Here is a 288358-nt window from a genome sequence, read left to right as displayed (position 1 = left end):
GCAAATGGCACAATTACCCTGCTAGTTTATAATAGTCTTTCTTAGAGAAGGAGATTGTAACTACTTAGAATGAACAAACTGATTACCACCTTCATGCAATTTCCCAGTCCATTGTTAGGGCCTAGCCCTAGAACATAAAGACAATAAAAAGACATTTTAAAATGTGTAAGTCCTGATTCTTACAGTGACTGGGAAGTGGGGAACCATTCTGTCAAATATTCTCAGACTTCTCTGAGATAGGTTTTATTTCTAACTTTCATAATATTTATAAATACCCATAGTTGCTTTGAACTGTACTTTGTGAAAAAGCAGTAAATGTAGAAATTGGCACCCATATGTAGAATTCTCAGGGAAATGTTGCTATTCTCTCCTTGGTTTTTCTAAACATTTCTCAAGTTATTTGATATTTTGGGCAACTGTTCTCCATGGTACATCTCCAAATGCTTATGAAGGTCCTGTTAATTTCAAAATGTATGCAAACTAACTAAATGTGTGTCCCTATTATATACTATAGTAAATGCCTACTATAGAGCATTAAGTACACCCCTTGAGTGTGCTTAATGCCCTATAGTATCCAAACATCCACCCAAAGTAAAAGGACCAATAAATTCAGCCCTTGTTCTCTGCTTAGTGTTTTGGGGAAAGGTTAATAGGTAAGATGGGTGCATTAAACTTTGCAGAGGTTTACAGTAGCCATTAGATACCCCCAAATCACTGATTATTGTTTTTGGAGAGTTTAAAAGAACCAAGTACCTATTTTAATATCTGAAAATTAAGGAACTCAAATAACTGCTTAAATCTTGTCTCAGATAAGCTAAAACTTTGGCTTCACTTATTCCAGAGAGATTACATATCCCTGATCCTGTCCTATAACCTTAAAAGAGAAGAAAAAACAGCAACATAAAACAAAAAGTTCTTCCTCTTTGGGGAAAACAACCAACCAACCAACCAACCAACCAACCAACCACACAAACAAACAAACAAACAAACATCTTTCGTGGGATATATATGTCGATGTCATTGCAAATTTGGTCTGTCTATCATCTATCTAGCTATCATCCATCTATCATCTTTCTATCCATCCATTTACCTACCTCTCTGACATAATGAAATGAAATTAAATGTGGCAATAGGGTGATTTAAGACATGGAACCAACAGAAACACTGTCTGAGGAAAACAGCAAAATATCTAATCTCTTACAATGCCTTAAAATCTAAGAATCTATTAACAAATGTACTAAATTAAGAGGCAACATTAGTGATATATGCCAAACTAGGGGTACTTTTTGTAATCCTGATGGCCAAGTATAGTAATAATTAATATAGTAATTATACTATAGCCCAAATATAATAAAGGCAGGAAGCATTTTCTTTTAAGGTTGTAATGGATAGATATTAGACTTCTGGAATCTATTTTTTTAATTGCACTAGAACCTCAAATTCATCTTTCAAATCCTGATGTGAAGCTTTTATATCATATTTAGAACTGAGCCCAACATTTTATGAACAACATTTACAGTTCTTCCATATAGAAAAAAATAGCTCTTGGTTCTTCCAAACTTTGTTTATGTAGATTTTGGAGTAAAGTTTATGTAGCAGAAGCAGCTAGGAGAAAGTAATTTTGTGGCTGTTATTGTTCAATGGAAGTTATAAGTCTTTGTCAACCTACTTCAGATCAGCCAGAAATCTATCTGTAGATCCAGGTCTATGCTCACACATAGTTTAGAGAAAATAATCATTGCAAATTGAGCCAATATTTTTTTCTTATCTTATAAAGCTCCTGTGTTTTCAAGAGCAAATAAAAATAAACATTTATGGCATGTTATAAACTTGGTATTATTTGTCTGAGAGATTCTTCCAGTCACTTGGATAAACACTGAATGCAGACTTGTATAAATACATATTTATGATTGGCTAAAGGGTGAAGATGTTAAAGACACATTTATCAAGTTAAATATACATTTTTGGTACCTGGATCACATTATTTAACATGCTTCTCCAGAACTGTTATATTTTGAAGGGATAAGAATGAATTTTAACTGTGAAAATGGCCAATTTCTTATCAAATGGGCACAATTTTTGATCACTGGATTATTGCCAATTCAAAGCAGCATAATTCTCACAACCAATTGCTAATTGGGAACCAGTTGCTATTGCAAAGTTCTCCTGTAGCGATCTGGCTTCAAACACATTGTTGGCCTTTAGTCTAATACAAGATGGTTCTCACGTTTGTATTTTATTTGTGTGTGTGTGTGTGTGTGTGTGTGTGTGTGTGTGTGTGTATGCACACACATGTGCCTGTGTATATATTTTGCTTGTTCCTTTTTATAGAACTTAACAGAATTCAAATTGGATTACTATTGGATGTGAATCTTTTTTAAAGGCAGTTGTGGACAAATAATATTTCATTATCTTAATATTAATAATCCTCAATGGTTGGCTACCTGGTGGTATACTTCAAAGATACAAGATGACTACATTAAAATATATTATGATAGACCCTTGCTTCTAATCATCCTTTCATGAAGCAACACCTTGAAATAGTTCAGTAAAAGCACTGCATGATAAATATGATAATGGAAGTATTTAAAAATGCATACAGAACATAGATGCCACTAAACAAAACAAACAAAATTACAATAAATTAATAACAGCCAATGCTATGAGACATACAATCAAAGATAGATAGATGCAAATTTCAGTGAATGGAATGGTGCTTCTATACTCTATTTACATCACCAATCATTTTCATATAGTGTCTTAGCCTCAATATTTTTTTAAGCAGAGTGAAATATGAAGAAACAATGGCCCAGACCTTCTTCAAAATGAACAAAGAGCATTGCCACAAATATTATTAACACACAAGTGCAATGGAGCATTTGCAAAAAAAAAGTCTGGCAAAAACACACACATTGCATTGTATTTGTGGTCCAGCACTACAGAGCTGCTAATATTTCTGAACTGCAATTTGCATTACTTTTATCCCATCTTTCTTTTATTTTGCAACTAAGCTCCTGCTTCCTTGTAAACTTCCTTGGGGAACAAAAAACTGCTGACTTTACAAGTACTGACAGAAATGCCACAATATAAATTAAGTCAGGGATATGCTGGTTATTTGGGGGGTGCCAACCTAGATAAAGAAGCCACGATGCAGCTGCAAAAGGATAAAACTGTCCAGCTGAACACTGATAAAAATTTATCATGAGAGCACATATGAGGAGGCAGCTTAGAGAACAATTCTGTGGTAAAATGTGTAATAGCAAAACAACTAATGGATTATCACTACCTAATTGTAAATGCATTACAAGCTTAGGGTCTGATGTTAGTCTTTGGAACAGAAGCCTCTTTAACTACTTATTTGTAAAATTAAATAGCTAAGGCAGCTTTCAGAATTGTGAATATTGTCAAAATTCTCACTATAGGAACCTGTTACTTCAGATTCTGTTGCATGTGTTTATAGCCTACCATTTAAAATGCAAAACTGGATTTAAATATGAGATGGTAAAGAATGGATACAAGGAGGTTCTGTTTCCCTTGTTTTGTTTTGTGACCTTAAGCTTTTTGTGCTTTCATTGGTAATCCGGAAGGCTACCGAAGGGGGGCCGATCCTATGCAGATGATTTAATTACTGTGGTACAAAAAAGGGGGTATGGGTATCTTTTTCCCCCCTGAAGAAAGTTAAGTCACAATTGTTGAACAGAACACAGCCTGCTGGTGGGATTTTCCAGCTTCTTCTCCATCCTACTGTGGTTTTGGCAGTCAATCACAGCAAGTAGTCCTCAGGCAAAAAACCAAGATATGTCTGCTTTAGATCTATTTTCAGGCCTGGAATGGGCCATATAGTTATACTGCCAAGGATACAAATTTTGAAAGTTTAAACAAATGTTAGCATCCATCAAATAACTTCCTATTCATGTATGGGAAAGATTCTTGTTTGAATTCTGTTCCTCTGCTAGCAATGATACGGCATAACTTACTGAGACAAAGGCTTATCCATACTTGCAATTTAAGCTACTCCTGTTGGTTTAACTCTGGAGTTTGAAAATATTCAGTCTGGACTGTAGGCTACTAGGTTATCCCACAGATAGGGCTCTGCTGATGTGCCTCTGCCCATCTTTTTGGAGAATTTGCTATTCTCCAAAGCACTTGAGGGTAGGACAACAAGCAATGGGTGGAAACTAATCAAGGAGAGAAGCAACTTAGAACTAAGGAGAAATTTCCTGACAGTTAGAACAATTAATCAGTGGAACAACTTGCCTCCAGAAGTTGAGAATGCTCCAACACTGGAAGTTTTAAAGAATATGTTAGATAACCATTTGTCTGAAATGGTGCAGGGTTTCCTGCTTAGGCAGAGGGTTGGACTAGAAAACCTCCAAGGTCCCTTCCAACTCTGTTATTCTATTTCTATCTTTCTCCTTTTGGAAAGCAATTCTCATCATTTCCCATCTGTGACTTGATCTTTCTGCATATACATACTTTTACACACCCATCCCCCCAACTACCCAATGCCCACACCCACATTTGCATGCCCACACACACATGCTCCGTCCATTCATTCATTTCTCTCAACAACTTTTTTTTAACCTTAGTGATCAAGAAGCAATAAAATAGTGCACCTCACATGTTTTTTTTCTTTCCTGAGTACCTTTAAAACCCCATGATATTTAAAAGAAAAACAAGATGGAAGTGGTGACTCTTTCTCTTTAATGAAGCCAACCGAACTACTTAGGTTAGCCTAAGTGCTCTAATCCAGACAAGAACAGGTGAAGCAACTTCACAACGAAAAGTATACTTCAGAAATGAAGACGAGAAAGGTATCCCGAGTGGAGTTTCAGAGGTGAGGGCCTCAGAACAGAGAGCAATGTCAGCTACGTTTTCCCTCCAAAAATAATGGTCTGCTTGTTCTGGTAATGGGACAACTGAACAGGGCAGGCAAACCCCAATTCCAAATGAAAATTTGCAGAACTCTCTGAATCACCAGCCAGGAGTTATGTATCCTTTGCTAAACTCTTGATGTTGAAATACTAAGGAAGGCAACATGATTGGACTGCTATTGTGCCCTTGGCAAGTTGATATGCTCAACAAATAATTCCCTCAACACTGTCAAACTAGTTACTAAGTCTGCATTACTATTAATCTTCTCATCGTTCCTATCACCCATCTTCTCCCACTTATGACTGTATGACTGTAACCTTGTTGCTGGTATCCTTAAGGTTTATATTTCCCTATGACTATCATTAAGTGTTGTATCTTATGATTCTTGATGAATGTATCTTTTCTTTTATGTACTCCGAGAGCGTATGCACCAAGACAAATTCCTTGTTTGTCCAATCACACTTGGCCAATAAAGAATTCTATTCTATTCTATTCTATTCTATTCTATTCTATTCTATTCTATTCTATTCTATTCTATTCTATTCTATTCTATTCTATTCTATTCTATTCTATTCTATTCTAGTCTAGTCTAGTCTAGTCTAGTCTAGTCTATATAAATGACTATAAATAATTAGTGGGCAATCTTCTGCGGATGAGAACATGCCTACTGATCCCATGTGATAACAGCCCAGTCAGCTTTCACTACTGTATGTTGTGAACATTTTCCTTTTTATTTCCCTTTTAAAACAATTCTTCAAAAAAAAAAAAAAAACCAAACCCACAGCTTATTAGAAAAATACCTGTGCTTTACAAAATAAATAAACCAATACCTGAAGTTTCCTGTGTAGTTCACAGAAAGTAATTTTAAACCCCAAATAAAATAACAAAACACAGCAACATATCAACCAAAAAAATAAAATAAAAAATGGAATATCAACTACAGCAGCCGAACAGTTTCTGAGAAGACCAAATACAGATTTCAGAAACAGAAGGGCCCAAAGTTCACATAGAATAAAAGTGTCAAAAAGACCACCAGATAAATAACAGGTGAACTTGAAAGAATATTCCTCAGCTGAGGAGTTGTCACCCCCTGGAAAATGTGCTCTGCTTGACAGCCACTTCCCTTACTTCTTTTGTCATTTATAGGAGTCCCTCTGATATCTTTATTGTTCGGCACCGAGTGACGCCAGGCCTTGCAGGCTTTTTGCCCAGATGAAAACTAATCTGTGCACCCAGGCTTTTAATTGAATCTACGCTGCGGTGTACGTTGCTGCTGGTTTTGCTGCCTTGGTTTTAATATTTTAATATGTTGTAATTATAATGGCTTTAAACTTTTCCTTTTGTACCCACTTTGGAGTTCTAGGCATAAAGCTAATATTAGCACTTTTAAAAATCCTTATATTTTGAACCAAGACCAGAAGAGACTTGGAAGCCAATACAAATCTTCAGACTACTTGTATGATAGCATTGCATTGGCCGCTCCTTGTTTACAATATACTTAGTTCTGGATCAGCTAAACAGTTTTAAAGGAAGGGACCATGCACGGAGAGAAGCCAACCAATACCACATGGACTCTTGTGCCAAATGATCCTAGTGGTACCTCTATAGCAGAAAATTATTCTCCTTGCCCTTTTCTTACTTGGCCTTCTTCAACCCTTTCATCCCCAGCAACTGAGGGGCACACTTATATCCCATATTGCAAAGCCTTATATTTCCACTGCAGCCTGATAAAAATGGAACGTACATTCTCCTCCTGAAATATTAGGCTCTTTATAAATTAGGCTCTTTTTTTCTTTGTAGTTTAAAAACAAATTTGTATAATTGCACATGGGGTGCAACTTTCAGAAAGAAAGGAAAGGAAAATATTAAGGTAGTTAGGTTACGTGTCTACTAAAACAAATTAGTAAGCCATCTATAGTTAAGGTTGTACAGGTGCAAATGTGCAAATTCAGCATCAAGAAAATAGCAAAACAAAAAAAAAGGGAGTAATAAAATATTATTATGATTTGAATGAATAAAACATTATAGGTGTTTCCTGTTTCCTCATGTAGGCAATTTTTATGGAGATTCAGCAACTGATCTGTGTATGTATATTCTGAAAAAATAATGCATAAGTGTTCAGACCCTCAGAGATTTTATAAATGAAATAGTGATGAATTCTTATAACCTCCTTTTTACTGATATAGTCTTTCAAAGGATTTTCTCTACCTGCAGACCATTTATTCAACTGTTAACATATGGTAAGATACATTAGTAAAAGAGAAGCAGTTTTCTGGCATTGTGTTGATGCACATCAATGAACATGCATGTGTAGGAGTCAAGCATCAGACTCCCGTATGCAAAACTCTCCGGGAATGGAGTGGGGGAGCTGAAACTTGACTTTAGCATCCAATCTGTACAAGAATTCTTAAATTCGCTCCAGAAGACCAAAATAGGGACAAAATCTGGATGATAATTTACGCTGCCAAAAACTTAGGCCCTGTGCCTGGTAAATGAAGAAAGTTGACGCTTGTGACATCTGTGTAGTGAATGCCAAACTCTGGAAGATTTTGACCCTTTATTAGAATAATTTTTAAAATCCCTTTAAAACAAATAAACTAACAAAATGGAAGTGATGAACTAAATAGTGAAGAATTGCAGTATGGGAGATATATGCTATTTACAGTGGCCCAGAGACTAACCAATGACATTTAAAAATCCAGACTTCTTAAGAAATCTCTCATTCAAATAATTTATACTCCCAACTCCAGAGGACTGGGAACTCTACTCTCTATGATCTTTGAAAACCAAATATCTCATGCAAGAACAATTTGTGATGCAGGAGAGCTGTAGTGGAATGTCTCTAAGCCAACTCTGCATGACACATTGTCCTTGCTTTCTAAAGTCAGCCTCATCTCACTTTTAATGTGTGAAAGGAGAGATTATTCAACACTGTGGTAGACACATTTCTGTTCTCAAGAACACTGTGATATCATTAATCTTGTGGCAAGTCTGCAAAGGCAGGTTATGTGAATGCAAGTATTTTGCAAGGCTATAAATAAAGTTTAAAGAGAGAAAGACAGAAAGGCTAGTTTCTTACAGCTTTTATTTCTGCAATACAGTCCATATTAATCGTGTAATAGTTTACAATACTTTAAAAAAGCCTTTTTATTACTCTTAAAAATGTCTTTATAGCATGTACAGAAACTCTTATAGTTATACAAGATTTTTATTCTATACCAAGAGTCTGTTAATGTATCTCAGAAAAGATATAAGCAAGGATTTCATTTCTCCTTGAAACCCTAAAATAGATTTCAGAAGATGCCATTGAATACTGTCTGATATGATTCTACCAAGTGTAACATTGTTTTGAGCTATCAAGTACAGGTAGTCCTCAATTTACTATCCCAATTGGGACCAGAATTTCCATTGCTATGCAAGGCAGTTGTTAAGTCCCATTTGATTTTACAACCTTTTTGCCACCGTTATTAAGCAAATCATTGCAGTTGTTAAGCAAATCGCTTTGCTTATTGGAAGCTGGCTGGGATGTTTGAAAATGGTGATTGTATAACCCTGGAACTCTGCAACCGTCATAAATACCTGTCAGTTTCCAAGTGCCAGAATTTTGATCATTTGACTATGGGGATACTGTGCCAGCTGTAAGTGTAAGGACTGGTCATAAGTCATATTTTTCAGTGCTGTTATAACTTTGGCAGATGCTAAATGAATGATTGTAAGTGGAGGACTATCTGTAGTAAGTTTGGCTTAATTCTGCATTCTTTCTTTCAAACTAATTCAAATGGCATTTTTAATGGTTCTGCATTTCTGAGTTGCAAATTAGAAAACAAGCTAGCAAAATCTTCCAGTGGTTGGGCAGGGATGTTTGCAGGAGTGCAAACAAGTCAAGATGCAGCCACAACCATGTGATTGAAGCAGGGGTGGGCTCTACTTACCTTTACTACTATCGGTTCGTAATGGGATTATGCTTGTTTGCTTGCTTCTGTGCATGCGGAGATCACTTCTGATGATGTCAGGATCAGTGGGCGAAGCTGGTTTTATTACCAGTTCTATAGAACCGGTTCGAACTGGGGGCACCACTGGACTGAAGCCTTAATCTTGATTGAATACATCGAGGCATCTTGTGGTTGGGGAAACATTTTAACTTTATAACCCCCTTTTTTGAGTTTGAAATAGCTATTCCAACCTTACAGAAAATGTCCAACTATTCTGGAAACATTCAGAGTTCAGAACATTTCAGGAATGGTTAGAAACAGCATCAAAATACTTTCATAGTTGTTTCATAGTTGAAGCATTTACAATTCAAAATATTTTGCACTATCTTCTTGACTACTGAGATATTGATCTTTCATGGTTATTGCAATACATAATATTTCTAAATTTACTTAAAGGTCAGTCCAATTTAGGAATACATGTTAATTAGTAGTTTCTTCAAAGAGCCAGGTCAAGCCACTTTATTGATAGGAAAAAATGATGATACCCTGATTCTGGTGACCTCATGGCCAGGCAGCTACTGCTTTCTTTTCATTGGTTCAGTTCTGTTTTGCTTTGTTTTTTAAGTACTGCATCAACAGACCTGGCAGAGAACCAGTCTTGCTGTGGAGTGGCACATGGGCCAACTTTTCAGAAAGAGTATCTTTTATAGTCCAAGTACATTGTTTTGTTTCTCCCTTCTGACCCCAGCACACATTCTCTCCCACCAAAAAAGGTCACCTTTGTCCAGGTCCAATGAAGTGAGACATCTAAATACTATTTTAAAACATTTGTTATTATATTTGTGACAGGCATAGAGAAACTTTTACAGCTTAATTCTGGGAACAATTTGAAAGGTCACATTTGATTGGCATTTTTCACATTTGACAAATGATTGAGGGAATAGAAGTTATAGGAAGTTTGAGGAAGAGAAACTATGACATATATAAATTCATCATAACGCAACTATAGGGAACCAAACCAAGTCAGACTTTACGAGAGCTAACTGCAACAAGCTAAAAGAGAGACTAGAAAAGATTCCATGGATGGATATCCTAAAAGGAAAAACAGTTCAAGATGCTTGGGAAAGTGTGAAAAATGAATAATGAAGGCTCAAGCAAAAAACAATACAACAGAGAAATAAAAACAAAACAAAAGAAACCAGCAGGGTTGCATAAAGAGGTCTCTGACAAATTGAGGGACAAAAAGGTCAGATATAAAAAATGAAAAGAGACACACATAACTAAAGCAGAATACCAACAAAGAGGCCAAATTTGCAAGGTGGGAATCAGGAAAGCTAAGTCCAGAATGAGCTAAAATTAGCAACCAATGCTGGAGAAATGCTAGGGAATGACTAGAGAAATGCTATGGCGATAGTAAACTTGGACTTTAGCAAGGCATTTGACAAACTAGATTACAGCCTCCTTCTTGGTAAGATAGAACAATGTGGGAAACTCAGTACCACTACCAGATGAATTTGTAGTTGGCTGATCAATTGCACTCAGCAGGTAGCTCTCAACGGGAGTACGTGGAGGAAAAATACAGTGGAATATTTCAAGTTTCGGTCTTCGGACCAGTACTCCACAACATCTTAATAAATGATCTAGTTGAGGGATAGAAGGGGAACTTATAAAATTTGTAGATAACAAAAGCAATAGAAATAGCACTTAGACTTATATACTGCTTCATAGTTCTTTTACAGCCCTCTCTAAGCAGTTTACAGAATCAGCATATTGGCCCCAACAATCTGGGTCCTCATTTTATCCACCTCGGAAGGATGGAAGGCTGAGTCAACCTTGAGTCAGGGAGATTTGAACTGCCGAATTGCAGCTAGCAGTCAGCTGAAGTAGCCTGCAATACTGCACTCTAACCACTGCGCCACCTTAGCTCTCTGACACCAAACTGGGGGTAATTGCTAACATTTTGGAAGATAGAGATTTAGATTTGTCAAGGATCTTGACAGACTTAAGCATTGGACCCTATCCACAAGTTGCTGTTCAGTGGTGAGAAAAGCATGCAGGAAAACCAAATGCATATACATATGCATAAAATAGGTGATATCTGGCTCAAAAGTAGTGCTTATGAGAGGGATCTAGGAGTCCTAGTGGACCAACACATAAGTATGAGCCAGTAGTGTACGGTAACTCCAAGAATGCCAATGCAGTCCCAGGCTTTCATCAACACAGGGATAGTACCAAGACAATGAAAAATGATAGTACCAGTTTACACTACACTGGGTAATACTGCATCCAGTTCTACTAACCATGATGCAAAAGTGATGTTGAGACTCCGAAAAGTCTGCATAGAAGAGCAACAAAGATGATAAAGGGTCTGGATGCTAAATTGAATGATGAACAGTTGAAGGAGCTAGGTATGTCTACCCTATCCAAGAGAAGGATTGGGGGGACATGATAACTGTCTTCTAGTATTTGAGGGACTATCACAAACAAGAAGGGACTGACTTATTCTCTAAGGCACCAAAAGGCAGGAGAGAAGTAATGAATGTAAGTTTGTTAAAGAGATATCCAACCTAGAAGTAAGGAGAAATTTCCTGACAGCGAAAACAATTAATCAAGGGAATGGTTTGCCTCCTGGGATTATGGGTGTTCCATCACTGGAGGTTTTCAGAAACAGACTGGGCAGATTGACTGGGATGGTATAATACTCCTGCCTTGAGCAGGGGTTTGGACTAGAAGACCTCTGAGGTCCCTTCCAGCCATATGAGTCTATTATTCAATTTTGTTGGTGCCAAATTAAAATGGGAAATCCCCCTCCATAGAGGCAGTTTCAAAGCAAACACATCAGTTTCATACAACTGTCCTTGAATTTGTTTACACAGAAGAAATCAAGGATACCTATTGAAAAGCTGCTTTATTGCATTCATACTCAGAAGTTCATCTCATTAGATTCAGTGTCATTTATTCCAAGATAAGCAACTATACAATCAGAGGTACACAGGCTTAAACAACAATGCATTCAGAATTTAGTCATACAGCAACATATTCTTCAGTCATACAGCAATATATTTTTCCCCTGTCCAGTATAAAACCATCTACAGAGGCATTTTTTCTATAGAATGCTTGTATAAATTGCTGTTTGCACAGGGCAATCCTATACGTGCTTATTCAGATATGAGTCCAATTGAGTTTAATGAGGCTTGTTTCTTGGGAAGAAGGTAGTATGACTGTAGTGTTCTTAACCAGAATTAAAGAGCATAAGCTGAATCATATACCACCAACTTCATTTGCAACGAAACAAAAAACCCCCATTTCACTCCTTCCTCCTCCTCCCTGCCCAATCATTGACTCATACAATATATACACAATAGAATTGCAAGAAAATTTAATTGCAAGAAAACAAATAATTTGTGCCTCTTGTTATATACATCACAACGTTATAAAAGATATCAAAGGTCACTCATAAAAGTCTGTTTTTAGCCCTTGCTCAAGAAAATAAGTGAACACTTAAATTCCTGATAGAAAGAAAGTAAAGTAAAAAAAGAAGAAAGAAAGAAAGAAGACAGGAGGTATCTGCCATGGCCATCTTTGAGCATTTCTTTGATTTTTCATTTGAATGACCCCTTTGAATGACCGTATTTGATACTAATTAGTTTTTTAGCCCACATAAGGCACGTGCCATTATCTGGCACAGCATAATAAGAATAACTAGCCCTAAAATTCGGATAATAAAAGTTGATAATTTCCCAATATCAGTTTCTCTTTTCCCTTAAGTGGATTTAAAAAGGTAATGCTTTCAGCAATAGAAAGAAGTTAAATCTTCTCTCAATAAAAGAACAACAAATCAACAAGGCTCAGAAGAGAATCAATCAAATATTTATTACAGTCATAGACCAGCATAAAGAGGGTGGGGTTCAGCTAATAAGAAAACAGAAGATACATATCAATCTAAAAATTGTGAAAAGCTAGAATATATTAAAACAAAGTATATATGAAAGTCTGTAAGAATCTAAAAGAAAGATAGGAGCATTAGAGGGGTGTAGGGGAGTATAAAGGTTAGTATGTAGAAGACTATATCAAATTATCGAGCACTCTAGTATGGAGAGCTAAGTACTCATTAAATCTAGTTTATGGCACAGATCATCATCCAATGAATTTTTAGCACTGCTGCACAGAACCTGGCTACATTCTATGTTGTAGTAGAGAGAAGAAAATGAAATGAAATGAGATAGGGTAGGGTAGGTAGGGTAGGGTAGGGTAGGGTAGGGTAGGATCCAGGAAAATCGGTATGAAGAAAGTGCATTGATATGTGCAGTTTGAATCTCTCTCTCCCTCCCTCCCCCCTCTCATCTCTCTCTCATCTATCTATCCATCCATCCATCATCTATCTATCTATCTATCTATCTATCTATCTATCTATCTATCATCTATCTATCATCTATCTATCTACCTACCTACCTACCTATCTATTTTCAGAGCAGGGTTTTACTACTGGATCATACTTTTAAAAATGCAGGAGCCCTAGGAAATTTATAACAACTGGTAGTCATAAACTGGTGCTCATTGGAGGTCTAGGAAAACAGGAACATTACCATTAAGAAGTGCCATTTAATAATAGGTACAAAAGAGAACTTTGATATGGGATCTGAAGCTGCTGAAGGTCAATGGGGCAGAAAGAAAAAGTAGAAGGACATTTTTTAAAATTCAACAAAAGTAGCTGTCTATTTCAAAAAATAAGCATATAGTTACTCTACATTCTCCAAGCTAATGATAAAAAAATAAGGAATACAGATACAAATGGCTGAAGTTTTAAATGTAGTGAGTGTTAGCTACATCACTCTCCAAATCTAGACAAATGAGGAGAAGTGGGTCTCGCAAGTAGAATGAACAACATGGTTAAACCATTATTCATGGGTTTGGACAGTGTACATAAACAACAACTTAGAAAGTCTTTACATATTTCAGCATTTTTTAAATGCAGTATTAATTGTATGTCTTTATTTCCATTGCGTCTCCATTCTTTGCTGAGCATTGATTACCCAGAGCACAGGGGAAGGACCAAACCATTGGGAGCATTGACCTAAACATGGAAGTACGGCTATTAGAATATGTTGAGACATTTGGAATGATAGAAGAATTTAGCCTAGAAGGAGAACTGATTTACTGTTCAGATTGCCAGAACTACAAGCAATAGCCCTGGGTTTGTGTTAATTTGTTACACAGATGCCACAACCAGTTAACATGAGCCTGTGACATTTCTTTGGGAATCTGCTTATATTTTTCTGTTGTTCCACATGTCACAACATTAATTTCTTAGTAGAATCATTTTCTAGTTAATGGAATAACTTTTCTTAGGGAGCTCTATGGGTATGGAGCAAAACAGAGTTTTAAAAACTCTATTTTTTATTCAGATACCTAAAAAGAACATAGGATTGTATAGTGAGCTAATACCATTCAGTATTCAGCCTGTAGATTTCCAAAGAGTGGAAATATATAAAAAACTACCCTTTTTTCCCTTAAAGTCCTACCCTTTTAGATTAGCAGTTTATCTCCAGGGAATATGTTCTGAATGAATGAGACTCAAAGGAAAAATTATTTCTATTAAAATACTGAATTAATTGATTAATTAATTAATAAACAGAAAAGTGATCGAGTGACTGAACAAGGGGGACTGTTAGTAAATAGCCGCTTAAAAATGCTTGTTAGAGTACTTGCTTAAAGATAAGTCTATTCGGGTGCACACATGACAATATAACATTTATGAATATGAAATAGAATGCATTAAAAAAATGATCGTTGCAAAATGAGGATGAGCACATATTGTACAAAGTGTATTTAGGATGAAAGAAATAACAAAAAAAAATGTAGCAAACAGAACAAGGATTGATTAAGATTAAAATGCATTTTGTAACATATATAAAAACCTGTTTTTATATGTTACAAAAGGGTGAAAAGGGCTAAACAAATAGCCTCAGCAAAAATTAAAAATAAATTAATGAAATTATTTGATAAAATTGGAGTGAGAAAATGCAACATAGAAAGTAAGAAAGATTATCTTGATCCTGCATAGCTCTGTTAATGCCATTTTCCTTACTCTACATGCGGAAAAGGAAAGAATATTTTAAAATTTCATATGACAATTATACTAACAAATTGAAAAAAATAGAACTGAAACAAATGCTATAAATGTTAGCATCTGAGGAAAAGAATGAACAAAATATCTTTTTAGTCTGAAAACCTAGAACCGTGGTAGCGAACCTATGACATGTGTGCCATAGGTGGCACACGTAGCCATATCACTGGGCACGTCAGCTCAGCTCTGGCGCACATGTGCGTGCCTGCCAGCTGATTTTCGGGCCTTCTGGGCCCACCAGAAGTAGTGAAACAGGCTGTTTCCTGCCTCCGGAGGGCCTGGGGGGGGGGGAGTCCTGTTTTTCTTTCTCATCTGCCTCCAGATCCTCTCTATGTATCTGGGGAGGGCGAAAATGGCCTTTCCCACTCCCTCGGAGGCCCTCCGAAGGCCTGAAACAGCTCATTTCCCAACTCCTGGTGGGACAGGAAGTGACATTTTTTGCTCCTAGAGAGGGTCTGGAGGCTGGGGACAGCAAAAAACTTCCTGTCCCACCGGGAGTTGGGAAATGGACCATTTCAGGCCTTCGGAGGGCCTCCAAGAGAGTGGGAAAGGCCATTTTTGCCCTTCCCAGATGCATAGAGAGGATCTGGAGACAGATGAGAAAGAAAAATGGTTAAAAATCGTTAAATGTTTTTTAACAATTAATAAAGTTTTGTTTTAAAACTAAAAAAAAAAGAGAGAGAGAAAGAAAAATGGGCCTACTGGGCCTTTGTGTGCCAGGAGCGGGGGGGGGCAGCGGGGGTTGTGCGCACATATGCAGGGCAGGGCTCATAGAATTATGGGTGTGGGCACACATGTGCGTGAACCTCCCCCGCCCCCCCCGGCACGCGATGGCAAAAAGGTTAGCTATCACTGACCTAGAAGAATGTTGAAAAATGGTAATGCTGCATATATATGTAGATGATATAAATGAAAAATATGGGTGAGTTGAGTCATGGAGTGACTGCATCTTGTTTAATGTCAGAATAGTGCATCTTTGGTCTGTAGAGGTATACGGCAAGGATGATGTTATTCTTTTTCTATTGAAAGAAAAAAGTAGCAAGAGTAAATGGAAAAATTGCTTAAGGACTATTTTGTTAAGTGTATCTGGGATGGAATTTGGCAAAATTCTGAATAAAAAAGTATATATGCCAATGGATAACACTGGAAACTGCAGTTCAATTTCATATCTATGTGAACCAGATTGTTCTTCTTCAAAAGATCAGTGAGAAATCTGTGAATGTTGATTTAGAATAGATGTGAATTCTGGAATATTTTGTTTGAATATAGAATTGATCTGTTGTTAAATGGAGGTAACAGCAATATATATTAAAATTAAAGTATGCATAATAATAAATGGAAAGCTTAGTGACTGGTTCTGTACTGAATGAGAACATGATGAAGATGTGTAATATATTCTTAGCAATGTAAAGAATATTTTTGCAATGGAATTAAAGGTGTGTTAGCTGAGGAATATGAATGTAACTGCAGTTAGGCTGTGCAAATTCCATGTTGTTGGATGACAATCCAAATGATTTGCAGCAAATGTTAGATTGATTGTATGATGCCGCAAGGAATATGAATCTGAAAATTAATGTGGCAAGGACCAAGAACCCTTCTGTTTGACAGGGAAAATGGAGTGAATAATTGCAAATTATACAAATAACAAATGATTAGAGCATGTAGGTGAATTTGTATTCATTGGAAGAATGTTTACTAAGGATGAGAAAATAAAGGATAGAAAAAAATAGAATGTTTACTAAGGATGAGATATTTTAAGCCATGTACATGCTGATGTAGAAAAGTACATGGTATTTTTTTAAAAAGATGAATGTGTATTGAAAGAGGTGAAATGGCTGTTTATAAGAACATGTTTCTATCCACTTTTTAATATAAAATTGAGCTGCATGTGTCAGGAGAAACATGAAAATGAATGCAGTTGGGTACTTAAAAAACTGTGCCACAAAAGAATAATAGCTAGAGTCAAGAATGAATGAGAGCTGAATGAATGTGAACTGAATTCAGAAATGAGTGATTGGTATGAAATAAGTACTTTGAGATGGCTTCATCGTGTAAGAGAGCTTGAGTGAGGATCAAGTTGCAAAACAAATACTGTACTTGAAAGAAGAGTGTATGACAGAGAAACCGACCAGGTGGTTCCGCCCCAGGTGCCTGATGGACCCTGATAGGTTCCAGATGGAGCTTGGGCCATTTCCTGAGACTCTGGCTCATGACTCGGCTGAGGACCTGGTGGCCGCCTGGGATAATGCAGCTGCCGGGGCCTTGGACCGTGTCGTGCCTTTGCGGCCTCTGACCCGGCACCGAACTCACCTAGCTCCTTGGTTCTCCGAGGAGTTTAGGGAGATGAAGCGCCGGAAAAGATGCTTGGAGAGTAGTTGGAAGACCAGCCGCTCCGAATCCGACCGAACACTGGTGAGGTCTCATATTAAGACCTACCTAGTGGCGATAAAAGCGGCGAAATCTAGCTATTTTGCCGCTCTTATCGCGTCATCAGATAATCGCCCGGCCGCCCTGTTTAGGGTGACCCGCTCCCTCCTCCATCTGGAAGCGCGGGATGACCCCTTGCAGGGCTGAGCTGAGGAGTTTGTGCAGTATCTATAACAAAATTGCTCAGATTCGGGAAGGGCTGGCCTCTGACTGGGTATGTCCAGACGGGATGACTGAGGCAGGTCTTGAGAGTGTTATCTGGGGGGAGTTTGATCCTGTGGCTCCCGAGGACATGGACAGGGTCCTGGGATGGCTGAACGCGACCACATGTTTATTGGACCCGTGTCCCTCCTGGTTGGTACTGGCTTCCCAGGAGGTGACACGAGGCTGGCTCCAGAAGATTGTTAACGCTTCTTTGAGTGAGGGGGTCCTGCCGGCTGCTTTGAAAGAAGCGGTTGTGAGGCCCCTCCTCAAGAAGCCCTCTCTGGATCCGACTGTTTTGGCTAACTATCGTCCAGTCTCCAACCTTCGCTTCGTTGCGAAGGTTGTTGAGAGTGTGGTAGTGCAACAGCTTCCCCAGTACCTGAATGAAGCTGTCTATCTAGACCCGCTCCAGTCTGGCTTCCGGCCTGGGTACAGCATGGAAACGGCATTGGTCGTGTTGGTGGATGATCTCTGGAGGGCTCGGGATAGGGGTTGCTCCTCTATCCTGGTCCTGTTAGACCTCTCAGCGGCTTTTGATACCATCGACCATGGTATCATGTTGCACCGGTTGGCGGGGTTGGGGGTAGGGGGCACATTCTGCGGTGGTTCTCCTCCTACCTCTCTGACCGGTCGCAATCTGTGTTGATGGGGGGGCAGCGGTCGACCCTGAGGCACCTTGCTTGTGGGGTGCCACAAGGGTCAGTCCTCTCGCCCCTTCTGTTCAACATTTATGTAAAGCCGCTGGGTGAGATCATCCGTGGCTTCGGGGTGGAGTTCCATCAGTATGCTGATGACACCCAGCTGTACATCTCCACCCCAGGCCACCCCAACGATGCCCTTGAAGTGATGTCCCAGTGCCTGGAGGCCGTGTGGGCCTGGATGGGGAGAAACAGGCTCCGACTCAACCCCTCCAAGACCGAGTGGCTGTGGCTTCCAGCGTCCTGATATAGCCAGCTGATGCCATCGCTGGCTATTGGGGGCGAATCACTCACCCCCACGGAGAGGGCTCATAACTTGGGCGTCCTCCTGGATGCACGGCTGTCTTTAGAAGACCATTTGACGGCCGTGGCCAGGGGGGCTTTTTATCAGGTTCGCCTGATACGCCAGTTGCGTCCCTTTCTAGATCGGGACTCTCTACGCACAGTCACTCAGGCACTAGTCACTTCCCGCCTGGACTACTGCAACGCTCTCTACATGGGGCTCCCCCTGGGGTGCACCCGGAGGCTCCAGCTGGTCCAGAACGCGGCCGCGCGGGGGATTATGGGGGCGACGAGGCGCTCCCATGTGACACCTCTCCTGCGCGAGCTGCACTGGCTCCCGGTGGTCTTCCGGATGCACTTCAAGGTGTTGGTGATCACCTTTAAAGCGCTCCATGGCTTAGGGCCGGGGTACTTACGAGACCGCCTTCTGCCACCAATAGCCTCCCACCGGCCAGTACGCTCGCACAGAGTGGGCCTGCTCAGGGTGCCGTCCACCAGACAATGTCGGCTGGCGACCCGCAGGGGGAGAGCCTTCTCTGTGACGGCGCCCACCCTCTGGAACAACCTTCCCCCAGAGTTACGTACAATAACAGACCTCTGGATTTTTCATCGGGCCCTGAAAACCTATATATTTCAACTAGTTGGGCTGGCTTGAGTTTAATTTTAAATTGATTTTAAATTGGGTTGTTTTAATTTACGGCCAAAATATTTAATTATTTTAATACTGTTTTTAAATTTTGTATGCTCTGTTTTTACTTTGGCTGTGCACCGCCCTGAGTCCTTTTTGGAGAAGGGCGGTATAGAAATTTAATTAATAAATAAATAATAAATAAATAAATAAATAAATAATAAAAATCAGAGTTAGAGAGAGTTCATGAGGATAAAAATCATGGAGAGGTATTATGAACTGGGTTGGTGTAATTAGATTTAGCAAATATATATATTAGGTAGCAAGATTGAACACTGGCCCATCTAATTTAGCAGTCTATTCTCATATGGCCAACAAATGCACAAGAAAGCCCACTAGTCTCCCATATTGGATATTGTCTTCAGAGGTAGTCTCCTGCCATCAAAGCTGCCACCAAAGCCAAGTGATCTCCAGGACTTCCATGTATCTATTGAACTCTTTTTGAAGCCAGCCAAGCTATTAGCCAGTACCAAATATTATGGTTTAGCTGTTTCCTTCCTTTTTCCTTATCTCATGCTGTTTGAGTTACTGCTTTTTACTTCTTTTCAGAGCTCTGCATAATGTTGCTTACCCCAAAGGAATAGTGTGACAGGAATGTGTTTTTGATATAATAGTAAAGACCCTTTTGACCATTGTTGATTCCTGATGACTTTATAGTCATGTCCATATAGTTTTCTTGGCCATGAAAGTGAAATGGTTGCTATTGACCATTGCCTTGATTCAGGATGATTTTTTTTTTAAAAAAAAACTCAGTCTAATTTATAATTCTAATCAAAATGAACCCTGTATTATTTTGAGGTTAAATATTGCTACCACTGATTAGCAAGTGATTTTGGGGAGCATGTAAGTGATCTTTCATACAACCTAGAATCTTAATGATTCAGGAGTCCAGATTGTACGAAAGCCTTCATGGCTATAATTATGCATGCATAGGTCCCATTCTTGAAGATATCTGCATTGGAATCATGGATGCTAGGAGTGGAAGAGAATTATTTGATGTATGAGGTATTGAGATAATGGGGTGGGGAAGATGCTATTATTCACAGTTACATCCCTGCTTGTTGTTAACCGTACTAATCAATGTTATGAACTAATCAATGTAATACTAAAAAAAATATGTTGACATGGATAATTGACATGGAATTAAGAAAATAAACAAAGTTTTCCATTTAGTTGAGCAACTACCTATAGGTAAGTTTCAGAAAATATTCTCATTATCTTAATATTATTACTACTCTGATCACAAAGCATCAGGACAGGACAGGCAAGCTACATCATTTTTAAAAAAGACGTGAAACTGAGTGGGAGAGAGATCTACCAATTTCTTCCTTTGCACTCTTTTAAATACACTACGGTCAGATGTTATTGAAGATGTTGTCCTTTTGATTTAGGCCGGGGTGTCAAACTCAAGGCACAGGGGCCAGATCCGGCCCAAGGGGTACTTAGATCTGGCCCGTGGAGCCACCCTGGAAACAGCGAAGGACCAGCCTGATGTGCTTCTGCCAGCAAAAATGGGCTCCCGAGTTCCGTTTTTAACTGCGATGGCCTCCTGCAACCCTCTGCCAATGAAAATGGAGCTCAGGAGGGATGCGTGCTCCATTTTCACTGGCAGAGGGTTGCAGGAGGCTGTCACAGCCAAAAATGGAGTTTGGGAGCCCATTTTCGCTGGCAGAGTGCTCAGGCCGCTACAGACTCCCCCAACATGAGTGATGTCGAGCTGGCCACGCCCACCCTGGGCACACCCACCCCGATCTTCTGAGTCAAACACAGCCCTGATGCGGTCCTCAATGAAATCGAGTTTGACACCATATCAGAACTGAATATGGCCATCTTAATCTGAATATTTACTGTGCAATGATGTCTTTGCTGTAAAATGGAAGATTGATAAAAGTTTTTTAAAAAATAAATCAGGAAAAAAGAGTTTATATTGTAATAAGAACATTACTGTCTTATGCTTAGGGCTTGGCTAAGCCAAAGGTTAGCATCAGACCCTTTTGTTTCACAACTGGTAATAGGATAACATTTGGACCACAGCAATTTTACTCCAATTCTGAAAAGGTTTAGAATGTGAGGGTGAGCTTTTGTTTTACAAAGGTTCTTCCTATCTGAACAGCTTTAATTGGCTGCCCAACTACAATTTCTTTTCCCATGAAAGACTCCCTTGCAACCATCATTCTTCTAAGGCATTGGGGGAGGAATGGCAAAATATTATTTCCCCCCTCTCTGGCTGCTTCTCATAGATCTAGCAGTTAGTGGAAGAAAGCTCATGGCATCATCAAGTCCTGGGTCCAGAGTATCCAATGAAATGAATATCACTTTATATTAAACATATATGGTTTTAATAACACTCATTCTGACTCTTCCTGATCATTTCTTAGGAAGGTTGACATTTCACTCATTTTCTTTAGACTGCCAACTGTCCTGCATCCTTAGCTATTCTGATTCATTTGATGCAGCATGCTTCCAAAAGGGCTGAAGGAAATAGCTGAAGGTCTTGAAAAAGCACTGAAAAGTTCTTACTATATAGATTAGCCAGGGGTAGCAGCCAAAATTTTTCCCCATCTATCTATGGTGAAAGGATGTATGGGTGCAATGGGATAGTAATTTCAGACGCTGTTGTTGGTTTTACAATTTTAGTAATGATGGAAGGGGAAAAGTCAGTGGTGAAATCCAATTTTTTTTACTACCGGTTCTGCGGGCGTGGCTTGGTAGGCGTGATATGGCTTGGTGGGTGTGGCAGGGGAAGGATACTAAAAAATCTCCATTCCCACCTCACTCCAGGGGAAGGATACTGAAAAATCCCTATTCCCTCCCCACTCTGGGGCCAGCCAGAGGTGGTATTTGCCAGTTCTCTGAATTACTCTAAATTTCCGCTACCGGTTCTCCGAACTACTCAAAATTTCTGCTGCCGTCTGCTATCTGTCAGAACCTGCTGGATTTCACCCTTGGGAAAAGTACTAGCTACCAGGAACATGAACAGCATGCTATTTGTCTCCCATTTAAAATACAACAGCTTGAAAAATAGGAATGCAGATAGAAGTAAGCAATGGGCCCAGATGTTGCAAGCAAAATTCCTAATTCAGTTTCTGGCATCTCCAACCATAAACAAAGAACTCCCCTACCTCAGACCTGAGAAATGCTGTCCATCCATTCAGGGTTGGTGGATCAAATGTCTACCTCAAGAGAAGAAGCTTTCCATATCAGCTCAGATAATTGTCCACAGCAGATCAGCTGCCAAGGTTAATGCACTTGATCTGATACAAGCTTTCTTGCAGACACAGTGAACCCTTTTGTTCTGAGAAAATGAAATGTTTCCCACTCCCACCTTGTAGGAAGGATATCATCCTCTTAAAAATGTGTTTTATTATCATTTCCAAATGAATTCATTTTACTCTTAGAAATGTGTCTCCCCCTCCACCTCCCCGGGGCTGTGTAATAATGAATAGCTAGGACTGTGGCTTGGCTTTTACCATAGCTTTCTATTAAGGAAGCTTCCAATATATGGGACATAATTTTCTTTTATGAAAAGCAGATTTATGATTGATTTAGTTTTAATTTTACATGCTACTTCCAGTATTCATCTCAACCAAAGTGTTTTATAGGCAGTTTCTGCAGCTGTGCCTGCTTTTGTTGCCTGAACACTCACATTTACTCTTCTGCTGTCTTAACCTGCTGTTAGCCCATTACTTGAAATCTGTGGGAGGAGAAAGAGACAAATTGTGTCACTGTTCCTTATCAAAGGACCACACAGTTGCTTGCCACTTTGACTCCATGATGGATAGTTATCTGGAGGTATGACAGGTGCAAGACTAGACATTTCAAAGGAAACAATGCAGAAGCCTGTTCACATTGTGTTATTGACACTTATGTGATAACCGCAGAGGGTTAATCTATTTCCCACATTATCCCAAACCACTTTTCTCTTTGTCTGTATGAAGGGGTGTTTTTCTCGTCAGATTGACACTGCAGGAAAGGGGTCAAGGAAATAACAAACAGCTTTGCCCCCTTCTTGTGTTTTTGATTTGCTGCTTCAAGTCAATATGATTTTTTTTAACTCTATGGATTTACTTCAACTAAGAGTTTTATTATATAAAATAAACCATGCTAGCATAGGAGTAATAAAGCATCTTAAAAGCTATTTGCCTTCCTTGGAAAATGATGACCATTCTACATGTTATAAAGTGGACTTTTCTCCTCATGGAAAAAGAAATATCTCTTAGGAATAAAAAATACTTTGATACTGATACGACAATCAAAATGGCTGTGCCATTTCAGATATAAATCTGACATTTGACGCCAAATAAAATTCTCATTAATTCTGAATAGGAAATTCAGCGGTCAGGAGACTACAATGTTGGCCCTTATCCTACTGTTCCTGTTCTAGCTGTCAACTTTAACAACTCTGTCATATTAATCTGTGAGGTCTGAAGGCAATTCCTTCCATATTACTATCTAATAGAGATTGATTTCTAAAAGACTCTGAAATCTTTATGCCTTATCTTGGTGCCTCCACTCAGACTTGATGGCTCCATTCTTGATTTACTTGGGCAGCTACCTGTTACTCAGCCAGGGGTGAAATTCAGCAGGTTCTGACAGGTTCTGGAGAACTGGTGGCAGAAATTTTGAATAGTTCGGAGAACTGGCAAATACCACCTCTGACTGGCCCCAAAGTGGGGAGGGAATGGAGATTTTGCAGTATCCTTCCCCTGGAGTGAGGTGGGAATGGAGATTTTACAGTATCCTTTCCCTGCCATGCCCACAAAGCCATGCCCACCAAGCCATGCCATGCCATGCCCACCAAACCACACCCACAGAACCGGTACTAAAAAAATTTGAATTCCACCACTGTACTTAGCCTTTATACTATGGATAAGAGGGTGTGATGGCTCAGTGGTTAAAGAAGCTGAGCTTGTCAGATAGAAAGTTGACAGCTTGGGTTCAAGACCCAAGTGCTGTGCAATGGGGTGAGCTCCTGTTACTTGTTCAAGGCTATGCCCACCTAGCAGTTTGAAAGCATGTGAGTAGATAAATAGGTACCATTTCGGTGGGAAGGTAACAGCATTCCATGCACCTTTGGCGTATAGTCATGCTGGCCACATGACCATGGAAATATCTTTGGATAACACTGGCTTTCTCAGCTAGAAATGGAGATGAGCCCCCTAGAGTCAGACATGGCTGGACAAGGGAAACCTTTACCTTTTATATTATGGATAAGTTCACATTTCGTGCTAAGACATCATTTTATTAGCCATTTATTTGCTGAATAAACTATAGTTGGGGCTGATAGTCCAGTTACTGCGTTATATTGGAAACCTTATATTACAAACAGGTATGATTGGGTTAATGCCACATGCTAATCTAAGATGAAGCAGCCATGATTAGTTCAATGTCTGAACCCAGTTTGCCTTGCTGACATGACTTCACAGCATGTTGCTTACTTTTATTTGGCATACAAGAAGCTGGGGTATATGGTCCCTGTTCACATACAATGGAAATTTTGACATGCAAAAGAGTAGATTTCCCTTAATATCTAGCACCAACTGAGCCAGTCACTTTCTCTTAGCTCAACTTACTTCACAGTGTTGTTGTGGAGAAAATAGAAGAAGGAATGAGTATTAGGTATGTTTGCTGTCTTAAGTTATTTATAAAAATAATAAAGGTGGGTAAATAAATAAATAATATCGTAACAGTGAGAAAAATATTTGTTCTGCTTCCTAAAGGAATTCTGCACAAGGTGGTCTTACTGTGGTTACACATTTTTTTACTCTTCCCATTAGCCTTGAAGTAGGCTTCTGTGACTTTCTCCACCTTTCTAACTAATAATAGATTGAAAGACCCAAAAGTTGAAGACTTCTATTAGTTGTTTTTTCTAAGTATTAGAATAGAATAGAATTCTTTATTGGCCAAGTGTGATTGGACACACAAGGAATTTGTTTTGGTGCATACGCTCTCGGTGTACATAAAAGAAAAGATACATTCGTCAAGAATCATAAGGTACAACACTTAATGATAGTCATAGGGAAACAGTCAATATAAATCTTAAGAATACCAGCAACAAGGTTACAGTCATACAGTCATAAGTGGGAGGAGATGGGTGATAGGAATGATGAGAAGATTAATAGTAATGCAGACTTAATAACTAGTTTGACAGTGTTGAAGGAATTATTTGTTTAGCAGAGTGATGGCGTTCGGGAAAAAAACTGTTCTTGTGTCTAGTTTTTCTGGTGTGCAGTGCTCTATAGCGTCTTTTTGAGGGTAGGAGTTGAAACAATTTATATTGAGAATGTGAGGGGTCTGTAAATATTTTCACAGCCCTATTTTTGACTCGTGCAGTATACAGGTCCTCAATGGAAGGCAGGTTGGTAGTAATTGTTTTTTCTGCAGTTCTAATTATCCTCTGAAATCTGTGTCTGTCTTGGTGGGTTGCAGAACCAAACCAGACAGTTATAGAGGTGCATATGACATACTCAATAATTCCTCTGTAGAACTGTATCAGCAGCTCCTTGGGCAGTTTGAGTTTTCTGAGGTATAGAAGGGAGAGAGATCTGTTGTAAATATATTAGGAACTAAGTCTAGCTAATAGGTCAGTGGTATGGATGATGGCCGAAGGATATAGTAATGAACTGTATGGGCTCCTGTCACAACCTTCTTCATTGCCACCAACCTGCCAGTTGGTAAGCTATTTTTGGCAAAGGTCTACCTGTTTTCAGAGACAGGTACCTATTTTCAGACATAGTTTAACCGACAGGTTACTGGTACAGAGCAATCCCTTCAACCTTTCACTTAGGAATTTTGAAATGTGGCTAAATTTCCCATCCTAGGCACCACCCATATCAATACAAGCATACTGGCCATTTGGGTGAGGGGAAGGGATGGATAACCAAGGACTAGAGCAGGTGTCAGCAACCTGCTGCTCCGGAGCTGCATGCGGCTCTTTGGACTTTCTGCTGTGGCTCCCTGTCAGGTGATCCCATCACTGGCTGGCTCTGCCCCTCATCCTCACCTCCCGGTCACTCCTCGCCTGGCCTGAGAAGGAACGGGCAACGCCGGGGGATGGAGAACCAGCTGGGACAGAGTCAGAGAGATTCAGAGGGGAAGAGAGAATGACATAAAGAGATACAGAGAGAGGGAGGGAGGGAGGGAGGGAGGAATATGTGTGTGTGTGTGTGTGTGTGTGTACAGTTAATATTTCGGGTTTCTTCCCGTGTAATTGTGAATATATCCCTAAAAGGGTAGAAGCGACGTTTCGACAGAATCTCATCTGCCATCATCAGGCTTATGTGAAGGGTCTTTTGCTGTAACAGTTATGATGTGATTCTACTGAGCTGGAGCTACAAAAAACCTTGGTTACATAGGGAAAACCTGGCTAGAAGAAAAACACACATAAACCCTACGAAGAAGTAAGAAAATTTATATATATATGCAAAAAATTAAAATCTTGGGTGTTTTCCCGCGTCATGTTTAATAAGTTAGTTAAAATGTTTAAAATTCTGGTTAAAATCCTAGCTTAAAATCTTCCAAAAATCCTTACAGAGCACTCTGCAAGGTCCTTTAAAACCTTAGCTAAAGTCCTACCAGTACCTTAAAAGTTTTTCTTTCTAGCAACATTTCGACAGGCTCACAACCCTGTCATCTTCAGGCTCTTGTTTAGTTTAGAAGCTATGGGTATGTTGCGAGGTCGGAGCTATCGCTTTTCTATGTTTGCTGCTGCTGACGTATGCTGGTTAGCCTGTAACTCTGTGTCCTGATTGGAGGACAGCAGTTTTTCTTCCTGTTTCCTCATCCTGGCTGTTTGGCTACGTGTTACAGGCCTAGCTTTCTCAGGTTCTCTATTATTATCTGTCTGCTGTAGAGGGGAAAGTATTCTGGTAGGCATCCCAGCACCTTTGATTGTTAGTTGAGATCTCAGCCTGTCTTCTGGCTCGATCCTCTCTCTCTCCCTATTGCTAGTCACCCTCTGCAAAGAGGGAAGAATTCTGGCAGACCACTGGTTGCTTGTTGGAATCTCTGCCTCTATAATCCGGCAAGGGACAGTAGGACAGAGCAAAACCCAAGAAGAAGAACAGAATATGGGAACTGCCATCCTGCCCTATATAAAAGGGACCACCGATAAAATTAGTAAGATATTACGGAAACAAAAAATAAAAACAGTGTTCCGTACAGATAGAAAAATATCGATGATGGTGAGAAACCCTAAGGATAAAATTGAGTTGGAAAACCAGGGGATATACGAAGTGCCATGTGCCTCCTGTCAGTCATCTTATATTAGACAGACAAATAGACGAATAAATGTGCGTTTAGAAGAACATAAAAATACAGTGAGGAAAGAAGAGCAAACTTCTTCTTTGGTACAACACATGAAAGCCACGGGACACAATATTGATTTTAATAAAACCAGAACAGTGGCGAAAGAGGAACATCTCAACAAAAGAATAATCAGGGAGGCTATCACAATTGAAAAGAGGCCACAGAATATGAACAGACGAAATGACGTTTCTAGGTTATCAAGTATTTGGGGACCTGCACTGAGAGAAACTCAGAATTTTAAACATTTTAACTAACTTATTTAACATGACACAGGAAAACACCCGAGATTTTATTTTTTTGCATATACACACCCACAAAAACTTAAGAAGATATATATATATATATATATATATATATATATATATATATATATATATATATATATATATATATATATGTGTGTGTGTGTGTGTGTGTGTGTGTGTGTGTGTGTGTGTGTGTGTGTGTAAGTCTTTGGTTATTCGGGTTTTCTCCCGTGTAAAATTGGAGGTGTCTTGGCAATGTTTCGATGAAGTCTTATTCGTCATCTTCAGTCTGGTGTTTTCGGCTTCGTGCTTCTAGGAGCAATGTGTGTGATCGCAGCTGTTTCTTCCTTTTAACTGCCAGTGGGGGTGTGGACTGATTGGGTGGGAGCTTGGCTGTGTTCTGATTGGGTGGAGGTGTGTTCTGATTGGTTGGGGGTTTGGCTGTGCTCTGATTGGATGGGGGGTTGGCTGTGCTCTGATTGGATGGGTGTGTGTTCTGTTTAGGTGGGGGCTTGGTTGTGCTCGGGTTAGTCTGAGTAGCAGGGGGATTTGAGCTGGTGAGTTGTGTTGCTGTTGTTTAGCTTCGTGTTCGTGGCCATGCTACCTCTTCATGGTGGGTGTCAGTCTGCTTCATGTATGGATTGGAGGGGTTTAAAGTGGCTAATGATGCAGCTGTGGTCTGGCTTCTGGTCCGTGGTCGTGCTTCATCATCAATGTGGGTTTGAGTTAGCTTTCTGCGTGGGTGTGTGGTGGTTACATCCTGTGTGGCGCTCATGAGTGTGGGTCTGGTGTCATTCTTTGTGTTAGGGACTCGTTTGTCAATAAGGGTGGGTTTCCAAATGGCTGGTAGGCGGGAGGTGTCATCTCGTTTGTTCATGCTGTGTGGACATTTTTCTATCTCGATGGCTTCTCTGATTATTCTGTTGTTAAAGTGTTCAGTTTTGGCGATAGTTCTGGTCTTTTTAAAGTCAATGTCATGTCCTGTGGCTTTAAGGTGTTGGACCAGGGAAGAAGTTGGTTCCTCTTTTCTGACTGAGTTCTTGTGTTCTTCAATGCGTGCACTTATTCTTCTGTTGGTTTGTCTGATGTATGTGGTGGGGCAGGCGGTGCATGGGATTTCATATACTCCTTGATTTTCTAACTCAATTTTGGCTTTGGGGTTTCTTAGGATGATGGATATTTTTCGGTTTGTGCAGAATGCTGTCTTGATGTTGTGTTTGTGGAGGATCTTGCTGATACTGTCTGTGGTGCCTTTTATGTATGGGAGGAGGGCTTTGCCATTTTCTTGTTCTCTGTCTTGGATTTTAGTGGGGGTTTCTTTTTGGATTAGGTTGGTAATCTTATTTCTTTGGAATCCATTGAATGTCAGTACGTTAGTGAGAGTGTGTAGTTTGGTTTTTAGGTGTTGTTCATCAGCTAAGCGTTTTGTTCTGGAGATGAATGTCTTGGCTACGGAGTTGATCTGTGCTGGGTGGTGGTGTGAGAGTGCGTGCAGATAGCGGTTAACACACAAAACTCTTAGTCTCCCAATGGGCAGCAGGGTGCTTGCTGGCTGCCTGAAAAAAGCCTAATGACCATCTGGGTAGGCATGGCTATGCGGTCATGTGACTGATGGAAATGAGTGATGTTGAATTGGCCACACCAACCCAGTTTTGTGGCTCCCGGTGTTTTCTTTTCTGTGGGAAACAGGTCCAAATGGCTCTTTGAGTCTTTAAGGTTGCAGACCCCTGGACTAAAGGAATGCTCCTTTATGTGGCCATAAAGAAGAACTCCTATGTTCCCATTTGTTACAAAGTTTTAAACTGCTCTCCAAAAAACATATTCTTTTTGGTGTGCCATTCAAATAATTCTGCTGCTTCAGACTTGAGCCAGGGAAACCATAGCACTAAAAGCACAGCCCCAGCAATGGAACAACTCACCTCTGCTTATAAATTATGTTAAGCAACATATAATGCTTCCCAATCAAGGTAACCGCTTATACCATGATCGTACATCAAGTGTTTCAGGCCATAATGCTCTGGTCACATGGGCAGAAGATAATACTAGGAGCAATATGGGGAGCAACCATAGAGACAGTAGTTAAATACTGCTCTAGGTAATGTGCAAAAGGGACCTATTGTGCAAGCAAATAATTCATTTTCTGAACAAGTTGCTGACACTCAAGGGACAGAATTATCTGGGAGGCAAAAAATAGATGGTCTATCTGGGGATTTTAGACATCTCCATTCAGTTAATGTGGTTTTCCCCTCCTTCTATTTCATTTTTCTCAACTCTTTGTCTTTCTTGCATGCTTATGCTCTCCAGGGAAGAATAGACTCTTAAATTGTGTATGATAAGAATTTCCCATAATAACATCCATTTCTTATTGGCACCTGCAGACACTCTGTATTATGAAATAATAGTTTAAGGCTTTCGAAAGTAAGAACCCCCCCTCCCAAAAAATCTTTTTAGATTTATAAAATGACACTCTCCATTGATCTGTGCTTCGGACAGGGATAGTGTCAAAACAGCAGCAGTAGCTGCAGCACAACCATACAATGTTATTGTTCAGAGCAGAAAAAGTATAAAGTCTATTAGGCTTTGATTTGTTTCTAATGGTGCTTAAACATTTTGTAAAAAAAAACAGAAAAAAGGATAAAAACAATAGCTTCTGTTCAGATAAGTTGGTTTTGCTCTTAATAAAGCAGTCAGAGATTCAGGTTGTATTCTAATATACCTTAAGAAAAGAAGACAAGTAAGGGAAGGTATATTTGAATGAAAGAACTGGCACAATGGAATTTACAGAGCTTTACTTAATCTAAGAATTTCTCCACATAATGCTAAGGGATCTTTTCTTTCTTGTTCCTATGATAGAAGCTGGGAATAAAATCAAATATACAGTCAAAAGAATTTCAAATATTAAGTTTCCTCTTCTTGGGCTTTAGTCAAATATTCTATTATGCGGTTTAACTTTTTATACATAAGTTTAGCAACTGAGGGTTTTTCCCCACAGAAGTAGGTAGAGGTAACACCTCTGCACTGGAGGAAGAGGAGGAGGAGGAGGAGGAGGAGGAGGAGGAGGAGGAGGAGGAGGAGAAGAAGAGCAAATTTTATGTCTGCAAGAGAGTTGTAGTTGGAGAAAGGGAAAGGTCTTCACAAGTTATGATGTTGTGTGAACCAGTCTAAGCAGGGGCACGGGGTACAATTATTTCCCCAAGGCATAGTTGTTAATACTATGTCAGTTTGTACCTTGATGCTTTTAAGCCTCTGTAGCTGTCCAGAGCTTAGTAAGTGAGCAAGCTTAAAAACAGAAGATTCAGATGGATGAGAAGTGATGGATGGATGAGAAGTTTATTTTTCTGAATATCAGTATGGCTCCATTTGTCATAGAGAGCAGAAAATTCCAATGCATAGAAAAGACAGTAACATTATGCAGTTTAATAACCAGGAGTATATGCTAATCTGTTGTATCGGGTAGAAATGGATGTGGTGAAAAAGAAGATATATTATGCGTATTTACCTCCACTAAATATAATGGGATTTTCCATTTGGCACATGGGTTGAAAATTATATACTTAATTCATACAACTTGGAGTTCACTTACCTTCTTGTTTTTTGAAAGGAAGATGAAAAATGACAACTATGATTTCATTATTTTCAAATAGGATATCCCATGTGGAAGTTGACTTTAGGCCTTTCAAGGCTGGGTTCTCCCCACAAAATAATTGATGCCATGATAGAACGAAAAACATTTGTCAATTATCTGCTTCATTTAATCTTAACCTCATGGAGTGGATCAAGTTGGACTTGTTATCTCTGTTGCTTTAACATGTTCCATGGAAAAGGAGAAAATTTAATTTTTTAGAATGGTTGATTACCTCAAATACAGAGAAAGGCCATTTTCACTTGCTTGTGTAAATGATAAACATTTCTTACAGCAATTCAAACAATGGTGATGATGACACAGAGAAAGTCACACAATCCAGGCATCACTTAAGATATTCAGATATCTTATTTAAGATAACTTTGCCATTTTGCCTTTCTTTTTCCTCTTTCTTCATGCAAGCTCCTTATGTTCCTCGTAAACTGTTAAATTGCACACCATTTCTTGGAAACAGATGCAATTAATATTCATCTTTAGGAGCTATTCAAAAATATTATTTGCAGTGTGTTCTGAGGCTCATGGCCAAGCAATGCCAGTCAGTATATGCTAATTTTCAGAAGACCATTTTATCATCTTGGGACCTGAAACAATCTGGCTTCTGAAAAAAAAATCTTCTTTTTCCCTGGAAAAATTAGCATGTTGTTATATAGCCACGGCTATGGCTGTATTATTGCCATATTGCTTTTGGCATAGGTTTCATATTCTAATCAGAGTGTTATAGCAATTAAGATAACATTCTCACTGTAACTGTAGATGAGTACCTCCCTTGAATTTATCTTTGTTGTTATTTCAATAAATCCAGTTTACTAAAGTATGCTATTTTTTTTAAAAAAAAAAACTAGTCTATTGAGAAGATAGTAACTATAGTTCAGTTCAAGGAAGTATTGAACTTTATGTGACCTACTGATAGTTGAACCTCAAAAGAAGGGCAGGGCTGATGCAAATTTGAATGGAAACAGAATGAAAATTAAATTTTATTAAATTGTATTAAAATTAATTATAATTGAAGCAAAACATATTTAATATGTTCAGTACTATAGCAAAATTAATGAAGGAGAAGCTTCTGGTGAATTATAATACTTGCTGCTAAAAGTCTGCTGCAATTTCAAATATCAACAAAAGAAAAAAAATGTTTTCCAACTCATAAACCAGAATAACTATATTGGTTTTAATTGCTAGTCTTCTTCTGTTCCATTTTTAAATCAGAAAAACACCTTTTTCTGAATAAGATCCAGCATATCTTTATTGGACATTTTTTTAAAAAGTAATTAATAGTAATGGAACCAACTACTTCAGAAGAAACAAAAAGAAAGAAGGAAGGAAGGAAGGAAGGAAGGAAGAAAGGAAGGAAGGAAGGAAGGAAGGAAGGAAGGAAGGAAGGAAGGAAGGAAGGAAGGAAGGAAATAAGGTTTTAAGATGGGGAACATAAAGCTATAAACCACCAACTAAAATGTAATTATAACATACAGATGAATGAAGCAGGGATGTATTCCAGCTGTTTAATCTGGACACAAATCCACTCATACCCAAAATAAATCAATTAGAAAATCACCCCCAAAACTAGCAAACAGATGTATTTGGAGAATTTGGAGTAGAATTTCAGTTTATGAAAACTCCATTCTGTATTGAATTACTTGGCAAAATTCTATTGAAATCAAAGGCATTTTTTAATAAAAATATGCTGTTGTGCTATAATTTGCAACAGTAATCCTAAGTAAGTCATATGGCAGTACTTCAGGTTGAAAGAAGACATACTCTTTTGTGGTTCCTCAGTGGACATGGAGGTGGCTCTACAGTCCCATTCTCGATGTGCAGAATCGAGTACAATGGACTTTCTGGAAGTCTACTGTTGTAGTGACTGTGGGTGTCATTCTGAGATATTATTCAGTTTTCAGTTTTTGCAGTAGCCTGTCTTTAAAGCCAGTGGAGCAGTGGTGGAATTCAATTTTTTTTACTACCAGTTCTGTGGGCATGGCTTGGTGGAGTGGTGTTGCTTGGTGGGAGTGGCTTGGTTTGTGTGGCAGGGGAAGGATACTGCAAAATCTCCATTCTCACCCCACTCCAGAGGAAGGATACTGAAAAATCTCCATTCCCACCCCATGCCAGGGGAAGGATACTGCAAAATCCCCATTCCCTCCCCACTCCTGGGGGAAGGATATTGCAAAATCTCCATTCCCACCCCACTCTTGGGCAAGACAGAGGTGGTATTTGCTGGTTCTCCGAACTACTCAAAATTTCCGCAACCGGTTCTCCAGAACCTGTCAGAACCTGCTGAGTTTCACCCCTGCAGTGGAGGCTTCATAGCACAGAGTTGTCCAGCAGTTTTGTCAGCAGCTGCAGCTTCAAGTTACTTTGGTTTAATGTCATAACGGCGCAGGGTTTCTTTCACTGCATCTTTGTAGCCTTTGTGTGATCAAGCTCAATGACTTTTTCCAGATTCTATTACACTATAGAATAACTGGTAAACGTAAGTAATCTATATAAGTAAACCTAAGCTACACAACAGAGAGGATTTAGCGAGAACTCAAGAAGTATAGTGGTCCTGATCACAACTTTGTTCGGCTTTGCTCCCCACACAGAAATGATATAACTCTAGCACCTAGCAAAGGTTTGAGATTTCAGCTAGCTAAATGGCAAGAGGATCATGATTCTTTGGCTAAGATCATGAAGAGGGAGGTAACCATAGATTAATGCCTCTACCTCCATAGGACTGCACCATTTTAAGCTTCCTATTTTTTTTAAGCTCTGGCAGTCAGGGAACACTGTGCATCTCTTGAGTGTGTATGTTGCAAGATCTAATAAGTCACTTGATATTAATTAATTAATTAATTAATTAATTAATTAATTAATTAATCACATTTATACACTGCCCCTTTCACTGTCTAAACTATTACTAAATACAAATAAATTCATTGTTCAGTATTTTTCAGGTTTTTTTTAAATGATACTTTAAAAATGGCTAAATTCAGTAGAACTTCTATGGTACCACTTTTAAAACCAGCTATATATATTATAGGACATATAACCAATTTATGGCTAACTATAGAATACATGGAATGTATATTTACTATTAAAATATAGTTTTTTAAACAATAAAAAACTCAGCTTACATTAGTTGAGAATAACATAGAAAATCTCTCCATTTTTTTTCAAATTTATTTTCTGAGTAAAAAGCTCTCCTCTGGACCTGGAATTTATAGTAAGAGAGAATTCACCAATAAAAAAAGAGTTATGTGTGCCCTATCCATTCATCCAGTAGAAACTGTATATCAGGATCTCCAAAGCACTTTTGACAAAGTCTCTCAAAAAGAGCTTCTGAGTAAATTGAATAATTCTAGGGTAACTATCTGTTTTAAAAATAATTTAAGCAGAACATTAAAAATGTATTTCTAGTAGAAAAATAGAAACAGTAACTCTGCAAAGGTTTTGTTTTGGGATTATTGCTTTTTAAGTTATCCACAAATGACCTGGATGTAGTTATGAGCCGCAAGATGACCAAAATTTGCTGATTATTCAGGATTATGCGTATGTTTCAAACCAAAAGTATTTTAAAGAGCACAAAAAGAGATCTTTCCAAACTGGATGTCTTAGTAATAAAATGACAAATATAGTTCAACAGAAAGTGAATGTAAAATGACTCATATTGTCAGAAACGTTAATAAATATACGCTGATGAGGTCTTCAGCCAGGGATTTTTAGGAAAAGAAGCAAAAGTGAAACTGACAATCTCACAGTAATTTTTTACATTGAATGTTTCTGGACGTATTAGATCGTGCACAATATTGTGTGGAAAAAGAAGTATGTTAACCCCACTGAAGATGTTACTTAGTTTGGTAATGAAATATCCAGAAGCTAAATGGCAAACTCGGAGAACAGATCCCTTCCAAAAGATAGAAGGATACGTACAGTATATTGTCTCCCTCTCATATAAAAATAAAAATGACCACTGTGGTTGCATGGTACTTCTTCTATTGTCACAGGCAGTGAGACTTCCAATAGCAGTTGCTAAGAAACACTTTGGGAGCATGCAACTGTGCTTATGTCCCAGTTGTGGAGTTCCCTTTAGCATCTGGCTGGAACAGAAATTCTAATTAGAGAGACCCATTAGTTTGCTCTGGTAAATTGTAATTTGAAATATCTTAAGGACAATTAGTTTCTTTACTTTAGGTTATTTTTATTGTTAGAATAATGAAATACTAAAGAAAACATGTCTACCAAAGGTCTAACCAATGCAGTGCTACTAAGAATAAATACAGCATAAATAAAGATATTATTTGAGAACTTGGTAGTAACACATTCTCCCCTTGACTTCCATTCCCCCCCCCACACTGTTGACCATTTATGATTAAAAACTCTTTACTATGTAATTTCCAAGCTGAGCTTGTTGATCACAAAGGTCAGCGGTTCAAATTCCTTGTATAGGTCCCCTGCGTTAGCAGGGGGTTGGACTAGATGACCTCCAAGATCCCTTCCAACTCTGTTACTGTTACACTTAATGCTACAGAATTTGTTGATCTTTATAATTATTGGTGGAGCTATGTATTTATTTATTTATTTATTTATTTTATTAAATTTCTATACCGCCTTTCTCCCGAAGGACTCAGGGCGGTGAACAGCCAGAAGATAAAACACAGAGATACAAAATTTAAAATAGATTAAAATGAATTAAATAATTTGGCTGAATTTTAAAATACCCCATAACAAATTAAAATTTGTATTTAAAATTTAAAATTTAAATTTAAAAGAGGAGAAGATTTAGGCCAGGCCATCTTGATGAAATAAAAACGTTTTAAGCGCATGACGGAAGGTGCATAGATCCGGGATCCTCCGTATCTCCGGGGGGAGCTCGTTCCAGATCGTAGGTGCCCCCACAGAGAAGGCTCTCCCCCTAGGGGCCGCCAGTCGACATTGTTTGGCCGACGACACCCGGAGGAGCCCCTCTCTATGGGAGCGTACTGGCTGGTGGGAGGCTATTGGTGGTAGCAGACGGTCCCGTAGATAACCAGGTCCTAAGCCATGGAGCACTTTAAAAGTGGTAACCAAAACCTTCAAGCACACTCGGAAGACCACCGGGAGCCAGTGCAGCTCGCGCAGGGGAGGTGTTACATGGGAGCTCCACGTTGCTCCCATAACCACCCGCGTGGCCGCACTCAGCGCCAGTTGGAGCCTCCGAGTGCACCTCAAGGGGAGCCCCATGTAGAGAGCGTTACAATAGTCCAGATGAGAGGTGACGAGGGCATGAGTGACTGTGTGTAGGGAGTCCCAATCTAGAAAGGGACGCAACTGGTGGATCAGGCGAACCTGATGAAAAATCCTCCCGGTCACGGCCGTCAAGTGCTCTTCTAAAGACAGCTGTGAATCCAGGAGGACGCCCAAGTTGCGAGCCCTTTCCATGGGGGCCAATGATTCACCCCCAATAGTCAGCAATGGCACCAGCTGACTATATTGGCACGTCGGAAACCACAGCCACTCAGTCTTGGATGGGTTGAGCCTGAGCCTGAGCCTGTTCCTCCCCATCCTGATCCGTACGGCCTCCAGGCACCGGGACATCACTTCAAGGGCATCGTTGGGGTGGTCTGGGGTGGAGATGTACAGCTGGGTGTCGTCAACGTACTGATGGTACTTCACCCCGAAACCATGGATGATCTCGCCCAGCGGCTTTACATAAATGTTGAACAAAAGCGGCGAGAGGACCGATCCCTGTGGCACCCCACATATGAGGGGCCTCGGGGTCGACCTCTGCCCCCCTGTCAACACAGACTGCGACCGGTCGGAGAGAAAGGAGGAGAACCACCGTAGTATGGTGCCTCCCACCCCCAACTCTTCCAACCGGTGCAGCATGATACCATGGTCGATGGTATCAAAAGCCACTGAGAGATCTAACAGGACCAAGACAGAGGAGCAACCCCTGTCCCGAGCCCTCCAGAGATCATCAACCAACGTGACCAATGCCATTTCCGTGCTGTACCCAGGCCTGAAACCCGACTGGAACGGATCTAGATACGACGTTTCATCCAGGTACTGGGGAAGCTGTCGCGCAATCACACTCTCAACAACCTTCGCAACAAAGCGAAGGTTGGAGACTGGACGATAATTAGCCAATACTGCCAGGTCCAGGCTTCTTGAGGAGAGGCCTCACCACCGCCTCCTTCAAGGCGGCGGGGAAGGCACCCTCACCCAATGAAGCATTTATAATCCCCTGGAGCCAGCCTCGCGTCACCTCCCGGGAAGCCAGTACTAACCAGGAGGGACACGGGTCCAACAAACATGTGGTCGTGTTCAACCTACCCAGAATCCTGTCCACGTCATCTGGGGTCACAGGATCAAACTCATCCCAGATAACATTTTCAAGACCCGCCTCCGTCACCCTCGCTGGACCTATCCAGTCGGAGTCCAGACCTTCCAGATTCTGAGTGATTTTGTCATGCAGATATTGAACAAAGTCCTCGGCTCTTCCCTCCAAGGGGTCCTCCCGCACTCCCTGGTGGAGCAGAGAGCGGGTCACCCTAAACAGGGCGGCCGGGCGATTATCTGATGATGCAATAAGAGCAGCAAAATGGGTACATTTTGCTGCTTTTATTGCCACTAGGTAATTCATCTATATGTATCGTCTATATAACATTATTTAAAATCAATTTTCCTTTAAATTATAATTTGAAATAAATTTTATCAATTTTTCCCATAATTCTTCCCATTCTGTTACTGTGCTGATTTCTTTGAAGTTTTGCATCTGCTTTATCATACTCTTGTTGATTTGTCCATCTCTGTCTCATATTTCAATAACAATTTACATACATATCCTAGTAAGTGATCTTGATATTGCATAAGCCTTCCAAATTCTGTTATCTTTTTCAAAGTGTTTCCTTCTTCTAGAAATCACTTTTTTATTTTTCAAGCTATTTATAAATATATCAACCATGATAAATTCCTACATTCATTAAGCATTTTTTTTTTGCTGTGTCTAGTTTGTTTCTTGGATGCACCAGATTGGCATATATGGTTACATTTTATTTCTGTAGTTGTCCCTGAAGTAAAAAATAATTGATAGTGAAGCTAATAGTGAAACCAGCAGATTTGTTGTTTTTAAAAGATTCCATACTTTTATCAAAATTAGTCTTATAATGCCTCCTTTCAATATATTTTCTTGTTTTGTTTCTCTTAGGGTTGAATTAGAGGGAAAGGAAAGGGTGTGGATTTTAAGGGGACTAAGACTCATAATGATCAGTGTGGCCAGGACAAAATGTATTATACTGTGTTTTCCCATTACTAACTACTTGTACATTTTAGAGGGTGGTCTACAAATATAATAAATAAAGCAGGCACACATGGATATACACACACATTTCATGTGTATTGCAAGACCAAGGTCATGCTTTAATAGGGATTCCTATGCTGAGCTTGACTTTTGATGAAGTGACTAGAATGGATTCTTCCACTGTTTCCATGATCTTGGAACAGATTAGTCTGAACATAAATTTTGATGGCAGGCACTAAAAAGAAGTAGTTGATTTTAATAAAACTTAATTAAGAGCTTACTTTCTGATTCTTTAGAAATCTTTAGAAATTCTTTAGAAAGAGATACTCTTGAAATTATTCAAAATAAGAAACATAATATCTCTCCTTTAACTATCATCTTTTTTTTTTTTTTGGTTCTTTCTTGGATTCCTACTACAGCTGGTTGATTTTTCACACTTTGCAGTCTAAATCTAACCCAGGAGTCTGAGTTAGAAACAGTTCTTGACTATACGTATAAACTATTTTGTGGCAGTTTATTTTTCTTTTTAGAAAATCACAATTGTAAAATTGTTGCTTGCAGCATCTAATTTCAAATTTAAAGAACAAATCTGTATGATTTTGTGAAACTTTTCCTCTTGGTCCTGAGTATAAAACCAAGATATATGTTGAGAAGCTGAAAAAACTCTTTATGTGGCTACTTTAAGTGGTTTTACACCATAGTAGATGCTGCAGTCACCATTAGAGACTACTTTGGAAAGAATAACAACCAATTTCATTTACTCCAATGAGGAGAAGGCACCCATCATGCCTTCTCAGTAGAAGAAAAATGTCTCTATTCTGAATCTAAGATGTCAGGATCAGTTTTATCCCGCAGAGCCTGTCCATCCGCTGCTTGAAGCAAGAATGGCTGGTTCTCTAATCAAGCTTCCTCTTGCACTTAAAATTCTATTTATATAAATTCCCTCTTCTCCTTTTGCATTGTTTCCTGAAGCCACTGGAGCACCTCTCAGTGCAATAACAAAATTGTCTGTAATTAAAGTGTGCCTACCAGCAGTTAAATTGTCTGAAAGGAACAGGTACATTTGCAAAAGGGTATCTCCAGATGATACACCTTCATCTTCTGAAGCACAGCCCAGCCTTCCATTCATGAAGAAGCCTTATTTGGCTACTTCATCACCAACTCACAGAATTTTTTGCCTTGGTGTACCAGAATAAAATAGTTGAGTCATTGTCAGTCAGTTAGATAGTACTGAGAGTAAAAAACCACTTCAGTATAATGAAACAGATTGCTATGTTCCTATGAGTACTGATGTGGGTGTGTATGTGAGTATTTTGCTTCAGACTATTCAGATAGGTAGTATTATTATTTTCTTTTTATAACTCAATCCAGTTTCCTCTGAACATCACTATTGCTTGATAAGAATCACAACTGAATGAGAAAGAGGCCCAAGAAGGAAGTTCTTGATGGATGTGTATTTAAAAATCTGATCGGTCTTTGGTCTCTGTTGAGTAGCCTATTTTAAGTGAGGGCGTATTTTGAATTGAGCAAGAGCTAGAACATGAGTGTCAAACTCAATTGTGTCACATGATGTATCGTGATGTATCGTGATTTTTTTTGCCTTTGCGGAGCCGGGGTGGGCATGGCCTGCACGTTACACATCTGGCCCATGGCCCACCAGTTTGACATTCCTGAGCTAGAGGATTGGAAAGTTTGGCTCCTTTCACTAATCCATTTCATGCTTTAGGCTGAAAGACAGGCACTGAGGGTTTCTTAGCATTCCTCATAATTCCTAATGTGAAAAGGTAGCAGCTGCTGTAGGAGGGTTTTCTTCTGAAGCATCTTAGTCACTGAAGACCATGTAGGAACAAAGATGCAGGTCAAAGGGAGGAAGCAGCAGCTGAGGTATGTAATGGAAGGATGCAGATGGTCCAATTTACACTGCAAATGGAAGGGAATTGTAACATCCTTTAGCTGCAAAGAATGACCAATATGCCTAAAAAAAGCATTACCAGAACCTTCTGTAAAGAGCAAATGAATTTTGGTGGGCAGAGAAATTAGGTGGAAAAATTTCTGTCAATATCTCAAGAGAAGAACTACTCTAGCAATATCTCAAGGGTAGGATGCCCTCATAACTGTGATAGTAAAACCAGGACTGAAAAAGCACAATAGAAGGAGTCCTGTCATGATCTTTCCCTGTGGGATTTAATTGGATCATAGGAAGAGAGGCTGTAGTCTGTTGATGAGGTTATAATTTAGAAGTGCTGTGATAGTAATTCTACCTGTGAGAATTAATCTAAAATTCTCTTCTGATGTGAAAGAATATCTAAGGCAGATTCTTTTTCATTAAATTGGATGGCAACTGTGTAAAAAATGTGGGAGCATTTGCATCACTCCAGATAGTTTAGGGTATGGTATATTTCCTCTGATGGCCAAACAGTGTATTGAGGGGACAAGTCAATATATCTTCTTTCATCCCATACACTCCTTTCCATCCAACCTTTGCCAGCTTTCTTTGGCAGCTCCTTTGCAATGGGATTTTTTTCAAGTAGAGCCAAATGTAGCACATTGAATACCCATGAGAGGAGACACAGCCAAGTCCCACTTCAGAGCAGACATTCCTTCCACATATTGCTGGATCTGTTACCCTGAAGTGTGGAACGCTTCCACAGAGACATTGTCAGAGGAGGCCAGGAGGTAGATTAAGGCAGTGACAAAAAGGTTTTATTTGTATTTTTAATGGAAATATTAGGAAAACACATGCTGTTTTATATTCAAGATTATGTTAATTATTATAATAGTTGTATTACTTTCCTAGTCTGTCTTTTCTGACTCTGTCTTTCTTCCTTCAATTCATCTCATGATCATGTTAGAAAAGTTCCCAAGAAAATCTTAAACTCTGTGGGCATTTTTCATTAGTTGACACTTTTGGGGATGACATCCTCTTTTGTTAGATCTTCCCATCCCTCTCTGAAGGATTAGGTGTCTAGCAGTTTAGAGGAAGATTGAGTAATTCTGATGAGACTGCATTACCGTAAGTATTAAATGATTCTTTTGGTGTCTTGAAATTTTGAGTTATTGATATTTTATGGGCTGCTAAAACTGGAGGCTTTTATCAGTAAAATAGAAGAGAATATAAAGAATGAAATTTCTCTTAAATTTAAAGCAAATATAAAGACATTTAGAGACCTAGGGCAATACAGATTACTTTAGTTCAATACTGCCATCGCAGCCTTGTTCTATTTCAGACTATTGCATTGAATTATCCTCCTATTGGTCCTGGCTTCCAATTTAACCTTTGGACTTTGACCTCTCTCACTGATACTCCCCCTCCTCTCCAACTGTTTTTTCCTATGTTTTTCTTTTTCTCTCTCTCTCAAGTAGTAGGTCAACATTTTACTGTGACTAATCAGAAACAACCTTCCCTGCTTTATTTTCAGGATTCCTTATTCTTACCAATGTTTTGGTGGTAGTGCTTTTTTTCCTTAAATTTTCTATAAACTTTAAGATTCTACAAAGCCAGTATGCAAATGATAAATCTTTGGCCTAGATAAGGTGTAGATGTTTGCAAGTAGAGAAATTGTCTTTTGAACCAGGATAGCCAAGGTAGCCGAAGTCAAATAAACCCCCCTGTAGAAATTGAAAATTCCTCTCTCCTTTGCCATAGGAAAAATGCAGATTCTTTAAATCCATTGGATATTTTCTTCTCTCTGGAGCAAAACAGGAGGCAATTTGAATATTTGTATAATTTTTAACCATCCTGCCTATAAATAATTTATTGGCCATGGTCAATGAATGTTCATTCTTTCATAAGAGTTTTTCTGTGCAGAAAATTGCATAGTTTATATAGAGCTATTTCAGTGGCAATTGACAATCCAGAGTCTCTCTTAATGCAGCAGAGAAAAAAAATGGCACTTTAATTGCAGAGCTACTATACATTTTGCTCTTGAAGTGAAGCAAAGCGAAAAGGATGACATATAATTTGAAGTTATTTTTAAGTGACTGCCTTAGAGCAGAGGTATAGCGTAGTATTTAGGGCTGGGCATTCAAATTAATCAAAAAGGGTGATAGAGCTTAAAAGAAGAGACCCCTTCATCTCATATGCTTTTTAGAAGCTGACTAATGATTAGTATTATGATACGAGTCATTCTACTTTTCAGTAAACCTGGCTCTTCAGTTCTACATATATGCAACAATCGAAATATATCATAAAAAAACTAGAAGATATGTGTGTGTGTGTGTGTGTGTGTGTGTGTGTGATCCAGGTTGAGCGAGATACACACATCATCAGTTGGTTCCAAATTTAGATGCACATTGCCACTATGACCAAAAGGCTCAGTTAGTTGTTGTGGTCTGCTATTGGCAGTGCACATTAGCAATGTCTGCTTATGTAGCATTATGTCATAACCTTCTGCTCTACTCTTTTTTACTATTTTCAATTTTTACTATTTTTTTGTTTTATTTTCAAAGATAAATGTTGATACATTTTTATTTGTTTTTTGAGGCATAGATTGATCAAGGATTTTGCATGACTATCTTGTCTTTACCTGATCATCTTTCCAGGATTTTGTACCTCTTTTTTTCAGATGATTGAGCATTGGCAGTTGAGGACCAATATAACTAAAAAGCAAAAAAGCACACACAAAAAAATCCCCATCTATGAAGCAAAGCAAAACCCCACCCAAGTGCCACAACAGTATCATCTGCCACTTTGCAATAATAATAATACCTAAAAAAAACCCCCCACCAAAGATAAAAAAAGAAAAGAAAAGCAGAAGCAGATTTCCAGTAGAAGAAAAGCTTTGGACTACCTTGTACATAGATCAGAGCGACATGGTCTCTCTGATCTCTTGTGATTCTAGCCTTCCTCACACATGAATAGCATTATAGTCATGAATATGCCAGATTTTATAAATGGATGTGGATTCTGCAATGTGAGATATATCAGCTTGATCATCTTTGAAAGACAGAAAAGCACTGTCAGATTGTTATGAGGGACTTCCTTTTAGGTGACTGTGATTTAACCCAGGACAGATTAAAGTTAGATAATTGACTGTTAATATGAGTCCTCTATTTTTTATCCATTGTCATTTTAAAAAACCATTTCTCCCTTTACAAATAGTTAATCACTTTGCTATTGTTTTAGGTTTTGCTTTTTAAGGCCACTCCTGAGTAGTCTTCTCTAACTGTACCTCTTCATATGCTTGCCTTTGTATTTTATGGCAATTAATTTGGCGGCTTTTGTGAGAAAAGATGCCATGTCTGTATGGAAACTGATTGAACAATGCACCTAATCTGATATTTGATTTAGACCTTTGTAAACGGAAAAGGCAGCGTGCCTTTAGCATCTAGCAGGACAAAGTGGTGTCTGTTAATATTTGATGAGAATGATTATTTTAATCAGTTTGGGATGATAAAAAACACTCACCAGAGGCTGTGTGAACATCACTGCCCATCACAGCAATGGATTTGCTGTCAAAAAGGAATTCAACAGAAGGTTTTCTTCACAACCACGCAACCAGCTCTTAAAGCAAAATTTACTTGTTCCCTTAGTATAATTGGCTTTGTAACTCTACAAATCAATGCAAAGAATATCTAGAGTACATCTAGCTTGAGCTTACTGATGCAGCATGTCAGATCATATGCATGACCTTCTGAAGATAGGGATTCAGTCAGAAGCATCCCAGAGTAAAGGATGTTGGAAAAGATTGGGCGAAAAACAAGAGTCAGCAATAACATATACTGCGTGACCATTAGATGCTCTTAAGATATTATGAGGACAGAGTTGGATGAATTGTTATATGTGGCCAACATAAATTGATGTAGCTTCAATTTAGATAGTTCCTATCATAAAATCCAGAAACTTTGATTAATGCTATGCCAATATCCATCTTTCAGTTTCTCCTATAAAGTAGACTTGTTTTTTTTAAAAAATCCATGCATTATTAGCAATGAATAACTTTAGCTATATGAATATGCATCTATTCCAATGCCATTTACAATTGCAGTGTAATTGCAACTAATTTAATTTGGATCCAGCACATGGAATCTTCTGTGCTCTTATCAGTTATTTGTTCCATACCACCTCTTTCACTGCAGTCTTCTCTGCAAACCTTGCAAGGAAATCTCAATTTTAATAAGAAAAATATGTTTCCTCCAAACCTCAGTTCTTAGTGATGGCTACTGCGTTTTTACATTTCTGTTGAAATCAGCCAGTAGCAGCAAGAAGAACATCAGTTAAATAACGGCTGTGTGTGCATTCTAGATAACATTCAAACTTCTGGGAGCTTTGCCATTAATTTCAATGGTAGTTTAAGGCTTCTGATTGCAGCTGAGGAAGCAAGAACTAAGTGAAAATATTCTATACATTTGTGGCATTATATTTTACTTGAAGTTGGCTGCTCCTGATCAATTTGATCAGTTTATCTGGCAAGAAAAAGTACAAGAACCATGTGTTTGTGGGCAATTTTGTTTGTCTTTTCATCTGGCTTTTGGCCTGACATATTTCTAGCAAACCACAGTAGTTTCTGAGACTTGAGAAAAAAAATCCTGTATCATTATAAGCCATTCAGCACTTGCCCACATCATAGTCTTTGGGCTGTATCTCACCGGTAAATTTTCAAGGGGTCTGTGGTTGGCAGTCAACTCCACAGTTGTATTTAAAAGCAGCTGGTGTGTGTGTGTGTGTGTGTGTGTGTGCGCGCATGCTTCTTCATATGTGAAAAATTTTTTTGTAGCTTTTACTATATATGCAGGATGTCTATGCAAGATGTTTAAAAAGTAGATAGCACTACTATTTACAATTACTTATTGCACTGAAAGACATTCCTAACCCAAGAGGTACTTCTTCTGCACAGAAATGCTAAAAACGTGTACTTGAAATAGGTCTTTACAAAAAAAAAAAAAAAAGGACAGTTACTGTTGCTTTTATTATGTATTTGCTTTTACTATAGTTCTATGCTTCCTATACAATCACATTTCAAAGCAATAGTCAACATTAAGACAGGGATCACAGCTCTAAAGAAGGGATCTGTAATACAGGAGAGCAGCAGGGATGTCTGGAAGAGGTGATTCAAAAAAGTCAAAATGACAACTACAGTGTGATTAAGCTCCACTTATTTTTCATTAGTGCACATAAAAAAATGGGATGGAACTTTAATTGCATCACTGGAGCTACAAATGTGACTTATTTGACCATATCCTACAGACACCCTGAAGGGTAGGATGTTGATTGGAAGTCATCTCAAAGATTTCTCCTTTTCTTTCATTATTTTCAGAAGTCAATTTATTTTCCTTGACAAAAGCAACCCATCTAGTTTCCATTCTTGACTTTTTCCTCTGCTTGTGAAGAAACAAAGATGGAATGTTTTGATTCTTTTCTGTTCTGCATTTGAATGCCCGACTTTGGTAATCATGGCCTAATATGAATCTTGTGAGGAAAATGTACACGTAAAGTAAGCTGCCCATTTGAACTGTTTCTTCTAAGTTCAAAAGCAAGAAAGAGTCCATGAGCCTCAAACGAATATCATGGCTTAAATGCTTATGCCACTATTAATGTTTAAAATTTTCCCTGGATTTTTCATTTTTTAGTTGCAAAAAGCTAGTTAGACTACTTTTTTAAATTCTGAAATATTAGTTTCAAAGATCAACATATCATGAAATAGACAGTAATAACATCAGCAGTATTAATAGTGGGAATGTATAATGAATAATAGAGGTGCAATGGCTCAGCAGTTAAAGAGGCTGAGCTGGAGAGCTGGAGAATTGTTAGGCCGGATTTGAGACTCAAGTGCCAGATGAAGTGGTGAGCTCCGTTACATGCCCCAGCTCATGTACACCTAGCAGTTTGAAAGCATACAAATGCAAGTAGATAAATAGGTATCAATTCAGAGAGGGATGGTAACACCATTCCTTCCGTATACAGTCATGCTCACCACATGACCACAGAAATATCTTTGGGCAATGCTTGTTCTGCTTGTTCTCTGCTAAGAAATGGAAGTGAGCACTACCCCTTATAGTCAAAAACAACTGGACAGGTGAAACATTTACCTGTTATAAAGAATAATAATGAGATACCTTGTAAGATCTCTAATACGGTAATGACAACAATTATAAATATATATGGGCAAGATTTCTTTATCAGGCCGAGGAAACTGAAACAGACTTGCAGATCTGAAAATGCCACTGAAATACATTTTAAACACAAAAAGAAGACAAAGGTTTCAAGTTAATAGTTGTTAACATAGTTAACAATAGTAATGAAAAAACAATAGCTTGATTTTTATAGTTTTTAATGTATTTATTAACTGTTTTAGCTCTGTTGATGCTACCCAGGTTACTTGTTTGAGATATGGACAACTATATTTAATTTAATTTAATTTAATTTAATTTCGAATTTATATACCGCCCTTCTCCCTGAGGACTCAGGGCGGTGTACAGCCAAGATAAAAAACATAGAATACAAATATTAAAACATTTAAAAATATATATAAAATTTGGCCCAAAAAATTAAAATCGCAGACTAATTAAAAGGATTTAAAAATTTTAAAAATTTCTTCTTAAGCCAACCCGGCTTGCTGAAAAAGATAGGTTTTCAGGGAACGACGGAAGGCATTGAGGTCCTGGATTCTTCTTATCTCCGTGGGCAACTGATTCCAGAGGGTGGGAGCCCCCACAGAGAAAGCCCTCCCCCTGGGGGCCACCAGCCTACATTGTTTGGCTGATGGCACCCTGAGGAGGCCCTCTCTGTGGGAGCGCACGGGTCGATGGGAGGTCATCGGTAGCAGCAGGCGGTCTCGGAGATAGCTAGGCCCTATGCCATGGAGCGCTTTAAAGGTGATAACCAACACCTTGAAGCGCACCCGGAAGACCACCGGGAGCCAGTGCAGCTCGCGCAAGAGTGGTGTTACATGGGAGCGCCATGTTGCTCCCATCACTACCCGCGCTGCTGCATTCTGGACCAGCTGGAGCCTCCGGGTGCTCTTCAAGGGGAGCCCCATGTAGAGAGCGTTACAGTAGTCAAGGCGAGAGGTGACGAGGGCGTGAGTGACTGTGCACAGGGAATCCCGATCAAGAAAGGGCCGCAACTGGCGAATCAGGCGAACCTGATAAAAGGTCCCCCTGGTAACAGCCGTCAGATGTTCCTCCAAAGACAGCTGCCTATCCAGGAGGACTCCCAGATTGCGAGCCCTTTCAGTGGGGGCCAAAGACTCGCCCCCAATAGTCAGTGATGGAGTCAACTGACTATATCGGGATGCCGGGAGCCACAGCCACTCAGTCTTGGAAGGGTTGAGCCTGAGCCTGTTCCTCCCCATCCAGATCCGCACAGCCTCCAGGCACTGGGACATCACTTCAAGGGCATCGTTGGGGTGGCCTGGGGTGGAGATGTACAGCTGGGTGTCATCAGCGTACTGGTGGTATCTCACCCCAAAGCCACGGATGATCTCGCCCAGTGGCTTCACATAAATGTTGAACAGAAGGGGCGAGAGGACCGATCCCTGCGGCACTCCACAAATGAGAGGCCTCGAGGTCGACCTCTGACCCCCTGCCAACACAAACTGCGACCGGTCGGAGAGAAAGGAGGAGAACCACCGTAACACGGTGCCTCCCACCCCCAACTCTTCCAGCCGGTGCAGCATGATACCATGGTCGATGGTATCAAAAGCCGCTGAGAGATCTAATAGGACCAGAACAGAGGAATAACCCCTGTCCCGAGCCCTCCAGAGATCATCGACCAACGCGACCAATGCCGTTTCCGTGCTGTGCCCAGACCTGAAACCTGACTGGAACGGATCCAGATAGGATGTTTCCTCCAGGAATTGTGGAAACTGTTGCGCGACCACACTCTCAACAACCTTCGCAATGAAGCGAAGGTTGGAGACAGGACGATAGTTAGCCAATATTGCTGGATCCAGGGACGGCTTCTTGAGGAGAGGCCTCACCACCGCCTCTTTCAGGGCAGCGGGGAAGTGACCCTCACTCAAGGAAGCATTAATAACGCCCTGGAGCCAGCCTCGTGTAACCTCCCGGGAAGCCAGTACCAACCAGGAGGGACACGGGTCCAGTAAACATGTGGCCGCACTAAGTCTCCCCAAAATCCTGTCCACATCATCGGGAGTCACAGCATCAAACTCCTCCCAGATAACATTCTCAAGACTGTTCCTCGTCACCCTGCCCTGATCTACCCAGTCAGAGTCCAAATCCCCCCGGATCTGAGCGATTTTGTCATACAGGTATTGTCCGAAATCCTCCGCCCTGCCTTCTAAGGGATCCTCCCGCACTCCCAGATGGAGCAGGGCGCGGGTCACCCTAAACAGGGCGGCCGGACAATTCCCTGATGACGCAATAGAGGCGGAAAAGTAGTTAGACTTTGCCGTCTTTATCGCCACTAGGTAGGCCTTAATATGCGACCTTACCAGTGTTCGATCAGATTCAGCGAGACTGGCCCTCCAACCGCTCTCCAGGCGTCTTTTCCGGCGCTTCATTTCCCTCAGCTCCTCAGTAAACCAAGGAGCCACCCGGGATCGGCATCGGGTCAGAGGCCGCAAAGGCACAACTCGGTCCAAGGCCCCACCAGCCGCCCGATCCCAGGCGGCTACCAGGTCCTCGGCCGAGTCATGTGCTAGATCCTCAGGAAATGGCCCAAGCTCCGTCTGGAACCTATCAGGATCCATCAGGCGCCTGGGGCGGATCCATCTAATTGGGTCCGCCTCCCTGCGGCGAGGGGTCGCGGTTCGAAGATCTAGGCGAAGGAGTGAGTGGTCAGTCCATGACAAGGGTTCCATGTCTATATCCCCTATAACAAGACCACTCAACCACTGGCCAGAGACAAAAATCAGATCCAGAGTGTGACCTCCCCTGTGAGTAGGGCCATGAACTAACTGGGTCAGGTCCATGGCCGTCATGGAAGCCATGAACTCCCGAGCCACCTCAGACGTTTCACCGACAGATGGCAAGTTGAAATCACCCATGACTAAAAGCCTGGGTGTATCTACTGCCACCGTGGCTATCACGTCGAGTAGCTCAGGAAGGGCTGTTGCCACGCGGCAGGGAGCCAGGTACGTAAGCAACAAGCCCATCTGAACCCCACGGCCCCACCTCACAAGGAGGGACTCACATCCGGCTATCTGAGGCACAGTGGTCTCCCTCGGATCAATATAAATTGATTTAAAAATAATAAATAATAAATAAATATGTTTAGAACTTTAGGTTACTTGGCTAAGTATCCAGATTATATCTATTATATTGAATTTGGCAAGTGACAGTACAAAGATCATCATAAAATATTGGTATGATTTTCATGGGCTTTGCAATCCATTTTGAATGAGATTAGAAAGCTAATGCTAATGGGGTAAAGCTACATACATAGCAGGAAAACTGTAATAAGAATACTTGGAGGGAAATTTGCTTCATTTTTTATGAGTTCATCTACATAAATTTCCATTTTGGAATAATTTCTCTTTCAAGCATAATTATCTGCCTTTGGCCATTTTTACTAAGTTTTAAAGGCTGTATAGGATTTGACTGATTTTTAAAAAGGCTTTTTCCACTGAGATTTTTTCAGATGGGAAAAAGGCCAGAACTGTAGAGATACAATCTTAGATTCCCCAAGGGTAGACATCAATTGGTCACTGGAAAAAAAAAAAAAAGGCTTGAGGAATAAAATATGAACTCAATCAAATTGCTAATGAAAATAGTTAGCCTATAATTAGTTCATGTGGCTGCTTAAACTTTTAGCATGTTGATTATCTGAAGAAGCCTTATCCAACTTGATATGCCCGAGCTTTTTTGGTATTCCAATCCCCAGAATTCCTATCCAACATGATCTTGGGATTTTAGAAGTTGTAGTTCTCACCCATTGAGGTTAATGATTTGGATCAACATTGAAAATCTCTTGCTAATGAAAGCATACCATTCTAGAACATTCCCCAAACTACAAGACAGTTTGGACTAAAGTCCCTTGAATGTCAATACACCATGAACAATGACAATTCTATCTGGAAATTTGAGGAACAGTTGTATAACTACTACAACTAAGTTGTAAGGTTTCTAAGGGGTTTTACCATGTCTAGGTATAGGGGGTTAGGAAATGCTTACCATTCAAGCCAGCACTTATGTACATAAAGTAAAGGGAAAAACAGAGTTAAGGAAGAATAGATAATAATTATGAAAATAATACTTTAATGTCAATTTTGGTGTGCACATTATCCATACTAAGTAAGCTTATTCTATGGTAATAAGGAATTCTGCACAAAGTTTTGAGAGATAAGAAATAAGAGACCACAGTCTTGGCAGAGCACTGAGGAAAGAGTACTGTTGAACTTCCAAGTGTCTTTGTAGAGAGCATTATGCAAAACATTTATAGTTTTTAAATCTAGAAGGGAGTAGGACACAAATACCTGATTGTTTAATTGCATACTACTGTATGTTAAAACGACATTGTCCTTCAGAAACAAGTACAAAGTCTGGGTAAGTTTTTTGCAGGACTGTGGTAGGAAAGGAAAAAGGTAATACCTCTCGTGTATTTTTATTCTTCTGCATTCATTGCGGCGATTTAGACAATGAAAAAAAAATACAATTATGTGTGTGCATACTTAGCTATTTTTCTTAGGAGAAAAATATGGCATCCTTCACTTAATCCTCCAGAGAAAGATTGAGGGCAAACAAGGTCCAGGCAGAAGAAGAATATCATGGCTTCAAAACCCAAGGGACTGGTTTGGAAAAAACTCAACAGCACTTTTTCATACTCCTGTTGACAAAAATAGGATTGCCAACATGATCGCCAACGTCCGATGATGGATATGGCAGAAGAAGAAGATACTTAGCTTTGTATTGTAGCTTGTCCTGCTTCATGTGATGCTATTTAAAATATCAGCCCTATGATATATCAATCAAATGTATAGTGTTTTATGGTTAGATTATGGATTATCTTTATGGTTAGATTATGGATCTTCAAAAAGATTCAGAAGTATTTCAGATCTCACATGAACACAGCTGTTTTAATGAAGAATTTTCATTAATCTTTCCACTCAGATGATTTTTTTTTAGGGTCAAGCCTGAACATTAGAAAAAATATGATGATCCTCTGAGGAATTAACTCATCAAAGTAGCATCTTTTTCAAGTGGTGGTATTTTAGAATTATAGTTACGATAATAGAACTAGCAATAGAATAGAATTCTCCTTTGAATGGAGCTGTGTACATAGCATGTTCTAATCTGCAAAAGGAAGATCTAGAGTTCAGTTAGTATTTATTTAATGCAAAATTGAATCCACCATAAGTGCATTCAAATCTAGATCTGAATATATTGAAGCCTAGTAAATTTTAATGAAAGCTGAAAGGTTCAACACATCTTAACGGTATAATTGGCAATATAATTTTAAAGTACATTTTTACTATATATACATTTTCATCCAACATGATCTCACACAGTCCTAAGAATATCTTGCATATTGCAACTTTTTAACACCAGCTAAACGATGCAGCCATTTCAAAATTATTCTTTTTGTTCCCATTGCTGCTTCTGCCCCTCCTGCTTTCTCAAGGCTATTGAGGGTGCTACCTAATTTGCATTATGAGTTTTGAAAACCTATTTACTAGCAAGCAAGTGTACTTCAAATGTGTTGTATAAATGCTGAGCTTGTATGGTTAGGATAATAAAATACCAAATGTCAATAGTGTGATGAATTGTTATCTCAAAAAAAGAGCTGGTGGTGATGGAGGGAGTGTTACACTGAAGAATTGTATCTAAACTCTCTATTACATATCCAGTAACCTAAAAAAAATTAAACAATACCTATCCCATTCATTCCAAATGGAATATGGAATATGATTCTCTGGGACTGCTAAGACTGATGCTAAAGCATTTCCTTTTTATCTCCAAAATTCACCCTGCTGCTCTCTCCAAAGGGCCAAATATACAGGCTTTTATGAAGTTAAAAATTGGTACAAATCTATTACGGTCTTTCCCCATTACTTTGCTTGCTTATGGCCAATTCTCACAAGTTAAACAGTGCACACACACACACACACAAAAAAAATACAGTAAATCACAGGCTGTTTTGTTCTATATTATCGTCTCACAAATTATGAGTCAAGAGGGAAGAATGCATTTGGCAATTTATAGTTTCCTGTGAGAATTACAAAGGATCCCATAAGGTCACGTATTTTATGGGTGGTGGAGTGTGGGAATAGTCCTGGCTTAGTCTAATATATAAGGGATGTAAGCTTCATCTTTTCCATGCACACAAAACAGAAACCAACAAGAAGTTATTCTTTGAAAGTGATTTTTGCAGTTGAGTGAAACAGGTGCTTTTATTTCATTCCGTGGAATATTATTTTCAACAGGATTTGCAGCTGGTAATAGGGCATTAAATTAAGATTGTGACCTACTGGCACTTTCATTTGATTTTAATTAATTTAAATGCATGCAAATTTAAATTGTTGCATTTCCTAGCACCAGTGATGAGCAAAAAAAGAAAAAAGAAAAAGAATTAAAACGGGACAAACATTAATCTGCATACACATGTGTTATGAATTCTTTTTTAAAAACCTTAAATGTATACATGGCCATTCTCTCTTCCAGACAACCTCTTCAATATGGGTAATGAGGGCCTATATTTCACAAGAAATGGGCAAATATGAAACATTCAGTTCAGTCCAGTTCTTGTTTTTCCTGTCTTAAATGCATTCCATCCTGGTTGTAGATTAATTTGTGTACTTTTGTATTAATACATTTCATACACACTTCTCTTTAATAGATGTTTTTGGTATGCATGTTTTCAAATATGCACGTTTTTTGCATGAGAATTTACTGTATTTGGTATATCTTCTTCTCACATATCCGTTTTTAACACATTTTTTTTTAACTATGACCTGCATCACAAATTTGGAAGAGTGCTGATTTCAGGAAGTGAAAGTTCAGTTCAGAAAATACAAAAGCTGAATAAACTAACCTATAAAGTAGATGGATCTTTTCCCCATCTGCCCTGGCATGGACTGGTTCAGCACATGAATGACTGCTGGAAATGGAATAATTCAGTCATCTAAGCTTAGTTACTGTTATGCTGGCAACACTTAATTTGCAACAATAGAACATTTGACCTGATCTATCTTTAAGAGAAATGTTGTCTTTTTTTTTCTTTTGTAATGTGAATACTTTGTACTGCCTTATATCAGATCACCAGGGCATAGCTTCACCACCTTTTTTCATTGATTAGCAGTAAGAGAGCAGAGAGCTTGTCTTCAGGAAATTGATGTCAACCCTCCTAAAATTCAAATATGCAGTCCTGGAAATGTTTCCAAGTACTGTTTCAAAGACAATAGGGTGAGTAAAATGTATTTGCCTGCAATTCAATGCAAATTGTAGTAGGTACAAGTCTCAGCAAGTATAAGTTACAATGAGAGGTAGGGTCCCCGATTGTTAATTGCATCATGTTAATTAACATGATTAAACAATTAGTTTAGAATGCCAAAGTACAATAAAATCCACATGATCAGATCAGGTTGCCATCTTATTTGAGTTTGAGGAATTAAGATACATAAACACAGAGAGAAATAATATTTTTTAAAAAAGCATTATAGTTGAAATAAGTCAGTAAAATCGCCTCTGTGTCCTTTGAAAAGCAGAGGAGAAAGACACTGTTTAAAGTGCAGAGTCAGATGACTGATAGAGTGCATTGTCTGGAGACTTTCACAGTTCAGGTTAATGCTATCAAACCTTTTAATTACACCAATATATAGCTGATAAGAAGCCCTAATGGCCCTTTTCATATCTGTAGAGTAACTAGGACATGTGCCATGTATGGATGTAAGATTGATTCCTATGAGGCTTCATTCTGATAGCATGACTTCCTGTCAAATGATACATAGCAGAAACGACTTTTCAAATCTTTGTCTTTCCTACTGAGGTGCTGTTGGGAGATATTCCAGTGCCTTAGGAATGGGCTGGTGCAGTTAAAAAGTAGGGTTCATAAAGCTGAATCGGTAAGCTGTAACTAAGTATTATTATTATATGTGATTTTAAAGTATATAATATGGTATTCATTTATAGTCTTATGTTCTATGATCTAGGTTTCCTACCACTGGAAACATTATCTAAACTGGTAAAACAAATCTTAAACTATAGGAGGCTTTCATTAATTTCCATTAAAAGTATTTTGGATCTAAAATACTTACATTGTGTTTTCTGTTCATAAAAACAGTTATCATGCATTGGTTAAATATAATCTCCCTTGAAATGTGCCCAAAGCAGAACAAAGGCATAGAGCTGATAAAAGTATCCTTATAAAAAGACACTCGTAAGAGGCATGGCTTGAAACATCTGCCCCCAACTTGACTTTTTTGACTTTCCCTGGAGATGCCTCTGCTGCCATCCTACCTTTCGTACATGGAATGCAAACATAGTAGCTTTGGAAAAAAAAAAAAAGTCATCTAGCCTCAGTCTGAAACCTCTCCCTCTTATCAGAACTCAGTCAGAAGAGTGTGTGTATGTGTGTATTCATGCAACAACCTTATAGTGAAAAAGGACAAAGGATTTGAGTACCCGCAGAATGCTTATACATGTATGTGCTCATTAGGAAGGTTTTATAAAAGATTTGTGTGTGTGTGTGTATACACACACATACACACACACACACACACATAAACCTGGCATGTGCTGGCATGCACATATACAACAAATTAATTTTGTATTAAAAACTTTTTCCCTGAAACATTTGTTTTTCATCTGGCATCAAATGAAATTTAATTTCAAGTTGTCTTATGTCATTTGAAAAAGATGCACAGGAGGTTCCTAAACTTATGTATACACATCTCATTATTTCTCAGTAGGATCTGTGTTTTTACCACCTGTTCGCAATTGGGAACACTTACCCTAATGCCACTATAGCAAACTTTACCACTGGGACTCCTTTTCACGATACAGTTTTTAATCTTTTCTGCACTGTTGTTTATACAATTATTAAAAAAAAAAGAAGTTGCACATGGGTTCAAGAAAGAAAAGAGCAAAACCATAGAGCTTTTCTTGATTTGTAAATGCAAAATTGCTTAATAAAATGCTAGAAAATTGTAAAAGCAAGTGAAAAGGTTTAAATCATCCTATGATTGGCTCATGCTTATTTATTTATTGGTTTATTTTAGTCATATTACATGACCCTTATGATACGTTTTATCAAACTGAAATACAGAAATAAAGGGCAAGACATTATGTCAGAGGTTGACTTTGAGGTCTCCTTTTCTCTCTCTGAAATAGTGCCCATAATCTCTCAAATTCAAAATGATAGGTATCAAAAGACTCAAGTTTTGCAATGTCACTTGAAGATTGAAGAGGCTACTGAACAGAGAGCTGTGACATATTCAGAGCTAGGTTTGAAAGTACATATTATGAGAAAGCTAAAACCTGAAAGGACAATGATTACTTCTGTGTAAGCAGGCACAACTGGAACCATACTTGGGAAAAAACTGTTTTGCCCTTAGGAAACAGATGAACATACATAGACAAAGACACAACTCTATTGTGCAATTTTAAGCAGACTAAACAAGGAGCAAAAATCTGTATGACTCGAAGATAGTAGCAAAGGAAGTTGTAGGTCTGCTCCCTTCCACTATGTATCTGGATTTTTGCAATTGCAATTTTTGCATAGATTGTTAGCAAATAACTAATAAGGAAAGAAGTCTCTGTCTCTCTCTCCTTCCCTCCCTCCCTCCCTCTCCCTCCCTCTCTCTCTCTCTCTCTGTGATTTCTGACTTTAGCATTGGGCACAATCTAGATTGAATTAAGCGTATTTAAATTTAATTGATTTCTGTAAAGGAGCTAACAAATCTTTAAATGATCTTACATTCTTGGTTACTTTTGTTTAAAATCTGTTGTGATACATCACTTTGACATATTTTTCTCAATTGGGGAAGAGAGAGAAGAAGACATTTTGATGACATTTTCAAAGAGATGAGAGAAAAGTTTCTTAATTTTAGTTACAGGTTGGCTAAGGCTGTCATATCCCAATGTGATGTGTTACAACAATATTAAAGCAGTGACTAAAATAAACCCAGAAAGTGCTTTAATCAGTTCAACAATTAAAAAGTGTAAACATGTGAGTTAGAAAACATACACATGCATACTCAATGGAAAAAGCATAGGTAAACGACTAAGTTTACAATAACGCCACAGTTAGTTCTCAAATATAAGAATAGGAGATCTTTCCAAAACATGGAGAACCCTGCCCGAAAGCCATTTCTTTTGCATCTGATTGAATAAGAATTTCTTTTAAATTGTGGAAGAGATTTTCAGAATTAAATGAAAGAAAACTAAAGGCATAAGTAAAGTTCTCCACCTTTTATCTAGCACACGGGACTGCATTGTTTAATTGTAATGAACATTTCTTGCACTTCCCATTTTTGCTTTCTTTTCTTTCTTTTTTCCCCTCCCTTACCCTAAGGCTAGGGTAAACGACAACAACTTTTCACAAACAAATCCTGACTCTTTCAATTTTATCAGGCTTGTCTTGACATTATATCTAAAATGTGGGTTACTGTAGTATTACCATATATAGATAGGAAACAGAAAAAATGACTAAGGCTGAGAAGGAAAAAGGGAACTTCTTCAAGGTCAGACGGTGAACACATGTTTGAAAGAAGAAACAGAGAAAAAAAATGAAATCCATGTTCATTCATGTACGTACGTACACACACACACACACACACACACAAGGAAAGGCTATGGAGTTTTGTAGAGAGACTGTTAATATGTTTTAATGGGCTAGCTGCAGAGCTGAATACAAACCAGACAATTGTTGGTGGGTTTTTTTAAAAAATAGTTTGAGTTTTTAATCTGCTTGTGTAAACTGATAGAGCCTTTATCCTGAGCACACTTTTTAATGAAGAGCAACATACATTATTTTTATAAAGAGATGGCTATAAAAACACTCTGGGAATCAAAATACTTCTTCAAATATCTTTTTTTGCCTTTGACATTTTTTCAATAGCTATTGTATGACTCTGTGGATTGTTTGCCTTACCATGGGCCTTCTGAGACCTAAAAGTCTGCTTCTGCTAAAAAAAAAAAAAAAAGGACTGCCATTCAAGAAGTAAATCACCTTTTCCTCTTTGCCACTTTGTCTTGCTTGCGTGTCTCAGACCAACCTAAAAGGTTCTTCAACCCTCAAGCAGACTTTTGGTGTAGAAAGAGGCTTTACTAAAGTTTCCCTCCCTCCTTCCACTGGCACAAAACTTTTAATGAGCTATAATCATTCACATTCTAATTGTTCTAAGAATCTCTGGGATTGAAATGTTGGGTATCAATTCTCAAATAAAGGAGAGGTTTGTATGTAGTATTCAGACTGCAATTCTACTCTACAAAAATAGAAGAAGCTGCTCCAGATAAACAGATACATACTGACCCAACACATTTGGAGATTATCTCCTTTTCAAAAGAAAGTACAATCAATAAGAAAGGTGCACACTTCAGACCTTCCTAATTTATATCAGTGAAATACGTATTTCCTGATTGCTTGCTAAAATTCACTAATTCTACCTGAACATATTGCTATATTAATATACTTCTGTTGTAATTAAACATAAAACATTGCTTAGTACAAGCAATAATAATCTTGAGTCTTCTGTAGATGATTTTCACAGAATTCCATGGTGACCACTGAAGCAATTATAAGATTTGAATGTATTATATCTGCAATTTTCCTTTACAACAAGCTTATAAATGAAGCCTGTATTATTATCTCTCTGTAGAGTGTTACAGGAGGGGAGAGAGACTAAATTCTATTCAACCACCCATGGAAGATATACCTAAAATGTGGTCTGAGTTTAAGTTATTACTGCAAAATACTACTGCTGTAGCTTCTTCTTAATATCCTCTCCAGACCTCTCTTACTTAAAGTAGGGATAGACAATACTTTTCTATTGGCAAGGACTGCAGTTCTCGAAAATTGATCTATAGGGAGTGTACCTGCTAGGGAGTACCTGCTAGGGAGGCCTGAAGCACAAACTAGGTGTGGCAAGAAGGGAAGCACCTATTGCTTCTCTCTGAAACATCACCCCTTCCCTCTTTCTGAGACATCTTTTTCAGTCCCATTAGTGTTCATTTGTATGCTAAACCAAGGGTCACCAACCTTTCAGACCTCAGGGACCACTAAATAATAATTTTAAATCCGCGGACCACTAATATGAATATTTTAAAAAGATAAATAGTATTTTATGCAATATAAAATGTAAATAATGTTTCTGTGGACCACCAAAATTTTCTTGCAGACCACCAGTAGTCCGCAGACCACTGGTTGGTGACCACTGTGCTAAACAACCATTAGATAAAGGAGAATATTTGAGGTTTGGGATTGAAATGAGGGTTCCTTGGTGCTCTCCGAACTTGATTGTTTTCTTGCAGACATTTCATTACCCAAACTAGGTAACATCATCAGTGCTAGTATTAATGCTATTGCGGGTAATGAACTGTCTGCAACAATCTAGTTAAGAGAACACTAAGGATCCGTCATGTCCACCCCAAGCCTCAAATATTCTCCTTTATCTAATGGTTGTCCAGATTAGATATCATTAGACAAGTAGAGTTTTCTAGTATCAACTGGTGGTCCAGGTATTGGTAATATTCTACTCCTAGATTTTACACATCAGGAAATGGTTAGGCTAAATAGCTGATTCAGTATTTTACAACAATTACTTCCAAACTTGTTTTGCAATGCTAACTCCAGGTTGCTTTATACTGTAAACTACTCAACCTTGTTCATATCACTAAAGGAAATACCATAACAGGACTGTTGTCTATAACAGCGGTCACCAACTGGTAGTCCGTGGACCACTGGTGGTCCTCAAGAAAATTTTGGTGGTCCACAGAAAAATTATTTGCATTTTTTACATTGCACTAAATCAGGGGTCCTCAAACTACGACCCCTGGGACAGATACGGGCAATGAACATTTGTATTGCTGCAGAGCGTCTCCCCCTTCAGGGTCTTCTTGTGTGAGTCGGAGGAGGGCAGAAATTCCGACTTGGGGTCTGCTTCAGCCTCCTGGTGTGGGGCTTTGGATGAAGGCTGGAGGAAAGCAATGCTGGTATCAAAGAACCAGAGGGTCTCGTTCCAATGGGACTGCATCATGGCCTGGAACTGGCTGACCATCTCAGCCCACTGAGCCTCCAAGTGCCAGTACCTGACCTTGCACTCCCGCAGGTTTTCCCTCTGCTTGGAAAGCCTATGCTCGTAGTCCTCAATGAGGTGCTTCTACTGAGCCTCCTTCTCAGTCAGTTCCAATTTGAACTTAGCTGTTTTGCCAACTCTTTCTTATGATGGCTACTTAACTGCTTCCTGTTGGGGCCCTAAGGAGCCCGAACAGGCAGGCAAGGAGTGGCTGGCAGGGGAGGGGCTAGTAGAGGCTGGCGAAGCGCCCCTCGATGTGAGTGACATTGATTTGGCCATGCCCACCCAGTCACATGACCACCTATCGATGGCCCACCCAGCCGGTCATTAGGCAGATCATATTAGTGGTCCGCGGGATTTAAAATTATGAATTTAGTGGTCCTGAGGCTGAAAGATTGGTGACCCCTGGTCTATAAAAAAGAACTGGATCATAACTTCATTCACACCAGTGCATATCCATAAATGTTGAAGTTCTTTTCAGTATCACCCCCAATGCTTATCAATACAGCTGAGGCAGCTGTGGGTGTGCTTCCTCCCCCTTCTTCTCATCACTTACCCATTTGATAGTAGAGCTGTTACCTGACTTACTGGTAGGGATCAAGAACTAAGTGCAGCAGTTTCCCAGATCCCAAGGGAAAACCATTCAGGCGTTTTTATTGCCATGGTGCTAGATTGATTTAAAGCTATACACCCATTACTATGTGTGAAAAATCATTGTGACGTGAAAAACAATTGACACATTAATTGCAGCTTACAACAAACACTTGTCACTCAAATCTACCTTTAGATAAATGGAGCTAAATGCTAAACTTTATTTCAAGCAGTCCTCACCCCAGGCACAGTGAAATATTTATGCCTGAATAAGTCTTAGCATATATCTCTGTCTTACATTCCTCTAGCAGTAACTGCTCAAATATCTAATCTTTTTTCTCTTTTTTGAACATGAAAAAATAGAGATGGTTTTATTTTACATTTCTCAGACCACATTACTTCTACAGAATGGGAAGATAATGTATTTTTTTCAAACTTTTGAAATACTGGATACAAGACTGTGCTTATATAAAACTTTTTGGTTAGGCATCCATTCCCCAAATGTGCAAATCAGAAAATAATAATAATAAAAAAGCATGGAGACTTTATGGATGTGATTTTAATGTCCCTGATGAATATATTCCTTTATTCAAGCTTTAGATTCCATGTCTGAAATTCTCCCTCTTAATTTGGCCAACCAATAGCCATGTGACAATGATCTTTTCTGGAGGTTCAAATACGTTTCTTAAAATGTAAACTAAGACATCTAACAAATACATTTCTGGGCATCGCTGAACTCCTGGAAGCATTAGTGCATGTATGGGAAACAATATGAACAGAAATCAATGGGATTTTCCTACTTCTTTTTCCTTTCTTACCTATATTTTATTTTATTTATTTTATTTATTTTATTTGTATACCGCCCTACTCCCGAAGGACTCAGGGCGGTGAACAGCCAACAATAAAATACATAAATACACAAAATTTAAAAACCCGATAAAATCAAAATTAAACTTTTTGGCCCAGACAAATTAAAATACCCCAATAATTTAAAAACAGATTAAAATTTACATATTTAAAAAGGGAAGAGATCAGGCCAAGCCCGCTTGATGGAATAAAAAGGTCTTCACAGCACGGCGGAAGGAGCCCAGATCCGGGATCCTCCGTATCTCCGGGGGGAGCTCATTCCAGATGGTAGGTGCCCCCACAGAGAAGGCTCTCCCCCTAGGGGCCGCCAGTCGACACTGTTTGGCCATATGCATATGGATATTGAAAATACCAATCAAATTTTCATGGCTGGGGAAAGTCATACAAACTTCCCATTCCTGCATTCATTCTTAGTGCTCCAGCCTGAAAATACATTAAACTGCCGATGACCCAAACAGTGATCTTCTTAACTAAGACTCACATTGCTTCCCTTCTTGGCTTGTAATGCTATTCTGTGCATACCAGATATAGCCCTGTGGCTAGAATGGTGTTTAGTTGTAAGGATATGATTGACAGCATGAACACACTAATGCGATAAAAAAGTCATAACTGAAAAACATTTAATTGGTTAATCAATTAAAAGCCACATGGTTAATTGGCTAAAAAAGATCTGCAATCAATTAACAGCTCCAGATAAGCAAATGTTGCATAGCCAGGCTAATGTTTTCCTAGTTGTATCAGCTGCATTTCAAAACAAATGAAACACAGAGAAGATTGACATAGAAACTGGATCCAAAGAAGAATCCCTTCACATAATGTTGGGATATTCTCACACCAACATGTTTTGGAGAAAGGGAAGAAGAGGAAAAGTGTCTGGAAATAGTTATGCCCCCTCCCCAACCCAATCAGCTCTGTTGAAGCTGGCTTTCTCTGTAAGCATATATGCAAACAAAGACAGAGAAATGGAATGAGAGCAGCAAGCTTTCATTCCCAAGCATGGGATGTCTAATTTCCAATATATTTTCTGCACAAGAGATTATATCTGGAAGTTCCATTCATGTTGCACAACCCTTTCTCATGCCTGAATTCCCTTGATAGCCTTGTGATAGGACTCACAATGGAAATGTCTTCCAGAAACAACAAGCTTCAAATATACTCTATGTCCTGATTTTCATAGTAATAATAGGAGAGTGCTGCAAAACATTTAGTTGTTGGCAGTAGTGTTTTCGGCATATTTAAAAGGTAAATATTCCAGATAAGATAAAACAAGAACAGATAAAGCTGTGTACATATTTTACAAGCAAAGCTACAAGATCAAATTAGAAAGCCAAATAACTGGATCTAAATATTTGAAATCAGATTTAATGTTGCTCTTTTGGTCCTAATAAGTATTCTTTGCACTTGATGTTCTCTTCCAACCCAGCAGGATATAAATCCCACTCCATGGCTAGAAACCATGTAGACAATTTTTTAAATTAAGTTTTAATTTAAAACTTATAAATTAAGTTTTATCTTTTAAAAAATTTTGGACACCCTTCGGTGAGTTTGGTAAACTAATAGTTAACTTATTACCATAATGATAGTTCCCTGGACTGCCTGATTCATTATTTTCAAATTACTTTTACTTATTTATTCAAGGCCTAACTTTCTTGACATTCATTTTTCCATCTCAAATACAACTTAACAATTCACATCATTTGTGTTAACGAGAGGAAGTGGAACTATTTTTGGAATGCCTACTTATTTATCTTTCCTTTTCTCATCAACATCATCTCCTATTGGAAAACATTATTGGTTTAATTTCCAACTCCTGAGTCAACTTAATAGTTACACAAAGGGGTGGGCTGCTGGGGGTTCGCAGGGGTTTGGGAGAACCTCTAAGATTCTGTGCAGTTCAGAGAACCCCAAAATCCCATTCCTGGCTGCCCCTGCCCACCCTGCCCCTCCTCTCCCAGGAGTCCCTACGCAGCCCATTTTGGATGAAGGTAAGTGCAGGGCGCGTGTGGAGGCTTGGGGAGAGTGAAAAACAGGCCTACTGGAAGTTTGGGAAGAGGGCCAGAGGGCCTCTGGAACCTGGGGAGGCCGTTTTCGCCCTCTCAGAGGCTTGAGGAAAGTCTCCGGAGCCCAGGGAGGACAGAACCACCCCCCCTGCCATGGTGCAGGAGGCAGACTAGGCCACACCCACCATGGCCATGCCCACCCAGAAACCGTGCAGAGAACCTCTTACTAAAATTTTTGAAGCCCACCCCTGATTACACAGCAATAGTACTAAACCTCTCTCTCTCTCTCTCTCTCTCTCTCTCTCTCTCTCTCTCTCTCTCTCTCTCTCTCTCTCTCTCTCTCTCTCTCTCTCTCTCTCCCTCTCCCTCCCTCCCTCCCTCTCTCTCTCTCTCTCTCTCTCTCTCTCTCTCTCTTCTCCTGCCACTTTTCTTTACTTCTCTCAGAGAGGTTATGCATCTTGTTCTTAAACTTTATCTCTTTGTGCATGCATTTAGAACCTGCCTTTCTTCACAGACATCATAATAACATACAGTCACAGTCACACCTCCTGAGAAAAATGCCTCTTTTTAGAATTACTAGCATGTCTTCTCACAAGACACAAAATATTTATACATTTGAGGATTGGCAGTATGGCAAGTGAATATGCCATTTGGGGGGGAGGGGCAGTTCAACTACTACACAAGTGAATGTGAGTGCAGAAGCGTATGGACTGATAGGGGAAGTAGATGCCTTGGCAATATTTATTTATTTCTCTTTCCTGACTGACTTCAGTTTAGGAAGTAGGGGATTAATTGAATGACATTCTTTGCACTCTCCTGTTAGTTAACTGGACAGATTGTAGGCGAACCTTGATTGGTTTACATTGTTATCTTTGAGTACAAGACTTGGAAGGAGAAAGATTTTACGGTCTCAGAGCATTTCCATCCTTGTAAATACTAATTAATTAATTTATGAAGGTGATTCTGGGAGGTTTATAACAAATGGCTAAAACCACATATAAAAATCACAGACATAGAAAAATATAAAAATACATCAACAGCGTATATTATAAAAACAGATACCATGGGAATGGGAATAGTGACATGAAACTGCTGCTTAATGTATAATAATCTGCATAATTAAATGATAACCACTTTGAAAGACATCAACTCTCCAATGGAATCTTAACTAACAATTAATGAAACCCACTATTTGAAACAGGAATAAAATTCCCCCCAACTGCTATATACAGGTAACTATTTTCCCACTAAAGTTGCTTTTAATATATCTCCTACAGTACCTTGCAGTGATGTAGTACCTGGATTTCAGCTTTCTTTCTTCCTTTTTAACAAGAAGCACATTATTTTCAAAAATTGCTTTTGGAACTGTTCCTAGTTTCTGAAAACAAATTATTAAAACTGAGCATATGGAGGTCTTAAAGTAGAACCTTATGGAAAAGCAAGAAAAACACACACCCTCTAGTTGATGCTTTCTGTTTTGCAGGCTTTAAAATAATAACAATAAAAAAAATGATTGCAAACTTTTTGGGAAAGAAGATATTTCTTTGTATGTTTTTTTTTTCTTCAGGTGACAGTTCTCAGTTTGCATTTGAGTGTAAGGTCAATGCTCACCTCTAATACTAAACAAGAATTTATTTGCATAACTGTGTGCTGTTTCTTTTTTCTCTTGACTTGTTTCATAGCAAAGGAAAAGAGAAGATTTATTCGATAAAAGCCTGCTTTGTGCGAGATGGTGGCAGAATAGCTATGTAAAGATGAGAGCTCTACTCAAAATTTCTTACATGTTTCTTTTAATAATTCCTGCTCACTTTGATGAAAAGTGAACGGATTTTTATTTTTATTTTACAAATGGGGAGTAATTATTAGTAAAGTGTTGAATTCTTATATTTATCTTAGTGGTAATTTGTCAAAGGCAGAAAAAGGTATGAGTATCTAATCTTGCATTATCTTATCTCTCCAATGGTCTGCAGCTTCTTTGGTTCCCCATGTCATATCAAGAGGGAATTCCTCCCACAAGTCAATTTTCAGACAGGACAGGAAGGGAAATCAGAGAGAAAAATGAATGACAGCATTTTCCACCCCTTGCTACAATTAGAATAGAACAGAACAGAACAGAACAGAACAGAACAGAACAGAATAGAATTCTTTATTGGCCAAGTGTGATTGGACACACAAGGAATTTGTCTTGGTGCATGTGCTCTCGGTGTACATAAAAGAAAAGATGCATTCTTCAAGAATCATAAGGTACAACACTTAATGATAGTCATGGGAACAAAAAAGCAATCAAATCATATTAGGAAACAGTCGATAGAAATCTTAAGGATACCAGCAACAAGGTTACAGTCATACAGTCATAAGTGGGAGGAGATGGGTGATAAGAACGATGAGAAGATTAATAGTAATGCAGATTTAGTAACTAGTTAGTAACTTAAGTAAGTTCAAAAAACAGCACCAAAATTAATAAATAATAAAAAGAGTTTGAAAATTACTGCTTCTTTCAGAGAGAAAACTTCCAAGAAATTAGAAAATAGATTTTGGCATTATATTAATAAATATTCTCTATACTAGTTTTTTTAAAAAAGAAAAGTAGTGGATTTGAGAACTATTAAAAGACTCCTAATTAGACAAATGAGCAGTAGCATAGAACTGACATGAAGGGAAGTGTGTTTGAAGGTCCCCACTATATATTGTAACGATGACCATCATAATATGTAATTAAATTCAACTTGTGTCCTTGTAATCTATTACTGCACTTCTAGCTCTTGTTCCATGTTATTCTAGTTCCAATGGGGTGGGTGGGTGGGTGGGAGCTCTGTCTGTTATCTTATAACAATTATGGTTTAGCAGACCTGACAATTCACTGTTCAACAAATGGCTGAACAGCACCCTCTCCTATCAAAAAGCTATCTGGGTTTTGCAAGCAATCTTTGCAAAGGCTTGCAAAACTTGTCAGGGTTTTGTCAGGGTCGTTCACGAGAAAGGAATGCTTGCAAAAACCAGATGGTTTTTCCCCCTCCCTCCCCTCCTCGGCCAATTCTCACCTTTTTCAAGCAAAGAAACACCGTTTTACCAAAAAAGGAAGCATAATATTATCTTCTCCATTTGGAGACACAACCAAAGGTAGATAGTTTGTCAATTTAGGAGCTGGATTATCTACTCCTGAAGATTGCCACTTTTGTTTGGAAATGAGGGGATCAGCAGGGAAGGCGACTTAATTTAAAAATTGCAAACTAAAAGCAAATTAGTCGAGACCTGCAGAGTATTAGATTGACATACAGAATAGTGAGAGTGGAGTGTGGTGCGGTGGAAATGCTCTCATTTCAAGCCCTCTTCAAGTTTGGTATTCACTCATCCTTAAATACATTTTGTGACAATATCAGGATGATGGTAAATGTTTTTATAGATTATGGATGAGGATGGGGACAGCTTGACACATTTAGGCTGCTATTTCTTAGCAGCAAGCTTCTTTTTTTCTTATCATGGCTTTCTCAAATTATATTGTTTTGTACAATGCCTATAGGCAATATGGAGATGCATAGGTGATTGACAGGTGATAGCTAGTTTTTAATCTAATGTGCAATGAAGAATACCATGTGAAGAACTTCAGAAAATATGCCTTTTAATAATCACAAATAGATAGTGGTATTTAGAGAAGATATTTACAATACTGTTATAGCAGCAGTATAGGTGCTGAGCCAAACACAAATGTGATCCAGTGCTTTGTAATTACAGTTTTTAGGAAATAGGTTAATTCAAGTGGTGCCCACTAGATATGTTGCCCTTTAATTCCTATAATTCCCATGTCCATAATACCTGGGAATTATGAGTAGTATAGTCCAACCCAGTGTTTTTGAAACTTGGTAGCTTTAAGATATGTAGACTTCATGTTAGTGGGGAAATTCTAGGAGTTGAAGATCACATATCTTAAAGTTGCCAGGTTTGAAAAACACTAGTCTAATCCATTGGACTGGATGACCAGGTTGGGAAGGCTGGCGTTAAATGACACATAGATGAAAGATTAAAATGCAATAAAGGACCATGATTTGATTTGACCAAGAAATAGTCCAGGAGCCTTTTATCAGTGCAAATTTCATGTATTTGTCCTAAAAATTGGATGAAATATATCCTTCCTTCTATCCATCTAAAATCAGCAGACATTTAGCAGCACATTTTGACAAAAAAACAAAATAGTATAAGACATTGTTTCTGAGTATAGATTATACCAGTAATTAATGCAAATACTTTCCTGTGAATGATTAAGGTAACAAAGAAGGATCTGAACATCTCATTTTTGTAGGCTATTGATAGCTCTTCTACTCTGTCCCTGAAGCAAAACATCACAGGAACTGGAGTTGGTGGTAAATAATTCAGCCAAGAGCGAAGTTCAGCTATTAGAGATTCCGATAGCCGTTGCCCTTTACGGATTTTTCATACCACAGACTTCCCTACCAAGTTGAGGTGCTGTGTATATTTTATTTTTATTGGTTAGATTTATATCCTGCCTTTCCTCCTAGAGAATTACCATTTGTTAGGGCAGGAGTCTCCAAACTTGGCAACTTTAAGACTTTTGAGGACTTCAACTCCCAGAGTTCCTCAGCCAGATTTGCTGGCGGACAAATTCTGGGAGTTGAAGTCCTCAAATCTTAAAGTTGTCAAGTTTGGAGACCCCTGTGTTAGGATAAGAGCACTTTGTGGCTTCTGAAACAAAGAGTAATACCAGCTAGAGCATGAGGCCCTGACAGAGCAACCAATAAGGTCAAAAGGGAGAGCAGAAAACTCTGGATAATGTGATATATTGAAGGCATGATGGTAGTGAACCCACCTGGAAGAAGGGAACGTCAAACCACTTCTGCATTTTGTCAAAGAAAATTGTATAGACATGGCTGAAACCTTTAGACAAGATTGAGTGCCAAGTGATAAATCTTCCAGATCTAAGATCCTCAAGTTACAAGGGAAGACTGTCAAACTTTTACAAATAGATCTGGGAATGTGACATGGCAAGGCCAAAGTAGCAAATGAAGTTGATCACTGATTAAAAGTGTTAAAAGAGAAGTTCCTCATTTTACAAGGCACATACTGTCAGTGCACTGCTGGTGGCAGGAAAATCGCAGCCTAGCAGGAAAGAACTGTCTGCTTTCAGGAGATGTAATATCCATGCAAAAGAGAAGAGAGCTAAGACTTCTTTGTAGCAGGGAAAACACAAGGAAAGCGTTGCACAGAACTTTTTTATTTTATTTTTTATTTATATCCTGTCTTTATTATTTTTACAAATAACTATGACAAACATATAATCAAATATAGAGCTGGAAGAGACCCTGGAGGTATTCTAGTCCAACTCCCTGCTCAAGCAGGAGACCCTACACCATTTCAAATAGGTGGCTGTCCAGTCTCTTCTTAAAAACCTCCAGTGATGAAGCATTTCCAAATTCTGAAGGCAAGCTATTCCACTGGTTAATTATTCTCACTGTTAGGAAGTTTCTCCTTAATTCCAGCTTGCTTCTGTCCTTGATTATAGTTTCCATCCTTTGTTTCTTGTATTGCCTTTTGGTGCTTGGGAAAATAAGTTGCCCCCCTCTTTTTGTGCCAGCCCAGTGGTGGGTTGCCCCCGGTTCTGACTGGTTCTATAGAACCGGTAGTAAAACCAGAGGGAGGCTCCGCCCACCAACCCCTACATCATCAGAATGCTTCTGCGCATGCACAGAAGCGAGAGCGCATGCACGGCCCCGTTGCGAACCGGTAGTAAAGGTAAGTAGAACTCACCCCTGTGCCAGCCCTCCAAATACTGGAATACTGCTATCAGGCCACCCCTAGTCCTTCTTTTCTCTAGACTAGCTATACCCAATTTCTGCAACAATTCTTCATATGTTTTTGTCTCCAGGCCCTTAATCATCTTAGTTGTTTTTTTCTGCACTTTTTCCAAAGTCTCAACATTGAAAAACTGAAATATCGTATTGACATAAGTAGTCAGACCCTTTGCAACAACACATGAAATTTAGCTCCGTGCTTCCCATTTCTCTTGATCGGTGCTTACAAGTTTTTATACCTTGCTTGGAGTCCATTGCTTGGTAAATTAAATTGATTGGGCATGATTTGGAAAGGCACATCTCTCTCTATTGATTGTTTCCTAGTATGATTTGATTGCTTATTTGTACCCTATGATCATGATGGTGAACCTTTGGCATGCATGCCACAGGTGGCATGTGTAGCCATATCGGTGGGCATGTGAGCTCAGTTCCGGCGCGCATGTGCGTGCCAGCTAGCTGATTTTCAGGCCTTCTGGGCCCATCAGAAGTATGGAAACAGGCTTTTTCTTGCCTCCAGAGAGCCTCAAGGTGGTGGTGGGGAAGGCCCATTTTTTGCTTTCCCCAGGCTCCAGAGCCCTTCTAGAAACCTGGAGAGGGCGAAAACGGCCTTCCCCAGCCCCCCCGGAGGCCCTCTGGAGGCTGGAAATGGCCCATTTGCTGACTTCTGGTGGGCCTAGAAGTTGGCAAACAGGCTGTTTCCGGCTTCCAGAGGGCCTCCGGGAGGTGGTGGTGGTGAGGAAGGCTGTTTTCACCCTCCCCAGGTTCCTAGAAAGGCTCTGGAGCCTGGGGAGAGAGAAAAACTGGGCCCACCATGACATCGTGTGCCAGGAATGAGGGGAGAGGGGGGGTATATAGAATTATGGATGGGGGTACGCACATACGCCCCCCTGCGCTCCCCCGCTTCTGGCATGCGATGGCAAAAAGGTTAGCCATCACTGCCCTATGACTATCATTAAGTGTTGTACCTTTTGATTCTTGATGAATGTATCTTGTCTTTTTATGTACACTGAGAGCATATGCACCAAAGAGAAATTCCTTGTGTATCCAATCACACTTGGCCAATAAAGAATTCTCCTTCTCCTTCTCCTTCTCCTTCTCCTTCTCCTTCTCCTTCTCCTTCTCCTTCTCCTTCTCCTTCTCCTTCTCCTTCTCCTTCTCCTTCTCCTCCTCCTCCTCCTCCTCCTCCTCCTCCTCCTCCTCCTCCTCCTCCTCCTCCTCCTCCTCCTCCTTCTTCTTCTTCTTCTTCTTCTTCTTCTTCTTCTTCTTCTTCTTCTTCTTCTTCTTCTTCTTCTTCTTCTATAAAAGGTGTCACAACTGACAACGCATACTGTAACAGAGCAAAGAGTAATGAAATGAATTTCAACAACTGTAGAATCAGGCTGCAGCATAACAAAATTGACAAAAGTGAAGGGGGGTCTGACAGTTTAATACATGTCACCCTCACATATAAAATGGTAGATATTTAATATAATTCAATATTATACAGGTGTATTTGATGGTGGAAGATGTTGAAAATTGTAAACCAAATGACAAATATAGTTTTGGAAAACTATTTTCAAAATTTCAAAAAAGAAAAAACCTCAAGGGCTTTCAATAAAAAAAATCATCATAGCAATGGATGAAAGTCTTGAACACTAAAAAGAATGAAACTGAACAATGACTTTCAATGTCAAACATGAAAGGACAAGGAAACATACCTCATTCAAAATGTAAAAAAAGAAAAAGAAGAAAATGGTAAGGAAAGAAAATGAGACTTAAAAAAAAATCAGAGAAATCACAGGAACATTTACAGCTAAAGGAAGACTCCTACACATGGATAATCATGGAAGGGATCTAACAGAAGGAAATTAGGTTATAAGATAAAAATTATTCTGAAAGTTTAATAGACCACAAATGGATTGTAGACAACAGGATGATTGTTAGACAGAGAATATATTCAGGAAATGACTTTGTTAGAAAGTAAGATATAAGAGACCAGAGCAGCTGGCAAATAAGAAAGAACCAGGCAAAGATAAAATATCTGTTGAATTACACCAATGCATTTGGTGTAGAAGCAGCAGCGATTAAAGGTTTGCATTAAAGTTGCTGTATGTTCACAAATCTATGCATACCTAGAAATTGATACCAGTCAGTCAATATGTAGTAGTCCTCAACTTACAAACATAATTGGGACTAGAACTTCTGTCACTAAGTCATGTGGTTGTTAAGTGAGTCATGACTGATTTTATGTCCATTTTTGCTGCAGTCATTAAGTGGATCCTGCTTTCCTATTAACTTGGTTGAAAATCCCCTGGGAAGGTTGCAGATAGGAATCACACCGTCCTGTCATGCTGGTTTCTGGATTTGATCATGGCACTGTAGAGATACTATGAGACTTGTAATTGTGAAGACTGGCTGTAAGTAACATTTTTTTCAGTCCCGTTGTAACTTGTTAAATGAATGGTCATTTAACCATTACAGTATACAGTCAGTATACTGTACAGTATATCAAAGAAGAGAGATGGAAAGTTAGTGCAGTGTTCTCAACATCAGCAACTATACACTGTGTGAACTTCAGCACTTAGAATCCCTCAGCTAGCTTTAAGTTGCTGTAACTGAGAAACACTGAGTTAGTGAACTACTGTCCTAATTCCTCTCAGAAGGAGTTTTAACCCTAGGGATGCAAACTGCCGAACTGCCCACCTTTCTGATTGATAAGCTCAGCGTCTTAGCCACTGAGCCACCTAGCCAGGCTCCGATATATAACAATAACGGATGCAAATAAATCAATATTGATATTTATGTTTTTTTCCTTCATGTGTGCAGCATGAAAAATGATCCCCCTTACAGGAATTTTTTCCTCCAGGAAATATTTGCTCTTAATACGTTGCAGGAACTGAATAATTGTCCTTTATTTTTGTGAGATTCTGCAAACATCACCACAGCCATCACCAAGTTACAGTGAAAAATAGAGAGTATATGTATTTTAATTTCAAGATAATCTGAAAGAAGCATGGTTCTTTGGCATGATGACTTTCTACAGATGTGGTCTCTGCTGCTACTTCTTCAGTTTTCTCCATTAACTCTGCTGGCAAGCACTAGGAAGGGACGTGATGAATTATTAAGCTGGCAGCAGAATAAAACTGGCAGCAGATAAGAAACAAGAGCTAAAAAGACACTGAGACAGACATACAGAGATGAAAGTTGAGCACATAGACAAGAAACAGGGATTTGGAGCAATATCTGAATCAATTCAATTTCCATTCTCTTTGCTCTAATACAGGCCTGAAGCAGTGTCCTGGAGGAAGGATTACTTAATTTAGACGGAGAGGGCTGTTTTATATATGTCCTATACAATGTTCACTTGAGAAATTATTCTTGTTTTGAGCAATGCAATTTAAGTATTGTTGAGTAGTCTGACAATATAGTCAATTTGACTGGAATTTTTCTCTACCGTTGCAAAGGGAGTGGAAACTTGATTAGGCAGCGAAGTATTCATGACCTGTTTCGGTTCTAAATAATTTCATGTTCCTCATTTATTTCTAATATTGTGCTTCTTAGTTTCCCTTGTTTTTTATTTGATTTGTTCAACCACCTTTTATCAATTTTTTCCTCCAAGTTGCTTGGAAAGAAAGACACTAAACAAGAATTACGATAATATGAACAAGCAAATACTTGTGTGGCCTGAGCTGTTATTCAACATATCCAACAGCTACAATTCAGTCCAATTTGGATTAAATCAGAAATAAAACAGGTTTACCAATTTGGGGGCATGAGGGAGGGGAGTTGAAAACTTCCAAACAGCCACTTACCTCTCCTTTAACCATCAGTAGCAGTTTTGCAGTGCTGGACAAATATTTTCCCCAGCTAACAAGTGGATGTAAAAAATGTCAACCTGTTGGAGTGCTTCGTGTAGGTAGAATTGTACCGTTAATTCCAAATAACTATTCCTTTTCTAGTCCTACAAAGGTAATGAAATTTCAGTAGAGTTGTGACAGGTTTTGCACTAAAAAGTTATGGAATTTTGAAATTTGGGGAGAGCAAGGAATGAGTGTTTCTAGTGAGGTATGTTTACCATTTGCAATAGCTTTCTGGTAATGTACCTTCACTCCTCTACTTCAGGAACGCTTTGAAAATAGAGGTATTCTATAAAGCAATGTTTCTCGACCTTGGACACTTCAAGACATCTGAACTTCAACTTCCAGAAGTTGAAGTCCAGACATTTTGAAGTGGCGAAGGTTGGGAAACACTGCGCATAGAGCATATAGTTCAAAATTAGTTGGCAGACACCAGTTATCTTATAAAGTTATGTTAGCTTTTAATTCTGTCTGGATATGTGGCTTCATTGGCATTGATTGATGGCGATGATTTCTTGACTTATTGTAATGTGTTTTAACTGTGCATTACCAGGAGTCCTTAAGAACTGTGGTGGCATAGAAATATAATAAATAACACAAAGTAGTCACTTACTTTATATCATGAAAGGAAAATTATAAATGGGACACATTTCATAGTACTTATTTGAAAGTGAAGGTGTCATGATTGCCACCAATATACGAAGCAGGGAAATTAAAAGATTTCAACATTTGATTAATAGAAGCAGAAAATTAATGTCTGTAAGATATTTTCTTAAAAATAACTTGGCTCCATGCCATATAGGGCTTTCAAGATCAAAACCAGAGCTGATCTGGAAGCAAACTGATAATCAATGCAGCTTACACAGCTGAAGTGCAATATTTGTTGTTCTAGGGCAGTGTTGGTGAACGAGCACGCAAATGCATGGGGAATGCCAGAAACCAGAAGAGCAGTTTCCCAGTGCGTGCTGAACTTCCGGTTTTTGGCTTGCGCATGTGCACCGATCACCTGGTCTTCCGGTTTTGGGTGTACATGCGTGCACAAAGACCAACTGGCCAGTGCGCATGTGTGTGCTGGAAACTAGAAGTTCAGCTTTTCAGCACGTGCATGTGTGCGTCCCAGGGAACTATTCTTCCGGTATCTGGGGCTCCTGTGCGTGTAAAGACCAGCTGGCCAGTATGCATTTGCGTGCCAGAACCCAGAAGAGCAACAGGGGATGGCTAGCATTCCCGGAGAGATGGCTCTGCATGTCACTTCCAGCATGCATGTCAAAGGTTCGCCATCACAGTTCTAGGGCTACACATAACTGCAGATGCCGCCACATTTTGCATCGGCTGATGCTTCCAGATACTCTTAATAGCAATAGCATTTAGACTTATATACCGCTTCACAGTGCTTTACAGACCTCTCTAAGCAGTTTACAGAGTCAGCATATTGCTCCCAACAATCTTGGTCCTCATTTTACCGACCTCGGAAGGATGGTGAGATTCTATCTGCCAAATTGCAGGCAGCCAGCAGTCAGCAGAAGTAGCTTGCAGTACTGCATTCTAACCACTATGCCTCCACAACTGATTAATCATGACTCATTAATCATAAACAATGTTTTGCAAATCCCTGCAGCTGGGATTATGCAACATGGGAAACCATAAACAAGCAACCCATAATAGGCTTATATTTTCTGTTTTTAATTTAATTGTAACCTAACTTTTTTTTCTCTCTTTTTCATCCTTTTAACCACTTTTTAATATATTGTAAGTTGCTTTAGAAATCTTGCTTAGCTTCAGAACTTCATGCTGGCATGCCTCTGACAACTCAGTGTGAATTAATAGGTGACATCAGGAGGCAGGAAATGCAACCTTGTTTTTAAGTTGCTTTGAGACCTACTGGGGCCAAAAATTTGGATATAAGTAAGATAAGCAAAGAGCAGATGAATGAGGATGTTGCCATGTGGCATAATATTTTGGAAATGCATGCACAAAGCTACCTTTGTTTGTGGAACTAATTTGCTGGGTGTTTCAGGTTTCTCTACTGAACACTCTACTCATCTCTTTATGAATCTTTGTCAGGCCTGCTCAAATTGCAGGTCCAAATGCATTTAGAATATATGTTCTGTACCACTGGATGAAAATAGATATGCTAAATAAAAACCTATACTTTCAGTAAACAGCCATACCCTCTATTCTTACTGTCTCAGCATTGTCACCACTATGTTACCAGCATTGTTTCATTGTTATCATTTTCTTCTCGGCATTCTATTTATGCTGCTAATGGAAATTACTGTGTTCACAAAACAGATTTCTTTTTTCCTGAAGCAAAATTATTTTCATGTATATTTCATATATTTGGTGATGTGATCCATTGTTTCCTGATGAAAAAAATTTAGTGCCTTAGAAACAGATGAAAATAGGTCTTAGTCCCAGCCACTTGTGAAGCATATTACAGAGCTATAAGATTGTCGGGTCAGTTTCCCCTCTCCTCCATACTGGAATAGCAAGGGCATTAAGTAGGGCAGGATAGGATTTCAAGAATGGAACTATGTGCTTTGAAGTCACACAAAAAAAGAATCTTGCTCTGATTTAATTCTAGAGAGGTACTGAATTTTGTACATGGGAAAACTCTTTTTTGTGGGTCCCTTTTGCAGCTCCATTCAACCTTCCAGTCATTTTAGAGAACAAATCCGAAGTAACCCATTAGTGATTTTTAAAATTACGAAATGCATACGCAGATTTCATTTTCTTTGCATGAAAATTTGCAGCTGCTTACCAGAAAAAATAGAATGCTAAAGGCTGTTTTTGGATATAAAATGATGCACTCAGTCACTCACAGTGGCCATACTTGGACAGAAAAGGAAGAAAAAAACAGATCAACTCACCTCCTTCTATCTATAAATGAAAGGGTATTTAATATAATAGAGCAATAACATAATGTGAACATTCTCAGCATTTCCATATGTAACTTGCATACATATAATTTATTGTTATGAAATTGTACTACAGCTGGTTGTTTACTGAAACTGAACAAGAAATTAAACAACATTTCTTCTCTATATTATCCAGTTATTCTGAAATACCCGATCATGTAAGTTCTTCAATTAATTTTTTGTATAAAGAAATAAATAATTATCCTGACCTAGGATAAAGGGATAGTCAGCTGGGGTCTCCCCATTACCAATAAATCATCTTATTTATTGAAATGTTAGGACAGTGACAAATGAATAATATTATAATTGGCAAAATGCTGGATTTATTTATTTATTTTACATTCCCAAAGACTCTCTTAGTAGTGAGCAAAGAGAAAAGCAAGACCAGATCCACAATCCATTAAAGAAAGACCCCTGAAAAATAGCATAACAAGCACACCCTCAGCAACATCAGAGTGTCATTAACTTCCTGGTCCCCGCAGCCTTAATGAAGCTTAATGGTGTGGGAAGCCATCCTTAGGTCATGGAAGAGGCTACTCTACAAGACAGGAGCCATGATGGACAGACACTCTTCCTGGGAGTCTCCAAGTAACATTCCTTCGCCAATGAGATGCAGAACTTGCCCACTTTCCCCAATCTAATGAAATGACAGAAACCATTCTAGAGATGCGGTCCCTCACATAACTTGCAACATTTTTTATTTTACAGTCTTATTTAATTATTATTGTTAGTCACTATGCTTAAGAGTAAATAAAATGTTGCTTTAATTTTTTCTTAAGTATGGGGGGGGGGCGGGAACAAATTAATAGTTTTACTCAACTTAAAGAGAAATCTTGGATGAGTGACCAAGAAGCTACTTTAAGAAGCTTCTACAACTTCTACTTGATCTCAGTGAATAAGTCTTTGACCATTTTGCTTTTTGCTTCTTGGCATTAAGAATGTTCCATCCCTTCTTGAAAATGGTAGAAAACAAAAATGTTCTGCCCTGGAAAGTGGCCTTTCAGAAATCTGAAATCAAGAGTCACATCTAAATTCAAATATAAATACAGAGAAAACTAAGCTGGATAATTAGTATCTTAGGTTCAGATATTCAATTCCTGAAGCTTTATTAACATTTGTGCTCCTCCTGGGTAATACACCTTTGTTCCTGTTCTCAGCACAGAAGGAAGATTCTGATTTTTGTAACAGCAAGCAGTTCTCTTGTCCTCTTTTTGTCCTCTTGTTGCAGAGAAGGGAAAACAACACTTGAGCAATTGATAGATAAATAGTGCGGATTGGCAAACCTAAACTGATCATCCTTTAACATGAACCATATTTAGAGTTTAAGAGGGGGATACCAAGATTTGGACTGTAAAATAGGAGGAGGAGGAGGAGGAGGAGGAGGAGGAGGAGAAGGAGGAGGAAATGGAGTTACATGGAATTGTAAGAAAGGAATGTACTGGTAACATTTCAGAATAATAGAATTGGACACAAGCGCTGAATACATATCAGGATTAAAATCTCTGTAATAACTTTGCCAAAATCTTTCCTCCATTTTCCTGAAAGTTTTCATCTCTTGTGAGAGAGGTGACTGTTTTTCTACTTCATTCTACAGGAACTTTTGATTTGCCTTGGTGAGCAAAGGAGGACAGACTGCTGCTCATGTTTGTCATTCTGCAATTTCTCTGGCTGTCCTTATTTTCTGATCTGAAAAAAAAAACCCTCCTCCATATGAGGAAATCTTTTATGATTTGTCTCTTGGGATGTAATTGAAGTGTGGGAAGCCAGGGACACCGCAGGTTGCCAGGGAGATGTTCATATAATGAAATATGACAATGATACGCTCCCTTGGACCATCTCATGACTAAAGTGAAAGGACTCCCTGCTCCACCCATAAAAGTCCTCTAAGTTTGCTGTGTTCTGTGAAAACAAAAAGCACAATTTCTTTTCAATCAAAATAATAGGAAATGTTTGAAAAACATAGGCAGAAGGCAAATTAGGCACAACACTAGTAGAATCCAGACATCCAGACACAAAGACATTTGTGTTTATGAAATGGCATTGCTATGTCTCCACTATGTTTGCTTTGACTTCTAGTTGTCTGTCTGTCTTTCTCTTTCACATCTCCCACCCTTCCCTCCCCTCCCTCCCTTGCTCCCCCTCCCTTTCCCCTCTCCCTTAGAAGGCCTCATGTTAGTAGGCACACAAAGGAAAGTGAGAAATATGACTTATATATCCTCTGTGGCCAACCAACTAACAATGGCATGCATATCAATATTTCCATTCCGATGTAGAATTTTCTTTCCTGGCATTTCCCCGACTGCCCATACAACCAGGGAATGGCCACAGGAAGTACAATGCAAAGGCTCTCTAGCACTTTCTAGGAATCAAGAGCTATGGTAAACATGTCACTCTTTTAAAAACTTAACAACTCCCTTGCCCCATCTTGTTTTTAGAAAATCTGTACCACTTCCATTTTTTCCCCCTGACGTCATTCTGATCAATATATTCCCTTCATGGATCTGATGTGGATTTAGTACAGAAATACTTAAATTCATGGTAGAATTCATGGTACAATTCATTTTCATCCGTCTCTAGACCAGTTCCCTAGTTTAAACTGAAGGAAGCTTGTAACAGTAGAGAAATGTTTATATAATATCGTTCGTAAACAGATCTTACTTTCTCTGTGTTGTGTTTGTTTGAAGTTGTTCCTAAGGGATAGGTAACTGTAACATCCTCATCCATTTTTAACAGAGTCCTATACCATAGCAGCAAATAATTCTACCTTTCCCAGAAAGCTAACAGGCACAGAAAATTTTAATCCAAATAACTACAATAACTTTGGGTATAACTGTGCCAGTGGAGTTAATATTGTTTTCTACTCCCTCAGTGTAGTCTTAAAATAGAAGTCTTTGATAGTTAAATGTTAATGGGACAATTAAAGAGTTGTTAATAACACAGCATGAGGTTTCCTTTGTGCATGATTTCTGAGGTTAAGAATGCTCAAATTTTTGCAGTGACCTGGTTGCCTAAATATCCCTAGATGGTTGGCAATATTGTTTAAATTAGCTTTATATACATTCTGCATAGGTGGATTTACTCAATTAATCAAAAATAAGTGGTTTTTAAGAACTACTTTTTCCACTCCTGGCTTGAAATCAGCAGGCTTTTTAATATCAGTGATTCAGAGGTTAATCTCCCTGGGCATCATCTTAAGCTCCTTCTTATTCTTATCAGTTAGATTGAGCAGCAGATTGCAAGCTTTTCTTATTATCTTGTTAAATCAGTAGGTGAAAGCCTTTCAAAGCATCTTTCTTTTTAAACATCTTTTATTAATGTTAATATGCCAGATGGGACAAATTAAAATGATTCTGTTCCACAGGCTGCCACTACCCACAATCTTACCACATCATTTGCTGGTTAAGGAAGCATAAGAAAATCATAGGTATTTTATACTCCAGTAATAAAAGTTCTAAAACACTAGCATTCCCTGTTTAGAATAGTTAAAAGGAAAAGAATGTAGTGAAGGGGGATGTTTCCTTAAAGGAAACAAATGTGGATTTTATTTTATTATTATTATTGGCTAAAGCATTGAAAAAAGAAATCAGATCTAGACTCAGAAGTTCAGATGAAAAGGTACCTTACCTGACCTCCAGATACAATTTATATTGATTGTTTCCTAGTATGATTTGATTGCTTATTTTTACCCTATGACTATCATTAAGTGTTGTACCTTATGATTCTTAACGAATGTATCTTTTCTTTTTATGTATACTGAGAGCATATCAGTGGTGGGTTCCTTTGGCCCGGTCCCGAGCCGGTAGCGGTGACGATATGATGTCACCGAACCAGTTCTGCCCCCCACCCCCCAAGTACTCCAAGTACTAAATCTTGGAGGGAACAGTATTACTGATATAGAAAAGCAAAGATCAGCAAAATAAAGGCTTGCCTTGCACTGGAAATGCTGGTAGTATCAAGAGTTTTAACTATTCATCTAACTTTATTATATATCTATTCCTAATTTTAAATCTGAGCCTAGAGTCTTTATCATTCAGTGCCAGCAAGAAGGATTTTCATTTAGTCTTTTTTTATCCACTGATTCTTCAAACTGCATTCTGAATCTGATCTGCATGAAAATAACTTAGAGTGAATATAATATTAAATTAAAGTGCAAATCCACTATATTAATCTGTTAAATGAGTGACATAGCAACTGTACAATACTCTTTGTGCAGTAAAACTGCTACAATATTATTACCGATAGTACTGATAATAGTAATGGTTCTACAGTATAAGAAGTAATTCTAAATATTAATCATTGCATTTATTAATAATCAATAATCAATAGAATGAGTCATACAGTGTTAGTGTGTGTGCCCATTTTCAGTAGTGTGCCCACACATATTTACTATTTTGGAGAGATGGATGTAGATCTACAAGCTGTTCTCCATAAGACCATTACATTCCAACTATTGTTAACGTAATTTCTCTTTATTCAGAGACAGATTGGAAGATTTGAAGGCCTTGTTTTCTGAAACTTGTTGAATTTTTACAGGATAATTTACAACTTACATAACCATTGTAAATATAGCTTTTTCAATTCTCCTTATTCTCTACTTCTCACCCAAGTTCTTTCTTGTCCTGCCTGATGTAATGTTTCCTGGGACTACATTATACTATCATGCATTTGTCTATAAACAAAAGAAGATGAAGAGTGATACGGTTCTTGTATGCACAGTTTATGAAAATAAGGTAACCATTCATCATCTTGATATGCAAAGAAAGGAGCCTTGGCTTAGGAAGTTGATGAAATTAGTGCAGAACTGCAAACCAACAAGAATGTAAAGCAGGAAGTGAGAAGACGTGAAATAGTTTGTAAGAATTCCTACTCTTTGAGATAGTGCCAGGAAAGACTCTGCCCTACCTTTGAAGTGATCTTTTTCAAAGTGACTTATTTCAGTAATTTCAGATGGTTAGTAATGAATGATTGTAAGTCGAGGACTATCTGCATGTCACCTCCCTTGCTGGTGGGATGTGGAAAGCCCAAAAGCAAGGGAAACAGGTTGACATAGGTGTTCCTTCCCTTCAGCCCCAGACAAAGCACTGAGCAGCTGCAATCACAAAATTATTTCTGGAGGGGCAGTTATGCCAATCAATGTGATGAACAATGTGGTGTTCATCAGCTTTGCTATCCAGGGCTGGTAGAAGCCCCACGTCATAATAGGAATGTCAGTGCCCTATCTCAGATCTGCACATCCTTTGCTCATACAGCAAAGGATGTGTTTATTCAGTAGCACTAATACCCTTTCTATGAGAAAGGGTATTAGTGCTACTGAATAAACATGTGCAGGACTATAGTAGAAAAGCCTAACCAAGTATTGGTTGGGAACTGTGATACATATGTGCTGACTCCAAGAAATTGCTGTATTGAAAGAAAAACTTCCATGGAGCTCAGCCACACTTATGTGCCCGCTGACAAGTAGTAGATTATGCCTAATCACAACTCTAAAAAGGGCAGAGTGTACATACTAAAATGAAAATCAGATAATTTTTGCTTAAATCACCAGTTCAATTATGATTAGAATTCTTGCTCTTGCCTTACTCATAGTCACACAAACCCCATGGATACTGACAAAAATGCAAAAACCTGCAAACGGCTCACAGTCTCTTATTTATTTATTTATCAAATTTTTATACCGCCCTTCTCCCAAAGGGACTCAGGGCAGTGTACAGCCAAGTTAAAAACCCGCAATATAAAAGTTAAAAACAGTTTAAAATTATTAGATAGTTTGGCCAATCATCTAAAACACAATAACCCATTAAAATAATATTTCAGGCCAGCCCTGCTTGATGGAATAATAGCGTTTTAAGGGTGCAGCGGAAGGTACGGAGGTCGGAAATCCGATGAATCTCCGGGGGCAGCTCGTTCCAGAGGGCAGGTGCTCCCACAGAGAAGGCTCTCCCCCTGGGGGTCACCAGTCGACACTGTCTAACTGACAGCAGGAGGAGACCCTCTCTGTGGGAGTGTACTGGTCGGTGGGAGGCTATCGGAGGCAGAAGGCAGTCTCGTAAATATCCAGGTCCTATACCATGCAGCGCTTTAAAGGTGGCAACCAACACCTTGAATCGCATCCTGAAGACCACTGGGAGCCAGTGCAGCTCGCGCAGGAACGGTGTTACATGGGAGCACCGAGTCGCCCCCATAATCACCTGCGCGGCCGCATTCTGGACCAGCTGAAGCCTCCGGGTGCTATTCAAGGGGAGCCCCATGTAGAGAGTGTTACAGTAGTCCAGACGGGAAGTGATGAGGGCATGAGTGACCATGCACAAGGCATCCCGGTCCAGAAAGGGGCACAACTGGTGGATCAGGTGAACCTGATAAAAAGCCCCCCTGGCCACAGCCATCAGATGATCTTCTGAAGACAGCTGAGAGTCCAGGAGAACACCCAAGTTGCGAACCCTCTCTGAGGGGGCCAAGGTCTCACCCCCTATAGTCAGTGATGGAACCAACTGACTATGATGGGACGCCGGAAACCACAGCCACTTGGTCTTGGAGGGGTTAAGCCTGAGCTTGTTTCTCCCCATCCAGATCCGTATGGCCTCCAGACACCGGGACATCACTTCAAGGGCATCATTGGGGTGGCCCGGGGTGGAAATGTACAGCTGAGTGTCATCAGCATACTGATGGAAATCTGCCCCGAAGCCATGGATAATCTCACCCAGCGGCTTCACATAAATGTTGAACAGGAGAGGCGAGAGGACCGACCCCTGCGGCACCCCACAAACTAGGCGCCTCGGGGTCGACCTCTGCCCCCCTGTCAACACAGACTACGTACGGTCAGAAAGGAAGGAGGAGAACCACCATAACATGGTGCCCCCCACCCCTAACCCCTCCAACCGACGCAGCATGATACCATGGTCGATGGTATCAAAAGCTGCTGAGAGATCTAATAGGACCAGGACAGAGGAACAACCCCTGTCCCGAGCCCTCCAGAGATCATCAACCAATGCGACCAATGCCATTTCCGTGCTGTACCCAGGCCTGAAGCCTGACTGGAACGGATCTAGATAGTCCGCTTCATCCAGGTACTGGGGAAGCTGTCGCGCCACCACACTCTCTACAACCTTCGCCACGAAGTGAAGATTGGAGACTGGATGATAGTTTGATAAAACACCAGGTCCAGAGAAGGCTTCTTGAGGAAAGGTCTCACCACCGCCTCTTACAAGGCAGCGGGGAAGAAACCCTCACTCAGAGAAGCGTTGACAATCCCCTGGAGCCAGCCTCGTGTAACCTCCCGGGAAGCCAGCACCAACCAGGAGGGGAACGGGTCCAGTAAACATGTGGCTGTGTTCAACCTATCCAGAACCCTGTCCACGTCCTCGGGAGTCACAAGGTCAAACTCCTCCCAGCTAACATTCTCAAGACCCACCTCCATCATCCCATCCAGATCTACCCAGTCAGAGTCCAAACCCTCCCGAATCTGAGCAATTTTGTCATGCAGATAAAATCGCTCAGGAAAAAAAAAAAGATATGTTCCTCTGAGCAATATTTATATATTTGTAGTATCAGAACTCATTTGAGTATATCCTATGAAACTTGATACAGAAAGTTAGTATGAAAGATGAGATAGAAGTAGAGATATCCAAATATGAAAGATTAATAAAACATAATTACTTACTAGTTTTGCTACATTAATAATTTCTATCAATATATGTTTTGGGTTGTACAGAATGTTGTAAATAAATACTTCCCAGCAATGACCTAGAAAGTGGAAATGTTTTTTGTTCCCCCCTCCCAAATAATTTACTCATTCTTATTTTTTTGTCCATTTGTTTGTTTCAAGCAATTTAAAATATATTTTAAAGCTCATCAAATCTTTGTATCCCCAAACCTAAAGGAAGTATTTCAGGTATTGATTTGAAATTGGGTATTTCCATAATAAAGATCAAGAATTCACATAAAGAGGAAACACTGATAAAAGATCAGAAGATGTAAAAGCTGACTAGGACATTCCTAAATGTTGCTGTACCAGACATGTTACCACAAATAAGATGTCTGGTGTCATTGTTTCAGTGAAGCAGATGTATAATCAAAGCTTACTCCTTCTCAATTTGACATTCCTAGCCACATTCTCTTTAAATTCTGGAACATTCAAATTACCTCTACAGAAGTGACTCCACACCAGATGCTAAACTTGCCGATAAAAAAAAAAAAAGTAAGCAGAACTAGACCTGGCTACTTAGATAGGAAACCATAAAGAAATCCCATGGCTATAGGCTTGAATGGAAAGTTAAAATAATATTCCAGAAGAAGACAATGGGAAACCACTTCTATACTGTTGCCAAGAAACTCACATGGATGAATCCATGCCAGTCTCAGCTTGATGAAGTGGCAACCACTTCTTATATACATAGCAAAGGGAGCTTAGCTGAGCCATCTCCCAGTTAAGTGTGAAAGGGATTAAAACCACACAATTCAATGCTGTGGATGTATATAAGAGAAAGACATGTAGAGGAATATTCACCGGAAAGCAAAATAAACATTCCCGTCCCAGCTCTGGTCTAGCAACAAACATTTTTTTCAATTCATATTTGGATCTTTGTGTGTTGCAGAATTACAAAAGCCCCCCATGGACTTTTCCTCACTCAAAGTTTGCAATAAAAAATTCTGATGAAATATGGGATCCCCAGCAATGTATGTGGTTATTCCAATTACTAGATCTCTTGCTCTGTTAAAAGAATAATATTTCTGCCACTATAAGGGTCTTATAATGCCCTTATAATGCTTTCTATATAAATTAATTGACCAGGTATTAGTATTTTGATTGGTAAAAATGTGTGACATAGTTAATTGGGAAGGAGAACCAGTTCCTTAGAGTGGATAGAAATCCCATTTTAGCAGTGATTCTTTCCTTTCTCATATGGGATTATGGTATATGGTAATTGGGTAAGCACGTTTTCTTATACAACAGCCTTCCCCAGTCTGATTTTTCCCTTACATATTACAGAACATTAACCAAGTATGTATTGTTAGAACAGTCTTGGTTCATCAATTAAGTAAAACTGGAAAAAGATACCTCTGACTCAGTGGTGGGTTTCAAATTTTTTTACTACCAGTTCTGTGGGTGTGGCTTGGTGGGCATGGCAGGAGAAGGATACTGTAAAATTTCCATTCCCTCCCCACTCCAGGGGAAGGTTACTGCAAAATCCCCATTTCCTCCCGATCAGCTGGGACTCGGGAGGCGGAGAATAGATGGGGACAGAGCCAGTCAGAGGTGGTATTTACTGATTCTCTGAACTACTCAAAATTTCCGCTACTGGTTCTCCAGAACTGGTCAGAACCTGCTGAAACCTACCTCTGCCCTGACTGGAAGTGCCCCCTGAATACCAAGTAGCAATGCTGATTATGATTAACACACTCACAACATACTACCAAAAATTTAGACATTTTAGGGTAACTAAAAGTGATCTCACATTGTTTAGAAATATTTTGGTAGCTAGCACTATTAAATGCCATAGTGGTAGAAAATAATGCTTTGCTATCCTTACTGCAGTTGATAACAGTTATACGAATATCCTATTCCTTGATCAAAACATTATCTTGGCTTTCTTGAACATTCATCACACATTGGAACAAGCTTCAAAATTCATAAGAATTCTCAAAAGAGACTAATTCCTACTATCATGACTGTTCTGCCAACTGGGAGAGAATGGATAGTCACAATCTTACTGTGTTAATAATCCCATTGAAATGTAGGCACTGGGGTAGGTGATAAAGCCTTTTAAGCATGGGTTTCACTGACAGGATTAGTAATAGCAGAGTGTGTATTTGAAGAACAATGAAGATAAATTCACAAGAAGTCTGCAACGAACACTTTAGCACCATCCTACCTCCACCCCCCTTCACCCGTCAAAATCAGAAACCTTACTATTACCATCCCAATCATCATTACAAATGAAAAAAGACAACAGTTGAAAGCAAATCTGAAATGGCTGGCTACACACCAATAGAATTAGAAATGAAATGGATATCCTTATGCACAAAGGTAGAACTGGAATTGTTACTCCATAGCAATATTCTCAACCTTGGTAACTTTAAGATATGTGGATCAACACCCAGAATTCCCCAGCACTCATGATGGTGGGGAAATTCTGGGAGTGGAAATCCACACATTTTAAACCACCAAGGTTGAAAAACACTACTGCACAGATTAACTTAGTGAAGAAAATATTGAAAGGCCTATTAAATTGTTGGAATAATACAGCATTAAAGTTGTCAGAATTCTTGCTTATCTATCCCAGGGGTGTAATGCTCCTGGATCGCCCGATCCGGTTTGGACCGGATCACCCGATCTGGTAGCGATGGAGGCGGGTGGTTCGGAGAACTGGTAGCAAAAATCCCTGCCCCCCCCCAATGCCCAGCTGAGCTGCACAATCATCAGAGGCTTTTTTTTTTACTTTTAAAAGCATTTTTTCTACAACCTCTTTGGCCGAAAAACTGCTTTTAAAAGTAAAAAAAAGCCTCTGATGATTGCGCGGCTCAGCTGGGATCGTCAAAGGCTTTTAAAAGAAAAAATATTTTTTCTTTTAAATGCCTCTGATGATCCAAGCTGAGTTGCTTGATCGGCAGAGGCATTTAAAAGAAAAAGAATCTCTGCCGATCAGGCAACTCAGCTGGGATCGTCAGAGCCTTTTGAAAGCATTTTTTTACTTTGCCGAAGAGGTTGTAGAAAAAATGGTTTTAAAAGTAAAAAAAAAAAATTGGCCATGCCCACCCAGTCACATTACCCCCCCCCACCACCACCACAGAACCAGTAGTAACAAATTTTAGATTTCACCACTGATCTATCCTATTAATCAACAGTTATTTGAGCCAATACTACATACCAAGGATACCTGCACATTTGTGCCACTTCCAGATTAGCTCCAATTGCACAATACTTTGTTGTGCAATTGAGACAATTTCTTTGCCACTCAATTGTGCTATATCAGAAGATGGTGTTTGTGGTAAGGGCTAGGCTGGAATTCCTGCATAAAATGCTACCTTGTGCCATTTTTCATATTCTCCTATTGGTTAGCTGCAGGAAAGCAACTTGGTCCAAAGTGGGTAAGATGTAGATGTATGAGTATATGTATATATGTCTCATATTTTATTATTCAGGTAGTCCTTGCTTATCAATTATCTTGTTTAGAAACCATTCAGAGTTATGACACTGTAAAAAATAGTTTTGCGACCAATTCTTTCATTTATGACTTGCAGCATTCTGCAACCACATTATTGCACCAGCTTGTTTCTCAATCAGTTTGTATATAATAGAGTTAATAGAAATGGTGGAAGGAAAATCATAAATCATATCATGTGATCTTTTTTGGTTAGCCATCACAACACTTTGCCTAATGACCAAAGGTGAATCACAGTTGCCATCACAGTCATGTGATTTTCCACTTAGCAACCATGACCCTTAGAGACCAAATTGCAGGTCCCAATTATAGTCACTAATTAAGGACTACTTATGCTTATCGGCTTAGATTGCAATATCCCTAATTTCTCATCCTTCAATTAAATCCTAAAAAGAATTTTATCCCATTGACCTTTTCTGATCTAGAAGGATGATCAGGACATTTGAAGCTGCAGATGGTCAAATGCAAAAATGCAAAGAAATGTCAGCAGCACCCTCAGCTACCTCACCATAAAGAAAGTTCCTACCATTACATAAAATTCTAAAAAAGAAAAAAAATCTAAAACACTCTGAGAATCAACCAGAAATACAGAAAATTATGTCAGAGAAGAAAAAAAAAAAACTTCCTAAACATGGAAATTGATTTGCCACCATACTGGATCAGAAGACAAGCCATTTTTTGAACTGAAACACAGAGGACTAACACAGAGATTTGCATGGAACTAAAGATAAATCTATCTCGAAGAAATATTCTGGGGCAGGAAGTAGGTTATTAAGAGCTGTCAAAGATGCCCATTGAAATCTGGACAATGCTGAAGCATGCCACAGCACTATAAAGATATAATAGAAATGACATGATTATCAGTTTGCTAAATTTCATTTGCTTAAAGAACCACCAGAAAATAAAACTACATGTACATAAGATTATTTTAAAGAATTACCTTAAGAAGCATCCCCCAATGCCAGACAGACCCATGAATTTAGAGCTGTACTAACATAATGACAGTACAGATGACTTGGCTTGTTGCTGGCTGAAAAGATATATCTTAATTAAGATAAAAATAGTAAATTGCCTAAATATTGAGCATATGCATGAGACTATATTGTTAGTGACTAATGCATGCTTTTGAAAACCTGGCTAAGTTTTTTTAAAAAATACATTTCTTCAATTAAAGTCTGCACTAAAACAAAAAGGTTTCTTCTTTTTTTTTTTTTAGACTGGCCTTTGTTTTATTTTATTCCTAGTGATATATTTTGTTTAGTGGAGCTGTTAATATTCAGAAAAGTTAAGCAGTACACTAGCAACTAGAAAGTTGCTAGTTTTGATTATTCTTTATCATTACCAATCTACCAGCTTTGATGGGTGAAGCATTGGCCAAATGTTCTCCACCACTTAAGAATAAGTCTTCAAAAAGTTCATCCTTTACTTATCTCTTTCTACAAGGAATCAAGTCTAAAAAACAGTCAGCAATTCAAGAAATCCATAATGGCTCTCTGACCACAGCAATATCCAGGTCATCAGTCTTAACTTTCTAAACTATGGTCTCTCTTAGAAGATTTAATTATACACTGTGAAAATAATCTGCATCTGGGTATAACATTGGTTTAAGGCAGGGGTGGGGAACCATAGCCTTTTTATGACTTGTGGACTTCAACTCCCAGAATTCTTGACCCAGCATGGCTGGCTCAGGAATTCTGGAGTTGAAATCCACAATTCATAAAAGGACCATGGTACCCCACTCCTGGCTTAAACAACTGTAGCTGAAGAGAAATGAAATGCATTAGAAGTTTCTAAGTAAAATATTTGCACTATTTTTTTAGCATCTGAAACAGTGGTGGGTTTCAAAAATTTTTACTACCAGTTCTGTGGGTGTGGCGTGGTGGGTGTGGCATGGCTTGGTGGGCATAGCAGGAGAAGGATACTGTAAAATCTCCATTCCCACCCCACTTCGGGGGAAGGATACTGTAAAATCCCAATTTCCTCATGATCAGCTGGGACTTAGGAGGCAGAGAATAGATGGGGGCGGGGCCAGTCAGAGGTGGTATTTACTGGTTCTCCGAACTACTCAAAATTTCCGCTACTGATTCTCCAGAACTGGTCAGAATCTGCTGAAACCCACCTCTGATCTGAAAGCAAGAAATCTAGAAGCACTACATTAGTGACAATTTTAACTGCCATGCAAAATATAAGTCATAAGCTTCATCCTACTTTCTTAATGCTATTTTCATTCAAAAATCCACTAGGCTACATTTACAACAGGTCTTTTGTGCAATGAGTTTTTTTATATTGCTGAATGCCCTACGTCCCATAGTTTGGCAGCAACTGGAACAGCTTTGAAAGCAGCATCCAATATTTTCAAAGGCCCATGTGTGGTTTTGGTCTTCATAGTTAACCCCTCCAGTGTACACAAATGGTCAAATAAATATAATTAGACTTTATATTTATATTTGAACAGTCTTCTTTTCGCTTCCATGAAATGTCAGCTATAAGGGTGTTTTCTCCTATAGCTCTCCATTCTCCAGCTTTTCGTCCCTTTTCATTTTAGATGGAAAAATGGCAGAACTTGACAGTTAAATGTGAAAAGTGGAATACTAAGTAGTATTTATTTATAATTCATTTTAATTTGTTGTGGGTTTTTTGCTGTTTTTTTAAAAACATTTTGTAGTATCTTGATTAATCAGCAGGCCAGATAGAGTATAAATTAAACAAGCAAATAAACATATACGTTAGACTGACGTAATGTGCACCTTTTCTGCCATAATCTACTGAAATGATAATGAAGACTTATATTGAACTGTGGCTTTACTGAGACTTTGTCCCATCCTGGTAAATATTTTTGACCCATTGTAAGGCCAACAGTAAAGGTCCTGCTAAGTTTAAAAAGTATTGCCTAAACATTATCATTTTATTCTGGAATCAGAATAAAAAAATAAAATAAATAAAATAAAGCAAAACTTCCCTAAAGCCAGCCCTAAAAGTACTGGTGTATTTTGCTCAGTCAGATATAAAATAGCAAAAGATACTGGTTTTAGAAATTGCCACTATTCTTACTATGCTATTTACTTATTGCTATAAGATAACACCACAATCCAACTTCAAAAGAAATTATTTGTAGGGGGAAAATTATATTTCTTTCAGTAAATCTGGTACAACAGAAATAAGAATACAAAGAGAATTTACCTTAAACTCTGTATTTTAATTCCTTTTTCTGCCAACCTCTTAGGAGTTGAAAAAAAATGAGAATTTTAGAGAATACTTGTTAGGTAAGGCAAATACAGATGTTACAGAGATGTCCCCTTTAGCAATATCATACCTAAATGTGTGCATACATTTTTCAATATCTGTATACCTGTTTCTGTCCAATTAGTAGCAATGAGCTACATTTGGCTTATTGACAAAAAAAAAAGGCCTCATTAGGATTTGCATATCACAATTTCAAGGCTATAAACTAAACTGGAAAGTTGAAAAACTTTTAAAAGTTGCATGATAAGGTGGTAGCATACCATTTCTATATTATTGCCAAAAAAAGAATTTCAACTTGTCTATGCGGTCATCAAAAACAAAACTTGCCTTGAAGAGGACATTATTTATGTTATACATATATCTTGGAATGTTGATCATGACAAAATAGCCAAATCTGTGTACTGGGGCTTAAGGATATGCCAATATTACACATTTTAATTTATATTACATTAGGCACACATAATATATGCATGAAGCAGTGAATTGGTTGCTGAAACACCCCATAATAAAAGTTTCAGGTAATTATACTTTGGGTGACAAGAAAATGTTAGTGTAAATTTTCTGATATTTTTGTTTGATTTGAAGCTTAAATTTCCATGCCAAAATAATATTACCTCAAATGAAACTTGCAAAAAAGATGTTTAAAAATTCATAAAGAAGAATCTAATTTTGAAAAATGAACAAAATGTCTTCTTCTGGAAATTCCTTGTGATCAGTGTTAAAGTGTTTTTTAAAAAATCTCTTAATTAAGTATGTGTTTGGAAGAACTTTTTTTTAATTTAAATCACCTTACTTAGTAGTACGTAAGAAATTACCTTAGTATTAAGTAATAATAACAGTAATACTTTTGGATGCATTAAGTGAGGATCCACCTACCTTGAGAAGCATATAGTGCTGGGAAAAGTAGAAAGAAAGAGAAGAAGAGGATGACCAAAGTTGTCCCAAGTCACTCAGGACAGTGAGATAGGTGGCATATAAATTTAATAAATAAACAAACAAGGTGGATATATTTGATTATGATGTCAGTGGATGTATTGTTGGGAGATCTGCAGGGGCAGATTGAGGTCATAGCATTTTGGAGTATGTCTATCTATGCGATTGCTAAGAGTAAAAATGATGAGTAGGTGATAGCACTTAACTCCTATTGGATGCAAGAAAAAGGAAAAAGTGAGGCCTTTTTCAAATTCTTATTCTTTCTTCAGTGTAAATGTATAAATGAGGACTAGATCTATCATTAGCAAACATCAATCAATATTTCTCATACAGTAGTTTTGGCACAGCATAATATTTATTCTTATATTTATCATATTATATCTTTACCAACATGACACCATCATTTGGATTTTTTTGTCATTTGAATTTTCATATATTATAAGGTATTTCTGGAATAAATAGTCTGCTAACCATTTAAATAGATTTATTTTAGGCAATTGAATGTGTCTTTGAATATAACTTCCCCATTGCTCATTGTCTAGAATATCAAAAAGTAGTTTGTACATGGAGAAATGTTACTTGCAGCAAGAATTTTGGTTAAGTCAATATAAATTATATGTAATATTTTATCTTTGACACAATGCTAACATATGACAATGAATAATGTATATATAGTGACCAAACAATGGCTTCTGAAATGCTGAGAATCATGTGCAAATCTTTCTTTGGATAAAATCAAACAAGAGACATATAAAAGAATGAAGATATAAATAGTGTAATGTTACTAAGTTTGTAGATTTTATTCATTTTATCCCAAATACAAAAAATCCAGTTTAACTGTGCTATAAATTAAAATTAAATATAAATGAATTGGTCAAGAAAGAGATAGTTTAAATGTGGGCCTGAAATTCAGGAGATTGTAAGAATCATATATATCAAATGGAAGTCACCATATCTTTATATAGAGGTTATTCTCAAATATGTCTTAAGAGTCTTTCAGAGATGCCATCATTGAACTGAAGACCTCCTGAAAAGAAAACATCTGTTCTGACTTGGCTCTCCACTCTTTTCCTGATGGATGTTCCTTGGGAAAAACATATGATAAAAATATTGTTTTCTATGCATCAGCTCCAGTAAATCTGTATCAGATCTAATTCTTTCAATGAAAGGATATAGGTAATAGATTGCTACACAATATATAGATGGACCTTTTTACTTTGTTGTGGAGTGAGGTTGCTATGATTGCTGAAAATAATTCTCTCCTCCCTCCCGTGTGCTTTTGTGTGTGTGTGTGAGAGAGAAAGAGAGAGGGGGGGAGGGAGGGAGGAGGGAGGGAAGGAGAGAGAGATTTCAGGTAATATTTAACAATGGTCGTTTTCAGTTGTCTTGCAGCTGGAAATTCAACTCAAGACTTGGCACATTCAATGTGTCGTTTGGACTTACTCTACTATAGTCACATGTTGAAATAACAGAATTGGTAATATATTATGGTGTATTAATAACTGTATGTTGAGGATGCTTAGCTTCTTTTTTTACTATATTTCTGATGTTTGGAAATGATAAAGATTCTGGAAGGAAGGTTTTCACCTGATTTGCAGCAAAAGATTTTTATATATATATTGTCAATATTTGCACTTTTCTATTCTATTTTGTTTCATTTTATGTTTGACAAAGAAAAGAAGGACAAAGCAGGGAAGGTTCTCTAAACAATATGTCTTCTCTCTCTCTGTCCCTCCCTCCCTCTCTCTCTCTCTCTCTCTCTCTCTCTCTCTCTCTCCTCCCTTCCCTCCTTTCAAATGAGGGGATGGACTTGAAATAGAAATATGATACAAAAATTATAAAATATAATTGTGGTTGATCAGAAAAGTGGTTATGGCAGATGGCTTGATGAAAACAATAACACAATTTTGTCTGTTATGGAAAATATAAAATATAGTTAGGAACATTAAGAAAGGAATAATGCCTTTTACATAATGTTTGCATAATGCCTTTGTACAAATTTATGATAAATCATCATAAAAGTATTTTATGTAAAATAATTAATAATCATGAATTTCATCTTTGCCAGATGTTTGAACACCACATCTTGAAACTGATATTTTGAAACTAGAAAATATGTATATCTAAAAGGTACATCTCAGACATTTTTTTTTATTTTAGAAAAAAATGTAGATTAAGGTGAGTATGATAAAGTAGTATGAAATTTGATTTAATGTGATATTTCCCCAGTGTACTTATAACAGTGAACCCAAAATCATCCAATGAACCTGAATAAGGTTTCCATCAATATAGATCAAAGTAATTTTTTCTTTGCACAGTTCATCTTTGTTCAGTGTAATGACATAGACTAACTTGGTTGTTTTTTAAAAGGAGCTAAGACAAAAGCATTCATGAAACCAGCAAAGGTGGCTAATCATAAAAGGTATAAACTTTCTCATATTAGAGGATATCTTGGGAGACTAAAAGTAGGAATTAAGGTCTATTATTATCTCTGTTCATGAACTTCATATAGCCATTTTGTGGATCAGGGAGAATAATATGCTAAACTATATTGGCACAATGTTTTTCTGAAGCTGTTTCTTTAGTATTAGTTAGATATTGGAGGCAGAGGATTTAGGAGAACTCCATACTTGTTAGCGACTCAGATTTCAAAATTCAAAACATCACCCTGATCAAAGTAAGAAATTGTATTACCAACAGAATAATGGTCCTGTTATACCAATTATTACTAAAATGTTATTAGCTTCTAGGCATTCTTTCCTTCTTTATCTGCAGTTGTATCTTATTTTGACTTCATTATTCTGTCTTGTATAGAAGAGCTTTCATGTAGATATTAAATGCACTTTTCAAGGCTGTTGCATTTTCTTTGAAAGTCTCAAGTGTGTTTTATATTATTAACACAATGCCTGGCCGTCAGTGGGAAGCCTATATTTGTAAGTTAAGGTATCTGGTGTGTGCTAACTGTAAGGATTTTATTGTGCACTGCAATAGTACAGATGTGTGACATTTGAAGCTAGATACGGCATTGCCATCAAACTCTATGCTATTTACAATTCAAAGATCAGTCTCAGGGTTGATTCAATGTCTGATGTAATGTGTGGGCGACTTTCCAATTATTCATAGCAGCAGTCCTATACAGATAATTATTTTCACCAAAATTAAAGAGTGATGCTATACCTTTTCTAGTATAAATGCTGTATATGTGAAGGATCCTCAATGTAAATTATTTTAATTAACCAGGCTATTTTCTGACATTCAAGGAAGATGTCAAACTTCTTGAATGGGGCAAAGGTGAGTACTAAATCACCAGGATAGTTTCAATGACCTCCAGACATTCATCAACTATTCACCTCTTCATACATAAAAGAAATTAAAGATTAGGAATAACTCAGAAATATAAGCAAATATAAAATATATTTGTGTGTGTCGGGGGCGGGTGGGGGGAGTTTAAGGAAGGTCTGCCAGTAAGAACAATATATAATAAATACCATTTAAAATAATAAATGATTATAATTATAGATGATGGTATAATTATGGTAATCAATAAGTATTGGAAATGTAAATTTATATATAAGAATCTGTAAATATTTTCTATTTTTACTTTCTGATTATTGGTGTATATATACATGGATATTTTGGTGATGTTACACCGTGATAGAAAAACTATTATACATTTATCTTTCTTTCTTTTTTTTTTTGAACTATAATAAAAAATATTTAAAAAAATAAAAATAAAATAATAAATGAATTAATAAATATTACCAAAAAGTTCAGAACATTGAGAGATGAAGGATATCTTTTGGAGATGGGTCTTTTGCTTGTCATCAAAAACATTATCTGTCTGTCTGTCTATCTATCTATCTATCTATCTATCTATCTATCTATCTATCCATCCATCCATCTATCCATCTATCATCTATCATCTATCATCTATCATCTATCATCTATCATCTATCTAACAAATTTGCATAGCTCCTCCCATTTCACACATAGGTTACTCTGGGCAGCTTTTAACTTTAACTTCTTGTGTATTTGCTCAAATCCCTGCTTGGAACTTGAAAAGAAAAGAAGAAAAAAACTACTGAGACCTGGTTGAGAGTTGATAATGAAATGGAGCCAATGAAAAGGGAAAGGGAGACAAAGAGAGATCAAAATAAGTAAAGAGAACTTTACGTTTCCTCAAGAAGAAATTTCCAGAATGTGCACATTTTCTATTTTTAAAAGTGCCATAGATAAAATTAATAAATGCCTATAGAAATTCATTGGATAAATCAAAACATTTATTATAGCTGGGATTCTATACCCATACTAGGCCCATACTTTACCCACTGCTTCCAACTCCCTCAAAATAAGCATCAATGATATGGCTCTCTTCTTTTACAAATTCAGTTTTTTATTTAGTTGAAACTTTGCAAATGTTAAAAAAAAAAATCTCCCCCATTCTAGTACAAATTCCATGTTATAGAGTTCATTCTTCAATTTGGAGAAGAAAATGGTAGCACAAGAGTGCCTTATAGCAACCCAGCAATGTGAGGAGGGGGAACAGTGTAGGCAATTGCCCCAGATGCTGAATATGGAGCAAGTCCCATCCAAAATATTTGAATCAATCAATGATTCTCCTTTTCCTCTGCATAAGGTATTTAGTTCCAAGAACCTTTTTGAAGGTAAACAGTCCCACTGCAGAAGTGGATGCTGATAAAAATGGTAGTTTCTTTCCTCATAAGGTGATTGGATTTAATAATTACTTTCTTCTGTAAGCCCACATGATAAAGCAACAGTAGGTGGAAGTGACAATGTTTTCATTATGCTTTTCTCTCTCTCAGAGCAAATCTATCATAAAGGGTATATGGATTGTCGCTAGAACACTCAGTGTTTCATGGTGAATGGAGCATAGATCCTATGGAAACTTGTTAAATACATTTACTGCAATTCCGCAATGATTGTATTAACAATATATACTATAAATACCCCCACTTCCTATGCACCCAAATGATGCAGCTAAAGAAGTACCTGCTTCATATGCTTTTTGATAGGCCTTTGTGACTTATACCCAGTGATTTTTCTGTATTTTCAAAAGTTCTGCCACACTCTCTTTGAAATGGTAGGATGACAGCTCTGGTGCCCTTTTTTTCTGTTATCAGATCTATCTTTTTATGGCAATACAAGTTTTAGCTATCTGCAGGGAAGAGCACAATGTTTGTAGTATATTAGTCTCATTGAGTGAAGAAGGGATGGATAACTTTTATTAGACAAACTAACCTTTAAAATGCTTGTTAATAAAAGCTCACAGGGAAGAGAACAGTATGAAACTGCCATTTTGAGTCTGCCAACTCTGTCTTCCTCTGCCACTCTGCCCCATTCCTCAGTTTGAGGGAGCAGTCCAGCTCCATTCTAATCTGCCAGAGTTCTGCCAAGGATTTCAAAGGGACTGTGAATGGCACCCCAAATCTCATGCATTTCCCTTAAATAGATAAATGTGCCTGGCTAGTGGGTGTGTGATAACACAGTGCCAGGCAAAGATTCTTAATTCAAATGCCATGCTGAGTCCCAAGCTGGTAAGGGTTGAGAAGCTGCAAGAACAACAAACTTAGCAGCTGGTGGGGAGAATGTCTTATCCATTAATGACTCACTCCAGCCAACTCAAGCTATATCACTGGCAGGCTACACTCGGAGTTATAATAGATCGCTAATATCAATCCGGAGGCATACATCTGAAAATGGCAGGATGGCCGGCTCCAATCATATTTCTATAATCAATAACCATCCATCACTCTTGACTTTATCTCGTAGCAATTGCAGAAGAAACAAGAGTGTGGAGCTGCTTTCTCCGATGCACTCATTAGGAATGCAAAGGTTTAGTCGCTAGTCGAGATGTTAAGGTAATTAGCAGGGGGAAAAATGGAAGAAATGTACGTTGCTATAGCAATACATTCATCATGATCTACTGCATAAACACCCAGATTAATTTACAAGATGCCAGATAGACATCTGCATGGTACTTGCAGACACCAACTTATTTGCTTTTATTAAGGCTTAATCATCGACAGTGGAGCTTTCAAGGTATGTGTGCTATCACTGTCAATCATAGAGAGATGCTGGATGCTTTTAAGGGCAATTCACCAAAGCGGCAAACAGCTTAAGTGCTAGATTGTGCACAACTCATTTCTATATGTATCAGAGCTGGTTGAGTGAGGCAATACTAAAGCAGTTCACAAACACTGTAACTCAGAGTGCTCCAAGGCAATTTGAGTTACCCATATACGAAGTGAAGAATGGCAAATGGTAATGCACCGGGTGCCAGTTGGGACCCTAAGTACATCAGCCTGTCTAATAAACTTAATGATACTCCATGTCATGTATCTTTGGCTGAGAATTGTTAAGAGTTGTAGCCTTGTTCAGGGAAAAGTGCACCCCTAATGAGAAAGAGTTGGATCTAGATCTGCATGGTAAAACATTTAATTCAATATGAAACTACAACTTAATAGAAGATGATAGAAAGCTTAAATTGAATTATGGGTTTGGTGATGCCTTGTGCTGTCAATTAGAAAAATTGAGTCAATGGAGTGCTTGAGAAGAGAGACAGAAATGACAATATTGCTTTAACATTTGGAGCTTTGCAAAATTGTTTTCTGTCACAGTGGAACCAAGGTATAAGAATCATCACCTAGAATCTTGATATTTCAGTGAATAAAGTACTGTATATTTTTGGTTTTATGCACATTAAACTTTATTTTTGATTTATTATCCCATTTAAAAACTGTAAGAAAATAATAACACAATTCTCTTATTCGGGTTATAACTAAACTCATATCTTCATTTCAGTTTTGTTTTTTTTAACCTATTTACAAGTTTGATCTGGGAATTTTTAAAAATCAGTTTGTCTCTTTCTGTGTGTTTAGATTTTGCAATATTTCTCCTAGTACAGTAAACACATTTTATATGCAGTTTTATCTAGTGTAATGAATTTGTGCATGCAATTTCCATTACAATATATAATAGGTTCCCTAATCTGTGCGTTTTGCATTCATATTTTGCATTATAAAATGCAGGAAACTGAATATTAAAGCTGCATTTTAGTTTCCAGCTAAATTGTTTTATGGATATTTGAATTTAAAACTTCAACATAAGCAAAGGGAATTAGAAAAGTGTCCCAATCAAGTTGTTGTGGTTGAAATAATAAGGAAAAATATTAGTTGATTTATTTCTACATCCTAGAAATAGGATGGATATAGAAATAGATAAAAAGCCCAGGGGGGCTTTTTATCAGGTTCGCCTGATACGCCAGCTGCGCCCCTTTCTAGATCGGGACTCTCTACGCACAGTCACTCAGGCACTAGTCACTTCCCGCCTGGACTACTGCAACGCTCTCTACATGGGGCTCCCCCTGGGGTGCACCCGGAGGCTCCAGCTGGTCCAGAACGCGGCCGCGCGGGGGATTATGGGGGCGATGAGGCGCTCCCATGTGACACCTCTCCTGCGTGAGCTGCACTGGCTCCCGGTGGTCTTCCGGGTGCACTTCAAGATGTTGGTGACCACCTTTAAAGCGCTCCATGGCTTAGGGCCGGGGTACTTACGAGACCGCCTTCTGCCACCAATAGCCTCCCACCAGCCAGTACGCTCGCACAGAGTGGGCCTCCTCAGGGTGCCGTCCGCCAGACAATGTTGGCTTGCGACCCCCAGGGGGAGAGCCTTCTCTGTGACAGCGCCCACCCTCTGGAACAACCTCCCCCCAGAGTTACGTACAATAACAGACCTCCGGATTTTTCATTGGGCCCTGAAAACCTATTTATTTCAACTAGCTGGGCTGGCTTGAGTTAAATTTTAAATTGATTTTAAATTGGGTTGTTTTAATTTATGGCCAAAATATTTAATTATTTTAATACTGTTTTTTAAATTTTGTATGCTCTGTTTTTTACTTTGGCTGTTCACCACCCTGAGTCCTATTTGGAGAAGGGCGGTATAGAAATGGAAACAAACAAACAAACAAACAAACAAATAAATAAATAAATAAATATTGAGAATTCCACTTTGTCAGTGAATCACTTTGTAAAATTGAGTCAGCCCAGTTTTATATAGTCAGTGTCTGGGACTGGATTTTCTTCCTACTTCAGAAGTTCCTTTTATAAATGAAAATATTTCCTCTCTACTTGTGAAATTCCTTTATAATTGAAAAGGAAATTTTGCCCCTTGCCTACCTTAGAATAATTAGGCAAGACAAAACTGTTTAAAAACATTTTCAATATAAGCTAAAGAAGAAGTGAACTGTGCCATGAAAGATTGGAGACACTTTCCTAATCTTGTCAACATTCAATCAAACTTAATAATTTTCTTTCTAATATTGACTGCATTTTCCAAAATCACAGCTCCGCCTAATAATTACACTGGGCCAAACCAATTGTATTCCTTTTTTCTATGTTTCTAAAAATAGCAGCAAATCAGAGACCTAGGAGCAACCAGTGTGAAGATCCAAATTATCTATAACAATTATTGTTTTCTATTACCTTCTGTTTCTATTCATTATAAGTTTGAACCTAACAATTGTTACAAATACATTTAGTTGTTTTCCTTCTTGGTGTTGTACTACATTTGCTACATTTATGACTGTTAATGGAGATAAAGGTGGAATACAACTCCTGGATATTTGATAACTATTGGTGAGTAACAAAATGGTAGACACAGGAATCTATTGTGTCCTAATTCCTCCTTTGTCCCCAGTTTTTTCAAGAACTGCATCAACTTCTGACAAGAAAAAAGAAAGCGCATTGGACTGCTAAGATTCAGTTTGATTGGGGATTGGAGTTCTGTGAATGAAGTGGGTTATGTTCAAAGCCCTGGATTGCTACCTTCAGGGCAAAGGGATAATTTTAAAAATGAGATTGCAGTGCTGGTGAGCAACACAGGTTCAGACTGTGGCCATTCCATGTGATGGGTAATTCTAAGAGTCAAGGTAGAGCTTCCTTGGTTCTGCTTTACAAAGTAAGTCCTAATTAGGACTTTCTTTGTAAAGCAGAACCAAAGAAACTCTACCTTGACTCTTAGAATTACCCATCAGATGGAATGTTCCAATGCATCTTCCTGGAACAGATCTAAATGAGAAATTGAATCTAGAACAGAGGTGGGCAACTATGGCCGCTTTATGGTCTGTTGACTTCAACTCCCTTTAGGTACATAGGAAAAGTTGATGTCCTTTCTCACACACTCCTATCCAAACGCTAAGGATCAATGGGATAAACAATTTTCTCTATCCCATTTGGTCTCTTTTATACCATTGGAAATTTTATTTTAATATGAGTGTGCTGCACTTCTTGCATTCATAACTAAGTGACTCAAACCCTCAATCCTGCTACATGTACATTCTTATATGGGCAAGAGATCCTTTTCACATGCTCAGAAGATTTTTCTTCATTATCACCATCTATTAAATAGAGAGCAAGTATTTCTCAAAGGATCATTTCTATCTCTTTGTGACAGAACTGGACATGACTGGAAGATTGCAGTCCAAAGCATAGTTATTTCAAAGTTAAAATCAATCTGTTGTAATCAATAGCACTTAACTGAAAGTACATTTAGGATAGGCACATTAATGGGAACTGTACTATTATTTTTTTTCTTTCAGAAATCTAATTTATGGGTTAAGTTAATCCACCTCCTAAATGCTCTTTATCCCTTCCTTCCATGTCCATTCCCAATATGTTAAGATGCTGCATCTAATTTGATACAATCCACACACTCTTATCTAATGTCTTTATGCCTATTAAGTCAGTTCAGATCTTAATTTGAATCTTACCAACCTCATGATTCCTCTTGAAACTTCATTGAACCAATTACTTTCTGTTCAAAGAGCAAAGATTAGGAGTTAATGTCAGTCTATTCATTAGGGCCAAATTACTAAATGAAGTCTAATTCTTACAGCAAAATGCCTGTGAAGGTGGGATGATACGACAGATTCTATTTTATTATCTTCCGTCACTTCATATTTCAGTGATTGACTTCCAGTCATTGTTAAAATTCTGGGTGCTGTATAATAAATAACATGCACACCTGGAAAAATCATGTTCTTAATAAGAGTTCAGCACTCATCCTAGCTCAAGGCCCGTGGGAATATCTGGATTTTCAAATACTTCTTCAATATCTTCAGGATGGGAAATATACAGATGTCTGTTCCAGAAAGAATGCTCTAAAACAGAGAAGGTTTGTTTCCTAAATCCCAATAGTTGCACTTGTTAAATCAAGGGGACCTTAGTAGAAGTTGTTGAGTAGAAACTATTTGAAATAAGCTATCTAGAGATATCATCATATAGTCAAGCTTTATGCCATAAAAGGCTTTATAATGACAACAACTACCTTGAATTGCACATAAAAGACAACCTGAAACTAGTACAACTTGAGAAGCACCACAGTCACAAGACATGTCCATTACTGCCTGTTTAGCTGTATCTGAACCAATTTAGTAATCTTCAAGAGCAGCCTTAGGTACAGTAGATCACATTTCAGTTGTTCCCTTGTAAAATGAACTAATGCACAAATGATTGTTTGAAATGGCTCCTAGTCTAGGAATTAGCCCACCCAAGGTACATGGTCTTCAAACAAGTGTAATGACTCAAAAGAAAACCCTGACATTACATAGCAGTCTTGAGTGAGGAAGTGTTACCCCGATGAGGATTAAAGATGGAAAGTTTCCTGAGCCAGGACGAACAAATAAGCATAGATACTTGGTCTTGACAGTATTAAGCCTGAATCTGTTCCTTCTCTCAGTCTTCAGAAACTGCAAGAAGACATTGGCAGCAATACTTGGGCAGCCTGCAGTTGAAATGTGTAATTATATATTATTGGCATACTGACACTGGACCATAAACTGATAGATTAACTTTCCCATAGGTTTCAGGTTGTCAGCCTAAAGACACCACAGTGAAATCCAATTGAGTCCATTTTTTTATTTGCTTACACCTAATGGACAGATTAGCAGATGAGCACCACCCGCTAGAGTTGGACACAACTGGACAGGAGAAACCTTTACCTTTAATGGACAGATGTAAATGTTAAATAGAAGGGGTTATAACATTGAGCTGTTATCTTAGCTTGTGTACATTGTTTATCCCATTGATCGTTAGCATTTGGATAGGAGTATGTGAGAAACACTCTACAAGAAAAGGGCCAGGGGTTTGACTTTCCCTCTACAACTCCAAATGGAAGAAGTATCACAACAAGGTGTCCCCCACTCCCAATCTTCACTGTTGATCCACAATGTACCATGATCAATGGTACCAAAACCCATTGAAAACTAGGATAGATGTCTCAGCCACAACAAACATCAACTAAATCTTGTCTATTATATCCATATCATATCCCATTTTGAAACACAACTGAAATGGATCAAAATAAACAGGGCCAATGATAAGCTATCAGTGGATATAATAAGGATGATTGTGTAAGTTTTTTTTTATGTTCATTGATTGTAAGAAAAAAGATTCCAAGGATCAGTTGATGTTATCATTGTTGTAAGCTGTGGTTACTAGAATGCTATACACATAGTGTCATAGGAAAAGGCTATTGAATGCACTCTACTTTTCTATAGTCAGTTTCCTGGTAAGGCACACTTATCAGGTGTATGTTTTTTTATAGAAGGGAACTGTTTATATAATCAATGTTTTTAATAGATTGGCTTGATCATAGTATTAACATTGCACAATTGATCCAAATTTGGGTATATTTCTTGGGAGTGGGAGGCGAATCCATACAGTTGTTTGTAAAAATTATTCCAGATTCAAACAAGCAATTAAATTAATATCCTTATATAAATCTCAGCTAAACTAAGAATGCTTTCTTACCTCCTTCAACTGCTGGAAATAAAATATTTGCTTCTATTACACAATTGCCCTTTGAAATCATGTTAATATTGCTTTTCTCATTTTTTAAAAAAACATGTATAGAAAGCACTACATTATAGTGTTGTATATACTGTGATACACACACACACACAAAACATGCACACATACACATGTATAAGTTCTTAAACTGCTGTTGGCCTTCATATATATCAAGCTCTTCTGAAGAACCTAGAATGTTTAATGTATCATCATGATACCTGGGTGGAGTTTTGCAATTGAGAATTAGAATTTTTTTTATCAATGTGCAGCTTTCTAAGTCTGTCCAGGTTCTTGGTCTGGCACCCAAAGTGCCAATAGTCACTGGGACTAACACTGCTATAATTTTTCAATTTAAATTTTCAGATCCTGGTGCAGGTTTATGATCTTCTCCAATTCTTTACCTTCTATTCTATTACCGGTATTGTCACATCAATTATTCTCACGTTCTTCTTTTCAATCACAGTTAAATCTGGAATGTTATGTGCTGATAAGACTTTATCAATTTGTATTAAGAAATTCTACAATATTTTCACCTGCTCATTTGTGACTACTTTTTCAACTCTGTATTCCCAACTATTTTTCATTATTCATTATTTTTCATTATTAATTTTTATAGATGTTTCAGTAAATACTTTTTGAGACTGTGTCATCGTTATGTCATCATCATATCAGTTTATGCAATCTTCTTGCCTGAGTTGAGTATGTGTTCTATTGTTTCTTTTGCTTATTTTTTTTTATTATGGTTGATCACAGAGTCATCCAGATGTTTAGAGTTCATTTGGCATTTTTAATTCATCTATCAAGTTTTTTTCAAGCGCCTGGGATATTCAGATGTTATTTGATAGTGCTTAAGAAATTGTCACAGGATGTAAGATGTTCCAAGTAAAGCTGCCTTTTGCAATTGACTAATTTTGTCAATGCTGATGATGTTCATGAGGTACTTTGGATTCGTCCCAAGGCTCCTATTACTACTAGTACTACCACTGCTTTCACTTATGTTAATATTTTTATTTCTATTTGCAGGTCTTTGCATTTTGTGATTTTCTTCAGTTTTTACTCTTCTGTTCTGCCGTCTCAGGTAATGCAATGTCCACTATTCAGACTTTTTTCTTGCTTATCAACAATTGTTAAATCTGGGGGTCTTATGTGGCAGGTGCTTGTTTATTTCTTTATTCTAAAAGCTATTGTGGTCTTTTCAGTATTCGATAAACCTTGCTAGTCTTTCATATTCTTCCAATGCTCTTTTTTCTTCTTAAGCTGTTTGTGTAGTTGCAACATTCCACAGCCATCTATGCTTCTTGCTAAAAAGAGTCTGTCAGCGTCTCTGTGTCGATGATGTTTCATTGTCACTATTTTTCTGCTCTTCCAATCCATGGTTTTTAGTTCTGCTTTATTCCTACTCCTTTCCCAATCAATCCAATGTAAAAGGAAAGAAAATTATTTCATGTGGCCTTTTCCCAAGCACTCTTAGATCATGATATTAAAGGTGTTTCTTTGAAAGTCCAATTTTATTTAATGGGAATTCCTCTGAAGTAAACATGCACAAAATTTCTGCTGTGTTGCATACTCCTATGCTTGTCTACTTAGACACATGTCCTATTGAGTTCAGTAGGACTTATGCCAGGCAAGTAAGTTTGGAATTGCAGCCTTAGTTCTTTTCCTTTGTATACTTTGTGCATATAATATAGATAATTAGAAAGTATAAAACCAAAGCAAACTATATGCAATTCAATTGCTTTTCCCAAGTGTAGTTTACTTGGACTGTCAATATGTTGCATATCACCCAGTGGGCCCTTTCTACTGGGTATTGTGAATTAAATAAACCAAGACTGAACACATGTCTTAAAACCACAATAGTTTATTTATAAGACTAAAGGCAGCCCATCAAACTTTCCACAGGAATTGAAAAAATTCATCATGGACTGAAAGCCTTTACTTTCTTTCCATTCATATAATTTTGGTTTTGGCCTAACACTTAACGCAGTATTCAGTTCAAAAGACTATGCCTTGCATTTAAAGTAAACAATGACTGTTCTGCACAGACTTGTAATTTTTCTTCTCCAGTCCTTTAGCATTTTCTCTCAGCCTTCCAAATGGGGTGTTTAGCTAGCATTTATGCCCTCCCCCATGCCAATCCAGAGTGTCTAAATTTCTAATTGTTGTTTTGTATAAAAAGAATGAAGGCCTAACTTTCTTTTCTGACTGCTCATAATTTTTCTGTCATGGTTTGTTCCCACTTCTGCTACCAAATATTTCAATCTTCTCCATAAGAGACCACTAAGGGAATAAAGGCAGGATAAAAGCAACAGGATTTAACATGATATGTTAAAGAACCATAGTTGTGGAAGTGGTACTGACTGTCAAATTTATACAAATTTTCCTCAGAAGACAAACCTTGCCCTATAGTCACAACTGAGAACTCATACAACACTGCACAAACATTGACCAATTTTATCCCTGGGTACCTCCACTGAAGTAAATGAATTAAGCCAAGTGTTTAATTAACTGCAAAAATTTGGCACGCATGCAGCTGTTGGCACTGCACTACACCATGTGCAATGCTATGCATATATAAATTGCATTTGTCAAGATCCTTCTTTTCCTATGCCAGTAAAATATTTGAACATTTTATTAAATAACTTTGCAATAGTATATAAAAATGATGGAATAAACACAGTACATGTTAGGTTTTCTCATAAAGGCTTTATTTATCAATTTGGAGCAGAATTTCTGGAAGACAAATGCTTCAACCATTTGTATATAGTTGATTTCGAAGTACATTTGAAGTAACCTTTTACTTCTTTGTATACATTTTATTTTGAGATGGATGCTTCCCAAATAAATATATAATAATCTCTGTCTCCACATTGAGAATATACACACAGAATTCTCTGCTTTCTTTCATTTGTAAGAAAATATATTTTTCATTGTTCATGCCAAGTGTTTTCTTTTTGGAACACAGATGGATACTCAGCAAACCATCAAAAAGTGGAATCTTTCAAATTAATTGAAATGTGCACCCACATTTGTTTTATTACACTATAATATATAAAATTAGCAGCTTTTTGAGGAGTGGGAATTGGGAAGCGAGAGAAAAGGGAACTACATGGTTGAAAACAATTGCGTGGGAGGAGCTGTTGTTGCAAATGCTATGATACATCTTCCATACCTGGATTGCAAAAATAGAGACAACTACTAAATTGTAATAAGATTTCTGTATCTGTCGCTGCCATCCAATGGTCAGGTGCATTTTTGTGGCTGGATAAGTTAACCCAATGCTACGATAACAGTAGCAGAAACATTATTTCAGGATCTGAAACCATAGCTACATGACATTAGAACCACACAATTACTGGGTATTGTTATTCAGTTTTCATTTTCCAAATATTCTCATCCAACATAGTTCTGTTATAAGAAAGCCAACTTCACTTTGTTCTATGCTTCCAGACTGCTAATTATAAAGGAGTTGTTCTCAAAAGAAACAAAGGCAATGTGACTCAGTTGTAACCCATCCTTTTCTTTTACCTGATTGAGGATTTAATTCCATGCTTGAGATGTTGAAGTAGCTGTGGAGATCATGATACTATGGCATAATCTGAGAAAATCAATACAGCAGGTGAAAGTTAAATACTGCATTCAACATGTCATCAAATATTCCTACTGAGCACAAATACCAAACAACATATAACAATAATGTCATCGAAAATTAAAGAAGGCCTTTCTTTCAAACAACTTCTAGTTCTTTAACTAAGAAAAGAAGTAAAGAAATGTTCAACAGCAGTTTGCATTTGTCCTCATTTTGACACTGAATTGTTCTTGCATTAGCATCTTTATGGTGTTTTCAGCCTGTGACTCACTAAACTAACATTTTCAAATACTGAGGACAAGCATAGTTTTAAAAAAAATAAATAAAAAAAAAGATTAAACACTGCCACTGGGAGAGGTGCAGAAATCCTATTCAGAAACAACTTAAATAATGGGATTTTTGCCTTACACATTTCTGGATGCATCATTTTGAAAAGAAGCTTGTACCTTAAACCTTAAAGCACCCTATTTTTCCTTGTTTCTTTCCCCTGACATTTTGTAACAGCTTATTTTAAACTTTGCACAAGAGAACTAAGAGACAGTCTACCTTTACCTCTATGTCGTCTCTCCCCTGCAAGTTTTCTATACAAGATTCATCTTTATCAAATAGACTACAATGAAACTTTCAAGTCTCACACTGTTTTTGTAATAAATGGGTATGATGAAGCCACCTGAAAGACTTGCAAGAAAACTCACTCCAAAGGCAACATGGAATTTAAGCTTTCACTCAGCATGTAGTCATCTCCAGTTATATATTAGAATAAAAGCCAGGTTTAGTAGGCTGTATTCTTTTTATTCTTTATTTCTTGCTGCTGACTGCAACTTGCACTAGAGGCTTTCCAGATGACAGTATTCCATTGATATAATAATAGGTATCCTTTCCTTCTGGAAAAGAAAGATACGAAGATTATTATAAGGCTATCCTAGTCAAGACTGATATATGTACTCAGCTATAATGATCATGGGTTAAAGGACTTTGCACATTTAGATTAGAAGCTTGGAGCTAATACAAATAATTTGTTTCTCCTTGCCTCTTTACTTTCTGAACATTTTAATTTTTTGCTGAAAAAGAATTAAAGCAAAGAAAACTGCATAACTGTTCCCAAAACACCTTAATACTCTTGTCTGGAATGAATGAAGGCTAACTTTCTTTGTTGTTACAATATTTTTATCCTTGGCCCCAAAGAACTCTTAATTTACAAAGAACAACCACAACCACATAACTATACAGTTGAAAAGACAGAATTCAATAGAAAATTTCAAATTCTGATAAGAGGGTCAACTACTTGTCTACAGCCAATGAAGCCATAGTGTACTCATCTGCTACTATGCATTATGTAGAAAGAGCAGGTTCAACCTTCTGGGTTTTACAATAAAACTACTTTGTGAATTTCAGTGGCTGAGATCTTTACACAGAGAAAATGAACTAATAATTTGAAATTTAAAATGTTCTGGTGACAATGGACACTTTTATTCTGTTAAGAAGGCTGGAATGAACTCATACTATTTGGAAAGAAACTCAAGTTGAAGGAGTCAAATGAAGAAACTCAAGTTGAAGGAGTGGAATGAGATTCAGAATTCTGAGTTTTTGGACCAAAGAATACAAATGTAAGATGCTTTTGAATCCAGATATGGTATATTTTTTACCCAGTAAAATGTGGAAAGCTGCTTACCGAATAAAGTAACAATAATGCTTGCATTGAGAAGGGAGAAAAGAATTGAACTTGAGAAAAGCTTTGATGGCAATTATTTCATCACAAAATAGGAGAGATTGATAGGCTTGGAGAATAAGACACAGGAATTTTCTGTTAGCATAAGTCATTAGACATCACGTACATGAATGGCTTGAAGGAGCAAGGAGTGTTATAGATCCTACTATAAAACAGAATTCCTTGATCTTCTAGTAAGAGTGCCAAACTGGATGCGTCACGCGCAGGCCTCGCCTACTCTGGCTCCGCGAAAGCAAAAAACATCATGATACATCATGTAACATGATCAAGTTTGACATCCGTTTTCTAGAGTATGATATTTAATGTAACATCACCTGTTTGTATAGATTCACACAGGGAAAGATACAGTATATTTCTAATTTCAGAGTTCATAAATATTTTATTGTTGGAGTAATAGGAATAATCTGTATGATTCAAATGACTGTCTATTAGCAGAGTTGTCAAATGTGCATTTTTCTCTCCAGTCCCCATAACTGTAAATGATTAAGACAATTAGTACATTTCTAAAAAAGAAAAAAAAGAAGAATGACTTAGCTGAGCTTTGCACTGTTTTGCCCTCTATTGCCTACTGAAATGAAAAGAACAGATATTCACACCAGACTACATTGATATGACATTTATTAACATACCATAAGATGTGTGACAGATTGGGAAAATCAACAGAAAAGCACATGTCCGATACCTTCAGTGATTTTAATGTGGGTTAAATTACAGAAGGCTTCTAAACATATTATCTATAATAAAAGAGAAGGATGGAGGGAGGGAGGGATTATTTTTATTTTTGTAATATAAAAACGGAGAAAAAAATACATGAATAACTGAAAGCACTGTCCAAATGCAAATTACTTCTTTCCTCTCCCCTCTTTACCATACTTTACCTCAAACAAAAGTCATGACAACAACAACAAAAAGACATAATGTTAGACCATGGCAGAGGACTGAACTTTTTCATATGCAATTCATCATTTTGTGTGTAAAGCATTGCATTATATACAGAAAATATATTCATATTTCACACTTATTCACCTAAAATGCCAGACCTGTTGTTCTACATGAACAATTAGCTTAAGAAGGAATGATTTTGTTAGCAGCATTCTCTTCCCCATGACCAGCATATGAAAATTTATGGATAGTAAAGAAGCAGAAAATCTTAAGGGTACTAATCAGGTGTAAAATCCAGCAGGCTCTAACAGGTTCTGGAAAACTGATAGCGGAAATTTTGAGTAGTTTGGAGACCCGGCAAATACCACTTCTGGCTGGCCCCAGAGTGGGGTAGGAATGGAGATTTTGCAATATCCTTCCCCCAGGAGGGGTGGGAATGGAGATTTTGCAACATCCTTCCCCTGCCGCACCCACCAATGTCCACAGAACCGGCAGGAAAAAAATTTGGGTTTCACCCCTGTTACTAATATAAGAATTTGCATAGCAGCATTAGATTCACCAAAAGTCAAACAGGGCAAAACGCAGAAAGATTCAAACTTATATTTTGAGGTAAAGCACTCAACATTTCTGCCTAGAGCTATTAGCCTATTACTTTCATTTCTACCATATTAACTTTAATCACTCTTTTTCCATCCTGCTTTTGAATATATGTTTTCAATGTAGCTTTTTATAAATGATAAAATAATGAAAAAAAAATTCCTCACTCATCCTGAAAAGAGGCTTAAAAATCTGGGCTGTCCAGTTCAAACTTATCTATATATCTTGTTTTACCTTTCCCAGTTTTTACTTACAGTCTGTCAGTTATTATTGTAGGATATTGTCCATTATTATGTATTAATAGAAGGGTCAGTATGGCTGGTTGGAGAATTCTGAGAACTGATAGGTCTTACAGTTGTCAAGGTTTATATGGCATAAATTGTGAAGGTATTAAAACCTGCTTTAAAATATAGAGGACATTGGGTTATCAAGAAAATTTAAATTTTTGGCAAGTACCTAATAGTGCTGAACCCTGAGGCAGGGCCTATGAATGTGAATGTTAAATGAATGTTAAATGATTCAGATTGCAGCTTCACACAGAGAAAAACCTGCTTCTAGATCAGAAGGCTGTGATAATATTGTCGAATTCAAATGACTTCTCTTTGTATCTTGATCAAATTATGTTATCTTCCTAGTCATCTGATTCAACCCCATTGATATAAAAGAGGTACAATATCTCCACAATTTGGGGAAAGAATGCATTCTAGATCTCACTTGTTTGACCTGTTCTCAGAAGACAATTTTTTATTTTAACCTTGAGACACCTAATGTAGAATGTTATGTCAGAATCAGATTTCTGAAACCCTGGCACTATTTAACATTTTGGAGGTTTGTAGCAAACAGGTAAGAATATTTAGAAAGAATATGTGCCATTTTTTCCCTTTTCCCAACAGATAATTTTAGCAGCTAGCATATGCAGAGGTTTCATTAAAATCACTGGGAAAAAATGACTATAAAACTGTAAAATATTCTGATCAGTTTTACTTAATTCCTGATGGAATTTTTTTTATACAATCTTTATTTAGTGGAATATCACAAGCAGTACTTAAAAGTGCCAAGTACTTTCAAAAAGTTCAAGGAGTGAATTGCTCAGAAATTAAATGACACAAAACCATTGATATAAATGTCTATACTAAATTAAGCCTCTTGCTCACCTATAGCAGAAAGCTGAAACTTCCAACTCAAGATTTATTAGAATTTCCAGTTTATATATCACTGTTGGGTTTGATACTAACATTGTGATTTGCCTCCGGATGGGAAAAATCAAGTTTATTTGATCTCTGATATAGAAACAAATAAAAACAATTGGTAAATAAGAATATTTGATACGGTCTTTAAATTGCAGCAAAGAAAATTAAACGCATAACACTGGTTAAACATGAATTTCTAACTCTTTTTAATATTATTTACAGATAATAAAATGGAAAATGTGAAATTTAATATAAAATGAACTTAGTGAAAAATGTGGCAATAAAACATGGAAGGGAAAATCACAACATTGTGCAAGATAATTTACTTCTGTCCAGTTCAGGGATATAAAGGTAAGATGTTGAATTAGTACGTTCAGTTTGACTTGGAAGCAAATTGGCACCCAGAGCTTCTCCATCCTTGAGCACTAATTAAAATGCTAAGTCAAACATCTTCTGACCCATTTTGAGGGGCAGCCTAAGACAGAGTGTATAGTTGTATTCTATATGAAAGGTTACCATTGAATGACTGAGAGAAACAAGATTTCTGTACATGTGGCAGCCTGTGGTTCTGGCCATTACTTGCCTCTTTATACATCAAACAGCAGGAAAGGGACACAATTTCAGACAGTCTACTTATTATTTCTGGGCAAAAGCCAGATTACAGCCTCTATGTGTTGCACTGACATTTCGTCTGATTATAAGGCATTGTAATCCTCAAGATAATCAGCAAGCTTTTATTACAGATGTTAAACAAGCTTTTAAAGCAAGTTAGCTAAAATATAAGAATCTTATATTTGCCCAAGTAAGGCAAGGCAAGCAAGGGAATCAGGGCAAGGCACAGCAAAGTATCCAGATGTTGGTAAAAGCACATGAGACTGGAAAAAGGCAACACTTGTTCCCGACAAATGCCCCTCCCAACAGCATCTCTTTAAATCTCATTCTCCAGGTGAGCCTTGTGAGGAGGGGTAGGGCACTCTCCTTCCAAGTCATTGGGTTGCCCTGTGCTGATCCCACATCCTCTCCATTCTCCGTGCTTGGGGATTGTGGGGGGGGGAGGTAATTTCTCATCGCTGGAGCTCTGTTGCTCCTCTGCCCTCTCCTCCCCCCTTGCTTGGTCACCTGCCCCATCTCTCCTTTGCTGGAGAGAGACTCTTCCCAGGCCCGAAGGACCTGGGACTGCCTCATGCTGCTCTTCCAGTCGTTCCTTTGTCGGCCCTAGCTCCAGCTTGTGCTCTGATGGGGCCATGACATCTTGAGCCCTTACAGTAGGAAGGGAAAGGTCACACTAGGACTCACATATTGAATGGAACTTCTGGAATCAGTCAAGGTGTATATCCTTGTATGTATGCAGATACTTTTCCATACCAGCAATTCTTTGCAGGCATGCATAAATCCTGCTTAAATCAGTTCATTGTGATGATGTTCTACACAAATGAAGTTCTCCTCAATGAGCAGAATTTAGGAATTGTTAGGATGAAGCATTTTGGCCAGTATTTAACCAGATAAATTGCATTAGAATTATAAATGAAATTCAATTAAATGAAGAAATATTCTCTAGCAGATCCCTGATGCAATTATTTGGTTAGCAACCCTTTGAGGATTTTGTTGACTAGGAAAACAAAAGAAAATAGCCACACAAAGTCAGAAGCATTTGTAAATAGGACATATCTTTTTAATTAGCCCTAAAGTTGTATTGAAATAGAATTTCATTTATTTCTATCTGTAAACAATGGGTTACATTCAGTATTTTGCACATAGACATCTCTTTGCTACCTTTCCTTTTATATTTGCATCATTTTACTCCTATATTTCTTCATGCCTATCCTTGTTGTGGCCGGCTGGTGGCCAGCAGAGCTAGCAGAGTCAGACAGTGAGGAGGTTGGGGAGGAACCTGGGCCAGTCCTGGGGGCTGGGGAAAGCTCGGACAAGGGCTCTGCATCTGAGGCAGAGAGGGGGCCAAGGCCATCTGATAATTATGTGGAGCCTCCAGAGTCTGACATCAGCGAGGCAAAAGAACAGCGGGAGCCTGTTCCCAGTGTGCACATGTGCAGAGCTGACAGACGACAAGAACAATTAAGAAAACAGGGTCAACTTGGGAGTAAGGCTTGGAGATGATTGGTCCCTCCCATAAGACATAAAAGTGAACGGGATCGATTCAAGATTTGCAAGTGACTCTGTGCCAAGTTTGGCCTTGCCCTAAGTCTGGAAATTAGCTTTCTGGCAGCATTCCACGTGAGATAGGTGGGTGTTGATAATCTTCCTCTGATAGACTGTTTATCAAGCCTTGCAGACTGTAAATGAAAGTAATTTACAGTTGTATAAATAAAAGAGGTTTTGTAGGATTAAGACTTTGCGTCATGCTTTCTAAGGAAGCCTAGGTCAGAACAATCCTAAATTCAGGTTCGGAATTGAGTGATCATGATGTGAGAGAAGTCGAACAAGGAAGTAATTTTTGTTCATGGAAGCTATTCTGTTAACAAACATGTACAAATATATATAACCCATTTTACGGAAAATGTTTTTGTTATAAACATTTTGGTTTGTTTCTAAATGCTTGTTTATATAGAGCGGAAATAGAATTTCCTTATGCTGTACTGTCCTGATTCATATTATTTTTGACTTTTTCAATATGGAAGCCATGTTAATGCTGTAAGTATGGGATCTATATGCTTATAAAATTAAAAGAAATCAAGAAATGCATTTGCTGAAGGAAATCTGCAATATGTATAATATCTGTTCAGTAACCTTGGGAGAAAAGAAGAAGAAGAAGAAATAGGAGATAAGAAGTTCCCAGAGGAAAAGTAATAGTAAATAGTAAATTCAAGGTCTTGAATTTCCTGCCTTGAAAGTAATCTCTAATTCAACAAAATTCATTCTTCATTACAAAGAAAGAATGCTTAATAGAAGCAATTAAAGAACTTCCAAAACAACCAAAATACTTCATAAATATTTTTCCCACTTTGAATATTTATTCTTGTCAAATTTTCTTGAAAATTAAAATGAAGCCAAAGTTCACAAGCAACGGGTTCCACATAAGTGGTTCACAGAGACGGTGGTTTTCAGAAGAGCTAAATATAGAAACATTGAACTCTGACTCAGCCTTGTTCTCTCACACTCTGTCCTTATAGATTAATAACACTAAGGGTGTAATATTCACTCAGCCTTCATGTAGGGCCAAATTCAGTCACTCTTAGCCTTGTTGATCTTTATAAAGTATTGATTATCCTCTGGCTATAATGGAGGAAAGTGGATGAAGGGATTTCTGAAGTGTTGGCCTTGAAAACGGCTAAGAGGAAAAGTCAATATTTTAGCCTTGAAGTGTCCCAGTGTCAACAGAGAAAGGCATGCTACATTCTAGTTTCGAATGCAAGGATACCTTCATCTTTTTTCTAATTGACTTTGATGCTATGTGGCTCATAATAAAGTTTAAAAGCATATTTTCTTGGTCTGCAGTTTTCTAGTGGACTACTTGAAGAACTGTCATAGGAATCCAACCCAAAGCTTTAGCCACTATATCTCCATTTCAGGCCTTCTACCCAGGGGTAGGTTCCATTTACCTTTACTACCAGTTCACAGCAGGAGTATGCTCAGATCACCCATGATGATTTCATGGTGGGTGGGTGGAGCCTCCCACCGATTTTACTACCAGCTCTATAGAACCAGACCGAACCAGGAGCAACCCACCACTACTTCTACCTCAGAAATGTGTCTCTCCATTTTGTGTCCAGCACTATGATATCCTTTGGAGAGTTACGTCTTCCCAAAGATCTTCTCTACATAAATATTGCTAAGCCAATGATGCATGTCTGTTGCATGTGATTTTTTTCTCTTCAGTTTTTAAGCTGCTGAACATTGACAGTGGATACTGCAGTGCTAGTGAGAGATGTTAAAACCTTTCCCTCTGTGCTGATATTTTAACCCATTTCCTCACTTCTGGTTCAGGAGTAAAGCTCACTAAATAATTTCACTTTGTTGTAATAAACAATTGTCAAGAGTAATTAAATTCATTGCCATGTATAGAATCTAGATAGGTGAGAGGAAAAGACCTTAAGCCTGGCATGATTTTCTCTCCGTCTTTCTTGACATAGTCCTTAGCACACTCTCTTCCACTCTTTGTTGAGTGCCAAGTTGCCAAGTGAAATTTTTTCTCCTCCAGTTACCTGGATTTTTTAGGATTTTGTCTGAAGTTGTTTTACTCAAACAGCTTTGAGGCTGTTTCAGGCCGTTTCAGGCCTCATGGAAAAGGATATGCTAAAGGACAGAATGTCTTTACTATGGGTCAATAATAAGATACTTTGGGATTACTGGGGCTACATTTAGTTTATCTCAGTTCCCATTCCACTTGAGTGGCTAACAATTGCTGTGGCAAGAAGGCAGCAATGACACCCAAATTCTTAGATCAGGGATGCTTGAATACCTGCCCTGTCCTAGTGGCCAGGAGGTGATTCACTGTATGGCATTTATTAGAGATGCATGGACAAAGAAACAGGTTCCCCAAACAATTCCACTGCCATGATTACAGACAACTTTTTCTGACAATCTCAGATAATCTCCTTTGGAAAATAGCATGATTTGGCCTCATTATGATTTGGGGTTTTCTTTGGGGTTTTCGGAACTGTAGCCATCAGTTCCTTGTCTTCTGAGTATAAACTGGCTGGAAATGGAGCTGGCTTTTTTAAAAAAATCATTTTTCGGACTTCAACTTTCCAGTCCAGTTAGTAAGATTGTTTATGTTTCTTTCTTTTCTGCAGCCTGCACTGAGGGTTTTTTGGGAGCTTTCTGTTCATGAGATACTACCATCCTACTCTGTAGGACAGATTCTACAACTGTTGTTTTGAAAAAATGATCAACCTAGCAAGCATGACAAATTTTGAAAACGCACTACAGTATAGATTTCCAAAATGCACAAAGTGCACTGAGCTATATATCTAAGCAAATCCCTCAAAGGGATAATTAGGAAACAAAAAAAAATGCAACTCATAAGCAACTCACTACCTGTTTTCTGGTGGCCAATCATATTCAGACTTCTATTTCAGCTGATGTGGGATTTTGCAGTTCCCACTACTGACTGAAGGAATGCATTGACATTTTTAAAAAAGTTATTATAAAAGTTTTGTTAAGAAGAAAAGAACTTCAGATTTTATTTCTAAGTAGGAAGATGTGATGGTTTCATCTGATAACTTTTTGATCCATGGACAGCACTTAGCACAGTCAAGGCTAATATAGTACTTTGTCCTTAGGTTCATTCAAAATTTAGCCTGGAGGCAGATTTTTCTTAGTGGAGTCTCCAGTGAAGAAAATATATCCCTGAGGAAAGCCTCTGAAATGTCTCTGTTTCTATGACTAAGACATGCTGCAAGTCAAAGTGGTTAGATTGACTCAGCTGAACTAGGCCCTTAAAAGGATTTCCTCAGAGAACATTCTCAGAATCAGTTATGGAATAATAGGAAAATTACCCATGTTTTCCTTTTGATATCCGTTTTGATAAAAACAAAACAATTACAACTAGTATTTTCCAGCCCTGCTATCCACAGTGACAGAATTTATTAATTCTATCAGACTTATTTGATAAGTTTCCAGAAATCAGTTTTATTTCCTTGTTTACCATATCAGATCTGATTTTCTTGACTGTACTCACTGCATTTTAGATGATTTGCTCCACTTTTCTTAATGCTTATTAGCTGACTATACAGGATAATGACTTTAATAAAGTGCAGGATGTGTTTTCTTCAAATATGAACTGCAGAAACTACACTTAGGGATGTTACTTCAACACTACTTTTATCCTAAAAATAAATCGGATTTCTTTTCTTTTTTAAATCACTCTTTAGCTCCAACTTCCTCTTCCTTGCTATGCCTTCAATTTTCCTGAGAATAAGGCAGCCCTCTTCCAACTGCATTCATTTCTGTTTTTAATAGTAAAGCCTTTTCCCTACAGAAAGACAGCCTGTCAAAGAGGCTGGTAGTGGTAGACAAGGAGAAAAGTGACATACAATTTAAACCTGGCCCTGCTCAGAGGAATAAGGGTAAGATTGATTTTTTTTGCAAGAATGGAAACTTGCATTTTGGCGCTTCCTCTGTTTTGCAGTGATGCATGAACTTACCCAGTAATGTAACAAATGAAATGTTACAAGCATGGATGAATGTTCTCCATTAATTTGAAATCTTGATATGTTTATGAATTCTTGCTCACCTTGAGAACATGCCTTGTGGAGGGATTTTTTCCCCCAAAATCTGTGCATCATGATCATATGAGTTATCCCTTATCTAACTGGTTTTGACATACACTCTGTTTCTTTAGCTCCACAATATTGTGTCACCAAAAGCAGAGGTAGCAGTTGCAATGCAAGAAAGAGCAGTAGCGGCATATCACTTGCAAGTCTGCACCAGGGTTATCTATTTATAAAATCAGCTTGATTTACCAAAACCCTTGGTTGCTAAATGGTTTCAGATCAGACTTTTAAAGATGCCCACTTTATTTGGACATAAGGAAAAAAAGTAATATATTCTCATGTATGAGATACCAATATCACAATTTTCATAAATTGAAGATTTCCATTCCTTTCCTGAATTAAATGTTTGAATTTCCTTCAATGGCAAGAAAATTAATTTGAACTCTGGAAATAGTTAATTGGACTGAAGGCTATGCTTTATACATCAGGAATTATGAGCTAAACATTTCTGGCAAATGTGAAGTTTTAATTCCTGGATAAAGTTTTAATTCCTGGAGCAGCAGCTTAAACTATAATTCTTTATAGAAGGCTGAAAAATGTCTTATAAACAATAGACAAGATCATAATTACATTTCAAAAACATATTGAACTGAAGTTCCCAAAGTTTTTGAGGATAAGCCCTTTTTGTAAAATCAAAGTACACAAATACAAATACCATACTCTTCAATAGCAAGACTAGAAGGGAAAAAAAGGGCAGGGATAAGACTAACACCAACTTTGATTTATTTCATCTTCTGATTCATTCCAATTACAGTTTTAGAAAGTCTCTGGAAGGGTTCATGGAAGAATTTAGGGGAGCATGGGGTTCACATTATATACTGCCTAGATCAGGAATAAGAATTCCATGTCTCTTCCTTCAAGTATATTTATCACACATTATGCTATCCACATAATGACAAGAAACTGTCTAAGCAGAAGTTCTGTGTAAAATGAAAGAATTGAGACTTCTTCTGCCTGAGAAAGAAGGCATATCAGTACATATAGTATACAAATATACTGTTTTGGATATTGAATTAATGCCTGCATTCATTCTGGCACCTTTTTAGTTTTATATACAATCCATCAGGGCTTCAGTTAATATCATTTTCCCCCTTCTGATTCTGAGTCTGGTTTTGATACTACATCCTTGCCAAATGGATAGTGGACCATTGAGTTTAAAGAACACTTTTGTCCAGGTTTTCATAAAACTTTCATATGCTCCCATAATTTATAGCATCACGAATACCTAATAGGTAATGTGAACAAGTACAACAGTTTCCTTCAATTTGTTTTGAGCCTAAAGTCACAAGGTAAGGTTACTGCAACAATAAACTTTGTATGAATGCAACTACTTAATTAAACTTAGTGTAAACACTTTTAACCTAACCATTCTTTTTCCAATCTGATTTTCATGGTATTCAGTTGAGGCCAAAAATTTAGAGCAAGAATGTTTTCCAGGCTTTCCCCATTCTGTTGAAAATATGGATAAATTGATGAAAGCATGGTCCAAGAACTCAAATATCTGACAGAAACAAGGGAGATTTGCTTACAGATTTAGGCTCCAGACAAACTCTTGAGCAAGTCATAATCACGTAGGATGAATCAGTTTCTATTTCAAACTATGAACTTTCATACATTTTACCTATGTTGATTATTTTAAAAATCCCACTAATTAAAAAAAGGACATTGATCTGAGCAGCCCTTAATTGCATTATAACTATATCCTTTCTAAGGTGGGTAAAATGAAGACCCGGTTTGTGGGGGCAGTAAGCTGACTTTGTATAAAATATACAAAAGTATGAAGGCTATTGCTTGATGCACTGTAAGCCACCCTGAGTCTCCGGAGAAGGGCAGCATATAAAAATAAATAAAAATTTAAAAAAAATAAAAAATTGGGAAACATTTTCGCTAACCTAGCTGGTGCTAGATACCACCTGTGTAGCATTTTATAATGGTTTTCTCTAAATGTTGCCGATTTTGTCATTTTATAATTCCTATTCCAGGCCACCTCCCAGTCGTTAAAATTTAGTCTGTATCCCAGGTTTTTTCCCCAAATATTTAGCTGATTTTTTCTATAATCTCTGCCCTATCCTCATCTAATAAGAAGTTATATATTTTTGCTAGCCACGTGTTGGAAATGTGGAAAAACGGCACCTTCTATCATCTATGGTGGACCTGTCCAGAGACCAAAAGGTTCTGGTCAAAAATTCGATATTGGCTTTATGAAATAACGGGACAGGAGATAGTTCTATCTCCAGAAATCTTCCTCCTGGGTATAATTGGAGACGGCTTCAATAACAACAAAACTCAACTCATAATCCAGATTACAACTGCGGCTAGATTAGCCTTTGCGAAATACTGGAAAAATAAATCCATACCCTCAGAAGAAATACTAATAAACAAAATCCTAGAGTGCGCAGAAATGGCAAAATTGACGAGTGAGGTAAATAATGAGGAGAAATCTAAATATTATGAAGTATGGGGAAATTGGTACAATTGGTTGAAGAACAAGACAAAAACATGGTTTTAGGATATGACTTGTTATGCACTCGAAATACGAGCTATATTGCATAGAATATTGAACAGCTAAGGATGAAGTTTATTTAACGTATGATTCCGTAAATTGTATAAACACTGTACCTCTGAAGGAGATAGAGATTGTATATTTTCTTTTATAATGGAAAAATTTAATAAAGTATATTAAAAAAAATAAAAAAAAATATTCTAAAACTGTTATATACTTGATATGTAACAATTTCTTAAATGTTCTAAAGTAAATTTCTGCATGGTTTCAATATAAACATTATATATATTTTATGATGGATGAAATCATCCAATGCTATTAAAATTTTTGGACAGCTATGAGATAAAAATTCATTCTTCATTTCAGAGTGGATACTTTGGTCCTGTGGGCGATGATAAAAGTGATATTCACACCATAATTACTGATGAGCATGTACTAGTGCTGGTAGGCAGAAAGATCAACAAGATGTAAGGAGTCTGACAAAGCATTTCAAATAATTTTTGTCCTGATCTTTTCTTTCTTTTCTTTTTTTTCACCTCTCATGTACATTATTTCCCAAGTCAGCTCAGAAGAGACAAATTACAACAACAAAACTTTTTTTGAGTTACTGCTGTCCTTAATGCACCTACAAAACATAGCTTTTTGTTGTTAGTGAACTTTGTTTATAATCTATATTTAATATCTATTAAATATACTGACCCACTGATGCATAATGATCACATATCAATGGAAATCTTCTTGCAAATAGGCTAATGAACATGATATAACCATTTGAATGAGTAGATATGAAATCTTCATGCTAGTAAGAGCATTGGTCTTGTTTATGACTTTCATCATGTTTGATGACGGCAACTTTGCCTCAGAGTTGCTCACTACTATCTAGCAATATTCTGTTGGACTAGCACCTAGCTCCTGAGTTTACTTTTGTTGACTCAAGACTGTGATGGAAAATGAACACAATAAATGGCAATAACTAGAGAGAATCCAAGGAATAATTTCAATTTCCAAAGTTACCAGATTATAATGTCTCTCTGCACCCAGAGGAGCCAAAAAGCACATGTCTCAAAGTACATTGTGAGCATATGCATTAATAGGAGAGCCCAATAGAGGAAGAATTCCTTTACAACTGATAGAAATGCAGGTATCATTCATGTTGTGAAGATACATTTTTGGAATACAACATATCAGTTTTGAAATAGAAGCATCAAGGCCTTAACTGTCCTTTTAACAAGCTGACTCTGTATTTTACAGAAGAAGGAGGGACGGAGGGAGGGAGATAAGAAGGGCAATGCTTCTTCTCAAGGAGTAAATTCTACTGGTATTCTATCACCAGGAGCAAACAAATTGGCATGATAACAAAAATTCTCTCCTTAAAGAAACTACCATATAGTAGTTAAAAACATAGGCATTACTATATCTGTAAGTAAAGAAATGATTATAAGACAATTAATTTGGTTAATACAAACCAAATTCTTATTATAATTTTCAGTTGAAAACCAACCCTAGAAAACAAAAGCAGTTCATAGTCAGTTTTTTTTGTCATGATTGCATGATTTCTAATATTAATCTTAAAGCAAGTCAAACAAAAGCATACAAAGTCAAATATAACTTGCAAATTATCCAATGTGGCTTTTTAAAATAAAGTGATCATAATGTTTAAATTATCCAGTCTAGCTTTTTAAGAAACTTCGTAAAAAGATTAAAACATTTAAAAAAACAGTACCCTCTTTAAACCTCTTTCCTGACATAACAGAATAACACACACATACACACACACACACACACACACACACACACTGAAAATCCATATGTGTCTGTCAAAAAGATATATAGGGCAAAATAACAACTTCAGCCAATGTGGCTTTCAGTGAACTCAGTGGGATATTTGTCTTTGGCTTCAAAAGAAGGAAAACATGGTTCATAAATTCTTCTTTGAAAGTGGCTTACTTTTTCAGGCTATCTCCATATTGTTTAGGTAGAGATACTGTAAACTGAGTGAATGCTTTGGAGATCACTGTGAAAATCACAGAAGTAGGTGCTATTATATTTGACAGCTCATAGAAAAGTATTTTTTTTAAAAAAACCAGACACATATGTGCACAAGGAATAGAAAAAACCTGATATACTAGATACTAGAGGGAAAGCACCAAGAATTTAAATCACAAATACATATTTTAGAGAGTATGTCCCATTGAACTGAATTTTAATTAAGTTTGAGGAGATACACAGAGGATTCAGTTGGTAAACGTGGTTAATTTTGAAACTGTGTTTATTTGAGGTTTGCTAGTTTGCTAAACAATGTGATGATGGATAGGAAATCTGACAGATAATATTGATGAAAAGTCAAAGAATTCCAGAATAGGGAACCCAGTTTACCAAAACACTAACAACGCATATACTACTTTTAAAAAGGAGAGGGGAAATGGTGATAAGTATTTACTAAAAACAGATGGATAGATGAGGATTTCTGCTAATAAATACTAAGCTGGAAGGATCATACAAAACTTTTTTGTCCATTAAGAATGGCTTATCCCTTTCCAGTAAAATATTCACTGCTGCATATAATTGGAGCCATAAGATGAATGTAAACATAATTCATTCCCATTTTAAGGCCTTCTACTTTGTTCTGGCCAAGTTAAGGGGCCTTTAATAGACTAAAGCAAGAATCAAGCTTGCAGTTCATAAGCAGATATTTGTGTTGGTGAAAAAGAGCTTGGTGTTTAAAAGTGCTTAAATGGCTGACAATTTACTACAACCATTAAAAGGATGAATATTTAATGTTTCTTTTTAAGCACAATGCTTATCCAAATAATGATAATGAAGGTCGAGAACAAGATGTGGCTATAAATTTTGAAGCTAGATAGAAATGAATATCCCCATAGAATATAAATAACTTAGGGACAGTTTATCACTTGCTTGTCTACTTTATGTATATGAAGTCCTGGGTCAGTGCTTATCATAAAAACTCATGAAACCTCTTTAGGTCACATTAGACTACATGAATGCCTAACCTGAGAATAGTAAACCTAAGGCTGTATGGCACAATCCTGTAATTCCCTATAGTAATTTTTTGTCAAAAGTTGGCATTGTGGTTTCCTACCATTTAAGATTGGAAACAGTTGAAAAATAGAAGCCTAATAGCCTGGTTGGTGTAGGACACGGGTGTCAAACTCTTGGCATCATGTTGCCGTCACGTGATGTTTTGCAATATTTTTCTCATTCACGGAGTGTGACACGTCTGGCCTGCGGGCCGCTAGTTTGACACCCTTGGTGCAGAGTTAAAAGCACTGGATTAGAAGCAGCAAAACTGGGAACTCTAGTACTGCCTTAAGCTTAATTTATTGGGTGATTTGGGGGCCAGTCATTTGCCTTTATCCGAAGGAAGAAAATACTGAAAAAATATTTCTGAAAGTGTTGTCAAAGAAAACTACATGGATTGTTTCTGTAGTCAGCAGAAGTCACAACTATCTAAATGTAGATACTAAGTGTCAACAATTCCTAAGTAAATTTAATGCAATTCCTAAAAGTAGGCTTAAAATAGGCTTTTATTCAGAGGTGGGCTGCTGCCAGTTTGGGAGAACTGGTAATTCCGACCACTTGCTGGGCCTGCCCACTCACCTTGGTGCTAACCCATCCTATATATCTCACTCTCTGGCTCGCTCTCCCCACCCACACAGCCTAGCTGATTTCTATGCCTCGCCTGCTCTACTCACCGTGGCTGCCTGAGAAGGTGTGCTAGAAGTTGCGAGCAGGAAATTGCTGTGTGTTTGAAGCCATGCACAAGCATGGAAGGTGCATGCACATTTTCAGTTCTGCACTAGGCTAACCGGTTGTTAAGTTATGTGAAGCCAACCTCTGCTTTTATTTGTAATTAAAAGATTCTCTCCTAACTTGGAAAAAATGAAATTCTAATGCTATTCATATGTGTAATACTATCTGCCTACCTTGTATCATCTCTTCCAGTGTTGTGTTACTACAAAACTCAAAAAGTTTTGTCTGGTCGTCAGCCACCCAAAAGTTGACCACTTTAGATCTAGCCCACTATAAGTCCTTTGATTAACAGAGCTTTTCCAAATTTAAGGTAGACCTCGTTCATCTCACTGCCTGCCAGAATTATTAATTGCAGATGAGAGGCTTTTTACATTCAAAATGTATGACCTACTTTTCATACGGTGTGATCCCAATAAATGATAGACCTTCTCTCCAAAAGAAGAGAAAGGAGAAGCACTGATGTACAGTAAAACTGAGCCCTGAGTAACTGTACTTGTGGTGACATTGAAAGGAAATGCTTTATACGTTAACTCTTCCTGTGTAGCAGTACTTTTTAGTTTACATTTTGGGTTTGTATGATCACATTAACATTCAATACATTTATTTTTTAAAAGATCTTTTAACTACTGCTTTACTTTCAACTGGTCTTCTACTTTCTAAAGTGATGTGATCAGCAGATACATTCACAAGCTTGAGACAAAAAGTTGAACAGCAAATACTTATGTCAAGGCTGTATCAAAACATGCCTCTAATTGTAACATCATTTTTAACCTGATTACAAAGAAAATAATAGGAAACATCTTTTCAATTTATAGGTAACTTATAAGTAAGACTGCAGAGGTAATTATGGTTGATAGACAACAATTCTGAAATAGGAATTACAGAAATTTGATCTAGCAGACCTGCAGCTGGTGACCAAAGAAATCCTACCTGTAGGTTGCTCTAATTTTGCATTTGGAATCAGAGAAGTCTTAAGTTTTGCTTGAATGTTGCCATACACAGAACTCTTAATTCAACCTTCCTCTAGGTTCCATTAGATACTGTTTGGTTGGCATTTCAAAGTATGATCACAGGGTCTACAGCTCCCAGACAAATATAAAAATCAGAATCTAGTGCAATCAGCTGAAAAAATGCATTAAAATAATATTTAAATGCAAATGACTATATGGAACTTTTTAAAAAAGCAGTTTAATGTAAAAATAGAATGGATTTATAAATAAATTCATTTGAAAATGATACAGTATGGAATCCAACTCTAACTCCCTTTTATGGGAAGATTTTTGTGATTTTTAGAAAACACTGTCATGGCTTCCATCCAATGTTATTGCACACATACACAACAGCGTGTGCACATATTATAGATATAAATAGGCAACTAATGAGCATGTGAAGATACTGTTAGTCCAACAAAACTTCTTGGATACACTAATATTTCAGCCAACTAAACTGATCCTTTAGTAACCATATAAGGACTATTCCAAGCAATGTTTGAGATGGTAGCCTTAGGCATCTTAAATATAGTAGTTTAAAAACAGTGAAAATGAGGAATCTAAAGAAATAATTGCAATAATAATCACTTTCAGACATTTAAACAACAGGTCGTATGCATTTAGAAAACTAATTTGGTGTCCAATATACTAATTCAAAGTAAAAGTGAAATTGGGAACATCCATCCCTTGTCTAAAGAATGACTCTGGATTTAGCATTGTTGAAGTATCACCATATTACAAAGAATGATTTCAAGAACCCAAATCAGAACAGATGGAATTGCCTGGCCAAAAAAGAAAAGGAATCAATCTTAAAACGAGCATACAAATGTTCCTCACAAACTGACAAGTGATTTTTTTAAATATTCTGATTAGTTTCCTTCCAGGTCATTTTTGACTTTGTGTTGTTTGTATGGCCAACACAATACCAGGACACTGAGAAATGATTATCAGTTCAAGAGAATGGTAGTAACAGGCAACAGCAGCTGCTTTACTGGCAGGAAATTTGGAATCTGCATACATGATTTCTGGATGTCTTGCAAGAGAACAAAAGACTTTCATCTTGTTAAGCCGTTGCCAGCCAATAGCTTCTTCTTTCCAAAATATTGTTAGATATTATCACAAAATGTTCAGATATTACATTCCTGACAAACAGGAAATGTATGCTGCACTAATAGGATGTCAATCACCAAGATAACATCAATTTTGCAGTTTCTAAATCATCTCCACCACCTGCTGTCTCTTTGATAATCCCTAACAATTAATCTAAAAGTGACATGATTAAGAAATGCTTCCAATGAAACATGGAGAAATGGTATTTATTTGTATGCATTTCCCTAGCTCCAGCTGAAGCTTCCAGAAAACCTTTTCTTGGCTCCCCAGAGGGACATATTCAGGCCATGAAAAAAAAAAAAAAAAAACACCTTAACAACAAAAATCTGAGATAGTTCTGAAACCCTCAAACATATAGGCATAATTTAGAAACAGACAGTAAAAATGAACTTTCTCACTGTTATCCCTCTAGACTACCGATATTGTACTTTGATATGGATATAGAAGGCTTAAGTACATATGGTGATCAGCCATTTTTCTAGAATTTAAATAAATATAGAGCACATGGAGAGGGGCAATAATCAAGAGTTTCCTTTCAAAAGTAAGAAAGTTTGAAAGGGGTATTTTTCTTTGAATTTTAATTAAACAAAAACAAAACAATTATCTTTCCATCCCCATCCCAGGCTTCATATTTCTATTTCTGATAAAATCTACAATCCTGGCAAAAATTGTCTACCATAGGGTAGTGGTAGTGAATTCTCCCTTCCTTTGGCAAAATGAATCTTACAAACATGGTGTAGTTTTTCACATCATAGAGATGAAAAAGGTGGGGAAAATGTTATTTCAGTAAGTATTCTGTGTCATTTATATGATATGAACCATACAATTTTTATTTTGACTTTCATCACCTTTGGCTTATGCTCTTACACTGTTCTTTGTAAAAAAAAAAAAGTATTCAAAATTAGATTTCTTCTAATTTTCTGGGGTGGTTTGAAGAGTTTGCATCATTGTGAACCTGATAGGTGAGGTTGGATAATGTAATGTGAGGTTTTGAGCTTCCTCCTCTTTCTTGCTGTCTTTATGGGTTTTGACTCTCTTCTCAACTTATATCATAGATGGAAAAAAAAATCATTTGTTTCAATTTATTAGGTGATTATCTATTTCCTATTGCTAGCTGATACCAGTAGATTGCCAATAGGTACAGACACTAATAGATTACCAACAATGATAAGGATTTGGATTCACTTAAGAGTAAGGTTCACCAAAGGCATTTGTCTACTTCCCCTACAACCATAAATAGAGCTATTAGAATGATTAGATTAATAGTTCTAACAAGCCTTCCTCAATCTTAGTACCATCCAAATACACAAACTTTCAAGTTCCAGAATTTCCAGCCATTAGTGAGAATTCTGGGACTTGAAATCTATATATCTAAGATTTGGGGAAGGATGGTCTAAACTATGATTTATGATAAACTATGATAACCTTTATATTACAAAGAAGCACATGCCATTAAATAAAAGAAAACCAGTTCCTGAAATTGATTCCAAGTCATGAAAGTCTTTTGTGTATATTTGTATAAGCTTCTATTCTATGGAACTTTTATTCATTACATAGGACTGCAGTCATAGGTTTTAAGGTATTCTCTTTGTAGGGGGTTAGAAAGTAAAATTCAGCAAATGCAGCCACTGAGAAGCCAATCAGAAGTGCTAGACTAGCTTTCTAAACAGACCTTGTTTTGTTTAAATAAGCATGAGATTAATATCAGGTTATGCAAGATCAAATGAGTATTTCACTCCCTGAATTATCTTGCACTAGTAGGCATTTGAGAACTCATGTATATACATATATATCTTGAGCCAATGAGTTCAGTGTTATTTTTCACTCAGTTGCTTGCTTATCTACAGTCGGTAAAAACACACTAAGATGTTTTGTATGGCTGATGAGCTGAAGTGCTTAGCCATAATTTTAGAGATGAATGTTTTAAAAACTGCATTAAATATTCTTCCATAGTGATGGGACTCACCATATTGAGCTGGTAATCTTTTGAATATGCAAATTGTATTTGTCACATGGATTATTTGCTAGTGGTAGTTAGATCTGTAGAAATGTTTCAAAAGATGAGAAATAGAGATCAGTTACTTTTCAGTTTTTTGTTTAGAAAAAAGAGCAGAGGTATGCCGAAAGGTAGATTGAAAGAAGGAAAGATAGTTTAAGTGTAAAGTTCAGTTTAAAATATTTGTATTTGTCTTGTTCAGTTGCATGGTTTTTGTCTTCTTAAGTAAAAACACAGGAGAGAAGAAACAGCCATATAAACAGTTGGGTAGAATGTGAAATATTTTTGAATAATTACAAATAAAAGTGATGGTGGCAAATGAGAAATTTGAACATTCATAATGATTGCAGGTATGATAGTTTGACTCTGAGTAAGTTTAACTTGGTAGTAAGAAATACTTTTTCCTGCCCCAGTTATGATGCTAACCATAAGAAGATTACAAATAAATTGCTCCATTATTTAGGGGAATCCAAGAAAAGAATTTCTCTTTAGGGACTTCTATCTGTTTCCAAATTTCAAATATTTTTGTCAGGACAACAGGTTTGCAGCATTATTCTTCTTGGAACAAATACCTTGGAATACCAAATACGACAAAGTATAAACGGATTCCTAATACATTTTCTCTTTCCCACAGAGGCATTTCCCACAGACTATCTAGACTAGACTAGACTAGACTAGAATAACAGAGTTGGAAGGGACATTGGAGGTCTTATAGTCCAACCCTCTGCTTAGGCAGGAAACTCTACACCACTTCAGACAAATGGTTATCCAACATCTTCTTAAAAACTTCCAGTGTTGGAGCATTCACAATTTCTGGAGGCAAGTTGTTCCACTGATTAACTGTCAGGAAATTTCTCAATTGTAAATTGTTTCTCTCCTTGATTGGTTTCCACCCATTGCTTCTTGTCCTGCCCTCAGGTGCTTTGGAGAATAGTTTGACTCCCTCTTCTTTCTGGCATCCCCTGAGATATTGGAACACTGCTATCATGACTAGAAACAACAGACTAGAAGTTGAAAATTGTGGGTCATTTAGAAATAACAAATCCATAAATTTTAATTCTGGGTTCTATATTCATGCTCAACTTGAGAATAGTTTTCTATTCTACTTGCTTTTGTATAACCTGATTTCTTCTGTTGTATACATGGGGCAAATTATTATTCTATCATCTGAAAATTGGTAAGTAACATAACATGTATTCTATGAAAAATATTTTCCCCACTTGAGAATTGCAGGGATATTTATCCTGAAGAACAATATCAGCATAAATTAATACTTCTCAGATCCCATTTAATCTTGGTTAGTTATCAATTTTTTTGTTTTTTAAACCTGATGATTTTCCCCCACCCCTAAAAAACTGGATTCCCAATATGGTGTCTACAGCATCTATCTGTCTGTGAATACTGTTCATAGAATCTGACAGAATTCTTGCTCTAAGTTTTTATTTGTATTACCTTTTACTAGATCCATTTGCAATAATAGCCTAGGCCTCTCACAGTTTTATTACTTTGAATCAATGCCCTTTTGAAGAAGCTGTTTTTCAAACTACTGCAATAACAACAACAACAAACAACAAGTTTAATTCAGCCTAGAGTAGTTTATTAGTTTATTCATTAATAGTTTATTTTTCTTAAACATTTCTACTGAGAAGTGAAGCATTGTTCCTAAGCCATTAAACCAATTTCTGTTTGAAGCTGAAGAAAGCTGAGAAAATTTGTATTACTTATTTATGTGACCTCTGGAATAACAAGGTTGAATTTTGTATCTTGATAAACCAATGGATCATTGCTTTAAATAGTGTTCTATCATATTAAATTGTTGCTATGTGAGTGTGTTTGTGTGTGGTATATATGATATTTCAGATAATATTTAATAATTGTAGATTGCAATTGTCTTGTAGTTGGCACATTCATTATCTGGCTTGGAATCACACTATTATATCCAGGTTTGAAATTAATGAATTGATGATATATTACCATGGATCAATAAGATAATGCCTAATTGGTGATATTTGGACTCTATCAAGGGAAAACATATTTAGGATTTATCACCCAACATTGGAAGGTGTTCACCTAATTCATAGCAAAAGAATTGATATATATGGTCAATATTTGCAATTTTTTATTTTATTTCATTTTATTTTTGACAAGGAAAATGACAAAGCAAGGATTTTTTTTTTAAAAAAAATAATTTCTCTTTCATAATTTTCTTTTTCTTTAAAAATTTACAACTAGGATTTTTTGAGATCCTAGTTTATTGTTAATACTGTGTGTGTGTGTGTGTATGCATACACACACACATTCTTTTTTAATTAATATATTACAATATTTTTAATGTTGATAAATGAGAAGTAGCATTAAATAGCAATCCCACCTTCATTTACATTTCCAAGAATGTCCTTTGATTGCAGATAGGTCACACCAGATGTTCTAAGGGGTGTGAGACCATCCTTGTCTTCTGATAAAAGAAGCCAAGTGCACCCTAATAGCCATTTTCTGAATTGGCAAACTTCCCCATGTCATTTTGAAAAAAAAGTATTATTTAATTTTCAAAATTTCACATTTCCAAGTCACCAACAGATGGATACTTGTATTCTAAAGAAATAATTTGGAGGTTTGTTTTATTTCATGCAATAAAGCAAATATTCTATGTCTTACAAATATCAGGTGTTTTCAGTGCTATTTTGACTTTGAGGAATTCATAGCCAAATCCTTTTGCAACTGGTAAGATGTAAAAGTGAATGGAGACATTTACTGGTTTTAACCAGAGTGGAAGCCCCATACATTCTCACAAATGCCCCAAGTTTACTGTCTTCTAAATTATGAGGAAGTAATGACATTAATCACAAAGAGACCATCAGTAAGAACTGTAAATTCCCCTCCCCCTCCTTTTTAAGTTTTTAACCACTATTGTACTTTTTGTGTGATAACCAGAATCAAACAGAAGAGCAGATGGACACACACAGGAACTGAAATAGTTTGACTTTATTATCTGGTAGACTTCTGTGTGAGTCTGAAGGCCTTGTCAGAAACCACAACAGTTTACAAACTGGCAACTGTGGGTTTGCCTGTTCACCATTGAATCTATTTCTAGAAGGAAAAAAGAAACAAAGAAAAACGTTAAACCAACGTGTGAAGCATGTGACCTGGCTGTACTTAATAAGTATCACTGACACATAGCGACCTCTAATATTTGCATCATCATTGTACCCATAAATTCTTTTCTGGTTTTTCCCATGATCATTTGTTTTTATCTGTTTTGAACTGAAACCAGCAAGTGCAAAACAACATGAAACAAGGTTTCAACCATATTGTATTAACATCTCAGTTAAGAAGTTGCATTACATTACAAGCTTTCTAATTTTTCACTCAAGTACAGGGGGAATATATTTTGCTTTGGACAAGCCATAGATGATGTAAAAGCTACACGGATATCCCTGTCTTCTTAAAGTTTTCCTGCAGCTATGGGGAATCCAAATGTGCTTGAAGAATTAGCATATGAAAAGTAGTACTTAAGTACTTAATACTTTTCTGTTAAATAGTATCTCCCAACCCCACGTCTCTCTTTAAGACATCAAGTTAAGTAAATTTTTTCTGCATCCATAGAAAAGTTATCTGTAGCAATTAGATGGCAGAACAATCTTAAGGAGAAGTGGTCAATCCTTTCTTGTTAAACTTTGGAGTTCCCCACAAAAACAATAAAGGTTTATGTTTGTTTCATCTCAGAAATACTGCATGTTTCTCCATTATTTAGTTTTTGGGCTCTGTTCATGTTCTGTTCCTATAAATGTTTCTGCCATGTTGATTAAAAAAAAAGCTCTAATTCAAGGCTAGGGATAACATCTTCATGCAAAGGGATCATGGTACAATCACTTATTATGGTACAGGTGCCAAAATTATTAAAAATATCACCTTGTGCTTATTATAATTCATTTTAATTTAATTTTGAGATCCTGCAGGATGCTTATGTAGAAGCATCATAGGCTCTCTGGCATTCACGGGTGTCAAACTGCTAATGTAATGTAAGCCAATTGCTGAATGCTTTACCTGCTCAGTTAAATTATAAGGCTTTCCTTTCCTTGTATTGTGCAAATACTAAGGATTGAAGTTTTAATACTTTCTGGAACTTTACTTCTTCAGCCACTACTTCATTGAATGACAGTTGCACACTTTCACATTCACATCCCAATGTTTTTACCCTAACCCTAACCCTACCTCAGATGAGCCTCTATTTTCCTGAGTTCAGAAAAGCATAATAATCTGTACATAGAAATGTTTTCATTGTCCCTAATTTTGAATCATTCTTCTATGTTTCTGCAAGCAAGAGGTATGCTTGAGACTTTCATTGTGGCCCTCCAAACATAATACTAAGCCCCAGAGGAATGAAAAAAAAGATGTGAAAGACACACATCTTTCCCTAATACTGTTCTTTTTAATTTTAAGCTAGCTAGATTGCAAAAATACCCCCCTTCATTCAGCAAGCACAAGTTTAACTGTTTTTCTCTCTCTTTCTTTCTTATAAGAAAGACATGCTTTGTGTTTTGATTTTAGCTATCACTTTTTCTCACAGCTAAAGTTTTCTGTGCAACAGCTTCATGCTAGTCTGCTTATTTGAACTCTAAATGAATTACCCCTTCCAGAGCTCAGTCCATGGGTGTATTTTTTGTTTAGTCTTCTCAAACCACTAGTTACAATAAATAGAGCCCAGAGAGTGCTAAAAGATATGAGATGATTCCTATTCTCCGCACTTGACGCTCTCCAACAGTCTTATTTAACTAAAATGCACTCCAAGCATTTTTGCCTTCTTCCTCTTTTCCCCTCTCAGGAGTTAATCTTATGTTATTCCACTTTGACTTTTTCCATTCTTAAAATCATTGGATCCTTGAATGCTGAGCACCTTTCCTCCCTTTTATCTTCATGCTTAAAAATGAAAACACATTCTCCCTGAAATTCCTAGAGTGAGTAAATTATGTATTTTGAAAATCCGCAACTGATTGAGAAGGGACACTAATGAGAATGAATCCAGCTAGCTTTCTATACCTTCTCTATAAATGACACATAATGTAGGCAAATGTGGTTGGTATTTACTACTTAAGCTTTCTGAGGCCTCACTTTTAATATTAAAAGGAAAATGATAGTATCAGGATCTATGAAGAATACAGACTCAATTTCTGGGCTATTTGGAATAGTCAAATTATCAGGCAACATCATGCAGATGCATAGGGCTCCAGGAACGGCCATAATAGAAACTTCTACTTTAGAAGTATTAGCTTTAGTATTTAGAGTATTAGCACTTCTTGAAAGCACAATACAACTTTCAGATGTTAAGAGAGGGAGAGAGAGAGAGAGAGGGAGGGAGGGAGGGAGGGAGGGAGATAAAGGGAGGGAAGGAGGGAGAGAGAGAGAATAACTCTATAAAGGGAAATTGGATTCCCAAATCCAATCTAATTTTTAGGGTTTTAAACTATATCAGATTGAAAAAGAAATTTATTTCTAACAGCATACTCTTAAATGGACTATCATTAGTAGGCTAATCTCAGTTTCCACCTCCTATAGTGGCAGCAGAACCTAAAACTAAAGTGATGACTTCCTGGACAAGAATTCTATGTGTATGTCCTTGTATATGTATATTATAATATACAATTGGCATATACTGTGGTTTGCATGTTACTTATCTTTATTTATTCTTTAGGAGGAATAAAAGAAGTTACCTCATGAGGTTGTATTGCCATTACAGCTGTCAGTCAACAGAAGGGTATACATATGTCTCAAAAGTACTTTTAATCTTTTTGCATTTTTTAACAAGGGAAAATATGTTACACAGTTTTCCTGGCATTCTCTCCCCCCCCCCCCCAAAAGGAGTCTATTTTAGTTTGTCAAATATAAATACACATCCAAAGTTCATTTCAACTTTTAGATTTTTTAAAATATTTATAATAATTCAAGGGTTTATGTTTGACACAAATTCGAACTATCTACGACTAAGGCTAGAGACCAAGTACTGACCATTCTGTACATAATTTCAGGCCTCCATCTGGAGAGGCCAAGTGACTTGGAGAAGATGTCCTGAATTAGGCCTTGCCAGCACCTGGCAACATCTATGGTGTGGATTAAATCTTTATACATAAATTCTAACAGATGGTTAATACAGTTAGTTTGACAGAGGCAGATTTGATAGTGCCAATCACTAGTTTAGGAGGCTGGAAAATCTGAATTCAGGCTTTTCTTTCCATGTTCCTCTGAAAAAGTTTATTGTCACTGAAAAGAAGGAAAGAAAGTAGTTCAGTAGGAGAATGGAATACTTTTAGCAACATGAATATTGAAATATCTTATATTTCTGCATATAGACCAGTTCTACTGACTCTGCTTTTATAATATGTAAAAATCATGTGGAGTCCATATTTATTGGAAAGAAGGAATACTCAGTTCAGCTTAATTTTATAATAACTAGATATTGAATATTATATTAGATATTAAATGTAACTATTTAGAAAAAGCTGAAATTAATTCAAAAACTAAAAAATCAGTTAATAATAAATCATTTATAATAAATCCAGAGGAATCTGCAAGAGGAGGTGAAGTGATCCAAAATGGCAGGTACTACAGCATTATAGAAACCTAATTATCACCTTCATTTTTATTTTTATTTTTTAGTTCCATTCAATCATATCCGATTCTTGAATGTAATGGATATTTTTGCAAAAAAAAAAAAAAAAAAAAGGTATGATAAGGTCCATTTTAAAATATCTATTTCAAAGAAAAAATTAATTACAAATACATATTTTCTCAGAAAATATATTAAATTATATAATTATATAATTATAATAATGTAATGCAGATAAAAGTAAAGGTCCCCTGTCTAGTCATCTCTGACTCTAGGATGTAGTGCTCATCTCCCTTTCTTAGCCGAAGGAGTCAACTAATAATCTAAACTGGTCTTGTCACATGTCATCCTTAGTGAAGCGTGCAAACCAGCCTGCAGGAAACCATTTCCTGCATTGGATGAGGAGAGCACATCTTCCTCTATCCTGGCCACTTTTTACAGAGGCATGATTGAGAGTGTTTTAACAAACTGCATCACTGTTTGGTTTGGTGGCAGCCATGCCTCAGATAGAAAGTCCATACCGAGAGTGGTAAAGACAGCTGATCACTTCCAAATATCACTTCCTGATATTCTGAATACTGCTTATAAGTGCTATGTGCTTAGAGCTCAAAGCATTGTCAGAGACCCCGCACACCCACTTTATGGTCTGTTTCTGTTGTTTCCCTCTGGGAGGAGGTTTTGAAGTATTTCTAGGATGACTACCAGATTCTATAACAGCTTTGTTCCCTATGCCATCCATTTGGTAAACTCGCAAGATTCGTGACATGACTAAAGTAAGACAGCCTCTGTTTGGTGATCGTACCTTCAAATGATACTTTTGGTGAGGTTCGGTCTGGAACTTACTTCTTCATTTGTTATTTTTGCAGTCATGGGATGCATAATAGTTGCCTCCAGTACCAGAGCTCAAAAATGTCCACCCTTCTCTTATCTGCTCTTATATTATCTGGCTTTTTCAGAGTCCATGTTTTGCAGCCATAAATAGCAATTGGAAAAATTACTGCATTAACTAATCTGCATTTGGTTGTGAGGCTGATGTCTTCACTCTTCCAGATGTTATTCATGCCAGACATTGCAGAAGTGCTATATGCTTTCTGATCTCAGGGTTGTAGTCACTACTTTGGTCAATTTTAGAACACCCAGGAAGATGAATTTATTTACGGTTTCAATAGGGTCATTGTTGATCTGCACTCTGATCTGTGTGTTCTTTGCAGTTGTCATTATCTTTAATTTCTTGATGTTAAGGTGCAGTTCAAATTTTTCACTTTCATATTTGACTCTCAGGATTAGCCATTCCAGATCCTCCTTGCTTTCTGCAAGCAATGTTTTATCATTTACATATTGGGGTTTGTTGATATTCCAACCACTGATTTTAACCTCAATGAAGATTTCTCAAAATGTGCATTTTTCATAATTATTTCTGTGTACATGTTGAACAGTATAGGTGACAGGATGCAACCTTTCTGAGTGCCTTTGTCAATTCTGAACCATTTTGCATCTCCATATTCTGTTCTTACAGTGGCTGCCTGATCAGAGTACAATGATTGAATTGGCTAGATGTGGTATGATATTCCCAGTTCTTTGAGGCAATTCCAGAGCTTATCATGAAGGCTTTTGTATAGTTAATGAGGCACATGTAGAAGTCTTTTAGTATTCCCTTGCTTTTTTCCATCATTCACTGTAGATTGGCAATATGATTATGCATTCCTTTCCAAAATTCTGCTTGTATATCACGCAGTTTTCTGTTGGTGTTGGTGTCGAGCCCCGGATGGGTCTCGCCATTGTTGGGGAGGAAGATGAGAAGGGGCCGAGTGGCTGTAAACTCCGGTGACGTGCTCCCAGCTGTTTGGAGGGACCTTGCCGCTCAAGCACAAAAGAAACAAACACTTTCATCAGAGCTCGGTGGAGCATAAAGCTTGCAAATGGCGCCTCCTTGTGACGTAACAGAAGTGCGCCCTATCGTCGAGCAAGCTAGTGGGAAGGGGTGTGTGGTGTTAACTGTTTGATTGCCAAATGGTAAATTGCTTGTTACTAAGTGTATAAAGAGCGCTACACAGCGGCTGCGTGTAGCGCTAACTTTAAACATCGTTGCCGGCTTGTGCCTTACTCCTGCCTGTGTTGCTGTGCTTAACCTGATTAAAGACACTGCAAACTGCTTCGTTTCCTTCTGGTTGTTGTTTGCTTCCAGAGTGGTTGGGTAGACAAGCCGAGAGAAAGTTAGCGCTCCCCTCAATCACCATCCCAACCACCTTTTCTAGCGGCGTTTTGTGTGTTGGAGGCGTTTCGTTATGGCAGAGGGGATGGCACCAGGAGCCTCTGAGTTGGAGGTACCTCTAGAGGCAGGTGTGGAGAAGGTGCTCGTGGAAGCGGAGGAGCTGCACACCCTCCCATTTGAAGTGTGGACAGACCATAAAACTCTAGAAGCGTTGCAAACGCCTAGGCGTCTATCTCCAAAACAGCTATGCTGGGCACAATATTTTCGAAGGTTTTCCTTTAACCTCAAATATGTACCAGCAGGGACAAAATTCCTTGCTGATGCGCTATCACGTATGCTGCAATACAATAGCAAGCATGAAGTAGTGGAATCCCTTATACTGCCCATTGGGACTGGACAACCTGTTGCAGCAGTGCTATGAAAAGAATCGTCTTTCTTAATGGACCTACAAACAGCTATCCAACAGGACACGTGGTTAACCCAAAACCAGACATCAGTAGTCCTACAAGATGGATTGGGGTGGAGTGGGGATCGGTTGTACATTCCAGAACCACTCCGAGCGACAGTCCTACGATGGTGTCATGATGCCAAACCAGCAGGTCACTATGGTTTCCTTAAAACTTTTCACTTGATCAGATGTCAGTTTTGGTGGCCACGGATGCGTGGTTAAATTGAACGTTACGTGAAAAAGTGCCCCATATGTGCGGCTACAAAACCATGGTCAGGGAAGCCGATTGGGGGTTTGCAGCCAGTGGCTGATCCTAGTCGTCCATGGGAGGAGGTAGCGATGGACTTTATAGTGGATCGCCCTTCTAGCAATGGATATACCGTCATCTGGATGGTAGTGGACCTATTTTCAAAACAAGCATACTTCTTATGCTGTTGAGGTTTATCATATGCTCGACGGTTGATAGACATGTTCATCCAACATATTTACCGTCTTCATGGAGTCCTAAAATGACTCCAGTGGGGTGTCCAGTTCACCGCTCAATTCTGGAGATCTTTCATCCACCGGATAGGATCTACCCAGGGATTAAGTTCAGCCTTCCATCCCAGTACTAATGAGGCCGTAGAACGGACTAATGCCGCAGTGGAACATTATCTCTGTTGTTACGTTTCTTACCTTACTCCTGCCTGTGTTGCTGTGCTTAACCTGATTAAAGATGCTGCAAACCGCTTCGTTTCCTTTTGGTTGTTGTTTGCTTCCAGAGCTGTTGGGTGGACAAGCTAAGAGTTGGATTCAAATGTTGCTGGATTATCTTCAAGAGAATTTTATTCACGTGTGGTATCAAGGCTATGGTTCAGGTTGGAATAGTCTGTTGTATCACCTTTCTTTGTTATTGGGATAAATATTGACCTTTTGCATTCTTTATGCAACTGACCATTCACTTTGGCAAAGCGCAGTCAGTGCTTTTGTTGGCAGTGATCTCAGCAACTGCGCAGGAATTTTATCAGCTCAGCTTTGCAGTTGGGCAATTGTTTCAGTGCCCACACTATTTCCTCATCCAGGATATCTGGTTCCATTTCTGGTAGGTCAGCTTCTCCTCTTATGGCTTGGTATTGTTTTTCATTTGTGTGAAGTTGCCCTGCATACACCTGCCATTTTTCTCTGATTCCTTGTTGGTCATGAAATTCCTCCCCATCACGTCCTCTGACCATAGCCTTTTTTGCCATAAAGGGGTTTCTGGCCTTCTTCACCTAAGTGAAACACTCTCTTGTATGACCTCTTATGGTTGCTTTCTCCAGTTTTTTACATTACTCAGCCCAGTATTTTTCTTTATCTTTTCTCCCCTCTCTCTGGAACTTTGAATTTAGTGCTTGCATTTCTTTTGCTTTCTTCTCTCTCCTGTTGTCTTTATTGCAGCTTCTGATATGTGTTGTTGGGCTATTTCACTGATGGTTGTTTTTATTTCCTCCCACAGCTCATCTGGTTGTCTTTCTATAATGTTGAACAGATCAAATACGTTTTTAACGTCAACTGCATATGCTGGGGGGATCTTGTTGGTGCCAAATCTTTGAATTATGGGTGGTTTTTGACACTGCAGAATCTGAACTTTACTTTGACAGCTAACAGTTCATGATCTGACTCCCAATCTGCACCAGGGAATGTTTTCATAACAAGGATGGAACTTTTCCATTTGTTTTGGCATAATATGTAGTTCAATTTGGTTTCGATGGTTTCCATTTGGTGAAGTCCAAGTGTATAGTCGCCACTTGGGTTGTTCAAACCATGTGTTCATTTGTGCTTAGCTGTTGGTTGTGGCATAGTTGAAACAGATGTTCTCCTACCTCATTTTGCTCACCAAGGTCAAATTTGTCTGTGATCCCTGTTTCCTCCACATCTATCGCTTTTGCACTGAAATCTCCACTAACATAGATAATGTCTTTCTTTGGTGTTTGTTTCAGAATTTCCTGAATTTCAGCATAGAATTCTTTGATGTTCTCTACTGCTGAGTATGCATTAGGAGCATAAATGGGAGCATAAACTTGCAGAATTGTCATGGTTTTTCATTGATACATACTGCCATTATTCTATCACTGACTATTTGAAAACTTTCTATGGGTTCTGCCTACTTTTTATGCGGTATGAAACCCATTCCTCTTATTCTATTGGTATCATTACCAGAGTATTATATGATATCACATAGCAGTGGAGAAATCTCTTTTCACTAGGAGCTGTGTCAATGCCTGGGGGGCCATTAGGATTTATCCCATCAGTATCAGCTCCTTCTACTATGATAGTCCCTTTGCTTTCCCCCTGTAGCTTTATTGGTATCCCCCAGTTAGGCAGACTCAGTATCATATCTTCCACACATCTTTGAGTCGATTCATAAAGTTTTTTGGCAGGGAAAACTGGAGTAGGGCATCAGGTCTTTCTCAAACCCAAAGCCATGTTGGGCAATGCAATAGGCTTATACTATTCACCCCTCAGTATAGTGAGGTGTGGTTGAACTTTGGTGGGGGGAGTATAGAATATTAATGTAAAAGAAATATGCAGCAAGCAGATGGAAATGCAAATTTTAAAATTCTCTATTTTGAAGAAAAAGATCTACAAATACGAAAAGAAAGTCAATAAACTTGAGACCATCAATGTAAGTTTACTAAGTTTCATTACGAAACACACAAAGAATTGCCAGTTCTTAATTCTTATGAAGTCCTTAATCAAAACAGAATTAATATGAAGAAAAAAATTCTCTATATGTTGTGCTTCAAGGCAAAGCCAAGTGCCTCATTTATTCCGGTATAATATACAACCAGATTTGTTTTACCTAAGTTTCATTTCATGGGTTTATAGCTGCTGAAGAAAAAAAAAGAAAAAACTTGGAACAGATCCCAGACTTTACTCTTCATCTCCCAATGGTTTGGCAAGGAATAGCAACAGGAACACCTTCTTTTTGATTCTGGCTGCACAAATGGAAGAAAAGATCAGTCCATCCTATCTCCTCTCTGTTGCAAAGATCTTATAGTCTGGAAGGAGAAAAGGACAACCATATTTCAGTTCTTTAAAAATGCCAAGGTACCTCCTAAACATATAAATGCAAAGGAAATGTAAGCAGGGGTGAAATGTAAAATTTGTTACTACCGGTTCTGTGGGCGTGGCTTGATAGTGGTGGGGTAATGTGACTGGATGGGCATGGCCAATTTTTTTTTTAAACTTTTCAAAGCATTCTTTCTAATGCTTTGAAAAGCCTCTGCCAATCAGGCAACTCAGCTGGGATCGTCAGAGAGGCTTTTTAAAAAATGCCTCTCTGCCGATCAGGCAACTCAGCTGGGATCGTCTGAGACTTTTCAAAGCATTTTTTAAATCACCTCTTCAGCCAAGAGGTTGCAGAAAAAAATGCTTTGAAAAGCCTCTGACAATCCCAGCTGAGCCACGTGATCATCAGAGGCTTTTTTTTTTTACTTTTAAAAGCATTTTTTCATCGGAAGAGGTTGTAGAAAAAAATGCTTTTAAAAGTAAAAAAAAAAAAGCCTCTGATGATGGTACAGCTCAGCTGGGCATGGTGGGCGGGGGGCTCAGGGATTTTTGCTACCGGTTCTCCGAACCACCCACCGCCATCGCTACCGGATGGGGCGATCCGGTCCGAACCGGGAGCATTTCACCCCTGAATGTAAGGCTACTGCTAACCACCATTGTTTACTAGTCAGTCCAGTAAAATTACACATTGAAACATTGGTAACTGGAAAACTATAAAATATATATTTCTGAAGGTACCTATCATGGCCTAGTAGTTTCTGTCTGGAATGCTAGTTTGCCTTAATTAATTTTTAAATCAAATGGCAATCATGCTGAATAAAGAAACAATTGTATAGTTAACGTGTGCAAAATGTTTGACAATTGTGCAATATCAGCATGAGTCAAAATAAAGAGCAGCTTGGGGAAGTGAGGAAATCTCATTTCGATTTGGAGATAGACAAATGCTTGCATAAGCAAAAGGATAATTGAAACTCAAAGCCTACTTTTGCAGTGCAATAATTTGATTTTTATCATCTTGGGGTGTTTTGGGGTGGGGGGACTATCTATTGTTCCAGTGGGCTATTGGTTGGAAAACTGCAAAGACAACTTCAGTTAGTACATAATCAATTGTACTATATTATTTATTTATATATATATTTATTTTATAAAAAATAACATTATTTTTGTACAAAACAACTCAAGGTGACAAGCATATTCAAGCATATTCAATAGGACCTTCCTTGTCCTATTTTTCTCACAACAATTCTATGAGATGAATTGGGTTGAGAGAGAAGGACTGGCTCAATATCACGCAGCTGGCTTTCATGGCTAAGGCTAGAATTCATGGTTCCCTGCCAGCCTTCTGGCTTCTAGTCTGCTGCCTTAACTACTTGTGTGCATATTTTGCTGATTGGTAAAACAGGAAAAGGGAGTTGCAGTCCTGTCACATATGAAGGTCACTCGATTGAGATGGCTACTTTAAATAATCTGTCTATACTATAGAGGTAGAGGGATGCGGTGGCCCAGTGGCTAAAACTCTGAGCTTGTTGATTGAAAGGTCAGCAGTTCAGCGGTTCGAATCTCTAGTGTCGCATAACAGGGTGAGTTCCCGTTACTTGTCCCAGCTTCTGCCAACCTAGCAGTTCGAAAGCACGTAAAAAAATGCAAGTAGAAAAATAGGGACCACCTTTGTGGGAAGGTAACAGCGTTCCATGCACCTTTGGCATTTAGTCATGACCACGGAGACGTCTTTGGACAGCACTGGCTCTTCAGCTTTGAAATGGAGATGTGCACTGCCCCCTAGAGTCGGGAACGACTATCACATACGTGCAAGGGGAACCTTTACCTTTACTATAGAGGTGTTTCTCCCCCTTTCTTTGCATAAATGACATAAATAGCTCTTTCTTTTTCAGGTTCTCAGAATTTTATATTTTATGAAAAGTTCTTTCATTTCAGCTCAGCTGTACCATGCAGTGGCTGCATTTCTGAGATAGCACCAAGAAAATGGAAATCTCTTATCTTATTAATGTATCAGTTACCCTACAGTTGTTTCAAATCAATAGAAACTTGTTTCAAATCAATAATACCACTTCTGTTCTTACCATGCTTACTTAGTCTAACTTATTCCTTCTGCTTACCATCATAATTCTTCTGTATCTCAGCCATTTACTTGTTATCCTTGGCCAGGTATATTTTCTTCAGGCTAGTTACAAATATGTCATATGGACAGTTACTTTCCTTCAAAGAAATCCCATCAACGGCTGTGGAATTCTTACAGGAGGCTATCGCATAAAGACACATATTTCTTTTGCTCTCAGATTGTTTCTTTTCTGGCTAAGTTCTATCACCTACAAGAGCATATCAACCAGTCATCTCTGCAATTTTCCAAATACAATTTCCTGGTCTTTGTTTCTCTTTTTTGGAGAAGTTAGCAAGTCACTGTTTAAAACTATGCTTGTTTTTGTTTTACGCTACTTTTCCAGTAGTGGTGTATATACAACTCAAGTGCAAAGGATCATATGGTTGCACAAAATAGCCTGTGCCTCCATTCCAGCCCAGATGACAATAGTCCCCTTGTATGCTAGTGGATGTTGTGAGTGTATAAACATGTAAGTATGGGAGATGCCGAGCTCATAATAGATATTGTGAATTATTTCCAAAATTGGTCTGAACACTTCTTTAAATAGCTTGCAAACACCTCAGATGCGTACATAGATACAAGAAAAAAAGACAACACATTGAAGTAATGATATTATATAAATTAATTAAGCATAGTAAAGAGACATATGAGAAAGCTGCACTGCAGTGACAATAAGTACTAATTAACCTACAGACTTCCTTGAAACCTCAGGAGATGAATATGAAAATAAAATTTCTAAGTGACCATGTTTCTGTCCTAAATATAGTTTGTCCAGTTATATCTATCCAGCACAGATATTTCCTTCAAAGTCCAATAATCTTAGACTCATCTGACTGTGATATGAATGGGATGTCAGTAGAGATATAATTATAGAAAGAATCTCATTCATTCATTCATTCATTCATTCATTCATTCATTCATTCATTCATATACTTGTCTATTTCAACAAGTGAATCTGAGTGGCTATAAAATGTAATAAATACATTTTAATAGAAAATGTGAATGAAGCTGACCTACTATGACAAGACTGTAAGCATATTGGTTGTTCTTTATTACTCTTTCCTTGATTACATTACTGAATGTGAAAATTGTATTGGAGTGTGTTTTCCCAGCATCCCCCACTAGTTATATAGATTAGTGTTTCTTAAGGTATGGTCTTGAGGTCTCCCAAGCCCTTCTCAGAGATCTGCAAAATCTAAATTATTTGCCAACCTATGTTGAAAAATAATACAATATTAAAATCCCATCAAACAATCATGGAAAAAATAGAGGCAACAAATGTATCAATTTCATTATGTAATATGGAAATATCAATAAATATAAGCCATACAAACAAAAACCCTTTTGAGGTCCTCCATAAATTTAAAAATGGGAAAGAGTCCTGAGAGAGAAAAAAATTAAAAAAACACTGATATAGACTTAAAAGCAAGTATAAAGAGATGAAAATAGGTAACTTTGTATCTTCAGAACAGACCAGGAACTGAAATATAAAACACAATGTAGGTATCTAATTTTACCAAATGAATCTCATTTAATATCTCTTTGTGTAAGTTTTGAGCCATGGATGCATTGAGATGATGGCTAATTAGTTGCATTGTTTTTATGTGTCACTAGAGTATATTTAAACCATTCAAGTGAGCATCCACAAATGGCACTCTGAAACATACTATAGAATCCACTAGGAACATTTCTAGAATGGAACCATAAAAGTCTTTCTTTCATTACCTTTCTGCAGCATCTAGTAATAGCATAGGAGGCAAGACGTTAATAGGCGCTTTCCCTATCACTTTGATATTGGACATATTGAATTTCTGTTTTCCGCCCATGCATTAAAAACTGGAATAGTTCTGCCTTATATATACAACACAGAGATAAACAAACACACAAAAGCCAACCTGGTACAGGTAGTCCTTGACTCACGACCACAATTGAGCTCAAAATTTCTGTTGTTACGTGAGTTTTGCCCCATTTTATGACTTTTCTTGCCACAGTTGTTAAGTGAATCACTGCAGTTGATAAATTAATAACCTGGTTGTTAAGTGAATCTAACTTCCCCATTGACTTTGCTTGTCAGAAGGTCTCAAAAGGTGATCACATGATCCTGGGACAGGTCATAAATATGAACCAGTTGCCAAGCATCTGAATTTTGATCACATGGTCATGGGGATGCTGCAATGGTCGTAACTATGAAAAATGATCATGTCACATTTTTCAATGCTGTTGCAACTTTCAATGGTCACTAAATGAACTATTGTAAATTGAGGACTATCTGTATGGAGATTAAGGTGCTAGATTAGGAATGGGGAAAACCAGGTTTTCATCCTGCTTTAGGGATGGAAGCCATCCCTTGATGACTTTCATCTGGTCATCCTCTCAGTCCTAGATTGAAGTCAAAAATGAGAGCACTTACTTTATCAATCCCTGCCATCTCCCAGGACAGTTGCTTTTATGCAGAATAGTAGTGCTATGTTAGATAAAAGGGCTAGAATAATAAAATAAATAAAATAAAATAGGTCTACTTTTGCATATTCCAGTTGAACTTCATTTATCATTTACTGGAACTGTATATATAATTTTTGCCCTTCTCAAAAATAGGTATACTTTTTCCTGCACATGAGTATAACACTGTGCTGATGTAACCATAAATAATTGTACCAGAACAGAAAGTTCATTTCTGACTAATGCTGAAACCATATCCTACTTCCAAGGATTTCTGAGGAAGAATTGGTGGTTGAAAATAAATAAATAAATAAATAAAGATGGCGGTCATAGCAAACAAAACTCTCTTCCTTTTTTCCATGTATTGCATGCATTGTTAACATAAAACAACATCTCTACTTCCAGATGTTCCTGCCTACTTGTATGTGTGACCACTTGGTTTGTCCCCCAACGGACTCAGGGAAGCAGTCACATAAAGGATTGTAGGAATTTGGGAAGCTTCTGCATACTTTGTGAATAACTTCAGCAACTGTGCAATCATTAAGCTAAAATGAGGGACAGTTGGACATTTAACCCTGCATAAACTATGCATTTTAAAAATATTTCAGTAGATCCTTCTTGTTTAAAATTTATTTTCATTTGTTCATCATAAACTTTAGCTTAGTTCCTGACTCTTTCTGCTCTATCATAATGATGCTCAAATATTCATGCAATGAACCAGAGTGGCATGGAGGAATCAAGGCTGGAACGAAGTCAAGAACAGGATATAGTGAGAGAGCTACACTTTCATCAACTTCCAGGTCTGTACTCAAACTAGAGATTCCCTGGAATCTGGGTTCCCTTATTGTCTCCCTGGAAGTTGGAAAATGTGAATAGATGATGAGTTGCATGAGCTAGACAGATTCATAATTTATAAACAATCGTCCTTTCTCAACTATACATCCAAATTTATTTTGCTTAAAATGAAAAGAAATAGAAAAAAAGGACGACAACATAACTGAGCAAGTCTATTTTTAACTGGTTGTTTCTATTTAGTTCCTCTTTCTATTGTTGCCTTTTTATTTCAGTCATATGTAATTTTGGTTAATCCTTGTAATGCTGCAGGTACTCTGAAACGTTGTCTATGCTGATTGTAAATCAGGACTGATAAAGTGCATAATATAGCAAATATTTGCATATTGTTAATTAGGTCTTACTTTGACAGTTTGCTCTTAGTGTCACATGTTAAAATGGGCTCTCAGTATTCTTTTATTCTCTTCTAATAGAAACACATTGAGCATAAACATCCTTTCAATTTTTTAGAATGGAACAGAAAGGATAATATTCTGCTTGTTTGGTTAAGAGGTGTTCTGTCAATTTTATTTCTACTGAATTTCAGATTTCAACAGCAAATTTATTGTTTTCAAATTTAGCAGAAAATTTTTATTCACACATTTGTAGGAGCCCCCTTCTCTAAACATTTATTTATTTTAAAGCATTTATACCTGCTTTTCTCCTTGAAACCTCTTTGAGCAATATGCAAAGTATATATTTCAAAAACCCCTGACCAAAAACAATTACAAATACATAATGGAGGGAAATGTAAGCAATTTTGGTGGTTTTTTTTCTAACAGTTATAAGTATTTTTAGAATGTGTCAATCCTAATAATAGACATAGTTTGTCTACATTTTGTTATCTGAGAATTGTGATGACACTATTCTCCAAAATGAAGATTTTGGCACAAAGGTATGTTCCAGGCATGTCTATATATCCTACAAACACTTAGTTTGTCTGAAAAATGCACATGTATGAAAAAGTTCTAATATATTGAATCAGCAAACAAGCCTACATTTCAATGTGGCTCATTCTGGTTGGGATAAGGGAAACTAAAGTGCAAATAGTCTAATGGGAAATCAATTACCCAGCCCTGTGTTTGAGAAACAATTTTCTCTGTTGACTCTGTGTGAAGGTGCTGTGTCTTTCTGCTGCATACAGTATACTGTATATCTGCTGTATGTAGTCGATGGATGGCAATTCCATCATATCCAGCCAGGCTGGGCTTTTATAGCTTTTAAGCCATAACTAATCCTGGCTATAAGATTGTCACAGTGGGATTTAGTTCTGCATAAAAAAGTTAAAGAACTTCTTGGGTTATGCTCGATTTTGTTGACATGGAAATGGTTTACCATTGCATTCTTCTAGCATGATCCCCCCCCACCCCCAAACTTTCCATTCTAATTTACATTCATCAAATTTTCCCATCCTATCCTATCAGGTTTTATCCCTTAAGCTTTTCAAACATAGCTAATACAAATGCATAATATTGCAACTATAGTATGAGTTGGTTTGGAACATATTTCAAAGGCAACATTTTCTTACTGTAGTATCTAAGCATTAAATATTTAGTGCTTTGTTTTAATGGTTTGTTTTATCTTCAAGATTTATCTTGGACTGTATTTATTTAATAAAATATCCCATCAAAAGCAGGATTATTTGAATAAAACACTGATATTCTAAATGATACAGGTAGACCTTGACTTAACACCAATCGCTTAGTGATTTTTGATGTTACAATAGACTACGTATGTCTTGGCGCTGACATTTTAACAGCTGTCCCTCCATAACTGCATTTCAAGCACTTGACAATTCATCCACATTTATGACCATTAACAGCACCCTAAATGACTACATTTTTGCCAAAACCTGGCATTTATTACTGGTTCTGGGTGAAAATGCCACATAGTGAACAATGTTTTAATGAACATTGTTTTAATGAACAAGCACAATGTTTGTTTAACAACTGTGGAATCACTTAATGACCATCACAAAAAAGGTAATAAAAACAGTTGGTCACATGATGATCCAATTTATGACAGTCATGACTTATGACCATAATAGGCAGGCTCCATTACAGTCGTAATTCAAGGAGTACCAGTAAAATATTTGTATCTTTAAAAATTCATTCTCATATACATTAGTATTGTCTCTTTCTCTCACTCTCTTTCTCTTCAGCAAGAACCTAAAAGTCTTAGAACTGAATTATTTTTAAGAAAAAAGAAAAGAAAATTGTTAAATAAAGTCAGATTTTGGTACATCTCACACATTTCTTCCCCTGCCAGAATTTAGTATGTAGAGATTTTTTACCTCATGGATATTATTCAAAGATAGAAAGTAGGAAATAAGCAAAGCTAAATACTTTATTGAAGAAACAAGTTGTTTAAAAATGGCTAGAGATTGAATTTTTTTTTTAAATTTGATTTATATGCCGCCCTTCTCCGGAGACTCAGGGCGGTTTACAATGCGCTAAGCAATAGCCTTCATCCTTTTGTATATTTATACAAAGTCAGCTTATTGCCCCCACAACTAGGTCCTCAATTTACCTACCTTAGAAAGGATGGAAGGCTGAGTCAACCTTGAGCCTGGCGAGATTCGAACCTGCAGTAATTGCAGGCAGCTGGTCTTAATAACAGGGTGCTTTAGACCACTGTACTACCAAGGCTCTATATTGTCCTTTTTAGATATTTAGGTGTACAAAGAGCATATTCATTGTATATTTACCCCTTCTCATGTTCCCTCGAAATGTGAATGGACAGTTAAACCTATAAAAATTAGGAATGGATGATTGGATTGTTGGTGCCCTAAAAGTGACACTTGATTATATGGCTGACTGTTTGAAAAAGGTTTATCATGTTGTTCTTCAAAGATAAATCTACTGCTTTCAGAGTGTGCAATTTGACAGCAGACTAAGAATTACACTAGTGAATACAGCTGCAATGAAATATTATGGCCATTTTCCAGGTACAGCATGCCTTTCAGAATTGGAAAGGAACAGTAGGCCTCACCTCTCATATAAATAGATATAGTGGACCGTGAAAATAAACCCTGTGTGTTAGAAAACTGTACTTATTGGAGGTTAGCTCTGTCTGAAATCACTTTCCCCTCTCCATGTGTATTCACTCACCTTGGATATTTTTCCTGAAAAAAGAGCTATTATTGTACTTATTTATTTGTTTTGTAAGACAAATCTGTTTGCAAATCATTCTGAATGGAATTTAGAGGCTTACATTTTTAAGCTTTATTAATATAGCATCCTGACATTTTGTTCTAATAGTACCAATGAGCTCGCAGAAATACTGGGATATAAATGGAGTGGTCACCAAGAGGACAGGGCAACCTTTGTTCGTGAAACATTTTGTGTGTATGCTAGAGACACCACAGAAGTGTAGACTAGAACAGATTCCTATACAAACAGATTCAAGTACACAATTCAGTAATCTTCTCTGGCCAAAAAGTTGCTATTTTTCTGCCTGTAGATATAGAGATGGCTTTGCAATTATTTACCCTTTATACTGATAATAAAAATGGATTTTCCAACTTTCATGATGAATGAATTTAAAAGAATAAATTCTATAACTTTAAGAGGAAATAAGCTATATTCATCTTCCTCATACTTTCTGATTCAGCAAAAGGCAATTAAAATAAAAATTCTTTGACATACCAAGATTTCTCATATTATCTGAGATTCAGCAATGATGAATAAAACTTGTATAATATCAATAAGCATAAATTGTTCCTCATATGTGAATTTCTAATTCATTTTGATGATGAAAGCAACTCCCTATTGACCAACAATAGTGATCATAATTATCTATGAGAGCATGAACAGCATAGGACCATCCAAATGATTTGGTCTCTTGTTAACTCTGTTGACTGTGACTGATGGGAGTTGAAGTCAAAAACATCTAAAGAATATCAAGTAGCCTAGATCAGTTACAATATCTAAAAAGTATTAAAATCCCAAGGGATTGATGAAAAGTATGAGGTAGCAATTTTACTGAAGTTAAACTGGTCTGGACTAGTGTCTATCTGGGTATCTTGTGTATATTATCTTGTATTTTGTCATAGAAGGAAGTTGGATGTGCTAAAATAAATAAATCTACATTACCTACCATTATCTACCTTAAGATAATTCTCATATCAAAGTATTAGATCACTCGTAATTCTATACTCTTAATTATTTTTTTAAATATCAGGACTCATTATAAGATTTCTTGACAATAGTCAATTTCTTGACAATTTCTTTCTAGACAAAAGACAAGAACAAGTATGATGCAAATAGTAGATTCCTAGAGCTAGCAAATTTCAAACAAGGATATATATATATACAACACATCACCGCAGAAAAAACAGCTGCTGATCTTCAGCAGGGACAGGTGGTCAAAACAAATCCAAACCTTTTCTCGATTCACTGTTTTGAAATAATGGTGACTGATATGTTGTTTAATATGGTGTCTGCTAGACCACAATGGGAATATATATTTATATGCTCTATCTAGGCCATCTGAGAGCTGCATCATTTAAAATATGAACATCTACTTTTTATGTATCCAAAATAATGTGGAGACAATTTCCAAAGCAGTGTGACTGAAGAACTCTGGTAAAAATCATTCATGTGTAGTCCTATCAGTAGTTAGGAATTCTGGTAACTGAAGTTTAACACACCTAGAGGGCACAATGTTGTTGATAGTTGTTTTAGTAACTCGTATTCCCAATGTGACTTGCCTTTGTAAAAACTAAAATAAATTATGTCATTTACACAGGTACAGGATTGTTGAATTCAATAACACTAACTTTATAGATTTTATCTGTGCTCAGGAGGTTCACAATTTAGAAACTATTCTGTGATTTTAAAAAAAGCCTACTAAATGCAAATCAAATTGTTTTAAAAGGGAGGCAAATACTATCCTATTAAATACAGTACATCTTAACATTTATATACATGTACCATTTTTATCAGCAAAGAATAATTACCATTTTTTAAAATTAAAAACAGGGTTCAAGGGTCTGAATGCTTTAATGGTCCTAATTTACAAAACTACAACTTTTAACTGAATTTCAAAAAAACATATAACAGAAATAACAATTCAAAGTAGAAATTCTTACCTAGAAACATGGTAAATTTCTCTTTGCTGAATGTGTTTAAACAGAAGCAATAGTATCATCTGTTATCAACCTAGATGGAGTGAAGCACCAGGACTTCCACATCCCCATCTCTCTCTCTCTCTCTCTCTCTCTCTCTCTCTCTCTCTCTCTCTCCCTCCCTCTCTCTCTCTCCCTCTCTCTCTCTCCCTCCCTCTCTCCCTCCCTCTCTCTGAATGGATATGTGTGTTCGTGTTCCTGCTTCCAGATCTCCATCCCACCATAATGACAAAAACTGACAGGATTATTTTATGTTATCAGCTTGACATTATGTAAGAAACCATTCAAAATTTTGTCCTAGGTGACACATCTCTGCCTACTTTGGAACATTTGTCTCATTCATCATAGTCTTCAGTTTTTCAGAAATGGTTAACTGTGCTCTCAACAACAAAAGGTTGCCAGTCCTTCTTTACATGAAGAACCTCATGAAGTGGCTTTTGTAAGATCAATAACAAAGAAAACCTTTCTCTCAAGTTAACAATCTAAAGTATCCCTTGACAGAGGGATACAAAGTAACCCATGACATTCTGATAATAAGCTACTTAAGTGTGACATGGTTGGCATGACAATTAGGTAGATACGAAGATGGCTCTAAACAAATGCTCATCAACAGTTTCCCAGCAAGCTGCAAGGAGGTATTAAGTGAGGAGCTCAAAGATTCCATCCTGACTACAATTTGGCTCAGCATTTTATTAATGATGAGGTGGAGGGATTTCTTACAATTGCTTAGGTTCATGGTTAACACATAAATTTAACAAAATTTAAAACTTTTGATGAATTATTAGAGTAACTGAAAATAACATAAAGCAAAGAGAGAGAAATTCTCTCTCATTAAAAGAGAGAAATGCAAAAATTTCACAGGCTGAAAGATGAGGTCTAGCTTACCATTTATTTAGCTGCTGAAGATATTTTGACATGTCAGGGATCAAGTATGCATGTTTTTATTCAAAATACAATAATAATGGGCTTGTTTGACTATTGGTAATCTTCATTAATAGTGCCTTATTTAGTGACCATTTGCAACAATGACAGTGATGAAAAAGTAACTCTATCACCAATCCTCACTTTTTTTTACTTTTGCAGATCTGTAAAGGAAATCTGAAGTAAGATTGTGAGCATAGTCACAATTCACTCATCTACTACTTCACTCAGTGATTGAATTGCCAGTCCCAATTGTATTCACTAAATGAGGACTATCTTCTCCCATGTATGAGGAAAGTTTCCATGACTGGAAATTTATGATAGTGATTTCCAGTGAACCATAGTTAAATAGCAATTTAGAATGTAATGCAAACAGCATAAGAAAAATAAAAATGAATTGGAAGTGCATTTGCTTGGTGCTTATGTCCACCCTTATGTCTGAATGCACCTAATGTGTCTGTCACAGGATACTTAGGATTCTATATGAGTTATATTTAAGAAAAAACATATCCATGTCCCAAATTAATGCACAGTCAAGGATACATCTATAAGATTATCCTTGTCTCTGCCAGTTATTGATCAAATATGAATGAAACATGCAAATTCATTATGTTTGAAATTCACATACTGAGGAAAGTGTACTTAAAAAGTGTATCGCTTGAAAAATACATTGTTCTGTATACACTATTTAAAAAATCTACATTAATATAATTTTAAAAAATTATGAACTTATTCAAGCAATAACAGAATGGCATGGTTTTAGGAAAGAATGAATATGGGAATGATAAGGTCAAGAAAGTGATTAATCTGTCCCTAGTCAGTGGCAGAGGAAGGAAAGCCACAGAGTGTAAGTTCTATGTCCACTGAATCAAGAACTGCTCTTGAACATTTATTACTCATCATTTTGCTTCCTGAATTCTACAATGCTATAGTACAATTCAGAGGTCATTATGAAGAACTGAACATCAGAGCCAGACAACTGACTGATTCAGGATGCATCAACTGCTATAGATATTCTCCAAGACATTTTGCTCAGACAAGCTCCCCAGAGACACATCTATCAAAATATGAATAAAATAAAGGAATCTAATCTAGTCAATATGGCAATGAGGAATGATATGTAGGGATCCATCTTTCTATAGCTACCATCATTTGAGTAGAAAAATTGAGATACATTAGTTGCTGAATATATCCTGTCATCTATATGCTAGAGAAGAGCATAAGCAGGTTTCCATCAAAACTGAAAAGCTGGTATGATGTAGATCAGAGGTCTCCAAACTTGAAAACTTTAAGACTTGTGGACTTCCAGAATTCTTCAGCCAGTGTTACTGGCTGGGGAATTCTGGGAGTTGAAGTCCACAAGTCTTAAAGTTGCAAAGCTTGGAGACCCCTGATTTAGATGACAAATGATATGAGGATTATATGCACAAGGGATTATATACACAAAGCTATTGTCTCCACATTTTGGGCCTTTTCCCTCAATCTATAAATGACAGCAAGACCAGGCAACTGGTTGCAGGGATCAGGAATAAGATTAAATTATCCCTTTCTTCCCCCATTCAAAAGCCTATATATGCTTTTTGTAATTAGTTGGATATAAATATTACTCTAGTCTTAAGTAGCTCTTTCCTATAATGAACTTAAAGTGCCTGATGATAAAGTAGTAAAGTGTAATCATAGGGCTTCTAATAATGTTTGGAGGACGTGAGAAGTAAGCTATGGAACCATCATTTTGAGGAAAAAAACTACCAGTAAAATGTAAAGATACTTTGACAAAGTGAACTTGGAAGTTGTATTTTGAGGGAAGATAATGGTGATGGCGAACCTTTTTGGCATCAAGTACCCAAACTGAAATGCATGTGCATGTGCACGCATGTGCATGCATGTGCACGCACCGGAGCATCGGAAATCCGAAGACCAGCTGCCCAGTGCACATGTGCATGCTGGTCAGCTGGTCTTTGCATGAGCCAGAGCACTGGAAACCATAAGACCAGCTGGCCGGCACACACATGCCTGTTTTTTGAGCATTTTTGGCTGTTTTTCAGGCCGTTTTCAGGCCATTTTTCAGACTGTTTTCAAGCTGTTTTTTTGGGGCCATTTTCAGGCCGTTTTTCAAGCCGTTTTAAAAACAGCCCGAAAAACAGCCAGCAAATGGCCTGAAAAATGGCCTGAAAACAGCCCAAAACACCCCAGCCTGAAAACGGTCTGAAAAATGGCCTGAAAAAGGCCTGAGAAATAGCTTGTTTTTTGGCAGTTTTTTGGGCTGTTTTTCGGCACGCCAGCACCCATGAAGACCAGCTGGCTGGTGCACGTGCTCACAGAGAGGGTTCTGCATGCCACCTCTGGCACGCGTGCCATAGGTTCGCCATCATGGGAATATAACATTGGTGAAGCTTTTCAAAGATAAACTGTCTACTAATCCCGATAAGGGAAACACTTTTGCTTAACAGTGGAAATCTGCAGTGCAGAATGCAGGAACCTGAAGAGGCCAGAATTCCATTTAGTAAGCAAAAGAAACAAGATTTAATGCACAGCAGTTCCCTCTATTTTCATTGCTCAAAATGGCCAAAATAGCACCACTCATTTACAAGCAAAAGAGATATTAACAGATTTGGCCGAAATGTAATGTTGGCAGAAACACAAAATACCTTTAAGGAAGAAAAAAAAAAGTCCTAATGGGAGATTTCTTCCCCATAGCACAGTGGAGGCAGAGCATGTTCTGAAACCACAACCTGTTGACTAATTCAAGAGAGGGGGGTTATGGAACAGGGGACTGGAGGAGACTGGATAAAGTATTCTCAAGAAGGGAATTGGAGACTAATTTAAGAAAGAATATAAGCAGACACAACTTCAACATTCTGCACATTGCATTTTAATATGCATTTTGAACTTTAATATGCTGATGGAAAGATAGGGGCAATTCTAATGTGTGTAAAAGGGATGACTCATGTCATGAGCCATTATAATAGGAAGTTTAATTACAGTCACAGCTGCAGGGTAACATCACACTAGTAATTTCATCTGTGAATTCCCCATTACAAAGAATGGTTTCCAGGGAACATGAACCTTTTTCTGTGTTGTTCTTCTCTTGCAGAACAACACCAGTGGGGTATTTTTATGTGTGTTTAACTGTACAAAATTGTACAATCATATTCAGAATACACTTGCATGGAGAAGTATAAACTTTCACCAAATGCTTGCCTGCATGACTTCTATCACTTCTGAGTCAAGTGACGGATTTTAAAGTCTAGTCCAAACCTGAAGCATGCAAAGTTTTTGCCGATGGGGAGAAGCCTCCTTGAGCCTATCGTTCATTTATTATGGTATACTAGAAGGAACATGAGGAAAAGAACTAGAATGTACAATGTTATCTAGGTGGAAGTGGCAGTACTGATTAATGGAAAAAGATGTCATTAAATATACTGTACATTTAATAATAGCTTAGTTCTGATTCAGGATTAGCTTTATATCAACAAACCATGGTTTATGCTAAGGCTGACAAAACAAAATGTGTCTATTGAAAGGGATACTCCTATTTCATTTTATGACTCACTGCAGAACTACTCAGAAAGTATGACTGCTTTCATTTGATTTAAGCAAGTATTAATTAGTGTGCAACTTTTTGATTAAGTTTTATTCACTAAAGTTTTATATTATCATTTCATTCTGTGATTCCCAGGATCTCTTGAAAGTATCAAGAGAGAATAAAAACTGTTCCACGTGCCTCCTCCTCCCCTATTTCTGTTATTGGGAATCACTACTGAATACATGTGATAAACAAATATTTCCCACAGTCCTGGTTTATCTTACTTCTGATGAATCAGACCCATATTATATTTCACTAATGACACAAGCACTCATCCATCATTCCACTTGCCTATAGACATCCTGCTATTTCAGTGGAAGCATAATTCAAGGTGTTTTGCCATTTGTAATGGAGGGGAAATTTTAAAAGGTCCTATAAGAAACTATTTCTGGTAAAGCAGCCCCCATAAAGTATCAGTGTTTCCAGTTCCACTCACACAACACATCTGTAACCTTTGGGGAAATTGGACTACTAGCACAGCAGTAGCAAGGATTGGTCCTCAAGATACATTGTCCCATGAGATATATTTTTTAACTCATGCTAAAGCAGACGCCTACATCAAATTCTGGTTGTTTCTTTGGATGAGCTTCCAGGACCAGACTATCAGAAGAAGCAAAGCTAAACTTCAGGAACAGGGAAATTATTAGAAGAGGCACATTATGATCTCCTTATATACAGATCGTAATGGAAGAACAGCATATACTGTATATTCTTGTACTATAGCATTTTATGGAAGCATAATCCACCATTAACTTGCCTTTAGTATGTTGACGAATGCAATTGAAGCTTCATCTGCTTGAATAGCTGCTAGTTTGAGAATGTGGATCTAGTTATTTAGTCTTCTAGCTTCCCAAATGACACTAATCTGATATATCCTGAAATAAAGAGTGAGTATAATTCACAGTCTGAGGTATAGCATAGCTGGGTCTGTTAATGTCCTATTTCTATCCTTTCTAAAAATAATGACAGTAATCCAAGTAAAGATGATGCTGGGGGAGGGAAGGTAAATCGCTGAACAAGAGAATGAATAATTAATCCCATTGTAATTTGCTTTTTCTTTTGTACTTTCACCATCTTTCATCTCTTGGGCCTTTCACTTTTTTCTCATTTTTCTAAATAGGTGAAAGTGGGGTTATATGCATAAATGTCAAGGCAAGAGAAAGACAATCGTTTGAATAAGATCTTTAAAGTCACAAATTTGAGACATTAGGGCACATGACCAAAATCTAAAAGCCTCTACACTTTTTCTTTTTCTCATTTTTCTTTTTTTTTTTAGCAGTTAAAACAATCAGATCAAGTAACATATATAAAAAGATCTGAGCTATGCCTGTAATTATTATTAAGTTCTTTTTTGGTTCTCTAATGACTCCATAAAAGGAAAATATGGTGAAAAAACATCACTGGCGAAGAAGTTACTGGAAGAGCTGGCACTTCCAGGAATGACTCCATTGCAAATGAATTTGTGCATGCTGCTGCATTTCCCGCTACAGCAATGGACTCTCTTAGAAATGTGCTGCAGGGACAGTCTTCACTTTATTGACCTGCTCAAAACCTCTAATAGTGCAGCAGGATTGCTAGAAATGGGCATTTCAAAGCTACGGTGCAGCAACTTTTCTGTAAAATTTCTGAAAAGATAGAGCTCTTTGCATTTTTAAATACAATTTTGCTCAAAGATTTAAGGAGTGCAATACAATGTACTCAGTGGTGGGTTTCAAAATTTTTTACTACCGGTTCTATGGCTGTGCCCTGGTGGGCATGGCAGGGGAAGGATACTGTAAAATCTCCATTCCCACCCCACTCCAGGGGAAGGATACTGCAAAATCCCCATTTCCTCCAGATCAGCTGGGACTTGGGAGGCAGAGAATAGATGGGGGTGGGGCCAGTCAGAATTTTTACTACCGGTTCTCCGAACTACTCAAAATTTCTGCTACCGGTTCTCCAGAACTGGTCAGAACCTGATGAAAACCACCTCTGAATGTGCTGCTTAATGACAGAAACACCGAGGATAAGGTAAAAATAGCATGTCCTGAAAACAACATAAGTTTTATCTCATTTTCTTGTTTGGTGCTAAAGCAAAATTGTAGAATTGCCCTTGCTCATATTTGTTTCAACTGCTCAGGTTTCAGATTTCATACACACACACACACACACATACACACACGTATATTGTGGACTTATAGAAATTTGAAGATATGTTTCACTTTACAGAGTGGGTAGACTATGGTTCATGGGAAAGATTGCAGCCACTATACGTACTCTTTTAAACACGCTAATTTGTGGAGGGACGAGAGTAAGGAATTATTAGTACTATCATAGTTGTGGTTATTGTTGTTTTTCATGGCAAATTAACCTGATGATGTTTAAAATCTAAATATTAATTCTAGGAAACCCTGCTGCCAGCTCTTTAAAAATTTATAATTAGTGGCTTAATAGTAAACTGCATATTCAAATAATATAAGGTTGCATATTCAAGCAATATTATCAGTACAGCAGTGCAATAACAACAATAGAGTATAGAGCTACTTTTTTTTTTTTTTAATGATGACCTGGGCAATTTAGATTATCCTAGAGAATAATTTTAAAAAGCAGCAATGTAAGCTATGACATCTACAATTTGATCCTATTCTTGGCAAGCAGGACAGTGAATTGACTGCTTCATCTGCCAGGAAAATACCTCCTGGGATTATATAACATGGCACAAGGCATGATGATGGAGTATGAGTTTGATTTTTCTAATTAAAAAAAAACTGTCTGTTGCTGGATAGCTAGTATATCAGCAGGTTTCATTAAAAAGTGATGTTTTGTTCCAGATTTTTCTCCTAGAAAAAGTATTCAGGTACTTCCAGGTACAAAAGACCCTTGGTAGTACAGGGGTTTAAGGTACCCTGTTATTAAGCTGGTTAAGACCAGCTGCCTGCAATTACTGCAGGGTTCGAATCTCGCCAAGGCTCAAGGTTGACTCAGCCTTCCATCCTTTCTAAGGTAGGTGAAATGAGGACCCAGTTTGTGGGGGCAATAAGCTGACTTTGTATAAATATACAAAAGGATGAAGGCTATTGCTGAGCACATTGTAAGCCGCCCTGAGTCTTCGGAGAACGGTGGCATATAAATCAAATAAAAAAAAATAAAAAAAAAATTCAAGGTGTTTTTAAAGCCCTTCATGACATGACTTGAGAGACTTCTCATCCATTCCTGCTGGCAGAGGAGGCATGCTGCGGAGTCCATCAGCCTGATTGTTCTGGCCTGCAGGATCCAAGAGATACTTCTTTGCTGTTGCACCTACCCTGTGGAAAATCCTGCCGCCCCCCCCCCCAGTATATGGTCAGCCCTGACCCTCCTGACTTTCTGGAAGAGCCTAAGGATCTGGCCTAAAGATCTGGCTCTGAGAAAGGTCCCCAAAACTCAAATACTGTGAGTGGAGCTATTATTATAGAATAGAATAAGATAACAGAGTTGGAAGGAACCTTAGAGGTCTTCTAGTCCAATCCCCTGCTTAGACAGGAAACCCTATACCATTTCAGACAAATGGTTATCCAACATGTTCTTTAAAAAATCCAGTGTTGGAGCATTCACAACTTCTGAAGCCAAGTTGTTCCACTGATTAATTGTTCTAACTGTCAGGCAATTTCTTCTTAGTTCTAATTGCTTCTCTCCTTGATTAGTTTCCACCCATTGCTTCTTGTCCTACCCTCAGGTGCTTTGGAGAATAGCTTGACTCCCTCTTCTTTGTGGCAACCCCTGAGATATTGGAACACTGTTGTCATGTCTTCCCTAGTCCTTTTTATTAAACTAGTCATACCCCGTTCCTGCAACCGTCCTTCATATGTTTTAGCCTTCAGTCCCCTAATCATCTTTGTTGCTCTTCTCTGCACTCTTTCTAGAGTTTCCACATCTTTTTTACATTGTGGCGACCAAACTGAATGCAGTATTCCAAGTGCGGCCTTACCAAGGCATTATAAAGTGGTAGGGGATAGAATGTATCTGCCCTCAGTATGGAAGGGATTGCCACTCTTGAATTGGACTTTTTAATCACACCAGATGCTATTTTAATCACACCAGAGCATGATACCATAGTCTTTTGAGACTGAAGGTTGCCAATGATAATGATAAAGTGGTATTAACACTTCATGTGATTTTGATTCTATCCCTCTGTTTATGCAGCCTAGAACTGTGTTGGCTTTTTTTGGCAGCTGCTGCACACTGCTGGATCATATGTAAATGGTTGTCCACTAGGACTCCAAGATCCCTCTCACAGTTACTATTATTGAGCAAGGTACCTCATATACTGTACCTGTGCATTTTGTTTTTCTTGTCTAAATGAATGGTTCATCTCACAGGCACCCAGATGTTTAGACTGGATGCGGCATTCTTATCTACCTATCAAGTCTTTCCCAAGGACTGGGATAGGCAGATGTGCTTGTTTGATGGTGTTCATGGCAGTGTCACAGGATGTAAGCTCTCCCAAGTTAAGCTGCCTTTTGCAATTGGTTATTATTTTTATTATCCCAAATCAATACCCTGTAAAAGGTCTCTTCATTGAAGATTATGGATCTATCAGATTGATAGATATGATTAGCTTTCCCAGTCTACAGCTGAGAAAGAGTGACTGTCCCAAAGTAACCCATTTCATTTCTGTGGCTAAGGAAAGACTGGAACCTGAATCTCTCCACTCCATATTTGTTTGTTTGTTTGTTTGTTTGTTTGTTTGTTTGTTTGTTTGTTTGTTTGTCATATTTCTATGCCGCCCACTCTCCGAGGACTCTGGGTGGCTTACACCAAAGACAGTATACTAAATAGCATATTGCCCCAACAATCTGGGTCCTCATTTTACCCACCTTGGAAGGATGGAAGGCTGAGTCAACCCTGAGCCGGTGAGATTTGATCTGCTGATCTGCTGAACTAGCAGTCAGCTGAAGTAGCTGCAATACTGCACTCTAACCACTGCGCCACCTCGGCTCTTATTATGGGAAATATGAAGAGATGAAGGTAATATGTAAATATCTGTACCTATTGAACATACCAGAAGTTTATATTATATAACTGGATCTGCAATATCAGTAGGAATTATATTGAAATCTGCCTTTCAATCTAAGCCAGGGAGGCTGTAGCATCCTGGAAAATCATAGTACAATGAAAGGCTGGATGTTGACTTATCTTTATTGAATGAAAACTGATAATGGGAAAAAGAAACTATTTTTTTCCTGATAGCTTTAGTATCAATATGGCACAGGGGGAAAAAAAGGCTAAAAGAAATGAAAATAAATTGAATAGTTGAGGTTTGTATTTCAAGATTCACTTGAGAAAAATCTAATTTAATCAGAAACCAAGCATAGAATGTAGAGCAAAGTGCAAGAGAAACAATAAAGAATCAAAATGTGGGAAAGAATTAATCATCTATAAAACATACGTACACGCATAAACACACACACACAAGTCAACTGATTCTCCCAGCTGGCCCCCTCTGACACATTGCTGGGCTATGACATTTGTTCCACAATAGATACGAAACTGAAATTTGATATACATGTCTAAATCACCATGCATATCACAAAAAAACAAATCTTGAGATTTTTAAAAAAGTCCTTTTTGTGAAACGTGTCTCTCTCATAATAGCGGCCAACACTAGTGCTAACCGTATCATTCACACAGAGATAGTGGGGTGGAAAAAGCATAGAAACGGCTTCATTCACACTCTTGAAATAGACTTTATTGGGCAAGTGTAACAGCAATTGCTCAGCAGCAGATATCTATGCTTATAGACTTTGTTTTCTAGTTAACCGTATATGATTGTCCCTAGATGTTCTTGCAATCAAGTATTTGTTCTCAAATTGGTCTGTATATTACTTCTTTCATAACTGAGATATCGCCCACACTGTCTGCACATCTAGCTTTCCCCCCTAGAAGTGATACTGTGAGTCAGTTCAAGACCATAGACAGTAAACCCTTATTTAATGACCAACTCCAGACATAAAATGTATGCTTTGCTGTCTGCTTGTGGTTGCTGTTCTAGTTAGTGAATAAATGGCTCTATCTTCAAAAGATCTGGCTGGCCTGCTGATTTGAAATTGCTTCCCAACAGCAGTTAATAGCAGACCCCCAACCGAGATCAAATGAGGATTCTGAGTTGAAAGGGGGGGTCTTAAAAGAGGGAAAATAGCATCTTGAATGAGGATGTAATTTTTTCCATAGATTATTTATTTGGACATGGATTATCCAAGTTCAAGCCATTTCTACCTTATATCCAGCCTTATGAAATAGAAATTTGCTTCTATTAAGCCAGATCTGCACTTTTTGCTTGGCCCATCAATAGGTCATTCACTGCTTCCTGAGTACAGGAATGAATGAAGTCATGCACCTCCCTTTAAGATCTTCATAGCAGATGATCTCTGGTGCTTCACTCCATTCTAGTAACCCTCTGGGTTGCAGTGTTGGCACATCTCCTCCTTCCAGAAGCTGATAACTGCCCAGGACAGCTATTTCTGGGCAACCTTTTCTGGAACCATCCTGAGTCACTAGGAGTTATTCATTATTAAATACATAGTTTATTATTATATACACAAAAAAACATTAAATCACACTCTAGTTCTTTAGCTGGTGTTGGCCTTCATGTGCACTGAATTCTTCACAAGAACCTGGAATGTCATAATCTATTGGCACAATACATGTTCAGATCCAAGCAATGTGGTGTTTTGTAATTGACAGATGTGCAGATTTTCTAAATGCCATCAAAGATTTTTAGTATGGTATCCAGTATGCAAAAACTATTGGAGCCTTCATATCCAATTTTCAAGTTTGTTCTTAAGATCTTGTCCAATTCTTTGCCTTATGTTCTACTATCCCATGAATGCCTACATTAATTACCACATTTTCTTCTTTCCAATCACTGTTAAATCTGATGTGTTATGTGCCAAGATTGTATCAGACTACATATGCTAATCCCACAATATTTTAACCTGCTAATTTTCAACTACTTTTTTCAACTCTATGTTTCCACTAAGTTTTCATTACTGGCACATGATAGTTTTTACAGATGTTTCACTGAATTATTTTGGTGTCTGTGTTAAGTCATTGTTTATAATCAGTTTGTGCAATCTTCTTGCATGAGATGAGTAGATGATCTATCATTTCTTCTGCTTTTCTGCATAATCTGCATTTTGAATTATTTGATGCTTTTTCATTCTGGTCTTGATTGCATTAATCTGAAAAGTTTGCTCTTGTTCTAAAGCGAAAATCAAGCCTTCAGCTTCTTTTTTAATGTTTCAGTTATAAGCCTTTGCCAAGTTTTAACTTTATCCACTTTCCCTTCAATGTTTTGTAGAAATTGATCAATTAGTGTTTTTTTCTTGCCAGCACATTGTTCATGTTTGTATTATATGATTTCAATATTCATGTTTTGTTTTCTGTACATTGTTACCTCCGATTTTTAATTTGCAGCAATGCTTGTTCTTGGCTGTCTTTTTTATAATGTGCCAATACAAGTTTTTTTTCTTAGATAGTAAATTTTTGCTTCCATTTCTGTATGGTAGGTGTAATCTATCAATATCACTACATCAATGTAAAGCATAGTGAGTAGTCATCAGTCATCTTGGCTTTGGCCCCAACCATCCAGTTCAACTTGTATCCAGTTAATAGCTCCAGCAGTGTATCATACCAGTGGTATGATACCACAAGCAATTTATTTATTTATTTGTGGCCTACCTGTATTATTTTTACAAATAACTTAAATGGCAGCAAACATATCCAACACACATTCCTTCTCCTCTTTTCCCCACACAACAACCTTGTGATGTGGGTTGGGCTGATAGAGAGTGACTGGTCCAAAGTCACCCAGCTGGCTTTCATTGCTAAGCAGGACTTAGCAGGTCTCCTGGTTTCTAGGCTGGTGCTTTAACCACTAGACAAAACTGGCTCATTGATGGCCTTATGGTGTTTTTACTGTTCAATTTTGTCTTTAGCAATTTTGTTACTTTTTACCAATCACATTTTTAATTTGTCCATGTTTGATGTCATCCAATTGTAAAATATGTGGATATGTTTAGACTTTATCCTGATGGCTCTTGATGGTTTGACCATTCAGCATTTCAATTCCATTATTATTCATGATTTTCCCAGCTTTATTGCTACTGTAGCACATTTCTCTAGGCCAAGTTCCATTGCTATAATCTGTGCTAAACATTCTTAAACTATTTGTCAATGACTTGATTTCAATTTCTGTTTTTCCATAAAGCTTCAAATCATCCATATAAAGCAAATTTGAGATTTTATTAGCGTTTTGTTGTTTGATAGCCAAGATTTGTTTTCTCCAAAAACATTATGAGTGGTCTTATTACTATGGATCATCACATAGACAGCTAAATATTCAGGCTGGATTTGGCATTTTTGTCCAGCCAGTTTAGGACACCATGCATTCTAGTCCTGCCTTAGGCCCAAAGCCAACTGGATGACTTTGTGCCAGGCATTGTGCCTAGGAAGGAAGTAATGACAAATTACTCCCAAAATTTTGTGAAGAAAACTGCAGAAACCTAGTTCAGTAGTTGCCTTGAGTCAACACTGACTTAAAAGTACTACATACAAATAAACATATCTACTTTGTTTCTAGATCTTCCTTACTTAACATTTACATGAAGTTATAGAAGGAAAAAAGAACAATCCTATTGCTTTTATTATCAAAGCATTAGAGTTGGAAATGATTAGTGTCATAGGAGATAACTTGGAAGGGTGGTGGTGGCAACATCTGGGAAAATAACAGAAAGGCAAGGGGATTAGTGTGGAAGAAACAATTGGCAAAAGTCCATAGAGGAGGAAGCCCAAAGGTCTTGTTTTCACTTCTCTTTTCTACATTCTCTGCCCAGTTGCTGGTAGCCATGGTGGGCGTGGTCTAGTCGGCCTCCTGCACATGGTGAGGTGTGTGTATTTTATTTATTTATTTATTAAATTTATATCCCGCCCTTCTCCCCGAAGGGACTCAGGGCGGTGAACAGCCGAGAATTAAAATAACATACAATATAAAAGTTAAGATAATTAAAAATAAATTAAATTAAACGGCCGCCCCAATTTAAAACTCCTAGCTATACAATTAAAAAACTAACCCATAAAACCTATTCAGGCCAGGCCGGCTTGCTGAAATAAAAACGGAAAGCCTTACGGAAAGTGCGGAGATCCGGAATCAGCCGTATTTCGGGAGATAGCTCGTTCCAGAGGGCAGGTGCTCCCACAGAGAAGGCTCTCCCCCTGGGGGCCACCAGCCAACATTGCTTGACCGATGGCACCCTGAGGAGGCCCTCTCTGTGAGAGCGTATTGGCCGGTGGGAGGTTATCGGTAGCAGAAGGCGGTCTCGTAAATACCCTGGCCCTAAGCCATGGAGCACTTTAAAGGTGAGAACCAACACCTTGAAGCACACCCAGAAGACCACCGGGAGTCAGTGCAGCTCGTGCAGGAGAGGTGTTATATGGGAGCGCCATGTCGCTCCCGTAATCATCTGCGCGGCCGCATTCTGGACCAGTTGGAGCCTCCGGGTGCTCCTCAAGGGGAGCCCCATGTAGAGAGCGTTGGCATAGTCCAGGCGAGAAGTGGCGAGAGCATGAGTGACTGTGCATAAGGAATCCCGACTCAGAAAGGGGTGCAACTGGCGTATCAGGCAAACCTGATAAAAAGCCCCCCTGGCCATGGCCATCATGTGTTCTTCTAAAGACAGCCATGTGTCCAGGAGGACACCCCAGTTGCGAGCCCCCTCTGTGGGGGTCAATGACTCACCCCCAATAGCCAGCGATGGCACCAGCTGGCTGTATCGGGATGCCGGCATCCACAGCCACTCGGTCTTGGAAGGGTTGAGTCGAAGCCTGTTCCTCCCCATCCAGAGGCTTTCCTTGAGCCTCCGGGAGGGCAAGAACAGCCTCCCCAGGCTCTGGAGGCCCTCTGGAGGCTGGAAACCCATTTCTGGCCTTCCCAAACTTCCAGTAGGCCCGTTTTTCACCTTCCCTGAGCCACCGTGTGTGTCCTGCACTTACCTGCATCCAAAGTGGGCTGTGTGGGGACTCCTGCGAGGGAAGGGGTGGGGTGGGCAGGGCCAATCAGGAGTGGGATTTGGGGGCTCTCCGAACTGCACAGAATCTTAGCTAGAGGTTCTCCCGAACTCCTGCAAACCCCCAGCAGCCCACCTCTGGTTCAAAGTTACTACAGTACTGAAAAAAGTAACTGATGCATTTAAGACTATTGCAGTATCCCCATGGTCATGTGATCAAAATTTGAGTGTTTGGCAACTGGCATTTATTTACAACAGTTGCTGAATCCTGGGATCACATGATTGGACCTTCCCATCTGGCTTCTGACAAGCAAAGTTAATGGGGAATCTGGATTTGCTTAAATTCTGCATGATTCACCAAAAAAAGGTTGTAAAATCTGGCACAACTCACTTAACAACTGCCTTGCTTAACAACAGAAATTTTGGTCCCAATTGTCTTTAATTGAGGACCACGTATATAGAACTGCCCTCTAAATATTTTTGTAAAATGGTTATGTGCTTTGCAACCATTCGATTAGCCATACTGACATATGACTTTTCTTGCACTATGAAATTGGAAATGCAAAAAAATAAAAATGAAAAATTGAAAAGGTATAGTCTTCTACAGGGCAGAACTGCCCTTGAATTTAAAACAGAAATAAACTAAGAAAAAAAAATGCTAATATAGGAATTAAAGCATCTGAAGCAATACAGATGACCTAGTGAGATTCTGTACCTAAGACTCCAAAGGACAATATTGGGCAATGTAACAGAAGCAGTCAAGCAGATAAAAGCAGTCAATCTACTCCTGTAACTGAGTGGTACAAGCAGAAATAGCTCATTATTGAGTTTCTCTGTCATGGCTAAGAGATCCAGGAGCAGGATGTTGAGTTTCCTCAGCCATTTCCTTAGCTTAGTCCCAAATTCTGTTCCATTCTCTCAAGCAACCCCCACTCTCTCTTAAGTAACTAACTGCAAGTGAGCACATCTGTGTCAAAGTTAACTGATTAGTTAACTTTGACCAGCCAGATTTTCCTTTTAATGGGGATTCTGAGCCAGCTTCAAATCGTTGTTTGAAGTCTTCCAAAGATTGCTGTACTATGCAAACACAACACATATGCACACACTCCATCCCATATTTTTGTCAGCATATATTTCAGAATGTTGGAACATAACCAGGTGAAGAACTCAGCTGACAGAACTTGGTGGACTTGTAGATTGGATGATCACAGGTCCTACATTAAAGTTCTCACATTAAAAGGCTATTAAAGAACAGACACTGAATTTAAAGGCCATACCATTCAAGTCTATTTTAAACATAAAAAGGGATGAGATAGTAAGACCTTGAAAGTGCCTAAGAACAGTGAGCACCTGGATAGCATATTGACCAGCCACATGTACAATATTACCCAGCCTGTCTTCTCCTGTCTAGTTGGATTTTTGTTCAACCATATGGATGTGATAAAAAATAAAAACAGCATTCTACTCCATTACAGCATTTCAGTTATACTGAAATTGATGGTTGTATGGTCTGCATAATATAAAGAACCAGTATTTTCTTCTCTTTTTTCCTTTCTCCCCATCCTCTTAACTTTTTGCACCATTTTTCTGTACTGTAAGCTTGAAGGTAGAGATGTACTAGCTGCTGATGAATAGAACATTAATGTTTCAAATAAATTAAGCCAGCTGTATTTTTGTTAAAACTATAGGAAGTATTTCTAAAATCAATATGAACTAATTATATATAAACACGTGATCTCTATTATCTTCTTCACTTTTTTTTTTTTTTTTTGGTGACATAATATAAATCTAATCTACTTGCAAATCCAGGGAATGGTACAAAGACAAGCTCTGGAGCCATATTTAGGCAGGACAAAAGGAAAGTTATACTGTGGAGGAATGGGAGAGAGCAGTCACAGCTGAGAGAAATAGATCAAGGCAAAAAATGGATGAAATTACTTGGGTTCCCAGAGGAACATAATTGAAGAAAGAAGACATGGTTGAGATAACAGGGCTGCAGTCCAGTTTCTGGAAATCTTCTATTTCAACTTTCCCATAGCTGGTGGCCTAACTCTTCCTGCCTTTTAGTTTTGAATGGGCAAGGTCAACTATTTCCCAAAAAACTATGGGGCTTCTTCTGTGCAACTCAGAGGAATGAGGATTCTCTCTTCCTCCAAACTATTGCCTTATAATGGACGTAACACTGTCCTGGAAACTGACGACAACTTCTAGAGCACTTTATGATCCTATTCTGGGGAATGGGGAAAGAAGAGGAGAAGGGGAAAGAAAGGAATTCCACTAAATGCATGTAAGTACCTGGGTGGCTTTTTGTGCACTTTTAGATTCCTGTCCAATTTGGAATCTATCATCTCTTTCTTTCTCACACACAAAAAATGTGTCTTTTTTTTCATTCAAAGTTATCGTTCTGTTTCCTGAAAGAATTTAGTGGCTGAGTGAGGTCTCCTTTTTCTTATTTAGCAATAACAAGTGTTTGTGTGCGTGCACACACAAACTGTTCCTCTTTTAATTGAACCATAATTTCCCTAAGAATTTGCAACTGGCCTGCGCCTTCATGCTTCAGTGAAATCCTAGTGCAAGATGGCCTGAGAATATTATTTTCCCATTGCTAAGAGGGCATCCTCTATGTATGAGAATTGTTGAAGAAAGTTATCTTCCCTGGAAATATTTAGAAAAATTTTTCTGTCGCTAGATTTGATGGACAATTTCAAAAGTTATTTATACCTCTGTTCTCTGCCCAATTTTATTCAAGAAGTGTGCTGATTACTCTTCATGACAAGGTTGTTGAAATAGTTATCACATCTTTTGGATGACAATGTACTATGTTGTTTGTGTAAAATAGCAATTGTGGGATTGTTGTTTTTTAACAACAGAATTGGGTAGCATCAGAATAGGATCAGAGCAAGAGGTACTCAGTTGATGGTATCAAAACATCAGTAAAAAAGACACAGCACTACTAAAAATGGATACTTCTCTTACTATTTCTGAAGAATAATGGAAAAACTATTCCAGGTTCTCTTGGTCATTCACTCTTTGTCCCTCTCACTCACTCCCATTTTCAAAGACCAGGGGCTAGAAAATTGTTCTCTCCTGAAAAACTGTGGGCTAATCTGCTGTGTGATCTGCTGTAAATTTGTTAAGGTTTTTCTTTTACCTATTTGATAAAGTTGTATGAGTACCCATTTTATTGGAAGATGTTGCAACCGGTGGCCTGTTTCCTTTTTCTGATGTTGCCGGTTGCTTATTGCATTATAAAAAGAGGCACATGGGCTTTTCCTCCAGCTTTAAGAAGTAGGCTACCTGTCCAATATACTGAAATTGCTACTCCTCCTCTTGCTCTTCCCTCAGTTGTGATGGCTCTTGCAGAGTCAGCCCATTGAGAGGCTCCATGTGGCTTCCTGAAGCAACTGACTTTATCAAATAAATTCACTTCTTTATCAGTGATGGTGGGAAATTCTCCACTCATATCATATGGCCCACCCCATGTGGTATAAATGAGTTGTCTTACAATCTGCAGCAGCAAAGTGAGTTACTCCAAAGGAGCAGCAGGTTAGCTGCTGCAAAAAAAGCCATAAGGAACATCACACAATATTGATTACAACTGACTAAGAAGATGGAAAAGTACCCCTATGAATAACAAGGACTATCAATAGTACAAATTAACTAGAAGCATAGTAGTCCTCTTCATAAATAGGATAAGCTGTTTGTTTGGAATGCTGAGCAAGGGACTAAATGATGCAGGCTTGTCTCCATTCGAATATCATAATTCTAAAAATGAATTATGAAGCATGTGGAAGAGACAAAGTAGTTCACCTCTGTTATGGCCTTTAGATGTTAATTTGTAAAGATGTTCATTTTTATTTATTTATTTATTTTTTTGTGATGGGCACATTTGATATTTGGGAAACATGTTGTGAACAATGTCACCAAAAAACAGCCAAACAAAAATGCTACTATTTTAGAATGTTTCCCCTTTTCTCCCCTCTCCCCTTTCCTTTGTGACACTCTCTACCACCCTGTAGTTTACTTTTATTTTCTAGTAATGTGAGGACAAATATTCCACCATGCCTATCAATTTTTTACTGTTTAAAAAGGCCTATGGGATCCTGTTCATTTGGAAATAAAAATAAAGCTAAGGACTCCAATTTGTGTTATAGCATGCTAGCCTCATTTAATATTTTTAATTAAAATATTTGGGAGTGGGTTGTTTCTCTCCCCTCCCCCAAATCAGATGATCAAGGAACTTAACACCAAGAAGGAGCTATGTGATATATTGTATACCAGTTGCTCTTGATGGAAAAGAGGGGTTAGGTAATAGCCCTATCCTGTTATTTTAAATGTGCACAGCAGAAGTAAGCATAGTAGCCCCATTCCAATACCATCACTGGATGAGCTGTGATAGCGCAGTGGTTAGAATGCAGTACTGCAGGCTAACACACTGCTCATTCCAGGAGTTCAATTCTGAGCAGCTCAAAGTTGACTCAGCTTTCCATCTTTCCGAGATTGGTAAAATGATGATCCACATTGTTGGGGCAATATGTTGACACTGTAAACCGCTTAGAAAGGGCTGTAAAGCACTGTGAAGTGGTATATAAGTCTAAGTGCTATTGCTATCAAATATTTTAATTTAAAAATATTAAAGAAAAGGTTAGCAATCCTTATCGAAGAGGACAGATGTATGTATCTAAGAATCTATCTTTGAAGAGTTTTTATATAATTTTTGATTTTCCAGGATTCTAAATCCTGATTTTTCTTAAGAAGCCTGCATTTGTCTAGAATTCAGCACCTTTACAGGAAATCTCGGACTTCCTTTACTACAGTCATAACTGTAGTAATTTATCAATCTAAATGAGACAAAGAGCCCTTGCTATACCAAGGTAAGAGTTCTGTCATATATAGGAAGAATGTAGGGTTAAATCCTGTATTTAACCTGTATTTCTATCTGTGCATGTCCAAGATGGAGAATCCAGCCTGAGACGCTCCCGGTAGAGGGGTGATTCCTGGCAATTTCGGGAGGTTCCTGGGGCGATTGTCCACCATGGCCCCCAGTCCTAGAGAGAGGAATCTTCCCCCGGCCCATTGAGGGGCTTTTTGCCCTCCGGAACATCGGGGCGAGGGAAAAAACAGCTGCTGAAGGCTCCGCGGGGTGATGTTGGTAGCGATTTGACTGGTGGCGCTTTTCTCGGCCTCCGGCATGGACCGATGGCGGCGGCAACTCTGTGGTGCAGCGGCGGCAATGCGGTGGCTCCCCTGGATTCCAGGCCTCTCCGGGGCTTTCTGAGGCTCCTGGGGACCCTGGAGTATCGTGGGAGCCATGGTGGAAGCGGCGCCGGTGCTGGCAGTGGGCGCGGGGCGGTCGGCGGCCGCTGGATGATGGCGGAGGCGAGGGGGCGGCAGCTGGCTGCTACCGAAGAGGACGCTATGGTGAGAGGCTGCTGGCTTCTATTTTGAAACCCCGGACCTGCTAGGGGGCGGCCTATTTCTGCTGTCCCACTTTGCTGCAGGAATCCGGAGGCCCCATTGGAGACTGGGGCTGTAGACTGGGGGTAAAAAATGCTGGAATACCTGGAAGATCTGGGGAGTGGGAGAGGTTGGAAGACAGCCGAGGGTTGGCCTTGGGCTGCCTCAGGCCATTCCCCCCTCCCCCCTTTTTTGTTGGCCTGTATAGACCTTATCATGGTCACCACCCCAGCTACTTTCTGCCTTGCAAGCCATCTCCCTTCATTGCTTTCCATGTGTCATCTGTTCCCCGGGTTTACTATTCTGCCTTCTAGACTGGCTCTATTCCACCTATGCCCTTGAAGGTGTGGAGAATGGACAATTCTGATATGGATTCTGAGGGAGCCCGGTTCAACTGCTGTTTCCCTACCAGAGTGGATAGACTATCGAATCTCTCCATAGCCAACTCCATCGGCTAGCCATCCTGAGAGGATGGCCTGGAGAGAGCACCTTCTGAGTTTTGTTGAAAAGGCACGAGACTTCTTCCACTGTTGTGAGAGGACAGTGGAGCCCGGTTTTTCCCATGTCTTGAGTTGCTGCCTCTCCATGCCCTAGGACAATTAGACTATTCTATGGAACCTCAGCCAGAGGATGCTTCACCCTTCCCGGTTCTTGATGCACTCTGCCGCCGAACTCCTTGCACTGCGAGACTCCCCCCTCTCGCAGGCCTGGCCCTCCATGCTATCGAGGGCCTATCTTGATGACGGATTTTGGAATCCCAAGAGATGGCATGCTGCAAAGAGGGGGTTGAGGGGTTTTTTATTTAAATTTTTAAACAAAATTTTAAGGGGACCCAGGAGGAAGGGAGGGGGTTGTGAAAGTGGACCTGGGGGGGGTCCAGATAGCTACTGAGCGGGGTGACAGGCTGATTGGCTGCAGCAGAGGGGTCAGGAAAGAAAATTTATCCGGGGAGCAGGGGGATAACAAGAAGGGCAATATAATTGAAATAATGAGTGGGAGGGGTAGGTATGACGGGCACAGGGGACCATATCATGTGCCGGGGGTGCGCATACGCTGGTTACGAGCAATTGCGCACTCCGGTCCCCAATGCGCGCCTCGTGGCCTGGGTTGTGCAGAGTCTCAGGCCCAGGGTCCATGGCTGATGTTATGTAATGCCAGGTCGGTTGTCAATAAAGCCCCCCTCATCTGTGATCTTATATTGGAGGGGGGTGCGGACCTGGCAGGTATTACGGAGACCTGGTTGGGCCAAGGGGGGGGTCCCCCTCATTGAAATGTGCCCACCAGGTTTTCGTACATTTCATCAGCCAAGGGCCCAGGGGAGGGGTGGGGGAATGGCGGTGATTATTAGGGAGAGTCTTTGTCCGAGGGAGACCACTGTTCCTCAGATAGCCGGATGTGAGTCCCTCTTTGTGAAGTGGGGCTGTGGGGTGCAGATGGGTTTGCTGACTGTGTACCTGGCTCCCTGCCACGTGGCAGCGACCCTACCCGAGCTACTCGACGTCATCACTGGGGTGGCAGTGGATACCCCCAGACTTGTTGTCATGGGGGATTTCAACCTTCCATCCGCGGGTGAGATGTCAGAGGTGGCTCGGGAGTTCATGGCTTCCATGACGGCCATGGACCTGACCCAGTTAGTTCAAGGCCCCACTCACATAGGAGGACACACTCTGGACTTGATTTTCATCTCTGGTCAGTGGTTGAATGATCTTGGTAGAGGGGACTTAGACATTAAACCCTTGTCATGGACAGATCATTCGCTCCTTCACTTGGACTTTCCTACCGCTTCCCCCTGCCGCAGGGAGATGGAACCGACTAAATGGTTCCGTCCCAGGCGCCTGATGGATCCAGAAAGGTTCCTGATGGAGCTTGGGCCGTTTCCTGAGACTCTGACACACGACTCGACTGAAGAGCTGGTGGCCGCCTGGGAGAGTGCGGCCGCCGGAGCTTTGGATCGTGTCGTGCCTTTGCGGCCTCTGACCCGATGCCGATCTCAATTGGCTCCTTGGTTCTCTGAGGAGCTGAGAGAGATGAAGCATCAGAAAAGACGCCTAGAGAGCATTTGGAGGACTAGTCATTCTGATTCCGACCGGACACAGGTGAGGTCTTATATCAAGACCTACCTAGTGGTGATAAAAGCGGCAAAATCTAACCATTTTTCCGCTCTTATTGCATCTGCAGAGAACCGCCCAGCCACCGTGTTTAGGGTGACCCACTCCCTTCTTCAGGGGGGAGTGCGGGAGGATCCCTTGCAGGGTCGAGCTGAGGATTTTGTGCAATTCCTGCATGATAAAGTCGCTCGGATTCGGGAAGGCTTGGACTCCGACTGGGTGAGTCCGGGGGAAGAGACGAGGGTAGGTCTTGAGAATATTATCTGGGAGGAGTTTGATCCTGTGGCTCCCGAGGATGTGGACAGGGTTCTGGGTAGGATTAGTGCCGCCACATGTTTATTGGACCCGTGTCCCTCCTGGTTGGTACTGGCCTCCCGGGAAGTTACACGAGGCTGGCTCCAGGGGATTATAACTGCTTCTCTGAGTGAGGGTGCCTTTCCCACTGCCTTGAAAGAGGCGATGGTGAGGCCCCTCCTCAAGAAGCCTTCCCTGGACCTGGCTGAATTAGTTAACTATTGTCCGGTCTCCAACCTTCGTTTTGTGGTGAAGGTTGTTGAGAGTGTGGTGGCACGACAACTGCTCAGGCACCTGGATGAAGCTATCTATCTAGACCCGTACCAGTCGGGCTTCAGGCAGGGGCACAGCACAGAAACGGCATTGGTCGCATTGGTGGATGATCTCTGGAGGGCCCGGGACAGGGGTTGCTCCTCTGTCCTAGTCCTATTAGATCTCTCAGCGGCTTTTGATACCATCGACCATGGTATCATGCTGCAGCGGTTGAAGGGGTTAGGAGTAGGGGGCACCGTTTTGCGGTGGTTCTCTTCCTTCCTCTCCGGCCGCTCGCAGTTCGTGTTGGCAGGGGGGCAGAGGTCGACCTTGAGGCATCTCGCATGGGGAGTGCCACAAGGGTCGGTCCTCTCGCCTCTTCTGTTCAACATTTATGTGAAGCCGCTGGGTGAGATCATCCATGGTTTTGGGGTGAAGTGTCACCTGTACGCTGATGATACTCAGCTGTACATCTCCACCCCAGACCACCCCAACAATGCCCTTGATGTGATGTCTCGCTGCCTGGAGGCCATGCGGGTCTGGATGGGGAGGAACAGGCTCAGACTCAACCCTTCCAAGACCGAGTGGCTGTGGCTGCCGGCGTCCCGATATAGTCAGCAGGTGCCATCGTTGACTATTGGGGGTGAATCTTTGCCCCCCACAGAGAGGGCTCGCAATCTGGGTGTCCTCCTGGACACACGGCTGTCTTTAGAAGAGCATATGACGGCCGTGGCCAGGGGGGGCTTTTATCAGGTTTGCCTGATCCGCCAGTTGCAGCCCTTTCTGGACCGGGACGCCTTGCACACGGTCACTCATGCCCTTGTCACCTCCCGGCTGGACTATTGTAATGCTCTCTACATGGGGCTCCCCTTGAAGAGCACTCAGAGGCTCCAGCTGGTCCAGAATGCAGCCGCGCGGGTGGTTATGGGCGCACCTTGTTGTGCCCGTGTGACACCCCTCCTGCGCGAGCTGCACTGGCTCCCAGTGGTCTTCCGGGTGCGATTCAAGGTGTTGGTTACCACCTTTAAAGCGCTCCATGGCACAGGACCCGGGTACCTTCGAGACCGTCTTCTGCCACCAATAGCCTCCCACCGACCAGTCCGTTCCCACAGACAGGGTCTCCTCAGGGTGCCATCAGCCAAGTTATGTCAGCTGGCGACACCCAGGGGGAGGGCCTTCTCTGTGGGAGCCCCAACCCTGTGGAATGAACTGCCCCCGGAAATACGTAAGATCTCCGACCTCCGGGTGTTCCGCTGCGCACTGAAGACCCTGTTGTTCCGCCAGGCAGGGCTGTCAATATAATAATTTTAAATTGGGGTATTTTAATTTTTGGGGTTTTAAATCGGCCAAATCTATTTAATTATTTTAATTTTTAATTATTGTTGTGTCTTGTGTTTTTAAATTGGCTGTACACCGCCCTGAGTCCTTCGGGAGAAGGGCGGTATAGAAATAAAATTATTATTATTATTATTATTATTATTATTATTATTATTATTATTATTATTATTATTATTATTATTATTATTATTTTCTCCTGCCCTTATATTGCAAAGTGAATGCCCCTTTCTCAGGCTTATTTATTCTAGCCATCTGTATAGTGTTTGCTTAAAAAACTTCTTTACTCATAGCTCCCCTCTTCCCACCCTGCTAACCCTGAACATTTTCCAGAACTACTGTATAAATGTTTTCGCTATGCCTAGTACAAGTGAAATGAAAACAGCGATGGATAGTGGACAGAAGTAGTGTGCTTGTCCCTGATACATCTCATTACATGTTCAGACAATATGCACTAAGAATGCCTGCCCCAAGATTATATATGCTGTTATTAAAATAAAAGAGTAAAAGCACCTTCTGTTCAGAATCTCAGAGGGAAACAAAACTCACAAAATCAACTGGAGTGAAATTAGAGTGACATCAAAGAACTGAAAATGGATCAGCAATAACATTTTTAGAACAAAGTTTTTGTCTCTAATGAAGCATGTTGGAAGATGCTTGATTCAGTAAGCAATTTAACCAATTGTTTGAAATACAAGGTAACAAATTTATTGCAATCCTGTCATTTCCTGCTAAATCTTATGTAGTTTCAATGTTCTATTTAATCAGCATAATCAGACTGCCTGTATTGCCTGTGAGGCAGTATAATGAAATAACAGACTTCGTAGCTCAGGCATTATGAAAACTCTTTCTCCAACTCAAGAGCTGAGGAGCCTCCAATGTCACATAGTTGATGTTATCCTTGGTCAAGCATTTCTGTGTACAACATCAACACTGATAGCCACAGAATATGGTGCTATGAATCAGATTTCTCATGAGATTAAGGATTCAACCGAACATATATAGTAGTATCAAAATGAATGGGCTCCCTATCAAATAGTTTCACTTCAGGATATCTTCTCCGTGGTACTGCTGCTGTGAAATTTTGATTTGCTCACATAAATTGACTATTTTCTGCCATGGGATACTTAATGCTATAAGTATTTTCAGTCTCCCCCATTATTTTTATGGTTTACAACAATTCGAAGTTGAACACAATATTGTAGCAGTTGATTGGAGGCATCCTGGCAATCCTATTTTTGCTGGATTTCTAATATCATCAGAGGGATTCTCTTTCCATAATGTACAGGGATAAAATGCCAAAAATGTACTTCATCCAAACAAGGGATGGAAATATATTTCTTCGCTCTACTTTTTACCAATTTTTTTTCTACTGTACATTTTCAGGATCAGTATCAGGAATATTCTTTGACATCTACTTAAGGCCCACATCCTACATGCTAGTTGTTGCTAGCTTTTCATCTCCAGATATATAATAGAAAAAAAAATAAAACAGCATTTTTCTAAAGCTAGGTAGTTGTGTGCATGAGATAAACAACAAGCAACTAATCAGTAGTTCCTTGCATAGAATGGGCTCACAAGAAGGAACCCCCAAAATAGACAATTAATCCATTTATAATCCAGGCTAACTACTGACTCATCCTAGGCAAGAAATAATATATAGGATTTCCTTTTACAGCGAAAAGGTTTTCTGAATTCAACCCTGTCTTGCAATTCTGTCATATTGACTCTAATTTATTTTCAGCCCTGCCTTATGGTTTGCCTTCTAGTCCTGACCACTGTTCAGTCTGAAAATTCAATCTGAAAAATCAGTGAAGAATATTCTAGAATTCTGGGTGCTTGCTTCTCTTACAGTTATATCTGTAGACAGTGGTCCTTTACAAGGCCTTTGAAAGATTAGAATCAAATTTCTAGATGTCTGGCCTTTAATAAGGCCTGAGATTCAGTGCCTTAGGTTGTAGTGGCCTTTAATAAGTTAGACTATTAAATTAAATGGCAGAGCTTTCAGCACAGCTTGTATGGCCCCATAGTGATATCCTTTGATTGCTCCGTATGGCAAAAGATACGAGGATCAAGTCTCAGGTGCCATAGCTTTTATCTATCTGAGATTGTGTCTTGCTCTGAAATTTTAATGCTGAGGTTGACATATATCCTGGATGAATGTTTCCCAGCTGGGTGCTCTAGCTCATAAAAAAAAAAAATCCTGCTTGGAGTCATATAGCAAGGAAGTGGTAATCTTGTACTCGCTTCAACTTGTGCCCCAGATTTGTTCTGCTTGATAAATACTTTAAATCCAGCTTGTTGTGTTGAATCTGGGATATGATCAGAGAACTCTTTTCCTCAAAATACCCTTCCTTAATTTCTAGGGCATGATAACCTTTAGAGCTACTTTCCTGACAAAGTGATCTTTTTCAGAATCTATACCTTGGTGCCCATCCTTTGTTCCATGTTTATACTTTTTCACAGAGTGCTACACAGTGCCTCAGATGTCTGTCTCTTTTTAATTCTCCTCTTTCATTATAATACGTAGGAAACACAGTCCCTTGATAGGTAGATTGTATATGATTTGATACACAGATTGGATTTTCAGGCTAGCTCATATGTGATTACATGACTCTATGTGAATGCACACCCAATTTTTCCCATTTTAAAAAAGGCAGGTTGTGCTTGATACACAGAATAGAAGAAAACCAATGATATGCTAGAGGTGACAAACGGTTTTCAGCCTGAACAATATTTTGTCCTCTACTATACATAGCATATTAAAAGTGTAAGCCGAGTGTCGGTATCTGTTCCAATAACATACCAAATAGCAATAGCAATAGCACTTAGACTTATATACCGCTTTACAAGTTTTGCCAAGAAAACTTCAGGGTCTTGTCTGGCCACCAGGACTCAATGCTGGCTTGAAAGCAGACATAGTTGTGCATAACTGGATCAGAAGGCTATATGATTGTATCAGAAATGTTATTCTCTATTATCAACTTATTTAGGCAGAACAGAGAAACAATCTAAATTGAGCAGATCTGGGCAAGATAGTCTAGCCGAAGCACTTGTTAGAGTATTTATCAAGGGGATGAATGGACGAAATCAAAATCAGTTTGCTTCTGATGGGTTACACCGAGTCTATTCAAAATAAGTCAAGAGGAGGTATATTGAGGTTATGGCATACCAAGTCAAGATAAAGCAATTCACAGTGGTGTTGCATTGGAAATTTTTGATGAGCTTCATTTCAGAGAAGGACCTGAAAAATTCTGCACTTTTGTTGTTGTTGTTGTTGCTGTTGCCAGGTCATATAAAGCTGTTGTCTCAGCACAGGATTTGAATTCTCTGAGCTGTCAAAAATCCCAGGTTTAACCTTTACCAGGTTTAAGCCTTAGAATTTTTTAGGACCTGTCCCAGCTTCTGTCAACTCATGCTCTTTTATGAGTGTGGAGCTGAAGAAGCTACCAACAAGCCAGAGTAGCAGAGAGAACCACACAGCCCACATTAGTAACTCTGTGTGTAACAGCTTCCAATTGAGTGGAACGTGAATCCAAATGTAACCTTCTGCTGGGTCTGAATTGTGCCTATGAATCCTGTTTAAAATAGTGCAAATAAACATGTACCATACTTGAATGGAATTATGGATTGCCCATATTCCCAGTGGCAGAGAAGTAAATCTGAGCCTGCTTCTACATTCAGTTTCTTCTTCTTCTCAGGAACGGGGCATTTCTTTTTTTTCTCTCAAAATATTTTTTATTTCTGCATAATGAACACCACAGCTTTCTCTGATGTGTGATCATGGCAGAATGAAATACAGTTCCAAACATCTCATAACAAAAGTTAGGGATGAAAGCAGAGATTCCCCATGTTTAGTCTCTGTTGTAGAACAAATACTTATAATTAAACTGAAACCAAAATGAAAACATAGTCTGAGGGAAAGAGCCAAAAATGAATACTATAATCTCTTCTCCCTTGCCACCCCCCCCCTCCCCACCTTATCCGTTGCTGTTTCCTGGGAAGTAATTTTGTCATCTCCTAACACTGGATGCCCTTCTGCAGCCAAAACTTCACTTTGATTTTCGCCAGCCAACTGCCATCTGGAAGTATTTAATGACTTCAATATTCATAAGTGCCAAAAATTATGTAGGCCCTTGTTCTTTAAAGCATATTTCACTCTCACACCTTTTAATTTAGAAAAAGCTGCTTCCTTGGATCTCTCTCTGTCTCTCTGTCTGTCTGTCTGTCTGTCTGTCTCCCTCCCTCCCTCCCTCTCCCAGGAGATTTTTTTTGACCAGTCAGGAAGACAGTGTTTCTGTCTTCCTGACTACTTCAGGGACTAGAAGGGAATGGCAAGAAATTGGCTGCTGTTTGGAATTTTTTACTACTCTTTTACCATTTTCATTTTAAAATACATTTAATGCTGTTCAGTAAAAATTGGCCTTATTCTTTCTAGTTGCTTTTCTATATTTAGAAATTTGACATACATGCACTAGGGGTTTCTAAAATCTGATGGCACTTCAAGGAAAATATTCTGAGGTCTAGAAGGACTTTCACTTGCTTTATTTCTTACTTAAATTAATTAAGAATGCAAATTATACGTGTCTGTTTCAAATTAAGTCAAACTGAGTTCAGTGGGCTTTATGCACAGGTAAGTTGTTATATGTACATTAAGCTTAAAAAACTAAATAAATTCAAAATATAATAATTATAATTTATAGCAATATATTTTTGGTTCATTTTCTCTCTATCATAGATTACTCTGCAACAAATAGATGAACATAATAACTTGCTTATAACCTGGGCACAATGAATATTGGCAGGTGAGCTTTTTTCATTATTTGCTCACAGTGGTCCAGTCATGCAAAATGTTCCTTAATAATTAATTGGAATTTAATGGGAATTTAAGTGATCTGGATGCAGCATTAATAATATTTTTAAACTATGCTTCACATTTGTTATATGACTCTTTGGAACAGTTCCAATTCTCCAGATACACACTGCCTATGTTTAGGTGACATACACTAACTATAACCATGGTTAAACAAGATGGGAACAAGCCAAATTCAAGCTGGAAAACTTGAATTTGAACTTGGAAGCTTTAAATTATTTGCTATTGCAGTTTAAAATAAATACTAATTATAGTTAAAATTAATTATAGCTTCTATTTGGACATTTTAAAAAAATGAAAGCCATAGTAAAATCTCTTATATTCCACTTTTTCAACCTATAGGAAAAAGTATGGGATGGAGAATAATAAAGCCCAGGAGTGATTAAGCTCATTCACATCTACTAAATATTAATAGGGTATCAGTTTAAAATAACCATTTTAAGAAATTCACACTAGCAGATACAGCTAAATAATTATAATATATTGTCCCACATTGAGCTTTACTGCCCAACAGTTCAAATTATCTTCAGTGGACTAACGTGAAGAAATTCTGAGATGACCCTTCTCCTATGGTTATTATGAAGCCAACAACATTCACAGTTGCATGCCTGGTGGACTGCAGACTCCCCCTGTATATCCAATGGAAAGAGACGTCTGCTTTGCCACAAAGCAAAAAAGGATCTTGCCCCCCACCCACAACACACATCAGTTGAAAGAGCTTTAGTTCCTAACAAAGGGACTTAGCTATTCCTGAACTCTGGAGAAAAACATTGTCTCTCTAGAAACTAGAAGGTGACTTTAATTTTAGGCATCAGGACTAGGAAATAGTTAACAAGCTTAGCTAAAAATATTGTGTAATAACTATGTATATGTTTAGTCTAATTTATTGACTTTGCAATTTATTATCTCTCTGCATGCTTTATAATTTTGTGTTTTTATGCTTAGTGTTAGTTAGTCCCTATTTACCACAATACTGCACCTAAATAGGAGCAGACCAGTATCATTTTGTGACCTGCCACACCTTTAGATTTTCCTTTATATTTTGTATTAGAGATCCTGTTAAATTACTATTTGAGATCTGAATAACTTTGTGCTTTTGCTTCCTTTGCCACTGAATGTTTTGCTTATGACTAGTTAAAACCCAAAAGTGGGATTTTTACACACACTCTCTCTCTCTCTCTTTTAAAAAATAAAGCTTATTTTATTTATCTCTTGTGAGATTGATCTATCTTCCTACAGAGCAGTGGAAATAGGCTGATTTCCCTAGCTACACATCTTAAAGTCAAGAGATGGCACTATGGAATTCCTTTCAATTTATCTCATGCCTTTCCTTTTAATTTGCCAGAAATTAACATAGATAATAGAAGTTCTAATTTTCTCACACACCTTAGTTAGCAGTGAAAATACCAGAACAACAGAGTTGGAAGGGACGTTGGAGTCCAACTCCCTGCTCAAGCAGAAAACCCTATATCATTTCAGACAAATTGTTGTCCTATTTTTTTTAAAAAACCTCCATGATGGAGCACCCACAGCTTTTGAAGGCAAGTCATTCCATTGATTAATTATTCTAATTGTCAGGAAAATTCTTCTTAGTTCTAGGTTGGTTCTCTCCTTGATTGGTTTCCATCCTTTGCTTCTTGTTCTGCCTTCCGGTGCTTTGGAGAATAAGTTGACCCCCTGTTCTTTGTGGCAGCCCTTTAGATATTGGAACACTGCTATCATGTCACCTCTAGTCCTTCTTTTCATTAAACTAGACATATCTAATTCCTGCAACCAATTTTTCATATGTTTTAGCTTCCAGTCCCCTAATCATCTTTGTTGCTCTTCTCTGCAGTCTTTGTAGTCTCAACATCTGTTTTATATCATGGCTGTTATATTGTACAGCAGAGAGAAAAGTAAATGACCGTGATGGACAGAGGGAAGACCTGTTAACCTGACAATGAGCAGAAGCCCAGACAAGGGGTGAAAGGTTTGAAAATGCCTGACACTGACACTCCTTGAATTCACATGAAGATAAAATAGAGAAGAAAAGATTTACAAAATTCTATTAGTATAGCCAATCATATCCAAAATATTTTTAGATACACGTATCATGTATTTCCTGATCAGGTCTATGTTGTAGGATTGATATCTACAAATGCTGAATACAAGATAGAAATCAAATCTAAGACTGTACAAGAAAAGCAATTCTAGGAGAGGAAGAATGAGACCTCCAATTTGCTCTTTGGCTTAAGTCCTGTTCCTATATGGATATTTTTATTTATGTATTTAACTAATCAATCAACCTATATGCCACCTCCATTGCCATAGCAACTTTATATGGCATACAACAGCAAAATGGAATCTTATAAAGAACTGTAAAAGAGGAACAGTACAATAGCAATGTAAACAGTAATAATTCCTGTCAGGGAAAACAAATAATATACAATAGAACAGTGGTCACATTGTTTGTTCATCCCAGGGTGAAGATATATCACATACATTTTTATACACCTGATCCAGTGCCAGTAGATGATAGCTGGCCACTTGTACATGTTAAATCGAAATAGATAAAGCATCAGGTTCTGAGTAACTCATAACTGACCACAAGATCTAACATGAAAGAGAACTCTGTCTCCTTTCTAGGGACTCATAGGCTCACAATTTCTCTGATAAGAGAGTGAGATCTACTCATTACAGATTCTGCCTCAGCCAATTCAGTAGGACCTGCTTAGCTAGAGACTAACTCAGAATAGATCTGAGCAATTTCATCCATCAGGTGCCTAGAATAACTGCATGGTTGGCCTTCAAACATTCTTTCTCCTCCACCTTCCCTAAAATGGTCTGAACCTCGTGAAAATGGTCTGCAAGTCAGCATTCTGCTAAGGTAACAAAGACAGAAAAAATAATTACATTTGGCCATCCTTCCAGTCATAGTGTAGATCCTGATATTGGCTTGTACACATTTGAGTGGACTCACTCTTTGTATTTCTCCCACCATATTATAGGCATGTCTTCAAAGCTTCATCTCCCAGAGCCTCCTGGGATCAGTATACTAAGAGCACTATGTACAGAGTTAAATGGACAAAGACTACTCAAGAGCAATCCAATCCAATCCAACTCCATCCAGCCCGACCCCCTTATTTCAGGAGGTGATTAAGGTGGTCAATCAAAATGCCAGAAGATTCTCAGGAAATTTCACAAGCATTAGAAACAGAGCAGTTTTCAGATCAGGAAGTATGAACAGCAGGGAAACTCCAGTGAGATGGATGGATGGATTGACAGGCAGATAGAAAGACAGGTAGATGAAAACAGCAACAACAATTTTGCTTCTTTAAAACAACTGAATAATCTCAAAGTATTCCACCCTCCAAGATAAAATATGCAGAGAAATGTATAGGAAAAAAAAAAAGCTTCTTTTGCAAGAAAATAAAACTTTCAGAAAACTGGAGGACAGATTTCAGCACAATATTAGCAATATATCAGAAAAAGACAGCTCACACACAATGTTATGTTCAGCGAATAGTAAAAGAATCGGCCCTCAGTTGTCATGATATGTTGGCACATTTTCTTAAACAATGTTATTATTAGCACTTCTTTAGCCTGAGAAGTTAGGAAGATGTCCTAGATTTAGAGAGTGTTTTGCTTCTAATGCCAATATCCTTAAGCTGCAATCATCACTAGAGCTCACTCATTTACTTTGCAAAACTCCTGTTAAAGGCAGAAGGATAGCTCCAAAGGAAGAATAAAGGCAAGAGTTCCTATAACATTTCATTCCTTGTGGGTTAGTTTCACTTTAAAAGGGCTGATTTTGCTGCAGGGTCAACTACCACCACTTACTTCAATTTTCAGTAATTACAGTTTGTTCAGTTTGTTCAGTGCGGTGGCTCCTAATTGCACACATGGTGAAAAGAACAATTCCATTTTTTTCAACCTTATTCACAACTGCATCTCATCTACCCATTTTTGCAAGAAAGAAACTGATTGGAAACTGAATGGAAATCGTATTTTAACTGCACCTTATACGATTTTCAAGGATTTCTGCCCACAGAAATCCAGTTTTTGTCCTTTATTTTGTGTAAGCACTAATAAACAGAAATTAAACCAATTGATGTATTCCACTAGTCATGAGAAGAAATCCAAACCAATGATTTGGTGACTCCAATTTCAATGTTATTTTAGTATTGTTAAGCTAAAAAATGTGTAGCTTCTATACCATCAGGGTCCTTCTCTGTGGAGCCTTATATGAATTCAAAAATATTATTTCAGCACTGAGGCAAAATTTCTCAGAAGAGAATTGTTTCCAAATTATCAGTTAATTTGATCTCACTCTCCCCACCATGAAACTTTTTAACCCACAAACAGCATGGAAAATTTTGAAAAAAATATGGAAAAAAGTATAGAAAATTATTTCCTCATTCCAGGAAGAACATATGGAAGACTACCTTTGAACAACATTGTACTGAATGTAACTTGAAACTTTGAGATGTTTCTTTATTAAAATACCTTTAGGAAGCTTGACTATTGTGAATAAGATATTAGGCTAGTAGTGGGATAACTCCTGTTTAATGTACTCTGACTAGCTGACCTTATATCAACCGCTATCTTTTAAGATGATCTATTTTACAGGGTATTCTCTGGTTTATTGTTTGGAAAAGGGCTCAGTATGTATATTCCTAAAAGAAAAATTGGTTGTAAATTTAACAACAACAACAGTCACTCTGTTATAACACTGGGAGACAGTGTCCTGCAGAACATGGAGTTTCTTGGTTTTCCTTTTCAACTCCCAAGAACACAAAATCTCTAATGGCTTTAAGTAGGAAAAAGAGTTACAAATTTTGTCATTTTTTTTACATAAACAAAATCTGTAGAAACTATTAATCTAGTAATCACTATATTTTCTGTTCTTAGTCACAAATAGAGAGAAATAATCATCTTTGTGTTATGGGTGTCAAGAACATGATGTTTACCCTCCCTGTTTATTGCTAGCAAGGCACCGGCCTCCATCAAATGCTCTGATAAACAAGATATATAAGACAGCCTTTCAAAAAAGTTACTTGTTCATCCCATAATTGTTCAATAACCAGAAAAATGATAAAATAAGTAAAATATGTTCTGTATCCAGAACTGTTCAGTAGTAATTATTTCAGAGATCAAGACTGTAAACATATAAGGAAGCAGCTTGTATCTGTGCAAGAGCAGAAATGGAAAATCAAGTTAAATTTGAAAAAAGACTGGCATGTAAGGGGCAATTTTCTCAATCACAGAAGACAGTTATGTGCTTAAATCCACATTAAACTCAGTGGGAATAAGTGCCTGTTAACTGGATAAAAAAAATCTGCCCCTTCTCTTCCTAAAACACTCCTTTTCAATTAATTTGTTGATTCCCATTCAAGGTCTTATCATTATTTTCTCTGGATAAAATTGTCTTTTCTTCTGGAAGATGCATCTTGTTTTAAATTGCTGCCAGCTCTAATCAAAACCACCTACGCAACACTACTCATTTTTTTCCTCCTTCTCTATTTTCCCCAGAACTCAGATTTTCTTTTAGAATTACTGAAAATTGCATACTGGCAATTTCGGAAAATAGGATGAACTGATTTCAAACAAACAAAGCCAGTATCTATAGATTAATATTTTTTTTTGTATATAATAACCTTCTCGGGAACATCTAAATGAAGATATGATCTTTTGACTGAAGTTCCATAAAGGGTCTGTATATTATTTTATCTGCCTGGAAGTTCACATACAAATATATGTATACTCTTATTTTATCTCTAACATAATTGTGTGCATCTTTCAATTTACTACATTAGTGAAAAACATTTCAAACAATATGTGTAATTTGGTAGTTATTTTTTTAATTTGGGTTTTCAAATGCTTTTGATGAAGTAGCTGATCAAAGAAAACTGAGTAAAAGCTAGTATTCAAGAAATAAGAATAAAGAACCTCATATAACAAATAAGCAGAAAATAAGAGTACATGGTCAATTCTTACAATGGAACAAGGCAAAAAATAGAGTCTTCTGGAGAACTACTGTATATAGCAATTCAAGGATGAGCAGAGCAGTGAAATATTAAAAATGTCTGGTGACATTAAATCATTTCAGATGATTAAAATAAAAAAGGAACAAAGAAATCAAAATAGTTGCATAATAGACAGTGGGAGGAATGGTATATAAAATTGCAAACGCAATTCAATATAAGCAAGTATGAAGTGAAGTTTAATCCTAGTTTAATCCTAGGATACAATATGTGTCAATTTACCAAATCGAATAATAAGCAATCCAATATAACCTGCTGGCAGTAATGGTAAAAGGGAAATTCTGCACCCATTTGATCCATATATTATGGCAGAAAGAGGTCCAATAGGACCAACTCAGCTGATCCTCAGCAGAACAGACATACAATGTCAGAAAAGGAAAGATTTCTAAATTCAGAGCACCCCATTTATTAATTAGCTCCTATGTCACAGCTAGGTAATTTGGCTCTACTTGGCTCCCATCAGATATTTTAAAGTCAGCTTTCTAAAGAATGGTCAGTGGTAAAGGATTTTGAAAGCTTTAAATTAATTAATTAATTCAATTACGGCAGTAGCTGATTCCAAACTGACTCACTCACAGTATAATGATCTATTAAAAACACAATACAAAACAAGATGGAAAAAAAGACTTCCAGTTGATATCGCGGTGCTATCAGATGCGAAAAGCGGGGCTCTGCAAACTCATGTCAAATCCCTTTGTTTGAGGGTCCCATAAGGGCCTAAAGTCACCCTGTAGGGGTGACGAAGAATGGAGGGGTACCCTGCAGGTCCCGGAGGAATATCCTGCTTGATCCAGGGCTAATTCCCTCTCATCCGACAACAAAGAGGGGCAGCTGTGCTGGAGTGTGTGAATGAACAGTGACTGGAACTGGGTGAGGTCACTTTTTTTTAACCTGAAACCTACCCTAAAGAAAATAAACTCTGGAAAAGGGACTCTTTAAAGAGTTTGTTTAAGCGGCGAACAATTACAGAGAGAAAAAACATACACCCAAAAGAAAAGGATATTAAGAAGAGAGTGCAAAACCTTTAAAAACACAGAAAGATTGGATCTCTAATTTTCATTGGCTATAAGGCATTTTAAAATGCTGGAATTACTTGTCAGAATTTTGATTATTTGTTTGAATAAATACAAATGGAACTTGTTAGAATCTGTGCAATATTGAAGTTAAACAGAAGGCACCATCTACTGGGGAATGGAATACATTATATTCCTATAATCCTGAAAAAAATACTGATAAGACTGAGGAGAAAGTGGAAATAATACCTGGAGGACTGCTATGCTATCTGTTGCTTTATACTTATCTATCCCATGACTACGGGAGCTCTAACTTTGAAAATATGGAAGACATCTAAGTAAAGTGACTTTTACATATCAGGAGTTATGATTGAACTTATAGCAGGGACTTAAGGAGACATTTGGAAATTTTCCTGGATTATCTAAAAAGAGCTAAATTGACTAACTGTGGGACAAAAAAGAACCATATTACTGTATTTCTGGAGGAGCAACATCAGGACTGAGTAAATGGTTCCAGATCGACTTTCTGAGGACAAAAATAATTGAGACTCTGAGGCAGAGATAGAACATTGACAGACTACTGAGCAATATTTGGATTTATCAAAAAAGAAGGCAAGATGTTTCAGCAGGGGGAAATAAGTGGGTTGCAAAAAGAATTGGTGGCAATGTTTCAAAGCATTCATGATACTATGACAAGAAATCAAAGGGAGATAATGGACATAATGAATAACATAAATGGGAGTTAGAAAGTGCTCCACAAGGGGTAATGAATTATGATCAAAAAGCCCAGGAAACAGAAAAGACAATGGAGAGACCAGGGGAAAAGACAAAACTAAATAGACAAACAAAACAAGAAGATAAGAGGGAGAAGGTAATAAAAACTGATGAAGCAATTCAGGGAAAATACATCCTAAAAGACCAAAAAATGATACTAGATAAACAGAAAGATATATTTGAAATGAAAATGGAGAGTTGGGCAGATCTTCTAGAGGTTTGGCCACAAAAGACAGTAGAGATCAGGGGTGAAATGCTCCCCGTTTGGACCGGATCACCTGATCTGGTAGCGATGGAGGCAGGTGGTTCAGAAAACCGGTAGCAAAAATCCCTGCCCCCTCCCTGCCCAGCTGAGCCGCACAATCATCAGAGGCTTTTTTTTTTTTTTTACTTTTAAAAGCATTTTTTCTACAACCTCTTTGGCCGAAAAAGTGCTTAAAAAAAAAAGCCTCTGATGATTGCACGGCTCAGCTGGGATCATCAAAGATCCCAGCTGAGTTGCCTGATCGGCAGAGGATTTTTTTCTTCTAAAAGCCTCTGACGATCCAAGCTGAGTTACCTGATCATCAGAGGCTTTTTTTTCTTTTAAAAGCCGCTGACAATCCAAGCTGAGTTGCCTGTTCATCAGAGGCATTTAAAAGAAAAAAAGCCTCTGCCGATCAGGTAACTCAGCTGGGATCGTCAAAGCCTTTTGAAAGCATTTTTTTACAACCTCTTCACTGAAGAGGTTGTAGAAAAAATGGTTTTAAAAGGGAAAAAAAATTGGCCACGTCCACCCAGTCACATTACACCCCCCCCCACCAAGCCACTCCCACAGAACCGGTAGTAACAAATTTTAGATTTCACCCCTGGTAGAGGTGGAAGAAATACTTAAATTAAACAGGAAAGATTTAATGAAGATGTTAATTAAATAAAGAAGGCTTATATTTTAATACAAATATGTATAAGAATATTATTACAATTATACAAGTATGATTTAAATAACAAATAATATTAATACTACCATTATTACTTGTATTAAAATGAATGATACCCAGATTGATACATAATATCAATATTATGTATTGATATTGATTAACCATATTTTCTGAACTATAAGATGCACCTATCTCTTTTGGTGAGGAAGACAAGAAAAAGAAATCTGCCTCTGCCTCCCAGCAATTTTGTCTCGTTGCAGCAACCAGCAAACAGGCTGCTTTACTTTCATTTTCGTTTTCAGCATAGCTTGATTAGCACAAGAAAAAAAAATCTGCTCCCAGAAATTTACCTCCTTGCAGCAAGCAGCAGAGGCCCACGCAGCAATAGACAATGGCAATCCCTGCAGCCTGAAACAGCTGGGATTCAGGAGGCCGATCCAATGGACAATCAACTTGTGCTAATTAGGTTGTGCTGAAGCTGAAATGGGCTGTTTCTTCTTGCTGCTTGCTGCAAGGAGGCAGAGGCCAAAGGGTGGGGGCCAGTGGGTGGGTGGGGCTACATTCGGGGTATAAGACACACCTAAATTTTCACCCCCTTTTGGGGGGGGAAGGTGCATCTTATACTCTGAAAAATACGGTATACTCAAAAAATAAAATTTAAGAAAAATCAAAAAGAAACAATGAAATCAAAATAGTTGCATGATATACAATAGATAAATGATTTTGAAAGCTTTAAATTAATTAATTAATTAATTCAATTAAGGCAGTAGCTGATTCCAAACTGACACGCTCACAGTATAATAATCCATTAAAAACACAATACAAAACAAGATGGGATCCATTCACTCTATACAAAATATTAGAACAAAACATCCAACAAAGAACTCCATCCAATTCCATCCATGGGTAGGAGAACAACCACGTCTTCAAAGACTTACGGAAGACAAATAAGATGGGAACCACACGTTTCCGTGACATGACATTTCACAATGTTTTCTTTTTTTGTGAAGCTGGGGAGGGGGGGCCTGCACGTGACACATCTGGCCCACGAGCCGCAAGTTTGACACCCCTGCTGTAGATGGTTCCTCAAATAACTTGGCCATGTGTAAAATAGGTGAATCACACTTGGAAGCATACTGGCAATCAGTGCAGCTCACAAAGGAGACATGGCACATGGACATATCAAGGCATGCCCTTATTGTATTCTGGCAGGTTAAAACTTCTGCTTGGTTTTCCAGAGAGCCTCATGTAGAGTGCATTGCAGTTGTTGAGCCTTGAGAGGTGATTAGAATGTAAGTGAATATCTGAAGGGCTTCCAGAAATGAACACATCAGATGAAATTGGATAAAGTCCCATTGGCCACAATTTCCACCTGCTCTTCAAGGCCACCAGGTTATCAAACTATGATAAATGATTGTATATGAGTCCTTTTCTGCACTATTACGTAATTCATAAACTTTAAACTGGCATCTCTATGGTATATGCATCTCTATGGTATATGCCAGGTCCTAATTCCTTGTTTGCTTGGTACCATCTCAAGGCCTTTTGCGCATGTCCAAGATGGCGGCGCCCGCTGGGATCACAATCTGAGGATGGGGCACCGACCTACCCTTTGGGTCCTTTGGGGGTCGTTTTGAAGATCCTCGACCCCAGGACCTGTCAGGGGAGCTCCCGGCCAGCACGGAGAGGGTTTTCTTTCCCTCCGTGACTGAGCCGAGGGGAAGGGGTGATGCGTGGAGCGCCAGGCTGATCAGCTGGGCGTCGGCAGCGTCGGCAGCGTTTTTTTCACAGCCGGAGCCATCAATTAGTGGGAGCGGCGCTGTGCCGGGGGGCGCCCGCCGCGCGGCAAGTTTTGAAGCCCGGGGGGGTTGCCCGAAGTGCTACACGATGTGTCGGGCACCCCCTGAAGACCTCTGGGACGTCGCCAGGCTCTTTGGGGGCTGGCAACGATGGCGCGGTGGTGGCGGCGATGGCGGTTGCTGTGGAGGCTAGCTGGCGGTCAGACGGCGCTGGGGACCCCCCCCCCCTTGGAGTAGGAGCTGGGGGGGCAACAAACCAACAGGTCTGGGAGACCTGCAACCACGATTGGGCGGAAAAGACCCGGAGCAATTTTCTGGGCCTCGGGAGGCCTCAATTTGTGGTTGTGCGGGGGGCGGGGGGCTTGAGAAAGCCGCCCCATTTCTGCCCCATTTCTCTCTCCTCCAGCGTTCCCTTTTAGAACTGGGCCCACCTGGACCAACTGTCAGCCTGTGGGACTCATTGGCGCTATGCCCTATTATTATTACTATTCTGAATCCCCCTGACTCTGGAGAGGGCTATTTCCATCTGAACGGGAGACCGGTACATGGCTGCATCCCGTCGGCTGAGGGGGCTAGACATTTGCCTGACCACCGTGAGAGGGTGGCCAGGTGTCAGAGCCCCTGGGGGCTGAACCGGGACGCTTTCTACATATATGCACTTTACCAGCTTTCTACACATATGCACTTTACCAGCGAGGGGACTTTACCAGCGAGGGGACTTTACCATCGGTCTTTACCACCGGACAAAACGCCGTGAGAGGGCAATTTTTGGACCTGACCCCCGGACGCTGTCTATATGCATCGGTTCATTGCTGCCACCCCACCACAAGAGGGGGTTGTCCAGCTGACCTAACCACCGTGAGAGGGTGGTTAGATCTATTTCCCCCTTGGAACTGTGGTCGTCCTGGCTTTGGACTATGTCCTCTGTTGTGAGGGGACAGGGGACTTGGTCCTGCAAATATTTCTCTGAGATCCCCCATTCCTTTGTCTTCTTTATTGCAAAAGTTTTACAATTACATTTTCACCCCTTTTTTTCACCCCCCCACCTCCCTCCCCAAACTTCCCATCCTCCCTAACCCTCCCTAACCCTCCCCCCCAGACTTCCCTATTATGTACTCATAACTAATAACACTGATATATAAACTTGAACCCATCCCTCCCCTTATATAATTTTTCCTCTTTTTCTCTTTACATTAAGCTATTTCTAATACATTATTTTCAAATAAAAGCTATTTGATACTTTCTAGTTTGATATTTGTTCTGAACATATTCTATCCACCTTTTCCATTCCCATTCATAAGTCTCTTGTGAACAATCCTTTAAATATGCTGAAATCTTCGCCATCTCTGCAAAACTAGCCATCTTCAAAGTCCATTCCTCGATAGTAGGCAAAGCTTCATTCTTCCAATATTTACCTATCAACAATCTTGCTGCTGTTATCATATACAGTATTAGTTTTATTTCACCCCGTGTAAAACCCTTAACTATACCCAATAAAAACAATTGTGGAGAAAATTGAATTTTTTTCTTCAAAACATTCTGCATAACCCACCATATTTTTATCCAAAAAGCCTTAACTTTCCTACAGGTCCACCAAACATGATAATACGTAGCATCCAAACATTCGCATCTCCAACATTTTGGCTGAACATTAGGGTACATACATGACAACTTTTTAGGATCTAAATGCCATCTATAAAACATTTTATAAAAATTTTCCCTCAGGTTCTGCGACTGTGTAAATTTAACATTCTGAACCCAAATTTTTTCCCATGTTTCCAGCATCACTGATTCTTCAAAATTTTGTGCCCACTTAATCATACAATCTTTAACTAATTCAGTTTCTGAATCCCTTTCTAACAAAACATTATAAAGCCTTTTAATATGCATTGGACCTTTCTCTCTTATATGTCTAACCAATTCTTCCTCATGCAACATAATACCAGTTTTTTGGTCCTCTTTCCATCTCAATTGTAGTTGATTATATTGTAACCAGGTTAAATTAATTCCTTCATCCAACAGTGTCTGTAATGTCTTCAACTGCCATCTGCCCGCATCTGTAAAAAGAACCTCTTTATATAAAACCCCCCCGAGTGACATTATATTTGTATTCCACATAGTATGACCAAGATCCAGCCATAACGGTATTTTGTAATCCCATTTGAGTCGGTGCTTCTTCCAAACTCTCATCAAAGATTCTCTAAGTATATGACTTTTAAATACTTTATCTACTTTGTCGTCATAAAATAAATAAGCATGCCATCCAAATTCAAGATCAAAACTTTCTGCATTCAGTATTCCAGTCTTTTTACTTCCAAACCAATCACTTGTTAAAGTTAAAGCTGCTGCATCATAATATAACTGTAGGTTTGGGAGTTTAAGGCCTCCTCTTTCTGGAACGTCTTGCATAATTTTCAATTTCACTCTCGGCTTCTTCTCGTTCCAGACAAACTTATTCACACCAGACTGCCAAACTTTCAGTTGTTTATCACTTTTAAGCACCGGAATCATTTGAAACAAAAACAGAAATCTTGGCAAAATGTTCATCTTAACTGCTGCTATTCTTCCAAGTAAAGACAGTTGCAGCTTTTTCCAAGTCTCCATGTCTTTCTGGACCTCTCGCCACAACACCTCATAATTATTTTGGAACAATTTCATGTTTGATTCTGCAACCTGAACTCCAAGATATTTTACCTTAGGTACAATTTCAAAACCTGCCCTCCTTTCAAGCTCATGTTTACGATCTTGTGTCATATTTTTAACTATCATTTTAGTCTTTTTTGAATTCAGTCTAAAACCTGAAACTTTACCATAGTCTTGTATAATGTCGTTCATCAAGATTATTGATTCCATTGGTTGTGATAGGGTAACCACCAGATCATCTGCAAATGCCTTTATTCTATAATCCTCTTGCCTTATCATTATACCTTTCAAAATTTTAGAGTCCCGTATTGTATTTAGCAAGACTTCCAATGTTAATATAAATAAAAGTGGGGACAACGGACATCCCTGTCTTGTTCCTTTTTCAATTTTAAACTCTGTCGTCAGACTTCCATTAATAATAATCTGTGCTTTTTGCTCTTGATAAATTGCTGAGATCGCCTGTATAAATTGGTCCCCAAAGCCCATCTTTTTTAAAGTCTTTAGTAGAAAATTCCAATCCACTCTATCAAAGGCCTTCTCTGCATCCAGAAAAACCAGCACTGCAGGGATCTGTTTATTCTTATCAAGATATTCCAATAAATCTATTACTTGCCTTACATTGTCCTTCATATATCTGCCCTCAATAAATCCCGCTTGGTCCTCATGAATCACCTTTTGAATTACTGGCATCAACCTGTTGGCTAATACCTTCGCATAAATTTTATAGTCTGTGTTCAAAAGAGATATTGGTCTGTAATTCTCTGGTTTTTTAGGACCAACTTGTTCTTTTGGTATCAAAGATATATAAGCAGTTATCCAAGATGGGGGTATTTTACCCCCTTGTTGAATATTACAAAATAAATCTCTAAGTTGTCCCACCATTTCAGCTTGTAAAGTTTTGTAATATACTGCAGTCAAACCATCCGTGCCAGGAGCTTTAGCTGTTTTTAACTGTTTAATTGCTGCTGTTATCTCCTCCTCTGTTATAGGATAATTCATTCTTTCCTTTTGTTGATCAGTAATTTTTGTAACTCTCTTATCATTTAAATATTTTTCTATAAGTCCATTCTGCACCTCTTCTTTAGCATATAGTTTAGTATAATAGTCCACAAAAGCTTCTTTAATTAATTTTTGTTGAAAAATTTCTTTCCCTCCAATATCAATACTATCAATAGTCCGTGTACTTTGTTTTTTCCTCAATGTATAAGCCAACCATCTGCCCGGTTTGTTAGCGTTGCAAAATGTATTATGCTTCGCGTATTGTAGGCTTGTTGCAACTTTTTCCGCCATAAGCATTTGAAATTGGTCTTTCAAAAGTTTTATAGCACTTCGTATTCTTTCATCTGTTGGATTTTTAATAAGTAACTGTTCTTTATTCTTTATTTCCATTTCCAACTCAGATCTTTTCTTTTGTCGGAACAGTCTATGTTTAGAATTCATGTAGATAAGTACCCCTCTCATATAAGCTTTACTTGCATCCCAAACAATTTCAATTGGGGTACCTTTATTCAAATTTATTTCAAAAAATTCTTTCAAATGCTTTTTAAGTTCTATTGTATTTTTTTCATATCTAAACAAGTTCTCATTTAATCTCCAAGAACGTCTCTCAACCTTATCCATCTCAATTTCTATCCATACAGAGCTATGGTCAGTCAAAGTTCTTGGAAAAATCTTTGTTCTTTTTGTTTTGATAAGTAGATCATTTGACAACAGGATAAAATCAATCCTAGAAAAGGATCTGTGTCTATCAGAAAAGAAAGTGTAATCCAATTCATTTGGATTATGTATTCTCCAAACATCTTTTAGTTCCATATCTTCTTTCATATCAAAAAAAGTCTGTGGTAGTCTAATTCTAGACTTTGCCAAGCTCTTTTTATCTAGTTTAGAATCAATTACTCCATTCCAGTCTCCCATAATTAAAATAGATCTATAGTCCCATTGCAATATTTTAGTATGTAACATCTTATAAAAATAGTCCTGTTGTTGGTTGGGAGCATAAATTCCAATCAAAAGAATTTGACCATTTGCTGTGAGCAATTCAATTGCTACAAACCTACCATCTTGATCTGCTTCTATAACTTTCGCTGTTAATTTTTTATTTACATAAATAACCACACCATTCTTTTTCTGCGAAGTTGAAGATATATAATGTACTCCTAATTTTGAGTTTATCAAATATTTTTGATCTTGAGTTGTAATATGCGTTTCTTGTAAACATATTATATCATTATTAAATTGTTTCAAATATGTAAATAATTTCTTCCTTTTCTGTGCTGAATTCAAACCCCATTCCTTTGTCTTCTCCTCGGTCCTTTATATACACCCTCAGGATATGGTCGTGTTACCCATTATGATTAATGTACTCAGCAGCGGAGCTTCTTGGTCTGCGAGACTCCCCCCTCTCGCAGGCTTGGCCCTCCATTCTATCGAGGGCCTACCTCGATGACGGGCTCTGGAGTCCCGAGAGGTGGCATGCCGCAAAGAGGGGGCTGCGGGGTTTTTTAAAATTGTCCTTGTTTAAACTTTTAAGGGGTTCTGGGAGGGGGGAGGGGGGTGGGATTGGAATTAGGATTGTGGGTTTGGGGGATAACCCACTAGGGGGAGAGTCGGGCTTGGCCAGGATGTTCGGCGGGGGTGGTGGGGGATCCGGAGGGGGTCGAGCTGGTCCAGACTATGCTTTCACCATCGGTACTGTGTGTAGGAGGGGTAGATATGGCGGGAGCAGGGGACCATATCATGTTAAGGGAGCACGCACCCACTGTCTTCAAGCGGTAGAGTGCTCCGGCCCCCAAGGCTCCACCCGTTCTCCAGGTAGTACAGACCTTCAGGGCCCGGGCCTTCGTCTGATGTTGTGCAACGCCAGGTCTGTAGTAAATAAAGCCCCCCTCATCTGTGATCTTGTTTACGAGGGGGGAGCGGACCTGGCGGGTATTATGGAGACCTGGTTGGGCCCAGAGGGAGGGGTCCCTCTGGTAGAAATGTGCCCACCAGGTTTCCACGCATTCCATCAGCCAAGGTCACAGGGGAGGGGCGGGGGAGTAGCGGTTATTATTAGAGAAGGCCTTAGGCCGAGGGAGACCACTGTACCTCAGACAGCTGGTTGTGAGTCCCTCCTTGTGAAGTGGGGCCACGGGGCTCAGATGGGTTTGCTGATCACGTACCTGGCTCCCTGCCACGTGGCGGCAGCCCTGCCCGAGCTACTCAACGTTATTGCCGCGGTGGCGGTTGATACCCCCAGACTTATGGTCATGGGGGATTTCAACCTGCCATCCGTGGGTGAGGCGTCTGAGGTGGCTTGGGAGTTCATGGCTTCCATGACGGCCATGGACCTGACCCAACTAATTCATGGCCCTACGCACACTGGGGGAAACACACTGGACTTGGTTTTTGTCTCTGGACAGTGGTTGAGTGATCTCGAGATAGGGGATATAGTCATCGAGCCCTTGTCATGGTCAGATCACTCGCTCCTTCGCTTTGACCTTCGAATCGCAGCACCCCGCCGCAGGGAGGCGGAACCGGTAAGATGGTACCGCCCCAGGCGCCTGATGGAACCTGATAGGTTCCAGATGGAGCTTGGGCCAATCCCGGAGGTTCTGGCTCACGCCTCATCTGGGGACCTAGTGGCCGCCTGGGATAGGGCGGCTGCTGGAGCCCTGGATCGAGTCGTGCCTTTGCAGCCTCTGACCCGGCGCCGATCTCGCCTGGCTCCTTGGTTCACCGAGGAGCTGAGGGAGATGAAGCGCCGGAAAAGACGCCTAGAGAGCTGTTGGAGGGCTAGTCTTTCTGAATCTGACCGAATCTGACCGAACACTGGTAAGATCTCATATTAGGAGTTACCTAGTGGCGATAAAAGCAGCAAAATGTACTCATTTTACTGCTCTTATTGCGTCATCAGATAATCCCCCGGCCACCCTGTTTAGGGTGACCCGCTCCCTGCTCCACCAGGAAGCGCGGGAGGACCCCTTGGAGGGAAGAGCCGAGGATTTTGTTCAGTATCTGTATGACAAAATCACTCAGATTCGGGCAGGTCTGGACTCTGACGGGATAGATCCAGCGAGGGTGACGGAGACAGGTCTTGAGACTGTTATCTGGGATGAGTTTGATCCTGTGACCCCAGATGACGTGGACAGGATTCTGGGTAGATTGAACGCGACCACATGTTTGTTGGACCCGTGTCCCTCCTGGTTAGTGCTGGCTTCCCGGGAGGTGACGCGAGGCTGGCTCCAGGGGATTATAAATGCTTCGTTGGGTGAGGGTGTCTTTCCCGCCGCCTTGAAAGAGGCGGTGGTAAGGCCTCTCCTCAAGAAGCCTTCCCTGGACCCGGCAGTATTGGCTAATTATCGTCCAGTCTCCAACCTTTGCTTCGTTGCGAAGGTTGTTGAGAGTGTGGTTGCGCGACAGCTACCCCAGTACCTGGATGAAGCATCGTATCTAGATCCGTTCCAGTCGGGCTTCAGGCCTGGGTACAGCACGGAAACGGCATTGGTCGCGTTGGTTGATGATCTCTGGAGGGCTCGGGACAGGGGTTGTTCCTCTGTCCTGGTCCTGTTAGACCTCTCAGCGGCTTTTGATACCATCGACCATGGTATCATGCTGCACCAGCTGGAAGGGTTGGGGGTGGGAGGCACCGTTTTACGGTGGTTCTCCTCCTTTCTCTCTGACCGGTCGCAGTCTGTGTTGACAGGGGGGCAGAGATTGACCCTGAGGCCCCTTATATGTGGGGTGCCGCAGGGATCAGTTCTCTCGCCCCTTCTGTTCAACATTTATGTAAAGCCGCTGGGCGAGATCATCCGTGGTTTCGGGGTGAAGTACCATCTGTACGCTGATGACACCCAGCTGTACATCTCCACCCCGGACCACCCCAACGATGCCCTTGAAGTGATGTCCCAGTGCCTGGAGGCCGTACGGATCTGGATGGGGAGAAACGGGCTCAGGCTCAACCCATCCAAGACCGAGTGGCTGTGGTTTCCAACATCCCGATATAGTCAGCTGGCGCCATCGCTGGCTATTGGGGGCGAACCATTGGCCCCCACGGAAAGGGCTCGTAACTTGGGCGTCCTCCTGGACTCACGGCTGTCTTTAGAAGAGCACTTGACGGCCGTGACCGGGAGGATTTTTCATCAGGTTCGCCTGATTCGCCAGTTGCGTCCCTTTCTAGATCGGGACTCGTTACGCACAGTCACTCATGCCCTCGTCATCTCTCGTCTGGACTATTGTAATGCTCTCTACATGGGGCTCCCCTTGAGGTGCACCCGGAGGCTCCAACTGGCGCAGAGTGCGGCGCGTGGGTGGTTATGGGAGCAACATGGAGCTCCCATGTAACACCTCTCCTGCGCGAGCTGCACTGGCTCCCGGTGGTCTTCCGGGTGCGCTTCAAGGTTCTGGTTACCACCTTTAAAGCGCTCCATGGCTTGGGACCTGGTTACTTACTGGACCTCCTACTACCATCAACAGCCTCCCACCGACCAGTACGCTCCCACCGACCAGTACGCTCCTCCAGGTGCCGTCGGCCAAACAATGTCGGCTGTCGGCCCCTAGGGGGAGAGCCTTCTCTGTGGGGGCACTGACGATCTGGAATGAGCTCCCCCCAGAGATACGGAGGATTCCGGATTTGCGCACCTTCCGCCGCGAGTTGAAGACACTTTTATTTCATCAAGCTGGCCTCGCCTAAATCTTCTCCCTTTTAAGTGTAAATTCTAAATTTTTAATGGATTTTAAAATATGGGTATTTTAAATTATGGGTATTAATTCAGCCAAATTTATTTAATTCATTTTATTCGATTTTAAATTTTGTATATCTATGTGTTTTATTTCATGGCTGTGCACCGCCCTGAGTCCTTCGGGAGTAGGGCGGTATAGAAATTCAATAATAAATAAAAAATAAAATATGCAGCAGATATATATAAGCATTTACGTAAATACAACATCTGAAAAACATCATATGAAATTCTTCTAACTCTTATTCTCCTTCTTATCCATCTGTTTTTCCAGCTACTTACACTACTACTTGCATTTGACTTAATGTTTTGAATTTAGGATTGTCTTGTCAAAACAAATGCCTCGTTGAAGCTAGGCAAAACTAAATGCATTAATCTTTTGCAAACAAAACTGAGGGAATTATAATATCAATTTCACAGATGAGTAGAACTAAGAGACATTCACTAGGCTTAGTTACAAATGTCTCAGAAAGCCCAAATCCCATGTCCGTATACTAGCAGTTAGATCAAGTTAGATCATCCTGCCAAGAGAACAGAGAGGAGAATGGTAAAACGGCTTGTAGGCTGGCTGCCAAAGTTTCTCTGTCAATTTTTATAAATGATCCTTTTTGTTTGCAAAGTTGAGCAAGTGCTGTCTCTTCTGGTGCTTTGTCTGTGCTACTGCGCTTTATTATGATCAAATGAGTGAAGAGAGCAGTATGCAAAATAAAACAATCCTATAAGTCCGTGATGGCAAACCTATGGCATGTGTGCCACAGGTGGCACACAGAGCCCTCTCTGCAGGCATGCGAGCCGTTGCCACAGCTCAGCTCAGCTCCGCTGCACGTGCTCACGTGCCTCCTGCTGGCCAGCTGGTTTTCGGGCCTCTGCTGCGCATGCGTGGGGGGTGGGGCATATGCAGGAAGGTCACATACGCATTGCATTATGCGTGTTTTGGGCACTTGGTGCTGAAAAGGTTAGCCATCACTGCTATAAGTGCTTCAAACAGACAAGACAACCAATAGAATAATACAAGAGATTCAAATTCTTTGCTGGCCTGCACCTTTTCAACATCAATTTTGTGATTATGCTTAGCCTCAAGAGTTCTCTGGCACTTTGTAGTTTTTTCCCCCCCACTCTGCATGTCAAAAATGTCCCAGCATAGAGATTCTCTTCTTTGGTATATTCTTATGGTCAGCTGACATTGTGAGTATATTATTATGAGCTTACAGGAAGCAGGAAGGAAAGGCAATAAAATTAAAAGGTATGAAAAGCTTTTTCTTTTTTGTACAAAGCATTATCTTTTACAAGAAAGGCCAACTGCCAGCAAAAGCATTTCCTACACTAGCAGACCAGCTTGCAAACTAGCAATAATCTCATTTCCATCTTTCATGCTACAGTTCTTTTGAATGTGAGGTGATTGAAAAGCATTAATTTCTCTTCACACTGCAGGGTCTAAACCTTATGAAGCCAGATCTCAGCAGTTGCCCATTCCTTGTTCATACAGATTCTTTATATGTGAATCAGATGACCAAATCTAAGTTTTGCTTTGTAGAAAAACATAACAGTAAGTGACTTTTGAGAGATCAATATGTTCTCACTAGCGATCCTAGGGAAAATTAAAGGCATGCTTTTCGTGAAGCAAAAAAGAGAAAAATATTTCCAAAACAGTGTCTTTTCTTTTTAATTCTAGCTGGAAAGAGAAAAGCCGTATTTTCTATTTATGTGAGAAAACTAGGCAGAAAGCCCTACTTCACTTGGTTGCCAATACATCTATATGCATAGACCAAACTGAAGATAATATATATAATTTAGATAGCAAAGTATGCATGTTTGCATCCGTGCTTATGGTATGCATTGTGTATTTTGCTGGCTTGCAAAGTTTGCATTCATGCTTTAAAAAAAAATAAAAAGGTAAAGGTAAAGGCTCCCCCTCGCACATATGTGCTAGTCGTTCCCAACTTAAGGGGCGGTGCTCATCTCTGTTTCAAAGCTGAAGAGCCAGCTCTGTTCGAAGATGTCTCCGGACTCAATGCCAAAGGCACAAGGAACGCTGTTACCTTCCCAACAAAGGTGGTCCCTATTTTTCTACTTGCATTTTTTACATGCTTTCGAACTGCTAGGTTGGCAGAAGCTGGGACAAGTAACGGGAGCTCACCCTGTTACATGGCGCTAGGGATTCAAACTGCTGAACTGCCAACTTTTCGATTGACAAGCTCAGCATCTTAGCCACTGAGCCACCATGTCCCTTAAAAAAATAGAGGTTCTTTAAATGCATGAACATGATCTCAAGCCCATTAGGGCACATTTTACTCTTTTTGTTTCTACTTCACAATCGTATCATGTCCATTAGTAGGCAGATTGCTTCTTCAGTCTAGACCCATCTCAATTTTCATATCCATATTGTTGAATAAGGGATTGATCTTTTCAATAACTTTAGTTGATTTCATGTACTATTCTAATCAAATAATGCTGATGTCCAGTGTCATCTGAACAATCCAGATCAACAGAGAAAACCTGACACAATTGATCATTTTTGAAAACCTGACACAATTGATCCATATTCTGAAACCAACAGATGAGGAGGCAATCCTAGACTGTAACTATGATCTGGGGCCATATGTACATGTTTGGAACGAATAAAAAATACTATCTACAATAATACTACTTCCTGTTTGCATGTGGAAACTACCAACAAAATCCAACATAGTCATAGTCATATTTGACTATAAAATAAGGAGAATGATATAAAAGGAGACTGAAAGAAGTCAAGAATGCCTGGAAATTATTAAGGCCAGCAATTATTAGATCTCAAAAGGAATGTTTCCCACAAAGAGTTAATGGAGCCCAAGAAGAGGCTACCATGGATAATGACAGTGTCTATTATGTTGTAACAGTTTAGATGGAAGAACAGCTTCCTTCATGAGGAAGGAGCACCAGTTTCTTTATGTACTACACAAAATATAGTCAGTTTGGATCTGCATTTACTTTCTTAGGGAAGGAATTAGTATAATTAAACAAACTGAGGTAACAAGAACATCCTACAAATAATAGTCTGGACCCTCTAGCAAAATCATATCCCACTTTATTTATACATGGTATCATGCTTTCAGCAAATCAAAAAGTCAAAACTGTACATGCTCTTTTACAATGCAATACAATATCCTTCCTTTTCTTCTCAGTGTATTATCCCCATCCCCTTTTTTTGCCCATGGAGATAGTTCCTAAACAGAAGTTTAGAAAGGAATTTACTTGCAACCTTATTTTAATGTCTCATAAATATGGACCCATCAGCTATGTTCATTCTGGTTCAATTTCTCTCTTTACTGAGCAAGCGTACTGATATGTCAGCCAAACTTTGTATCACTATTTCTGAGTGCTAAGAGAAAGTAGAAGTTTTGGAAGAAAACCTGTTTATTTTAAGTTTCACATATACAATTTCTGGATGACTGCCCTTCTTCACTTAATATGAATTTGTTTGCATGTGAAAGAACTACACAAATAATTATACTTATGCAGAGGAATGATTTTAATGAAAAATATCAGACAATTATAATTCAACTATTGTGTTACTAGGCCAAAAACACTACTTTAATCAGCAAAAAAGTACAATCAATTATCAATATATTGTTTATTACTTCCTCTTGCCTTTCTTTGTTTTTGGTACATACAATCCCCTTTATCATATGCCCATGAGAAACATCATATGTTCTTGTGCCATACCATTATAGGAAGGCCTTGAATAAGCAGGGAAACTATATTCCAAAGATGATTAGTCCTGGATGCAGCCTGATTGCCTAATTAAGCTCATTCATATATTTGAATTGGGTATTTATTATTGTTCTCAAAGGGAGGATTAGTATTTATAGACATCACAAAACAAGTGCAATCTAAAGATGGAACACTGCCCTAATGGTTTGAGAGCAAATGATTAGATAACAATGCCAACCTCTTCCCTTGAATCTTCTAACTCACTCTTGTGTTGAACTTCATGGACTCACTATACACGTACATTAATATCTGTATGGCTGACTTGCATTAATATTTGTGTAATATAAGGGACATGGTTATTAGGGCATGATATCAATTGAAACTATTGATATATAACTGTCTAAGTACTTTCCAAATATGATTATTGAGTAGCCATTTCTGAAGTAAATATGCAGTCATGTCTCAGATGTGGTGTGCTCGGTTATAGGGAAGAGTACTGATATGGGAATATGTTACATTTTTTATGCCTCTGAATTGCATCTTCCAGTTGTCTCCCATCAATATGACTATTGGTGAAGAATGATAGGAATAGTTTAAATCCAAATCTTGCATCCTCACAAGATTTGAGATCTAATACAGTATAAATCAACTTCTTTATAAAATCCATGGAGCATACGGCTGTTTTTAACTACCACTAGTAAATTATCTCCAGAATCCAAACCAACCTATTTTTTCTGCCAAACTTAAAATGGTTGTTTTCTACCAGTTCTCATTCAATTTGATGGAAAATAATTTGCATAGTATATTTCAAAGAGCAAAACCTCAATGATTTCTCCAATGTGAATGGTGGAGTTCTTGTTTAGTTATAAGTGGGGTCTTTCATTGTCCAACTGTATCTCCCAGGGCTTATATCTTTTCTTGCTTGAAGAAAAGAGAGCCAGTTTTTGTGTAGTTAAGTGTTGTGATTAGGGTATCTGGTTAGAAATCAGGAAATTGTGAGTCAGCTGGGTATGCATGGGCCAATCATTTTCTCTCAACCTTTGGAAGAAGAAAATGACAAGTCATTTCTGAAAAACTTTGTCAAGAAAACTGCAGGGATTAGTCTAGGCCAGGGGTATCAAACTGGTGGCTCCAGGGCTGGATGTGTCACATACAGGTCCCATACGCCCACCCCAGCTCCATGAAGGAAAAAACATCACATACGTCACGTGACAACAGCATCACATGGCGAGTTTGACAGCCATGGTCTAGGCAGTTGCCGGGAGACAAAACTGACTTGAAAGTTATATATATGCTCTTACACAAACACACACACCCCAAACCTTTAATCTAAAGGACAGAGTTCATGAGGAAATTTCTTTTCTTGGGTTACTTCAATGTAACCCAAGGATCAATCTAAGGATCAGTCCTATGATTGGAAAATTTCTGGAAAAATGTTCCTTTTGAGAAATTCTGAGAAATCAGTTCCTCTCTTTACACCTTTGGTGGAGACTTTCAAAAGGCTATTTGTGTCCCATAGTGTAAAAAGAGTATCAGTGGCTTGGTGTAGAGCTACATTCTCCCAGTATGTAGTTTTTTGGGAGCAAAAACAGTTGCCTGTCAATGGGTTTGAACCGGGGTGGGTTCTAAATTTTTTTTACTACCGGTTCTGTGGGCGTGGCTTATTTTGTGGGAGTGGCTTGATGGTCATGTGACAATTATTTAGGATTTAGCAGAGGTACTGGTCTACCAGGCTTTTAACTGCTTGCAGAGCTGTACCGGTCTACCCATTTATTTTTGCAGGCACTGATCTACTCATGTATTTTTGCAGGCACCGGTCTACTCATTTGTTTTCTTTTAACACTGATCAGCTGTAGGGCAGCCCTTTGAAGCCCCGCAACTAGAGTTTAAACAGTTTTTTTCCCTCTAGCCATCAGCTGGGACTCAGGAGGCAGCAATAGATTGGGGGTGGGGCCAAATAAAAGATAAGAATAATGTGGGGGGTGGGGGGGCGTGGGGTGGGGGAGCAGGGGGCAGGGGCCGGGGGGCAGAATCGGTTCGGTGACCTCATATTGTCACCGCTACTGGCTCGGGAGAACTGGACCAAACCGGGAGGAACCCACTACTGGTTTGAACTCAGCATAGCTAAAATCCTCCCAGCAGGCAGCTCTTTCAGACACACACACACACACACACACACACACACACACACACACACATCCGAGACAAGACTGAGTTCTCTTGTCAGGCAGCAGCAGCAGCTTCCAATAATCGCTGCTGGTTTCCCCATTGCCTTTCTGAAGAATTCGGAAGAAAAGTTGATTGTGGGGCATTTGGCATCCAGTTGTAAGTAGCAGCACATTGCCAAGCATCCAGATCTCACTCACATGGTTGCGGTGGAAAGGGAACAACATTTTGCAACTGTCAGAAATACTTATAGATCATAAAGCATACTTTCAAGATTGTTAATTTGAATTGCTGTTAAGCAAAAAGTTGTGAGTCAAAACTACTAGTATTTCTGTTTGCCTCACTACAGAGAAGGACTACTGGGAGACTCATACTATCTATTATATCTCCTGAGTGTTAAATTATCCATGATAATATTGACATTGTGGAATATCCTCCCCCTTGAGATTAGGCTGGCGACATTGCTCCCAGGTTTTTGAAAGGTCCCGCAAGATCTAACTGTGCCATCAGGGAACCTGGGACCCAAGGGAACTGGCAAATTAGTGAGATGGTTCCATTATTACTGACTTTTATCTTTTTTTAGCCACTTTTTTATTGGCTTTAATAGTAATAATAATGATTATTTTAGAAGTATTGTTTTTTTAATTTTGTCATATGCCATTTTGAGCTGGGTGGCTATATAAATTTGAATGGATGGATGGATGGATGGATAGATAGATAGATAAATGATAGATAGATAGATAGATAGATAGATAGATAGATAGAATGAATACCTGAACTGGTATCGCACCCATCATTAGGTTTCATTTGAAGATGGCATAATTTCCATATCGCTTCAAAAATCTGTCAATGAAACAATTCCTGTACAAAAGATGGAGGCTAATTTCATTATTTGCTCGTTGTGGCTCTAATTCAAAATGGCATGTTATATTATGCACTGAATGTAATTGTCTATGTTTCTGTTTAGGGTTTATAGGTTGTTTGGAGCCCATGGAAGTTTTAATGTTTTTCAAATTCCAGTTTTTCAAATCAGCATTTCACCTTTTGTATTTGAGTGGTCTTGGCAAAACTAGTTGTCCTTCCCCTCCACCCCCAAATGTTAACTCTTCAGGTCAAAGCAGCAGAGTGAGTAAACTGAATACAGAGAACCAGTAAGAGAAAGACATGTTAGTATAAAGGAATGCAAGTGGTGATACGGGGAGACCTAAAACAATATACAAAATGAAGTGTTTGGTTTCAATTCAATGAAACTTAATGAAGGGTTTTGATATGATAATCCCACTTTAATGATTACAGAGGGTTGCGTGCAAAGGGGGGTCATAGGGAAAGGGGTGTGCGATACTCAATGCATCCTTGTTCTGCACCATGAAAGTGTCAGATCGGCTGTTTTGCTGAAGATAAATTTTTCATGCTCCAAATATTCAGAGTGAAAATAAACTACACTGATAGCAAGATGTGTAGTGATTTGCACATTATCTAAGCTATGGAGTTATTCCTGACAGTCCCTATTCTAGTCCTTGATTTCGCAGGCCAGCTACTCTCTGCAGCTGGAGCAAATTATATCAACAGAAGTGCTGATGTGACCACAAGTTGACAAAAGGACATGATTTCTGGTAGCAGAAAAGCAACTATATTTTATGAAATTGTATCTAATAATGTTATTTAACTCGTGGATCCTGCATCTGACGTCTACTTTTTATCCAGTCCTTTCAGCAGCCCTTTGTTAACAGTCACTCTGAAGAGGAAATAAAATGTAGGCATTGAAATAAAAATTGCTCTACTCTTTTTAATAGCTCAGCTGCAGGCTCTATTGTTTTACTTAATGGATTGTATAACTGAAGTCTTTCCTCTTGACTATACTCATTTGGCTTCCTAGTTGCTCAACTAAACTACAGTATCGTGGTTCCAAAGAAAGGAAGATCTGGGCGGGAGGGGAAACTGAAAGTGAAATGCTTCCCCCCCACCTTTTAGAACATCACTACCTCTGACACCTGAGAGCACTGAGAAAAACAAAAGGACTATTACATGACCTTAGCTGCCTTCTGACCCAGCTGAATTTTCTAAATAATCTTGATTTTTAGATGCTGAACCTGCAATCTGCTGCAATCTAACCAAGTAAAATGTTTGGTAGAACTCACTGGGAATTCTTTTAATTGAAATATTTATATTTAATATTCCTGCCTGGCAGTAAACAATATCAATTTTATTTTATTTTTAAGTGACTATTTGAAAGGGTTTTTTTTTATGGGATGCGGTGGTTCAGTGGCTAAGATGCTGAGCTTGTTGATCGAAAGGTCGGCTCGAATCCCTAGTGCCGTGTAATGGGGTCAGCTCCTGTTACTTGTCCCAGCTTCTGCCAGCCTAGCAGTTTAAAAGCATGTAAAAAATGCAAGTAGAAAAATAGGGAGTTTGATGGGAGGGTAACAGCATTCTGTGAGCCTTTGGTGTTTAGTCATGCCAGCCACATGACCACGGAGATGTCTTCGGACAGCACTGGCTCTTTGGCTTTGAAATGGAGATGAGCACCACCCCCTAGAGTTGGGAATGACTAGCACATATGTGTGAGGGGAACCTTTACCTTTACCTTTGAAAGTTTTTAAGAATTCTTTAAAAATTCTGCATTGAAGATAAACATAACATGCATTTCAAAATTCTGGAATTCTGAAATTAGATCATTATTAAGACACATTCTCACCCCGCTGGTTATAATAACTACTATAAATAAAGTAAAATAAACTACAGCACAATCTTGGCGACAAGTGGCCTATGGGATCAGAAATTCTATTTAAAATCAGGTAAAATTAGACTGAGTTTGTGAATAGATTGTAAGAATAGGGTAGCCTTTCTCTCACTTGTAGAATGAGACGAATTTGGGCAGAATCCAAAGAAGCAACTTTTCAACTGGGATTTTTTTTGGGGGGGGGTGGAGGTGGGGTTTGATCTAGAGTTAGAAGAGAAGCTGAAAATAGCACATCAAATATCTATGCCGTTCCTTCAGTGCATAGCATACTACTGATCAAATGGGAAATATCAAATGGCATTCCCCACCTCATATTCTCTCTCTGCGTAATCATGCCAGCTTGTTGTTTGTCATTTTTGGATCCTGATTATTTTCAACAGGCTGAAGAAGGGCTTGAGGGGAGGATCCGAAAAAAATGAGCAGTAGATGTCTTGGTTGGACTGACAGAATTAAAGGATAATATATATTTCTTGGTCCTGAGTTTCATGAACTTAGCTAGAATTCTAGAATCACCTGACATTATGATTCTGCTAATTATCTTTCCATGTTCTCAATCTTAAGTAATCTATGAAAATAGCAGTTAAAGAAGTTCTAATGATGCAAGTGACAAAATATGGGCATAATAACTAAATTACAGAAAACATTTTTTTTTTCATTTTTGAAAAAGAAAAAAGAAAACATAGATTGGAGTCAGATTGTACCAGGGGTGAAATGCTCCCAGTTCGGACCGGATCGCCTGATCCGGTAGTGATGGCGGGTGGTGGTTCGGAGAACCGGTAGCAAAAATCCCTGCATCCCCCCCACCATGCCCAGCTGAGCCACATGATCATCAGAGGCTTTGTTTTTAATTTTAAAAGCATTTTTTTACAACCTCTTCCAATGAAAAAATGCTTTTAAAAGTAAAAAAAAAAGCCTCTGATGATTGCGCGGCTCAGCTGGGATCGTCAGAGGTTTTTCAAAGCATTTTTTTCTGCAACCTCTTGGCCGAAGAGGTGGTAAAAAAAAAATGCTTTGAAAAGTCTCTGATGATCCCACCTGATCGGCAGAGAAGCATTTTTAAAAAAGCCTCTCTGATGATCCCAGCTGAGTTGCCTGATTGGCAGAGGCTTTTCAAAGCATTAGAAAAAATGCTTTTTGAAAAGTTAAAAAAAAAAGTTGGCCACACCCACACAGTCACATTACCCCCCCAAGCCATGCCCACAGAACTGGTAGTAACAAATTTTACATTTCACCCCTCGATTGTACCATCTTATTTCCCTGAAAATCTATGCATTTTATGAAATGAAGTAAGATCATAGGAGCTAAAAAGTCAGGTGCTGGCCACACTTTTCAAATATTCCTTAACACGTCATAGCATGCATTCTTACAGGCACTAAAGATTAGGTTGGAAATTTAACCAAATCTTCCCTGTTCAGTATAATATGAATTTGTTGACAGCACTGGTTATCAGAAAACATTTGCCCTCTTTCAGTTTGTTATTCTTAATTGTGTCTCATGCCTCCTTGTCCTAAAATGTGGACAAAAAGCTTGATTTTCTCTGCCTTTCCCAAAGCAGTTGGGCTTCTTCCAAGCATTTGCAGAGCAATGAAAAAAAAAAGAAAATGCCTTGTTAAATCGTCAAGTACTAAGAAGGTTTTCAGCTGTGGACAATGCGCCATGTACATTGCAGCTGAAACAAATCATAGAGTATAACCTGTTAAGGATGTAATTGAGATACATGCAATCATTAACCTTGGAACAGACTGGGAATCAGTTAATGAATCAAATCAATACCCTCTCCACTGATCCATAATAATTTGAAAGAAATGAAAAATTTAACAGTTGCAGTATGTGAAGTTATCATGGACTGCAATTAGCCAGCCTCTGGGAGATTATGTTACCTAGTTACCAGCGCATATATGTAATTTCCTTGGATCTTCCAAGAGAGATTTTTATAAGGACAGGTGCCAGACAAGGAACTAGGTCAGAAAGATACCTTAGGCGCTGTCTGTCACTAGGTCAGCTCTCTTTTCCTTCCAGCACCCCTTTTACCTCCTAATACCATGCCCCTAAAGCCAATGGAGGTGTTTTAGAAGGACATTTCCAGGGTTTCATGACCTGGGTTCACGTCTGCCTATCAAAAGCAAATTTTAAAATGCATTTGTTACGCACACTACTTCAAACTCAGATTTTAATTAATGTGTTATCAAAAGAGAAAGATGTCTGTCAGATGTATACATATATTTCAAATGCACTAGTGATTACAAACAATTAAACAAAGAAACTGAACCACGCATAGCCTACTTAGGCAGATGCATAATGATCTTGAAGGCTACAGCTATTTTACATTTTTGGTCATGTAATTTGCATAAATTTACATTAATACAATGGATACATGCTTTGCTAGAGCTAGATGAAATACTTTAACATTTTCCCATGTTGTTTAGCTTGCCCAGCCTCTGAATCAATTTGTTCCCTTTTTTTTACACTCCAGGCAAAAAAATGTTTCCAATTTGTCTCTGAATTTTATTTCACTTTACAAAATGAATGTTTGTATATTATTTTTAAAATGTGGGCATCCCATGAGCTCTTTTTTCTTCCTTTTATACATTTTCTTGGGTGCATTATTCATTTTCTTGAAGAAGAACTGTATCAGGACATTTGGAAAAATGTGATTATTGAAGTTTTGCCTTGCATACTGGATTGGAAAGAGAGGATTAATTGAAGTCAAATCAGACAGATTTCTTTCCCCTTCTTAGTCACTACTATATATACCACATACAGCTTTCATGGTTAAAATATAATTGCAAAGAAGCTGGAAAAAGAAACAAACTCTTATTAAATGGTTGACTTCCAGTCAATGTCTGTGTGATTCTCTTACGGGCTTCAAGTGAATTAGGGGGAAAGGGAAGCATAAGTGGACCACAGACCATGGATTTCTTTTTATTTTTACTTCTGCTGCACTCAGAATACAGCTAGATTGGAATTCTCCCTCATATTATGCAGTCCAATTACAAGCCATAAAAATGAGGGAACGTTGTAGTGATTTATGAGGACTGGTATGTGAAGTTTTCTAACAATAAAGGGTGGCCCATAATTTTGTTTTGCCCAAAATGTCATTCAGAAACATGTTGCATTCTGAAACCCATTTAGATGCATTCTGAGCACACATATGTACAGTGCATGTTCACAACAGCCTGCTGTGTATTTTGTGTTATTGTGTTGTATTATTATAATAGCTTTTGTTCTTAATTTTGTTCACCAGAGACAATTATTGAAATGGGAAGCTATACAAACTATATACATAGATGATAGATAGATAGATAGATAGATAGATAGATAGATAGATAGATAGGTAGGTAGGTAGGTAGGTAGGTAGGTAGGTAGGTAGGTAGGCAGGCAGGCAGGCAGGCAGGCAGGCAGGCAGGCAGGCAGGCAGGCAGACAGAGGATAGAAAGAGATTTTTTTCAGGGTCTAGTGATTATTTCTACCATTGCTTCCATCTTCAGCTTCTGTCTCCACTCGTTTCTAACAGGAATAATCAGTCTGCAAGGCTTTCTAATATGGGTATCAACTAGTAGGTCCTATAACCAGAATTGTTTTCAAACCTAGAGTCAGTCAGGCCTGCAGAAAACCATTTCATTGTAGAGTTGCAAAGGCAGTTGCATCTCTTCATAAATCATAGAGGAGCTGTATTGTTACTCTCTGCTAAAAAAAGAGCTTCACTACCCTCTTCAGAAAGTGATAGAGGAACTGTGTTAGAAGTAAAGGAATCTCTGTTAAGCACAGATTGAAATTCCTTGCCTAAGTGTGTATGACTTGCAATGGCAATAAATTGGGGGGGGGGAATTAAAGTTTCAGAAATGCATGTCAAATATATGTATATCATGGATGATAGATAATAAACAGCTCATTTTCTAACACCAAAATAAGGAAAGAAAGAAAAGAGAAGAAGAAACACTGTTGTCGCTTACTTCCACAGCATGTAATCTGTGATAACCATGCACAGTAGGATAGTTAGTTCGCTACCACATGCAAAGCAGAAAGCAGATGGTATAGCTGATATAGATCACAGGAACGTAAGTGACTGTCAGTGCGCCTGTCTCTGTATGTTCGTGTGTAAATCAGCAAGGAATATGACATTGACATACTCCATCAAGTCTCGTTTATAAAGAACAAGTAGTGCAACATTCTGTGCATCTGGCAAAGTAACTCAGGCTGTCAATCTGTGGATACCGCTGACATTGTACTACTAGCATCACTTCCATCTGTGTTGTTTTTCTAAGGCTACTTTTTTACTTGTATGATATGAACTGGTAGTTGTTGGAGAGGTCTGAGTAATCCGGAAACAGTTTCAGCAGTCAAGGAATGGAGATTATATAACAAATGACTAAAAGCTTCCCAACAGTAAAGAATAAAGCCTCACTTCTTACCAATGACTCCACAAACGTTAAAAATTATATTACTGTTGTACAGTATGTGTGATCAGACAGATAGTGAGAAAGGGAAAAGAGGAAAATTAAAAACTGCTATCAGAAAGAGCCTAAAATTAATAGCTGTTTAATGAACAGTGGTTATCAAGTTCTATTTGACTATCAGAGATCTCTTTGTACCTGGCTGAGGTGCTGGCATGTGATCTGTACTAGGTTCTTGTACTCTATAGAACAATATGCACAGTGAAGGTGTGATAAAAATAAGTAGTAAACATTAATCTCAGGAAAATTTTGGAAGGGCAGAGGAGACCACAGATTGCATATAACAATTCCATTTTCTCATAATCATCTTACTCATAGTTTGCAGGTAAATTTGTAATGTGGGTACATTCCAGGAAGCCATATATTAAAAAGTTTAGTAGTCAATGCCATATCACAGCTAGAAACTTCAGATTGGTGTTAAATTACCCATAGTCTGTAGCAGGGGTGTCAAACTCAAGGCCTAAGGGCTGGATCCGTCTCACGGGGTGGTTAGATCTGGCCCATGGGACCACCTTGGAAACAGCGAAGGACTGGCAGATAGTGCCTCTGCCAGTGAAAACGGAGCTTGGTGGCCGTGTGTGACCCACCCGAGCTCTGTTTTTGCTGGCAGAACACTTAGGCCACCACAGGCACCCCTTACATGAGTGATGTGGAGCTGGCCACACCCACCTGGCCCCCTGAGGTCAAACACATGTGGCCTTTAATGAAATTTGACACCCCTGCTATAGAGTGTCCAAAAAATGGATTTTGAATGCTTGGAGTGGATTACTTGTTTTGTTAAAAGAAAAAAAAATGTTGTGTGAACACAGCCAATTATTCAATAGACTCTTTAAAAAGCATACCATAGTTTAGCAGCTGTGTTTCTTTGTATGACACCATCCTCCCAGCTTTAACATTGTTTGGGTAAATCCAATTCCATGTGTCCTTATTAAGTTGCCCTTTATAAAGAGCAAGACCATTTGTAAGTGGGGGCAATACAGAAATAATTGAAGCCTTTTTATTCCTATTTTGCAGTGCTGATTTGAATGGTTTTCTCTGAGATTAATAGTTTGTTTGACCACTTAATGCAGCATATTCCATTGGCTGTATAAGAACATTTTCCACTACAAATTATTAAATAATGATTGTAAAAATTCACTCTGAAAATGAGCCCAGATCTTCAATAGATTCCATGGGAGTTTGGTGAATTGATCATAAAGTTTTGAAATTCATAGTTGTCCTATGATCATGCAATAATGGACCTGTATTCCAAATTCAGCTATGTCATAAATAATGACAAAGAAGCTCCTGAATTAAAAAAAATACAGCACCATTGCATTTAAACTGAAGAAGATAATGTTTGTGATCTCTTGTTGAAGAAATTAAAGATTTCAAAATGGGAATCATTAAGGTAGGGGTCTCCAATCTTGACAACTTTAAGACTTGTGGACTTCAACTCCCAGAATTCTGGGAGTTGAAGTCCACAAGTCTTAAAGTTGCCAAGATTGGAGACTCCTGCATTAGGGTATTTGAAGATATGTGATCTTGTGTGTTTTACAAGGCTGGTTAGCTGCCATCTTTGGCCATATTCCAAGCCAGATTTTTTTCTACAGACTAAGCCAAACCCAGTCCAAAAACTCAATGAAGGGGAAAAAATAGAAAGCCAGCTCTGAATTGCAAGAGAACTAAGCATATAGCATACCAGTTTTCTAAGAAATATGAGTAGTCTTGTTAATTAGTATTTTATTATTTCATTATTTCCGCATTTCATTTTACTTACACTTAGCCCAATATGTTTCACATATAAATAAACATCTCAAATCTTTTCTTCAATATTCAGTTGGTTAATTCTCTGGTAGGAGTATTCTACAACTGAAATACTACTATAAAATATATTTATCCTAGTAATTATTATAGATGGCAGAAACAATTCTATTTGTATATCAACGAAGAATTAAGGTGACCTCAGTTTCAATATTCCTGTTGTTGGTACCTGAGAAAGAACATATTATAGCAACTTGTCCACTCCACATTACTTTGGAAGTCCTTGACTCAATTCAGTCATCAAATCAGAAGCAATCTTTGGAAATGCAGAAATTAACCTTTCCAAATATGAATATAAAACTAAAGCTGAGCTAAACTGCATGTCTTCTTGAATTAATTTGAAAGGTAAAATATTATGAAGCAAGAGGAATTTCAGTAGGACACAGTATACTTTTTAAATTTTTATTATTTTAAAGCCTTCCGCTTTTTTGCTTTGATGCAGAATATAATGAAAATTTAAAAATAATAATAGCTCTATAGTAAGCATTATCTGCGGTGTATTTTAGAAACATGAGATGAATAAATATTGATAGTCTGTAAGGCAAGAAGATGAGATTGGGCATCCTTCAAAAGTTTTTAAGACATGCTGCTGATTTCCCCATAAACACTGCACATAGTGGCTCAGTAGCTTTATGATGCTGGAGATGGTCTTTGCTCTTGTGGTTTGAGTCCTAGCACTGCATGGCAGGGTGAGCTCCATCACTTGCCTCAGCTTCTGTCCACCTAGCAGTTTGAAAGTATATTCTATTCGAATAGATAAGTAGATACCACTTGGCGGGGAGACGAGCCAGCACTTTGTGCAGATGGTTAGAATCCTGCCAGGACTGAACCTTTCTGGTTGGGTCGTCCATTTGGTGGATGAAGAAGGCCCCAGATGATACTGGAGAAAAGCCACTTCTCTTTCTTTCTGGTGCAGAGCTAGCTTGCCCTCTTGTGGCACGGGGTTAGCAAACAGGCAAACAAATTGCTACTCTGCATTAACCTTGTAGTCTCTTGGTTAATGTACTATCTCCATATGATAAATAAATAAATAAATACTATACTTCACTAGTTTTATGTAATACATACATAAATACAAGCACTTCTCATAAAGCAAAGTCATTAAATAAGTACTTAAATTACTTTGCAAAATTAAAACAGTATTAACATTTCTCTTCTTTTTTTTCAAGATGCTGTGATTGGAATAACCAATATGATCTCAAGGATCTCTCTGGTTTGAGGCCAGATCTTCTCTCAGATCTGTTAGTCAAATCCAGTATGGTTCTTGGTTAATTATGATTAGTAAGTTAACACTGTGTCATCATCTGTAGTTTTCCATGGTGGCACAGTGGTTAGAATGCAATGTTGCAGGCTAATTCTGCTGATTGCCAGCAGTTCAATTCTGCTCAAGGTTGACTCAGCCTTCTATCTTTCCAAAGTCAGTAAAATGAGGACCCAGATTGTTGGGGGTAATATGCTGACTGTAAACTGCTTAGAGAGTGTAAAGCACTGTGAAGTGGTATATAAATCTAAATGCTATTGCTACTGTATTTCTGGAACTCTGAAGAAACAGATCTGGATTGGGAATTTATAGATCACATTCAGAATTCATTCATTTCATCTTGGTTAAAAGGAAATATATTTGAAGCTACTGTGTTTTTCATTTGAATTAAATGTTTACTAAAGTTGGTGTACACTGCTATAATATTTTGCAATCAAAAAATCAGCTTCACTATTCAAAATACTTGCACCCAGCTCCCATTGTGTTGAAGCAAATGATTCTGGTTTCACTCAAGACAGAAATTATAATTTTCTTCAATTTCTTCCTTCAGAGATTATTTTACTCTAGCTATTTCAATTAGAATAGACCTGGAAGGACCTTGGAGGTCTTCTAGTCCAACCCCCTGCTTAAGCAAGAGACCCTATACCATTTCAGATAAGTGACTGTCCAGTCTCTTCTTAAAATCCTCCAGTGATGAAGCATCTACAACTTCTGATGACAAGCTGTTCCACTGGTTAATTGTCCTCACTGTTAGGAAGTTTCTACTCAATTCCAAATTGCTTCTCTCCTTGATTAGTTTCCATCCATTATTTCTTGTCCTGCCCTCTGGTGCTTTGGAAAATAAATTGACCATCTCCACTTTGTAGCAGTCTCTTCAATATTGACATACTGCTATCATATCCCCCCTAGTCCTTCTTTTCTCTAGACTAGTCAAACCCAAATTCTGTAACCATTCTTCATACTATGTGTTAGGCCTTTAATCATCTTAGTTGCTCTTCTTTTCACTTTTTCCAAAGTCTCAACATATTTTTGTAATGTGGTGACCAAATGCTGGATGCAGATTCCAGTATTACTAAGGCTTGATAAAGTAGTACTAATACTTCACATGATTTTGATTCTATGCCTCTATTTATACATACAAGGATTGTATTAGCTTTTTTGGCTGCTGCCGCACACTGCTACCTTATGTTTAAGTGATCGTCCACTAGGACTTCAAGGTTCCTCTCACAGTTACTGTTTTTGAGCCAGGTTTCACCTAATCTGTACTTGTACCTTTGGTTTTTCCTGCCTAGGTGTAAAACCTTGCTTTTCTTCACATTAAATTTCATTTTGTTGGATAGAGCCCATTGTTCAAGTCTGTCAAATCTTTTTGGATCCTGAGCTTGTTTTTTTGGGGTGTTGGCTATTCCTGCCAGCTTAGTGTCATCTGCAAATTTGATGAGTTTCCCTTCTATTCCCTCATCTAAGTCATTTATGAAGATATTGAAGAGTACTGGGCCTAAGATGGAACCCTGTGGTACCCCACTGTTTACTTCCCTCCGTGTAGATGTAGTACCATTAAGGACTACTCTTTGAGTACGGTTTGTCAGCCATTTACAAATCCATCTGATGGTGATGCTATCTATCCCCCATTTTTCTAGTTTACCAAGAAGTAAGTTGTGGTCTACTTTGTCAAATGCCTTGCTGAAGTCTAAGTATACTAAGTCCACAGCATTTTGCTGGTTTACTAATTTAGTCACTTTGTCAAAGAATGAAATAAGATTGGTTTGACATGATCTGTTTTTAACAAACCCATGCTGGCTTTTAATTATAACTTTATTTGTTTCTAGATGTTTGTTTTATTATCTTTTCCAGTATCTACCCAGGAATTGATGTTAGGCTGATTGATCTGTAGTTTCCTGAATCTTTTTTTTTTCCTTTTTTGAAGGTGGGAACCACATCAGATCTTTTCCAATCTTCAGGTAATTTCCCAGTGTTCCAGGACTTTTGAAAGATATGGTACAATGGTTCTGAGATAACATCTACCAGCTCCTTCAGAACTCTGGGATCTAAACCATCAGGTCCTGTGATTTATATTCATCAAGATCAGATAGGTATTCTCTAACCATTGTCTTGCTTATTTTAATTTTTATTTCTAGTCTGCCTTTTACAGTTAGGTTTTTGGTAGGTAACTGTTCATCCCAATTCTCTTCTCATAACATTCTCTGGTTTCCATTAGAAAATACTGAAGCAAAAGACTAATGTGAGAGTGCTTGGACAGTTGTTTGAAATCATTATTTTATTTTTCTCACAATCAAGCAAGCTCCCTTAATGACATAGAGAGAAATTAAGTACACAGATAGTCAAAGCTTGGTTTGCTGTATTGCTTTGTCCATAGTACAAACTATTATGTAGTTGTACTATATATTATCTATTGCTTAAAGACATATTGCTACCTCTGTTCAGATCTTTTTTGTTATTTTTATTAATGAAAAAAGTGATTTGCAATAGGTAAAAACATTTCTTAGACATTTGGAACAGCCAGCCATCACCACTCTACTTCTGTCCTGTGGAGAAAGGAAGAGATTTTAAAATCACAATCCTTTAAACAGTATAGTTATTATTTATAATACTGGATCTTCATTGTACATGTACAGCAGGAGATAAATCCTGAACTCTAGTGATTTGTCTGAAAAATATGTTCCGTGTTGGAACAAAAGAGCTATCTAATCCTTTATACTATTCCAACAACTATAATGAATAAAGAGACAGAGGTACACAGATTTCCTCCTCCATTTATTGATCTGTGACCAGAACTGAAAACCATGTTGTCTTCAGTACTATAAACAACATATAATCTTCATGACTAGAACTTGTTTAATGATCTTTCAAGCCTATTCACACTGATGGCCATCATAACTTCTTTGGCAAATATTTCCATAGTTTTCTGAAGCCCTGTGTGAAGATAGAATTTTAAAATTCTGTCTGAAGATAATTGGAAGATATCTGAAGATAAACCTATAATTTCATTAGCTGAACTTTGTTTTCCAATATTATGACAAAGGGATATCCAATTCTACTTTACATATTTATTTATTTATTTATTTATTAGAATATTTATATTGCCGCCTATTCGCACACGGTGACTCAAGGCAGTTTACAGGGATATAAAAACATCATATATAAAAAAATAAAACCAATAAAAGAAAACAATAAAATAATATAATAGCCCCCCACCCCTCAGCCTGACAACAACACATTACACAAGCCATTTAATGGTTTCCATCCCACTCTGGGTACCCTAGGCCTGCTGGAAGAACCAGATCTTCAACACCTTCACAAAGAGTGTTAGAGTGGGGGCCATTCTAATCTCTGGGGAATGATGTTCCAGAAAGAGGAAGTCACCACAGAGAAGGCCCTTCTGGGTTCCACCAGGTGTATCTCCTTAGAGGATGGGACATAAGTCTATGTTTCATTATCTAAAATATCCTAATTTGTGGCTTTTCCTTATAGAAATGTTTCTTTTCCCTTTTAATAACTTGGTTGAACTTAACAAAATCTTTTTCTAAATAGACACAGACAGTTCTTTAGCCACTATTCCACAGATTGCATTATGCTTTTGATAGTTTCATTTAATGTTTCCCAAATAGAGTTTGCCCTTTTTCATAGCACAAGGCTGTCCACTGCAATCTCATGATCTATTTAAAGGCAATCAGTACTAGTTCAGACACTACTAAGACACTACTAAGCTATATTGGATTATATTGCAGCAACTTGTATCACTTCACTTTTCCTCTGATTGAATTCCATTTACTGTTTTAATGGTCAGGCTATTATTTGAAGAATCTTTTCCATGTTGTAAAAGGAGAGCCATATTAATTCATTGTAGTGTGTGTGTATGTGTGTGTGTGTGTGTGTGTGTGTATGTATATATATGTGATGTGTGTGTGTATGTGTGTGTGTGTGTGTGTGTGTGTGTGTGTGAGAGAGAGAGAGAGAGAGAGAGAGAGAGAGAGAGAGAGAGAGAGAGAGAGAGAGAGAGAGATTCTGAAAGCACCTTTTCCAACTACTGTAACAAATTTTATTAAAAGGCAAAACTTTTGTGAGTTGCAGCTCACTTCATAATTGTATAGTGTAGCCAAACTGCTCTAGGATTTAAATTGGGAAAATGCCTTTTAATAAAATTGGAAAAGGTAAAGAAAGTAAGGTTGGAAAGGGTGCTACAGCCTCCTAATTTTCAGAATTTTTTGGAATTATTTGGTTTTAACTACTACTAACACATTTAGCTACATGGATAAATTTAGAACTAATACCGATGCTTCAGGATCTGCCATAGATCAACAAGTTCCTGCATCCAATATGGTTTGTTTGTTTGTTTGCTTCCTTGTTTGTTTATTGGATTTGGAGACTGCCCAACTCCCAAAAAACTTTACAACTTTTAAGCATTAAAGAAATATAACTGCTTGGGAAAAAAAATAACATAAATAACATTTTAAAAAGTGATAGCAAGTAAATCTGAAACCTAAAATGGATAGTTTTTTTTTTTTAATTTGATTTATATGCCGCCCTTCTCCAGAGACTCAGGGCGGCTTACAATGCACTAAGCAATAGCCTTCATTCTTTTGTATATTTATACAAAGTCAGCTTATTGCCCCCACAACTGGGTCCTCAATTTACCTACCTTAGAAAGAATGGAAGGCTGAGTCAACCTTGAGCCTTGGCGAGATTCGAACCTGCAGTAATTGCAGGCAGCTGGTCTTAATAACAGGGTGCCTTAGACCACTGTACTACCAAGGCCTTTGTTTTTTCTTCAATTAATCAGTTGCTTTTTCTTTTTTTATATATAAATTTCTCTTTTATTAGTAAAACACCCGAGGTTTGAACCTATTATTTATTTTACTGCACCAAAGGGAGATGGAAGTCAATGCCTTTTCTTTCTCTCCCCCTCACCCCACTTTCCCTTCACTTTTCCCTTCCCCTCCCTCCCCTATTTTCCTACTATTTTCTTTTGTATTTTTTGTATTTTATATTATGAACTAATCAAAAAAGAATTAATCAGTTGTTTTTGGTCAGATCTAGTGTCTGCTTAGAAAGTTCTCTAATAGAATAATGAATAGAGGAACAGATCACAGTAACTCAGATAATGGATTCATACTGGTATAAACAAAAATATACTACAAGGCAGAAGGATTCCAACTATTAGCATCTGGCTCCAATTAGTAGACCTCAAAGTTCACCTAAAAATACAAATAAATCTCAGAAGCTTGTGCCACTTGACTACAGATACTTGCTTGGAGAGGCTTATCATCTGAAATCTGAAAAAGAGAAGTCAATAAAAGAAAGGTGAACAATAGCCATTTATTTTTATTGTTTTGTAATTGTAACATATTTATACTTCTGTTGGGTTGTTCAATATGACAGCAAATAAATAAAATAAATGAAATTTGACCTAGCGTACTTTTTAATAGTTTTTATTATTACTGTGAGGTTCGATACATTAGGATATTATATTAAGTTATGGAAAATTTGGATCTGGACAGGTTTGGTATTGCCTAGAAATTCTGGCAGGGAATGTGAAATTTGAGTATTTGACATTGGGGTAAAGATGTTGAATCTTGAGGACAAAGATCATCCTCTTATTTATTTTGGATAACCAAATGAAAAGAGGTTGACACGGGAGACAATATAGCAAATTGAAAGTTATTTCACACAAATATAATAAAGCTAAAATTTTAAAATTTAAAGAGAATACAATTAAGAAACTGCCAAAATGGGAATACAAACAACTGCTGCCAATCCAATAGTCCTGCTTTCTGTGGATTCAGAACTATATATCAATAATTGTGCAAAACTGTGAGGCTGAGTAACTTATGCATAACCATAACTAAAAAAAATACTTTCCATTCTTAAATGGAGTGCCACATTGTCTATTTTTCCCTTCTTCATTTCATCAGGCCTTAGTCTGAATACTAAGTCCAAACCTGAAAATGCATTAGATATCCTTTGGCAAAAATACTTTATTGCTTTAAAAACTTGGTTTCTTTCTTTAAAATGTATTAACAAAGACTGTTAACATTCTGGATTGCGTGTAAATGTTACCAATTACTTTAGCTATTCATTTAGATTCTAACATATAGTACAATCTGTAGGGGGGGGAAAAAGAAGAAGTAATGAACTCCAGGCCCCAAAACAGGAGACTAGTGAGATAAACACACGGTTTTAACTAGAGTACCTAACACTTAGATACTGGAACTAAAAGGTTGCATTCAGACAGGCTGGTGAGTTGGATTGTATGAAGCTTTTAGGATCCCTGTGGTTTTACACTATTCCTTTTTTACAGCTCAATTATGAGGTTATGATTGCAACTGGAAACAAAGAACCACTAAGGTTTGTAAATTGTTCTATTTTTTAATCATTTGTTAATCTAGACACACCTATGCGTTAGTGCAAGCTATTTGTTCTATTAAAAAAAAATGGATCATTAGTTAATACAAACCTTTTTGTTAACTGCAATTGATGCCCCCTTCAATTATTTAAAAGCCTCTAAAATTTGATGGACAGATATTTCAAGTCTTTTAATGTATTTCATACTATGAGAAGCAAATTTGCACTGATGCCTATTTCCTTCTGTTATTTTAAAGCATTCACCAATATCTGATGACACATATTGCTGTTTTCTTTTTTAAATAAGCTATATAGTGTCTCTTATTTCATCAACATCTGTGATAACTGATTTTATTAAGTGCTTGCAGAAATAAAATTAAAGACAAGACCCTAACATTGCTATGTTTTGCATTTAAAAAAATCTCCACCTTCACTAACCAAAGTTTTCCATATAGAAATCTTGTTACTTCATACCTTCTGTCCAAATTTCTTCTAGTTAGTGCTAAATTTAAGGAGGGATTTGTCAGTTGTTATTGCTGTTAGAAAATAATTACTAGGAATCTGAAATAGCTTTGCTGATCTATACAATTCTATCTCCTGTCACCCCTACTTGTAATTGTTTATATCTCAACAGAGATCTAATGCTTAATATGGTGGCTATTACTAGGAATAGACAGCTGTCTTGTTTGAGGTCTTGTATTTGTCTCTCATGTTTTGTTTGAGGTCTTGTATTTGTCTCTCATGTTTTTCCCTTAATCCCATTATGTTTATACGTTTTTAGAAAACATTATTTTAATGGTTCAATTTATTGGAGTTATGTGCACATTTTTCTAAAGAGATGCTTCAAATGACATGGTATGGAACCGTATGAAGCGGCTCTTTTCAAACTGTTAAAACAACCATGCCTTTTTCAAGGCAAGTGTGGCTGCTTCAGATATTGTTCTTTGTTGCATCTATGTCTCACTAAGGTTGTGCGTGCGTATCCCAAACAGCCAAAATCAACTTACAAAGCAGTTGTGCAAGCCTGAAAAAAACATGACCACTTTAATAATTCAAAGACACTTCACACACACCTCTCTATGTACTGAAGGATTTGCACAGCCCTCATTAAGTGTACTTTATCCACTCAGAGTAAATCAGAAATACAAATTATAGTGCTTATTTTGATACCAAGGCACTGCTAAATAGGAGCATAAATTCATTTCAGTGACTGAGAAGAGGGAAAAATCTGCTGACTGGGAATACATATTTTGCAGAGATTACCAAGTGTCATCTCTGTGTGAAGATGTAAAAGCCCCAGACACAAGTATTCTCCAGACCAGAAGTACACTGCAATTTTTCCAAATGAAAACATGTGCATTATTGCATGATCCCAGCACCAGCCTTGGTGAGTTAGCCACTTCACAATGCATCAATCTGAGAACACCCTCAAAGTGACTCATTGGAGGTCAGCTGTCTGGGACACCACTATCCCTGTGGAATAGTGCAATGTAGCTGCCACATAGCAGGCATGAGGCATAAGGAGACATGAATTGGGGGTTCTCCCTCATTTGCCACTTACCCTCCTTTGTTGCCTAAAGGAGCTGCTTTTTTCCCGCTCAGTGAGAAGATGTAAGCTCCATAGGCTCTTAGTTAAATTCAGTTCCAAGTCTGAGAAGAGATGAAATTTTGTGTTCAAAGAAAAGTTGCTCTAAAGCAATTGTACAGAAATTCTATCATCCCAATTCATTCATCCAGATTTTTTCTGGACCAAGTGAAATAATTTGGTACAGAAAATTTTCTATAGCTCTGATATCAGATTTAGACTTACTACAACTAAAGGAACATTCAAACTGCTAGACAAATAAGAGAGAAAGAGAAGGAAAGGAAGGGCAATGCTGGTGTCTGGAATTATCAGAAAGACTCAAATATAAGTGTAAAATTAAATGCAGATTTCCACCTGGATAAATAGCCTTATTAAGACTATCACAGCTTTAATTGGAGGGTCATATATATATTTGTTTGTTTGTTTGTTTATTATTTATAAAATTTATTGACCACCCATCTTACCACAGGGTAAGTCTGGGCAGGGTACAAACACACACACACACACACACACACAAATAAGTCAGTGGTGGAATCGGTTCGCAAGAACTGGTAGTAAAATCGGCGGGAGGCTCCTCTCACCACCCTGGATGTTGTCATAGCGATCTGTGCATGCGCAGCGCAGCATGTGCGCGATCCCATTGCGAACCAGTAGTAAAGATAAGTAGAACCCACCCCTGAAATAAGTTAATACCAACTGCTGAAATCCAATTATGGATGACACACCTATCACATTATTACCTTTTGAGATAAACAATAGCAGTAAGAGTATAAAAGGACAAGTAGAAATAGAAAACCAAAGAAATGAAAGATGTGATATAAAGAAGGTGAGGGCAAGATGAGACAGGTTAGATCTGTTGTTACTTGATCAACCACCTCCATTGTGATGTTCGTCCATTGGACCATTGAGCCAGTTCTTTAGGCCAGTGGTCCCCAACCCCCGGTCCGCGGACCGGTGCCGGGCCGTGGAGTACCTGGCACCGGGCCGCGCAGCGGCCAGGGGACATGAACGCTGCAGCGCAAAGGCTCCTGGGCCGTGCGCAATGGGCCGTGCGCAAAAGCTCCTGGGCCATGCCCCCACCCCTGCGCGTGCTCAGCGGGCCGCGGCGATAAAAAGGTTGGGGACCACTGCTTTAGGCCATTACAAAAGATCAGAGAATTGGGGCCAATTTCACATTGGGAGCAGTGGTGGGTTGCTCCCAGTTCTGTCCAGTTCTTGTGAACCGGTAATAAAAGTGGCGGGAGGCTCTACCCACCCGCCCGGACGTAATAATAGATGATCTGCACATGTGCAGAAGCGCACATGCTCCCATTGTGAACTGGTAGTAAAGGTAAGTAGAACCCATCCCTGATTGAGGGGAAAGATTGGCAAACACCTGCTGAAGTGTCCTTGGCTTTCATGGCTCATCTTCTTAATGTCTGGAGCCTACATTCTATCTCTCCCTTCCCTCTTCCCTGGTTCATTGGCAAACTGAGAAGCAATAATGGTTGCAACAGCAAAAGCACACTTTGAATCTTGACACTGAACTTGTGCAAAGGCTCTCCTAGCTGTGACAGCCACCTGCTCTTCGAACAAGAGTTGCAAGTCCAGGAGAACCCTCCAGTTGTGGACCGGCTCTTTCTGTGGTTGTGCTATCCTATCCAGAGTCAAAGATAACAAAGTTCTAGATCTCAGGGGCCTATATCCTTAAAGCCATTTAGTCTTGCCAGGGTTCAGTCGAAGCCTGTTTTCCCCCATCTAGGACCCCCAACCCTCAGGCACACTCAGGCACCCCCAACCCTCAGGGCCACATAGCATAACTTGGTTCACCAGGATTGGAAATATAGAGGTTGCTATTGTCAGAGTATTGCAGCTACCTGATGGATGATTTCACCCAGCAATTTCATGTAGATGTTGAAAAGAATGGAGAGCATACCGAGCCCTGCAGCACACCAAAAGAGAGTGGCTGAGGGCTGGACCTCTCACTCGCTATCAATACCAATTGGGGCCAGCCTTGGAGAAAGAAGCTAGTGCAAAACTATGCTTCCCAGTCCCAAGCTCCATAGCCAACCCAAAAGGATGCCATGGTCAATGATATCAAAAGCCATTATAGATCAAGGAGAGTGAAGATGGTTGCACTACCCCCATGCCACTCTTGCCAAAAATCATTGACAAACATGACCAATGCCATTTCCATCCCATAACAAGGCCTGAATCCTGATTGAAAGGGTTCCAGATAATACATTTTATCCAGGACTCCCTGAAACTGCCAAGCCACCACCTTTACTCCAACCTTTCCTAAAAAGGGGAGTTTGGAAACTGTATGAAAGTTGTCCAGGCAGGTGAGATCCAATGATGGTTTTTAAGGAGGGCTGAACCAGGGCCTCTTTAAAAATCTACAGTAATGTATTAATTACTATCTGGACCCATCTGCTAGTCACCTTCCTGAAGGTTTTCACCATGCAGGAAAAATAAGTATCTAACTGTCAGGTAGTGGTACTGACAACATCAAAGATCCTGTCCACTTCATCAGGGCTAATAGGCCTAAACTACTCCCAGATAATTGGGCAGAACCTCTCCCCAGGCACCTCACGTAGAATATCTCCATGCATGGGATCCAACTGGGGACAAATCCAAGCAACTTTGTTTATCAGGTCCTGAACAAACTCTTCTGCATAGCCTGCAGATGATCACCCAAGTCCCTTGACGCAGGAGGAATTGGGTGACCTGAAACAGGGTTGCTGGGTGACATTCTGCGAACACAAAAAGAGCAGAAAAATAAGGCTGTTTTGCAACTCTTACTGCTATCAGGTAAGCCTAAATAGCAGCTCTAAGTTGTGTCTGATCAGAGTTCTCTATTGTCTTTCTCAAGCAGCACTCTAGCCTTCTCATGGCCCTTTTCAGAACCCACAACTCCTCCATGAACAATGGGGAGGATCAGGAACAATGGATCAAGAGAGGCTGCATAGCCACAATCTTGTCCATGGCTACCCCTAAATTCCAGGCTGCCACCAAGACTTCAGAAGGACCACACAGCAACACCTCCTGGATATCCCTAAGTTCCCTCTGGAACCCATTAGGATCCATCAATCATCAGGGCCAAACCATACAAAAGGGTTTGGCCTCCCTGTGAAGGACACCAGGACATGATCTGACCATGACAAGGAGGATAATCATAAATCCACCATCACATCATGTTGTCATTGGTCTGACAAGAAAATAAAATCTGGCACGTCGCCACTGCCCTGAGTTGGGTCTGTAATAATCTGGGATAGGCCCATGACCATCATGATCATCATGAATTCCTGGGTCATTTCCGAGGCCACACCTAGGGATAGAAATTGAAGTCCTCCAGAAGCATGAGTCTGGGCACTGCCAGCCCTGAGCAGTTCAGGCAGGGAGGTTGCTGTAGAGCAGGGAGGCCGAATACTAGCGACAATCCCAACTGATTCAGTAAACATATAACATTGACCGATAGATGACAGTCAGACAGACAGACAGATTCTAATTGGGGCTGGTAACTTCCCACTCCTGCATAAAATATAATCATGTCTACCAGTAAGGAATGATAACAAATCAGTGTTATAATTATAACCAAACAATGCAATGTAGCAAGACAGTTACACATAGGAGTGTGGAAGTCTCTTGTATGTGTGCACCAATATACATGCAAAGTATACATTAAAATGATATGCAGATGTTTTATACATGGAAAGTATATATATATATTAAAACGATAAACAGACATGTTTTATAGTTACAGAATAATATTAGCAAACTGTAGTATTTGTCATATTTGTATCCTGCACACTCCCACCAGTGCCAGCTCAAAGTACAGGAAAGGTCTGTGAAAGTGTGTGTATACGTGTGTAGGAGGGAGAGCTAAAACAAAAGTCAATACAGTGGCCATGACTGTGGGATCAAACTCCTCCACTTTATACATGTGATGCAATCTCATCTGGAAGCTTTTCTCTCACACTTTGTATTTGTAATCCAACTGTCACTAACTTTTTTGACACGCACTGCAGATGCCCCTGCCATAATGGTTTTATGTAATTTATATATAATGATCCATTCATTAGCTACTGCTCAGAACTTTCCCTCGTTATTTCAAAGAGCTCTTCATTATTTGTCAGTTGTGAAAGTGAAAAAATATTTGAAACATGCCTTTACCATGAAATACAGCAGCAGCAATATACTTATATACAAACACAAATATACAAAAAACACCCAGAGAGCACAGTAATTGTTTAAAATGAGGCAATTGCCCCATTCATGAGACCTTATGTCATGGGAACTGTTCAACAGTTGCCATTGGTGTAAGACTGGCTAGTAACAGCATTTAACCACAAAAAGAATTAAGCTTGTTTGGCAATGCGAGAAGATCCATTTTCCCAGAAATCCAAAATAGTGAAATAAACGCTATGAAATATTCTTTGCAGCAATAATTGCACTTAAAATTACTTTGATCATGATCATCACTACCTAAAAATGGTGTTAGATAAGTGATCACACACCTTTATGTTCTACATCAGCAACTCTGAGCTTGTGTGTGTGTGTGTGTGTGTGTGTGTGTGTGTGTGTCATATGAGTATCAGCCACTTCTCTTCCGCCCACTCAAACTTCCTTCCTAATAGCAAATTGTTCCAAAATATCTTGTCAGCAGACCCTTCCTGAATGTGTGAGTCATTGCTCCTTGAAGTCCTATGAACTAATTTTGTTTATTTTGCCTTCAAAGTGTTCCATCCAATTCCTGTTCTTGAATGAAATGTCCACTGCAACATGTTATCAGAGCTGCTCTTAATGTAATTAAAAAACCGGAAAACACTCAAATTATAGATTCTGTTTAACTCAAGATGCAGTGTAGTTTGCAATGTCTCAAAATGGTTTTTTTCCCTCTGTGAAAGAGGCTTCCGTTTTTCTATCTTACTCTCAGGTTGCTGACAAATCTGAAGTATATTTTATATTTATTTATTTGTCCTTTATTATTTTTATAAATAATTAAAGGCAGCAAACATACCTAATAATCCTTCTTCCTCCTATTTTTCCCACAATAACAATCCTGTGTGGTGAATTGTACTGAAAGAGAGTGACTGCCCCAAGGTCATCCAGCCAGCTTTCATGCTTAAGGTGGGACTAGAATTCACAGACTTCTGGTTTCTATACCAGCATCTTAATCACTAGGCCCTGGAGGTTTTGATATTACTTTATTGCTGAAGATAACAAAGGGTGTTACTTCTGGTGTTGTTTTCTTTCACACATCTTTCTATCACCACCATGTCCGACACTATCCAGTCTGAAAAAAACAAATAAAAAGAATTCCCTTGATATTTCATCAAATAAATGAAGCAACTGTTTCTTCTTCAAAAGCAAACTTGTTTTCATTAAAATGAATGATGTGGAAGAAAAAAAATGCAGGGGAATGTTTCTGTATAGACCTAATTGAAGCCGTTATTCTCTTCCGTTCACACATACAAATACACATACAAACACACACACACACACACACACACCAGTGGTGAAATCCAAATTTTTTTTACTACTGATTCTGTGGACATAGCTTGGTGGGCGTGGTGTGGCTTGGTGGGCATGGCAGGGGAAGGATACTGCAAAATCTCCATTCCCACCCCACTCTGGGGCCAGCCAGAGGTGGTATTTGCTGGTTCTCTGAACTACTCAAAATTTCTGCTATCGGTTCTCCAGAACCTGTCAGAACCTGCTGGATTTCACCTCTGACACACACACATTTCTGTCTGCCTGCTGCAGCCAATGCACAATATTTTATTTTAAATTGTTTTTTTTTTAAAAAAAAAAAAGACACCAAGTGATGATGAGATTCATGTGATTTCAATCATGGCTTGTTATAACTGTGGCTGTTGCTAAAGCTGTTGTGACTTGTTTGACACACTGTACTCTAAACCAGCGGTCCCCAACCTGTTTGGCTCTGGCAGTGGTTGAAGTGGGATGGGGGATGGGGAGATGATAGTTTCACATGTTTGCATGCCACTTGTGCAAATATAACCAGGTTGTGTAGCCTTGTTCCCGATGGGTCATGACGCATGAGTCTGCTATAAACCATGGTTTAAAAACCAGGTTTGTACAACTCAATAATCTTAAATCAACTAAACCACATTATAATTTAACACAGCATGTTAAGCCAGCCATGGAGTTAGGCAATAGGAAAAAAATAAATTAATACTAGTGTTTAAGGTTTTGTTTTACACCTTTATACAAAATCAAGTACAAAATCAAGTCTTAAGCAAAAGATCATTGCCACTTGTTGGGCAGAGAACAAAAGGACAACTAAATAACTTTTATATTAACTAGAGAATAAAAAATATGTAAATAATAAATGTAAATAAAAATCAAAGTTATATTGTAGTTTTGAATATAAAAAATGTCAGTTAAAAGACAAAGAATTTTCCCTAGTGGTGATTATTTGGGAAAGAATAATTGAGCAACTTCCCACCTAATTGTAGAAAAGATTGTGGGTTTCAAGCAGACTCACACTATTCATTAGGGAAATAATTTTGAAGATGGAAGGATTACAAAGCAGCATACAGTACATCAGCTTTTTCTTTCCATCTATAATGATGCTGGAATAAAGCTTTTTTTTTTTTAAATGAGGAACTTTTTTTGTTTGTTTGCTGAACTTGATCTGAGTCAGAATACAATAACATTACATGGCAAGCTTCTAGAACAAGACCATCTATCGTCTTCTCCTGCCCAGGCCTTCCCCTACAGATGTCCCACAAGAAGTGCAATGGAGCTTTCATTTCCTTAGGCAATTCTTTGTGTCTCTATTTATAGAAGAAATTGCTCTAAAAATAGCTCATGGGCTGACACATTGGCTGTTCTCTAGGGCAGGAGCTGACCAAACCCTTCCTGCTGTATTCTCAACTGGCTGAGCTTCCAAAGTATGCAAAGGAATATTCACACATTGTTCCAAAACAGGCTTGCTTGAAAAATATAGAAGATGAATCAGTAATTTTAAACAGTCATCTTGGATTCCTTTCCTCTCGTTTAATCTATATCGCCCAAACCCAAAGGGCGAGGATATATCAGAATATAGAACATGTTGCAACAGTGATTCTTTGCCATTTCTTTTGGACAGTGTTTCTCAACACTTTAAGATGTATGTAGTTCTACTGGCTGGAAAATTCTGGGAGTTGACATCCACACATCTTAAAGTTGCCAAGGTTAATAAACATTGTTTTAGGACATCCCATTGTTTTGTTTTTTTTCCCCCTATTCATTTGCAATGGACAAGGAGGAGGAAGCAGTTACTCCTTTCTTTCCTTTGAAAAGAGAAAGAACTACACTTTTGTGTGCTTGTGTGTTTATGTATGTATGTATACAAGAGATACAATTATGCTCTTGTGGTTTCTGGAGTCCCTTTTCCCCTTTGGCAAGGGATGCTTTACCTATAGCAATAGCACTTAGACTTATATACCGCTTCATAGTGCTTTATAGCCCTCTCTAAGTGGTTTACAGACAACCACTTTACAGAAGGCCCCCAACAATCCTGGTCCTCATTTTACCAACCTCAGAAGGATGGAAAGCTGGGTCAACCTTGAGCCGCTCAGAATCGAACTCCTGGAGTGAGCATGGGTTAACCTGCAGTACTGCATTCTAACCACTACGTCAGCAGAACTCTGTATAAAGAAAATCTGTCTACGCAGGAGAATTTGGGGAGCAATTCGTTTCCAAATCTTTCTGTACAGAAGCTTTTGAGGGAAGAATTGAGGTGTCAGTCTTGCATTGTGCAGACCAGATCAGTATACTTCCTGAATGCTGTACATCCTTGGGTTGGAAAGTCCTTGTCTTTTTTAAAAAATTAAAGATTGTTATTAAAGGGACAGGTTCACACTTTCTTTATAGATTTATATATGAAGCATTTCTTTATATTTGAACCATAACTATAATAGTATCAGCCACCAACAAAACTAGAGTTCATAGGACACCAGCTTTTTCCACAGGAATATGATACACTTCTCATTGTGTGTTACACAATGTTAAAATAAAGCTGCTTCCACTCTTGACTACTAGAGGTACAATCTTTGCATATATTTTTTGTTAGGTAATCCACTAAATCCAGTGGGAGGTACCTATAAATAGCTATCTGGTAGGCAATTTCAATAGCTAAGACCTTTGCATAATAATGAGGTATAAATTTGCACTGATTTTTTTTTAAAAAAATCTTAATTTGGAAACACATTCCAATGAAATCATAGTTGAATATCTTGAAGATTTTATATACACAGTGGTACAAATATAATGACTTGTGTACAAAATTAACCTTTAAATGAATCATAAAACATTTACATCATCTATTATTGCTCCTTAAAAATAGTGTATTACAAACATCCTGTATTAACTTCTTACATTTTTTCTAAATTTTATTCTAAAGAAGAATGAATAATCAGATGAAAAACACATCATTTTCACTAGTTCAATTTTTCAATTCCCATAGCAGAATGTGGCTAATATTTTAAATGCTCAGAGGAAAAACTATGAACTCTTTTTTAAACAGAGAACTTTTGCATCAAGATGATACTGAGAATAAAAATCTAATTAATTCTATTTATGTCTTCAGAGTATGTATATAGAATTTTTCAATAGTTTTTCTTTTACGCACTTACCAGATCAAGATCATGTCTTCAATCCATATATGCTGACCTTTGACTTCTGTATCTCAGTCAGGTCTGGCTAATCAGTAGTTTTATCATTCTATGTAGCTTCAGGTGAAGATTGTTCATTAAGTTCAATTGCATCAGCAACATACCATGAAAATTAGATGATTATACACTTTCTTCAAAAACTCTGAAAATCTCAAAGGGGGAAAAAAGTCTTTAATGGTGTGACACTTAATGCCTTCTTTGACTTGATTGCTAAAAAATAATGAATCTATTTATTTTTTATATACATACATACATACATACATATATATATATATATATATATATATATATATATATATATATATATATATATATATATATATACACACACACACACACACACACACACACACACACACACACACAAGTCTTGGCGTATTCGGGTCTTTTCCCGTGTAAGATTGAGAGTATCTTGGCGACGTTTTGATGAGGTCCCCCTCGTCATCTTCAGGCTGGTGTCTTCGGCTTCATGCTTGTGCGAGCAAAGCGTGATCGGAGATGCTGCCTCTCTATAAATACTGGTGGGGAGGTGTGGAGTGCTGGCTTTGTTGTTGTAACAACACAACAATGTGTTGTTACATCTTCATTAGTAGATGGAGTTGATGTTTGCAGATTAGTCGGCTGTTTCATAACATCCTGTGTGGCCGAGGTCCTAGCTGTGTGCCCATTAGCCTTTTGTGTTGTAACGACCTGGGTAATGGATTGTGTGGTAGCATCCTGAGCTCTAGTGTTGTGACATTCTGAGTCCTGTGCTGCAACATCCTGGGTAGTTGGCTGTGTTGTAACATCCTGAGCTTTAGTGTTGTAACATCCTGAGTTCTGTGATGTATTGTCTTGAGCAGATGGCTGTGATGCAACATCCTAGGCTTTGGTTTGGCTCCGAGTCTGAGGTCTTGTCATGTGCTCATATATATATATCCTGTTTCCCCAAAAATAAGACCTTGTCTTATATTTTTTTGAGCCCTAAAATAAGAGGCCTTTGAACTATGGTGCTGGAGAAGATTCCAGTGAGTCCCTTGCACTGCCAGGTGATGAAACAGGTCAGTCCTAGAGGAGATCAACTCTGACTGCTCTTTAGAAGGCCAGATCCTGAAGATGAAACTCAAATACTTTGGCCACCTAATGAGAAGGAAAGACTCCCGGAGAAGAGCATAATGCTGGGAAAGATTGAGGGCAAAAGAAGAAGGGTATGACAGAGAATGAGGTGGCTGGATGGAGTCACCAAAGCAGTAGGCATGAGCTTAAATGGACTCCAGAGGATGGTAGAGGACAGGAAGGCCTGGAGGAACATTGTTCATGGGGTCATGATGGGTCAGACACGACATCACAACTAACAACAACAATATATAGTTCCTGCAGTTTTTTTTAACAAGGTTTTTGGAAATGCAGCCTTCCTAGGACAAAAGACATTGACTAGACCAAAGTCACCCAGCTAGTTTTGTGCCCTAAAACAGGATTAAAACTCACACTCTGAGTTTCCAGCCTAATGATTTAACCACTATACCAAATTTGTTAATTTCATTGATTGCAATTTGTTTTGTTGAATTCCTTACTAATTCATGAATTTTGGTGAGCTGAAGTTCACCCAAAAAATTGTTCTGAAAAGATGCTAATGGGCTCTTTCTAAATTTTGGCTAGCAACCCATCTAACCATTTTCCCCTAAATATCAATTTATAAAGAATTAATGGTGTTATTGGAAACTTAAGTTTCAACTAGAGACGGGTGGAGGACAACATTTTTTCCACTACAACAAAGAGATTCTGAATGGCTACAGTATATAGTTTAACAGTTGGTTCAGTTTTATGATGTAGAGGAATGTGTACAATGGCCATTTCATCTTTATTTTTTATAGACCTTAAAATGTTCCAATTGAGAAATGAAACTGTCCATCACATCCTGGGATAGAATTCAGTGGACAATGGATAAACAGACGAATTTCTGCAAACTGGGATAAACTTTGCAAATGTAGAATGCCACTGGAATGTCTCCAGTGGTGGTTTTGCAGTTGTAGAAAGTGTTTCCACATACACAAGCTGGAATTGTTATTAATTTGTCTAGCAAACTATATAGAATCTTTGTATATGGCATATACGGAACTGCTCTTCTGGTTTCCAGTGCTCCCATGTGTGCACGTCAAGGAGCTGTTCTTCCAGTTTTCAGTGCTCCCCCACGCATAATCTAAAAGAATTCTTTGATTTACCAATGAATGTGGGCCAGGGCACTTGCCCCCTTTGCTCTCTTTTCCAGTTTTAAATGTTTAATTGTAAGTGAGATCCATAGCTGAATGATTGGCACTAGTCTAAATGTTTATAATAATGAAGCTGTCTCAATAATGAATCTGTTTTTTTATTATTATTTTACATAGGTCTGACTTGTTTTTACTTGTATTTCATTTGTGTAATTATTTGATGTTTCTTTATGTAATACATAACACTACATATAATTGGACTGTATTTTTTAAAATAAATGAATATGTTGCTTCTCAGGGAACAGGCCAGCAAAGTTAAAGTTAGGCATTTCCTGAATTTTTGATGCCCCAAGTCCAAAAGGATCCTTAGAGTCTTTACTGTAGTTTGGGAGAGAGGAAGTAAGGATAGGGGAATTCACCTCTTAGATCTCAGCAAAGTTACCATCACCTATATCTACCTATAATCAAGTCAACCTTTATAACAATTATAACCAGCATAAGAGGGGTAAGGAACAAACAAACTGGATAACAGTTGTTTTCAAAAGTTTTGCTGCCTAAAAAAACTTTTGGTGATTATGATAAAAGCCCTTCAAACTGAGTACAAATATAATTTCAGAATGGCTGCATCACACAGGAATTTCGAGAGATACGAACTTAACTTTTAATGACTAGAATGTATTTAATTGTATAATGTTTTTGATGTTACATGGCTAAGAGTGTTTTGCTGCTGATTTTCATTGGTACTCAGTGTTGCATGTGTCTCCCTGCAGTGTCCAACAATAGTCAAACAGCATTGATGGATTCTAGTCCTGATACCATTTTTCCATTGTGGCAATGTCCTGGTGAAAACTTTCACCTAGATTAACTGCACCTAGAGTTTCAGAAAAGAGTCCAAGTTTGAATGCAGAAAATGAATCTTCTGTGACATGTTGCACTTCATGGTCTTGTATGCTGTAAGAGGTTTATCAAACAACTGAAAGTAATATGGTGTTCTGTAGTTGCCCCCCAAAAATTCTCAATGACATCCTTAAATGTTTTGCAGGTGATTTTCTCTGAGCCCACTAGCAGCTCTTTGAACTGCTGGTCATTCATGACTTATCTGATCTGTGGATAACAAAAATGCCTTCTTTAATCTTGGCATCAGTTATTCTTCAAAACATCTATCTCACATAATGAAAATCTTCATCTTCCTTGTTCATCATTTTACAAAATTTGTCATCAGCCTGAGTTTTACGCAAATCGAAGGCAAAAATATCTTTGCCAGATAAACAAGTGGCTCATGTTCCATATTTTTCTGTCCTGCAACCAAATTCCTTCAGAGTGGCCATATCTTTTTAATGTAAAGTGAGCCTCTTGCACGGCTGTCCTATTTACATATGTAGCAACAATATTAGCATATCTGAACTGAATTCCAAGCAACAGAGGCACCACTTTTAGATCTCCGGAGATATTACAGTTGTACTTGATGTACTGGATGTGCTTCAACAACAGTTGAATGTTTATGTATGAAACAGTTTCATGTTTATGTTTCTTTCATTTGTGCAGAATAGCTAACAGATACTGAAAAGGTGTACATTGCAAAAACAGAAGTTTTATAAAGTGGTACATGAAAATCTTGTTTCTTATTAAGAATGTTGGGGTATTTTAAAGCTTACACAATTTTATTTATTTATTTATTTATTTATTTATTTATTTATTTATTTATTTATTTATTTATTTATTTATTTATTTATTTATTTATTTATTTATTTATTTATTTATTTATTTGGTTTGTACAGCCAGCCATCTCACATTTGTGAGTTTGAGTGGCTTACAATTAACACTTCAAATAAAATCAACTGTACTTTTGACATAGTAAAATTATTCCTGCAAAGGTTAGTTAAAATGCACATAAAATTTAATTCTCACTTTAGTATTCTTAAGCAGTTGAGTGTTACCTTCAGAATGTACATGCAGTGTCTTTTTTTCTAAAATAAGGATTCCTTCTTTTGTTCTTTTAACTATTTTTAGTAAACAGGAAAAACTGGGATTTGTTCCATGTAGTTCTTTTTTTTTTTTTTTTTTTTGGTATTCCTTTCTCCATTAGATTTTCTATATTTATGGCTGTGTCACAAAATGTAACCAAAAATAGAAATGCTTCCTCACAATGAGGACTGAATCTGCCAAAAGTTATTGCTTTAGGAAATTTAAGTCACATTGGATTACCACCTGCTGCTATCAAAGCTAAAGCATCATGAGCTTGAAGCAAATGGCGGGGTGGGGAAGATCAAATTCAGATCAGTTATGAAATACATCAGGGAAAGTGTGCTCTGAGAAAAGATTTCTTACTAAGGGATACAAAGGGATGCAAAAAGCTGGAAATTACAGCAGAAGCTTCATTTCTGCTCTGCTGGAAATATAGGCATTTCCTTGTTAGGGCATGAGTATATAATCAGCAAAAGGCAATGAAATGTGTGTGAGAGAGAGAGAGTGGGGGGGGGAGAGGGACAGAGCTATTTTATGAAGATAAATACTTCTGCAACAAAGAAACTGAAGAGTAGTGAACGCAGCCGCGCGAGCTGTCGTGGTGCATCTAGGTACACCCACATTACACCAATTCTCCACGAGCTGCACTGGCTCCCTATTGATCGCTGGTCACAATTCAAGATGTTGGTTATTACCTTTAAAGCCCTAGATGGCTCAGGGCCAGGGTATCTTCGAGACTGCCATCTACCGCATAACTCCCAACGACCGGTAAGATTCCACAGAGTTGGTCTCCTCCAGGTCCCATCAGTTAAATAATGCCAGCTGGCGGGCCTGCGGGGGAGGGCCTTCTCTGTGGCTGCCCCAGCTCTCTGGAACCAGTTACCCCCTGAGGTCCAGACCATCCCCACCATATTGGCCTTTCGAAAAGCAGTGAAGACCTGGCTTTTCCGGCAGGCCTGGGGCCGTTGATTTCGCTCTTGCGATCCGGCGAGATCCGGCCATGAATGGTGTGAATGAGTTTTAATGTTTTTAATTCTTAAATGTATTTTATAATGATTTTAAATGCATTGTGAGCCGCCCTGAGTCTTCGGAGAGAGGCAGCATACAAATTGAATTAATAAATTAATAAATAATAAATATCCTGGTTTAAGTTGAAATGGGATGCTTCATTCAACTCATTTTGTGGTTCAGTGAAAGGGACCAAGATCGCTATGAAGGGATGGCAGTTGTCCTGGAATTGTTGTAAAGCTCTTTATTTATTTGAATCAGGCCTTCTTGGCAAACACACAACTATTTGGAAAATTTAAAAACTGAAATTGCCCATGTGTGTGGATGTGCATACATGAGTATGTGCAGAGGTGCACTGTAGTATATTCTGGGAGATTATGTAGTTTAAGTGACAGTAAAGTCTGTTTTTGAAGGAAGGTAGAGTTATTATCAGCTCCTTCGTATCATATGTGACATTTGTTTGTTATTGTCTTCAAGGTATCATTTTATTCTTCCTATTTGTATGAGTGTCTGCATGGACTTGACTGGTCCTTTCTCTGTATGAATGTGAAGACCTACGCTTGTCTTAAATTGAAAGAGAGAAAAATATTTCATGTAGATATGCTGCCTTGGGATTTCTGTGATTCCCCAAAAGAATATTGAAGCAGGAGTCTACATTTGGCCTCAGATACTTCCATGAATGATCTGAACATCTTCACTGTATATAGAGCTTCAGGTTCCTTCATCTGACTTTTCAGGACAATTTTTTAAAAACCTTATTTTTAGCAGGGTTGCAAATTTTCAGCAAAAGCATTAATCTATTAATTGAAAATTATTCACAGTATTATGTTTTTCTTGAAATAATATGGAATCACCATACTCAGTAGTTCTTTCTTAAATTATAGGATTTATATTCATTTTCCCCGCCTATTCTTTCCAACTGAAGGGAAGTTTCCATCTGCATCTTATGGAAAACCAATTCAAAGGTGACTTTCCCTTTGAATTTCTTTTAGAACTATGCCCCATTCATAGTAAACTACCTTTTAATTTTTACACATTTGCCTGGACATTGACTACAATCTCCATGACTTACTAATATGAATTGAAATGACTGTTCACAGGAAGTATTCTATTGCCCATTAAAATACAGTAATAGTTATATAGAGCCATTTGGTTCCCATCACTGTTCAGACACAATAAAATCAACAACCCCTACACTTTTTGTAATAATCCTACTCACTGTCGTCTTGGCAGCATGGCTGCAGTTCAGTTTCTGCTGAACCAAAATAACTACTGTAGGTGGGCTCCAATATGGTGAAGTAGAATGTGGAGGGTCACATCATTTCAAGTTCTAATTTTATATTGTTATTTTGAGTTTGTGTGTGGTTCTCCAAAAACTTTCACTGTGGGGGTTGCAAGGAATTGAAAAGAACAGATTGTATGTTCAAAAGAATAATACTTGTGATTCATATTGAAAATAGGAATGTAGCATTTTTTTTAACTCAGCAATGCAGACATAACACAGAAGAATCATTTGGACCCAGACTGTACATGGTACATAAATCATTATCCAGACTGTCATTCAGCATGTAATAAACATTGTCTAAAGCTCCTGCAACATAAAGCCAAACATCAGTTGTTTTAGAAAGGAACACAAGTGGTGGATCATTACAAGTAGAGCAAATATGACAATAATCAAATAAATGTCTACATAACAGAATAACAGAGTTGGAAGGGACCTTGGAGGTCTTCTAGTCCAACCCCCTGCTTAGGCAGGAAACCCTATACCACTTCAGACAAATGGTTATCCAACATCTTCTTAAAAATTTCCAGTGTTGGAGCATTTGCAACTTCTGGAGACAAGTTGTTCCACTGATTAATTGTTCTAACTGTCAGGAAATTTCTCCTTAGTTCTAAATTGCTTCTCTCCTTGATTAGTTTTCACCCATTGCTTCTTCTACCCTCAGATGCTTTGGAGAATAGTTTGACTCCCTCTTCTTTGTGGCAACTCTGAGATATTGGAACACCGCTATTATGTCTCCCCTAGTCCTTCTTTTCATTAAACTAGACATACCCAGTTCCTGCAGCCATTCTTCATATGTTTTAGCCTCCAGTCCCCTAATTATGTGTGCTCATAATGTGTGCTCATGTGTGCTCATAATAGGCATTTAGGGCAGAAGAAAATGTTGGCTCAGTTTAAACAACCTATTGTGGATAATAAATATCCAGTTGATATCCAATGGATCAACACTCGGTTGATCCAGAAAAAAAGTGGACCTTAATTGAGAAGTACCAGAATCAGAGGAAGATTGGGATGTTGTAATTTTTGATGAAAACAAACTAACTTTTGCCTAACTCTCTAGCCTCTCTGCTTTTCTGATTAGATTCTGGGTTGCTAAACAAAAGTAATATAAAAGTGAATTATGAAGTATAATCCATGACTTGTCTGTTTAGAACAGACAATTTAGACTCTATGACTTCATTCTAAATTATTATGCCTGCTATTTGAACTAAACCATCTTGCGATAATAATTTTTCATTTTCCAAAATAAGTTCCATTTAGGGGGAAGGCTGTTGAGAAGATGATTGGCTTACAGCTCCAGAAAGCCCTGGAGAAAGTAGAATCAGGATTTTCATAACACTGAAATTGCATTGATTATACTTGTTGGTAAGTCTGGTGGGCTTGGGGTGAGGATGGTACACCCAATATGCCTTCCTTGACAAGTCAGTGACTTATGATACATTATGGAATGCATAGTGTGGAGGTTGTTATCTTCCTTTCTCCAGGGTCAATTCTAGTTGATGGTAGTAGGGAAGATAGATGAAGCCAGAGTCTGTTGCTTTGTGGGATGCTCTGGAGCTTCATCCTCTCCACACTCCTATTTATCATCTATACAAACATGCTGGGTGAGATCATCTGTTGGCATGAGATGAGGTATCATTATCTATTCCTTTATTCCCTGGGCTGACATAGTTATATGACTGAAGTTCTTAGCTACTCTCTGGAGGGTATGTGAACTTAGATGGGGAAAAACAGGTTTTCGTTCAACCCTGGCAAGATTAAGTAGTTATGGTTTTGAGCACACATATGCATGATCCAGAGTTTTTCCATCTTTGAGTTAGGCTAAACACCTCCACTCACAGTTGGTGTGCAACTTGAGAGTAATCTTGGACTCATGACTCCTGCTCAAGGAAAAAATGGTAGCAGTGGCTAGGAGGTATAGATTCAACTGGTGCAACAATTACTCCTTTTTGGGTGGGAGACTTATTCATAATGACTCACATGTTAGTTACCTCTTTTTTGGATTATATAATACACTCGATATAGGGCTGCCCTTGAAGATCAGTTGGAAGCTGCAACCAGTTCTGAATGTTGAAGACAGCTTTCAGCATTCCATTAAGTTTTCATATACAGTAACACTACTGTTCTGCAAGCTGTTCTAGTTTCCAATGTCCTTCTTGATATGATTCAAGGCATTAGTTATTATCTATAAAGCCTTACAATGTCATAAGGCCAGGCTATTCAATTGTTTCTGCTCAGTTAGAAACCAGATCTGACAGAAATTGTATGCTCTAAGTCTCTTGTATTAAGCAAAGTCATGTTATTGGACCTAGAAGTTATGCCTCTGTTGTAGTTCCTGCTCTGTGAAAAAATAGCCCCCAAGAGATTAGTATTACCTTCACCCTGTTAGTCTTTCTAATATACCCAAAACCTGGCTGTTCCCTCTGGTATTTGGCTTGGGTGTTAAATTAGCCCCCTTGTTGGCTTTAATGCTGCTTTTTGTGGTAATTGGAAATGATTTTTCTGGATTCTAGATTTTGGTTATTTTCTTTTAGCTTTCTGATATTCGTTAAGCAAAGAGAATTGTTTAATTCTTGGATAAGCAACTGTATAATATGTAAAGGTGTTTTCCTGTTTAAATTTACTTTTCTGAAGTAGGGACAATGTTCCTTGATTAGTTTATCATGGGGATTAATTTGATGTCTCGTCCTGAGCCTTTTGTTCCAAGTGTCCAGCTGTGATACCTTCTCTACGGTAAAGATTCTGATATGAACTTTCTGCTTATGTCTTCTGATGATATGCCTCATTTAATTTTGGCATAGATGGATAAACACAGCTGATTGTTACCTGACTATCCTTGAGCTCCCTTCTAAGAGTCAAAATACAAATTACGTTAATTACATGGTTAGCCCTTCAGTGCCATTTTTTCCCTTTCTTTCAGTAATAGCCTTATGGAGCTCCCGTCTAGAATGTAGGTTGGTGTTTGGAGGAATAGGACTTTCAATCTTTTCTCCTGCTGCGGTGTTAATCTCCACTGAAGACATTCCTGCTATCTGAATTGAGGGGGGAAAAAATCTCCCTTTGAAGCAAATGAAAGTTCCACTTGATAGAAATAAGATAAGCAAGAGATTCAAGCAAGGCTATGACCACCGCAAAAGGCAAAGAACTGAATTCTCTTATTACCAGGCTCCCAAAGAACTATTTATGAAGTAAAAATGTTCCAGTCAAGGATTAACTCTAGATAATTAACGTAAAATAAAACTTAATATAAACTTTGATTAATGTGTAGTTATATACAAATCATACTAGTAGATATTCTCTCTCCCCCCCTCTCTCTCTTCCTCCCTCCCTTCTCCCGCCCTCTCTCTCCTACCCCCTGTATATCTCCAGTGTGGTTTAGCAATACCTTGAAATCTCTGGAGGAATGGAGAGTGAAAGAGGATCCAGATGAAGACATCATTGGTTGTAAAGTGCAGTGTGTAGTTTGTCCTGCAAGAACAATGAAGCGACAAATCCCATGTATAAGAGGGCATGATGCTGTTGACAGGAATAACATCAAGATGAAAATAAGGCTGATTTTTCATGTCTGCCTTTTCTTCTTCAATCTTTACTCACCAACATCAGGAGGGGGATCTTAACAGAGTTCACTCTGAAAATCGTATGTGTGCTGTTGATGGGCTGACATTTACAGATAGGATGAGAATATATTTTGGAATAAATCCATTAAAATGCTTTTTCTACATTTTTGTATCTTGTATCTTTTTTTTAATATCCCAGTGCTACTCGAAGTTTTCTAATAAGAGCCTTGGGAAGTTTTGTCAAATATAAGTCTCAGATTCATATCTGATTAAGAGCATATTACAAGATTGAATGGATGGAAGTATTTTTAAAGCTTACTTATATAGAATGTCAGACATCTGACATACCACTCATTGGGATTCAGCACATCATAACTAGATTAGGAATGTATTTTGCTAACTCACAAATAAATATGTCTAAAATTTTACATCTTCCAAATACTTTTCTAATTGATTGTTTTGTTGGTCTAACTGGATTTGGACATTTAATGGACAATCTCAGACACAATGATGAGTCATCTGACATAGAAGGACTCTCTGACAGGGTGCCAATTGGTTGTTCCATTCAAAGATTATGCTGGTTGCTATTTTAGTCACTAGCAGGAGTGTCAGCATATTTGCAATATTTTTTTAAAAAAATCATGGTTCAGGAAGAAAGACATTGGAGAAAAATGCCAATATTCTCCTCCTTTCCTGGGCTAATGTTGGATTTGCAGTGTTTACAAACAGCTGTTACAACAGCCCAAAGCTCCACAGAAAAATGTGACACATCTAAGAATCTGACAGTCAAACTCCAGCATTTGTTCAGATGGTACCCTTCTATGGTTTAGAGTAACAGGAGCCTCAGTAGCTGTGGTATTTGTCACTACAACAGCTGTGTCTGTGGTAATGGCAACAGCTGTGCTGTTTATTGCTGTCCAGCTATCTGCAGATAACACCGAGATTTAGGAAATTCATTTATCCTGTCCACAGCATTCATGCTAAGACATAGTCAGCCAGAGATATATCCAAGTTTAAGGAATCTTTGGTTACATGTAAATTCTGCTATGTTTTGTCAATGAGATAAAACTTGGCAGAGTAAAGGGAGAGAAAAAAATCAATTTTAAAAACATAATAGGCACAGATTCTTTTCTGTTTCATTCTAATTATTATCAACTTTAGAGCACTATCTTGTTCAATATTGCCTACAATGGAGTTCCTGACTTGTATAACATTTACCTCATTGTCATCTCACTGTCTCCAATATTGAGTATTTTCTGAACTGCAAAAGCTATCTGACCTGACCTAACAGCCACAAAACCAATTTATAAAAAGACCATCAAGTTAATCTATTATACTTCCACCCTAATCACAGATGACATTTAGGAAGTGGCATTACATCCTCCTCTTCATTTATCCAAGAGACCTCTTTCCCATACAACTAACTGAAAATTGCCCAGGCTATTTCTCACAAAAAAGGCTATGATGATTGCAGAATCATCCTCCATTTAAAAATAAAAATGAAAATAATGGATTCAGATTTTAAAGCCGCATTCTTGAGAATTCCTGAATCTGCTTCTAGGAAATTTGGCACTTTTCAACCCTACACAAATCTCTGGATTAAATCTAGATTTTTCCATGTTTTCCTGTAAAATAAAACAGTTACAACCATTTGCGATATGTTCCCCATACAAGTCTATGAAAGAAAATAACTTTTTTGGATTTCAGAGCTGAGACACGATACGAATGAACTAATTTTAGACCAAGATGGACCAAACTGGTTCCGGTTTAATCCAGGATTGATTGGGATCCTTTTTAGAACAAAAGGCCAGGTCTTCAAAGTGAAACAGGTTCTCTCTGCAGGTATGCAGGTATATAAATTCCAAATAATCAATGTTCGTTTTAGATGTTTCACCACTTATTTAATTCCCTTTTGTGAAATCCCACTGCATTCAGTGGTATTCTGCTCAGAAAAGCATGTTTATAATGGCAGTCTGAAAAATGCCGACAATTTCAATATGGCCACACTGAACAGAGAGCTATTTTTCAATACTGTAAGTCTTCTGGAAACAAATTATTATTGGTCTGGCATATTAAGAAGTAGAGCTCACAAAAAGAAAAAAAAATGTGTAAAAAATTTAAAAAAATCAAGAGACAGCTCTTTTTCAGGCTTTTCATGAGAAAGCAATGGTTGAATCATTACCACCGCTCCCTCCCTTCTTTCTTTCTTTTACAAAATGGGATCAGCTGTTAAAATCCAGCTCCTTAGGTCACTCGCTATATATAGCACTAATTTTCTGTGGGCAGTGCAACTGAAACTCTAGATCATTTTGAGCAAGTGAAAAGATGGTATTTCTCACATGAATTGCACGTAGATGTCAGGAATATTTTTTTTTTGTCTTTTACTCTGTTAAACTTTACAGGTTGTAGCAGTGCATCTGAATACTTCTAAAAAGCTTTGACATGCATACGTTCAACAAATTCACAGAGCATCTGTTGTGAAAAACAAAAAGATAATAACTTCCAATTTAAATAACTTAAGTTCTTTCTCATTCTTTCTCTCTCCCTTTTCCCTTTAAACTTACTGTTGAAAAAAATAGAATATAAATCATTTTAGAAGCAATAGGATTCACAGGAACCAGGATCAAGATTGTCATACTTGGAGAGGCACAGTTTGCAAAGGTAATAATCCTGGAAAATAGGATTGCATTCATAGATGTACACCTTAGGGAAAATTTAGGTCAGATTGGAAACCGCATCTGAATCCTCATAAAACACAGTTATGATAAAAATGTTGATACCCTCTTCCCATCAATTCCCAACATCCCTGACCCATGTCACATCATTACAGGAATTACAGATATTTTGCTATTGTTCAACAAGAAAGCTCTTCTAAGCTTCCATCTGTTTCACACATAGCAATATTCCTGAAATAAAGGTAATTTTGAAATGGAAAGATATGTAAAAATAGATTGAATAAAGACAAAGGAACAAGAAATGGGATTAAGGTAGAAAATAAACTGTTCAAATAAACTATAAGAAGCAAACAACATTAGACCTGGTAGAAACACTTAAGATGCATTTTTTTGTTAAAATATGGAGAGAGACTTTAGAACCTTGTTTACAATAAGATTAACCAAACTTTGTACCTGTGATTTGTTAAATAAACCATTGTTGCCTAGTGTGCATAGTGTCTTAATGGGTGAATTCACACTAAAGTTTTGTATTTACTTCCCACTAATTGCAGCACTGTTTTTAGATAATATGTCCTCATTGTACAACTTTTGTTTCAACCTTTAGCTCCCTGTGAAGTGGCCTAAATTATTTCTTGGCTGTTCTAAGTTTAAAGTAGTAGTTTTTAGTTTCTTCTGTAACAGGTCTTGGCATATTTATGATGTATAATGTTTGATTCATGGTCTGAACTATTAATGGTTGGTTGAGACTGCCTTGGGCATAACCTCTTTCTCTGATCACAGGGCTCCATGAGCTTCAGGAGAAACTAGACACCTAGATTCAGTGGACACATCTGAACACAAAGTGCTAGTTAGGTACTATGCAGGCTCCTTATATATACTGTCAGGCCATCTTCTGAAAGACCAATTGACCACTAACCAAATACATGCTCAGGAGTATTTCAAAAGACTAATCGACTTGTCTGTAAAAAGCAGAAAATAGAGGTTCTGATCAATGTAAATTAATAGAGACATAGTGGATTTAATTCCAAATTAGAACATTAATGTTTTCTGCTTCTGAAAACAAGTGGTTTTGTATGGCTCTGTCTTCTCTAGCTGTGTTACTTTTGGAGGAAGGTGATGATAATTTGCTAACTGTAATGGCATTTGGTATATTTCATGAGATAATTCCATATACTGGTGACTATGATCATTCATATGCCATTCCTTTGCAGCAGTTCTCAGTTTAGATATTTGGGAATAGGTTAAAATTGCATAATAAAGAATAGAATACAGAAAAACTGAGTTGGAAGGGACTTTGGAGATCTTCTAATCCAACCTCCTTCCCCTTCCCTGCTTAAGCAGGAGACCCTATGCCATTTTAGACAAACAATTGTCCAGTTCCTTCTTAAAAGCCTCCAGCTTTTCTGATTGATTGATGTTACTCTCAGGAAAGTTCTGCTTAGTTCTAAGTTGCTTCTCTCTTTGTTCAGAGTCCATCCATTGCTTCTTATCTTGCCTTCTGATGCTTTGGAAAATAAATTGACCCACTCTTTCTGACAGCCCTCAAATATTGCAACACAGCTATGATGTTTTCTCCAGTTCTTCTTTTCACTAGAGTAGACATACCCAATTTTTATGACTGTTCTTCATATATTTTAGCCTTCACACATGCCCCACCTCCCCAATCATCTTTGACACTCTTATCTGCACTCTTTCCAGAGTTTCAATATCTTTTTTATATTGTAGTGACCAAAATTGGATGAGTATTCCAAGTGTGGTCTTACAAGGCATTATAAAGCAGTAGTATCACTTCTCTTGATCTTGATTCTGTCCCCTTTAATGCAGCCTAGGATTGCACTGGCTTTTTTGGCAGCTGCAACACATTTCTGGCTCAGATTAAATGATTGTCCACTAGGACTTCAAAATCCCTCACGTGGTTATTGCTGTTGAGCCAAGTTTCACCTAATCTGTACTTGTACCTTTGGTTTTTCATACCTAAGGGTAAATTTTTATTTTTTTCTACATTGAATTTTATTTTGTTAGACAAGGCCCAGGGTTCAAGTCCATAGAGATCCATCTGGATCCTGAGCCTATCTTCTGAGAGTAGCAAGACAACTCCTAGTTTTTCCTTCTAGTTCATGTTACAGGAAGACAAGCAAATTACTATAAACCTTTTTTTTAAATAGCTGATAAAATTCGGGATGAAGGACAATCTGGAACAAAGCAAAAGAGGGCTCTCTTTCAAGCTGAATGAGCTCCTTCTTGTTCTATTTTTCTTTTAGAGCTAATATATTTTGTTATATGTAAGGACAGCGACTTTTTGAGTCTCTAAAATCTTTTAAATGATTTTAGAATTCTCTAAAACCCTTCAAAGCAAGGAAGCAGATTTCTTCACTGAGCACCAAGAACTACAGTTGGTTGTTTACACAAGGGTCAGGGAACCAAGTCTTACACGACCTTTACACCAGCCCCTTAAATCATAAGATTTCCTTTCAGTATAATCAGTATAATGTAGCGTTATGAAAAGACAAGGTTCATCAATCCAGGCTTGCTTCAATAATTGGTTCATCATATTTTTCTCCAGGTTTAGATGAATTGTTAAATAAAAGGAAATAGGGAGAACGCAGGAGATCCTAAGATTAGTTAAAAGAAATATATCTTGTTATGGCTAAATTTTTGAATTGGAAAAGTAAATAATATTTTAATAAGCTCATCCCAAACTGTCATTTATTTCAGACACGAAGAGTGGTAGAATTCTGCATTCTCAGTCTCAATGTTTTATAAACCCATTTAGTTTTTCATATACAGAAAATGAATATGAAGTTCATGAATAAAGGGAAGATTTTGATTCTATTACTTATGCTGTGCTTCAAAAACTGGATGAGAATGGTTTTTTTAGATCCACCATAGTTCTAAGTAGCCACGTATAATGTTAATTTCTTTACTAACATAATTCAGTGCCTTACAGTGCAAAGAAGCTCAGTTCTTTTCTCAGCTCGGCAGGAACCATTATCTCAATTTAGTATTCCAACAGAATTCCTATTGCCAAATAAATACATATTGGGACACAAATCAGCCCAAACTTGTTAAATCAGCAGGCTCATGTTTCAGAGTCAAAACTCAAAGAGACTATAAAAAGAATTTGACTATGGTCCTACTGGGAGTGAATCTGGATATTTTTTTGCCAATTAATCCATGAGGGAATAAATACAAGCTGGAAAGTTTGGCTAGCATTTGTCCTTCCCTAGAACACCTTCAGGGAATTGGGTGGGGATTGCATTTAGATTGCAAAATTGACAAGGTGGTTGAGAAATGTCTTTTAGAGCTTTGCAAATCCTTTGAGCGAGATGCTTCACACAAGCAGAACATGCATGGAGCACCTGTTTTTAAATTGTTAAAGCATCAGCATCTTTTTCCAGACTTTGAGTGGCAATTTCATAAGCTTCTCCCAGCTGTCTTTGCAAATGCAGGAACCATTTCTTCACTTTGTTTTTTTTTTTTCTCTCTCAGTGAAGTGCTGTGCCTGTGAATCCATACACATGTGTAGAGAGCAAGAGGAAGCCTAAAAACAGCCACTGAGCTTAAAAGAGATAAAGGCATTCCAGTGAATCAAATACACTTCTGCACATTCTTTGAAGGATTTGTACAGTCCCAATCTCATACATATAATCTTCAAAAAGCCAGGGCATTTAGAGCATTGTCTGGTGGTTTGAAAAATAGAACCTTCCTTACTACCACTTCCTTGAATAATCAAGTGACCACACAATGTGGCCAGTGGAAACCTGGATCTGATGTGGTGAATTTATCTATGGATTTGTAATTAAATGCAATTTGCTGGATCAGAAGTTCGTCTCCAAACCAGATGATTAAATGGGCAGGCATGCCATGATCTGCTGATCCCTAACAGCCGGAAGTATTTTGTTTAGTTCTGAGACTAGCCTACCTTAAAGCGGTGTTTGCAACCTGTCTTCATGAAACTATAGTTGATGGGGTCAATTTAATTAAAAGCAAAAATAGAACACCTTACTGAACTTTTCCCAATCATCTTTTATGTTAATAATTTACAATGAAATAATTGCCCAGGGTCATCTGAAGCATCACAACAGGTATAAAGTATAATAATTGCTGGATTATATATAAACCTCTCCTGGAAAAATCATCTCTAAAGAACATCATATTGGTAATTCTTCTGCCTGGGAAATGGAACTTAACCTCTCATTATTAGTTCCATGGCTGAATGTGGGTATCACAGTACCTTTTGATCACCAGTTTATACTAGATCAATATCATCTGTCTGCTTACAAATTTCCACTGTTTATCGTAAACTAGATAGTGGTAGAGTAAGCTTGGAAATGACATTAGAAATTTCTTGGTTTCAACTGCCCATGTGTTATTTTGTCATGAGCCAAACACATTCCTAATTTTTTGCATTCTTCATTATATCCAGCATTTTCATTAATATCATCTCACTTTCCTTTATATTCAAACAATTGTGAAGGTTTGTTTTTGTGCCTGCATAAACAGATTGCTCACCACTTAAGAAAAAAAAATGTGCATTTATCTGTTATAGGAGACATTTAAACAACACCGAGAGATGTTTCAGACACATAAAAGTTTAGTTTGTCAGGTTATGCATTATTTTATTAATCTTAGTGTCATTTCTATTGTTTAGACCTAGATTTTCCCTTCTTGTCTTAAGTTTGTCATTTCTGGAAAGTATGAAAGATACTGTAAGTGTAAAGTTCTTAGTGATTGGGGCATGACACGCATGTGTAATCCTTGTAATATAGTGTAATATAAGTACTATATTATAGTAGTATAGTATTTAGTATATAATATTATACTAAAAATAAATAACTATAAGTATTGCCCAGGTCCGCCTGGTGCGCCAGTTGCACCCTTATTTGGACCGGGATGCCGTACGCACAGTTACTCATGCGCTAGTCACCTCCCGTATTGACTACTGCAACACTCTCTACCTAGGGCTGCCCTTGAGGACCATCCGGAGGCTTCAGCTGGTACAGAATGCAGCCATGCGGGTCGTGATGGGTGGTTCCCGATACGCCCATGTTACACCTCTCCTGCATGACTTGCATTGGTTGCCGGTTGCCCTCCGGGTGAGATTCAAGGTGCTGATGATGACCTATAAAGCCCTACATGGCTTAGGTCCAGGATATTTGTTGGACCATCTGCAACCAGCAACAGCTCCCCATTACCCGGTGCATTCTCACAGGGAGGGCCTACTCAGGGTGCCATCAGCTAGACAGTGTCAACTGGCGACCCCTAGAGGCAGAACTTTCTATGTGGGTGCTCCCACCCTCTGGAACCAACTTCCTCTGGGGCTCCGGTTGGCCCTTGACCTTCCGCTGCGATTTAAAGACATGGTTGTTCAGCCTGGACTGGGGGGGTTAACATGTATTTTAACATGCTTTTATTTGGATATTTTATTGTTGTGAGCTGCCCTGAGTCTTACGGAGGTAGGGCGGCATATAAATTAAATTAAATAAATAAATAAATTTGTAATATAAAAAATATAGAGATATTGGTATAAAAACTATATATACTATCAATCTTTATGGTACTGTACTTATAGTACTGTATTATACTATGCTACAAGTGGATTTCATGATAATGATCTTGTTATGCATAGTTTTGATTATCTACAATAGATCCAAATGTTCTAACCCCGTGATAGTGAACCTTTTCGGCCAAACTGGAATGTGTGTGTTTGTGCATGCGCAGATGTGCACGTCAGAGCCCCAGCAACTCGGAGACCAGCTGGCCGGTGAGCATGTGCCCGCAGGCCACTTGGTCTTCGGGTTTCCAGCAAGTGCATGCATGCTTGCCAGCTGATCTTCACCCATGCTGGAGTGCTGGACACCCAAAGACCAGGTGGCCAGTACACACATGCGCACCAGCCAGCTGGTCTTCGGGTTTCCAGGGCTCTGGCACGTGCAAAGATCAGCTGGCCAGAACAGCAGCTGCTGATGGCACACATGCCCACAAAGATGGCTCTGTGTGCCACCTCTGACACATAGGTTCGCCATCATGGTTCTAATCAATCTTCATCGGTGGGTAAAGAGCAAGGAATACATTTCTGAATCTGTGGCCAAAAAAAAAAAATCCTACTGTATCTGAATACATCATCTATAATGACATATGAGAAATTTATTTTGATATAGTTAAGACTATATCCAGATTATAAAACTGGATACTGGGAGTTCTAGTCCTATTTTAGTCACAAAGCCAGGTGGATGACTTTGGCCTAGTCACTGTCTGTCAGCCCTAGGAAGCAGGCAATGGCAAACCATTTCTGAAATCTTTCAAGAAAACTGTAGGGGCTTATCCAGGAGTCAACATTATTTCAAAGACATACATTAAAAAAAAAATAGGGGGAAGGCATTCCTCCTGCTTCCCTTGTCCAAAACTAATACAATTTCCCCAAGTCCCAAGTTCTCCAAAGCTCACCAGGTCTCTTTATCATATTCCATCCAATATACCAAAAAGTCTTGGAACATTTTAGGCTGTTCTTCAGAAAGTTCAATGTGAGAAATATCCAGCAAATGACATTTAAAAATTCAACTCCTCTAATAAGAACCAGGGGGATTCATTGGTCTGTCAAGTACATAACCTTTTTATCATGGAAGTGGGGGAAGAGAAGCGTACTACTTCTTTAGTGTATATAACTTAAGCACTCTGAATAAGAAGATACAAAAGTCCAGTGAGGTATTAAGGCAGATGAACCCCTATTGACATTTTCACAAACCAGTGAAACATTAGGGAATTTGTAAGTCAGAAAAGGAGAGTGTCATAGTTAACATATATCATGAAAAAAAAAAGGTTCTCAGTTATGTCATTAGAAGGTGTGCTAACCATCTGTAAACTTGGCTCCAGTATAATTCAGCCCAACTACCTCTCTGTTAGCTCAGCAATTTCCCAGTGGTCAGTCTGTCTTGCCATAATCATATGCTGGCGCCATACACATGTTTTTTAACTGTACACTGTGCCTTGTAATGAATGCATACTAAAATACACCACTGCTGCAACTGGGGACAGCTATGACCTCAGACTCAACAGCATGTTTGCTTATATAGTATACTGATAAAAAGCTTAAATGAACGAAGCGTTCTTCTTTCCCCTCTATCTTTCATAGTGAATAGATGTATTATTCTAATTTGTTAACCGGCTTTTGTTGCATTTTTTCACAATATTTTTTTAAAAAATGTTCTTCCATATCATATGGGAAAGGAGCTATTCTTTGCAAAGATGAATTATAAATGAATAAAATAAATCATTCTAAGGATGCTCTTTGATTACAAGGTAAATTTAAAAGTGTAAAATAAATAAATAAATAAATAATCAACCAGAACAGCAGATGTCAAAAGCTGTCTTGAAGAAATCTGTTTACAATCAAGTTTTGAATTAACATTATTAGCACAGTGGAAACTTGATAATATGATTCTGTAAACCAAGACAGATTTTTTTTCTTTTAAAACAGAGCATTATTTCCTAAATACATGTAACTATATACATTCAAGACATAAGATATGAGAAGCATTCCTTCAAGAAACTAAAATGTTGGCAAATTGAAAAGCAAAAAAGCAAACACCAGCAGTGGGAGAAGAAATGCAAGTGGTAATGCATGACTGTCTCACAAAAGTAAGTTTTAGAAACACTTGACCAGCAACGTAATAGCTAACAAAAAGGTATCTTTACTTACATTAAAAGCAGGAAATCAGCCAGAGGAGTTGTTGGATCAAGGAGATGAGAAGAGAGTAAGGAAAAAGAACAAGTTCTTTGCCTTCCTTTTACTATGGAACATATAGATTAGGCACTGTGTCTGTTTTCAGGGACTGAGTCTGGCAAACTTAAGCCAATAGATGAAGCAAAGATCACTAAATAAATCAAACTTATCACTGGGACAACACCATGAAGGTCATTAAGAAACTCAACAATGAGGCTGCTAATATCCTGACAAAAATATGTTTATTTTCCACTGTGCCTTAGAATTAGAGGCTAGCCAGTGTTACTCCAATTTATAAGAGTGCCTCTTGGCGTCTACAGGCTGGTTAACATAATGCATATTCTAGGCAAGCTGACAGAAAACACAAAGACACAAATTGCAGAATATATAGAAAAGCATATCCTGCTGAGGGAAAGTCAGCTTGGCTTCAGCAGAGATCTTCCCTCACTAGCCTGGTCAAAGTCTCTGAAGGTGGATAGATGGAAGTGATGGTTGACATTGTAAATCTCGACTTTTTTAAAGGCAGTTCATGATTTGTCTGGTAAATGGTCCCATTATCAGACTTTTACTACAGTTTTCAAAGCAATTTGACAATGGAACCATGTAACCAGACAAGTCATAGACTGTCTTTCACTGACTAAGTTCATCCACCTGTCTAGCAGAGGCAACTCAATTATCTAACAGAGATGCTCTATGTGGATTCCTGTATAGAGCAGAAAATTGGGTTAATTGGCATTATTAGAGTTTTCCAATTCTATGATTCTATGAAAATGCTTACAGTCCTCCAAAGCCTTTCTCTTTTGCTACTCAACCTCTTTCTTTCCATCCCAGTGATCAGTCCAGGAACCAGGATCCAGACTTCCTAACATCTTTTTGCATCCTCAGTCTAAGGTCCAACCTTCCACATCCCAGGATCTAGTCCCTTTTTCCTACCTGTCTTCCCATATAGTACTCACATTTCCCCAGCTCATGATCAAGATTTATTTCCTTCTTGTTATCTCCCACACCCTAACCCAGAAATATTGTTTTGCCCTATGCATTTATCACTTTGAATGTTGTCACAATATTATTACAGGAGATATGAAGCAAAACATACAGAGTTCAGAATAATGCAGTGGGGAGCATGAATGTGTCAATGAGTATATGAACTATACATTTGACTTTCATGTTTGTAGCATTGTGTGTCTGTGAGCTTCCATGAAAATGCTTGACTCTAACCAGGAAACCCTCAGTTGGGCACCTATTAGCTCTAGAGGTCTGACTTTGATCCAACCTCTCTTTCACACACCAATAGTGATACTGGAAGATATGGGAAGAGTTCAAGATGAACTAGCTTACACTTTGAAAGAAAAATTGTGGACTCAGTGCATAAAAAATAAATACATACTCTTTTTGCAATGCACCATGCACAAGTACAGCAAACACCACTTCAAGAGGTCTCTCCTTTAAAAAGTTCAAATATGGCAACCCTACAATTCAATACATTACATGGTAATCATACAAGCAGACAATACAAGGAGCGGGGTCTTTTGTAATAACTCAGTCTAATCCAGTTCAAATGTTCTTTCTCATTTTTTCATTTACCAAAGGAGGCAGCTCATATTCTTAGGCTGTGCAGAACATTGAGAAAGTGAGCACCTGAAGAAGAGGTAGATTGCTGCAACACTGGTGTTGTTTAATACCGACAATTCACATGACCAAATGTTAAATGCCAGTTCCAAAGCATTTCCTTACATTTCACTGCTCCCACTTCTTTCTCTGATCCACTGATGGTAAACAAAGCCATAACTTACTTGGTAAAGCTTTTAAAAGCACCTTACATTTCGGTGACATTGCTAGCGTGCTGTTATTGTGGCCTTGTTTGAACAGCAAATATTTATCCTCAGTTTTTGTTTTTGTTTTAAAAAGGAGGAGGTAGAGACATGGCAAATGCTGTACTGTAACAGTATGTTTACATAATAATGTCCTCTTCCTTTAGTGGAATACTAAGTGCAGATCTAAAGTGCTAAGTTATTTCAGAAATTATTTCAGGATGCTTTGATGGGCTATAGCAATCAGCTGCTTGCAGGATGAAGTTCTCTGGGTGGGGAATGATGTATGGTTCTCTGCCCTGGAAATGGTGACTTAGCAAAGCCAGTCATTTTAAGTGGCTAGTACTGCTGTACTGCTAGATGAAATTAATGCACCCAAGTAGCCGTTGTACTATTTTCCTTGGTGGCAGGTGTCTGCAGTCTAATAATACTTATTTCTTTATTTTTTAGAATTTCCATCGTATAGGCAGCACATGTTCTTGTACTATTATGATAATATTTCACAGTTTCTCACTTGGACTCAACACTTCTGTTGATTCACTATTGTGGATTACTCACCACTTGAGGAATGACTGCTGAATGTATGGACTGACTGAAAAGCATTAGGTCCAATGAGATACTGAATGCAAGAACGTTGAGGATATATTTATATAGCCATCAATCTTACCCAAAGCTACTTTGGGTGGCACATAACTTAATGTCAAATGGTTGTTGTTTCTGTGCTCAGGTTTCACCAGTTTAATATTAGCATAAAGCCTAAGCCCATTGGGCTTTTATTGAGAAATTTGATCGGTCCTCTTCAACACGCCCAATTACAAAGGGAAAGCTTTTCAAATATCGAAGAAAGTTTTCAAGTGAGTCACAATTCCTGTTGATTTCATGAGTATGTCCATGCAGTTTTAATGCCAACAATGCAGAAATAGTTTTCCTTCTTCTAGATGTTTTAGTCTTTATTCCTGCAATTTCCCAGTTCTTCCATCCATACTTTTTTGAAATCAGACAGTCATTTAGTAGGCCCTACCACTTAACTAGTCATACAAAATTACAACTGTGCATACATTCAAGAGATTGGAGAGCACATACTTTACATCATTAAAGCAGCCATATCAATTTACAAGTCTCATATGGCAGCTTCAAGAGCTTATGGTGGCCATTTCTGAATGTACATGTATTCTCTTCATCCTTTAATACAATATCTGTTAGATTTAATGCATTACAGATTATGAGATTTTATGAGAGATTTGAATAATCTTTTGTTTGATCTGTGATGATCTGTTTACGTCCATAAGATTTACATCATAAAATCATGAACATCCATGGATCAACCAGTCTATTGACAATGTGTTATGATAGGTGGGCAATTTTTGGTTGAGAATTGAATTTATCTGTTTTATCTAGACACAAAGAGATAGGACAATGGTGTAAAATGTCTAAGTTCATATTATGGTTTGGAGAAGGTTATGACTGTTTGGGGTAGGTGTTTGAGTTTTATTTTACTTTGTTTTTTTATTGTAGATCTTTTCTAGGGCTACAATCACCCCCTGTGTGTTTCTGGAGTGACATTTTTGAAAAATTGTTGCAATTGAAGCCTCTGTCTCAGACATCATCATTTTGTTGTCATGGTGGCTTGCTTTGGATGCCACTGAAATGTGTGTGCGCGCACACACACACTAAGCTTCAATGTTTACTATTTTCAGTTTTATGGGGAAAAATATTCAGTCTCACCACTCAGAGAAAGAAATCTAGAGTCTTAGCTGCATCCAGATGCTTAAGGCATCTACACTGTTTTGATCTGAGAATAGTTTTACTTTGTGAAACGCATCAAGGATTTAAAAGACTAGTCTTTGCACTCTGCTGAATGGATCATCGAACCTTATGGCTTATATTTTGGTCAATCCAGAAAAGCAAGTATACACAGTATTTTCACCTCAAATGGATAGACGACTGAAACAGTATTCAGGAGCAGCAAAAGTGGAAGCAGGATTTCTTTCTTCTTCTTTTTTTATAAGTAGTATACTTGCACAGAAACAAAAATAGCTACAGAAGCAATGATAAAGTACCAAAAGAAAAAGAAAAGCAAAAGCAAAAGCAAGGATTAATATATTACATACCCAGAAAGAATCTTCAGTTATAGAAATCGTTGGTTATTAATATGGTCTCCATAATTTACAGTCTGTATAATGGTAAAATTAAATTACTGAAAACACGGTGGGACCCCAAACAGCTTAGCAGGTTTGGGATGTGAATTTATTTATGACTATACAATTTTGCATTAAAACTATGTGAAACAATAGCTTTTGCAGAACTGATAAACAATGGTTTTGACTTCCTGACAAGCTTCTAGTGTCTATGAATAACAGTTTCCACAAGATATCCTGCTGAGTCAGAGTTAGGCTGAAGAATTCTTTCATCGTGATAGAATCAAGGTTTGGAGTTTATTATATTTAATGGGTGATGGTGAGAAGATAGAACTTCTCTATTTTGCATCTGTCTTTTGTTGAACCTTCACTAATCAATATTGTGATACTGGAGAAAGGCAGCAATTGCAAGAAAAGAGTAGAAGGAACTCAGCTAATTTAAATGAATTCAAATATCTAGAAGAATTAGTCTGGTCTAGTGATTAAGACACCAAGTTAGAAATTGGAAGACTATGAGTTTTATTTCTGCCTTAGCCATGAATGCCAGCAGGTGACCTTGGACCAATCACTCTCTCTTAGCCCAACCCACTTCACAGGGTTGTTGTAGGAAAAAAATAGGAGGAGAAAGAAGTATTAGATATATTTGCCACTTTGTGTTGTTGTTTTTAAAAATAAAGGTGGGATATAAGCAAATAAATAAAACAAAACCAGATGGATTATATCTTATAGTACTGAAAGAACTAGCAGAAGTGATCACAGAAACTGCAGTAATCTTTGGCTAATAAAATTACACTAGAATGGAAGAAAACGAATGCTATCCCCATTTTCAAGAAGAGGGAAAAAAAGAAATAGAAAGAACTAGGAAGCTAAGGGCCTATCAGTTTGACTTCTATAGTGGGCAAGATCCTTGATCAGAGTTGCTGGGAATCAGCATAAACTGTACATTTTAATAAATGTAGGCTAAGGGCCTATCAGTTTGACTTCTATAGTGGGCAAGATCCTTGATCAGAGTTGCTGGGAATCAGCATAAACTGTACATTTTAATAAATAATAATATAGTATTCAAACAGCAAATCTGTGAGCATTTGGATAAGTATCAGTAGTGGGATTCAGCCGGGTCGGGCTGGTTTGGGCAAACTGGTAGTTCAATTTCTGGCTGGCCCTACGCCTCCATGCCCCTCCCCTCCCCGCCCCTTCCAGGAGTCCCCACATGCCCCATTTTGGCTCCCAGGTAAGTGCAGGGAGGCCTCCTAGGCCCAAAATGGGGGGCAGGAGGGTGGCAGGTCCCCAGAGCCCATTTTTGCTCCCAGGGGGATACAGGAGGCCGCGTGCTGCCTGTCACACCCCTGGCCATGCCCACCATGGCCATGCCCACCAAGCCGGTCATTAGGGCACAGAACCTGTTGTTGAAATTATTTGAATCTACCACTAATAAGTATGCTACAATAAATAGGAGCCAGCATGGGTTTTTCCTAAAAAAATCATCCTAAACTAGTTTTAGTGCCTTTGATAAAATTGCTATCTTATTAAATTTGGAGAAAGACATACTGTAGATATAGTATACCTGAATCTCTGTAAAGTCTTTGACAGAATCTTTCATGAGATTCTCCTTAACAAAATTGGCAAAATGTGGGCTAAAAGATGCTCCTGTTAGATGAATTAATAATTGACAATTTTAAGATGGGAAGTATATGCTGAGTGGAATGTCATGAGGCTTTGACCTTTTTTTAATCAGAGAATTGGGTGAGAGAATTGAGGGGATGCTTATAAAGTTTGCAGATGACACAAAACTAGGAGAGGTAGTGAAAATGAGTGAAAATGAGAATATTCCAAAAGGCCTAGATCAGCTTGAGCAGTGGGCTGAAAACAAATAGGGTAGAAATGTAAAGTTCTTCATTTGAGAAAAATAATAATAAAAGCATAAGTATAGAGTGGGGGAGAGCTGGCTTGGCAGTAACACATATGAAAGGAATCTGTGTGTCCTTATTGACTACAAGTTAAACATCAGCCAACAGTATAATGCAGTTGCTAAAAAGGCAAATCCTGTAAGTGCCTCATAAGAAGTAATTTTTCTACTCAACTCTGTTCACTTGGAATACTAAGTCCAGTTCTGAGCACCACAGTTTAAAAGGATAATGACAAATTATAATGAGTTCAGAAGAGGGCTAAGATAATCACAAGGGATCAGGAAAACAAGCTTTATGTAGAACAGTTAAAGGATTTAGGTACGTTTACCCTTAGAGAAGCAGCAACTGTCCTCAAATATCAGGAAGACTGTCACATAGAAGTTCAAATTAGTTGGTTAAATCAAGGAACTCAGAAGTCACTTCCTGACTGTACAGGAAACAGACTGTCAGATTAACAGAACAACAGAATAACAGATTTGGAAGGGATCTTGGAGGTCTTCTAGTCCAACTACCTGCTCAAGCAGGAATCCTTATATCATTTCAGAAAAGTGGCTGTCCAATCTCTTCTTAAAAACCTTCAGTGATGGAGCATCCACAAGATCTGAAAGCAACCCGTTCCACTGGTTGATTGTTCTGTCAGGAAATTTCTCCTTATTTCTAGATTGGTTCTCTGTGAATTCTCATTTGCTGGAAATTGTTGGACAGTTGTCTGTCACAGATGCTCTAGTATATATTGTATTGATCAAGGAGGAGCATAATACATTCTAAAGTCCCTACCAATTCTGTAATTCTATGAAGAGAAATAGAAATGAAAAAGATGCTTTAGCTGAAGTTTACGTTCAAAATTTTCCTGCCTAGTTTAATTTAGATTATAGAGGCACTGTTGTAATTTGCAAAATAATGTTTATATTTATGTGTTTGTGTTGTGTGAAGTGAGTCCACCACATTATTGGCTTGATAGACATTAGATTCATTAGTCTCATTCAATCTTCATTTTAGGAAGACAATTATTTCCAAAGATATCAGGGAAATTATTCTGATAAAAACACATGTGGGTTCTTCAGTATAATTTATATTATTTAGGACAAATACCCAAGGTTTTGTACTCAGTATGTAGATAAAATACTAACTGATCTACTTACAGATTTTTAGTGCTTGCAATCTTTGATGTCTCACCGAATATGAGAATCTGTTGGAACACATTTCAGTTCATATAATTATAATTTATCTGCTTTGCAGTAATCAAAAGAATAGCTTTTGTCAATGTGTTACCCTTTAGATGGTTTGAAGATAATTCTTAAAACCCCAGCTAGACTTTACATGTCACTGAATATTCCAATCCATTTGGGAGACATTGAATATAGAATAGCTACAGCTGGAGTTCCAGAAATAATGAAAAATTAAAATATGACTTTTGGATTCATAAGTTGGACATTTAACAGATAACCTAAAGCAATGTTTCTTAACCTCAGTAATTTTTAAGATGTATGGACTTCAACTCTCACAATTCCCTAGTCAGAATGCTGCTTGCGGAATTCTGGAAGTCCTCACATCCTAAAGTCACTAAGGATGAGAAATATTGACTTAGAGAATACACAAAATGAAACTAATGCCACCCATGAGAATATTCTGTATTTAAAAAGTAGACACAGGCTACTGCATCATATTGTATGTCACCACAGCAGAAGCAACTACAATTCAAAAAAAAAATAAAAAAAAATTAGCTTTACAAAATCATTTTGGAACCCTTTTTTTTTTTTAAAAAAAAAGCAGTTATTTGTAGAGTTTGCCACTGAAAAATAGCTCATACATTTTAAACTGACAAATAAAAATAAATAATGGTCCTTATATAACTATCATTATACAAAGTGGTGTAACAGAAATCTAAAAACTGTGTACTGAAAATGTGAATAAAAATGTTCCGTTACAAGGATTCATCTGTTTAATAGAACTCCATTATTTGCTCTGGAGACAAATCTAACTCTTAGTAAAATGATGGCATAAATTATGAGACTCTACTTCTATATTACAGATCAGTCTCAAAGTTCTCTGTCACACTCCCAAATTTCGCTACATTTAATGAATCTATCTAATTTTTTTTTGCAAAAGTAGCAGATATTTTAATCTACTTAAAAATCTGTGTCTGAATTCCATTCTTCTAATATTGTCTTTCCAATATACAACAGGCCATATGATGAAAGACAATTATTATAATTCAAGAGATTAATGCATATGTAATTTTTTTCTAAGCTTTTTATCTATTTTCACATACAGGGATGACTGTGAGGGGCTGATTTAAAAAGTCAAGGTGTACACCATCCTAATAAGATTTAGGCTTAACATGAGCAACTTTTATGGAGCTTAGAGGCACTTTTTTTTTCTTTTGATAAGAAAAGTCCTGATACTAAAGAGGGCTGTGATGCATTGACATCACTATAGCTGGTACAATTGGTAGTTTTCAGGGATCTTTTAAGCTGGAATCAGATTAAGCACATATAAAGCTTACACAGCAACTTTTAACTATCCTCTGTCCCATTTCCCCAAAATAATGTCTTTAAAGGTTGAAAAAAGTTCAAGGGATGAATGAAGCTTTTAGGAAATGAAAGACAAAAATGAAAGCAGTTCATCAAGAAGCAGACTGTACATATTCAATCCTAAACTTAATTTAGGCAATTGTATTAAACCACTGGGTCTGATATAAGTAGACACGATTTTTAAGTTTTAGAAGGTAAAACATGTTGGAAATTGACCTAAAATGCTCAATATGTTCTGGTTACATAATATCATTAATATTGGCAACCAAAGTGTGTATAGGAAACTCATGGATATCACTTTCACATCTTACAGTATATTTAGATCACATGGAGTGTCTCCCTAAATATTATCAAGTTCTATCCTATTGTGTTTGCTTTCTGAAAACATGAATAAAAATTAAATGCAATTCAAATATAATATACTATATGTTGCCCCACGTTAAGGAGAATTTCTTTTTGGCATTCTTCAAGGCTCTCTTGCAGCTATAAAAAAATAAATTAAATCATTTTCAGGTTGATCTTTCACATAAGAACTGAATTATTCCTTTGGATGTAAACCTGAATCTGCATAATTCATTGCCTAGTGTCCAATATTAAGGCTTCTTTTCTTTTGGGGAGGGGATTCATCTCCAACCTTTCAAACAGCCCAGTTTTATCCATCTTTTGTTTTCTATTGGTGGCACTCCTGCTGATGTCAGTAGTAGTGGCAATTAAAGCTCTAACTTTAAAATAGTTAGGAAGAAACTGAAAAGGTACATGAGGGTGGCTGGAAGAGGAGACCTTCCAATTATTTCAAAGCTAGGTTGTGCTAAGAAATAATTCCTCCTTCCCCAATACAGTCAGTTCCTTTAAAATTGCCAGTTTGATTTTTTTTGGTTGTCACCACACTGTTGTATTCAGTACCCATAGTGCCCTGACAGAAAACCACAGCTGGGTGGGTTCCTCCCTGCACTAGCCACAGAACAGGGAAGCTATTTATTTCAGATGCATCCTTCTGCTCTATGACTCAGGTTTCAACTGGAAAACTGGCCACAGCCTTCTAGAAGATCTGAACTGTTGGCATCTTCCCCAGCTTTCCCTAGCATACCTCCCACTTTTCTGAAACCCAGGCTGCCTTCCCATTCCTGAACACACACAGACACACAATGTTTAATAATAGCCATTGTTACACACAATAACCTTGAAAGTCTGGAAGAAAGGGCATTGCTGTGCTATAATGAGTGTTTGGTGCTATAGCAGGTGGGAAAGGCTTTGGGGATCTGGGCAGATTAGGTGGAAAGAGGGCTCTAGCAGATGTTGAAGCTGGATGATATATTGCTGTTCACTCTGGGAGTCAGACAATACCAGCTCAAATGTAGAATAAGGAAAAGAGCAAAAAAATAAATAAATGGATTCCTCTGATTCAAAATATGCCAGATACCACACCTTCTTGAAATAAAATGTTTTGGAGCAGCAGCAGAGGAGGATGAAGGACTTATGCTTGAGGTTCATTTCTATAATTTTTGGCAGATGCAATGTTTTTTTTTTAAATGATTGATGCTGGTTGGTTGGTTGGTTTGTTTTCCTTAATATTGCTGCACACCCTTACAGTTACTGCTGAATTGCCTTTAGAAGGGTGAGGTAGGTAGGTAGGTAGGTAGGTAGGTAGGTAGGTAGGTAGGTAGGAAGGATGTTTTTTATTGTTTGTATAATGGATTTTTCTTTTTATAAGCCACCAGAGTCACTGAGAATGAGTGGGCAGCCATACAAATTTTCTTAAATAAATAAATAGAAGACATCTTCTTTTTTTCCAATTTTCGCTTTTACAAAAGTTTCCACCTTTCTTCCAAGGGTTAGACAAATCTCATTGCTCTCTCCTAAAATTATTTTTATGGTTTCTTTTTCCTTATGGTTGATTTATGATAGTTTGCTAACCCCAGAAACAAAGCATAGCCTCTGATTGTTATCAATAGGTTAGATGCATAATTTTCAAAAGATTGAACAAGAATTTTAACAGAAGCTCTGACATATTTAATATTTTTCTAAGAAATGTAGGCACTATCAATAGTTACTACCATCTAGCTACTATCACCAGCTTAAGTAATTCAGATAATTATTGACCATTTTTTGTTTATAACTGAAAATAGACATTAGAAGGTTGTATCAAATGGGCATCTGATAATCAAGCTGGAAATGATGCAAAAAAGTCTCAAATTACAAAAAAGAAAGTTTCATTAAATCTGTGTTCGAATAAGCTGCCTTGAATACTCAATCGAGTAGAGAGTAAAGATAAATATATTAATAAGTTATATGTACACAAATCAACCTACATTTTAACATGTCACCAGGATCACACCATTGCTGAAGGCAAAAGAAAAGTTCCAGTTTTGATTTCCTTCTACTCACCTTGTCTTCAGGCCTAGATTTTGAAGAAACTCAGGTTTGTAATTATGAAACACACAGACAAGAGAGACACACTCCCCTTGGTCTCCCTTACCCCACACAGATACAAAGCAGCTCCTCTCAGATGGACTGGATATTCAGATTTGAAAGGAGAAATGAGAATCTAAGAAGAATCTTGCTGAAATGGCAAAAGTTTATTGATTCTGTGACAGCTAGCCAGATGTCTCTGGAAAACCTACTACTGTAATGTGAACGAAGGCTCTCTTATTGTTTTCCTAGTATCAAGTATTGAAAAGCTATGCTGTCTTTGAACATAGTGCTGTTTTACTATGACTAATCACTATTAATAGATTTATCTTTGATTAATCTTTTTAAACTCCTCTGGAAGGCCTATCAGAGGTAGTTTATTATCCTCTAAAACAACCTTCAGCTACAGTGTCCTGAAGCTGTTTTCTTAACTTTCTGGCACTGGACTCAATAAAGTAAAAGACAGAAAACTTTTTTAAAAGAGAGACCTTCCAATCGGTGTTTTTGCCCCAGCAATCTGGAAGAACTTTGGATGTTGCAGTTGCTATGTCACAGGATATATACATACATTCATGTACCAGAATTTGACTGCTAAAGGTTGTGCAAAAAAGTAAAACTGTAAAGGATTATGAAATCAGGCCTGTAGTCATAGCAGTCTGCATTTACAGTCATGGGCAAAACCAAAATACAAGAATGTTCACAGTTTTTAACAATGTACAGCCTTACCTGACCACATTTTATGGATAATCAGAAGGAAGCAATTTCAGAAGGGAACTGCTAACTGAGAGCAACAACTGATGTGGCATAAAATGCCATCTTTGGGGATTATGGGGCATAAGGAGCTTTGCACAAAGCATTTCTGAGCCCTTTTTAAGCCACAGTAACATATTGGGCATGTTCTTGTCCTTAGATGGCCACATTAAGCAAGTTAATGTGCTCTGCCCTTAAAACTCATAGAATTGATCCTTCTGCTTTAATCTCTGCCCTCAGTTATCTGTAGCACTTCATCAAACTGCCTCCCGTGCTCTCTTCTTCTCTATTCTGAGTCAACATGGATTAGAAAAACTGCAAGGAGACCCATCAGAACCAGTCAAGTAAGCACAACCAAGTTGCAGGATGAAATCCTGTAAATAAATCACCGCACAGTTTATAAAACTTCACACACTATAAATATAAGCTGAAGACAGGATACAGCTTCTAAGTTGAACCATAAAGTGTGCTTTCGTTAATTAAAAAAATCAAGTCCTAACTTCAGCAATTCTCATTCTTAATTGTAAGATTTAGATTAATAAATCTGAAGTAGAACTTTAGAATAAATATAAAATAAATAAATGACTTTGCCTCTTCCACTTGTATAGCAATATGATGCTTCATTAGTTCAAGTTTCTGGCAGATGCATTGTAGTAGTTCAAATCATGTCATATGAATGTTTTGTTTTGTTTTTATCTTGTGTTTTCTTTTTATGTAGAGCTGTCTCCAAAACCACTGTGATGCATTGACATGTCTTTACCTTATCTCTTCTGAAGATCCTACCTGATAATGTGTAACACTACTCATTATCTCTCAAATGGGTACAGCATGCTACTTATTTAAGCTCTTGGAACATGGGGGGGGGGGGTGTGGAATAAAAAAAGGAAATTTTGTAAAAAAAATGATTCTGCAGTAGAACCAATACTTTTTTCAGGCTTCCAGAAAAGTCATAAAAACTTGCAGACATAAGTATCCAAGAGAAATTGTATTATGAGTTAATAAAAGTAAAAATGATTCAGGAAGGGAAGGGAGATGAATTTAATACAGCCTTTGGCTAATCAACAGAAATGGTACATGAGTTTTACAAAAATGTTCCAGACTCTCATAACTTGAAGAACCATTAGAGGTTAGATGATAGCACAGCTCAATTTAGAGTTGTGAGATCTGCACTCATCCTTTTGATTTTCTGCAGAGACCTGAAAACCTGGTTCCTGCAGCTGGCCTGGGGCACGAATGGGAGTGCACCATTTTGGAGGTGGCTACTGGATTAGGAAAGACCCCACCATTCTCTGTGTACTACATGTTCCTTTTATTCCCATCTTTTAACAGTATTTATTTCTGTTTGTTTTCTTTATTATTTTAATGTGTAGTAATTTTAATGGTTGTAAGCTATCCAGAATCATCTCTGGATAAGAGGGGGAGCACATAAATTTAACAAACAAACAAACAAACAAATAAAGCAGGGTTGAATGACACACTGAAGTTGAAATAGAAAGAATGAAGATATAACTAGAAAACAAAAAATATAAGAAGAATAATTTCATGAGCTCAGGCATTACTTCAGCTTTCCTAATTATTGTTCATGTTATATTTTGTTGTATTTCGGCAAAACTTGTGATCCCAAATTGGTAAAGGCAATTAGAACTTGGTTTAAAGTTATCATTGTTTATTTGTTTATTTGTATTCTATGCTCTGTCTTCACTAGCTTATTTATGGAGGAATCTATCAATTTCAGGGTTTTTTTCCTGATATTTATCTTTTATTTCCATTTTAAATCTGTTTTATCCTATTTGATATTACTTTGAGGTTTTAATTGGCCTAAGCCTTAACAAAAAGTCATTTACATCCATGCCCTATATTTAGACAGTTTGCAAGCAAATCTTAACAAAAAATTCCTTCTTTTGTACTACTACTAATGACCACATTTGTATGCCCCTTTCCTCAAACATGAATATTTTAGTAGAGATATGCACAAAATAAGGGGAAAAAATGTTTTGGACCTGAGGTTCTAGCCAACCATTTTGGAGCAGTCTTGGTATGGCAGAAATTAAACTTTGATAGTTTGTTTGTTGTGGCTTTCAAATGAAAGAAAATCCTGATAAGGTGAGTTGGGCAAGGCTACTGTGCATTGTGCTTTATCTCTCTCCCCAGAAGTTCTAACTCCCACTAGCTCCAGCTGCAGTATCAATGTTGATTGCCAAAACATTTCCTTTCTTCCTCCTTCTCTCCTCCCATCCATAATGATTTATCCCACTCTTCACCTATCTCAATATTTCCATATACTACACTTCATCTTAGGCTAAAGGTCAAAAAGTACTCCTAATTTTCCCAGTGCCATCCCTCCTTTCATGACTGCCACTGATGGTACCCCAAAATAATATACGTCAGTATTCTGTCTTCTGACCTTAACCCTCTGTCGTCTTATCCTCTGTCCCCTCTGTTATATAAGTCACTTCTACCAATTTTTCCCATTCTCCTTTAAATAACTTTTTTTTTCCTTGGGACAATTATGATCTGGTCTATGCCCAGAATAAAACAGAGCCGTTTCAGTTTCTGTTCAAGCCAAACTATTTTTTATTTCAGGCATAAAAGTCTGGAAATTGGCTGTCCTGTATACCGAAAGGTTTGTCCATATAACATTTTTCACATTGCTATTTTTTGAGTGCATTCTTCATTTAAAAGAACTGGATAGAAAAAGAGAAGAAAAGTTTGAAAAGATAACTATGTTTTGCCTCATATTGTACAGTAGTTCAAAACATATGAACCAATCCATGCACAGAGCAGACATCCAGCTCTGGGGAACAGGATTTTCATTCAAACAGGCAAACTCTGCTTTCCCAGATCTACTTCAGATTCTTAACCATTCAGAAAAGCGATTGGTTACACCGAGGCATGAGAGATAAAATCAATTCTGTTGTAAGTTGACAGACATAACTAAATGCAACCAAATAACTTCATGTGACAACAATTTGGAAATTGGCCAGAAGATAAGCGTGAAAGAGAAATGTAAAGCAAGGGAAAAAAAGACAAGATTTAGTATACTGTATGTTGTACTAAATATTGCATTGCTTTATAGCAGAGATGTCAAACTCAAGGTGTCATGGCATTGTCACATGACAAATCAGAACTTTTCCCCCTTCGCTAAACCAGGCATAGGCGTGGCCAGCACATGATTCATCCGGCCTTGGGCCGGGAGTTTGACAGCCCTGCTATTTGGGGACAACTCATTTTTAAAAAGACAATAAGTTACAGTTTTTAATACTGATCCTAAGATTCTGTCACTTCTCAAGTCTTACCAAAGGTTCTATGTGGCAGTTGTAAGTCTCAGATACAATGAATTAATGAGATCCCATTTAAGCAATGTTAAAACATCACCAGCAACTATAATGTTGTCCAGTCTCCTATTAACCTTTCCAGATATGTCATAGCTGTCTTATCCAGAACACTGAAAAGGAATCCATTCCCTATTGATTTTTGAGGTATTTCAATTTTATTTTAGAAAAGCAGATGAATTTAGCACTAAAGAAGATAATGGTGTAGGCTGTACTTTCAAACATTGCATATCAAATGTTGTATATGATGCGAAGAACAAGGCCGATTAAGCCCCTTGAAAGAAAATTACCCATCATGCTACAGAATGGACAAAACAGCTGTAGTTAAATTCCACAGGGACTCTGTTACCATGGGGAAATGATGTTAGTTCAAGTTAATGGAAGCCATATTATAGCAGTAAATTATTTTACTGCTAGACTAAGAAGGCCACGGTCAAACAATTGCTTTCCAAATCTACTGAGACCACATTAATAAAGCCATTATCTGAGTACAACAATTTCAAATACGCTCTACAGGGATTCAAGTTTAATGATTTCAGCATATACTGAAGGCCCACTTACAACATTATTCTGAACATCATGGTTAAAAAAAAGAGTATCCTGTTAAGGTCCCATTGCTAGGTCTTCCCTATTGATTATTCCTCTACCTCTGGCTGTTAGGACTGGAAAATACAGACCAATTACTCCTTTCCAAACTATTGATATCTAAGTAACTGAAACAGGCTACAGTGTTATATACATTTGGAAAGGGATCCATTTTTTGTAGCTAAAGTAATTACAGAATCTGAATAGAATTTTAAAAAGTGTATAGAAATTATTTGAACATAAAAGTAGACTTCTGGAAAGGGGAAATTGACTATTCAAATATAAGTATGAGACCTGCTTGAAAGAACGGTTGCCTGTCAAATCCACCTTGTTTATAGTTTAAACAAAGATGATTGTTTGCCTGAACAAACAAAATTTGATACCAGCATAATTGTCATGATTCAAAAGCCTCTCTCAGGAAAGATGGGCACCTCCACTATCTTGTCTGCAAGGCTGTCCTTTCTTTTCCACATGGGGTTCAAATATAGAAAATTACATGAAAAAAGTTGATATCTTACGTACTCATTTGCCATTCTATCCTTGCATGTTTGCCATTACAACATGCAAGGAAGTAAAACTTAGGGCAATAACCTGAAGTAATTTCTTAATATGTATGCTTGGGATCTTTGTTTTAAAAACAGTAGACTTCCATGGATCTATCAGGATAATCTTTTCTTTAGATCTGGTATTTGCCGGGACACATCCTGGAAAAATATAAGGAAATTAGTGTCTATCCTGAAATGGTTGCAGCTTTATAATATTGAAATAGCCATTAGTTTCTACCTCTTCTTTCTCACCAAAAGTGAATGGAAAGGGGAGTTATAAAATGAAGGACAGAGTGACTCAGACCTTTCCATTTTCTGAGATCTCAGGTTGCAAGATGAAGGTTCTGTGATTAGCAATTTGACAACTGAAAAGGAGGGAGGTGGCGGGAGAGAAGGGGAAATAGAAACAGCTAACCATGGAGGAAAACATCATGGGAATGCTGAGACAAGCTGCTAATTTTAAAGCAGGATAAAGCCCATGTGCAAGAGCCCATTGTTTAAAATCTACCAAACTGTAGTGCCAATGGCTGATATGAAACACTGCATTTCAGAAGATATAAGATGATAAAGAGAGCCTATGGAATAAATTGAGTCAGAAGGCTGTCACTCTATTGATTGAATTATAAGAGCCTTGGTGGTGCAGCGACTAAAGTGCTGTTAAGAAGCACTTAGCTGCCTGCAATTACTGCGAATTCAAATCTCACCAGGCTCAAGGTTGACTCAGCCTTCCATCCTTCCGAGGTAGGTAAAATAAGGACACAGATTGTGGGGGCAATAAGCTGACTTTGTATAAAAAAGAACACCCCACCTAACATTTAAATATAATAGAAAGATTGCCTGGTGAGTTCCATCTGGGAAGTTCAGTGAACTGTGGATTCTAAACAATGCCCTCTGCCAAGACCCCAGATTTCTTCCCTGCAACAGGTCTGGAATGAGGCTACCCACCCCCCCAAGAAATTTTTTGAATGGCTCCCACTCTATTGGTATTTTTGAAAAATCCTAACAAGCTGGCTCTTTTCCCAGACCTTTGATGACAACAACTTTTTTGTTCTCCACTGAATTTGTTTTCTTTGCTATCACTGTACTTTTGGTTTTTGCTCTTTTTCTGGTTTTTTTTAAAAAATTGCTCTTAGTTTTTAAATGTTAAAAATTAAAAACTGCCCAGAATTTCTGACTGTTGGGCAATGTATAAATATAATTACTTATTATTACTTAACATTTCATTTCTTTGATGAATTTTCTCTTGAGTTTAAATTGATAAATTGATAATTTAAGCTACCTTTACTTGGTTATATTATTTTGCTATTCTGTTTTTTTAAATAAATGCAAGTTATAAATGTTAAAATAATCTGTGTCCTCTTTTACTTCACTTGGCATATGGGCATGGCATGATTCACCAAGAGAAGGTGATGACGGCAAAAAAAAAATCTGATTGCATTGCATAAAGAACTGTATACTATTTGTATATATCACCAATGACATTACAGACACACAAGATAATATACAGAGAGAGCTCCTTTCTCTTATTTATTTCTAAACAACACTAGGAGCTAACTTAGAATAAGAGAGTGACTTTTTGTGACTGAATTAGCTATTGACTAAGCATAGATTTGAATCTATGTCTCCAAATCTTATGTCTTCAAAGTCCTATATCCAATACCTTACGTTGCATCCATAACACTTTAGCATTGAAAAGATATAGTTCTGGAAAGCAAGAAGTCTGGGAGTACGAAGAAAAAAGAGAAAAAGACAGAGGGTGGATAAGAAAAACACTAACTTTGCAGCTGGGTGCAAACAACTGGACAGTATTCAGTGCTACTTTTGGGATATAAATAGACTTAGAACTGAGGTCAGGAAAAAAGAGTGAAGTCCTGATTTTGAAAACTCTACAGGTGCAACTTTATACATATTTTCTTAATATTAAAATTCATTGAACTCAATGGCATTTTGGACTGATATTCACAGGATTCATAGGATATTCATAAGAAGAGCCGTGATGCTGCAGTGGTTGGAATGCAGTACTGCAAGCTACTTCTGCTGCCTGCTGTCTGCCTGCAATTTGACAGTTCGAATCTCACCAGGCTCAAGGTTGACTTAGCCTTCCGTTCTTCCGAGGTCGGTAAAATGAGGATGCAGATTGTTGGGGCAATATGCTGACTCTGTAAACTGCTTAGGGCTGTAAAGCACTGTGAAGTGGTATATAAATCTAAGTGCTATTGCTATTGCACCGACATTATAGAATATACTACTTAAGTCTGTGGTAAGTGTACAAGACTCCTGCTTGGTGTCCATCCATTTAGGAATCCTTAAAAATATCTTCAACACACCCAGATCCACAAATTATTATCAGCAATGCCATAAAGATTGGAAGAATACTGTTTTAATGTAATGCTTGAGATTAAAATCCAATTTCTATCCTATACTTAATTGCTGTTAATTAATCAAACATACTATTCAATTATTGCTTTCAGCCTTCTGCAGATCTGCCATAGCCTCTAATTGAGAGCCTGGCTTTCTCCATTTCTCTTTTAATCCTTAATGGTGTTTTAATGTATTTGAAGAGTTCAGCTATATCAGTGTTACCAAAAGGGTTTGTTTCTTTTGAAGAAGAATAATTTTCCAAATCAGCATTTTCCTGCTGATTTGCCAGCTGTTTCAATAAATACCCATTTTCCAACTTCAAACAACTGGTTTGCTTTCTTACATAAGTCTGCATGTTACCCCAAACCTTTGGATTCTTTTGTCAGGACTATGCAGAACTGAAAGAAGATATTTCATGACTTGCATGCACAATCTTTCTGCCGGGGGCAAAAATCTGCACTTTTAAGCATGGAAGAAAAATCAAGCCTACGATTTTGCTGCATTTTTGATGTTTTTTTTTTATTATTTATTCTCTTAATACAGGGAAAATAATTGTTTGATACCTTTCATTTCAAAGATGACTTGGCTTCCCCATATCCTATCCAAATATGAAAGATACTTTTCTTTATTCAGCTGAACGCAGGTGATAACTTCACTGAGGCAAAAGTCAAACATTTGTTGATGATTTTTAAAAAAAGGAGTTGTTTATGCAAAATGGTCACAGGCAAAATAAAACATGAAATAGCTATAACCTTGTAAGAGGTAAAGCACAGCAGGAAACAACTCTTTCAGCTTTACATTTTAATCAAACTCTGTACTTGATTACAGTCTGAGTATCTTCATTAAAAAAAAATCCAAAGATGTTACAAATTAAGCCTGTAAGTTAAAGTCAGATGACAATTGTAGTAAATGCAGGAATGCCAGGGAGTCTGTTTTATCAACGATAAGGGAATCTTCCATTCAATTCACGCTGTAAAAGAACTTGGCTAATTCATACTGGCTGAACAAAGTTGTGAACTGAAAGGCAGTTAGGCTTTGCTATTTATACATTTTCAATTTTTTTCAGTTCACTTCTTCAATCAAAATGAATCTTCAGATGGAAGAAGCATGTATATATTAGTTAAAAAGAAAAAAAATTATTAGAGAAATATGTTTACAAACATATTTCTTTATTTTTCTTGCAAAAATAAAGAACCAGTATGGTATAGTGGTTAAGGCACCAGTCTAGAAAGCAAGAGGCTATGAGTTCAAGTTCTGCCTTAGTCATCTGGGTAACCTTGGCCCAATCACTCTCTCTCAGCCCAACTGAGGGCTTGTTGTGGGGAAAATAGGAGCAGGAAGGTGTGTTGTACCAAAGAGATTATAGCAGATAATCACAGCAATTCAGAAACAGAACAAAATTAAAATTAAGTATTAGTAAAAATAATGAGAATAAATTTGTTTGCAAGTTTTTGGAGTCAAGAAAGTTTATGATTATATATTATATTTGTGGACCTCTAAAAGCTAAAGGTCTTTGGAATAAAATAAAATAAAATAATCGTACAATATCCAATATTATGGTATTTATTCAAAAAAGAACATTTATGAATCTAGAAAGCATGTCTTCAATCAGCTCCTTCTGTTATGACTGATTATTCTTGCAAAATATGTTTATAAAGGTGGTTATTCTGGAATAATTCTTAGAAGCCCTGTAAAAATGATCAAAAGGAGATGTTATCTGGCTAGAAATTTATGTCATGTTCAGAAACACATATTCTTTTTTAATCTTTGAAGGCTAAATCCCTAAATTTCCTGCCTCTTAGGAACAGAAGTTGTTGAAATTGGAAACCGTGATCATATTGGTGAAGCTAAACGTTCCTGAGTACACATTCCATTGATGTCATAAAGAATATTTTATATAACTTAATACATCCTGTGTAGTATAACAGTTAAGCTTTTTGGCACTGGAAATCCAAGTTGGTTCATGTTCATGAAAACTGAGTGGGTGGCTTTGGGATAGTTACATTTGTTCTGAATTGAACTTACTTCCTACGGCCATTGCTGGGTGCAAAAAAAAGAAAAAGAAAAAGAAAGAATAGGAGCAGCAAACAGCCTTTGAAATAATGTTGTAGGCCTCCTTGAACTCCTGACTAAAAGGTGGAATATAAATCTAACAAACATCTGCGTAGATATACAATGCAACTTCACTTGAACTATTATGATAGATTTGGTCAACACAGATCAAACATGAAGTTTTAATATTAGAAAAGGGTCTGTTAAAGTATCAAAGGACTAAAATAAATCCCGATGAACACAGGGTACAACATTTGAGGGGCTTTGTATCTGGGAAAAAAACATGTTTTGGAATAAAACAATTATATGTAAAATGGAAGGGAGGGAGGGAGGGAGAGAGAGAGAGAGAGAGAGAGAGAGAGAGAGAATATCTTTGCTTCTTCGTAAGACTAGGACCCAAATTATCCAGTAAAGCTCATGGTGAAAAATTCTGGGAAGAGAACAAAAGAATTTCTTTACGAAGTTTGTAACATTTAATTGTGAAATTTGCTAGCATAAAGGGATCAGAAAGTATCACATTGAACAAAGTTATCAAGAGTTTTACTTATGATGGCAATATTATGATCAGTAATAAAAAAAGCATTCATCTGAAAATCAGTTGCTGAGAAACATGAGTGAAAATATGCTATTATATTGATCTTGGACTGGACAGGCTTTTAATCTTATGCATTAAGGTTTTCTTATCTCCTTATTGACAGAACTCTGACTAGAAGCTACATAAATATAGGTACTTTGTATTTAATGGAATATTTTTGTCTATCTAACTAACCTACATAATCGCCATTCTAAGGACAACGGAGAATGGCTGAATATTTCAAAGGAAGGATGTGAAACAAACTTAACACATTGAATAGGATATACTTCAAAGATACTGACATTTGGATGTAGTTAGGACAATTAGCTATGAATGCATTAACTAATTTCTTCAACTTTCTAAGAAATGAATGTTTTAACATTTTAGTGCTGTCAGGTCACAGCGAATAGTAATGTCCTTAAACTATCAGAAGAAAAAGCATAAGCTTTGTGAGGTGCTAGCCTAATAGGGGCTTATAAAAATAGAACAAAGCTGACATGGGGGAACAAACCTCTTTTTGGCAAATGGCAGGCAACCCTTTCAGATTGTTTCATCCCCTCTGATCAGACTTTCTGGTACAAATTTATAAGACAGTCATCTATTCCTGGTTTTATTCTCTGCTTCTTAAATTCATCTTTTGTATTAGATGCAGAGGTGGGATATGTGTCCAAGACATACACTGGAACAGGAAATTCAGTATATCCATTTCACAACTGTGGTTTTCTGCAAATATGGCTTTGGTAGGGAAGAGGCTGAGCTGCCTTGAAGAAGACTGTTTGAATAATGAATGTCAGAGCTTTTAGATCAGTGGTTCTCAAACTATGTCATAAGGCAAATTCACCATAAACGAAGAAAAAAGTTTCTCTTTGCCAGGTGTAACTGATTCAAAAATAAGATATGCAGCTGAACAAGCAATGATTCTTCCTTCATCCCAGATCATCTGGAAGAAGCCAAAATGCTTAGTTTTATACTGCATTTATTTTTCACGCAGAGGCATGTTGGCCAGTAAATTTCGGAATATTTTTTTAAGGTAATCTAGGATTATTTTCTCCCCTGATTATTTAAATTGAGAAGTTTTTCAACCAAGGACTTGTAGGTCCACAGTTCTAACTTTCACATTGCTTTATCTTAAAGAAAGAGAAAGTAATCCATTCTGGCCCAGCCAAAGAGGTTGTAAAAAAAATGCTTTTAAAAGCCTCTGACAATCCCAGCTGAGTTGCCTGATCGTCAGAGGCTTTTTTTTCTTTTAAAAACATTTTTTCTACAACTTCTTCGGCCAAAGAAGTTGTAAAAAAATGCTTTTAAAAGCCCTGACGATCAGGCAACTCAGCTGGGATGTCAGAGGCTTTTTTTCCTTTTAAAAGCCTCTGATGATCCCAGTTGAGTTGCCTGATCGTGAGAGGCTTTTTTTTCTTTTAAAAACATTTTTTCTACAACCTCTACAACCCTTTTTTTTTTAACTTTTAAAAGCATTTTTTCAGCTGAAGAGGTTGTAGAAAAAATGCTTTTAAAAATTAAAAACAGCCTCTGATGATTGCGCGGCTCAGCTGGGCATGGGTGGGGGGAGCAGGGATTTTTATTACTGGTTCTCCAAACCACCCTTTGCCATAGCTACCGGATCAGGTGATCCGGTCCGAACCGGGGTCATTTCACCCCTGCATTACAGTCATAAGTTGGTATCCGTGTGACTGGACTCAAGTTTACAACATTTTTTGCGGAGGTTGCTAAGTGAATGCTGCAATAATTAAACAAACGCTGCAGCCAGAAAGGGCAAAACCATTCTTTCCAAAGGACTTTTTTGGGGAAACTGGGGAAAAACAGCAAATCTTGTTCACATGACTATGGGACATTGCAACCAACTGTAATGGTTGAGCTGGTTGCCAAGTGCCCAAAGTGTCATTTGAAGCACCCTCTCTGTGTCTGTCATAGTTTTGAATGGTCATTAAACAACCAGTTGTAAGTCAAGCCTACCTGAATCCTAAACCAAGGTTCATCCATTGTTCATATGTGCAGTGACAAACTATAGCTTACTTTGGGATTGAACATTTTAATATTTTCATACCATTCTGTATCTTTTGTGATATTGTTTTTGCTTTTTGTCTGTGTGTGCCATTTCTCATGTTACTGCATGCTAAACTACCAATATGGCAATATAGAAATACAGCAAATAAATCCATCCAATGAGTAGCTGAATTGAGTCTCTGAATAGAAAAATAGCAGTAGCAATTGTTGTGATCCAGGCCCAAGTAGTTAGTATTAAATGCAAACAGTTCGAAAACAAACAGACTTTATTAGAACAGCTGAGAATTAACTCATTCTCAGCGTAGTCCAAACTAAATTTAAGCAAATTCTTCAGTTTATCACTGACCTTGGTATAATTAGACAAACTACCAAAGGCTTTTCTTGGCAAAAGTTCAGAAGCAGAAGACGCCGACAAGAAATGAATACAGTGAAACAAGAAGCAATTCTCTCAACGTTGTTTTCTGGCAGAGGCCAAGAGCTGTTGCTGGTCTTTTAAGCCTTATGGGAGGGGCCAATCATCTCTTGGCCCTACTCCCGAGTTGTCCTCTCTGCTTTATCTACTCCTGCCTTCTGGCAGCTCTTCCCATACGTGCACTAGGAACAGGCTTCTCCTGTTCCTCTGCCTCTCTACTATCACTCTTTGGAGCCTCCGAAGTCCACACATCACTCCCCGATGGCCCTGGCCCCATCTCTGCCTCCGACGCAGAGCCCTCATCTGGGACTTCCCCAGCCTCCAGGACTGGCCCATGTTCTTCCTCAGCCTCATCGCTATCCGACTCCGCTGCCAGCTCCGCAGGCTGCTGGCAGACCACAACAGCAATATCACTCAAGATACCACTTCACAGTGCTGTACAGCCCTCTCTAAGCAGTTAAAGAGTCACCATATGGCCTCCAATAATCTGGGTCCTCGTTTTAATGACCTTTGAAGAACAGAAGGCTGAGTCAACCTTGAGCCAGTGAGACTCGAACTGCTGATCTGCTGGCAGTCAGCAGTCAGCAGAATTAGCCTGCAATACTGCATTCTAACCAGTGTGCCACCAGAAATGTGACTTTGTCATAAATATTACTATTCTTCAGTATAGACTGAAACTGGTCAATCAGATAGCCTTTCCACCCTCCTATATGGTACATGTTATCATTATGGAGAAACTCCAAGAAAAAAAATTCTTACAAAATTGTTCAGTGTTTTCATCAGCTCCGAAACATCATTGGTCTCAATTTTTTTGATTAAATACTTCTAATAGTTTTGTGAAATAAAGGAGTAAGTTGATACACAGAATCATGGGTGTTTCTCTGCAAGCTCTGTCCATTTTATATGCACAAATATAAACTGTGGGGTTTATGTTACAGTGGTATAAGGTCACAATGATTCTTCTCCTGTTCCCTGTGGCCTATCCAGATGCTACTGCATGGGCTCCGACAGATTGTCCCCCTTTCAATTGTGGTGGTTTATACTGCATATATTGATACAGAGGGTATAGCATTTTTAAACGTTGTTTGAATAGCCAGAGGTGTGAATATCCAAAGTTATTTTAAAGTCTGTGTTCTTGCTTGGGTTTTTTTTTTTCAGAGTGGGTGGACAAAAACTATAAAAAGATGCTTTATGTTTGGAGTCTTGTCTCCATTAAAATTATTTACAATGTACAAAAATTAAACAAAGAAATCATTTTAAGAAGGATGGAATTAGAAAACAATTCTGAAAAGATTACATCTCTGGTATTACAGGGAGATGGATATTAGAAATGCATAAAAGAAATGGATGAACATCAAAAATAACAATAGGTATTCCCATGCAAACATTTTATTTGCATGTGTAGAAGCTCTAATGTTCTGCAGATGCCTCATGTGTGCAGGAATTTTCCTATTTACTTCTTTTGCAGAAATGAATATAGAAGATAAACAGTGGGATCTCTGCCAATAGGACTATCAGGGTATTGAGTGATCTAAGGCCAGAGAATAACAGCAAAAATAACAATAAAATCAATTCATAGCTAAATAGAAGGAAAATACATCCTTTGCTGAAATCAGATTTCATTTCTCTAGAATTACATTATTTTTTGAAGTCTAAATTCATACTAATGCTATAAACCAGAAATCTGTTGTGCCAACAAATAGCTGATTATGAAGTGAAGCACCCCCTCCCCCACCCCGATTTCACAAGGAGTATGCTACAAATCATCAGACAGTCCAATATGATGACAATTTTATGAGTCACACTGCCATGTAATTCACTGTGGATAGCCTTGGACAACTTTCAGAGAGCTTTCAAAATTAGGGATTAGGGTGGTCTATAGTATAGTTGCTTTAATGTTCAGACTGTTTCTGGCTGAAAACTGATGATACAGCTTCCTGCCATTTTGAAGTATGGAACAGATGAAAACCATATTGCAGAATCTAAAATTGTCCGTAAAAATCATAGTTATGGAAAAATATTTATGGAAAATTCGCCTCTTATCAATATATGTGATGTGAACCTGTTCAGTTTGAGTTTCCTATTTCCCTCAAAGTGTTACATTTTATTTACTAAAGGTTTGCCATAACTTTTATATCTGATGGCTTTTCTAAATTATGGAAGTAATATGTAGTTGGGCTCATCAACGAATCATTCACCATACATATAAATCATTTTAGTGCCAAGAAAATCCAGCAGTAACTTCTACATCGTTGCAGGATGATTTTGCAGGAAAGGGCAAAGAATAATATTTTTATAATGGATTGTGGCAGATCATTAAAAAAAAAAAACACCCAGAATTTTGGGTAATAGCAAAAACAGAAAAAAAAAAATACAGGTAGTCCTCAATTTACAACAATTAGTTTAGTGACAGTTCAAAGTTACAACGGTACTGAAAAAAGTGACTTATGACCATTTTTCACACTTACAACCATTGCACATAACCTCCCCATGGTTATGTGATTAAAATTTGGATGCTTGGCAACTGATTCATAGTTGCACTATGTTGCATAGTTGCACTGATTCATATGATAGTTGCAGTGTCCCAGGGTCATGTGAACAGTTTTTCTGACCTCATGAGCAAAATCAATGGGGATCAGATTCACTTAACAATTGTGTTACTAATTTAACAACTGTAGTGATTCACTTAACAACATAAATTTGGGGCTCAATTGTGGTTGTAAATCAAGGACTACCCATATCTCTTTCTCCATATAAAGCACTGTTTTCCTATTTTATTTATAATTAGTTTTAACCAAAATGGCACATTTATTATTGTGATTTTGGAAATAACATCATACAAACTTTAATGTTTTACACCACGATTGTGTAATGCCACAATTTGAAGCAAATATAAGCAAATTTTAAGCAAATGACTTCTGATTCAGTTAACAATGTGAGATAATCTTTGGATTTTGTTGTCAAATTTTTCCAATGCTTGGGAAGAGTTCTGACTGAAGCAAATTAAACAGACACTGTAGTTTAGATTCTGGTTTAGAATACAAGTAGTCCTCGACTTATGACCACAACTGAGCCCAAACTTTCTGTTGTTAAGTAAGATGTTTGTTAAGTGAGTTTTGCCCCATTTTCTTGTCACAGTTGTTAAGTGAATCACCGGTTGTTAAATTAGTAATAAAGTTATTAAGTGAATTAAGTGAACATGGCTTCCCCATTGATTTTTCTTGTCAGACATTCAAAAATGGTGATCAGATGACCACAGGATATTGCAACCATCATAAATATGAATCAGTTGCCAAGGATCTGAATTTCGATCATGTGACCATGGAGAGGCTGCAACAGTTCTAAGTGTGAAAAACAGTCATAAGTCACTTTTTTTCAGTGCCATTGTAAGTTTGAACAGTCACTAAATGAACTGTTGTAAGTAGAGGACTCCCTGTATACCTCAATTTCACCTATGCTATAAAACATTTGGATAGTTAGGTTTCTTCCTTTCAATCCTTAGGAATGAGATTTAGGAGCTACTTGCACAAGAATTCCAAAGGGCAAGTGATAGAAGTACATAATTTGCATCTTTCGTGTGATTGTGTTATGATGCATGTCTTGCCTTTTTTGACATCATTGTAATTCATGATGGGTAAATAGGAAGCAGTGTGAAAAAAGCAAAACTCATACATGGTCATTTTAACTTGGCTTATGTAAAAAAAAAAAAAACCGACATGGTTGCCAACGATGAAATCTATCTGAAATATGGGAATAATTTATGACCCAAGAAATTCAATAATTTAAAATGTCAAATAATACAATCCTAAGTTGAATTTGGTCAATTTTAAAGAAATTCATCCTGTGTTCAGAAAGATTCATTGCAGTACCTGCAAAGAATCATGGATTCATTTAATAAGGGCAGCAAATGTTGTTGATGACTATTCTGGAGGCAAAGTTACTCTCCACATAGATCAGTGTTTCTCAACCTTGCAATGATGCAACGTTAAGATGTGTGGACTTCAGAATTTCCTAGTTAGCATGTTTGCAGTGGCCATGCCTTGTCCTGGATGAAAAACGAATAAAGAACTTCCCTTCTTTTTCTCCCAACTTTGTCCTGTTACTATTTTCTGGTACCTTGGACAGAAGTGATAGAAGAGTGTTGGGGGGGGGCACAGTGGGGGGAGGGGATTGGAAACATGGAATATTTACAGATAAGAGGATGTAGAAGTACAATGTTGCTCCTGTTCAGCTAGTGAAGGACTTTCCTTGCTTTTTCTTATGGATATATTTAATGGACATATTCATGGGCTGAACTTGCATAACATGTTGGCAAAATTAATGCATGTTCTTGCTTTCTACAATGCATTGAATAAATCAATGAACAAGGATGAGTTTGCACAATGTGCTGAGTGAGAGAGAGAGTGAAAAGTGGTAGGAGCAGATGGGTTCGGTTGTAGGATGTGTGTAAGCAGCAGCTATCTGATAGTTAGCATTTTGTGAAACTCCCGTCGTTCCCTCTCACATTTTGCTGCTTTTGCTCAGCTGCCTTATTTTTCTGTCTTATTTTTACAGGAAGCACTAAGGGTTAATTGTGGAAATGCTGCCCAACACAATTTCAAAGACTGAGTGATTGATTCCAAAAAAGTTCACACTGAGTTGACAACAGGCATTAGACTTAGTACAGTACAGTTATGGAGATGTGTCACCAGTATATATTGGCAAATGTTCTGAAGGGAGCAATTTTCATTACTTCAAGGGTTGAACTGGAAAGTAATGGTAATTTTGAAGTACAGTTTGGTGTTTGTGCATGTTATTTTCTGAAATATTTCATAAGTTCAGACAAAGGCTGCATTATATTTCTGCCTGAGAAGTGAAAGGTCTTGATGAATTTTAATTGAGTCAGAAGTACTTCCTGCAAATTGTTTGGTCAAATCAGAGGAAAGGGACAGCAAAGGAGCTACAACATCTTCCAGCTTATGCTGATCAAATGAAAAAGTTCATGCTACGTATTTTACTTTACAGTTCACTCCTGAAACTATAAATCTACAGGCCATGTTTTTGCAACCAGTGGTAATAATTATGGCAGCATAAGGTGGCAATAAGCTATATTTTTATACCAAAATAGGAGCACTTTACAGAGTAAAAAATGTATAATTATAAGATTATTGCTAGAAATTTTAAAAATACTGTTACCCACTTAGTCTAATTTCAGTATTGATTTGTGTAAAATTCATGACAAACAGCTGTTTTATATGATTATATATTTTTTTATTTTGACTGTAAATTCATGATATTTCTTTGGAAGTAGCTAGACAAAGATTAACAGTCGGGATGAAAAAGTTCCAGCCAAATGGGTAGGAATAAGTTAACGTTCTGAACTTGCAAGTCAGCTCCTGTGTTTAGTTTTCAATTTACCTGGCTCCCTCCTTTATTTCTTGGCTATTACAAAACTATTACATGAATTGGTAAATAGAGCCAAGTTTCCATTTCAGCACAAAGCCAATTTCTGGAAGCAGTTTATGGCTATGATCGTTAATCTACTTCCTTATGAGCAAACTCTTCAGGATATTCGAAATAGGAATCTTATTTCTCAAATTGTTCTGTAAATGGTCCAATCTGGTACAAGAAAATATGGAAACCAAGCAGCTTAAATCTGGGACAAAGTATAGAAAAATCAGAGCTGGATTCCTACTATTGGAGTCTTAAAAAAACAACCCACATATGATTATAGATGTTTTATTTGTCACCAAATTCAAATGGAATTTACAGGAAATTTATGAGAAGTATACTACATGCAATCGGATATCAATGCAGGAATTTGTTTTTTAGCTATGATCATTTGAAGCTGCTTTCTCTCTTGCCCCAATGAACTTGAATGTTTACTGTTTGGGGAGTAAAAGATAGTAAAATTTGATGTGATAAGAATAGCAATTTCAAATAGAGTTTTGATATGCAATATAATTTTTAACTGATTGTTCACTGTTAAGGCTCTTCACCAATTATTAGTTCTCCTTTAAGCCACTGCCTATAACATTTCTGATTAAGGATTAAGCCCATAACAAACAAAACTTCAGGGTTTAATTCAGTGGTGGATTTCACTTACCTTTACCAACAGTTCACGTATGCGCACTGTCCATGCATGCACCCAACTTTCTGTGCATGCGCTTTGCTCACTCGCGCGCCTTCTGCACATGCAGCCGGCCTCAAAAACGTGCCTAAATAGCACAACGTGGAGCTGGGGGCAGGAGGGGGGGGCATCCGTGATCTCTGCTACCAGTTCAGATGAACTGGTCCGAACTGGCTGAATACCACCTCTGGTTTAATTTCTTTTCCAAGCATATTGTCTTTTCTTTTCACAACCTGAAAACAATACACTATGTAAGATAGACATGCAGAGATTACATCATGATGAAACCATGAAAATTAATATTACTAATTAAATGAACATCTATTGTCCCTGATACATTTCAGAAGTCACATGTGCATATTCACAGCACTCCCATCATAAGATTCTATGATTCAACAAGATATCTTGATATGTTTTTTTTTAAAGTAAGACATATTTGCTTAAAGAGTTGCTAAAATGAACATTTGATAACTTTCCAAGATACAGTGAAGATCAGAGCAATATTAACTAATTTTTAGTAAAGGCTTGGAAATGTTTAAGGAGCTGCTATGACTCACTGAAGATGCTATATAAAGAATCGGTCTTGTTTAGATAAAATACTTGCAAGTGGGAACTAGGAAAAACACTTTTTTCACAACTGAGCAATTGTTACCTTTTAAATGGCATTGGGTGGGTGCAGCTATAGCTTATACTCAAAGTAAATGTCATCCAAATCTTATATAAATAAATTTGTGCCCTCTCCAGAAGCTTTTTCCTTGGCATCCATGTGTCAAGCTACACATTCCCACAATGATTAGGTCTGAGCAAAAAGTGTAGTAATGAAAAAAGATGGGGAAAGGAAATCCCACGTATGTAACATTTTATTCCTTCTTACCTGGTGACAACCAACATTTGAAATATAAGCTTTTTTCTGTAATTAGGCATTCCACTTTGAACTGTGACTGTAAAAAAATTCTGCCTTGACTGAGATTATTTTAGTTATTTACTTGACAACTCATACCTTATTAAAAATTGGAAAATAATGGACAAAGGAAAGTGCTACAGGAGAATTAGTAATAATTTATTAAATAAGACTGATTGAAGTCTTATATTTATTATTATTGGATCTGCAAGAAAATGATACATGGGGGAGACTTCCCATTGCAAAATCCAGCCACTTTATCGTGTTCTCCTTTTTTCCCCCTGGGGTTCTGGATGAAGCACCAGTTTATCAGCATTCCATGATTACATTTAGCAGCTGTCAGAAATTGTGCATTTTCTGCCCATTTTAATTCATATAGGATAATATTCCTTTTTAAAAATTCCTTTGCAATCCATTACATTTTTTTTCACCCAGCAGGTCTTACATTTTTAAATCACCAGTGCAGTTCTAAACAGCCAAAGGAATGAAGGTGGTGGGGAGGGACAGTGTGCAGTTTTACTTAGATACTGATATATGAACATTTTCTTCCACTGGAGGAAGAAATTAATTGCCCTCCCTCAAAGGGTCAAATAACAAAAATATTCATGATCTCTGGAGATTCTCAGCTATTCAGGTCATGATTGTCCCAAAGGTGCTTTTTTTAAATGGCAACTGAAGACGTTTCACTTCTCATCCAAGAAGCTCCTTCAGTTCTGATGAAATGAAGACTCAGAACTGAAGAAGCTTCTTGGATGACAAGTGAAACATCTTCAAGAAAAAACAAAGTTCAGTTGCCTTTTGAAAAAGCACCTTTTGGACAACAATATTCATTGTAATACAATAATGATTTTTTCTTCCTTATCATGCCCCTACCCTTGCCTTTTAAATGTGTTCAATCTAAGTATATAACACAGGGTGGGCAACTATAGCCCCTTTATGTCCAGGGAGCTTCAACTCCCAGAATTCCATGCTGGTCCTAAAATCCACAGGTTGCAAGGGGGCCATAGCAGGGGTGAAATCCAGCAGGTTCTGACAGGTTCTGGAGAACCGGTAGCGGAAATTTTGAATAGTTTGGAGAACCGGCAAATACCCCCTCTGGCTGGCCCCAGGTGTGGGAAGGGAATGGGGATTTTGCAGTATCCTTCCCCTGGAGTGGGGAGGGAATGGAGATTTTGCAGTAACCTTCCCCTGCCATGCCCACCAAGCCACAGCACGCCCACCAAGCCACGCCCACAGAACCGGTAGTAAAAAAAATTGGATTTCACCACTGGGCCATAGGTGCAGTTATATCGTAATTTGTTTTTTCTTTCAAATTCAATGGAATTTGGGGGGGGGAGTATAGAACATCAGAACTCTCTAAATGCCAATCATCAGGTTTGTCTTTGAAAACTGAATGGAATGGAGCCAAATTTGATACTGAGGGAGAAGCTGGCAAAAGAAGGATAAAGTCTGAGAATGGTTGGATCCAATTTTGGGTTATGATCAATGGGTTAGGACTCAATGGGTTAGGACTCTCAGTCCTATGGCCCATTGATCATTAATAAATCATTAATAAATTATTAGTATTAATATTTCACTGTTCTTTTTTTGGAAATAAATTAAAATGAAAGTATTTTAATCCTGTTAGCTATTACAGATTATAAAAACCAGATTATTGAAATCTTGTTTAGAACACATTGTCAATATATTGGTGAGGAATCAATTTTTACTTGTTTCTTGTAGATAAATGTTGACATTTGATGAGATCAGTACTTGTCTTCAACTCTATCTGTTGATTAGCTGTGTCCCATTAAATAGTTTTGAATGGACTGTACTGTTGAAGATCAGCCAGTGAAGAAAGGATATTTTTATTTAATTTATTGTTCACATTTCTGAACCATCCATCTTCTCAGAGGACATGTCATTCACTTGAGAAATTCCAATAAAACCAACCTGCCTATTCAATATCTAAAAATTATGCTGAAGCTTAACTTTCTGTGGACAAAGGTCCATGAGAAAAGGTCACAGAATAATGGAAGTCCTTAAATCGAATTTAGTTTCACAAATTCATAACTTCTAGTGAGCAGAGTTGTTAAATAATAAGGGTACTCAGGGGAAATATAGATGACCCTATCATATCCATTAAAAAGGAACAATACACCTTTTCATAATTCTTTTGTGATTTATAGCAATTTCATAGGCATCAAATTTTGAAATAGTAGCCTTAAAAATCAAACCATTACAGTGAAAGTGAATTAAGAGGAAAGAGCAAATCTGGATTTCCAAAACAAAGATTTGTCAAAGCAATCTCAGGAAAAAACTGTAAAATAGAACACCTTTTAAACAAGTATATTTATTTCTCTAATTCCCTTCAAGCTTACCTCATACAATTGATATTTGCTGGAAAATTATATAAGACCCTTCCTTTAATATAAAGATTGTTAAATTTACATATATGTTCAGGTACTCTGTTTCTAGTGCATCAAAGTTCCATATAGGCATCAAAGAAGTTTCTTGGTTTACCATAACCAACTTTCTGTGCAGCATTAAACCCTTTGAAATGAGGAGATTCCTCAGGTTTCCACAGGATTCTGTGTTTCCTTGTTTGTTTTACTATAAATGTCTTGGTTACATAGAAATAGAAAGGCTAGCATAGGCAAGGAGAAATGTTCCAAGTGGAACTATTAACTTGAAGAATGTGTCTTTCAATTGCACATTTCTTTGCTCAGTTGTCTTATTAAACTGTGTTCAACAAATAGGAGACCACAGGATCAATCTTGACAGGTATTCAAAGTGTTTTGTCACAAGCGCTTTATAAGTTACCAATCCAAATGAAGTGCAAGATGAGATGATTATACAGAAAACTAACCCAATTTCTGCACTCTTTGAATTTATTAATTTATTATTTGAATATCCTTGAGAGTCAAGAATACCTATTGAGAGGGACATGTCCCTACTGTTCTTCTTAGAAAGCTGAATTGCCAACTCTCATAAATTTTAGTTCAGAGCATCAACTTGCTACAGCAAAGACATTTTAATCTACAGTTTAATGCTTTTTCCTTCCCTCCTCCCTGATACCTGATATAAAGTAAATTGCTCTTAGGAAAAAAAAAATGGGGAAAATGAAAAAGAAAGAGGAGGAAAAAGGCCTTAGTCATTAACTGAAAGTGCTTTCCTTTTTTTTCTTTTTCTTTAAGCACTCCATTACTCCCCCACTGGGAAATTTCTTACTTTATTAGCATTCTTTTCTGAATTTGCATTACCATACTAAAAATGCTGCAATCCTAATGGACTTTACTATTTTCTATGTATTTGTGGTCTTCTGTACAGTTTCTCTTGGTTTCATTTATTTTTGCATATTTTCTGCCACACAGAATTTCATATTTTAAGGAAAGAAAAAAAATAGGGAATTGAGGGGCAATCTGCTGACATTTTTCTTTCAGAGTTTGAAGTTCAAATAACATCTGTTTAGAGAAATAATTCACTTGCATGCTTAGAAAATACAGATTTAATATATTTATGTTCATATACAATTGAATATTCTGAGATAGATATAAATGTTTGGCTTCTCTAAACTCTCTATACTGTCACAAAACAATCAGAAGCAGCATCACAACATTAATATTATGGAACCTGCCATCTCTGCTGCTGTGGTCACAGCGTGGAGTGTGCAATGGGAACTCAACAATTCTTCTCAACTGACTAGAGGAGGCAAAAGTCTCCCATTGAACTGAACTTACTGTATTATTCAACAGAGTAGGATAGTTAATTCTGCAGTGGTTTTAGGTATCAGAAAAAGACAGGAAATAATTAGTTATATAATTTAAAATAATTATATGATTTAGTTTTAATAATGTTAGCTCTGCCAGAAAGAAATAGAGGCACATCTGGCATAGTCTGGCTCACAGGTTGAATCAACTTGGCCTGGTTTGGTATTATGTATTGCAACCAGAAATAGATGGCTCAGTTTTACATTTGTTAAGTGCCCATTTTTCTGACCACAGTAATGTTTTGGATCCATTTACATATCAGTTTGCAAATTCAGGGAGAAAATATCTGCACAAAACTTAGTATTTTTAAAGTGCATTTTTCCTACACTTTCCCCTTTATATAACACCTTTGTGTGGATTCTTTGCCCACATATATGCATCTATGTTAATAAACATATTTTATATGTATTCTTCACTATAAGACATTTTTCAAGTTTCTTAACAGTATGAATTTTGCTGTGTTCCAGTTCACCTTTAAGGTTGGAAATGACAGGTTGTGAAAATCTATACAAAAATTGAATGGATTTTTTTTTTTAATCCATGGAAGGAAAGTCTGCCATTTGTTTTCGCCCACCCACCAACCATAAATGAAAAATATTCATTTATTTTTTATTTAAATCAGTGTATATTCTACTTCTATATTCACCTGAGTCAAAGGGTTAATAAAAATTATAAAATACAGATTTAAAAAAGGAAAAGAATATTGGAGGTTCAGAATGGGTGCTAACATGAATGAACAATTAAATGTTTGGTGAAGGAGATATGTCCTGGTCCTGGATGTTTCCTCTAAAGCAATGGCCCCCAACCTTTTGGGCCCCCAACCTTTTGGGCAAAAGCTTTCATGGAGAGAGCTTTTTCCATGGACCGGAGGAAGGGGGTTTCTTATGCTGCCTGCATCCTGCAGATGAGGCTTCACTGGTTTCTGGAATGCCATGGCCTGGTGTCGGTCCACGGACCTGGGGTTGGGGACCCCTGCCCTAAAGCAGAAAAAAGAAGATTAGATGGATGTCCCAAAGGTGCTTTTTCAAAAGGCAATTGGACTTTATTTTTTCTTTGAAGACATTTTACTTCTCAATCAATTCTGACTGAATATTAGATGGAGTTCTTGAAGAATTATACAGTCTGAAATGAAATATATAGCAATATATATTTCTGAGCAATTGACCCCCAATGAATTTTGGTAAGTCACCTTGAGTATTTATATATAGAGAAAAATTGGTTATAAAATCAATAATAACCCCAAATAATTAAAATGTGTCTCTGGAGGTCGTAGTCTATCCTGCAAGTCTAGCAGAAACTCAGGATTTAAGCTGTTTTGGGCTTTAAAAATCAACTGCAAAGCATGATTGTATCCAGTAAGTATTTTGCAACCAGTGCAAATTTGTTAAATTACAGTTACTAATTTTATGTATTTCCTAGGCATTTACTTTTATACAGTGTACATAACGATACTCCTATTTTCCCCACACCAACAACTCTGAGATGGTGACTGGACTAATATTACCTAGCCGGCTCTACTCCTAAGGGAAGACTAGAACTCATGGTTTCCCAGTTTCTAATATTAGCGCCTTAACCACTACACCAATCTGGCTATAAATTATAGCCTGTGGCATTTTTCCACTGATTACTATATAAGGGCAAGTCATTCAACAAAGTGACCAAAACAGTCTTGCTCAAGACCTGGCAATATGAATGTTCAATGGAAAGTACCTCTGCTCTTTTGGACAGTCAGTTGAGAATTGAAGTCTTCCTAAAATATTCATCAAAGGGTAGTGTCTGATGGATCCCATTTTTAAATATTCTTATATAATGTAAACATCTAAATAACAGAAAGATATATATAATAACCAAAATAAAACTGTGGAGATCTAGATTTTGCAAGCTATAGGATATGTACAAAGACCAAAGTAATTTTTTGTTTACTTCCAGTTAGCCTCCCAAAGTCATTCTAGTAGCTGGCTACATAAAATAGGGTAATGATGCAAAATATTCTCTATCTGTATAAATGAAAAGATTAGCCAAAACAGCTTGTGTAGTAGAAGACTCATTAAAATAGGGTGAGCAACCTGTAGCTACCTAGATATTTTCATGCCAGCTGCAGCTGACAGGAGTTAGAGTTCAATGGTATCTGAAGGCCACATGTTGTCCATCCCTACAATACAGATTGAAAAGGACTTTATTAATTACTGTGGTATTTGAAGGAAAGACAAAAATAGTATCACCAGGTGCAATAACTTCTTCTATAGGTAGGATATTTTTCAGGATTTCTTAGCATTGTTTGGATGCGACTACAATTGTTGTTCTTGGTAGAGCAGATAAAAGTACATAACTGACCCTCAGTAGAGATGAACTGCTTAGTACTTGCATGGGAGTCGCTAAGAACATCTTGATCTATGGTTGAGATTTATAAATTGATAACGTGCAATATTCCAAAAGAAAATGCAGATAAAAGCATGTCGGTATGTCAGGCCTACTTTTTTAATGGAATAACTCCATGTTTGTTTTCTCACTTTTATAGCAATGACTTTTAATTGATTGGTTCTGTGCCATCAAGTCAGCATCAACTCTCAGTACCAGAGAAGTACATTTCTTTCATGATAATCTGTTCCTACCCAGATCTTTCAAGTCTTTTAATTGTGAACCCATTGCTATCATGATTGAACCTATTCATCTTGCTGTCAGTCTTCACTTCTTCACTTTCATTCTACCTCTTTCAGTATTAGAAATCTTCTCCAGAGATAATCAACTAGTTCTTTGCATAATATGTCATAGGATAGTTTGAGCCTGGTTATTTGTGCTTCAAGTGAGAATTCTGGATTGATTTGTTCAATGATCCATTTGCTTTTTTTCTTTTTTCTTTTTTTTTTTTTGTGGCTCTCCAAG

At 38.0% G+C, this 288358-nt stretch overlaps 1 long non-coding RNA gene across 2 annotated transcripts; it reads left to right on the top strand.

Annotated features, from left to right (window-relative positions):
* The first annotated feature begins 54567 nt into the window (after positions 1-54567).
* LOC139311354 (uncharacterized) lies at positions 54568-240998 on the top strand. Of its 2 annotated transcripts, XR_011599939.1 has the most exons (5): positions 54568-54645; positions 179143-179209; positions 216205-216238; positions 220597-220643; positions 240699-240998. It is a non-coding gene; the product is annotated as an uncharacterized lncRNA (long non-coding RNA). The 2 variants fall into 2 exon arrangements; XR_011599940.1 differs by lacking the exon at positions 179143-179209.
* The last annotated feature ends 47360 nt before the right edge of the window (positions 240999-288358 follow it).

Source organism: Pituophis catenifer, unplaced genomic scaffold, assembly GCF_029215685.1.
Source record: "Pituophis catenifer annectens isolate HBS135680 unplaced genomic scaffold, rPitCat1.0.hap2 SCAF_2, whole genome shotgun sequence".
Lineage (NCBI taxonomy): Eukaryota > Metazoa > Chordata > Lepidosauria > Squamata > Colubridae > Pituophis > Pituophis catenifer.
This window is presented reverse-complemented; position numbering and strand designations above follow the sequence as displayed.